The sequence below is a fragment of the Hemiscyllium ocellatum genome, chromosome 38 (genome assembly GCF_020745735.1).
Source record: "Hemiscyllium ocellatum isolate sHemOce1 chromosome 38, sHemOce1.pat.X.cur, whole genome shotgun sequence".
NCBI lineage: Eukaryota > Metazoa > Chordata > Chondrichthyes > Orectolobiformes > Hemiscylliidae > Hemiscyllium > Hemiscyllium ocellatum.
In genome coordinates, this window is record NC_083438.1 from 12,891,953 (window position 1) to 13,140,211 (window position 248,259).

General features: G+C 45.9%; 1 protein-coding gene across 1 annotated transcript; it reads left to right on the top strand.

Annotated features, from left to right (window-relative positions):
- Window positions 1-44,218: 44,218 nt before the first annotated feature.
- LOC132833894 (alpha-2-macroglobulin-like) lies at window positions 44,219-203,774 on the top strand. Its single transcript, XM_060852554.1, has 34 exons — window positions 44,219-44,343; window positions 54,027-54,210; window positions 62,622-62,790; window positions 65,121-65,173; window positions 93,406-93,574; window positions 97,277-97,361; window positions 98,562-98,667; window positions 100,573-100,687; window positions 116,909-117,075; window positions 134,521-134,736; window positions 134,917-134,980; window positions 136,528-136,673; window positions 142,883-143,032; window positions 144,420-144,566; window positions 146,041-146,146; window positions 155,311-155,485; window positions 158,230-158,455; window positions 159,137-159,263; window positions 163,347-163,468; window positions 165,476-165,527; window positions 167,004-167,087; window positions 173,097-173,273; window positions 173,706-173,787; window positions 174,997-175,153; window positions 178,386-178,466; window positions 178,888-179,050; window positions 179,209-179,429; window positions 180,899-181,114; window positions 182,243-182,376; window positions 187,723-187,813; window positions 197,423-197,491; window positions 198,089-198,194; window positions 202,804-202,879; window positions 203,771-203,774. The coding sequence occupies exons 1-34, from the start codon at window positions 44,219-44,221 to the stop codon at window positions 203,772-203,774; spliced, it is 4,365 nt and encodes a 1,454-aa protein (XP_060708537.1).
- Window positions 203,775-248,259: the final 44,485 nt, after the last annotated feature.

Here is a 248,259-nt window from a genome sequence, read left to right on the forward strand (position 1 = left end):
TTATAAAGAAGTGGAAGGGTGGATTAATAAGTTTGCTGATGATTCAAAGGTTGGTGGTGTGGTGGATTGTATGGAGGGCTGTTGTAGGTTGCAACGGGACATTGACAGGATGTAGAACTGGTCTGGGAAGTGAGAGATGGAATTCAAACTGGAAACATAAGAAGAGTAAAAATGGCAGGAGATGTCAGACCCATGTTATGCTCCTCTTGCTCAGTGTGGGAGCTCAGGGACTTGGCTGATGTCACGTGCAGCAAGAGTGTCCAGCTGCAGCTCCTGTTAGACCGCATGATGGTTCCGGAGCTGTGGATGGACTCACGTTGAAGCATCCATGATGCTGAGGAGGTCATGGATATTGTTCAGTGAAATGGTCACACTGAAGATTAGGATTGCTGAGGGAGAAAGGGAATGGGTGACCAAAATGCAGAGACAGAGCAGGAAGGCAGTGCAGGTGTCCGCAGCAGTCATCTCCCTCCAAAACACGTATACCATTTTGGATATTGTTGGGGGAGCTGGCTCACCAGGGGAAGGCAGCAGTAGCCACGTTCATGGCACTGTGGCTGGTTCTGCTGTACAGAAGGGTGGGACAAAGAGTGGAAGGGCTATAGTCATCGGGGATTCAATTGTTATGGAAGTAGATATGTGGCTCCGTGGTCAAAAATGAGACTTCCAAGTGGTATGTTGCCTCCCAAGTGCACGGGTCAGGGATGTCTCAGATTGACTAAAGAGGAAGGTGAGCAGCCAGTTGTCATGATGCATATAGGCACCAATGATATAGGTTAAAAAAAAACCGGATGAGGTCTTCTGAACAGAATATATGGAGTTAGGAGCCAAGTTAAAAAGTAGTACCTCAGAGTTAGTAATCTGCCAGTTCCAGGTGCTAGTCAGAGTACAAATGAAAGAATAGGCAGGCTCAATGTGTGGCTTGAGAGATGGTGCAAGAGGGAGGGGTTCAGATTTTTGGGACATGGGGACTGGCTCTGGGGATGGTGGGACTATTACAAATTAGAAGATCAACACCTGAACCAGACTGGAACCATTATCCTCGGGGGTGCTGTTGTTAATGCTATTGGGGAGGTTTTATAGTAATGTGACAGGGGGTGGGAACCAAATGAGGAGGTTAGTGGACAGTAAGGAACTAGATCATGCCGTCAGCATGCCTATGGGGAAGAGTAGTCAGGGAGCAGTTGATGAATACAAAGCGACTGATGGTCTGAAGTGCATTTGTTTTAATGTGAGAAGTGTAGAAGTTAAGGCAGATGAACTCAGGGCTTGGAGTGGTACCTGGGGGCATGATGTTATTGCTATTACTGAGACTTGGTTGAGGAAAGGGCATGATTGGTAACTACATATATCCCAGGATATTGATGCTTCAAGCAGGATAGAGAGGGAGGCAAAAGGGCTGGAGGAGTTGCATTACTGGTCAGCAAGATATCACAGCTGTGCTGAAAGGGGGTACAATGGAGGACTCAAGCAATGAGCTGCAAATGTGTTGCTGGTCAAAGCACAGCAGGTTAGGCAGCATCTCAGGAATAGAGAATTCGACGTTTCGAGCATAAGCCCTTCATCAGGAATAGGAGAGAGAGAGCCAAGCAGGCTAAGATAAAAGGTAGGGAGGAGGGACTAGGGGGAGGGGCGATGGAGGTGGGATAGGTGGAAGGAGGTCAAGGTGAGGGTGATAGGCCGGAGTGGGGTGGGGGCGGAGAGGTCAGGAAGAGGATTGCAGGTTAGGAGGGCGGTGCTGAGTTGAGGGAACCGACTGAGACAAGGTGGGGGGAGGGGAAATGAGGAAGCTGGAGAAATCTGAATTCATACCTTGTGGTTGGAGGGTTCCCAGGCGGAAGATGAGGTGCTCCTCCTCCAGCCGTCGTGTAGTTGTGTTCTGCCGGTGGAGGAGTCCAAGGACCTGCATGTCCTCGGTGGAGTGGGAGGGGGAGTTAAAGTGTTGAGCCACGGGGTGGTTGGGTTGGTTGGTTCGGGCGGCCCGGAGGTGTTCTCTGAAGCGTTCCGCAAGTAAGCGGCCTGTCTCACCAATATAGAGGAGGCCACATCGGGTGCAGCGGATGCAATAGATGATGTGTGTGGAGGTACAGGTGAACTTGTGGCGGATATGGAAGGATCCCTTGGGGCCTTGGAGGGAAGTGAGTGTGGAGGTGTGGGCGCAAGTTTTACATTTCCTGCGGTTGCAGGGGAAGGTGCCGGGGGTGGAGGTTGGGTTGGTGGGGGGTGTGGATCTGACGAGGGAGTCACGAAGGGAGTGGTCCTTGCGGAACGCTGATAGGGGAGGGGAGGGAAATATATCCTTGGTGGTGGGGTCCGTTTGGAGGTGGCGGAAATGGCGGCGGATGATACGTTGTATGCGGAGGTTGGTGGGATGGTAGGTGAGAACCAGTGGGGTTCTGTCTTGGTGGCGGTTGGAGGAGCGGGGCTCAAGGGCGGAGGAGCGGGAAGTGGAGGAGATGCGGTGGAGGGCATCGTCGATCACGTCTGGGGGGAATCTGCGGTCCTTGAAGAAGGAGGCCATCTGGGCTGTGCGGTGTTGGAATTGGTCCTCCTGGGAGCAGATGCGGCGGAGACGAAGGAATTGGGAATATGGGATGGCGTTTTTACAGGGGGCAGGGTGGGAGGAGGTGTAGTCCAGGTAGCTGTGGGAGTCAGTCGGTTTATAATAGATGTCTGTGTTGAGTCGGTCGCCCAAGATAGAAATGGAAAGGTCTAGGAAGGGGAGGGAGGAGTCTGAGACAGTCCAGGTGAATTTCAGGTCGGGATGGAAGGTGTTAGTAAAGTTGATGAACTGTTCAACCTCCTCGTGGGAGCACGAGGCAGCGCCGATACAGTCATCGATGTAGCGGAGGAAAAGGTGGGGGGTGGTGCCAGTGTAGTTGTGGAAGATGGACTGTTCCACATATCCTACGAAGAGGCAGGCATAGCTGGGGCCCATGCGGGTGCCCATGGCAACTCCTTTAGTTTGGAGGAAGTGGGAGGATTGAAAAGAGAAGTTATTCAGGGTGAGGACCAGTTCAGTCAGTCAAAGGAGGGTGTCAGTGGAAGGGTACTGGTTGGTGCGGCGGGAAAGGAAGAAGCGGAGGGCTTTGAGTCCTTCGTGATGGGGGATGGAGGTGTACAGGGACTGGATGTCCATAGTGAAAATAAGGCGTTGGGGACCGGGGAAGCGAAAATCCTGGAGGAGGTGGAGGGCGTGGGTGGTGTCCCGAACGTAGGTGGGGAGTTCTCAAAGCCCTCCGCTTCTTCCTTTCCCGCCGCACTCAAAGCCCTCCGCTTCTTCCTTTCCCGCCGCACCAACCAGTACCCTTCCACTGACACCCTCCTTCGACTGACTGAACTGGTCCTCACCCTGAATAACTTCTCTTTTCAATCCTCCCACTTCCTCCAAACTAAAGGAGTTGCCATGGGCACCCGCATGGGCCCCAGCTATGCCTGCCTCTTCGTAGGATATGTGGAACAGTCCATCTTCCGCAACTACACTGGCACCACCCCCCACCTTTTCCTCCACTACATCGATGACTGTATCGGCGCTGCCTCGTGCTCCCACGAGGAGGTTGAACAGTTCATCAACTTTACTAACGCCTTCCATCCCGACCTGAAATTCACCTGGACTGTCTCAGACTCCTCCCTCCCCTTCCTAGACCTTTCCATTTCTATCTTGGGCGACCGACTCAACACAGACATCTATTATAAACCGACTGACTCCCACAGCTACCTGGACTACACCTCCTCCCACCCTGCCCCCTGTAAAAACGCCATCCCATATTCCCAATTCCTTCGTCTCCTCCGCATCTGCTCCCAGGAGGACCAATTCCAACACCGCACAGCCCAGATGGCCTCCTTCTTCAAGGACCGCAGATTCCCCCCAGACGTGATCGACGATGCCCTCCACTGCATCTCCTCCACTTCCCGCTCCTCCGCCCTTGAGCCCCGCTCCTCCAACCGCCACCAAGACAGAACCCCACTGGTTCTCACCTACCACCCCACCAACCTCCGCATACAACGTATCATCCGCCGCCATTTCCGCCACCTCCAAACGGACCCCACCACCAAGGATATATTTCCCTCCCCTCCCCTATCAGCGTTCCGCAAGGACCACTCCCTTCGTGACTCCCTCGTCAGATCCACACCCCCCACCAACCCAACCTCCACCCCCGGCACCTTCCCCTGCAACCGCAGGAAATGTAAGACTTGCGCCCACACCTCCACACTCACTTCCCTCCAAGGCCCCAAGGGATCCTTCCATATCCGCCACAAGTTCACCTGTACCTCCACACACATCATCTATTGCATCCGCTGCACCCGATGTGGCCTCCTCTATATTGGTGAGACAGGCCGCTTACTTGCGGAACGCTTCAGAGAACACCTCCGGGCCGCCCGAACCAACCAACCCAATCACCCCGTGGCTCAACACTTTAACTCCCCCTCCCACTCCACCGAGGACATGCAGGTCCTTGGACTCCTCCACCGGCAGAACACAACTACACGACGGCTGGAGGAGGAGCGCCTCATCTTCCGCCTGGGAACCCTCCAACCACAAGGTATGAATTCAGATTTCTCCAGCTTCCTCATTTCCCCTCCCCCCACCTTGTCTCAGTCGGTTCCCTCAACTCAGCACCGCCCTCCTAACCTGCAATCCTCTTCCTGACCTCTCCACCCCCACCCCACTCCGGCCTATCACCCTCACCTTGACCTCCTTCCACCTATCCCACCTCCATCGCCCCTCCCCCTAGTCCCTCCTCCCTACCTTTTATCTTAGCCTGCTTGGCTCTCTCTCTCTCCTATTCCTGATGAAGGGCTTATGCTCGAAACGTCGAATTCTCTATTCCTGAGATGCTGCCTAACCTGCTGTGCTTTGACCAGCAACACATTTGCAGCTGTGATCTCCAGCATCTGCAGACCTCATTTTTGACTCAAGCAGTGAGGCAACATGGCCAGAGCTCAGAAATAGGAAGGGTATGGTACCAGTGTTGGGGCTGTAGTACAGGCCTCCCAACAATGAGCGTGAGATAGAAGTACAAATATGTGAACAGATTATGGAAAGATATAGGAGCAACAGGATGGTAGTGATAGGAGATTTTAATTTTCCCAGCACTGAATGGGATTCACTTAATGTTACACATCCAGATGGAGCAGAATTTGTAAGGAGCATCCAGGAGGGTTTTCTAGAGGAATATGTAAATAGTCCAACTCGGGAAGGGTCCATAGTGGATCTGGTGTTGGCGAATGAGCCCAGTCAGGTGGTTGAAGTTTCAGTAGGGGCTGACTTTGGGAATATTGCTCACAATTCCACAAGTGTTAGAATACTCATGGACAAAGATGAGAGAGGTCTCAAAGAAAGAGTTATAATTGGGGGTAGGCCAAGTATACCAACATTTGGCAGGAGCTGGAGAATGTGAATTGAGAGCAGCTCTTTGAAGGTAAATACACATTTGATATGTTGGAGGTTTTTAAAGAGAGGTTGATTAGCATGCAGGACTGACTTACCTCTGTGAAAAAGAGGGATAGAAATGGCAAGATTAGGGAACCATGGGTGACAGGTGAAATTAAGGGACTAGCTAAGAGGAAATAGAAGCATACATAAGGCTGTTTGTTCATATTACATTATTGTTCATATGTTTGTAAAAAAGTTCACAATTTGAGAGTTTCTTCACTCTGTCTCCAATGTTATCTGTATTTCTGTTTGAATGGAGGAGGCTTCTGTGCCGTTTTTCATGCATGCCAGTAATCCATTTAACAACAAAGTCTCACTTCAGTCAGTTTGTATGAAATGCCTGCTGCTTTTGATTTTGTACTTCTGTGGAAATAAATTAAATTGCAACATTTGTTTCACTCTGAAACTTGCTCTGCTATCTGGTTCCTCCCAGTAACAAAAGAGAATTAATGCAATTATTCAATCACCAATTAAGTCATAGTGAGGTATTTACAGGAGTAATTAATTTGGAATTCAATTTTGTTCTTAGGGTACTTTAACTGGAATTACTTCAGCATCATACAACAGGTTCAGTATTTTCTCTTGCAGTGAACAAGGGGAATTTTTACTTTCTGACCAAGGTGAGAGTATGCATGTAAAACAGAGGAAGTTCACACGTACAATGACTAAAATATTTCACTCACACCCTGTCCTGTTTAATACTTTTAATGAAAGGCTAGCTCTCACAACCCTGGGATCTTTGTGGCATGTGACTTTTTTTGGCAACAAAACAAAAATTCAAACATACAAAATAGTTGTTAATTTTCGATATAAGTATCAAAAGGAAAGTGCAATGAACTAATCAACTGCATTTTGGGAGGCTGTTAAAAGTGAGATATCAAGAGTTCAAGGTCGATATGTTCCTGTGAGGGTGAAGGGCAGGTTTGGCAGAAATAGGGAACCCTGGATGACAAGAAATATTGAGGCTTTGACCAGAAAAAAGAAGGAAGCATGGACCAGGTACAGGCAGCTGGGATCAACGAAATCCCTGGAGGTATATAGGTAATACAGGAGTTTACTGAAGAAAGAAATCAGCAGGGTGAAAATGGGACATGCGATAATGTTGGCTGAGATGAGTTTTGCTGTGAATCCAAAGAAGTGCTTTAAGTATACTTAAAAGGAAAAAAGAGAATAGGGATTCTCAAGGACCCAAAGTGGACTTTTATGTGTAGAACTGCAAGAGATGAGCAAGATTCTCAATGAATATTTATCCTCTATGTTTACCATGGAGAAAGACATGAAGACTTGGGGAAGCTACTGGTGACATTTTGAGGACAGTCCATATCACAGCAGAGGTGGTGCTGGATGTATTACAATGTATGAAGGTGGATAAATCTGGCCCTTACCATGAACATTGCAAGAGGCGAGAGAAGGAATTGTGGGGGCTCTGGCTGATGTTTTTGCACCACTGTTAACCACAGGTGAGGTCCCGGAACTGGAGGATACAAAATGTTGTGTCCTTATACAAGAATGGCTGCAAAGAAAATCTGAGGAACTATAGACCAGTCAGCTTAACATCTATGGTGGTTAAGTTACATGAGAGGATTCTGAGGCTAAGAAATAAGAAGGGAATGGTGACATGCATTTGGAAAGAAATGGTTTGATGAGGAGTAGTCAGCATGGCTTTACAGGTGGAAGATCATGTCTCACAAATTTGTAAGAGTTATTTAATGAAATGACCAGGAAGGTTGATGAGAGCAGGATGATGGAAGTGGCTGTACAGATTTCATGAAGGCCTTTGCTGAGGTTCCACATGGTAGGCTGCTCTGGAAGGTTAGATTGCATAGAATCCAGGGCGAGCTGGATGTTAACTTTTAACAGCCTCCCACTAGCCGAAGATCCCTTTGCCGCAGACAAACCACTCCAATCAACCCCTGCAAGCTCCTGTCATTCCATCAAAATCCAACTTGCCACATTTTAGACCCTGAACCTGTGGACCAGTTTTGTCTCAATCCAGAACTATTTTAAAATTAATAGAACCATGGTCACTGATCCCAAAGTGCTCCCCCACTGTCACCTCCATCACCTATCCTGCCTTCTTTCCCAAGAGTTGGTCAAGTTTTGCCCCTTCCCGAGTAGGACCCTCTATATACTGCATGAGGAAACTTTCCTGAATGCACTTAAATATTCCCCCACCATCGAATCTCTTAAGGCTCTGTCAGACTCAGAAGGAAAATTGAAATCACCTACTATGACAACCTGCAAGTGTCTCCAGTCTCCCTGCATATTTGATCCTCTAATTCCTGTTGACTATTTGGGGACCGATTGTACAACCCCAAGTATATGACCATACCCTTATTATTTCTGAGCTCCACCCACAAAACCTCACTGGATGATCCTTGAATTATTTCATCTCTGATTACTGCAACTCCCCCCTCCCCTCTTTCCACCACCTGTGTCCTGTCTAAAGCACCTTTACCCTGGCACATGAAGCTGCCAGTCCTGTCCCTCCCTTAACCATGTTTCTGTATTGGCTATAATCACCCAGAACCACATACCTATACACACTCTGTGTTCAGCCTTACCTGTCAGCAGTATTGCATTAAAATAAATGCAATTTAATCCATCAAGCATTTCTTGCTTCCTGTCATCTTCCAGCCTGTCCTGTCTCTTCACCTTTATTAGTTTTGATTAATGTATCCCCTTCCAGCCTCTCATTTGCCTCCCCACTGTTGAGGATCCCACTTTCCTGTCAATTTAGTTTAAACTCTCCCTTGTAGCACTAACAAACCTGGCCACCAAGATATTAGCACGCCTCCAGGTCAGGTACAAATCTATCCCTCCTGAACAGGTCACCTCTACCCTGTAAAAGATCCCAATGCTGTAAAAATCTGGATCCCTGCCCCTGCACCAACCTCTTAGCCATGCATTCACGTGCGATATCATCAATTTTACCTTCTCTAGCACATGACATGGAAGTAATCCAGAGATTATCACCAATGAGCTCGTGGTTTGTAACTTTTTTCCTCACTTTCCCTTTTTTTTCCTAGTTCTCTCCATAGGACCTCATCCCCATTTCTATCCGTATTGTTTCTGCCAGTGTGCAAAATGACTTCTGGCTGCTCTCCATTCCGGCTTAAGAACATTCTGCACCCTCTCTGAAACATCCTGGACCCCGATGAAAGGCTCCTGTCTGAAACATAGATTCTTAAGCTCCTTGGATGCCACCTGACCTGCTGTGCTTTTCCAGCACCACATTATCAACTGTGATCTCCAGCATCTGCAGACCTGAGTTTCTCCACATCCTGGACCCTGGCATCTATGAGGCACCACACCATCCTGGATTCCCATTTGCAGCCATAATATCTCCTGTCTGTCCTCCTAACTATTGAGTCTATTATCATGAAGGTTCTGTTTACATTTACTCATCCCCATTGTGCCCCAGAGCCAGTCGTTGTGCCATCAACCTGGCCACTGCTGCTTTCCCCTGAGTGGTCATCCCTCCCAACAGTATCCAAAACAGTATACTTGGTTTCAAGGGGAGTCCTTTTCTCTCTGCCTACTCCCTTTGCTTTTCCTGGTGGTCACTGAGTTACACTCTGCCTGCACCTTATATGTGACCACCTCACTAAAACTTTTATCTATGAAGTGCTTAGCATCTTAGGGGATCCTGAGTGCATCCGACTCCAACTCCAGCTCCTGGGAGACCTTGTTAGGGAGCTGTCGGATGTGGGGGTTTTGCCAGAAATGTTGATTCTCCTGCTCCTCGAATACTGCCTGACCTGTTGTGCTTTTCCAGCACCACCCTCACGGATCTAATCTGCAGCCCTCACTTTTGCCACATATTTCTAATCCTTTCCTCTCCATGTATTTCTCCAAATTCCTTTTAAATGTTGTTAATGTACCAGCCTCAACTACTTCTGCTGATAGCTCATTCCAAGTGCTTGCCACTCTCTGTGTAAAACAATTGCCACTCAGGTTGCCTTTTATTCTTTCCCCACTAACGTTAAACTGATGCCCTCTAGTCCTTGATTCAACAACCTTGGGAAAAAGACAGAGTGCATTTACCCTATCCATGCCGCTCATGATTTTATACACCTTGATAAAGGTACCCTCTCAATCTCCTACAATCTAAAGAAAGAAGTCCTGGCTTGTCCAATCTCTTCCTGGAAGTCAGACTATTGAGTTCAGGCAACATCGTGGTAAATTTCTTCTGCACTCTTTCCTGTGTAAGATCATCCTTCCGATAACAACGTGTCCAAAACTGAACACAATACTCTTGTAACTTGAAAAATGCACTTATTTAATGTAGATTTACTGATGTTCCCAAGTATCTATTGCAGGATTCAGTCTCTACCTTTTCAAAAATGGTGTGAATGTCAACAGCTTACGAAAGAAGAAACTGGGGTAGTGTGCATTGTGAATTGAGGGAGGAAACTTCCCACATGGTGCTTGACTCTTGGTTTGAACATAACTGGCTGGAAATTGAGGTCAATGTGTTTCTGACTCAGTCAGCTCTGTCAATGTGGAAAGGATGTTCTCCACTCTGGCACTGATAACATACCTGCTGTTTATTCGAAGGGCTTGGCTATGTACATTTGGCTGTGCCTCCACGAAATATTACACTGGCGTGGTCCTTTACGTATTTGCCTCGAGGAAGACAGAAGAGATATCTCCTGTAAATCAACATAACCGAGTTGACAATGTTAATTGAATGTTACGTTGGTCAGTTCAATGATTATTTAGACGCTTCTTTTCATTTACAGCCAACAAATCGAACAGAAGCACAGATCTGATTCCATTCTTGCCTTGAGCTGCTCGTTGTCTGGTGACTGTTGTGTTTTATATAACACTACACCAACTGAGTGAGGTGTAAGACCACCCGAAGCAACAGGAATGCTTACCCAGTTCCACATCCAGCTCCGAATACACTAACTATTGAAAAGCAGAACAACGGACGCTATTTCAATGTTTTTACTCGAAACCATTAATCTCGTGACTCCAAAACATCTCATTTCCCGGACTGTCACATTTTCACAATTGGCTGCACAATGTCAGCAAATCGCATGAACAGAAGCTGAACAATGAATTGTCCTGAGTGTCTAAAGGACTGAAAACCACCAGAATGACCCACAGCAGCTTCTTCCCACTCTGCCTCCCTCAGCAGGCCCACATACAGCCTGAGAAAAGCCTCTCTCTACACCCCCCGGCCGCTCACTCCAAATCCCGGGAGCAGTTCCTGCTCCGCTTGGCCTGTTACAGACAGCCCCCCGATCCTCCCGGACCTTACCCCGAATCAGTCCTGGTCTCTGAGCCCCCTCCCCTCCCCTGTGTCCCAGGCTCACATCTCGATGTGCTGCTGCAAGGAAGGTGCTGCCCTCTCCATTGCAGCGTGTTCCTAACAAGACCCTCCACCCCCGGGGGAGATGCTGCTCACTGACAGCGCCGGGTAAGTTGCAAGGAGAGCCCCCACCCATGCGCTCCTCGAGGCATGAACACCCCTCGCTGGGGAAAGGCGCTGCTTCCCAATGTTCCCATTCCCGAGTGACGGGGAGGGCTGCTCCCTCGGGCTCGCTGAAAAGCTGACGGCCATTCAGTAACCTTCTGGCTGGTATAATTAATGCATTTCTGTATTCAATCCTCCAAACATCCATCCTATTAATATTAATTCCTTATCCAATCCGACCTGGCGGGAGAGAGAATAACTGGGCCATTTTTACGAAGGCAGAAAGTCACTGTAGGATTTTGATTTGGAGATGCCGGAGTTGGACTGGGTGGAACAAAGTTAGGGGTGTGTGACTTTTAACTATAGGAGGGAGTATTGTTCCGCAGTGGGAGCGTCCCTAACTCTAGGTCAGGAGTCCTGAGATAAAAGTGCCAATGGTACATGCTGCTGCTGGGAGGAGTGGATGTGTTGTGTATCAAGCAGGGACGCTTAAGCCTGGAAGTCGTAAAGTTTCTGGAGCTGCTCTCCTCCAGTAATGGTAGGTGGAGTAAGCGAACACACTCCTGATTGCGCCTTGTTAATGTTGGACGGGTTTTGAGGAGACAGGAGGGGAGTTAATTGCTGTAGTAATCCCAGCCTTTGACCTGCTTTCTCGGTCACTCAATGTACATGGTGAATCCAGTTCCATTTCTGGCTAATGGTTACTCCTAGAATGTTAATGGTTAGGAATTTGATTATGCTGAAGTCAATGTAAATATGACTTGTTATTTTGCAGCCTGAGCCTGGATATTCTCAACATCTTGTTGGATTTGGACATGATCAGCTTCAATATAGTGGTACACTGCAGACCATTTAATGACGCATTATGGTGCAGTGTTGTCACTCGAGTTCACATTGATACATTGATAATAGTTGGATGATCAGCTAGGATAGCAATGGATGGGATGATAGGTGGAAGATCCACAAGCGTGACTCCCCTGACCGACCTATCATCTCAGCCTGTTCCTCCCTCATCTAACTCATTTCCACCTACCCCGATACTGTCCTATTTCCCTGGTGTAGGAATTCTCCACATACGTTCGGGACACCACCTCCTCAAGATCTTTGTTTCCCCGAGCACCAATGTCCCATCTTCACCATGGACATTCAGTCCCTCTACACCTCCATTTGCCATGACCAGGGCCTCCAACTCCTCCGTTTCTTCCTCTCACAATGTTCCCACCAACAACCTTCCACTGACACTCTTATTTGTTTGGCTGAACGGGTCCTCACCCTCAACAATTTCTCCTTCCAATCCTCCACTTCCTCCAAATGAAAGAGATACCCATGGGCAACAACCTAGGCCCCAGCTATGTGTGCTTCTTTGTCGGCTACGTAGAACAGTCCATCTTTCGTAGTTACACTGGCACCATTCCCCATCTCTTCTTCTGTTACATTGATGACTGCATTGGTGCCACCTTGTGCTCCCACGAGGAGGTCGAACAGTTCATCAACTTTACCAACACATTCCACCCCGACCGTTAATTCACCTGGACCATCTCTGACACCTCCCTCCCCTTCCTAGACCTCTCCATCTCCATCCATGAGGACCAGCTTAACACTGACATGTTCACAAACCCACTGACTCTCACAGCTACCTGGATTACACCTCCTCCCAACCTACCTCCTGCAAAAATGCCATCCCGTATTCCTGATTCATCCACCTCAGCTGCATTTGCTCCCAGGAGGACCAGTTCCACAACAGAATACACCAGATGGCCTCCTTCTTTAGTGATCGTAATTTCCCCTGTCATGTGGTTGAAGATGACCTCCATCGTATCTCATCCACATATCACACCTCCGCCCTCAAGCCCAACCCCTCCAACCGCAACGAGGACAGACCCCCTGCACCTTCCTCCTCACCAACCTCTGCATAAATCGCATCTTCTGCTGACATTTCTGCCATCTACAAATGGACCCTCCCACCAAGGATATATCTCCCTCCCCACCCCATCCACTTTCCGCAAAGACCGTTCCCTCCGCAGCAACCTGGTCAGGTCCACGCTCCCCTAACAAGCCACCTTCCCCTCCTGGCACCTTACCCTGCCACCGCAGGAATTGCAAAACCTGCACCCACATTCCCCCACCCCTGCGCCCCCACATCCATCAAAGGTTCACGTGCATTTCCATACGTCATTTATTGAATCTCTTGCTCCCAATGTGCCCTCCTGTACTTTGGGGAGACTGGATGTCTTCTTGCAGAGTGCTTTAGAGAACATCTCAGGGACACCCGCATCAATCAACCTCACCACCCTGTGGCCGAACGTTCAGCTTCCTCTCCCACTCTGCTGAAGACATGCAAGTCCTGGGCCTCCTCCATCGCCACTCACTACCAGCCAACGCCTGGAGGAACAATACCTTATCTTCCGTCTCAAGGATCCTTCAAACCCCAGGGCATCAATGTGGATTTCACAAGTTTCCTCATTTCCCCTCCTCCAACCTTACTCCAATTCCAACCTTCCAGCATAGCACCGCCCTCATGACCTGTCCTACGTGTCAATCTTCCTTCCCACCACTCCGCTCCATCATCCTCTCCAACCTATCACCTTTATCCCCATTCCATTCTCCTATTACACTCTCAGCTACCTTCTCCCCAGCCCCACCCCCTTCCATTCATCTCTCCACCCCCGAGGCTCCCAGCACCATTTCTGATGAAGAGCTGCAGCCTTAAATGTCTATTTTCCTGCTCCTCGGATGCTGCCTGACCTGCTGTGCTTTTCCAGCAACACACTCTCAACTCTGATTTCCAGCATCTGCAGATCTCACTGTTTCCTGCAAAGGCTGAATGGACTACTGCAACTCCCATTTTTGGTGTTTCTGTGACAGTTATTTCTGGGAACAGATGTTTACAATATGACAATGCTATCACTTTAACAAGGTCATTCTGACTTTGTTTTTTTTTGAAGAGAGGTCATAAAGGCAGTTGTTACGAAGAGCCTAGTTTACCAATGAAAGGGGAGGGACCAGTTCTCTCACTTCAGGTTTTTCTCGTTTGTTTTAGCTGTGATAGTCAGATGAATCTGAGTGTTCAGGAGATGCAAGCTTCAGTAAAGAATTCCTCTGACTTTCTCACGGGAGGATGGTTAGCAAGGTTAGATCTCATGGAATACAGGGAGAACTAGCCATTTGGATATCGAACTGACTCAAAGGTAGAAGACTGAAAGTGGTGGTTGCTTTTCAGACTGGAGGCCTGTGACCAGTGGTGTGCCCGAAGGATTGGTGTTATGTCCACTAATTTTTGTCGTTTATCGAAATGACTTGGATGTAGGAGGTTAGTTAGTAAGTTTGCAGATGACACCAAAATTGGAGGTGTAGTGGGCAGTGAAGGAGGTTACCTCAGATTGTAACAGGATCTTGATCAGATGGGCCAATGGACTGAGGAGTGGCAGATGGAGTTTAATTAAGATAAATGTCAGGTGCTGCACTTTGGAAAAGCAAATCATAGCAGGACTTGCACACCTAAATGGTAAGGACCGAGGATGTGTTGCTGAACAGATTTGGAGATGCCGGTGTTGGACTGGGGTGTAAAAAGTTACAAATCACCCATCAGGTTATAGTCCAATCGGTATATTTGGAAGCACTAGCTTTCAGAGCATTGCTTCTTCATCAGGTGATTGTGGAGAATAAGATTGCAAGACACAGAATTTATAGCAAAAGTTTGCAGTGTGATGTAACTGAAATTATATATTGAAAAATACCTGGATTGTTTAGAACATAGAACATAGAACAGTACAGCACAGAACAGGCCCTTCAGCCCACGATGTTGCGCCGACCACTGATCCTCATATATGCACCCTCAAATTTCTGTGACCATATGCATGTCCAGTAGTCTCTTAAATGTCCCCAATGACCTTGCTTCCACAACTGCTGCAGGCAACGCATTCCATACTCTCACAACTCTGTGTCAAGAACCCGCCTCTGACATCCCCTCTATACTTTCCTCCAACCAGCTTAAAACTATGACCCCTCGTGTTAGTCATTTCTGCCCTGGGAAATAGTCTCTGGCTATCGACTCTGTCTATGCCTCTCATTATCTTGTATACCTCAATTAGGTCCCCTCTCCTCCTCCTTTTCTCCAATGAAAAAAGTCCGAGTTCAGTCAACCTCTCCTCATAAGATAAGCCCTCCAGTCCAGGCAGCATCCTGGTAAACCTCCTCTGAAACCTCTCCAAAGCATCCACATCTTTTCTATAATAGGGCGACCAGAACTGGGCGCAGTATTCCGAGTGCGGTCTAACCAAAGTTTTATAGAGCTGCAACAAGATCTCATGACTCCTAAACTCAATCCCCCTGTTAATGAAAGCCAAAACACCATATGCTTTCTTAACAACCCTGTCCACTTGGGTGGCCATTTTAAGGGATCTATGTACCTGCACCCCAAGATCCCTCTGTTCCTCCACACTGCTAAGAATCCTATCCTTCATCCTGTACTCAGCTTTCAAATTCGACCTTCCAAAATGCATCACCTTGCATCTATCCAGGTTGAATTCCATCTGCCACCTCTCAACCTCTGCATCCTGTCAATGTCCCACTGCAACCTACAACAGCCCTCTGTACTGTCAATGACACCACCAACCTTTGTGTCGTTTGCAAACTTGCTGACCCATCCTTCAATCCCCTCATCCAAATCATTAATAAAAATTACAAACAGTAGAGGCCCAAGGACAGAGCCCTGTGGAACACCACTCACCACAGACTTCTAGGCAGAATATTTTCCTTCTACTACCATTCGCTGTCTTCTGTTGGCCAGCCAATTCTGTATCCAGACAGCTAAGTTCCCCTGTATCCCATTACTCCTGACTTTCTGAATGAGCCTACCATGGAGAGCCTTATCAAATGCCTTGCTGAAGTCCATATACACCACATCCACAGCTCGACCCTCATCAACTTTGCTAGTCACATCCTCAAAGAACTCGATAAGGTTTGTGAGGCATGACCTGGCCCTCCCAAAGCCGTGTTGACTGCATTTAATCAAGCCATGCTCTTCCAGATGGTCATAAATCCTATCTCTGAGAATCCTTTTTAACACCTTGCAGACGATAGACGTGAGACTTACTGGTCCATAATTGCTGGGGATTTCCCTATTTCCTTTCTTGAAGAGAGGAATTACATTTGCCTCTCTCCAGTCCTTAGGTATGACTCCAGCGGAGAGCGAGGATGCAAAGATCTTCGCAAGTGGCGAAGCAATTGCACTTCTCGTTTCCCAAAGTCTCCAATCTTTTAGAATGACCATGTTGGTTTCAGTTCATTCATACGTAAATCATTTTTTTAAAAAAAAAGTTACATTCTCTAGTGTACTTTAACAATTGGTGTCATGTCGGCCAGATAAGGTATCAAAGGCGTTAACTCCCTGTGAGGCTGTCTGTACCTGTCAGTTTCTGCTATGTGAATACGAGATTGCAAGTTTCAATCTGTGCATATCAGTTTCTGTGATGTCCATACGTGAGTTTACTGATCAATATTTATCTGTCAGGTTCTGACATTTTAGAACAGAGGGGATAGAGGATAGGCCAGCTGCATGCTCTTCTTGCAGGTTGTGGGAGGTAAGGTTTACCACTACAGTCCCTACTGTATTTAATTGGAGGGGTCGGGGTGGGGGGGAGGGTGGAATTACAGTGCTGTTAAGTAGGAACAGGTGCATCTAAATTAGGAACCAATGTTCTCCGGGAAATGTATGACAGTAATGTGGAGGGTGTTTCGTGAGCACTTGCTGATAGTAGGACAAACCTATCCAGCACTGAGGCAAGGAAAGGATGGAAGGCTGAAGGAACCTTGGATGACAAGGGATGTAGAACTTCTAGTCAAGAGGAAGAAGGAAGCTCTATTAAGGCTGAGGAAGCAAGGATCAGATAGGGCTCTAGAGGGGTACAAGGACCTATATAGGAACTGAAGAATAGACTCAGGAGAGCTAGAAGGGGACATGTAAAAAGCTTTAGCAGGTAGGATAAGTGGAAAATGCCTAAGGATTTCCCTAATGTGAGGAGCAAGAGGGTGGACAGAGTAAGTGTAGAGCTGATCAGGGATAGTGGAGGAAAATTGTGCCTGGGGTTGGAGTAGGTATGAGAGGTCCTTAATGAACACTGCGCTTCAGTATTGACTCGTGAGAGGGACCCTATCTTTTGTGAGGACAGTGTGAAACAGGCTAATAAGCTCCAACAGGTTGATGTTAAGAAGAAGGATGTGCTGAAAAATTTGAAAAACCTAAGAATAGATAATTCCACTGGACCAGATGGGACATACACAAGGTTACTACAGGAACTGAGGGAAGAGATTGCTGCGCCTTTGGTGATGAACTTTGCATCCTTACTGTCCACTGGACTACTGCCTGATGTTTGGAGGGTGACAAGGGTTATCCCCCTGTTCAAGAAAGGGAATAGGGATAATCCAGGGAATTACAGACCAGTCAATCTTATATCGGTGGTGGGCAAATTAGCGGAGAGGATTCTGAGAGACAGTATTTATCATTACATTGAAACCATACTTTGATTAGAGATAGTCAGCATGGCTTTGTGAGGGGCAGGGCATTCCTCACAAACCTTAATGAATTATTTGAGGATGTGATAAAACACATTGATGAAAACAGAGCAGCGGATGTGGTGTACAGTACATGGATTTTAGCAAGGCATTTGATAAGGATCCCCATGGGAGGCTCTTTCAGAAAGTAAGGAGACATATGATACAGGGAAGTTTGGCTGTCTAGATATAGGTTTATCTGGCCCACAGAAGACAGAGGGTGGTCTTACACAGACAGTATTCCGCCTGGAGCTCGGTGACCAGTGGTGTTCCACAGGGATCTGTTCTGGGATCTCTGCACTTCATGATTTTTATAAAAGACATGGACAAGGAAGTGGAAGGGTAGGTTAGTAAATTTCTAGATGACACAAAGGTTGGTGGTGTGGTAGATTGTATGGAGGGCTGTTGTAGGTTGCAACGGGACATTGACAGGATGTAGAACTGGTCTGGGAAATGAGAGATGGAATTCAACCTGGAAACATAAGAAGAGTAAAAATGGCAGGAGATGTCAGACCCATGTTATGCTCCTCTTGCTCAGTGTGGGAACTCAGTGACTTGGCTGATGTCACGTGCAGCAAGAGTGTCCAGCTGCAGCTCCTGTTAGACCGCATGATGGTTCCGGAGCTGTGGATGGACTCACGTTGAAGCATCCATGATGCTGAGGAGGTCATGGATATTGTTCAGTGAAATGGTCACACTGAAGATTAGGATTGCTGAGGGAGAAAGGGAATGGGTGACCAAAATGCAGAGACAGAGCAGGAAGGCAGTGCAGGTGTCCGCAGCAATCATCTCCCTCCAAAACACGTATACCATTTTGGATATTGTTGGGGGAGCTGGCTCACCAAGGGAAGGCAGAGACTTCCGAATGGTGTGTTGCCTCCCAAGTGCACGGGACAGGGATGATTCAGATCGACTGCAGAACATTCTGAAGGGGAGGGTGAACCAGTTGTCGTAGTGCATATAGGCATCAATGATATCGATTAAAAATGGGATGAGGTCTTGCAAGCAGAATTTAGGGAGTTAGGTGCGAAGTTAAAAAGTGGTACCTCAGTGTTAGTAATCTCAGAATAGCTGCCAGTGCCAGGTGCTAGTCAGAGTACAAATGAAAGAATAGGCAGGAAATATGTGTGACTTGCAAAATGGTACAGGAGGGAAGGGTACAAATTTTGGGACTTTGGTTCTAGTCCAGCCCAAGTGTGGACTGTCCAATTTGTAATAGTCCCACCATGCCCAGAACCAGTCCCAATCTTCTTGGGGGTGCTTTTGCTGACGCTGTTGGAGAGGTTTAAACTAATGTGGCAGGGGGATGGAAACCAAACGTGGAGGTTAGTGGACAGTCAGGAGGTAGTAACTAAAGCCTGTAAGGAACTAGATCATGCCGTCAGCATGCCTCTGGGGAAGAGTAGGCGGGGAGCAGATGATGAATGCAAAGGGACTGGTGGTCTGAAGTGCATTTGTTTTAATGTGAAAAGTGTGGTAGGTAAGACAGATGAACTCAGGGTTTGGAGTGGAACCTGGGAGCATGATGTTATTGTTATTACTGAGACTTGGTTGAAGGAAGGGCATGATTGGCAATCTAATATCCCAGGATATCGAAGCTTTAGGCAGACAGAGTGGGAGCAAAAAGGGCTGGAGGAGTTGCAATACTGGTCAGGGAGGTTATCACAGCTGTGCTGAAGGAGGGCATGATGGAGGACTCAAGCAGTGAGGCAACAAAGGCAGAGCTCAGAAATAGGAAGGGTGTGGTACCAATGTTGGGGCTGTACTACAGGCCTCCCAACAACGAGTGTGAGATAGAAGTACAGACATGTGAACAGTTTATGGAAAGATGTAGGAACAACAGGGTGGCAGTGATGGGAGATTTTAATTTTCCCAACAGTGACTGGGATTCACTTCGTGTTAGAGGTCTAGATGGAGCAGAATTTGTAAGGAGCATCCAGGAGGGCTTTCTAGAGCAATATGTAAATAGTCCAACTCGGGAAGGGTCCATAGTTGACCTGGTGTTGGGGACTGAGCCCAGTCAGGTGGTTGAAGTTTCTGTAGGGGCTGACTTTGGGAATATTGATCACAATTCCACAATTGTCAGAACACTCATGGACAAAGATAAGAGAGGTCCAAAAGGAAGAGTTCTAAATTGGGGGTAGGCCAAATATACCAACATTTGGCAGGAGCTGGGGAATGTGGATTGGGAGCAGTTACTTGAAGGTAAATAACATTTGATATGTTGGAGGCTTTTAAAGAGAGGTTGATTAGAATGCAGGACAGTCATGCCCCTGTGAAAATGAGGGATAGAAATGGCATGATTAGGGAACCATGGATGACAGGTGAAATTATGAAACCAAAGTTTGTGCGAAGATTTGTAGCTCGGGTGCTCGTTGTTGTGGTTCTGTTCGCCAAGCTGGAAGTTTTTGTTGCAAATGTTTCGTCCCCTGGCTAGGCGACATCATCAGTGCTTTGGAGCCTCCTGCGAAGCGCTTCTTTGATGTTTCTTCCGGTATTTATAGTGGTCTGTCCTTGCCGCTTCCAGTTGTCAGTTTCAGCTGTCCGCTGTAGTGGTTGGTGTATTGGGTCCAGGTCGATGTGTTTGTTGATGGAGTTTGTGGATGAATTCCTAGAGGCATGGCATTCATCCACAAACTCCATCAACAAACACATCGACCTGGACCCAATATACCAACCACTACAGCAGACAGCTGAAACTGACACCCGGAAGCGGCAAGGACAGACCACTATAAATACCGGAAGAAACATCAAAGAAGCGCTTCGCAGGAGGCTCCAGAGCACTGATGATGTCTCCTAGCCAGGGGACGAAACATTTGCAACAAAAACTTCCAGCTCGGCAAACAGAACCACTACAATAGGTCTAGGTGATTGACAACAGACAAAAGTTTGGAAGAATATCAAGAAAGTAAGACCAATCTGAAATGGGGAATTAAGAGGGCTAAAAGGGGTCATGAAATATCTTTAGCAAACAGGGTTAAGGAAAGTCCCAAACCTTTCATTCATATATAGGAAGCAAGAGGGTAACTAGAGAAAGGGTTGGCCCACTCAAGGACAGTGGAGTCAGAGAAAATGGTAAGATTCTTAATGAGTACTTTGCATTGGTATTCACTGAGCAGAGGGATATGATGAATTTTCGGGATAGATGTTTGTTTACTCAAGGTCAAGTCAGCATAAGGAGGGAGGAAGTGTTGGGTATTCTAAAACGCATTAAGGTGGACAAATCCCGAGGTCTCAATGGGATCTATCTCAGGGTACTGGGGGAAGCAAGAGGGGAAATAGCTGGGGCCTTAACAGATATCCTTCCATCATCATTGAACATGGGTGAGGTCCCAGAGGACTAGAGAATTGATAATGTTGGCCCCTAGTTTAGGAAGGGTAGCAGGGATAATCCAGGTATAGACCAATGAGCCTGATGTCAGTGGTAGGGAAGCTACTGGAGAAGATATTGAGGGATCGAACCTATTCTCATTTGGAAGAAAATGAGTTCATCAGTGACAGGCAACATGGGAAGATCATGTGTTACCAACTTAATAGAATTATTTGAGGAAGTGACAAAGGTCATTGACAAGGAAAGGGCTGTAGGTGTCATATACATGGACTTCAGTAAGGCATTTGATAAATTTCCCCATGGTAGCCTGATGGAGAAAGTGAAGTCGCATGGAGTCCAGAGTGTACTAGCTAGATGAATAGAGAACAGGCTGGGCAACAGGAGACCGTATCGTAGTGGAACAGTTCCTCAAAATTGAGAACTGTGACCATGCTGGGACGCTGTTCTTTGTGATGTACATGAATGATTTGGAGGAATGTACATGTGGTCTGCTTAGCAAGTTTGCAGATGACAGTAAGATTGTTGGAGTTGCAGATAATGAAGGGGATTGATTAGATTCCCTACAGTGTGGAAATAGGCCCTTCGGCCCACACTGACTCTCCGAATAGCAACCCACCCAGACCCATTCCCTCTGACTAATGCACCGAACACTATGGACAATTTAGCATGGCCAATTCACATGACCTGCACATCTTTGGACTGTGGGAGGAAACACATGCAGACACAAGGAGAACATGCAAACTCCACACAGTCACCCGAGGTTGGAATTGAACCTGGGACCTTGGTGCTGTGAGGCAGCAGTGCTAACCACTGAGACACCATGCCACCCTCTCAGAGAACATAGCAGAATATAGGTAGATTGGAGAGTTGCGCAGAGAAATGGCAGATGGAGTTCTATCCAGTCAAATGAAAGGTGATGCATTTTCACAGATCCAATTCAAGAGTGGTCGAGAGGGTAAATGGAAAAGCCCTGGGGAGAATTGATGTACAGAGAGATCTGGGTGTTAAGGCCCATTGGTCCCTGAAGGTGGCAATGCAGGTCATTAGCATGGTCCAGAATGCATTCAGTATGCTTACCTTCATCGGAGGGGGTACTGAGTACCAGAATTGGCAGGTCATGTTACAAATGTATAACACTTAGGTTCGGCCACATTTGGAATACTCCATACATTTCTGGTCTCCACATTACCAAAAGGATGTGGATGCTTTGGAGAGGGTGCAGAGGAGGTTCACCAGGATGTTGCCTGTCATGGACGGTGCTAGCTATGAGGAGAGGTTGAGTAGATTAAGATTATTTTCATTCGAAAGTCGGAGGTTGGGAGGCGGGGGGGGGGAACCTGATAGAGGTCTGCAAAATCATGACAGGAATAGTTAGGATGGAGAGCAGGAAGCTTTTTTTTTCCTCCTAGAGTGGGAGACTCAATTGCTTGGGGTCACGAGTTCAAGGTCAGAAGGGTAGGGTTTAAGGGACATTAGATTAGACTTACAGTGTGGAAACAGGCCCTTCGGCCCAACAAGTCCACACCGACCCGCCGAAGCGCAACCCACCCATACCCCTACATTTACCCCTACCTAACACTACGGGCAATTTAGCATGGCCAATTCACCTGACCCGCACATCTTTGTGACTGTGGGAGGAAACCGGAGCACCCGGAGGAAACCCACGCAGACACGGGGAGAACGTGCAAACTCCACACAGTCAGTCGCCTGAGTCGGGAATTGAACCCGGGTCTCAGGCGCTGTGAGGCAGCAGTGCTAACCACTGTGCCACCGTGCCGCCCATATGCATGGAAAGTTATTTATGCAGAGGGTGGTGGGTGCCTGGAATGCATTGTCAGTGGAAGTGGTAGAGGCAGGCATGATATTAAATAATACTGTGAGTCTAGACAGAATCATGAATTGGCAGGGAGCAAAGGGATGTAGATCCTTAGAAAATAGGTGACAGGTTTAGATAGAGGACTTGGATCAGTGCAGGCTTGGAGGGCCAAAGGGCCTGTTCCTGTACTGTAATTTTCTTTGTTCTTTTATTAATTTTAGAAGGTGGAATTTGAATGCAAATTATACGGTTAAAGGCAGAATTCTTGGCAGTATGGAGGAAGAGAGGAATCTTGAGCCCTACATCCATAGATCCCTTAAAGTTGCCACCCAACTTGATAGGGTTGTTAAGGAGGTAAATGGTGTCTTGGCTTTCATTGTAGGAGGATTGAGTTTAAGCTCCATGAAGTTATGCTGCAGCTATATAGAGCTCTGGTTAGAACACACTTGAAATATTGTGTCCAGTTCAGGAAGAACTGAACACAATAGGAACTGAACATTATAGAAAGAATATAGAAGCTTTAGAGAAGGTGCAGGGGGAGGTGGTTTCTATAGTATCACTGAGACAATGATTTATGTGAAACATGGACATTGTTGGTGCTTATTTGTAAAAGAAAGTTTTTTATTCTGCATCAGTCTCTCCAATTCTAGAAGACAGTTTATCCCGATACACTGCACAACAGATCGTAGTGTCCTTTATCACCAGAATCAGAATTGGGACAGCACAGAAGCAAGCAATTCAGGTCATTGTCTGCGCACTGGGACATTCTCTTCTGCATCCATTCTGCACAGCAGTTTCCATCAGTTGTTGGGAATGTCAACTTCATCCACTCACTGTCAGTGGCGATATGTTAATGCCAATTTGATGTTAGTTCTGCAGCCATCTGTCTTTGAATAACTAGAGTATTACTTTTGATATACACGCAACAGTCTCAGGTTGAGACTATTGATCTCATGCTCCTTCGATGTTCAATTATGTTTGTGCATCTGACCGGAGCGTAAACTCCACAGATATACACTGAACCTGTGTAATTGATAGAATAGTTTTGCTCTAACATGTCTCTTTTCCATGAGGATAAGTCTGCCACATATTTTAATTAATTATTTCTGGTTTCCAAAATGATCCTGCTGGGATACAACACCTAAAATATATCTTTGTGTCTTTAAGCTTTCCCTTTCACTGCTGGGTTTGGTGCCATTCAGAATCACATGATTTTCTCTCTCTCTCTCTCTCTGCTCCGACGTAAGCTGTAGGAATTGCACCTCCTCTGTAAAGGTTTCATATACAGATAATACATTATTTCTCCTCAAGTTCTTGCCACGAGTCTTGGATTTATTTTGTTGCCCCCAAGTATCTACTTTCCCATCTCAATGTGCTGCATCTCTTGGTGGTCAGATGCTTTCCAGGTAGCCTTTTCAACAAATTCCACATATTCCTGCCTCACTGCTGCTGTGTCTTACCCAACCTGCACCTGTCCTGCTTTGCTGTCTCTCTGTGTCAGTTGAAGCACTCCTCGATTGATCTTAGGAAAGCAACTGTCTAACCGTAGACTGACATTTGTCCAAGTTCATGGATTGCATTGCATAATTTTTTTCCCCAATTCAAGTCTAGATTCAAATGAGTGGTAAGCTATGTCCCTCTGTTAGCAATCATTTTAATGTGATAGTGTATTTGCAAATTTCTGTACAGGTACAAGTAACATGCTTGAAGCCTAATTACTCTGTTTGGTTATTTCCCTGGCTGTTGTGATCTTTTCTTGGGGAAAATGTAGTCTCTCCAAATGTGTTTCTCGATACTTGGTGACCATGGCAGTGGCAGACCTTCTGGTTATTATCCTGGATGTGATATTCCACAGACTTTTCACAAAGAACTTTGTCACCTGCGGTGTTCCATTTGTGTGTGTAATATTCATGCCGTCCTGAGTTATGCAGCCACTGATTGTTCTGTCTGGTTCACTGTGGCTTTTACTTTTGATCGATTTGTAGCAATTTGCTGTCAGAAGTTGAAAAGTAGATATTGCACTGAGAGAACTGCAGCTGTGGTGCTGGGAACAGTGACTGCTCTCAGTTGTAGAAAATTTCTTGAGCCTTAGTTCATTTTGTCACATACCAGGCACAAATCAGTCATCACATTTCTGGATAATAATTCAGTTCCTTCATCATCTTAGAACATAGAACATAGAAGGATACAGCGCAGTACAGGCCCTTCGGCCCTCGATGTTGCGACGACCGAATCCTACCTAACCTATACTAGCCCAATAACTTCCAAATGCCTATCCAATGCCCGCTTAAATGACCATAAAGAAGGAGAGTTCACCACTGATACGGGCAGGGCATTCCATGAACTCACAACCCGCTGTGTGAAGAATCTACCCCTAACATCTGTCCTATACCTACCACCCCTTAATTTAAAGCTATGTCCCCTAGTAACACCTGACTCCATTAGCGGTAAAAGGATCTTAGTATCTACCCTATCTAAACCCCTAATCATCTTATACACTTCTATCAGATCTCCCCTAAACCTTCTCTTCTCCAATGAGAACAGCCCCAAGTGCCTCAGCCTTTCCTCATAAGATTTTCCTACATTCCAGGCAACATCCTGGTAAACCTCCTCTGCACTCGTTCTAAAGCTTCCACATCCTTCCTATAGTATGGCGACCAAAACTGCACACAATAATGGGGACCCCTGGGGCCCCATTCATTCTGATTCTGCTGCTATATTATCAGGAGCAGCAGAGCACGGAGACGACTCTGGGTTCAGGACAGTGGTGAATGTCCCAAAGATCCAGAGTTGGCCAGTCGAAGGAAATATATTATTTTAATATTGGCACTCTCTGCAAATTTCATCCTTTTATGGTCAATATTTATGATATATTCCATGTGGTTCAGAATGTTGAACTTTGGAGAAGTAATTATTTATCTACCCGACTTTTTTCAGGTACTGGTTTCCATGCTGCAGGTCCTGAGTTGCTGTACAAACACTTCAATTTATGCAGTGACCCAGACAAAGTTCAGAGAGCAGTTGAAAATGTTTATTTGTTCATTTAGCTCAGTTCTTCAGATCAGTAAATAATAATATCTTCAGCCATAGGGAAACTGGCAATGTTGTGTTTAATTTCACATCTGCTAGCCAATGGACCCGTCGTTATGTCCTAAGTGATGTTGTGCGTTCTGCTGCCCTCATTATAATTCACTGTTGAAAGAGCAGAATAAGCACCACTAACCTTGTAAGTACGGTAAATGAAATTCACTGCAGAGAGATGTAAAATGGTTTGTTTTATTTTTAAAAAAGGAGCTTACACTATCTGCATGGATGTCAGCTGAAAGATGCTAGTCCACCGATTTCTCAGCAATCGATCCAAACAAGCAGACAAAACACGTCCAGAACCCCATGCCACTCTCCCCTACATCAAACACATCTCGGAAATGACTGCCAGACTACTCAGACCCCTTGGCATCATGGTAGCCCACAAACCCACCAACACACTGAAACAGCAGCTAATGAACTTGAAGAATCAAAACTAATGTCATTTACAAAATACCACGCAAGAACTGCTACATTGGACAAAAAGGCAGAAAACTAGCCACCAGGATATATGAACATCAACTAGCCACTAGTATCTTTACATACAGATGAGGAAGACTGGGACAACACATCCATCCCAGGACGAGCCAAACAGAGACACGTGAAGCATGGCATTCCAACCAGAACACTATTAACAAAAACATTGACTTGGATCCTGTTTACCACCACTTGAGAAAAAGAACAGGAAGTGGCATCACCACAGGGAATGATATCACCAACCCAAGGAAACCTAAACACATAAATAAACAGCAGGCCATCCCACCAGAGCTTCATCTGGAGGCTCACTGAGGATGTTACCCAGTATGCTGACAAAATGTATGAAGCTGAACCTTTCAGCTCCGTGAATAGACCTACATCCAGCTGAAAAGACTGTAGGGCAATCCATATCTATCAAGAATTTCCCTGAATATTCATAGAAGAAAATGCCATTATTTGGACAGGTTAAAATGGGAACTCATTCTCAAACTCCCTTTAAATCAAATTGAACAGCTGTCTACAAGTTTCTTTCTTTTCTCAACCAACTTTTGCTCTGGTGATGTAATTTTGTTCTAGAAAAATAAACCTTTCTGCTCCCTGCATTTTATTTATTTTGAATAATAATCTTTTAATGCTTAATAAGTGACATTGAGCTCTCAGAATTCACGTCGAAGAAACTTGTGCAGACATTATTGACTTGGTCTGTCTGTGCTTCTTTCTGCCATTCTGGGGATGGTAAGTGTGGGGCTACAGCAGCAGTGCTCAGCAGGTCCTTTCAGCACACCTCAGCCTGGCTTTCTCCAGCTTTCCCTTCTGTTTCTCACTGTGTGTTCCCTATTCCCTAAAGCCCCAAATGGCTCTCTCTTGTGATTGTGTAAACTTCAGAATTTTAATAATTGTTCATGGATTGAAAGAATCAGCAGTAACTCTTTCTTGGTTACACTGATACCTGATATAAAAAGGGACAAAGAGAAACAGTTATCAAGGAACTAAAAGCAACATATTCGTTCACCATCCTGGGAAGAAGTTGAAACAATATGAACCAGCCGTTTCCTGGGAGAGAAGAGGTAACACTGTTTAAAAACATGTTGTCTCATGACTGATATCCATACTAGTTTGTTACCAATAAACCGTACCTCCAATTTTGAACAGTCAGCTTTTATGTCATACCTTGTCAAATGATTTCCTGAAATCTAAGTACAATACATCAACCGGCTCCACTTTATCGACAGCACATGTCACTCCATGGATTTCCACTAAATTTATTAAACAAGATGAAGTAGCAGGTCTCCTTAGTTGAAAGTTCAGTCTTTAAAATAAAAATAAAAAGAGACTTATAAGGGATTTGAGGAAAACTTTTTCCACCCAAGGGTGTTGGGTACCCGGAATGCACTGCCTGGGACGGTAGTTAAAGCAGACATCCAGAGCACCCTGGTAAGGCATGTGATTGATTATGAGGGGGAAACTGAAAGGTGTGGTCACGGGAGGGCTCTGACTTGATTGGCTAATAAGGGGTCTGCTAAATTTGAATCTGTATTAAGCTGAATCTTGTTAACGTATTGGTTACAACTTCTTGGTTACAATTTGCATAAGTAAGATTCAAAAGCAGTTAAAAATTAAAAAAAAAACACAAAGACACAGGAGCAGAAATTATGCCATTCAGTCCATTGAGTCCGCTCTGCCATTTAATCATGGCTGATAAGTTTCTCACCCCTATTCTCCTACTTTCTATCCTTAACCCTTGATAGTCAAGAACCCATCTCACTCGGTCTTAAATATACTCAATGAACTGGTCTCCATGGCCTTCTGTGGCAATGTATTCACCATTCTCTGGCTGAAGAAGTTTCTCCTTATCTCTGTTCTAAAAAGTCTTTCCTTTACTCTAAGGCTGTTCCCTCAGGTCCTAGTCCTCCAGCTACTGGAAACATCTTTTTAACATCGCCTTTGTCTAGGCCATTCAGTTCTCTGTATGTTTCAATTAGATTCCCCCCCCACCCCCACCCCCACCCCACCCCACCCCTCCCCTCCAAATCTCATCCTCCATCGAGTATGGACCTAGAGTCCTCAAAGGCTCATCATATGCCTTTGATAAGGTTCCACATGGTAGGCTGTTGGAGAAAATGCAGAGGCATGGGACTGAGGGTGATTTAGCAGTTTGGTTTAGAAACTGGCTTTCTGAAAGAAGGCAGCGAGTGGTGGTTGACGGAAAATATTCAGCCTGGAGTCCGGTTACTAGTGGGGTGCCACAAGGATCTGTTTTGGGACCACTGCTATTTGTCATTTTTATAAATACCTTAGACGCAGACATAGATGGATGGATTAGTAAATTTTTAGACGACACTAAAGTCGGTGGAGTAGTGGACAGTGTGGGAGAATATTACAGGTTGCAAGGGGACTTGGATAAACTGCAGAATTGGGCTGAGAGGTGGCAAATGAAGTTCAATGAAGCTAAATGTGAGGTGATGCACTTTGGGTCGATGGAAAGATTCTTGGTGGTGTGGATGTGCAGAGGGATCTTGGAGTCCATGTAAATAGATCCCTAAAAATTGTCACCCAGGTGGATAGTGCTGTTAAGAAGGCATACAATGTGTTAAGTTTCATTCGTAGAGGGATTGAATTCCAGAGCTGCAATATCATACTGCAACTATACAAAATGTTGGTGCGGCCACACTTGGAATATTGTGTACAGTTCTAGTCCCCCTATTTTGGGAAGGATATGGAAGCATTGGAAAAGGTGCAGAGGAGATTTACCAGGATGTTGCCTGGTCTGAGGGAAGGTCTTATGAGGAAAGGCTGAGAGACTTGGGTCTGTTCTCATTGGAAAGAAGAAGGCTAAGAGGGGATTTGATAGAGACATACAAGATGATCAGGGGATTAGGTAGGGTAGACAGTGAAAGTCTTTTTGCTAGGATGATTACTTTAGTGTGTATGAGGGGCCATAACTAAAAATTGAGGGGTGATAGATTTAAGACAGATGTCAGAGGCAGGTTCTTTACACAGAGCATGGTAAGGGTGTGGAATACCTTACCTGCTAATGTAGTCAACTCAGCCACATTAGGGAGATTTAAACAATTCTTAGATAAGCACATGAATGATTTTGGGATAGTGTAGGGGGACAAGCTGAGAATAGTTCAGAGGTTGGTGCAACATTGAGGGCCGAAGGGCCTGCTTAGTTTAGATTAGTTACAGTGTGGAAACAGGCTCTTCGGCCCAACAAGTCCACATCGACACTCTGAAGAGCAACCCATCCAGACCCATTCCCCTACATTTACCCCTTCACCTAACACTACTGGCAATTTAGCATGGCCAATTCACCTGACCTGCATATCTTTTTGGATTGTGGGAGGAAACCGGAGCATCAAGAGGAAACCCACGCAGACACTGGAGGAATGTGCAAACCCCAGGGAATTGAACCCGGTTCTCTGGCGCTGTGAGGCAGCAATGCTAACCACTGTGCCACCATACAGCCTGATCCGCGCTGTATTGTTCTATGTTCTATATGTTAAGCTTTTCATTCTTCGGACCATTGTCGTGAACCTCCTCAGAATTCACTTCACTACAGGGCCAGTACATCCTTCCAACCACAAGGGATCATTGTTGATTTCACTCATTTCCTGATCTCCCCACCCCCACCTTATCCCAGATCCAACCTTCCAACTCGGCATCTCCCTCTTGAGCTGTCCTAAGTGTCCACCTTCCTTCCCACCTATCCGCTCCATCTACCTATTGCCTTCTCAGCTACCTTCCCCTGCCCCACCCCCACCCTCCTATTTATCTCTCAGCCCCCTTACACCACCACCACCCCCCCCCACCACGCCCCCCCCCCCCCCCCCCCCCCCCCCCCCCCACACACACACACACACACACACACACACACACACACATTCCTGATGAAGGGCTTATGCTGAAACAACCCTGCATAAGCCTTCCCCACTAACATCTGGGAGAGCTGTCTCGCAGACTAGTCAAGCAACAGCCTGACATCATCATACTCACAGAATCATATCTTACAGATAATGTCCAAGACCCCACCATCACCAACCCTGGACAGGACAGACCCAGCAGAGGTGGTGGCACAGTGGGATACAGTTGGGAGGGAGTTGGGAGTTGCCCTGGAAACCTTAACATTGACTCTGAAGCCCATGACGTTTCATGGCTTCAGGTTAAACATGAGCAAGGAAACCTCCTGCTGATTACCACATGGCGTCCTCCCTTAGCTGATGAATCGGTACTCCTCCACGTTGATCAATACTTGGAGGAAGCACTGAGGAAGACCAGGGCACAAAATGTACTTTGAGTGTTGGATTACAATGTCCACCTCAAGAGCACCTCAGCAGCAGAACTACTCATCAAAGTGGTTATGTCCTAAAGGACATAGCTGCTCGACTATGTCTGTGGCAGGTGGTGAGAGAACCAACAAGAGGGAAAAAGCATACATGGTCTCACTATTACCAAACTGTCAGCTACAGAATAATCTCCATGTAGTGAGGCATTATCACTGTGCTAAATGGGACAGACTTCTAACAGATCTAGCAACTCAAGACTGCGCATCCATAAGACACTGTGGGCCATCAACAGCAGCAGGCCTGTACTCCAGCACAATCTGTAACCTCATGGCCTGGCATATCCCCCACTCAACCATGACCATCAAGCCAGGGGATGAATCCTGGTTCAATGGAGAGTGCAGGAGGGAATGCCAGGTGCAGCACCAGGCAAACCTCATGATGAAGTGTTACCCTGGTGAAGCCATCAGGCAGGATGCCAAGCCACAAGTGGTAGACAGACCTAGGGAATGCCACAACCAATGGATCAGATCAAAGCTCTGCAGTTCTGCCACATCTAGTTGTGAATCGTAATGGATGCTTAAACAATTCACTGGAGGAGGGGGCTCCACAAATATCCCCATCCTCAATGACGGTAGAGTCCAACACATTAGCGCAAAGGATAAGGCTGAAGCATTCACAGCAATCTTCAGGCAGAATTGCCAAGTGCATGATCCATCTCAACCTCCGTCAATGGTCCCCAGTATCACAGATACCAGAATTTAGCAAGTTTCATTTCCTCCATGTGATGTTAAGAAATGATTGGAGGCATAGGATACTAGAAAGGCTACAGAACCTAACAATATTCCTGCAATAGTACTGTTGGATGCTCTCTTTTTCTTAGAATACCCAGTCATCACAAGGTATATATTTGAGAATTTTTTATTAAGAAGCAGTGCCAGTTACTTTCTGGCTGCGGAGAATAAATGTGTAAGTGCGTCGATTCTCAGTTCGGCTTACATTTTTAAACATTAAGACACTGATAGCTTTATATTTCCTTTTCAAGCCTTAGCAACACAATAAGTTGAGCATATGGTGCTGAAAAAGCACAGCAGATCAGGCAGCATCGGAGGAGCAGCAGAATCAACGTTTCGAGTATAAGCCCTTCATCAGGAATCAATCAGGATTATGCCTGAAATGTCGATTCTCCTCCTCAGATGCTGTCTGACCTGTGCTTTTCCAGCACCACACTCTCGACTCTGATCTCCGGGATCTGCAGTCCCCACTTTCTCTTAGCCACTCAATAAGCCATTCCATCAGCAAGTTAGTTGACTTAAACCCTTGCAGTTATGTTCAGTTTGTGGTAACCTGTGTACATGTTTAGATAAGTTGTTCAACACTCTGTTTGTTATGTAACTCCAATGGCAGCAGAAATAAATTTAACTCAATCAGATAAGCTGTTTTCTTATATTTTTAATTGTTGTATGACATTGGCTCAATCACACTGTTTTCTTATATCCACGCAATAGTGAAAACCTGTGCTCCAGAACTTGCCTCTCCCCTAGCCAACCTGTTCCAGTAGAGTTATAACACTAGCAGCGACCTGACAATGTAGAAAATTGCCCAGGTATGTCCTCTCCATAAAAAAGCAGGACAAATCCAACCCAGCCAATTACCACCTCATCTGTCTACTGTCAATCATCAGTAAAGTGATGGACGGTGTCATCACCTGTTCTGCAGTGATGCCCAGTTTGGGTTCTGCCAGGGCCACTCAGCTCCTAACCTGGCATCAAGGAACCCTAGCAAAACTGGAATCAATGGATATTGGGGCAAACTCTGGTAGTTGGAATCATACCCGACAAATAGGAAGATGGTCATGGTTGTTGGAGATCAGTCATCTCAGCTCCAGGACATCTCTGCAGGAGTTCCTCAGGATAGTGTCCTAGGCCCAATCATCTTCAGCTGTTTCATCCTTTCTTCCATCATAAGGTAAGAATAGGAATGTTTGCACAATGTTCAGCACCATTTGCCACTCCTCAGAAACTGAAGCAGTCTGTGTGCAAATACAACATGATCTGGATAATAGCCAGGCTTGGCCTGATGAGTGGCAAGTAACTCTTGTGCCACACAAATGCCAGGCTATGACCGTCACCACTGTCCCTTGACACTCAGTGGTGTTATCATCACTTTATCCCCCACTATCAACATCCTTGGAATTATTATTGATCTGAAACTCAACTAGACTCACCTGCACTGGCTACAAGAGCAGGTCAGAGGCCAAGGATACTGCGACGAGTAACTCACCATCTGACTCCCGAGAGCCCGTTCATCACCTACAAGGCCCAAGTCAGGAGTGTGACGGAATTGCCTGGATGAGTACAGCCCCAACAGCACTCAAGAAGCTTAACACCATCCAGGACAAAGCAGCCCACTTGATTGGCACTGCATCCACAAGCATCCACTCTTTCCACCACTGACGCTCAGTAGCAGCAGTGTATATTATCAACAAGATGCACTGCAGAAGTTCACCCAAAGCCCTCAGCACTTTCCAAACTCACGATTGCCTCCATCTAGAAGGGCAGCAAATACATGGAAACACCACCATCTTCAAGTTCCCCTTCTAGCCACTCACCATCCTGACTTGGTAATATATTGGTGTTCCTTCACTATTGCTTTGTTCAAAACCCTTGAAATCTCTCCATAATGGCATTGTGGGTAAACTCACAGCAGGTAGACTGCAGTGACTCAAAAAGGTAGCTCAATATCACCTTCTAAAGAGCAACTGGGGACATGCAATAAATACTAGCCCAGCCATAACTCACAAAATGAATACAATATAAACAAATTGTGACATTATACTGAGCTAGCATGGAAGAGGATTGTGTTTTCATGTACCTTCAGAGAATATACTCGAGTCAGCTTCAGCATTCAATAAACGCACAGCTTATCTGATCCTTATCTTAACCTTAACTCGACATTCCTGCATATCACCCAATCACTTTCATCCCCTTGGTCATCGAGAATCTAACTATCTCTGCCTTAGCAATATTTTATCCACTGCCTGTTGTGGAAGGGAGTTCCAAAGTCTCTCAACTCTCTGTGAGAGAAAAAATTTCTGCATCTCTGTTTGAAATGGACACCATCTTATTTTTAATGTCTGACCCCTGGATGGAGATTCTCGCACAAGAGGAAGCATCCTTTCAACGTCCGCCCAGTCAAGCCACTTTAGCGCCTTGTATATATCAACTAAGTTACCTCTGACTATTGTAAACCCAGAGGATACAGCTCTAACCTTTTTTCATAAAGCAAACTGCTTATTCCAGGTATTAGTCTAACAAACCTTCTCTGAACTGCTTCCAATGCATTAACATTCTCCTGCAAGTACAGTACTGCACATAGCACTCCAGATGTGGTATCCCCAATGTCCAGTATAACAGAAGGATGAACTGCCTACTCTTGTATTCAATTGCCTTCACAATAACCCATCACATTCTATTAGCTTTCCTGAATACTTCCTGTGCCCTTAGACTGACCTTCTGTGATTCAAAGAAGAACAAAGAACATTAAACCACAGGAGCAGGCCCTTTGGTCTTGCAAGGTTACACTGACACATTTTGCCCTTCCATACTGAAACTGTCTTCACTAATAGGATCTGTAGCCCTCTATTCCTTTCCTATTCATATGTTCATCAGGGTTTTTCTTGAATGCTGCTATTGCGTCTGCTTCTACCTCCTCCTCAGGCAGCACATCATGCACTAACCTGGCCTTGCACTCTGAAACCTCCGCCCCCTTGCACTTTAAACTTGTGATTCCTGGTCATTGACCCCTCCACTCCGGGAAAAAGCCACATACTTCCCACTCTTTCCATATCATTCACACTATTGTAAACCTCTATCAGGTCACCCTCAACTTCCTGCATTCCAGTGAGAACAAACCCAGTCTATCCAACCTTTCTTCATTGCTAAAATCCTCCATACCTGGCAACATCCTTGGAAACCTTTTCTGTTGCCTTTCCAAAGCATCCATGTCTTTCTGGGAGCATGGTGATCAGAACTGCAGCAATACTCCAAGTGTAGTCCAACTAGTGTTCTATAAAGCTGCAGTATAACTTGTCTATCCTTATACTCAATGCCCCTTCTAATGAAGATAAGCATGCCATAAGCCTTTTTTAACTCTCTTATCTACCTGTGCTGCCACCTTCAGTGATCTGTGGACCTGCACACCCAGATCCTTCTGCATATCGATACTCCTAAGGGGTCTGTTATTCACGGTATAATTTCCACCTGTACTTGACTTTCCAAAATGCCTTACCTCACACTGGTCCAGATTAAATTTCATCTGCCATTTTTCTGCCCATGCCTCCACTGGATCTATATCCTGTTGTATCCTCACTATCAGCAACTCCATCAATCTTTGTATCGTCCACAAACTTGCTAATTAGGCCAGCTATGTTTTCCTCCAAATCATTTATGTAGACCAAGAACAGCAAGCAGTCCCAGCACTGATCCCTGTGGAACATCATGAGTCACAACCCTCCATTCTGAAAGCATCCTCCATTGCTACCCTCTGGCTCCTATGACTGTATCCATCTTACCAGCTCACCCTGATTCCATATGAATTCATCTTTTGTACCAGTCTGCCATGAGGGACCTTGTCAAAGGCTTTACTGAAGTCCGTGTAAACAACATCAACTGCTTTTCCCTCATTAATCATCTTCATCACCTCCTCAAAAAGCTTGATCAAGTTAGTGAGGTACGACTTCCCCCACACAAAACCATGATCTCTATCGTTAATAAGTCCATTGGCTTCTGAATATGTATAGATCTTGTCCCTGAAAATCTTTTCCATTAATTTCTCTACCACTGGTGTGAGGCTCACAGGCCTGTAATTTGCTGGGTCATCCCTGCTCCCCTTCTTAAACAAGATGTCTTTCAATGCCCCAACAATTTGTTCTCTTGCTTTCCTCAACATTCTGGGATAGATCCTGCCAGGACCCAGGGACTTATCTGCATTAATATTTTTTAAGATGCACAACACCTCTTCCTTTTTAACAGCAACTTGGCTGAGAAATTTGACACTTCCTTCGCTGAGGTCATCCTCCACCAATTCCTTTTCTTTGGTGAATACCAACACAAAGTATTTATTTAGGACCTCACCAAACTGTTCTGGCTCGACACATAGATTCCCTCCTTTGTCCTTCTGTGGGCTAACCCTTTCCCTGGCTACCCTCTTCCTTTTTAAATATGTATAAAAAGCCTTGGTATTCTCCTTAATTCTGTTTGCTAACAGCTTTTTATGACCCCTTTTCACCCTTCTAATTCCTTGTTTAAGTTCTTCCCTACTTTCCTTATATACTTCAAGGGCTTTGTCAGTTCCCATGCTTCTTGACTGTACGTATGCTTCCTTTTTCTTCTTGACCAAGGTTATAACATCCCTGGTCATTGCACATTCAATAATGTGCCACACCTATCCTTCATTCTCGCAAGAACATACTGCTCCTGAACTCTTATCAACTGCCATTTGATATACTCCCACAAGCCCAATGTGGATTTACCCTCAAACAGCTGCCTCCAATTAAAGTTCTCCAGTTCCTGCCTAGTATTGTTGTAGTTTGCCTTCCCACAATTTAATGCATTCACCTGAAAACTGCTGTTTATCCCCATTTATGAGTGCCTTAGATCTCATAGAATGATGGTCACTGCTCCTCACCTGGCCAGGCTCATTTTCCAAAATCAGGTCCAGTTTGTGGCTGGAAAGGCTGCCCAAAATGATAAAATTTACAATGGATTTGATGAAAAATGGACAAGGACAAAGGCATGCTGGGAAATGAAAACCAGCTTTGACCTAAATGACTGGGTTAATCAATATGCTGCAGAATCCAGACAGGCTGAACAAATGTGGTAGCTAGAGACACCTTACAATACTGTACACACCTAAATTTAGGTTCGAATGGAGTAAACGGAATGTCATCCTCCAGATGATCGGAAACATCGAAGTGTGTACCAGACACAAGGATGTCTTACACCCTTATTTGGAAGAGTCTACATTTCATAGAATTCCTGCAGTGTGGATGCCGGCCATTTGGCCCAATAAGTCCACACCGACCCTCCAAAGAGTAATCCACCCCCACCCAAACCTGTACCCCATTACTCTACATTTCTCCTGAAGTCAATGAGAGAAGAAGTCCAGATGACTTCACCAGGTGGAGCATAGCCAAGCCCTCGTGTTGGTGATATATGACCATCCAGAACAACGTTAAAACACAAGATAACATTTAGAGTGTAAATTATTAGTTTATCATGTACAAAGTTTGTGAGAAGATTTGTAGCTCGGGTGCTCGTTGTTGTGGTTCTGTTCGCTGAGCTGGGAGTTTTTCTTGCAAACGTTTCATCCCCTTTCTAGGTGACATCTTCAGTGCTTGGGAGCCTCCTGTGAAGCGCTTCTGTGCTGATTCCTCCGGCATTTATACTGGTTTGAATCTGCCGCTTCCGGTTGTCAGTTGCTGTCCGCTGCAGTGGCCGGTATATAGGGTCTAGGTCGATGTGTCTGTTGATCGAATTCTTGGATGAGTGCCATGCTTCTAGGAATTCCCTGGCTGTTCTCTATTTGGCCTGTCCTATAATAGTGGTGTTGTCCCAATCAAATTCATGTTGTTTGTCATCTGAGTGTATGGCTACTAGGACATACATAACCGACAACAGAACGCTGAACCTATTAACAAAGATGGCATACTTAAACTACTAGACCTGTGCCTCACAACACATTTCACATTCAACAACCAGATATATGAACAAATTAACGGAACACCCATGGGCTCACCGATCTCCGGACTCATAGCAGAAGCAGTAATGCAAAGGTTAGAAAAAACAGTTTTAACGCAACTACAACCCAAACTATGGGTCAGATACGTGGACGACACCTTTGTAATCATTAAAAACACAGAAATAGAGAACACACACCGGATCATCAACGCCACACTCACAGGAATCCGATTTAGGAGAGAGGAAGAAAAGGACAACCAGCTCCCATTCCTGGACGTGATGGTACAAAGAACACCGAACGGAGAATTCACCATGAAGGTATACAGAAAAGCCACACACACAGACCAAGTCCTGAACTATGAAAGCAACCACCCCAACACACACAAACGAAGTTGCATCAGGACATTATTCAAAAGGGCCACAACACATTGCAGCACACCTGAACTACAAAAAGAGGAAGAAGAACACCTATACAAGGTATTCACCAAAAACGGATACCCGCGCAATTTCATCAACAGATGCCTCAGGGAAAGACAACGAAATGAGGACATGCCACAACCCAAAGGACTGGCCACACTCCCATACATCAGGAGCATTTCTGAACTGACAGCCAGACTGCTGCGACCACTAGGACTCATAACAGCACACAAACCAACAGCCACTCTCAGACAACAACTCACCAGGACAAAGGACCCAGTACCCAGCATGAGCAAAACCAACGTAGCGTACAAAATCCCATGCAAGGACTGCACAAAACACTACATAGGACAAACAGGAAGACAGCTAACGACCCGCATCCATGAACACCAACTGGCCACGAAACGACACGACCAGCTATCCCTAGTAGCCATACACTCAGATGACAAACAACATGAATTCGATTGGGACAGCACCACTATTATAGGGCAGGCCAAACAGAGAACAGCCAGGGAATTCCTAGAAGCATGGCACTCATCCAAGAATTCGATCAACAGACACATCGATCTAGACCCTATATACCGGCCACTGCAGCGGACAGCTACTGACAACCGGAAGCAGCAGACTCAAACCAGTATAAATGCTGGAGGAATCAGCACAGAAGCACTTCACAGGAGGCTCCCAAGCACTGAGGATGTCACCTAGACAGGGGACGAAACGTTTGCAAGAAAAACTCCCAGCTCAGCGAACAGAACCACAACAGTTTATCATGTACTTTGTCATGATAGTGTTAATTGTGTTAAATTAATAAATATTATTGTTTTATTATTATTGAGCCGACTCACGTTCTTTTGCTAGATATGAGAACTAAAGCAAACTGTGTGGTAGGCACAGCAAGTATAACCCCTCCCCTAGTTGGACTGTTTACATACTATGTCAAGAAACCCTCCTGAATGGTCCTTACAAATGCTGTCCCATCCAAGCCCCTAGCACATAGTGAGTTTCAGTCAATGTAGGAGAAGTTAAAATCACTCACCACAACAACTCTGATGTTTTTATAACTTTCCAAAATCTGTCTACATATTCTCTCTTCTCTCTCCAGCTGGCTGTTGGGAGGCCTGTAGCACACTCCCAGCATTGTGATTTCACCTCTCCTACACCTGAGTTTGAACCACATTACCTTGCTGCAAAAGTCCTCTGATGTATTGTTCCTCAGTTTAGCTGTAAGATTCTCCTTTACCAGTAATAAATCTACCACACCCCTTTCTACATCTCCTTCTATTATACCCAGAACATCTGAATCCTGGGACATTCAGCTGCCAGTCCTGTCCCTCTTTCAACCAAGTCCCATGCACTAGGACACGCTGAACCCTCTGCATCTCAAAGGTTTGCAACCCCATCTATCACAGATGTAAATAATGCGTCTATTCTATAGTGGAGTCAAAGAATGTGGAGCTGGAGAAGCACAGCAGGTCAGGCAGCATCTGGGGTACAGGAGAGTCAATGTTTCAAGCATAAGCCCTTCATCATGAATATGTTCTCAGTTCCCACTTTCTCCTATTCTAATTTGGAGATAGGCAGAATCCTTCCCACATCAGGAACAGCAAGAGTGCAGTGCAAACAGTTAACTCCCGGAGAATGCAGTACACCAGGGCAGAGAACTCTACAATTTAGTTATCAGCAAACTAAACAGACCAAATCATACACTAGGATCAAACGGAAGGATTCTGGTTGGATAACATACAAAATAATAGATATTCAGAATGGGTTAAGAGGTTTGAAGGCTTGTTGAGGTCTGGGCATCTGTGGCTTGGCTAGCATTTCTTTCCCTTCCCTCTTTGCTCCCTGAGAAGGGAATGGTGAGCTGCCTTCTTTGACTGCTGCAGTCTGAGTTGTATGCTGACCTGCAATGCCCTTGGGAAGAGAGTTTGCAGATTTTGACTCAAAGTAACGGTGATGTATTTCCAATCAGATGATAAGTGACTTGAGGGAGAATTTTAGATGTGATGTTCCCATGTGTCTGCTGTCCTTGTCCTTTTAAATAAAAGTAATGATGAGTTGGAAGGTGCCGTATAAGGGAGCCTTTGTGAGGTTCTGCAGTGAATCTTGTAGATAGTTCACACTGCTCAGCTGCTACTGAGGTGGAGTGAATGGATGACGGAGGGAATGGATGCTTGTGCCAATCAAGCGGGCTACTTTACCCTGGATAGTGTTAAACTTCTTGAATGTCATTAGAGCTGCAGTCATCCAGGCAAGTGGGGAATATTCCATCACACTCTGTCCTTTGCCTTGCAAATCATGGACAGGCTTTAGTCACATTTTGCAGTATTCACAGCCTGCCCATTTTAGCCACTGTTTTTACATGGCTGGTTCAATTCAGTTTCTGGTCAATAGTTACCCTCAGGATATTGATAGGGGGGATTCAGTGATGGTAACACCATTGAATGATAGATTGTCTTTTACTTGAGACAATCATTGTCTTGCAATTGTGTTCATAATGTTACTTGCCATTTTTCATCTCACGCCAGGTCTTGTTGCATTTGGGCATGGACTGCTTCAGTGTTTGTGGAGTTGCGGAACATTGTGCAGTCATCAGTGAACATTGCCACTTCAGATCTTAAGATGGAAGGAAGGTCAGTGATGAAATAGTGAAGGTGGTTAGTCCTAGGTCACTGTTTTCAGTTATTAATATAGGTGTCAGAGTATGGCAACGTAAATACATTTCATAGTGCTTTTTGTAAAAATACTAGTGACAATAAATTACAGTTCTAAATGAATATTCCTCAACTGTTTCTTGATATCCTATGGAATGAACTGAACTGGCTGAAGATGGGTATTTGTGATACTAGTGACTGCTGGGGACCACTGGAGGATCATCCATTCTGCCCTTTTGACTGAAGATTGCTGTGAATACTTCAGCCTTATCCTTTGCACTGATGTGCTGGGCTTCTCCATCACTGAGGATGGGGAGCCTCCTCTTACAATGAGTTGCTTAGTCATTCACCACCATTCACAACTGTGTCTAGCAAGACTGCAGAATTTAGGTCTGATCTGTTGGTTGTGGCATCTCTTAGCTCTGCCTATCACTTGCTGCTTACGCTGTTTGACAAATAGTTCCATTTAGTGGCTTCACCAGGTTTCACCTCATGTTTAGATATATCTTTGCAACTCCTGGCATGCCCTCCTGCACCCTCCATTGAACCAGGCCTGATCCCCTGGCTTGATGGTAATGCTTGATGAGGGGATATGTCAGGCCATGAGGTTGTTTTGGAGTACCATTCTACTGTAGATGTTGTAATGGTCCACAGTGCCTCATGGAAGTCCAGTCTTATGTTGCAAGATCTATTTGAAGTCTGTCCCATTTAGTCAGTGATAGGGCCACATAACATGATGGAGGTTTTTCTTAAATTTGAAGGTAGATCTTGGTCTTCACAATGACTGTGTGGTGGTCACGTTTACAGATACCTATTGTGAACAAATGCATCTGCAGCCAGCAGATTAGTGAGGATGAGTATGTTTTTCCCACTTGCTGGTTCCCCCCCAATCACTTGCTGCAGACCGATGTCCTTTAGGACCCCATCAACATTTACTACAACTTCTTATCATACACAAACACAGGTACATTGGCAAGTGGGCTAGTATAAAAGTGGGACCAGTTACACAATAAAGCTCTCTTACTGCTGTCCCCATCAAACATTCCCAGAACAGATATGGCACAGGATTAGTTACAGAGTAAAGCATCCTCTAAACTTTTGAAATGAAAGGAAAGTTCCCTGTTCATGATTCCAATTAATCAGTCCTGGGTCAGTTACAGGACAGACCATGTAGAAAGCAATGCTTACACTGCAATCTAATTGTTATTCTCTCTGCCTCTCTATCTCTGTCTCACACTGATTCTCTGCTTGCTATTTGATGAAGTTAGCTGAGGTTGCACTCTGTAAATACACTGCACTTATTTCTGTTTACAGAATGCCTCAGAGCTGATGTTGAAACACCAGTCAGTGACCTTCTTGAGTTGATATAGCTGTTGTAAGCAGGTCAGAATCTCATTTTTCTGGTGATTGCGAGACAGAGAGCAGAAAGATGCTCCCTCGATCAATTTTCCTCTGTCTACTGCTCAGAGAAGTGCAAGCTGGACTGTGAGTATTGGATGAGAGACCAAACTTAAAACAAGGGAAAGAAAGAGAAATATTTAGGGCAGTGTGGAGAGGCTGAAAAGATGGTGAAACTGAACTGGAGTGAGGGAGAGTGGTAGTGAGGGGAAGGTGAAGAGAGAGAGAGGTTAGTCTGTGGTAGGATTGATGAGAGAGTGCCGCACAGTGGCAGTGTCAGTACTGAGGGAGTGCCGCACTGTCGGAGGGTCAGTACCAAGGGAGTGCTGCACTGTCAGAGGATCAGTACCAAGGGGTGGATATTTTGAGTAGAGCTGTCTGTTCTCCACTGAATCTGGACCCTATGCCATTGAAGTGATGCACTGCCGAAATTCACAAAGACTTCTTTACATAGCACCTCTCAGTGCCATGACTACTTCCATCCAGGAAGAGAAATGTAGCTGATATATGGGAACAAGTTCCCCTCCTAACCACTTACCATTCTGACTTGCAAATGTATTGCTGTTCCTTCAGTGTCACGGGGCCAAAAGCATTGAACTCATTGAAAATGTGGGGGAGAGGCGTATCAGATATTTTAGGATATAAATGGGAGCTGTGAGTAACAAGGAATTGGAATAGCCTGGTTGGTATTTTAAAATCTACAGTAAGTGAAGAGAATATAATTAATTTGGACAAGATATTAAAGCATGTGAGGAATGAGGAGGAGGTTGGGACTTGATGGGTGAGATATTAATGGGTGCAAGGAATAAAGTAGATATTAGAGGGTAGTGGGAGGGATTAGATGATATTTAAATGTACGGAGAGTATGGGGGGGGGGAAGGGTGTTGGACTGGGTAGGATATTAAAGTATACAGGGAGTGAGGGAGAGAATGGGATTAGAACGGTAGGATATTATATACTCTGGAGAGAGCAGAGTGGGAATAGATTTTGTAAGGCTCATGGTGGGCTGGGTAAAACCCTGAGTGTCTCTCAGTTCTCAGTTTCACAATGCTGGTTCCTTTGTTGTTTGAAATGACCTTTTCCCTTGTCCACTCTCAAAAACACAGGCCTCCACCTTGAAGGGAGGGGGAGAGTATTTACTCTGAAAGGACTCTGACTCTCATATTGACAGGAGGATACACAAGGGCAGAATCATCAGATTTCACAAGCCTCTCCTGACTGACAGCCACAAATCCCTCGATCAATAGGTAGCTATGAATAAGGATAAGTCAGGACCTTGTGGGAAGATACTAAATTTGGGGAGGACAAATTATGTCAGTATTGGACAGGAGCTGGGAAGAGTTAATTAGGAGTAGCTGTTATTGAGCAAGCTGTTATTGTTGTCTAAATGCCTATTGATCAGAGTTGAGGAGCAGTAATCTTCAGCAAGGAGGAAGGAGAAGGATGGCAAGCCGTGGGACACTTGGCTGACGAGGGTCAGATTTAGTCGATGTGAATTTAGTTATAAAGAAAAAGGAAGCACACATAAGATTTAGAAAGCTACTATCAAACAGGGACCATGAGGGATGTCAAGAAAGTAGGAAAGAACTCAAGCAGGAAATTAGGAAAGCTAGGAGGAGCCATGAAATGTCCTTAGCGAGTAGGGTTAAAGAGAATCCTAAATCATTTTCTAGAAGCGTTAAAATCAAGAGGATAACAAGGAATACGATGTGTAGGATAGGCAAAGTTACAGTGATCAATATGCAGGTGGACTGGGCAAATCAGGTAAGTAGTGGATTGCAAGAGAAGGAATTACTGGAATGTCTGAGAGATTGCTTTTTGAAGCAGCTTGTGGTGGAGCCCAGTAGGGAACAGGCAATATTGGATTGAGTGTTGTGCAATGGAGCAGACTTGATAAAGGAGGTTACAGTGAAGGAATCCTTACGAGAGAATGATTATACTATGATTGAATTTAGTCTGCAATTTGAGAGGGAGAAGATAGAATCAGAGGTAACGATATTACAGCTGAATAAAGGCAACTACCGAGGCATAAGGTAGGAGCAGGGCAGGATTGACTGGGAGGGGAGCCCAGCAAGAAAGACTTGGAACAGCAAAGGCAGGAGATTCTGGGGTAAATTAGGAGACATAGCAGGGATTCATCCTGAGGAAAAAGAAGCATGGTACAGGGAGGATGAGGACCATGGCTGACTAGGGAAGTTGGGGATAGCATGAAATCAAAAGAGAAAGCATAGAAAATAGCGAAGGCAGTGGGAACCAGAGGATTGGGAAGCTTACAAAAATCAACAGAGGGCAACAAAAACAAAAAGAAATAAGGAAGGAAGAGATTAAATATGAGGGTACGCTAGCCAGTAATATAAAGGAAGACTGTAAGAGTCTTTAGCTATATGAAGGGCAAAAGAGAGGCAAAAGTGGACATTGAGCCTTTGGAAAATGACGCTGCAGAGTTAGCAGTGGGGAACAAGAAAATGGCTGAGGAATTGAATAATTATTCCATGCTAGTCTCCACATGAGTAATAATACAAAAATTCAAGGTGGTGGGGGTTGGGGGTGGAGAGGGGAAGTTGGCGGGGGGGGGATCGTGGTCGGGATCGGGGAGAACTGACTATGGTGGCCATCACCAAGGATAAGATGCCAGAAAAACTGAATGATCCGAAGGTGGATAAACCACATGGACCAGATGTTCTGCACAATGGGGTTCTAAGGGAAACAGTTGAAGTGATAGTGGAGGCGTTAGTGGTAATCTTTCAGGAATTGTTAAGATCAGGGAGGGTCCCACTTGACTGGAAAGTTGCTAAAGTAACATTCCTGTTTAAGAAGGGAGTAAGGCAAAAGACGGAAAATTACAGATTGATTAGCCTAACCTCAGCCTTGGATAAGATCCTGGAATCCACTATGAAGGATGAGATCTCTGAATATTTGGATGTGTATGGCAAAATAAGGCAAAGTCAGCATGGTTTCATCAAGAGTAGGTCATGCCTGACAAATCTGCTAGAATTCTTTGAGGAATAACGAGCAAGTTAGACCAAGGAGAGCCATTGGTTATTATCTACCTGGACTTCAAAAGGCCTTTGACAAGGTGCCGCACAGAAGGCATGGATTATTTTCTAAATGGGGAGAAAATTCAGAAGTCTTAAGTGCGAAGAGACTTGACTATTCTAGTCCAGGATTCTCTCAAGGTAAACTTGCAAGTCGAATCAATAGATAGGAAAGCAAATACAGTGATGGCATTTATTTTGAGAGGATTTGAATATAAAAGCAGGGATGTACTTCTGAGGCTGTAACATGCTCTGGTCTGACCACATTTGGAGTATTGTGTGCAGTTTTGGCCTCAGAAAAGATGTACTGGCCTTGGATCATGTTGAGAGGAGGTTCACGAGAATGGTCCCAGGACTCTAGGTCTATACTTGATGGGGTTGAGAAGGATAAGGGGGGAATCTAATTAAAACATACAGAATACTGAATGGCCTGGACAGAGTAGATGTTGGGAAGATATTTCCTTTGGTAGGAAAGACTAGGACCTGACGATATAGCCTTAGAGTTTTAGAACACAGATATAGAGAAACTTCTTCAATGAGAGAGTGGTGAATCTATGGAATTTATTGTCACAGAAGGCTGTAGACACCGGGTCATTGTGTATATGAACCAGAAGGGCACCAATAGCCTGGGGGGTAGGTTTGCTAGCACTCTTCGGGGGGGTTTAAATTAATTTGGCAGGGGGATGGGATCCGGACTTGTAGTCCAGCAAGTAAGCTAGCTGTGTTTCAGGATGTCCAAGAATGTAGGGAGGCTGTGGAGAAGGTAGCACTGACAGGGAATACTTGCGGACACAGAGATGGGCTCAAGTGCGTATACTTCAACGCAAGAAGTATCAGAAATAAGGTGGGTGAACTTAAGGCGTGGATCGGTACCTGGGACTACGATGTTGTGGCCATCACGGAAACGTGGATAGATGAGGGACAGGAATGGTTGTTGGAGGTTCCTGGTTACAGATGTTTCAGTAAGATTAGGGAGGGTGGTAAAAAAGGAGGGGGGGTGGCATTGCTAATTAGAAATGGTATAACGGCTGCAGAAAGGAATTTTGAGGGGGATCTGCCTTTGGAGGTAGTATGGGCTGAAGTCAGAAATAGGAAAGGAGCAGTCATCTTGTTGGGTGTTTACTAAAGGCCCCCCAATAGCAGCAGAGATGCGGAGGAACAGATTGGGAAACAGGTTTTGGAAAGGTGCAGAAGCCACAGGGTTGTAGTCATGGGCGACTTCAACTTCCCAAATATTGATTGGAAGCTCTTTAGATCAAGTAGATTGGATGGGGCGGTGTTTGTGCAGTGTGTCCAGGAAGCTTTTCTAACTCAGTATGTAGATTGTCCAACCAGAGGGGAGGCCATATTGGATTTGGTACTCGGTAATGAGCCGGGACAAGTGATGGGATTGTTAGTGGGTGAACATTTTGGTGATGGTGACCACAATTCTGTGACTTTCACCTTGGTTATGGAGAGAGATAGGTGCGCACAACAGGGTAGATTTTACAATTGGGGGAAGGGAAATTACGATGCTGTAAGACAGGATTTGAGGAGCGTAAGATGGAAGCATAGGCTGTCAGGGAAGGATGTGGTGGAAATGTGGAACTTTTTCAAGGAGCAGATACGACGCGTCCTTGATATGTATGTACCTATCAGGCAGGAAAGAAATGGTCATGTGAGGGAGCCTTGGTTGACTAGGGAGGTTGAATGTCTAGTAAAGAGGAAGAAGGAGGCTTATATAAGGTTGAGGAAACAGGGTTCAGACAGAGCAGTGGAGGGATACAGGATGGCCAGAAGGGACCTGAAAAAAAGGGATTAGGAGAGCTAAGAGAGGGCATGAAAAATCCTTGGTGGATAGGATCAAGGATAACCCCAAGGCATTTTATGGGTATGTGAGAAACATGAGAATGACGAGAACGAGGGTAGGTCCGATCAAGGACAGTAGTGGGAGATTATGTATTGAGTCGGAAGAGATAGGAGAGGTCTTGAACAAATACTTTTCTTCAGTATTTACGAACGAGAGGGACCGTATTGTTGAAGAGGAGAGTGTGAAACGGACTGGTAAGCTAGAAGAGATACTTGTTAGGAAGGAAGATGTGTTGGACATTTTGAACAACTTGAGGATAGACAAGTCCCCCGGGCCTGTCGGGATATATCCTAGGATTATGTGGGAAGCAAGAGAGGAAATTGCAGTACCGTTGGCAATGATCTTTTCGTCTTCACTGTCAACGGGGGTGGTACCAGGGGACTGGAGAGTAGCGAATGTTGTGCTCCTGTTCAAAAAAGGGAATAGGGATAACCCCAGGAATTACAGGCCAGTTAGTCTTACTTCTGTGGTAGGCAAAGTAATGGAAAGGGTACTGAGGGATAGGATTTATGAGTATCTGGAAAGACACTGCTTGATTAGGGACAGCCAGCACGGATTTGTGAAGGGTAGGTCTTGCCTTACAAGTCTTATTGAATTCTTTGAGGAGGTAACCAAGCATGTGGATGAGGGTAGAGCAGTGGATGTAGTGTACATGGATTTCAGTAAGGCATTTGATAAGGTTCCCCATGGTAGGCTTATGCGGAAAGTCAGGAGCAATGGGATAGAGGGGAACTTGGCCAATTGGATTGAAAACTGGCTAACCGGTCGAAGTCAGAGAGTGGTGGTAGATGGTAAATATTCAGCCTGGAGCCCAGTTACAAGTGGAGTTCCGCAGGGATCAGTTCTGGGTCCTCTGCTGTTTGGAATTTTTATTAATGACTTGGATGAGGGAGTCGAAGGGTGGGTCAGTAAATTTGCAGATGATACGAAGATTGGTGGAGTTGTGGACAGTGAGGAGGGCTGTTGACAGCTGCAAAGGGACTTAGATATGATGCAGAGCTGGGCTGAGGAGTGGCAGATGGAGTTCAACCCTGCCAAGTGTGAGGTTGTCCATTTTGGAAGAACAAATAAGAATGCGGAATACAGGGTTAACGGTAAAGTTCTTAGTCAGGTGGAGGAACAGAGGGATCTTGGGGTCTATGTACATAGATCTTTGAAAGTTGCCACTCAGGTGGATAGAGCTTGTAAGAAGGCCTATGGTGTATTAGCGTTCATTAGCAGAGGGATTGAATTCAAGAGTCGTGAGGTGATGTTGCAGCTGTACAGGACTTTGGTTAGGCCACATTTGGAGTACTGTGTGCAGTTCTGGTCGCCTCACTTTAGGAAAGATGTGGAAGCTTTGGAGAGGGTGCAGAGAAGATTTACCAGGATGTTGCCTGGAATGGAGAATAGGTCGTACGAGGACAGGTTGAGAGTTCTCGGCCTTTTCTCGTTGGAACGGCGAAGGATGAGGGGTGACTTGATAGAGGTTTATAAGATGATCAGTGGAATAGATAGAGTAGACAGTCAGAAACTTTTTCCCCGGGTACAACAGAGTATTACAAGGGGATATAAACTTAAGGTGAAGGGTGGAAGGTATAGGGGAGATGTCAGGGGTGGGTTCTTTACCCAGAGAGTGGTGCCCGTGGGAGTGGTAGAGTCAGAATCGTTGACGACCTTTACGCGGCAATTGGATAGGTACATGGATGGGTGCTTAATCTAGGATAGATGTTCGGCACAACATCGTGGGCCGAAGGGCCTGTTCTGTGCTGTATTGTTCTATGTTCTATGTTCTATATTTAATAGACAGGTTCTCGAGTATTAAGGGGATCAAAGGTTAAGGGGAGAAAAAGGGAAAATGTGGTTGAGAAACACGTCAGTCGTGATTGAATGGTGGGGGAGACTCAATGGGCTGAATGGCTTAATTTCTACACCTATCTCCAATGGTTTTATGGAGCACTCCAGGATAAAGGAGGAAACTTGTGTTTGGAGGCAGAGGGTATGGGTGAGATCCTAAATGTGTTGGTATTCACTGAGGTGAAGGATATGGAGACTAGTGTGGGGCATGCTAATCTGTTAGGGCATTTTGAAATCAAGAAAGAAGCAGTATAAGGTCAGTTGAACTGTAAGGTGGATAAGTCCCCAGGGCCTGATGGTATTTTCCCTAGGTTTTTAAGTGAGGCAAGAGAGGAGATTGCTGGGGCCTTGACTGAGATATTTGTATCCTTGCTAGCGACTGGCAAGGTCCCTGAGGTCTGACGAGTAGCTAATGCTGCTCCTCTGTTCAAGAAGGGAAACTAGGACAATTCAGGAAATTACAGACTGGTGAGTCTCACATCAGTGATTTGGAATCTATTGGATAGACTTCATAGGGATAGGATTTAAGTACATTTGAAACACACGCCAAATTAAGGACTGTCAGCATGGCTTTCAGCAGGGTCTTGCTAACTTTATTGAGTTCTTTCAGGACATGGCAAGGCTGACTGATGAGGGTAGAGCAAATGATGTTGTTTACATGGATTTTAGTATGGCTTTTGTCAAGGTCCTTTGATGTCCATTGAGAAGATTAAGAGGCATGGGATCCATGGTGAGTTGGCCATTTGGATTCAGAATTAGCTTGCCTGTCGAAGTCAGAAGATGGTAGTGGAAGACTGGAGTTCTGTGTTCCACAGCAATCCATTGTGGAACCTCAGCAGTTTCTGCTTTTTATAAATGACTTGGATGTAAACATAAATGGTGAGTTAGTAAGTTTGGAGATTGCACAAAGATTGAGGGCATTGTGGATAGTGTAGAAGATTATCAAAGGAGACAAGTATAGATCAGTTGCAGATACCAAAGTCTGGTAGATGCCGGGACAGTGAGTAAATTTAAGGAGGAGTTAGACAGATTTTTAATTGGTAAATCTGAAGGGTTTTTGGGAAAGGTTGAAGAGTATTGGGAAAGGGCAGGAAAATAAGGCGAGGAACGTATGAACCATAATTGAATGACAGAGCAAATGCAATGAGCCAAATGGTCTAGTTCTGCTCCTTTTTCATATGAATTTATGGATTTATATGGGTGGAGGAATGACAGATGGAGTTTCATCTGAGCAGGTGAGTTACATGGTGGCTTACTGGTTACCCAGGTTCAATCTAGCCTCGGGTGGCTGTCTCTATGCCTGCGTGGGTTTCCTCTGAGTGGCCCAGTTTACTCCCACAGCCCAAGATGTATAGGTTAGGTGAATTGACCGTGCTAAATTGCTCATTGTGTCCAGGGATGTGTAGGTTGAGTGCATTGGTCATGGGAGGTGGAGGACTATTGGGCAAGGGGATGAATCTGGGTGGGATGTTCTTTGGAGGGTTGGTGTGGACTTGGTGGGCCTGGTTGCCTTTTTCCACGTTGTATGGATTCTATGGAAGTGTGAGGTATTGCACTTTGGGGTAGCAAATGTTAATGAAAGTATACAGGACAATAAGTAGCATTGATGTATAGAGGGTTCTTGGGATCCTTGTCCATAGCTCCTTTAAAGTGGCCACACAAGTAGATTGAGTGGTAAAGAAGGTGGATGCCTTTAATGATCAGGCACTAAGTATAAGAGTCAGGAAGTGATGTTGCAGCTTCATAAAACTTTGATTAGGCTGAACTTGAGTATTGTGCTCAGTTCTATTCACCACACTGAAGGGATGCATGGAGGCTTTGCAGTGGATGCAGAAAGGTTTACCAAAATGTTGCCTGGATTAGACAGTATGAGCTATGAGGAGAGGCTGGGCACCCAGGATTTTCTTTAGAACAGCAGAAACCAAGGGGAGACTTGCTAGAAGTTCATAAAAATTATGAGAGGCACAGATAGGGTTGACAGTCAGAATCTTTTTCCCAGAGTTGAAATGTCTAATAGTTGAGGGCATGCATTTAAAGTGAGAGGGGGAAATGTCAAAAAAGACGTGAGGGGGAAGCTTTTTACACAGAGGTGCCTGGAAGGCAGAGATGCCTGGATAGTGGTGGAAGCAGGGACGATGGGGACATTTGAGGGGCTGTTAGGTAATGATATGAATAAGCAAGGAATGGGAAGATATGGTCCAGGGCTGGCAGAAGGGATTAGTTTAACTTGGCGTCATGTTTGGCATAACACCATGGGCCAAAGAGCCTGTTCCTGTGCTGTTTTCTTCTATATATTCTGTGTCCAATATGATCACTGTGAGATAATTATCTCAACTGCCTCTGTAAATGGCATCAATCATTGTGAGGCAGGACAAACAAAGCATGGGAACACGTGACGATCAGTCAGACGGTGGAAAGCACTGAGGATCAGAGAGACCAACCTTATGCACCAACCTTAAGGTCTCAAGACAGGAGGATAAAGTAGTGAAGAAGGCATGACAGAGAATCATAGAATCCATGCAGTGTGGAAGCAGGCCATTATGATTATGAGTATGATTTAGTTGCCATTATGGAGACATGGTTGCAGAATGGTCATTACTGGGAGTTAAATATCCAGGGGTATCAGATGATTCAGAAAGCTAGAAAGGAGGGTAAGGGTGGTATAGCTCTGATATTTAAGGATGACATCAGGGAGATGATTTAAGTTTCATGGGGAATTTCTACCCATTTAGGTAGAAATTAGAAATTCTAAGAATAGGCGTAATCGAGAGGCCACCAAATAATAACATCACGTTGGAGAAGGCAATAAGCAAAGAAATAACTAATGCCTGTAAAAATGTTACAGCAATTATCTTGGGGATTTTAATCTGCATGTTAATTAGTTGAAACAGGTCAGTCAGGGTAGCTTTGAGGACAAGTTCGTTGAACGTATTCGCAATAGTTTTCTTGAACAGCATGTAATGGAACTGACAAGGGAGCAGGCAATCCTAGATCTGGTCCCGTGTAATGCAAAAGCAATCATTAATGATCTCATAGTTAGAGATCTTCTTGGAAGGAGTGCTCACAGTCTGATTGAAATTAGAATACAGATGGAAAGTGCCAAGATAAAATCCAATACCAGGATCTTGTGCTTAAACAAAGGAGCCTACAATAGGACAACTGGTGGGACAGTTGACTAACAGTGGAGGACTTTCAAGGCAATGTTTCAAAGAGTTCAGGGATGTGCAGGCTAGATGGGTTAGCCATGAGAAATGTAGGGGCGTGGATCTGGGTGGGATGCTGTTTGGAGGGTCAGTGTGGACTTGTTGGGCTAAATGGCCAGTTTCCACACTATTGGGATTCTATGAAAAGGAAGGACTGTAGGAAAAGGGTGAATCTTGGTGTTTAAGGAAATAAGGGAGGCTACCAAATTAAAAGAGAAAGTATACAAAGTGGCAAAGACCAGTGGAAAACTAGAGATTGGGAAAACTTTGAAAGTCAACAGAAAGCCACAAAAAAGCTATAAAGAAAAGTAAGATTGATGGTAACAATAAACCATCTCAGAATATAAAGACAGATAGCTAAAGTTTCTCTGAACATATAAAACAAAAAAGAGTGGCTAAGGTAAACATGTCCTAATCAGGGTGAGATGAAGGATTTAGCAATGGGATATGAGGAAATGACCGAGGCATTGAACAGGTACTTAGTATTGGTCTTCATAGTGGAGGACACAAATAATATACCAGTAATTGACAAAGAGGCAAAGGTAGGTGAGGGCCTGGAAACAATCATTATCACGAAAGAGGTAATGTTGGGCAAGCTAATGGAGCTAAAGGTCAGTAAGTCGACAAGGCCCCAATGGAATGCATCTCAGGGTACCAAAAGAAATGGCAGGAGAAATAGCAAATGCGCTTGTGGTAATTTTCCAAAATTCACTGGACTCTGGGGAAGTTGCAACAAATTGGAAAACAGCAAATGTGATACCACTATTCAAAACAGAAAGTAGTTAAAAGATGGGGAACTATAAACTGGTCAGCTTAATTTCGGTAGTTGGGAAATGCTTGAATCTATTCTCAAGGAAAAAATTGCAAGACATCGAGATAGAAATTCTCCCATTGGGCAGATTCATGAAAGGCAGGTCTTGCTTAACTAATTTACCGGAATTCTATGAAGACATTGCAAGCGCGGTGGACAACGTGGTGTATCTAGATGTTCAAAAGTCATTCAACAGGGTGCCACACAAAAGCTTGCTGGTTAAGATAACAATGGGTAATGTATGAGCATGGATAGAGGATGGTTTAACTACCAGGAATCAAAGAGTGGGGATAAACAAATGCTTTTCTGGTTGGTGATCAGTGACTAGTGGTGTGCCTTAGGAATCAGTGTTGGGACCGCAATGAGTCACCATTTGTGCTGGCACTAGAGGGGGTGCAGAGGAGGTTCACTAGGCTTATTCTAGATTTGAGGGTTTGGTTTATGAGGAGAGCCTGAGTAGACTGGAATTATATTAATTGGAATTCAAAGAATGAGGGGTGATCATATAGAAACATACACAATTATGAAGGGAATGGACAAGAAACACGGAGATGTTTCCTCTGGCAGGAAAACTAGAACAAGAGGGCATAGCCTCTAAATTAGAAGGAGCAGATTTGGACTGAATTGAGAAGGAAGATCTTCACCCAGCAGGTTGTGAATCTGTGGATTCCAAGCCCAATGAAATAATTGAGGCTTGCTCATTGAATGTTTTAAACACAAATATAGATAATTTTTTGAACAGTATAGGAATTAAGGATTATGGAGAGAGAGTGGGTAGGTGGAGCTGAGACCACAGAAAGATCATCCATGATCTTACTGAATGGTAGAGTGAGCTCAAAGGGCCAGATGGCCTACTCCTGCTCTTCGCTCTTAGGTTCTGTACATTCATTTGGCCCGAGTCGATCAACCCTCTGAAGACAGTCCCACCCAGACTCACCTGCACGCCCCATGGCTAGTTGAGAAATTGGATTAAGAGCAGAGAGGTGATGCTGTAACAGTAAAAGCATTGGCTAGGTCACAGCTAGAGTATTGGCTGCAGTTCTGGAAACCACATTACAGGAGGGATGTGATAGCATTGGAGAGGGTTCAGAGGAGAGATATCAGGATGGTGCCTGAACTGGAGAGTTTCAGTGATGGAGAAAGATTGGACAGACTGGGGTTGTTTTATTTAGAGCAGTAGGGCTTGCGGGGCTGCAGTGGGAAATAATTGGGATGTATAACACGATGTGGAGCATTGACAGGAAGCAACATTTCCCCTTGGTGGCACATGGAGTTAAGGTAAGGTGCAGGAGGTTTAGAGGAGGTATGAAGAAACAATGTTTCACCCAGAGGGTGGTGAGAATCTGGAGTGCACTGCCTGTCAAGGTAGGAGAGGCAGAGTCCCTTCTAACAGTTAAGATTTATTTTATGTGCCCTCATGATGCCAACTGGGCCAAATGAACCAGGTGCTGGAAAATATGATAAGAATCATTGCATATTTGTTTTTAACTATTGGAAGGGTGAAGGGCGGCTTTCAATGCTGTACATCTCGAAGGGTGTACAACAACAGATGTTGCAGGGACAGCATATGATGCTGAAACTGCAGGGACTGAGTCACACTGACTGAGGCAGTCAACAAGGCGAGGTTGCATATCTTTATTCTTCTCCTCTGTTTAAACCAAGCCTCCCTTCTTCACAGGCATTATGTGGTTCTGATCCCAGCGGAAATTCGTACCAATACTCTTGAGAAGGTTTGCGTCCTACTGTCACCTGGAAATGACATCGTCCCCCAAAAACTAACAATTCAGAATGAGCAGACAAACAACATACTCCTGCAGGAGGAGCTACTGGGGAGTGCAGGACATAACTGCTTCCAGTTCACTGTAAGTCTGGGGCCACATGGTGGTTTGTGTATTTGATTCCCATTCCTGCTTCTGCAGATTCAGGGGGCTGTTGGGACAGGAGCAATGACCAGAAACTGAACTGGATTTGTCACATAAACACAGTGGTTATAAAAACAGGTCATAGACTAGGAATCCTGCAGCAAATAACTTACCTCCCAACTCCCCAAACCCTGTCCACGATCGAGAAGGCACAAGCCAGGAGTGTGATGCAATACTTGCTGGATGGTTGCAGCTCCAACAACACTCGGGATGCTTGACACCATCCTAGGAAAGGCAGCCTGCTGGGCGGTACGGTATCCGCAAGCATACTCCCCCTCAAACTGAGTTCAACAGCAGCAATATCTACCATCTGATAGATGCACCACAGAAATTCACAAAGTCTCCTGAGAGAGCACCTTACACACCTACAACCACTACCATCAGATCTGACACTGATCCCCGTCTCACACTGACACATGGCAGCAGACTGACACTGATCGCCGTCTCACACAGACACAGGACAGCAGCCTGTCACTGATCCCAGTCTCATACTGACACAGGACAGCAGCCTGTCACTGAACCCAGTCTCAAACTGACACAGAACAGCAGCCTGTCACTGAACCCAGTCTCAAACTGACACAGGACAACAGCCTGTCACTGATCCCAGTCTCAAACTGACACAGGACAGCAGTCTGACACTAATCCCAGTCTCAAACTGACACAGGACAGCAGTCTGACACTAATCCCAGTCTCAAACTGACACAGAACAGCAGCCTGTCACTGGTCCCAGTCCGTAGGTAAAAACAATGACTGCAGATGCTGGAAACCCGATTCTGGATTAGTGGTGCTGGAAGAGCACAGCAGTTCAGGCAGCATCCTAGGAGCAGTAAAATTGACGTTTTGGGCAAAAGCCCTTCATCAGGAATAAAGGCAGAGAGCCTGAAGCGTGGAGAGATAAGCTAGAGGGGGGTGGGGGTGGGGAGAAAGTAGCATAGAGTACAATAAGTGAGTGGGGGAGGGGATGAAGGTGATAGGGCGGGGGCAGGGGGAGGGTGGAGTGGATAGGTGAAGAAGAAGATAGACAGGTAGGACAAGTCTGGACAAGTCATGGGGACAGTTGGAAGTTTGGAACTGGGGTGAGGTGGGGAAGTGGAAATGAGGAAACTGTTGAAGTCCACATTGATGCCCTGGGGTTGAAGTGTTCCGAGGCAGAAGATGAGGCGTTCTTCCTCCAGGCATCTCGTGGTGAGGGGGCGGCGGTGGAGGAGGCCCAGGACCTCCATGTCCTCGGCAGAGTGGGAGGGGGAGTTGAAATGTTGGGCCGCGGGGCGGTGTGGTTGATTGGTGTAGGTGTCACGGAGATGTTCCCTAAAGCGCTCTGCTAGGAGGCGTCCAGTCTCCCCAATGTAGAGGAGACCGCATCGGGAGCAACGGATACAATAAATGATATTAGTGGATGTGCAGGTAAAACTTTGATGGATGTGGAAGGCTCCTTTAGGGCCTTGGATGGAGGTGAGGGAGGAGGTCTGGGCGCAGGTTTTGCAGTTCCTGCGGTGGCAGGTGAAGGTGCCAGGATGGGAGGGTGGGTTGTAGGGGGGCGTGGACCTGACCAGGTAGTCACGGAGGGAATGGTCTTTGCAGAATGCGGAAAGGGATGGGGAGGGAAATATATCCCTGGTGGTGGGGTCTTTTTGGAGGTGACTGAAATGTCGGCGGATGATTTGGTTTATGCAAAGGTTGGTAGGGTGGGAGGTGAGCACCTGGGGTGTTCTGTCCTTGTTACGGTTGAAGGGGTGGGGTCTGAGAGCGGAGGTGCGGGATGTGGACGAGATGCGTTGGAGGGCATCTTTAACCACGTGGGAAGTGAAATTGCGGTCTCTAAAGAAGGAGGCCATCTGGTGTGTTCTGTGGTGGAACTGGTCCTCCTGGGAGCAGATATGGCAGAGAGGGAGGAATTGAGAATATGGGATGGCATTTATGCAAGAGGTAGGGTGGGAAGAGGTGTAATCCAGGTAGCTGTGGGAGTCGGTGGGTTTGTAAAAAATGTCAGTGTCAAGTCGGTTGTCATTAATGGAGATGGAGAGGTCCAGGAAGGGGAGGAAGGTATCTGAGATAGTCCAGGTAAATTTAAGGTCAGGGTGGAATGTGTTGGTGAAGTTGATGAATTGCTCAACCTCCTCGCGGGAGCACGAGGTGGCGCCAATGCAGTCATCAATGTAGCGGAGGAAGAGATGGGGAGTGGTGCCGGTGAGTCAATAAAGAGACAGGCATAGCTGGGGCCCATACGTGTGACCATGGCTACCCCTTTGGTCTGGAGGAAGTGGGAGGATTCGAAGGAGAAATTGTTAAGGGTGAGGACCAGTTCGGCCAAACGAATGAGAGTGTCAGTGGAAGGGTACTGTTGGGGACGACGGGAGAGGAAAAAACGGAGGACTTGGAGGCCCTGGTCATGGCGGATGGAGGTGTAGAGGGATTGGATATCCGTGGTGAAGATGCGGTGTTGGGGGCCAGGGAAACAGAAGTCTTGGAGGAGGTGGAGGGTGTGGGTGGTGTCTTGAACGTACGTGGGGAGTTCCTGGACTAGGAGGGATAGGACAGTGTCGAGGTAGGTAGAGATGAGTTCAGTGGGGCAGGAGCATGCTGAGACAATGGGTCAGCCAGGGTGGTCAGGCTTGTGATCTTGGGAAGGAGGTAGAACCGGGCAGTGCGGGGTTCCCGGACAATGAAGTTGGAAGCTGTGGGTGGGAGATCTCCTGAGGTGATGAGGTTCTGTATGGTCTGGGAGATGATGGTTTGGTGATGGGGGGTGGGATCATGGTCGAGGGGGCGGTAGGAAGAGGTGTCCTTGAGTTGGCGTTTGGCTTCAGCGGTGTAGATGTCAGTGCCCCAGAGTACCACTGTGCCCCCTTTATCTGCTGGCTTGATGGTGAGGTCGGGATTGGAGCAGGGGGATTGGAGGGCTGCGCGTTGTGAGGGTGAGAGGTTGGAGTGGGGGATGGGGGGGTAGACAGGTTGAGGCGATTAATGTCCCGGCGGCAGTTGGAAATGAATAGGTCAAGGGCAGGTAATAGGCCAGCACGGGGTGTCCAGGTGGATGCAGTGTGTTGGAGGTGGGCGAAGGGTCCTCGGAAGGTGGGCGGGAATCCTGATTGTGAAAGGCGGAGGCGACGGAAGAAGTGTTCGACGTCACGGCGTGTGTTAAATTCATTGATGCGTGGACGGAGGGGGATGAAGGTGAGTCCTTTGCTGAGGACTGATCATGCGCCCTCAGTCAGGGGAAGGTCTGGAGGGATGGTGAAAACTCGGCAGAGCTGGGAGCTGGGATCTGTTGTGGGTGTGGAGCTGGGAGTGGGGGCAGAACCAGTAACTGGAGTGGGTGTGATGGTGGGGGGCATGGGGGTGGAGTCATGAGCAGGGGTGGTGTTCCCCTCAGGGTTCTGGGGGCCAGGAATGGTGACAGTGGGGTCTGTGGGGGGCGTGTCAGCAGAATGCAGGTGAGTAGCGTTGGTGGGGGCAGAAGTGGTGGTAGACACAGCAGTCGGGATGTTGGAAGTCACTGAGCGTGTGACATCAGCGATGATGTGATGGGCAGAAGTGATGTCACGTGTGATGCATGAGGAATTGTGAGGGGCGGAAGTGGTTGTGGTCGTGGCCATGATAGGGGCAGAAGTGACATCATCAATCAGCTTGGGGGTGGCAGCTGCACCAGCCGCATGGCTAATGGCGTCGGAGCAGACGCAGAGGCCGGGGGAATCTTCTGGAATGTTTGAGGAGCGCTGGTTTTGGAGGTGGGTAGATAAAAGTTTGTTGTACTTACAGTTTTTGATGTTTGAGATGGAGTTGAAATACTGTTTGTTGAGAGTATGAATTCTCCTGAGGATGTAGTACAGAATGGGTCCTTTGCAATTCTAAGAAGGTGTGGCCCTCACCACCAGACGCCTGGAGGAAGAACGCCTCATCTTCTACCTCGGAACACTTCAACCCCAGGGCATCAATGTGGATTTCAACAGTTTCCTCATTTCCCCTTCCCCCACCTGACCCCAGTTCCAAACTTCCAGCTCAGCACTGTCCCCCTGACTTGTCCTGACTTGTCCTACCTGTCTATCTTCTTTTCCACCTATCCACTCCACTCTCCCCCTGTCCCCGACCTATCACCTTCATCCCCTCCACCACTCACTTATTGTACTCTATGCTACTTTCTCCCCACCATCACTCTCCTCCAGCTTATCTCTCCATGCTTCAGGCTCTCTGCCTTTATTGCCTATATTGCTGAAAAGTTAATTTTCCTGCTCCTCGGATGCTGTCTGAACTGCTGTGCTCTTCCAGCACCACTAATCCCAGTCTCCACACTGACACAGGACAGCAGCCTGACACTGATCCCAGTCTCACAGGATCCACAGAGGATCAGGGCAGCAGCCTGTCACGGATCTCAGTCTTCACACTGTCCCAGGACACTAGTCTTCACATTGACAGGACAGCAGTGTGGCACAGTGGTTAGCACTGCTGCCTCACAGCGCCAGAGACCCGGATTCAGTTCCCACCTCAGGAGACTGTGTGGAGTTTGCACATTCTCCCTGTGTCTGCGTGTGTTTCCTCCGGGTGTTCTGGTTTCCTCCCACAGTCCAAAAATGTGCAGGTTAGGTGAATTGGCCATGCTAAATTGCCCGTAGTGTTAGGTGCAGGGGTAAATGTAGGGGAATGGGTCTGGGTGAGTTACGCTTCGGCGGGTCAGTGTGGGCTTGTTGGGCTGAAGGGCCTGTTTCCACACTATAAGTAATCTAATCTAAGGACAGCAGCCTGTCATTGATCCAAGTCTTTACACTGACACAGGACAGCAGCCTGTTATTGATCCCAGTATCACACTGACACAGGGCAGCAGCCTGACACTTTTCCTATTCTTCACACTGACATAGGACAGCAACCTAACTCTGATCCGACTCTTCGCACTGACATAGGACACCAGCCTCTAATCCTGATGAAGGGCTTTTGCCTGAAACATCGATTTTCCTGCTCCTTAGATGCTGCCTGACCTGCTTTTCCAGCACCACTCTGATTTAAACTCTGGTTTCCAGCATCAGCAGTCCTCACATTTGCCCTGACACTGATCCCAGTCTTTACACTGACACAGCGTCACAGCCTGACACTGATCCCAGTCGTCACACTGACACAGGACAGCAGCCTGACACTGATCCCAGTCGTCACACTGACACAGGAGAGCAGTCTGTCACTGATCCCACTCTCCACACTGACACAGGGTCACAGCCTGACGTTGATCCCAGTTTCACACAGACACAAGATTGCAACCTGATACTGGTCCCATATTCACACAGACACAGGACAGCAACCTGTTATTGATCCCAGTATCACACTGACACAGCAGCAGGCTGTCACTGACCCGAGTCTTAACACTGACACAGGACAGCAACCTGACACAGATCCCAGTCTTCAGACTAACACAGGACAGCAACATGTCACTCTTCGTCGTCTCACACGGACATACGACAGCAGCCTGTCATTCTTTGTCGTTTCACACTGACACAGGACAGCAGCCTGACACTGATCCCAGTCGTCACACTGACAATAGACAGCAACCTGTTATTGATCCCAGTATCGCACTAGTACAGGACAGTAGCCTGTCACTCATCCCAGTTTCACGCTGACACAGAATCGCAGCCTGACACAGATCCCAGTCTTCACACTGACACAGGACAGTAGCCTGACACTGATACCAGGTTAGCACAGACAAATGATCGTTGCCTGATACTGATTCCAGTATTCACACTGACACAGGAGACCAGCCTGTCACTGACCCCAGTTTCACACGGACACCGGACAGCAGCCTGTCACTGATCCCAGTGTTCCTTCTGACACAGGACAGCAGCCTGTCACTGATCCCAGTGTTCCTTCTGACACAGGAGAGCAGCCTGTCACTGACCCCTATTTCACATAGACACAGGACCGCAGCCTGACACTGATCCCTGTTTAACACTGACACAGGAGAGCAGCCTATCACTGAACCCAGTTTCATATGGACACAGGACAGAGGATGTCATTGATTCCAGTCTTCACACTGACACAGGACAGCAGCCTGACACTGATCGGCGTTCACACTGACATAGGACAGCAGCCTGACAGTGATCCCAGGTTAGCACAGACACATGAGCGTTGCCTGATATGATTCCAGGATTCACACTGACACAAGAGAGCAGCCTGTCACTGACCCCAGTTTCACACGGACACCGGACTGCAGCCTGACACAGATACCAGTCTTCACACTGACACAGGACGGCAGCCTGACACTGATCCCAGTCTTCACACTGACACAGGACGGCAGCCTGACACTGATCCCAGTCTTCACATTGACACAGGACAGCAGCCTGTCACTGATCGCCGTCTCACACTGACGCAGGACAGCGGCCTGACACTGATCCCTGTTTCACACAAACACAGGACAGTACCCTGACACTGATCCCTGTTTCACACAGACACAGGAGAGCAGCCTGTCACTGATCCCAGGTTAACACAGATACATAATTTCTGCCTGATACTGATTCCAGTATTCACACTGACACAGGACAGCAGCTTGTCACTGTCCCCAGTTTCACACTGACACAGGTCAGCAGCCTGACAAAGATTCCAGTCCTCTCACTGATACAGGAGAGCAGCCTGTCAGGGATCCTAGTTTCACAAGGACAGAGGATGTCATTGTTTCCAGTCTTCACACTGACAGAGGACAGCAGCCTGTCACTGATCGGCGTCTCACACTGACACAGGACGGCAGCCTGATACTGATTCCAGTATTCACACTGACACAGGACAGCAGCCTGTCACTGACCCCAGTTTCACACGGACACCGGACCGTAGCCTGACACAGATACCAGTCGTCACACTGACACAGGACAGCAACCTGTTATTGATCCCAGTATCACACTAGTACAGGACAGTAGCCTGTCACTCATCCCAATTTCACACTGACACAGAATCGCAGCCTGACACAGATCCCAGTCTTCACACTGACACAGGACAGCAGCCTGACACTGATACCAGGTTAGCACAGACACATGATCGTTGCCTGATACTGATTCCAGTATTCACACTGACACAGGACAGCAGCCTAACTCTGATCCCAGAATCACACTGACACAGGAGAGCAGTCTGTCACTGATCCCAGTGTTCCTTCTGACACAGGAGAGCAGCCTGTCACTGACCCCTATTTCACACAGACACAGGACCGCAGCCTGACACTGATCCCTGTTTAACACTGATACAGGAGAGCAGCCTATCACTGAACCCAGTTTCACATGGACACAGGACAGAGGATGTCATTGATTCCAGTCTTCACACTGACACAGGACAGCAGCCTGACACTGATTGGTGTCTCACACTGACACAGGACAGCTGCCTGACACTGATCGGTGTCTCACACTGACACAGGACAGCTGCCTGACACTGATCGGTGTCTCACACTGACACAGGACAGCAGCCTGACACTGATCCCAGTTTCACATGGACACAGGACAGAGGATGTCGTTGATTCCAGTCTTCACACTGACACAGGACAGCTGCCTGACACTGATCGGTGTCTCACACTGACACAGGACAGCAGCCTGACACTGATCGCCGTCTCACACTGACACAGGACAGCAGCCTGACACTGATCCCAGTCTCACACTAACACAGGATAGTAGCTGGACAGTGACTGATGTTTTTATGAATCTGAAGACAGTTGAGCCATTTCGTGAAGGTCTTGGGAAGTGGGTCTTCAGTTGATAACCATGTAAGATATTCTGCACCCTGGGATGGTGATATTCATCTCACTTGGCCGTGGTATGTCTTGATGTGACTGATCCACTGCCTAGGAGCACAGACACACTGATTCTGTGGCGATGGAGCGGAATGGTTGGATAATTGGACCTTGTAAATGGAGAAAAGTGATTTGTCGCAGCACCAGAGCTGGGAGTGTCTGGTCCCACGTGGTTAGTTCTCAGAATTTGAACCCAAGCTGGTCATGTGTGACAAGAGCTAACATTTCCTCACACAAAGGATATGTGGACTTCCTGAAGTCTCTGCTTTTACACACTTGCCTGCCTGCGTGTACACACACACACACACACACACACACACACACACACACACACACACACACACACACACACACACACACTGGAATATAGGTCACAGCTAGATCAGTCTTAATCTCGTGAAATGATGGAGAATGTAAGGTGGCAGAATGGCCTTTCCTGCTTTGCATTCCTCGTGGTCACATGAATGGCTCTTCCTTTCCCTGCACAATGAACTTGAGGGGCTGTATGTCCTTCTCCTGATACTGTCCAGCAGTCTCGAGGAGGGGCTGAGCCTCCTGTTCCTGAGCTCCGATATTGGTCTGACATGTGGCGCATTTGTTTGAGCAGGTTGCAGACTCCGAATTTGCTTTCGACTGCCCATCACTGATCAAGGTTACAGTCCATCGATCAGGGCCAAATCTGACCTCAGAGGACAGCAAGAATGTTGTTTTGGCAAGATATGAGCCACGGACATTTGTACAGACAGACAAGCCTGTTTACAAAGCTGGGCAAACAGGTGAGTGTTGAATTTGTGTGACAGAAAAGTTCAGGAGAAGGGGAGGGTCTTGTTTCTGGAAAGAAACCAGTTTACAATCTCAACGGCAAGTTGTCACCAGGAGAGGTTCCACACCATAGCCACTTCATCCAAGCAAAGAGGATCTCATTGTCTCAGCACTGGACATCACTATCACTGAATCCCCCACAATTGTGCCCCTCAAATGCCAGCCAGTGAGCACCTCCAACAAGAGAGAATGTAAGCATCACCCATTAACATTCAGTGGTTTCACTGATTACCCCAATATCCTGTGGGGTTACATGCATCAGAAAACTGAACCAGGGTAGTTATATAAATACAGTAGTTATAAGAACAGGTCAGAGGCTGGGAATTCTGCAATGAGTAACTCACCTAACTCCCCAAAACTTGTTTACCTTCGATGAGGCACAAGTCTGGAGTGTGATGGAATACTCCCCACTTGCCTGGATGGGTGCAGCTCCAACAACCCTCAAGAAGCTTGACACCATCCAGGAGAAAGGGACCCACTTGATTGGCCTCAAATCCACAAACATTCACTCCCTCCACTACAGATGCTCAGTAGCAGCAGTGTGTACTACCTACAAGATGCACTGCAGAAATTCAAGAAAGATCCTAATGTAGCATTATCTAAACCCCTGACCACTTCCATTGAATGACAAGGGCAGCAGGTACATGGGGACACCATCCCCTGCATGGTCCATTCTGAGCCACTCACCATCCTGACTTGGGAATATATCACTGTTCCATCAGCGTCGCCGGGTCAAAATCCTGGAATTTCCTCCAAACTGCATTGTGGATCAGCCTACAGCATGTGGGCTCCAGCAGTTCAAAATGACAGCTCACAGTTGTCTTCTCAACGGCAACAAGGGGCCATTAAAATGCTGACCCAGGACTTTACTGATTCATTTTGAAACCAATTTGAAATAGAAGCACTACGAATTTCATCAGTTTTGAAGTGAACTCAGCTCGTGTGACCTAGCCCAAATACTTGCACTTGTGTAAATGCTTTGCGAGAGAGCAAGGCTAGGTAGGAATAATGACAGATGCACACCGTCAAGGCCAGGTTCATTTGCAAAACCCTCCCTGGAGAAATTGTTAACCCTTGTGTGTGCATGGGAAGGGGCTGGGGTGACTCATGGGACACACTGACCTGGCAGGTTAAATTGGTCAATTTCAAATTTGAGTGAGGAGATTTCAGATTTTTAAAAGGTATTAATCCAGGTAGACAGGGCGGTGAAGAAGGCATTTGCCATGCTTTGTCAGTCAGATCATTGAGTACAGAACTTGGGATGTCATGTTGTGGTTATACAATACATTGGTAAGGCCACATTTGGAGTACTGCATGCAATTCTGGTCACCCTGCTATAGGAAGGATGCTATTAAACGAGAAAGGGTGCAGAAAAGATTTATAAGGATGTTACTGAGATTAAAATGTTTGACTTATAAGGAGAGGCTGGAATGGCTGGGATGTTTTTCCCTCAAGCTTTGAAAGCTGAAGGGTGACCTCAAAGAGGTTTATAAAATCATGAGGGGCATAGTCAAGGTGAACAGCATGGGTTTAAAGTAAGAGGGGAAAGATTTAAAAGGGGCCTGAGGGATGACTTTTCCACACAGAGGGTGGTACATGTATGGAATGAGCTGCCAAAGGAAGTGATAGAGGTGAGTACAATTACAACAATTACACGATAGGTACATGGATAGGAAAGGTGCAGTGGGATATGGACCATGTGCAGGAAAGTGGGATTAGTTCAATTTAGGAAACCTGGTCAGCAAGGACAGGGGCTGAAGGGCTTTTTCTTGTTCAGTGTGACTCCATGACTCTGTGGGGAACCAGGGTGAAAGGAGGATGTAATTTACAAATAAGATCTAAATTAATAGAAGAATTGCTCAACAGTCCGTCTGGTCTCCTCTTGTTCCTAGGTAGCAGTCTCAAGCAGGGCAGAATGGTCTCTTTTCCTGTGCATCAGGTTTGAAAGTTGCTGAATGGCCCCTTTTTCCTGTCTAACAGCCTCAAGTGGGCTGAATGGCCACATTTTGTTCTTATATAACAGAATCAAAAAAGGGGCTGAATGGCCTCTACCTAAATCTGTGCAGTGTGGGGCTGAATGACATCTTCATGTTCGTATAGATCAGACTCGAGGGGCTGAATAGCTTTGTCTTGTTCCTGCCTTACAATTGTCTGCATTATTAAGGGACTGGGCTTGAGTACAGATCCCAGTGGATTGAAGTTCATTATGAAATTACTGGGTGTTGGGAACATCACATTGCTGGTCTTAGTGTTTGGGATCTTACTGTGCCTTTCTGTCTTTCAGTGAAGTTCAGAATTGTGACACTAAATGAGAATTTCATGGCTGTTCAGGAAAAGGTGAGATTTCTCAGTGTATCCACCAACTGCTCAATCTGACAGTCTTCTCACCTCACCCATCCCCTCATCCACTGTCCCAGTACCTCTGTCCCTCTCTCTCACTCTTACACATCATCTCTGTCTCAGTTTATGTCTGTATGTTACCCCATGTGTGCCTCTATCTCTGTGTGTGTCTGTCTGTCCCTGTCTATGTCTATATCTCTCAGTTTCTTTCTCTGTACACTCTTTCTTCCTCTCTCTGTAGCTGTGTCTTTATCTCTCTGTTTCTCACTCCCTCTGACGGTCTCTCTCACTCTGTCTTGGTCTTTTGCAATCTCTCTCTCTCTCTGTCTTTTTACATCTCTCCCTCTGTCTCTTTATCTTACTGAATTTGTTGTTCTCTCTGTATCTCTCTCTTTCATTCTGTCTATCTCTCCCTCTCTCCATCTCCGTCTCTTTCTTTCTCTCTCATCATTTATGGGCGACACGGTGGCACAGTGGTTAGCACTGCTCCCTCACAGTGCCAGAGACCTGGGTTCAATTCCTGTCTCAGGCTACTCTCTGTGTGGAGTTTGCACATTCTCCCCGTGTCTGTGTGGGCTTCCTCCAGGTGCTCTGGTTTCCTCCCACAATCCAAAAATGTGCAGGTTAGGTGAATTGGCCATGCTAAATTGCCCATAGTGTTAGGTGAAGGGGTAAATGTAGGGGAATAGGTCTGTGTGGGTTGCGCGTCGATGGGTTGGTGTGGACTTGTTGGGCCGAAGGGCCTGTTTTCACACTGTAAGTAATCTAATCATGTCTCACTTTTCTTTCTCACTGTCTCCATCCCTCTCATTGTTTCTCTATTTCATTCACTCACTCTCTGTCTCTTTTTCACTCTTAACCCCCCCCCCCGTCTATCTCTCTGTCTTTATCTCACTCCTTCTGTCTCTGTCTGCCTCTCTCACTTTCTTTCTTTGTCTCTGTTGTTCCATACCTATCTATATCTTTGTCCCCCTCTCTGCCTCTCCATCCCTCCCTCTCTCTTTCTCTCTCTGCCTGTCTGTCTCTCTCTGTTAGTCTGTAACTGTTTTGGTCTATCTCACTCCTGACTCTCTGTCTTTCTTGCACTCTCTGACTCTTTTGTTATCTCTGTTTCTTTATTTTCCCTCTATCTCTACCTCTGTTTGTCTGTCTCTCTCTACCACACTCTCTTTGTCCATCAGTCTCTCTTTCTCTGCCTGTCTCTCTGTCTGCTTCTGGCTCAGTCTGTCTCTCTCAGCTCAGTCTCCCTCCCCAGCTCACCCCCGTCACTCAGTCTCTCTCCCCACCTCGCTCAGTCTCTCTCTGTCTCTCTCTGTCTGTCTCCCTCTCTCCTTCTCTCTTTCCCTGCTGCTTTAATTGTCTGGAACACATTCCTCTTCCTCTGTCCCTCTCTTCTGTATCCTTCCCCATCTGCACCCCTTCTCACCTCCCCAGCCAGTACCCCTCTGCTCAGTACCCTGTTCTCCTGTCCTCTGAATGTTTTTGTTATTTTCTCTGGAGGTCTCTTCCTCAGTCACTCAGTCTCTATTTTTCTCTCTTTTGCAGTATTCTCTGATAACCGTCTGGGTGAGTACAGCTTACAGATTCCAACATTAATGCAAATGTTGAAGTCAGACCAAACACACCACAGCTGCCAATCCACCAGAATGAACTGCCTCCTTTTCAGACATAATGTAATATTGTGATTGTTCATCACTAAAAGTCCTTTTACACCAAGTTCATTAATTTCTCCTTTCTCATTACAAAATACTAAATCTAAAATGAGCACAACTTTGAGTTGGCTCATCAACTCGCTGCTGGAGAGAAAGTTTTGGAACCCTTGTCCTCCATAGCTTCAGTGCTGAGTTCAGTCACCCAGCAGAAATATGGACAGGGCGATCCTGTATCCGTGGAATCGTTTTCCGTGATTTCAGTTACCCACACTTTACCGTGGCTGGAATAGGGAAAAGGGAACCTACTAGAATCAGGGGGCTGCCAGGCAGGGAAACTTTCCATCGAAATGATTCGGTTTGCTCCTATCCATGGTAGGTTTAGCAATGTATCCCCTGTAGATACGGAGTGGAGGGGTGTGGGGGGGAACTGCTGTACTATTGTCACAGATTGTAAATGCTCAAGCTATGTATTTCTCATATCTCCTGATTAATGCCATGCCCTACACTGCCGTACTTCATTGGTGGCCTAGAAATTGCTGCAATCAACGGCTGCTATTCCCTTCCTATTCCTTAGTCCAACCCACGCAGATTTCACACGATCTTCTTCCAACCCGAGATCTCCCTTTAATAATGTACTGATCCCATCCGTAATTATCAGCACAACTTTTCCTTCTTGTTTAGTCGTCCTAAATGTTGAATATTCAATTCCTAATTCCAGTTATTTTGCAACCAAGTTTCTATAATGGCAATTCAATCAGACCCACTTATTTTTGTTTGTCTTTAGATTATCAGCTTTGATGTGAATGCAGGTAGAGTGCCTGAAACTTTGTCCTTCCGATATCATTCCACTTTTGAAATACACTTCACGCCAGGCCGTGGTTCTCATGGTTTCTAGTCTTCCAGGATCTTTTCAACTTCCCTTTACTAACATTACATCCTTTCAGATTGGATTCCCCTACATAGTCCAAAACCTTCTGATGAGCTAGTTTAAACCTCAGCCCAACATCACGAGTAAAGCTCCCTGTGAGCATATCAGTGCCAGTGTGTTAAGGTGTAACCCATTCAGTTGTACAGGTCTGACCTGCCCTAGAACTGCTCCCAATGTCTCAGGAATTGGATTTCCTCCCTCCAGTAATGTGTCCAATTAGTCTGTCCTCCTGTTCTGATGTTCAGTTCGCACGTGGCATTGGGAGTAATCCTGAGATTACAGCTGTTGAGGTCCTGCATTACAAATTTCTGCTGAACTCCCTGTAATCTGCTTCAGGACCTTGTCCCTCTTCCTACCTTTGTCCTTAGTATCATTGTGGACCATGACTGACCTCCCTGTCACTGAGGATGGCCTACAATTGCTGCCTGCTGTCATTGAGTTTGGCAACAGGGAGGCAACACACCATCCTTGAATCACCGTTATTGTCCCTGTAAATCCTGATGATCGTCTAACTGTGGAATCCCCTGTAACTAGTGCTCTTCCATACTTCATCCCTGTCTCCTGAGTTGAGCTGAGTTGCCGTGTGGCTTGGTTCTGGCTGGCCTCATAAAGACCTGTCTCTGAAGCAGATTACCAATTGGCAAGCACAATGGACTCAGGAGACTCCTGCACTACCCTCCTGGTTTTTTTAGACTGCCATGACTTAGGTATGTCCGTGACATCATGCATACTGCAGGATGTCCAGTAACTGTCAACACTGTTTGCTCCCCCTCGATTTAAAATAAAGTTACTGTGAAAGTGTTAGAAGCTAATTCTCAGAAAATAGAGAGCAGAAAAATGCCCAAAGGCTTAAATGCAAATTGAATCCCAAATCTGCCCTTTAAAGATGAGAAGTATTGACCAAATCTACTCACTAATCAGCAGGTTTTCATACACGCCTGATGTAATAGCAAGTGCAGGTAGCCTCTCAATCTACATCTCAGTTCCTGTCCCTGTCATTTCCTGCTTTGGAGATTTTACTTCTCATAGTACACCTGAATTAAAATACCTCCTAAACCCCCTCCCTCAAATTTGCACTTTGAAGCATAGAATTTTATAGTACAGAGGGAGGTCATTTGACCTACTATGTCGATATGGCTTCTAAAAGAGCTATAAAGCTAGTCTAATTTTCCACAGCCCTCTGAATTCATCACCTTCACATACATTTTCAGCTTTCTTTTGAAACCCGGTATGGAATCCACCTCCACCACTCTCCCAGACCCCACATTTCAAATCCCAACATCAATCTGAATGCACACAAAGAACAAATAATAAAGAAAATGTACAGCCCAGGAACAGGCCCTTCGGCCCTCCAAGCCTGAGCTGATCCAAATGTACTGTCTAAACCTGTTGGTCAATTCCTGAGCATCTGTATCCCTCTGCTCCCCACCTACTCATGCATCTGTCCAGACGCACCTTAAATGAATCTACTGTGCCTGCCTCTACCACCTTTGCTGGCAACGCGTTTCAAATGCCCACCACCCTCTGTGTGAAGTAGTTGTCACTTGTATCCCCCTTAAACTTTCCACCTCTCACCTTGAAAGCATGACCTCTCGTTACTGAATCCTTCACCCTGGGAAAAAGCTCGTCTCTATCCCCCCTGTTTATACCCTTCATGATTTTGTAAACCTCAATCAGATCCCCCCCCCAATCTCCTTTTTTCTATGAAAATAAACCTAACTTGCTCAACCTTTCTTCATAGCTAGCACCTTCCATACCAGGCAACATCCTCATAAACCTTCTCTGCACCCTCTCCAAAGTGTCCACAGCCTTTTGGTAATGTGGTGACCAGAACTGTACACAGTATTGTAAGTGCGGCTGAACCAAGGTCTCGTACAGTGTTGCCAGCTCTTATACACAATACCCCGTCCAATGAAGGCAAGCATACTATATGCTATCTTGACCACTCTATCCACCTGTGCAGCAACTTTCAGGGTACAATGGACCTGCACTCCCAGACCTCTCTGCCCATCAACCTTTCCCAAGGCTCTTCTGTTCATTGTATAATTCGCTCTAGAATTAGTCTTGCCTAAATGTATCACCCCACATTTGTCTGGATTGAAATCCATCTGCCACTTTTCTGCCCAACTCTCCAGTCTATCTATATCCTCCTGTATTCTCTGACAGTCCCTTATGCTTTCTGCTACTCCACCAATCTTCGTGTCATCTGTAGACTTGCTGATCATACCAACAGTGCCCTCTTCCAGATCATTAATGTATATTAAGACATTTCTCCGAATCTCACTCCCCCCTCCGTCGCTGATTATTGGAAACAGAATATCCTTCTTTCTCTTGCCAAAATTGTTGACCATTTTGAACACCTTAGAAAGTTCGCCTCCTAATCCTCTCTTCCTCTAGGACTCCTGACACACCCACACAGACCACTGACACTCTAGCACTGACCACTGACAACCCACACTTACCATTGACACTGCCGCACTGACCAATGACACTCGCACACTGGCCACTGACTCTCCTGCACTGTCCCTGACACTCCCATGCTAACCACTGACACTCCTGCACTCACCGCTGACACTCCCGCACTGACCACTGACACACCCACTCTGACCACTGACACTACCGCACTGACTAATGACACTCCCGCACTGACTAATGACATTCCCACACTGACCACTGACTCTCCTGCACTGTCCCCTGACGCTCCCACGCTAACCACTGACACTCCCTCACTGACCACTGACTCTCCGCACAGACCACTGACACTTCGCAGTGACCACCGTCACTCTGCAGTGACCACTGACATTCCCATACTGACCACTGACACTCCCACACTGACCACTGACATCCGCACTGACCACTGACAGTCCGCACTGACCACTGAAACTCCCGCACTGACCACTGACACTCCAGCACTGATCACTGACAATCCCGCACTGACCAGTGTCACTCCGCACTGACCACTGACAGTCTCACGCTGACCAGTGATAATCTCGCACCGACCACTGAAACACCCGTACCGACCCCTGACACTCCGCACTGACCACTGACACTCCGCCCCGATCACTGACACTCCGCACCGATCACTGACACTCCGCACCGATCACTGACACTCCGCACTGACCACTGACACTCCAGCACTGACCACTGACAATCTCGCACTGACCACTGTTACTCCATACTGACCACTGTCACTCCGCAGAGACCAGTGACTCACTGCACTGACCATTGACATTCCCACACTGACCACTGGCATCCCACACTGACCACTGACACTCCGCACTGACCACTGCCACTTCCACACTGACTCCTGACACTCCCACACTGACCACTGACACTCCCAAACTGACCAATGACACTCCCACACAGGCCACTGACCCTCTTGCACTGTCCCCTGGCACTCCCATGCTAACCACTGACACTCCTGCACTCACCGCTGACTCCCGCACTGACCACTGACACACCCACACTAACCACTGACACACTCACACTGACCACTGACACTACCGCACTGAGCAATGACACTCTCACACTAACCACTGACTCTCTGCACTAACCAATGACATTCCCATACTGACCACTGACAGTCCCACACTGACCACTGACACTCCCACACTGTCCCCTGACACTCCCACACTGACCACTGACACTCCCACACTGACCACTGACACTCCCACACTGACCACTGACACTCCCACACTTACCACTGAAACTCCGCTCTGACCACTGTCACTCCGCACTGAGCACTGTCACTCTGCTGTGACCGGTGACTCACTGCACTAACCAATGACATTCCCATACTGACCAATGACACTCCCGCACGGACCACTGACACTCCCACATTTACAACTGACACTCCCGCACTAACCACTGACACTCCCGCACTGACCATTGAAGCACCCACATTTACCACTGTCAGTCTCACGCTGACCACTAATAATCTCGCACCGACCACTGAAACTCCTGCACTGACCAGTGTCACTCTGCACTGACCACTGACTCTCCGCACTGACCACTGACAATCCTGCACTGACCACTGACAGTCTCACGCTGACCAGTGATAATCTCGCACTGATCACTGAAACCCCCGTACCGACCCATGTCACTCTGCACTGACCACTGACACTCCAGCACTGACCACTGTTACTCCATACTGACCACTGTCACTCCGCAGTGACCACTGACTCACTGCACTAACCAATGACATTCTCATACTGACCACTGACATCCCACACCGACCACTGACACTCCCGCACGAACCACTGACACTCCCATACTGACCACTGCCACTCCCATACTGACTCCTGACAGTCCGCGATGACCAATGACACTCACACACTGACTTCTGACACACCCACACTAACCACTGACACTCCCACACTGACTCCTGACACTCCCACACTGACCACTGACACTCCAGCACTGACCACTGACATCCCACACTGACCACTGACACTCCGCACTGACCACTGCCACTTCCACACTGACCACTGACACTCCAGCACTGACCACTGACAATCCCACACTGACCACTGACACTCCCACACTAACCAGTGACACTCCGCACTGATCACTGACCCTACCACACTGACTGACGACACTCCTGCACTGTCCCCTGGCACTCCCACTAACCACTGACGCTCCGTAGTGACCATTGACACTCCCTCACTGACCACTGACACGCCCACAATGACCCCTGACACTCCTGCGCTGTCCCGTAACTCTCAGTACTGACTCCTGACAGTCCGCACTGACCACTGAAACTCCCGTACCGACCACTGAAACTCCCGCACTGACCACTGACAGTCTGCACTGATCACTGAAACTCCCGCACTGACCACTGACACTCCTGCACTGATCACTGACACTCCTGCACTGACCACTGACACTCCTGCACTGATCACTGACACTCCAGCACTGACCACTGACACTCCAGCACTGACCAGTGTCACTCCGCACTGACCACTGACAGTCTCATGCTGACCAGTGATAATCTCGCACCGACCACTGAAACCCCTTACCGACCACTAACACTCCAGCACTGACCACTGACACTCCAGCACTGACCACTGTCACTCCGCAGTGACCACTGACTCACTGCACTAACCAATGACACTCCAGCACTGACCACTGACATCCCACACTGACCACTGTCACTCCCACACTAACCAGTGACACTCCGCACTGATCACTGACCCTACCACACTGACTGTCGACACTCCTGCACTGTCCCCTGGCACTCCCACTAACCACTGACGCTCCGTAGTGACCATTGACACTCCCTCACTGACCACTGACACGCCCACAATGACCCCTGACACTCCTGCACTGTCCCGTAACTCTCCCTACTGACTCCTGACAGTCCGCACTGACCACTGAAACTCCCGCACTGACCACTGAAACTCCCGTACCGACCACTGAAACTCCCGCACTGACCACTGACAGTCTGCACTGATCACTGACACTCCTGCACTGACCACTGACACTCCACACTGATCACTGACACTCCACACTGATCACTGACACTCCAGCACTGACCACTGACACTCCAGCACTGACCACTGACAATCCCGCACTGACCACTGACAATCCCGCACTGACCACTGACAGTCTCATGCTGACCAGTGATAATCTCGCACCGACCACTGACACTCCGCACCGACCACTGACACTCCTGCACTGACCACTGACACTCCCACACTAACTCATGACACACCCGCAGTGACTCCTGACACACCCGCACTGACCCATGTCACTCTGCACTGATCACTGACACTCCAGCACTGACCACTGTTACTCCATACTGACCACTGTCACTCCGCAGTGACCACTGACTCACTGCACTAACCAATGACATTCTCATACTGACCACTGACGTCCCACACCGTCCACTGACACTCCCGCACGAACCACTGACACTCCCATACTGACCACTGACAGTCCGCACTGACCACTGCCACTCCCATACTGACTCCTGACAGTCCGCGATGACCAATGACACTCCCACACTGACTACTGACACACCCACACTAACCACTGACACTCCCACACTGACTCCTGACACTCCCACACTGACCACTGACACTCCAGCACTGACCACTGACATCCCACACTGACCACTGACACTCCGCACTGACCACTGCCACTTCCACACCGACCACTGACACTCCCGCACTGACCACTGACACTCCCACACTAACCAGTGACACTCCGCACTGACCATTGACCCTCCCACACTGACTGACGACACTCCTGCACTGTTCCCTGGCACTCCCACTAACCACTGACACTCCGCAGTGACCATTGACACTCCCTCACTGACCCCTGACACCCCCACAATGACCCCTGACACGCCCACAGTGACCCCTGACACTCCTGCACTGTCCCGTAACTCTCCGTACTGACTCCTGACAGTCCGCGATGACCAATGACACTCCCACACTGACCACTGACACACCCACACTAACCACTGACACACCCACACTAACCACTGACACACCCACACTGACTCCTGACACACCCACACTGACTCCTGACACACCCACACTGACTCCTGACACTCCAGCACTGACTACTGACAATCCCACAATTACCACTGATACTGCAAAACTGACCAATGACACTCCCACACAGGCCACTGACCTTCTTGCTCTGTCCTCTGACACTCCCATGCTAACCAATGACACTCTCGCACTGACCACTGACAAACCCACACGAACCAATGACACTCCCACACTGACCACTGACAAACCCACACGAACCAATGACACTCCCACACTGACTCCTGACACTCCCACACTGACCACTGACATTCCAGCACTGACCACTGACAATCCCACACTGACCACTGACCTTCTTGCACTGTCCCCTGACACTCCGATGCTAACCACTGACATTCCTGCACTCACCACTGACACCCCCGCACTGACCACTGACAAACCCACACTAACCATTGACAGACTCACACTGACCACTGACACTACCGCACTGAGCAATGACACTCCCACACTGACTACTGACTCTCCTGCACTGACCCCTGACACTCCTACACTGTCGCCTGATACTCTCACACTAACCATTTACCATTTGGATTTGGTACTTGGTAATGAGCCGGGACAAGTGATGGGCTTGTTAGTGGGTGAACATTTTGGTGATGGTGACCACAATTCTGTGACTTTCACCTTGGTTATGAAGAGAGATAGATGCGCACAACAGGGTAGATTTTACAATTGGGGGAAGGGAAATTACGATGCTGTAAGACAGGATTTGAGGAGCATAAGTTGGGAGCATAGGCTGTCAGGGAAGGATGTGGTGGAAATGTGGAACTTTTTCAAGGAACAGATACGACGTGTCCTTGATATGTATGTACCTGTCAGGCAAGAAAGAGATGGTTGTATGAGGGAGCCTTGGTTGACGAGGGAGGTTGAATGTCTAGTAAAGAGGAAGAAGGAGGCTTATATAAGGTTGAGGAAACAGTGTTCAGACAGAGCGTTGGAGGGATACAGGATGGCCAGAAGGGACCTGAAGAAAGGGATTAGGAGAGCTAAGAGAGGGCATGAAAAATCCTTGGCGGATAGGATCAAGGATAACCCCAAGGCATTTTATGGGTATGTGAGAAACATGAGAATGACGAGAACGAGGGTAGGTCCGATCAAGGACAGTAGTGGGAGATTATGTATTGAGTCGGAAGAGATAGGAGAGGTCTTGAATGAGTACTTTTCTTCAGTATTTACGAACGAGAGGGACCGTATTGTTGAAGAGGAGAGTGTGAAACGGACTGGTAAGCTAGAAGAGATACTTGTTAGGAAGGAAGATGTGTTGGACATTTTGAACAACTTGAGGATAGACAAGTCCCCTGGGCCTGACGGGATATATCCTAGGATTATGTGGGAAGCAAGAGAGGAAATTGCAGTACCGTTGGCAATGATCTTTTCGTCTTCACTGTCAACGGGGGTGGTACCAGGGGACTGGAGAGTAGCGAATGTTGTGCCCCTGTTCAAAAAAGGGAATAGGGATAACCCCGGGAATTACAGGCCAGTTAGTCTTACTTCGGTGATAGGCAAAGTAATGGAAAGGGTACTGAGGGATAGGATTTATGAGTATCTGGAAAGACACTGCTTGATTAGGGACAGCCAGCACGGATTTGTGAAGGGTAGGTCTTGCCTTACAAGTCTTATTGAATTCTTTGAGGAGGTGACCAAGCATGTGGATGAGGGTAGAGCAGTGGATGTAGTGTACATGGATTTTAGTAAGGCATTTGATAAGGTTCCCCATGGTAGGCTTATGCGGAAAGTCAGGAGGCATGTGATAGAGGGAAACTTGGCCAATTGGATTGAAAACTGGCTAACCGGTCGAAGTCAGAGAGTGGTGGTAGATGGTAAATATTCAGCCTGGAGTCCAGTTACAAGTGGAGTTCCGCACGGATCAGTTCTGGGTCCTCTACTGTTTGTAATTTTTATTAATGACTTGGATGAGGGAGTCGAAGGGTGGGTCAGTAAATTTGCAGATGATACGAAGATTGGTGGAGTTGTGGACAGTGAGGAGGGCTGTTGTCGGCTGCAAAGGGACTTAGATATGATGCAGAGCTGAGCTGAGGAGTGGCAGATGGAGTTCAACCCTGCCAAGTGTGAGGTTGTCCATTTTGGAAGAACAAATAAGAATGCGGAATACAGGGTTAATGGTAGGGTTGTTAGTCAGGTGGAGGAACAGAGGGATCTTGGGGTCTATGTACATAGATCTTTGAAAGTTGCCACTCAGGTGGATAGAGCTTGTAAGAAGGCCTATGGTGTATTAGCGTTCATTAGCAGAGGGATTGAATTCAAGAGTCGTGAAGTGATGTTGCAGCTGTACAGGACCTTGGTAAGGCCACATTTGGAGTACTGTGTGCAGTTCTGGTCGCCTCACTTTAGGAAAGATGTGGAAGCTTTGGAGAGGGTGCAGAGAAGATTTACCAGGATGTTGCCTGGAATGGAGAATAGGTCGTACGAGGATAGGTTGAGAGTTCTCGGCCTTTTCTCGTTGGAACAGCGAAGGATGAGGGGTGACTTGATAGAGGTTTATAAGATGATCAGAGGAATAGATAGAGTAGACAGTCAGAAACTTTTTCCCCGGGTACAACAGAGTGTTACAAGGGGACATAAATTTAAGGTGAAGGGTGGAAGGTATAGGGGAGATGTCAGGGGTGGGTTCTTTACCCAGAGAGTGGTGGGGGCATGGAATGCGCTGCCCGTGGCAGTGGTAGAGTCAGAATCATTGACGACCTTTAAGCGGCAATTGGATAGGTACATGGATGGGTGCTTAATCTAGGATAGATGTTCGGCACAACATCGTGGGCCGAAGGGCCTGTTCTGTGCTGTATTGTTCTATGTTCTATGTTCTATGTTCTAACCACTGACAATCCTGCACTGACCACTGTCACTCCCACACTTACTACTGAAACCCCCACACTGACCACTGGCCACTGACAATACATACTGACCAATGACATTCCCACACAGGCCACTGACTCTCTTGCACTGTTCCCTGACACTCCCACACTTACCACTGAAACCCCCGCACTGACCACTGACACTTCCGCATTGACCACTGATATTCCGCACCGACCACTGACACTCCTGCACGTACCACTGACACTCCAGCACTGACCACTGACAATCCCGCACTGACCACTGTTACTCCATACTGACCACTGTTACTCCGCAGTGACCACTGACTCAATGCACTAACCAATGACATTCTCATACTGACCACTGACACTCCTGCACGAACCACTGCCACTTCCACACTGACCACTGACACTCCACACTGACCACTGTCACTCTGCTGTGACCGCTGACTCACTGCATGAACAAATGACATTCCCATACTGACCACTGACACTTCCGCCCTGACCACTGATAATCCTGCACTGACCACTGACAATCCTGCACGGAACACTCACACTACCAGACTGACTCCTGACACTCCCACAATGACTCCTGACTCTCCAGCACTGACCACTGTCACTCCATACTGACCAGTGTCACTCCGCACTGACCACTGACAATCCCACACTGACTACTGTCACTCCGCGATGACCACTGACTCATTGCACTAAACAATGACATTCTCATACTGACCACTGACATCCCACATTGACCACTGACACTCCGCACTGACCACTGACACTCCGCTGTGACCGCTGACACACTGCACGAACAAATGACATTCTCATACTGACCACTGACACTTCCGCCCTGACCACTGACACTCCTGCACTGACCCCTGACACTTCCACACTGACCACTGACACTCCCGCACTGACCACTGACACTCCCGCACTGACCACTGACACTCCCACACTAACCACTGACACTCCCACACGGACCACTGACACTCCCACACGGACCACTGACACTCCCACACGGACCACTGACAGTCTCACGCTGACCAGTGATAATCTCACACCGACCACTGACACTCCGCACTGACCACTGACACTCCGCACCGACCACTGACACTCCTGCACTGACCACTGACACTCCCACTCTGACCACTGACACACCAGCACTGATCACTGACACTCCCGCACTGACCACTGACACTCCCGCACCGATCACTGATATTCCTCACCGACCACTGACACTCCTGCACTGACCACTGACAGTCCCACACTAACTCATGACACACCCGCACTGACTCCTGACACTCCAGCACTGACCCGTGTCACTCTGCACTGATCACTGACACTCCAGCACTGACCACTGACAATCCCGCACTGACCACTGTTACTCCATACTGACCACAGTCACTCCGCAGTGACCACTGACTCACTGCACTCAATGACATTCTTGTACTGACCACTGACATGCAACATTGACCACTGACACTCCCCCACTGACACTCCCACACTGACCACTGACACTCCAGCACTGACCGCAGCCACTTCCACACCGACCACTGACACTCCGCACCGACCACTGACACTCCACACTGACCACTGACACCCTAGCACTGATCACTGACAATCCCGCACTGACCAGTGTCACTCCGCACTGAGTACTGACAGTCTCACGCTGACCAGTGATAATCTCGCACCGACCACTGAAACCCTCGTACCGACCACTGACACACCGCACTGACCACTGACACTTCCGCACTGACCACTAACACTCCAGCACTGACCACTGACACTCCAGCACTGACCACTGTCACTCCGCAGTGACCACTGACTCACTGCACTAACCAATGACATTCTCATACTGACCACTGACATCCCACATTGACCACTGACACTCCTGCACGAACCACTGCCACTTCCACACTGACCACTGACACTCGCACACTGACCACTGACTCTTCTGCACTGTCGCCTGATACTCCCACGCTAACCACTGACACTCCTGCACTGACCACTGACACTCCCGCACCAACCACTGACTCTCCGCACTGACCACTGACACTCCACACTGACCACTGACACTCCACACTGACCACTGACACTCCCTCACTGACCACTGACACCCCACACTGACCACTGACACTCCGCCCTGACCACTGACACTCCAGCACTGATCACTGACACTCTGCACTGACCACTGACACTCCAGCACTGATCACTGACAATCCCGCACTGACCAGTGTCACTCCGAACTGACCACTGACAGTCTCACGCTGACCAGTGATAATCTCGCACCGACCACTGAAACCCCCGTACCGACCCCTGACACTCCGCACTGACCAGTGTCACTCCAGACTGACCAGTGTCACTCTGCACTGATCACTGACAATCCCGCACTGACCACTGTTACTCCATACTGACCACTGTCACTCCGCAGTGACCACTGACTCACTGCACGAACCAATGACATTCTCATACTGACCACTGACATCTCACATTGACCACTGACACTCCCACACTGACACTGACACTCCTGCACTGACCACTGACCCTCCCGCACTGACCACTGACACACCCGCTCCGACCACTGACAATCCACATTGTCCCATGACATTCCCACGTTGACCACTGACACTCCCATACTGACCACTGACATTCCCACACTGACCACTGACCCTCCCACACTGACCACTGACACACCTGCTCTGACCATTGACACTCCCACACTGTCCCCTGACACTCCCACACTGACCACTGACACTCCCGCACTGTCCACTGACACTGCTGCACAGTCCCCTGACCCTCCTGCACTGAGACACTGCTGCACTGACCACTGACACTCCACATTGTCCTCTGACACTCCCACACTGACCACTAACACTGCTGCACTGACCAATGACCATCCAACACTGACCACTGACACTCCCGCGCTGTCCACTGACACTCCCGCACTGACCACAGACACCCACACACTGACTACTGACATTCCCACACTGTCCCCTGACACTCCTACACTGACCACTGACACTCCCGCACTGTCCACTGACACTCCCGCACTGTCCACTGACACCCACACACTGACTACTGACATTCCCACACTGTCCCCTGACACTCCTACACTGACCACTGACACTCCCGCACTGTCCACTGACACTCCCGCACTGTCCACTGACACTCCTGCACTGACCACTTACACTCCCGCACTGTTCACTGACACTCCCGCACTGTTCACTGACACTCCCGCACTGTCCACTGACACTCCCACACGGTCGGTTGACATTCCCACACTGACCACTGACACACCCACACTGTCCCGACATTCCTACACTGTCCCCTGACACTACCACACTGACCACTGACACTCCCACAACTGACCAATGACAAAGCCGCACTGTCCACTGACACTCCCGCACTGACCACTGACACTCCCACACTGCCCATTGACACTCCCACACTGACCACTGATACTCTTGCACTGACCACTAACACTCCTGCACTGAACAATGACCATCCAACACTGACCACTGACACTCCACACTGACTCCTGACACTCCTGCACTGGCCGCAGACAGTCCGACACTGACCACTGACACTCCCACAGTGACCACTGACATACCCACACTGTCCCCTGACATTCCCACACTGACAACTGACACTCCCATACTGACGACTGAAACCTCTGCACTGGCCACTGACACTCCCACAACTGACCACTGACACACCTGCACTGTCCCCTGACACTCCTGCACTTACCACTGAAACCCCCGTACTGACCACTGACACTCCCACACTGCCCACTGACAGTCTCACGCTGACCACTGATACTCTCGCACTGACCACTGAAACTCCGCACTGACCACTGTCACTCAACAGTGACAACTGACACTCTGCACTAACTAATGACATTCCCACACTGGCCACTGACACTCCCACACTGACCACTGACAGTCCCATATTTACCACTGACACTCGCGCACTAACCACTGACACTCACACACTGACCACTGACACTCCCACACTTACCACTGACAGTCTCACGCTGACCACTGATACTGTCACTCCACGCTGACCACTGACACACCGCACCAACCGCTGAAACTCCCGCACCGACCACTGAAACTCCGCACTGACCACTGACACTCCGCACTGACCACTGACTCATCCGCACTGACCACTGACACTCCAGCACTGATCACTGACAATCCCGCACTGACCAGTGTCACTCCGAACTGACCACTGACAGTCTCATGCTGACCAGTGATAATCTCGCACCGACCACTGAAACCCCCGTACCGACCCCTGACACTCCGCACTGACCAGTGTCACTCCAGACTCACCAGTGTCACTCTGCACTGACCACTGACAATCCCGCACTGACCACTGTTACTCCATACTGACCACTGTCACTCCGCAGTGACCACTGACTCACTGCACGAACCAATGACATTCTCATACTGACCACTGACACTCCCACACTGACACTGACACTCCTGCACTGACCACTGACCCTCCCGCACTGACCACTGACACACCCGCTCTGACCACTGACACTCTACATTGTCCCGTGACACTCCCACGCTGACCACTGACACTCCCATACTGACCACTGACATTCCCACACTGACCACTGACCCTCCCACACTGACCACTGACACTCCCGCACCGACCACTGACTCTCCGCACTGACCACTGACACTCCACACTGACCACTGACACTCCCTCACTGACCACTGACACCCCACACTGACCACTGACACTCCGCCCTGACCACTGACACTCCAGCACTGATCACTGACACTCTGCACTGACCACTGACACTCCAGCACTGATCACTGACAATCCCGCACTGACCAGTGTCACTCCGAACTGACCACTGACAGTCTCACGCTGACCAGTGATAATCTCGCACCGACCACTGAAACCCCCGTACCGACCCCTGACACTCCGCACTGACCAGTGTCACTCCAGACTGACCAGTGTCACTCTGCACTGATCACTGACAATCCCGCACTGACCACTGTTACTCCATACTGACCACTGTCACTCCGCAGTGACCACTGACTCACTGCACGAACCAATGACATTCTCATACTGACCACTGACATCTCACATTGACCACTGACACTCCCACACTGACACTGACACTCCTGCACTGACCACTGACCCTCCCGCACTGACCACTGACACACCCGCTCCGACCACTGACAATCCACATTGTCCCATGACATTCCCACGTTGACCACTGACACTCCCATACTGACCACTGACATTCCCACACTGACCACTGACCCTCCCACACTGACCACTGACACACCTGCTCTGACCATTGACACTCCACACTGTCCCCTGACACTCCCACACTGACCACTGACACTCCCGCACTGTCCACTGACACTGCTGCACAGTCCCCTGACCCTCCTGCACTGAGACACTGCTGCACTGACCACTGACACTCCACATTGTCCTCTGACACTCCCACACTGACCACTAACACTCCTGCACTGACCAATGACCATCCAACACTGACCACTGACACTCCCGCGCTGTCCACTGACACTCCCGCACTGACCACAGACACCCACACACTGACTACTGACATTCCCACACTGTCCCCTGACACTCCTACACTGACCACTGACACTCCCGCACTGTCCACTGACACTCCCGCACTGACCACTGACACTCCCACACTGCCCATTGACACTCCCACACTGACCACTGATACTCTTGCACTGACCACTAACACTCCTGCACTGAACAATGACCATCCAACACTGACCACTGACACTCCGCACTGACTCCTGACACTCCTGCACTGGCCGCAGACAGTCCGACACTGACCACTGACACTCCCACAGTGACCACTGACATACCCACACTGTCCCCTGACATTCCCACACTGACAACTGACACTCCCATACTGACGACTGAAACCTCTGCACTGGCCACTGACACTCCCACAACTGACCACTGACACACCTGCACTGTCCCCTGACACTCCTGCACTTACCACTGAAACCCCCGTACTGACCACTGACACTCCCACACTGCCCACTGACAGTCTCACGCTGACCACTGATACTCTCGCACTGACCACTGAAACTCCGCACTGACCACTGTCACTCAACAGTGACAACTGACACTCTGCACTAACTAATGACATTCCCACACTGGCCACTGACACTCCCACACTGACCACTGACAGTCCCACACTTACCACTGACAGTCTCACGCTGACCACTGATACTGTCACTCCACGCTGACCACTGACACACCGCACCAACCGCTGAAACTCCCGCACCGACCACTGAAACTCCGCACTGACCACTGACACTCCGCACTGACCACTGACTCATCCGCACTGACCACTGACACTCCAGCACTGATCACTGACAATCCCGCACTGACCAGTGTCACTCCGAACTGACCACTGACAGTCTCATGCTGACCAGTGATAATCTCGCACCGACCACTGAAACCCCCGTACCGACCCCTGACACTCCGCACTGACCAGTGTCACTCCAGACTCACCAGTGTCACTCTGCACTGACCACTGACAATCCCGCACTGACCACTGTTACTCCATACTGACCACTGTCACTCCGCAGTGACCACTGACTCACTGCACGAACCAATGACATTCTCATACTGACCACTGACACTCCCACACTGACACTGACACTCCTGCACTGACCACTGACCCTCCCGCACTGACCACTGACACACCCGCTCTGACCACTGACACTCTACATTGTCCCGTGACACTCCCACGCTGACCACTGACACTCCCATACTGACCACTGACATTCCCACACTGACCACTGACCCTCCCACACTGACCACTGACACACCTGCTCTGACCATTGACATCCACACTGTCCCCTGCCACTCCCACACTGACCACTAACACTCCTGCACTGACCAATGACCATCCCACACTGACCACTGACACTCCCACACTGACCACTGACACTGCTGCACAGTCTCCTGACACTCCTGCACTGAGACACTCCTGCACTGACCACTGACACTCCACACTGTCCTCTGACACTCCCACACTGACCACTAACACTCCTGCACTGACCAATGACCATCCAACACTGACCACTGACACTCCCGCACTGTCCACTGACACTCCCGCACTGACCACAGACACCCCCACACTGACTACTGACATTCCCACACTGTCCCCTGACACTCCCGCACTGTCCGCTGAGACTCCCGCACTGTCCGCTGACACTCCTGCACTGTCTGCTGACACTCCTGCACTGTCTGCTGACACTCCTGCACTGTCTGCTGACACTCCCACATTTACCACTGACACTCCCACACTGTCCCCTGACATTCCCACACTGTCCCCTGACACTCCCACACTGACCACTGACACTCCCACAACTGACCAATGACAAAGCCGCACTGTCCACTGACACTCCCACACTGACCACTGACACTCCCACACTGCCCACTGACAGTCTCACGCTGACCACTGATACTCTCGCACTGACCACTGAAACTCCGCACTGACCACTGTCACTCAACAGTGACAACTGACACTCTGCACTAACTAATGACATTCCCACACTGGCCACTGACACTCCCACACTGACCACTGACAGTCTCATATTTACCACTGACACTCGCGCACTAACCACTGACACTCACACACTGATCACTGACACTCCCACACTTACCACTGACAGTCTCACGCTGACCACTGATACTGTCACTCCACACTGACCACTGACACACCGCACCAACCGCTGAAACTCCCGCACCGACCACTGAAACTCCGCACTGACCACTGACACTCCGCACTGACCACTGACTCATCCGCACTGACCACTGACACTCCAGCACTGATCACTGACAATCCCGCACGGACCAGTGTCACTCCGAACTGACCACTGACAGTCTCACGCTGACCAGTGATAATCTCGCACCGACCACTGAAACCCCCGTACCGACCCCTGACACTCCGCACTGACCAGTGTCACTCTGCACTGACCACTGACAATCCCGCACTGACCACTGTTACTCCATACTGACCACTGTCACTCCGCAGTGACCACTGACTCACTGCACGAACCAATGACATTCTCATACTGACCACTGATATCTCACATTGACCACTGACACTCCCACACTGACACTGACACTCCTGCACTGACCACTGACCCTCCCGCACTGACCACTGACACACCTGCTCCGACCACTGACACTCTACATTGTCCCGTAACACTCCCACGCTGACCACTGACACTCCCATACTGACCACTGACATTCCCACACTGACCACTGACCCTCCCACACTGACCACTGACACACCTGCTCTGACCATTGACATCCACACTGTCCCCTGCCACTCCCACACTGACCACTAACACTCCTGCACTGACCAATGACCATCCCACACTGACCACTGACATTCCCACACTGACCACTGACACTGCTGCACAGTCTCCTGACACTCCTGCACTGAGACACTCCTGCACTGACCACTGACACTCCACACTGTCCTCTGACACTCCCACACTGACCACTAACACTCCTGCACTGACCAATGACCATCCAACACTGACCACTGCCACTCCCGCACTGTCCACTGACACTCCCGCACTGACCACAGACACCCCCACACTGACCACAGACACCCCCACACTGACCACAGACACTCCCACACTGACCACTGACACTCCCGCACTGTCCGCTGACACTCCCGCACTGTCTGCTGACACTCCCACATTTACCACTGACACTCCCACACTGTCCCCTGACATTCCCACACTGTCCCCTGACACTCCCACACTGACCACTGACACTCCCACAACTGACCAATGACAAAGCCGCACTGTCCACTGACACTCCCACACTGACCACTGACCCTCCCACACTGACCACTGACAGTCTCACGCTGACCACTGATACTCTTGCACTGACCACTAACACTCCTGCACTGACCAATGACCATCCAACACTGACCACTGACACTTCCTCACTATCCCCTGACACTCCCACACTGACCACTAACACTCCTGCACTGACTAATGACCATTCCACACTGACCACTGACACTCTCACAATGACCACTTACACTCTGTACTGATCACTGACACTCCCACACTGCCCACTGACACACGCACACTGTCCATTGACATTCCCACACTGACCACTGACACACGCACACTGTCCTCTGACATTCCCACACTGACCACTAACACTCCCACACTGTCCACTGACCATCCTACACTGACCACTGACACTCCCGCACTGTCCACTGACACTCCCGCACTGACCATTGACACACCCACACTGACCACTGACACTGCTGCACTTACCACTGACAATATCATGCTGACCACTGAAACTCCGCACTGACCACTGACACTCCGCGATGACCAATGACACTCCCACATTGACCACTGACACTCCCAAACTGACCACTGATACTCCCGCACTTACCACTGACAATCTCACATTGGCCACTGACACTCCCAAACTGACCACTGACACTATGCACTAACCAATGTCTATCCCCCATTGAACACTGATACTCTCACACTGACCACTGACACCCCACACTGACCACTAACACTTCCGCACTTACCACTGTCACTCCGCAGTGACCACTGACACTCTGCATTAATCAATGACATTCCCACACTGACCACTGACACTCCCGCACTGACCACTGACACTATGCACTAACCAATGTCTATCCCCATTGAACACTGATACTCCCACACTGACCACCGTCACACCGCACTGACCACTGACACTCCGCACTGACCACTGACACTCCCACACTGACTACTGACACTCCCACACTGACTACTGACACTCCCACACTGACCACTGTCCCTCTGCACTGACCACTGACACTCCCACACTGTCCACTGTCATACCGCACTGACCAATGTCACTCTGCACTGACCACTGACACTCCCACACTGACCACTGACACACCCGCACTGACCACTGACACACCCGCACTGACCACTGAAACCCCCGCACTGATTCCTGACACTCCCACAACTGACCACTGACTCACCCGCACTGTCCCCTGACCACATTTGCTATTCTGCAGTCTTCAGGCACTATCCCCGTAGACAATGATGATTTAAAGATCAATGCCAAAGGTTCAGCATTCTCCTCCCTGGCTTCCCAGAAGATTATAGAATAAATCCCATCTGGCCCAGGGGACTTATGTATTTTCACACTCTGCAGGATTTCTAATACCTCTTCCTTGTGAACCTCAATCCCACCAAGTCTCGTAGCCTGTATCTCTGTATTCTCCTTGACAACATTGTCATTTTCTAGAGTGAATACTGTCACAAAATATTCATTTAGTGCTTCCCCTGTCTCCTCTGATTCCACACACAACTTCCCACTACTGTCCTTGATTGACCCTAATCTTACTCTCGTCATTCTTTTATTCCTTAAATACCTATAGAAAGCCTTAGAGTTTACCCTGTTCCTATCCGCCAACAACTTCGCATGTCTCCTCCTGGCTCTTCTGAGCTCTCTCTTTAGGTTTTTCCTGGCTACTTTGTAACCCTCAAGCACCCTAACTGAGCCTTCACATCTCATCCTAACATAAGCCTTCTTCTTCCTCTTGACCAGAGATTCCACTTCCTTCGTAAACCACGGCTCCCATACTCTACAGCTTCCCCCCTGCCTGACAGGCACATATTTATCTAGGACACACAGGAGCTGTTCCTTGAATAAGCTCCACGTTTCTAATGTGCCCATCCCCTGCAGTTTTCTTCCCCATCCTATGCTTCCTAAATCTTGCCAATCACATCATAATTGCCTTCCCCCAGCTGTAACTCTTGCCCAGTGGTATACACCTATTCCTTTCTATCACTAAAGTAAACATAACAGAATTGTGATCGCTATCACCAAAGTGCTCACCTACTTCCAAGTCTAACACCTGGCTGGGCTCATTACCCAGTACCAAATCTAATGTATCCTCACCCCTTGTTGGCCTGTCTACATACTGTGTCAGGAAGCCTGACAAAAACTGACCCATCTATAGTACTCATATATAGTGTTCCCAGTCAATCTTTGGAAAGTTGAAGTCTCCCATGACAACTACCCTGTCTCTCTCACTCCTATCGAGAATCACCTTTGCTATCCTTTCCTCTACATCTTTGGAACTATTCGGGGCCTGTAGAAAACTCCCAACAGGGTGACCTCTCCTTTCAAGTTTCTAACCTTAGTCCATACTACCTCATTGACGAGTCCCCAAACATCCTTTCTACAACTGTACTACTGTCCTTGACCAACAATGTCACACCTCCCCTTCTTTTACCATCTTCTCTGTTCTTACTGAAACATCTAAATCCTGGAACCTGCAACAACCATTCCTGTCCCTGCTCTATCTATGTCTCCAAAATGGCCACAACATCGAAGTCCCAGGTACCAACCCATGCTGCAAGTTCACTCACCTTATTCCGATGCTCCTGGTGTTAAAGTACACACACTTCAAACCAACTTCTTGCTTACCGGTGCCATCTTGTGTCCCTGAAACTTGATTTCGGACCTCTCTACTCTCAACCTTTTCTATACTCAAACTACAATCTCAGTTCCCATCCCCCTGCTGGATTAGTTTAAACCCACCCCAATAGCCTTAGCGAATTCCACCCCCACCCCCTACCCCACCTCAGGGTGTTGGTACCCCTCTGGTTCAGATAAAGACCATCCTGCTTGTAGAGATCCCACCTACCCCAGAAAGAGCCCCAATTATCCAAGAATCCAAAACTCTCCCTCCTGCACCATCCCCGTAGCTACGTGTTCAACTCCTCTCTCTCCCTAGTCTTCACCTCACTAGCACACGGCACGGGCAACAAACCAGAGACAACAACTCTGTTTGTCCTAGCTCTGAGCTTCCACCCTAGTTCCCTGAATTTCTGCCTTAAATCCCCATCTCTCTTCCTATGTCGTTGTTGCCTATGTGAACCATGACTTGGGACTGCTCCCCCTCGCCCTTAAGGATCCCAAAAACATCATGAACCCTGGCACCTGGGAGGCAACACACCAACCGTGAGTCTCTCTCGTCCCCACAAAACCTCCTATCTGTCCCCCTAACTATGGAGTCCGCAATGACTACTGCTCTGCTCTTCTTCCCCCTTCCCTTCTGAGCAGCAGGGACTGACTCTGTACCAGAGCCCTGTGCCCCACTGCTTTCCCCGGTAAGTCGCCCCCCCCAAATAGTATCCAAAACGGTATACTTATTGTTGAGGGGAATCTCCACAGGGGATCCCTGCACTGCCTGCCGGTTCCCTTTCCATCCCCTGTCTGTAACCCATCTGCCTTTTTCTTGTACCTGAGGAATGACGACCTCCCTGTAACTCCTCTCAATAACCCCCTCTGCCTCCCAAATGATCCAAAGTTCATCCAGCTCTAGCTCTAGTTCCCTAACGCGGTTTTCGAGGAGCTGGAGATGGGTGCACTTCCCGCAGGTGTAGTCAGCAGGGACCGTAGTGGTGACCCTTACCTCCCACATTCTGCAGGAGGAACATTCACCTGCCCTCACCTCCATTCCCACTATTCTAAATTCCCAAAGAGACTGTTGAAAAATAAGGAATAAAAAATAAACTCGTTACCTTACCAATCTGGTGCACAGAACCTTTTTTTGTTTGGTTAGAGGAGGAGGATGGGTAGGAGACACTACCCGAGTAGTGTTTCGGGTAACGCAACCACACAATTATATGGCTTCCCAGAAGTCCTTCGCTCCTCCCTCACACCTCTCTAAGCAAATGGAGGCCCCGACGCCTGAAGTAAGGTTTTTAAACAGTTAGACTCACCTTCCCAGAAGTCCTTTGCTCCTCCCCTGACACTCCCACACTGTCCCCTGACACTCCCGCACTGTCCCCTTACACACGCGCACTGGCCACTGACACTCCTCCACTGACCCCTAACACTCCTGCACTGACCCCAACACTCCCACACTGACCCCTAACACTCCCGCACTGTCCCCTCACACAAACACACACACTGTCCTCTGACACTCCCGCACTGTCCCCTGACATACGCGCTGTCCACTGACACTCCCCCACTGACCCCTAACACTCCCGCACTGACCCCTAACACTCCCGCACTGTCCCCTTACACACACACACTGTCCTCTGACACTCCCGCACTGTCCCCTGACACACGCGCACTGTCCACTGACACTCCCCCACTGACCCCTAACACTCCCGCACTGTCCACTGACACTCCCCCACTGACCCCTAACACTCCCGCACTGTCCACCGACACACTCGCACTGTCCCCTGACACACGTGCACTGTCCCCTGACACATGCGCTCTGACCCCTGACACTCCCCCACTGACCCCTAATTAGTTACTAGTACTCCAAAATACTGATATTCCTGCATTGACTAAAGATTTTCTAATACGATCTGTTAATATACCTGCACTTGCTATTGCTCTTACCAAATGAGCTGCTCACATTTCTACACTATCTCCTAACTCTCATATACCATCTACAAATTCTCCAACTCTAATTACTGACAGTTCTTATTAACTTTTGATAGTCTGACAATAACCACCGAATATCCTGCATTAATGGCTGCTACTCCTACATTAATCATATTGCTCTAGTCACTGATCCTTCTGCATTAGTTACCAATACATCTGTCCAATACTAGCTACTAATACTCTTAACTAATTACTGATTCACCAACTTGAACTATTGATTCTCCTTCAGTGGCTACTAATACTCCTACATTAACTATTAATACATCTACACTTGCGTCAGAGACTATCACACACTAGCTGCTAATAATCTTGCACTAACTACTGATAGTCCTACACTGACTACTGATTCTCCAAAATTGACGACTGACTCTCCCACACTAACTACTGAGTCTCCAACACTAACTACTGAGTCTCCAACACTAACTACTGAGTCTCCAACACTAACTACAAGCGCTCCTACACTAATGACCAATACTGCTACATTAACTCATGATCTCGATTTGAACTGTGCTTGTAATAGCTTTATACTCTGGAAACTTGAAATACAAACAGAAAGTGTTGGAGAAACATAGCAACACTGCAGCAGCATGGGAGAGAGAAACAGAGTTAATGTTTGAAGTCCAGTTTGACCCTTCCGCAGAGATGAGGTGAGGTACTGGAGGAGGTTACAAAGATAGGGAGGGTGAAGGGGCTGGAGGGGGTTACAGAGATAGGGAGGGGTTTTAGGGGCTGGAGGAGTTTACAGAAAGAGGAAGGGGTGTAGATGCTGGAGGAGGTTACAGAGAATAGGAGGGTGTAGATGCTGGAGGAGGTTACAGAGATAGGGAGGGGGTGCAGGGGCTGGAGATGGTTATAGAGATAGGGAGGGGTGTTGGGGCTGGAGGAGGTTACAGACATAGGGAGGGGGTGTAGAGGCTGAAGGAGGTTGCAGAGATAGGGAGAGGATTAGGGGCTGGAGGAGGTTATAGACACAGGGAAGGGTGTAAGGGCTGGAGGAGGTAACAGAGTTGGGAGGGGTGTAGGGGTTGAAGGAGGGTGCAGATGTTTGGAGGGATGTAGGGACTGGAGGACTGTACAGAGATTGGGGGGGGGGGGGTGTTGTAGGGGCCAGAGGAAGAAACAGATGCTGGGAGAGGTGGAGGGACTGGAGGACCATACAGAGATCGGGAGGGGTGTATAGGGACTGGCTGGCCATTTTATCTGAGATGAGGTGGAATGATTTCATTTGGGGGGTAATGATTTCATCCAGAGGGAATGAAACTGTGGGACTTTCTACCTCAGAAGGTTGTCAAAACTCAATAATTTGTCCGTTTGTTTCTGAAGACGAATGGCTCTAGGGTTCATGGAGATGGTCGGGGGGGAATAGGTTTGAGATGAATGTTTCACTGTGACCTATTTTAATGATGGAACTGGCTGAATAGGCCGAATGGCCTATCCGTAATCCTATGCTGCAACTAGTTACATCCTTATGTTAAACGGGATCACGCTTTTGTCAAACCATGTTGACTTTACCTAATTTGTTGGATAAACTCCAGCACAGAGTTTGAAAAGAAGTAGGTACAAGGACAGTAGATGTGCTGGCTAGGATTTCTCTGATTTGGGCATGATCTCTAAGATTGGAAGTTGGCAAATGTTCAATGTTTGGTCTCGGAAGGCAGGAGAGAGGGAAACCTGAGGATAACTGACCTGTTAACCTGATATATCAATAATTGGTAAATTGCTGGAATTTAATACTTAAGATGTTTTAACAGTGCATTCCGAAGAGCTTTTTTATGACTAGTGTAAACCTCTATGGGTTTACTAAAGAGAAATCATAAAACCATAAGACATAGGAGCAGGGATTAGACCATCGAGTCTGTTCCACCACTCAATCATGGCTGATAGGTTTCTCAACCTCATTCTCCCACTTTCTCCCTGTAACCCTTGATCCCCTTGATACTCAAGCACCTCTCTACCTCAGTCTTTAATACACTCAATGACCTGGCCTCCACAGCCTTCTGTGGCAATGAACTCCACAGATTCACCACTCTCTGGCTGAAGAAGTTTTTCCTTATCTCCATTCCAAAACGTCTTCCCGTTACTCTAAGGCTATGCCCTCGGGCCATAGTCTCTCCTACAGATGAAAACAGCTCCCCAGTATCTACTCTGTCCAAGCCATTCAATATAATGTATGTTCCATCCTTCTAAACTCCATTGAGTATAGATCCAGAGTCCTCATATATTCCTCATATGTTAAGCTTTTCATTCCTGAGACCATTCTTGTGAACCTCCTCTGGACCTGTTCCGGGCCAGTACATCCTTCCTGAGATATCAGGCCCAAAACTGCACACAATACTCCAAATGTGTCTGACCAGAGCATTTTACAGCCTCAGATATATTCAAACCCTCTCAAACTAAATGCCATCATTGTACTTGCCTTCCTAACTACTGACTCAACCTGCAAGTTTACCCTGAGAGAATCCTGGACACTTTGTGCTTCAGATTTCTGAATTTTCTTCCCATTTAGAAAATGGTCTTTGCCTCTATTCTTCCTCCCAAGGTCTACGACCTCACATTTTCCCACATTGTACACCATCTGCCACTTCTTTGCCAAACCTGTCCAAATCCTCTGCAGCCTCCCCGCCCCCTCAATGCCACCTACCCCTCTGTTATTAAACTCATTTACATTTATTGAGTTATGTGGGTGAAGAGATGTTGTAACCAATGGACAATGCTTTGTCCCTGGTAGGTGATTTGAGTCTTCAACATTGAACGTGTTTTTGTTCCGGTCTCTTTCCATGGTCTCTGATAGGACCCGAAGAGAAACAGGATTGGACAATGGCGAGACGTGGAGCCCCAGCAGGGGATTGTGGATTTGACCTTTGACCTGATGCGTGAACCACTCCTGGGGACATATGAGATCGAAGGAATGCAGAACCAGAGGAGACAATTCCATCATAATTTCAGTGTGGAGGAATACGGTACAGCATAGATCGAATGTTGGTCTCCAACAACACAGCCTCTACTTCCTTTTCTATTCATCAATAGTGTGCTGCTGAGGGAAAGAAATTGAATCAGATTTGACTCTGAGCTCCCTGAGGAAAGGGCAAAAACAGAGTCAAAGGTGTGACATTTCAGGCCAACCTATCGACTATAAGATGAAAGGCTATTTAGCGCATCATGCCTGTTCTGCCGTGATTTGGAGATGCCGGGGTTGGACTGGGGTGTACAAAGTTAAAAATCACACAACACCAGGTTATAGTCCAACAGGTTTATTTGGAAGCACCAGCTTTTGCAGCACTGCTCCTTCATCAGGTGGTTGTGGAGGATAAGATCATAAGACACAGAATTTATAGCAAAAGTTTACAGTGTGATGGAACTGAAATTATACAATGCAAAAGTCCTGGATTGTTTGTTAAGTCTCTCATCTTTTAGAATGGATGTGTTGGTTTCAGTTCTTTCGTAAGTAAACCCCAGAACTTTCTTAAAGTTACATTCTCAAGTGAACTTTAACAATAGGTGCCATGTTGGCGCAGATAATGCATGGAAGGTGTGAGAAGTCCTGTGTGAGGCTGTCTGTGCCCTAATGTTCAGACTGATTCTAATCCAAAAACAGATTTACAGAATCTTATATGGATTCATGCAGTTTTTGAGCATGTGTATCTGAGTGGTGACAGGGTTGTATGGTGTTGTCCTGAAAGCTGGGCAGTTTTCTGTGAACAATAATCTGTTTGAGGTTTGGTGGTTGTTTGAAGACGCTGTAAGAGGTGTCACAGTGTCGACATACCACCATTACACATGGCGACACCTCCCACCATGTACGTGGAAGGCATGCATGTGACTTGGCCAACGTTGTCTATCTCATATGCTAGGCAAGGATGCCCTGAGGCATGGTACATTGGCGAGACTAAGCAGAGGCCATAGCAACAGATGAATGGATACTGCACAACAATCAGGCAAAAAGATTCTAGATTAGAGTGGTGCTGCAAAAGCACAGCAGGTCAGGCAGCATCCAAGGAGCAGGAAAATCGACGTTTAGGGCAAAAGCCCTTCATCAGGAATAGAGGCAGGAAGCCTCCAGGGTGGAGAGATGAATGGGGGGTGGTGGGAGGGGGGGGGGGGGGTGTTCTGGGGAGAAGGTAGCAAAGAATACAACAGGTGAATGAGGGTGGGGATGGAGGTGATAGGTCAGAGGGGAGGGTGGGGGAAGGTAGCAAGGAGTACAATAGGTGAATGGGGGTGGGGATGGAGGTGATAGGTCAGAGGGGAGGGTGAAACAGCTAGGTGGGAAGGGAGATTTGCAGGTAGGACAGATCACGAGGACAGTGCTGAGCTGGAAGGTAGGAACTTGGGTAAGGTGAGGGAGGGGAAATGAGGAAACTGGTGATGTCCACATTGATGCCCTGGGGTTGAAGTGTTCCGAGGTGGAAGATGAGGCATTCTTCCTCCAGGCGTCGGGTAGTGAGGGAATGGCAGTGGAGGAGGTCTAGGACTTGCATGTCCTTGGCAGAGTGGGAGGGGGAGTTGAAATGTTGGGCCACGGGGGTGGTGGGATTGATTGGTGCACCAATCAAAAGAGGAGTGTTCCCTCCCGTCAGAGACCCATCAGTGGTCCGGGACATTCACCCTTGGGCCCTTGCTCAGTTCAGTACCCATGGGTATAGCCTCCACCGGGACCTTGGGTTCATGTCACACAGCAGGTGACCGCACTGCATTACACACTCTTTCTCTTACACACACACACACACTCCTAGAGACCCATATACTCATGCAGACCTCTCTCATACACTCACACATACACTCCCATACTCACACGTGCATCCTCTCACAGACGTATAGCCCTTTACACTCACACTCACACACGTATACACACACGTTCTCTCTCTCTCTCTCTCTCTCACAGACACTCTTTCCCCCCTCCCCAACCCCTGCGCACACCCATGTACACACAATGACATGTAAGTTTGTGGGTTGAATTAGTACTTGCAGAATTACATTTTATTTTGCTTAAAAACTACATGAATCCATATAAGATTCTGTAAATCCATTTTCTTGGATTAGAATCAGTCTGAACATTGGGGCACAGACAGCCTCACACAGGACACCTCATACCTTTAATGCATTATCTGGGCCAACATGGCATCTGTTGTTGAAGTTCACTTGAGAATGTAACTTTAAGAAATTTCTGTGATTTACATATGACAGAACTGAAACCAACATGTCCATTCTAAAAGATGAATTGAATTGAAGAGACATAACAAACAATCCAGGTCTTTTTCAATGTATAATTTCAGTTATATCACAGTGTAAACGTTTGCTGTGAATTCTCCGTCTTACGATCTGATACTCCACAACCACCCCATGAAGAAGCAGCGCTCCGAAAGCTAGTGCTTCCAGATAAACCTGTTAGACTATAACCTGGTGTTGTGTGATTTTTAACTTTGTTCTGTCATTCAATGAGATAAAAGCTGATCTGATCATCCTCAACTCCACAATCTTGCCCTATCCTAATTCCTTTGATTCCCTTATTGACTTAAAAATCTGTCTAATTTAACCTTCAATACATATAATGACCCAGCCTCTCCAACCCTCAGCAGTGAAGAATTCTATAGATTTACAATCCTCAGAGAAAATAATCTTCTTGTCCCTGTTTTCAAATGGTGACCCCCTTGCTCTAAGACAATGCCCTCCCACAAGGGGAAATAACTTCTCTGCATCCACCTTGTCAAGTCCCTGAAGAATCTTAGCAAGTCTGGGTTCTCCCTACAGATGCTGCCAGACCTGCTGAGTTTCTCCAGCAATTTCTGATATTCATTGAAATTTCCAGCATCTCCAAATCTTCAGTTTTGTTATCCCCCAAAAACTTGTATATTTTAATAAGGTTGTCTTTCATTCTTCTATATTCCAATAAGTATAGGCCCATATATTCAACCTCTCCTCATAAGATAGTCTTCCATATCTGGGATCAGCCTTCTCTGGACTGCCTCCTACTACTCTGGTGTATCTTCCCTTAAGGAAACCATTCTCAATATCCTAGCTATGGTCTGAAAAGTTCTTTCTGAGGTTCTGGAAGGCTCTGAGACTCCATTCTCTCTGAAATAAAGTTCACATTCCATTTGCCTTCCCAATTACCCACTAAACTCTGTTTTTATTGGTAAAGAGATATAAGACAGAGAAAAAGCAGAGAGCTTAGGAAGCCCAGAGACTGACAAAGTAAACAGAAACAAGGAGAGTTATGGCAGTTGGAGAAGGTTAGAAAGATAAGGAATGGTATAGGGACCGAAGGAAGCTACAGAGATCAGGAAGGGTGTAGGGAACTGGAGAATGGAAGTCAGATAAGGAGGTGTGTAGGGGCTGGAGGAAGTCCCAGTGATAGAGTGAGTGTAGGAGCTGGAGGAGGTGTTTGAGATAGTGAGGGGTCTAGGGGTTGGTGGAGGTTCAGAGATAGGGAGATGTTCAGGCTGAGGAAACAGGTAGCTGTTGTTAGGACTGGAAGTCATAAAGAAGATACGGGAGGGAGGGTTTGGGTGAAAAAGGAGTTGAGACAATAGATTAAATGTTTGAAGTCTATTGTAGTTGGACTAGGAGCCAATCTCAGAGTTCTCTGCCAGAAATAGGAATGAATAAATTTTCAACTGTGGTGACTGAGCAAGTCTGAATTTCTAACCTTTCCATTCATTCAGTTTTACCCACGGCTGAGTTGAAGGTGAAAATGCCAATAAAAATCACAATTTTTGACCCAACAATCCACATTGAAGTGTGCGGAAGGTAAAATCTCTCTCTTCAACTCTCTACCTTAACCGGTCTTGATCCCGTTCTGGGAATATTCGATGGGGACAGGTTAGAGGGGCTTTACTGTGCATCTGTTTCCGTGCTGTACCTGTCCTGGGAGTGTTTGATTGGGATGGTGTAGTGAGAGCTTTACTGTGCATCTATTTCCATACTGTAACCTGTCCTGGGAGTATTCGATGGGGAGAGGGTAGAGGGGGCTTTACTGTGCATTTATTTCCATGCTGTATCTGTCCTGGGAGTGTTCGATGAGGACAAGGGAGAGGGGGCTTTACTGTGCTCTATTTCCGTGCTATACCTATCCTGGGAGTGTTCGATTGGGACAGGGTAGAGGGGGCTTTACTGTGCATCTATTTTCGTGCTGTACCTGTCCTGGGAGTGTTCGAAGGGGACAGGGTAGAGGGCACTTTGTCTCCATCTAATCCCATGTTGACCATAGAATCAACACAGTGTGGAAACATTTGACCTAACAGGTCCACACCGACCCTCAGAGAGTAACTCACCCAGACCCCGACATTTCCCCTGACTAATGCACCCCACCTACCCATGGCTATTTACCCTAACCTGCACATATTTGGACTGTGGGAGGAAACTCACGCAGACACATGTGAAAACCCCACCCAGACGCTCACCCGAGGTTGGAATTGAACCAGGGTCCCTGGTGCCCTGAGCCACTGTGCTGCCCCTATTGTCCCTGACCTGGGGATTAGATTAGACTTACAGTGTGGAAACAGGCCCTTCGGCCCAACAAGTCCACACCGACCCGCCGAAGCGCAACCCACCCATACCCCTACATTTACCCCTTACCTAACACTACGGGCAATTTAGCTTGGCCAATTCACCTGACCCGCACATCTTTGGACTGTGGGAGGAAACCGGAGCACCCGGAGGAAACCCACGCAGACACGGGGAGAACGTGCAAACTCCACACAGTCAGTCGCCTGAGTCGGGAATTGAACCCGGGTCTACAGGCGCTGTGAGGCAGCAGTGCTAACCACTGTGCCACCGTGCCACCCACCTGGGGACAATGTTCAAGGACATTTACTTTCAGTTTAAAAATGCACAGAGAACTTTATTCTGTATCTCACGTTGTTCTGTAGCTGGCTTGGGAATGTTTGACAGGAATGGTGTCGTGGGAGATTTACTGTGTGTGTAAGATTTGGACTCCATATTTTGCAGATACACATACGGGAAACCTGTGAGGGGCCAGGTGAATGGAACTGTTTGTTTGGGTCATATGACTCATGATCCTGACCCTATTCTTTGTCAGATCATTGTAGGTGAGGTAGGTCCTGCTTACATTGAAGCCTCTTCCATATGAAATAAACTTAGATCAATCACCACTGCACCATCGGAGGGTCATTACTGAGGGAGTGCTGCAATTTCGGAGGGTCAGTGCTGAGGGAGCGCTGCACGGTCAGATGTTCAGTACTGAGAGAGTGCTGCACTATTGGAGAGTCAGTACTGGGGGAGTCATAGAGTCATAGAGATGTACAGCATGGAAACAGACACTTCGGTCCAACCCGTCCATGCCGACCAGATGTCCCAACCCAATCTAGTCCCACCTGTCAGCGCCCGGCCCATATCCCTCCAAACCCTTCCTATTCATATACCCATCCAAATGCTTCTTAAATGTTGCAACTGTACCAGCCTCCACCACATCCTCTGGCAGCTCATTCCATACACGTACGCGTGAAAAAGTTGCCCCTTAGGTCTCTTTTATATCTTTTACATCTTTCCCCTCTCACCCTAAACCTATGCCCTCTAGCTCTGGACTCTCCGACACAGAGAAAAGACTTTGTCTATTTATCCTATCCATGCCCCTCATAATTTTGTAAACCTCTATAAGGTCACCCCTCAGCCTCCACCGCTCCAGGAAAAACAACCCCAGCCTGTTCAGCCTCTCCCTGTAGCTCAGATCCTCCAACCCTGGCAACATCCTTGCAAACCTTTTCTGAACCCTTTCAAGTTTCACAACATCTTTTCGATAGGAAGGAGACCAGAATTTAACGCAATATTCCAACAGTGGCCTAACCAATGTCCTGTACAGCCACAACATGACCTCGCAACTCCTGTACTCAATATTCTGACCAATAAAGAAAAGCATACCAAACGTCTTCTTCATTATCCTATCTACCTGTGACTCCACTTTCAAGGAGCTATGAACCTGCACTCCAAGGTCTCTTTGTTCAGCAGCATTCCCTCAGACCTTACCATTAAGTATATAAGTCCTGCTAAGATTTGCTTTCCCAAAATGCAGCACCTCGCATTTATTTGAATTAAAATCCATCTAACACTTCTCAGTCCATTGGTCCATCTGACCCAGATCCTGTTGTAATCTGAGGTAACCCTCTTCGCTGTCCACTATACCTCCAATTTTGGTGTCATCTGCAAACTTACTAACTGTACCTCTTATGCTCGCATCCAAATCATTTATGAAAGTAGTGCTGCACTGTCAAAGGGTCAGTGCTGAGGGAGTGCCACACTATTGGAGAGTCAGTACTGAGGGAGTGCCACACTGTCGGATGGTCAGTATTGAGGGAGTGCCACACTATCAGAGGATTAATACTGAGAGAAGGGTCAGTACTGAGGGAGTGTCGCACTGTCAGAGGATCAGTACTGTGGGAATGCTGCACTATTGGGTGGTTAGTAGAGAGGGAGTGCTTCACTGTCAGTGGGACAGTACTGAGGGAGTGCCGCACTGTCAGTGGGACAGTACTGAGGGAGTGCCGCACTGTCAGAGGGTCAGTACTGAGGGAGTGCTGCACTGTCAGAGGGTCAGTACTGAGGGAGTGCTGCACTGTCAGAGGGTCAGTACTGAGGGAGTGCTGCACTGTCAGAGAGTCAGTACTGAGGGAGTGCCGCACTGTCAGAGAGTCAGTACTGAGGGAGTGCTGCACTGTCAGAGAGTCAGTACTGAGGGAGTGCCGCACTGTCAGAGAGTCAGTACTGAGGGAGTGCCGCACTGTCAGAGAGTCAGTACTGAGGGAGTGCTGCACTGTCAGAGAGTCAGTACTGAGGGAGTGCTGCACTGTCAGAGAGTCAGTACTGAGGGAGTGCTGCACTGTCAGAGAGTCAGTACTGAGGGAGTGCTGCACTGTCAGAGAGTCAGTACTGAGGGAGTGCTGCACTGTTTCTTTCCTCTTTTTGGTTGTTCTCTGATTACCCGCCATGAAATGATTTTTTTCAGATGGATTTGAACGGCTGTCTGTCTACAGATGTCTCCACTGATGTGTTTCCCTTCAGAGAAAGACCAAACCAAAGACTCATTGATGCACAGTTTGTCCTGACAGAGGAGGGGACAGGTAAGTCTAGCGACAGATGCAACTACATGCTCACTCTCTCTCTCTCACGTTTAAACATTCTGTCCCGTGTTGTCAACTTGGCAGTTTTCCATTCCCCACTCTGTCCGTGTCACTCTTGAACTCTGTCTTTGTTAATCTCCCACTAAGTTTCTCCCACACTGTCTCTGTCGCATTCAATCTCTCCCTGTCCCACTCTTCCTCTTCCACCTTATCAAGATTAGAATCATGCTGGAAAAGCCCAGCAGGTCAGGCAGCATCCGAGGAGCAGGAAAATCGACATTTCGGGCAAAATACCCCTCATCCCTGATGAAGTGCTTTTGCCTGAAGCGTCGATTTTCCTGCTCCTCAGATGCTGCCTGATCTGCTGAGCTTTTCCAGTCCCACTCTGATCTTGACTTTAATCTCCAGCATCTACAATACCCACTTCTGCCTCTCCCACTTTGTCCCTGTCCTAGTCTCTCACCTTCACTTTGTCGCTACCAATCTCACCCTCCCATCACTGTGCATTTTCCTCACCCTATCAACTTCCCACTCTCTGTGTCCTTCACTGTGCCTCTCCCCCTTCATTCTGTCTCTCGTCGTTCTGCCTCTCTCCCTCACTCTATTCTTCCCTCATATTGTCTCTCCTGCATACTGTCACTCTGCAGGACGTAGAGTTACAGAAGCCTCAGCCTCTGTCCTTGTTGAGCAAGTTCAAGAGATTTACTCCCTGTGTGGATGGGAATGAGGACTACAGGGAGAATGAGCCATCTGACTGCAGTGCTGGTAGCCATTCAAGTAGGGGGAGAGAAGAGAAAGGATTTTGTAATTGGGGATAGTATAGTCAGAGACGGAGACACAGGATGGAGAGTCCTGAAGATTGTGTTGCCTGTGTGATGCTCGGACGCAGAACATCTCATCTAGGCTGCGGAGAACCTTGGAGTGGGAGGAGAAAGAACCAGTGGTCATGGTCCACAGAGATACCAATGAGATAGATAAAACGAGGGCAGAGGTTCTCCTAAGGGAGTATGAACAACAAGAAACTAAACTAAAAATCAGAACCAACAAGGTAATAATCTCTGGATTACTACATGAGCAGATTGGCACAGGTCAATAATATTAAACAGGGAAATGTGGATCAAAGATAGGTGTGGGAGAAATGGGCTTGAACTAATGGGACATTGGCACCTGTACTCAGGAAGAAGGGTCCTGTTCCAATGGGAAGTTCTTCATCTGAATCAGTGTCCTAGTGACTCACATAACTTGGACTGGAGAAAGGGCTTTAAACTAAAAGGGGGTGGGGAATAAGGTTCAATTTTAGGGCAATTTAGAAAACCTGAATTTGGAACGGGTTAGCGATCAAACTTCAGGTACACTGGACAAACGAATGCCAAGATGGATGGTTAATACAGGACCGAAGGTGTTATATCTGCATGCATGCAGTATAAGGGATAATGTCAATGAGCTTGTGGCACAGATCGAAATCGGCAGGTATGACGTGGTGGGCATCATGGAGACATGGCTGCAAGGGGATCAGGACGAGCTGAATATTCAAGGACATACCTCCTATCGAAAAGATAGGCAGGTGGGTGCAGGAAAGGGGGTTGCCTTATTATTAGGAAATGAAATTAAATCAACATTATGAAGCTAAGTAGGGTCAGATGATGTAGAAACTGTGTGCATAGAATTGAGGAACCGCAAAGTTCAAAAAAACCACAGTTGGAGTTAGGTCAAGGTCTCCAAACAGTAGTCAGGAGCTTGGGCTCAAGATTCACTAGGAGATAGAAAAGTTGTGTAGAAGAGGCACAGTTACAGTGATCATGGGGGATTTCAAAATGCAGGTGGACCTGGGAAAATCAGGTTCATAGTGAATTGAAGAAAAGGAATTTCTGGAATGTCTGAGAGATGGCTTTTTGGAGCAGTTTGTGATGAGGCCCATTACGGTACAAGCAATATTGGATTTAGGGTTGTGCAAAGAGTCAGATTTGATAAGGGAGTCTAAGGAAACAGTGATCATAACATGTTTAAATTTACTCTGCAATTTGAGAGGGAGAGGAAAGAATCAGCGATAACAATAGTTACAGCTGAATAAAGGCATGAGGGAGGAGCTGGGTAGAATTGACTGGGAGGGGAGCTGAGCAGGAAAGACAGTGGAACAGCAATGGCAGAAGTTTCTGAGAGTAATTCAGGAGACACAGCAGAGATTCATCCCAAGGAAAAATAATCATGGGACAGGGAGGATGAGGCAACCATGGCTGGAAACCAGGGATAACATAAAAGTGAAAGAGAAAACATATAATGTTTCCAAAGGCAGTGGAAACCAGAGGAATAGAAAACTTACAAAGACTGACACAGAGCAATTAAAAAAAAAGAAATAAGAAGGGAGAAAACTAAATATGAGGGTAAACTGGTCAGTAATATAAAGTTTCTTTTGAGATATAAGGGGCAAAAAAGAATCAAACGTGGACATCAGGCCACTGGAAAATGATGATGCTGGAGAGTTAGTAATAGGGAACAAGGAAATGACTGAGGAACTGAATAATTATTTCGTGTCAGTCTTCACAATGGAAGACATGAGTAATATCCCAAAACTTCAAGAGAATGAGTGAACGGAGCTGACTATGGTGACCATCAACAGGGAGAAGGTGCTAGAAAAACTAAATGGCTCAAAGGTGGATAAATCATCTGGACCAGATGGACTATATCCCAGAGTTTGAAAGGAGATAGCTGAAGAGATAGTGGAGGTATTAGTGGTGATTCTTCAGGACTCAGGAGAATCAGGGAGGGTCCCAACTGACTGGAAAATTGTTAGTGTGACAGCCCTGTTTAAAAAGTGGGTAAGGGAAAATACTGAAAATTACAGACTGGTTAGCCTAATATCAGTTGTAGGTAAGATCCTGGAATCCATTGTGAGGGATGAGAGTTCAGAGTACTTGGAAGTGTATGGTAAAATAGGGCAAAGTGAGCATAGTTTCATCAAGGGGAGATCATACCTGACAAATCTATTAGAATTCTTTGAGGAAATAATAAGCAGGTTCGACCAAGGAGAGCCAATGGATGTTATGTCCCTGGACTTCAAGAAGGCCCAAGGTGCTGCACTGGAGTCTGCTGAGTAAGGTAAGGGCCCATGGTGTTCGAGGGATGGTGCTAGCATGGATAGAAGCTTGGCTATCTGGCAGAAAGGAGAGAGTGAGGATAAAAGGGTCCTTCTCAGGATGGCAGCTGGTGACTAGTGGTGTTCTGTAAGGCTCAGTGTTGGGACCACAACTTTTTACTTTATACATGAACAATCTAGATGATGGAACTCAGGGCATCTGGCTAATTTTGCAGACAATGCAATGATATGTAGAGGGACAGGTAACATTGAGGAGGTGGGGAGGCTGCAGAAAGATTTAGAAAGGTTAGGAGAGTGGGCAAGAAATGGCAAATGGAGTACAATATTGGAAGTTGTGACATCATACATTTTGGTAGGAAGAACAGAGGCGTGGATTATTTTCTAAATGGAGTGACTTGGGAGTTCTAGTCCAGAATTCTCTCAAGGTAAACTTGCAGGTTAAGTCAGTAGTTAGGAAGACAAATACAATGATAGCATTTATTTAGAGAGGACTTGAATATAAAAGCAATGATGTACTTCTGAGGCCCTATAATGCTCTGGTCAGACCACATTTGGAGTATTGTGTGCAGTTTTGGGCTCCATATCTCATGGAGGATGTACTGGCCCAGCGTTCAGAGGAGGTTCATGAAAATGGTCCCAGGAATGAAAAGCTGAGCATATAAGGAACATTTGAGGATGCTAGGTGTTACTCGATCGAGTTTAGAAGGATGGGGGGGGGGATCTAATTGGTACTTGCAAATCTATAGAATTCATTGCCATAGATGGTTGTGGAATCCAGATCATTTAGTATACTTAAGACTGAATTAGATAGGTTCTTGATTATCAAGGAGAAAGAGGGAGAATGGGGTTGAGAAACTTATCAGCCATAATTGAGTGGTAGAGCAGACTTGATGGGCTGAATGGCCTAATTTCTGCTCTATGTCTATGGTCAAGGGCTGTCACTCTCACCTTACCTCTGGAATTCAGCTCTTTTAACCATGTTTGAACCAAGACTGTACTGAGATCAGGAGCTAAGTGGCCCTGGCAGATGTCACTGAACATGCCATTGCTGAGCAGGTGCCGCTTTATAACACAGTAGATGACCCCTTCCATCACTTTACTGATGATCGACAAGAGATTGATGGGGCAGGAATTGCTTGGGTTGGATTTGTCCTGCTTTTTACGTACAGGACGTACTTGGGCAATTTCCCACGTACTCAGACAGATGCCTGTATTCTAACTGCACTAGAAGAGCTTCACTAGGGGAGTGGCAAGTTCTGAAGCAGAACAGGTGGCACGGTGGCACAGTGGGTTAGCACTGCTGCCTCACAGCACCAGAGACCCAGGTACAATTCCCGCCTCAGGCGACTGTGTGGAGTTTACTCATTCTCCCTGTGTCTGTGTGGGTTTCTTCCAGGTGCTCTGGTTTCCTCCCACAGTCCAAAAATGTGCAGGTAAGGTGAATTGGTCATGCTTAAATACCTGTAGTGTTAGGTGAAGGGGTAAATGTAGGGGAATGGGTCTGGGTGGATTGCGCTTCGTGGGCTGGTGTGGACTTACATAGAACATAGAACATAGAAGGATACAGCGCAGTACAGGCCCTTCGGCCCTCGATGTTGCGCCGACCGAGTCCTACCTAACCTATACTAGCCCAATAACTTCCAAATGCCTATCCAATGCCCGCTTAAATGAACATAAAGAAGGAGAGTTCACCACTGATACGGGCAGGGCATTCCATGAACTCACAACCCGCTGTGTGAAGAATCTACCCCTAACATCTGTCCTATGCCTACCACCCCTTAATTTAAAGCTATGTCCCCTAGTAACACCTGACTCCATTAGCGGTAAAAGGTTCTTAGTATCTACCCTATCTAAACCCCTAATCATCTTATACACTTCTATCAGATCTCCCCTAAACCTTCTCTTCTCCAATGAGAACAGCCCCAAGTGCCTCAGCCTTTCCTCATACGATCTTCCTACCATTCCAGGCAACATCCTGGTAAACCTCCTCTGCACTCGTTCTAAAGCTTCCACATCCTTCCTATAGTATGGCGACCAAAACTGCACACAATACTCCAGATGAGGCCTCACCAGAGTCTTATACTTGTCGGACTTGTTGGGCCGAAGGGCCTGCTTCCACATTGTAAGTAACCTAATCTAAAAAAAATACATTGCTGGAATTTTGTCAGGGCCTGCGTCCTTTGTAGTCAGCCAATGCCTCCAACAGTTTTTTTGATTTCACATGGAATGAATTGAATTAGCTGAAGACTGGTATCTGGGATGCTGGGGAAAGGGATGAATCATCCAATTGGAAATTCTGGCTGAAGATTGCTGCAAATGTTTTGGTCTTTTTTTTTGCATTGATGTGCTGGGCTCCTCCATCATTGAGGATGGGGATATTTGTGGAGCCTCCTCCTCCAGTGAGTTATTTAATTGTCCACCACCATTCTTGACTCGATATAGCAGGACTGCAGACTTTAGATCTGATCCTTTGGTTGTGGCTGAAAAATATGTTGCTGGAAAAGCGCAGCAGGTCAGGCAGCATGAAAGGAGCAGGAGAATCGACGTTTCGGGCATAAGAAAAAGGGCTTATGCTTGAAACATCGATTCTCCTGCTCCTTTGATGCTGCCTGACCTGCTGCGCTTTTCCAGCAACATATTTTTCAGCTCTGATCTCCAGCATCTGCAGTCCTCACTTTCTCCTTTGATTGTAGGACCGCTTAGCTCTGTCTATTACTTATTGCTTATGCTGTTTGGCACGCATGTAGTCCTGTTTGGTAGCTTCACCAAATTGACACCTCATTTTCAGGTCTGCCTGGTGCAGCTCCTGGCATGTCCTCCTGCGCTCTCCATTAACCCCCTAACTTGATGTGGGGAATATGACAGATATTAAATTACAGATTGAGCTGGAGTACAATTCTGCTGCTGTTGATGGCACACAGCATCTTCTGGATGCTCAGTTTTGAGTTGGTCGAGCTGCTTGCTGTCTGTTTCATTTAGAGTGGTGATAGTGTTACACAGCCCAGTGAAGGGTATTCTCAGTGTGAAGACAGGCATTTGTCTCCACAAGGACTGTGCGGTGGTCACTGTTACCGATACAGTCATGGACAGATGTATCTGCAGCAAGGCAGATTGGTAAAGGTGAGGAGAAGTCTGTTTTTCCCTCTTAATTCCCTCACCAGTTGCCGCAGTTATGTCCTTTACCACCCGACCAGGTCACTCAGTGGCAGTGCTGCTGAGCCATTCTCGGTGGTGGACACTTTGTGCCCTGACTATTCATACTGGTTCCTCGAGGTGTTGTTCAGAGTGGAGCACTCTATGATCTGTCTGTCCTTGTTTGCTATATTCTGCCTGTACTGCTTACAAAACAGAGCTTTTCACTGTACTTAAGTACATGTGACTACAATAAATTAAATCAAATCAAATACAATCTAGAAGTACTGATTCATCAGCTGAGGGTAATCAATCCAAGAATTCCTTACCCTGAAGCCATGAGACATCATGAGGTTGTGCCTGCCTCACAGTGTTTTTTAATTCTTATACCTCGCAATGAAACTGAGTCAACTCTTAATAATAGTAATAAACAATAATACTTATCTATTCAACACAATTAATATTGTAATAATACAATATTCAACAGCCTAATTTATAGTATAAATCTTGTGCTTTAACTTAACTCTGTATGTGAGCTTTGAGAAGATTTGAAAAGAGGCAGGAATGCAGAGACTCGAACAAACAGCTCTGCCAACCGTCCAACCCAAACTTTGGGTCTGATACGTGGATGACACCTTTGTCATCACCAAACAAAACAAATTAGAGGAAACCTTCAAGACCATCAATAATACCCTTACTGGCATAAAATCATTAAAGAAGAGGAAAACAACAACAAACTGCCCTTCTCAGATGGTACAGTAGAGTGAACAGCCAATGGGGAACTTCAAACCAGCATCTACAAGAAAACAGCACATACGGACCAAATATTGAACTACAGAAGCAATCATCCTGACACCCACAAACAAAGCTGCATTAGAACATTATTTCAACAAACCATCACACACTGCAGCACAGAGGTACTCTTCAGAGCAGAGGAAAATCACCAATATAATGTATTAAAAAAAAGGGTACCCAACGAACACAGTCTGCCGATTTCTCAGCAACAACCCCCAACAAGCAGACAAAACACATACAGAAACCCTAACCACTCTCCTCTACATCAAAGACTTCTTGGAAATGACTTCCAGACTACTCAGACCTCTAGGCATCATGGTAGCCCATAAACCCACCAACACACTAAAACAGCAGCTAATGAACTTGAAAGACCCTATAGAGACAACAAGCAAAACTAATGCTATTTACAAAATACCTTGCAACAATTGTAAAACAAGCAGAAAACTAGCTACCAGGATACATGAACATCAACTAGCCACAAAAAGACATGACCCACTCTCACATATCCTTACATGCAGATGAGGAAGGACATCTGACTAGGGCAACACATCCACCCTAAGACAGGCCAAACAGACTCACACACAAGAACTCCTTGAAGCATGGCATTCCAACTGGAACTCTATCAACAAGCACGTCGACTTGGATCCCATTCACCACCCCAGAGAAAAAGAACAGGAAATGACAACAACAGAAAATGGCATCACCACAGGAAATGACATCACCAACCCAAAGAAACACGTAAATAGACAACACCAGTGCTTCAACCGGAAGCTCACTGAGAAAGATACCAGAAATCTCCCAAAACGAGAGATCAAAGTGGCTAGCGAGAATGGGAAAGTGAAGGAAATTGTACTGGGGTGACAGGTGGCTCAGTGGTTAGCACTACTGCTTCACAGCGCCAGAGATCCAGGTTCAATTCCAGCCCAGGCTACTCTCTACGTGGAGTTTGCACATCCTCCACATGTCTGCATAGGTTTCCTCCCACAATCCAAAGATGTGCAGATTAGGTGAATTGGCCATGTTAATTTTCCCATAGTGTTGGGTGCAGTAGTCAGAGGGAAATGGGTCTGGGTGGGTTACTCTTCAGAGGGTCGGCGTGGACTTGTTGGGCTGAAGGGCCTGTTTCCACAATGTAGGTAATCTAATCTAATCTAATTTGATGGAGCTGAAAGTTCATAAATCCCCAGGACCCGAACGTCTAATCTCAGAGTGTTGAAGAAGCTGGCTATAGAGATAGGTGATGCAATAGCGATTATCATAATTCTGTAGATTCTGGAATAATTCCTGTGGATTGTAAGGTAGTGAAAACAATTCCATTATTTAAAATCGGAGTGATCAGGAAAACAGGAAACTTATAGACCGTGTTAGTCTTACATCAGTAGTGGGGAACATCTATTATATAGGGTGTGATAAAAAGCCATCGGGATTGTAATAGTGTGATTGGATATAACAAGGATTTGTTAATGAGGAATCATGTTACTGTAAAAAATGATAAAGGAGAGTTGATGGATGCAATATGGATGTAGATTTTCCAAAGGTAGGAGGCTCTTTAAAAGCTAATAAAGCACATTGGGAGAGGACGTAATGTGCAAAGGTGGTGTAATGTTTGGCTATTAAACAGAAAACAGCTAGTGGGAATAGATGGGTTATTCTTGCATTGGAAGACTGTAACGAGTGGGGTATCGCAAGGATGATTACTTGGTGCCTCAGTTGTTCACAAGTTATATCAATGATTTGGAGGCAGATACTAAATGTAATATTTCCAAATTTGACACAAAACTAATTGGGAATGTGTGTTGTACAATATAAAACAGCGTCAGAAAATTTAGACATCTCGTTCCAGCATTTTTACTGCAAAGACATTCCATCACTAACGTGATCTGCTCATTCACATTGAGACCCCTGCATGGCATGACAAGCTGTATGTCTTCAACCCAGTCTTCAGTCACTCCATCATTGAATAGAACAAAGTACAGCACAAGAACAGGCCCTTCAGCCCTTCAAACCTGTGCTGACACATGACACCATACTAATGCAAACCTTTTGCCTCTGTGCAGTCCATATCCTTCTATTCCCTGTCTATTCATGTACCTGTCATCAAGCCGACATAACATTGCTATTATATCAGCTTCCACCAACTCTTCTGGCAGCACCATACAGGCACTCAACACCCCATCTTGTCTCTCTCATCTCCTTTAAACTGACCCCTTTCACCTTAAAGCTCTTGACCCTAGTAATTCTAGGAGAAAGTGAGGACTGCAGATGCTGGAGATCAGAGCTGAAAATGTGTTGCTGGAAATGCGCAGAAGGTCAGGCAGCTTCCAAGGTGCAGGAGAATCGATGTTTCAGGCATGAGCCCTTCTTCAGGAACCTGAAGAAGGGCTCATGCCCGAAACGTCAATTCTCCTGCTCCTTGGATGCTGCCTGACCTGCTGTGCTTTTCCAGCACCACACTTATCGACTCTGATCTCCAACATCTGCAGTCCTCACTATCACCTCAGCTTCCATTGTCCTCGTAGCTAATACCCTCCAAAACAGGCAGTATCCTGGTATGCCTGTTCCTGTATCCTCTTCAAAGCCTCCCGTGGAGTGGCAACTAAAACTGGACAAAAGATTCCAAATGTGACCGAATTAAAATTCTATCCAGTTGCAATTTAACTGAACAATTTTTATACTCTATGCCCCAACAGATGAAGACAAGCATGTGATATGCCTTCTGGATCCCCTTATCAATTTGCATTACCACTTTCAGGGAGCTGTGGACCTGTATACTTAGATCTCTCTGAATGTTTCTGGTCTTTCTCTGAATCTGTTGGCTTCTTACTCAGTAGCAAGTGGGGCAATCTGGATTATTGTTCCTTTCATATGGAACATTAAGGGAATGCATGTACAAAACCTCTGCCTGAGTTCAGCTGAATGGTCCGATTGCCTTTTCACAACAGTTAGGCCTGTCATGATTCTGGAGCAATTTCAGCCTCTCTCTTCAACAATGCCATTTCAACTCCACCATCCTTTCAGCGTCATCTGCCATGACATGCTGTCTACGTTTTGAAATCCTGCTGATTATGCCAGAAATGTAACATGGGATTTGAATACATGATTATGATGAAAGGTTTCAGCTTATGATGAACATGAAAGGAATTTACAGAAATGTATTTGCAGTATTGACATGGAATGAAGTCTGTGATTCCTAATGAGTTGAGGAACTCTTTGCTTCTCTTTCTCATCAGGCATTATCCCCTTCATAAAGACACACTGTTTCCTGAAAGGGTGGATTTGACTGCGGTAGTTGTCCTCCTGCAATATCGCCACTTGCTGGTGGATGGACCAGAACCATTGCTTGAGCTTCCCTGCTGGGTACCCTCCCTTACCATCGCCCATGCCAGCAGAGCTTCCATTGCCCTTGGTCAGTGTTACTCCAGGGCTCAGGCTGGGCATGAAGCATTTTACCTGCACATGAAGATATAATGAGCTGAAAAAAACCAAAGAAGTCTGAATGGTATCTTGGAGAGAGTGCAGAATATTCTCAAAGGGGAGAAGGACCAGCAAGAGGTCTTTGTACATGTTGGAACTAATGACATAGGAAGGGAAAAGGATGAGATTCTGAAGGGAGAATATAGAAAGTTAGACAGGAATTTAAAAAGGAGGTCCTCAAGAGTAGTAATATCTGGATTACTCCCGGTGATACAAGCTGGTGATGGTAGGAATAGGAGGAGAGAGCAGATGAATGCATGGCTGAGGAGCTGGTACAGAGGAGAAGGGTTCACATTTTTGGATCATTGGAATCCCTTATGGGGTAGAAGTGACAAGAAGGATGGATTGCACCTAAGTTGGAAGAGGACGAAGGGAGATTTGCTAGAGCTGCTCGGGAGGATTTAAACCAGTAAGGTGGTGGGGTGAACCCAAGGATGGTGTGAGGTTAGAAACTGGTATGGTTGCGAAAATAAGCAAGTCATTTGGAGCAAGCAGGAACAAAGCAGAGAACAAGGTGGGATTGATAAATTAAACTGAATTTATTTCAATGCAAGAGGACTAACAGGGAAGACAGATGAACAGAGCATGGTCAGGAACATGGGATTGGGATATAGCAATTACAGAAACATAGCTCAGGGATGGGCAGGACTGACAGCTTAATATTCCAGGATATAACTGCTACAGGAAGGATAGAAAGGGAGGCAAGAGAGGAGGGGAGGAGTAGTGTGTTTGAAAAAGGATAACATTACAGCTATACTGAGGGAGGATATTCCTGGAAATACATCCAGGGTGGAACTGAGAAAATAAGAAAGGGATGACCACTTAATTGGGATTGTATTATAGACCCCCTAACAGTCAGTGGGAAATTGAGAAGGAATTTTGTAAGAAGATCTCAGTTATCTGTGAGAATATGGTTATGGTAGAGGATTTCAACTTTCCAAACATAGACTGGGACTGCCATAGTGTTAAGGGTTTAGATGGAGAAGAATTTATTAAGTGTGTACAAGAAAATTTTCTGATTCAGTGTGTGGATGTACCGACTAGAGAAGGTGCAAAACATAATCTACTCTTGAGAAATAAGGCGAGGCAGGTGACTGAGGTGTCAGTGGGGGAGCATATTGGGGCCAGCGACCATAATTCTATTAGTTTTAAAGTAGTGATGGAAAAGGATAGACCAGATCCCTTCAGGCACTGTGCCTGTATGCCTGATGAAGGGCTTTTGCCTGAAACGTCAATTTTACTACTCCTCGGATGCTGCCTGAACTGCTGTGCTTTTTCAGCACCACTCTAATCTAAACTCTGGTTTCCAGCATCTGCAATCATTGTTTTTACCCAGATCTTAGAGTCATAGAGTCATAGAGATGTACAGCATGAAAACAGACCCTTCGGTCCAACCGTCCATGCCGACCAGATATCCCAACCCAATCTAGTCCCACCTGCCAATACCCGGCCCACATCCCTCCAAACCCTTCCTATTCATATACCCATCCAAATGCCTCTTAAATGTTGCAATTGTACCAGCCCCCACCATATACTCTGGCAGCTCATTCTATATACGTACCACCCACTGCGTAAAAAAGTTGCCCCTTAGGTCTCTTTTATATCTTCCCCCTCTCACCCTAAACCTATGCCCTCTAGTTCTGGACTCTCAGACCCAGGGAAAAGACTTTGTCTATTTATCCTATCCATGCCCCTCATAATTTTGTAAACCTCTATAAGGTCACCCCTCAGCCTCCACCGCTCCAGGGAAAACACCCCCAACTTATACATCCTCTCCCTGTAACTCAGATCCTCCAACCCTGGCAACATCCCTGTAAATCTTTTCTGAACCCTTTCAAGTTTCACAACATCTTCCCGATAAGAAGGAGACCAGAATTTAACGCAATATTCCAACAGTGGCCTAACCAATGTCTTGTGCAGCTGCAACATGACCTCCCAACTCCTGTACTCAATACTCTGACCAATAAAGGAAAGCATACCAAACACTTTCTTCACTATCCTATCTATCTGCGACTCCACTTTCAAGGAGCTGTGAACCTGCACTCCAAGATCTCTCTGTTCAGCAACACTCCCTAGGACCTTACCATTAAGTGTATAAGTCCTGCTAAGATTTGCTTTCCCAAAATACAACGCCTCACATTTATCTGAATTAAACTCCATCTGCCACGTCTCAGCCCATTGGCCCATCTGGTCAAGATCCTGTTGTAATCTGAGGTCACCCTCTTCGCTGTTCACTACACCTCCAACTTTGGTGTCATCTGCACATCCCTAGGATAATAACATCACAGTTATTTAAATGACAAAATCCAAGATGAGGACGGGAAAACTTTCTGGCTGTAAGAGCTGCTCCTTTTTTTGAGGTATTTTAGGTGTTGGAGGTGATTTCCTCGAATTCCAGGAGCAGCAATTCCTGTTTTATATGTTTTGGAACTTTGGGAAAAAAAAGTCAAAACAACAGCAGTTTAAAAGGGAGAAGGGCAGACAAAGGAAGCACATGGTGAGGACAGTGCAGGAGAGAGAGAGAGAGTGGGAGACAGAGACAGAGATCTAAAAGTTGAAATTCTAAATTGGAGGAAGACTAGTTTTGACGGTATTAACCAAGAACTTCAAAACGTTGATTTGGGGCAGATGTTCGCAGGTAAAAGGATGACTGAAAAATAGACAGCCTTCAGAAATGAGATGACAAGAGTTCAGAGACAGTATATTCCTGTTCAGGTGAAAGGAACGGCTGGTATGTGTAAGGAAGGCTGGATGACTGGAGACATTGAGGTTTTAGTCAAGAAAAGAAAAGCACAGTCAGGTACAGACAGGATAGATCGAGTGAATCCTTAGAAGAGTACAAATCTTCTTAGAAGAGGAAAATCAGGAGGATGAAAAGGGCGAATAGACTAAAGAAGAATCCAAAGGTTTTTGCAAATACATTAAGAACAAAAGGGTAACTAGAGAGAGAATAGGGCCCCACAAAGATCAGCAAGGCAGCCTTTGTGTGGAACTGCAGACGATGGAGGAGATATTAAGTGAATAGTTGCATCAGTGGACAAGGACATGGAAGATATAGAGTGTGAGGAAGTAGATGGTGACACCTTGCAAAATGTCCATATTACAGAGGAGGAAGTGCTGGACATCTTAAAATGCATAAAGGTGGATAAATTGATGAATTGATTGCCTCTTGCTGAGATGTTTGTATCATCGATAGTCAGATGGTGTAAGAGTTGTGAGGTCATGTGGTGGGTGTACAGGACATTGGTTTGACATTTGGAATATTGCGTGTAATTCTGGTCTTCCTATCGGAAAGATGTAATGAAACTTGAAAGAGTTCAGAAAAGATTTACAAGGATGTTGCCAGAGTTGAACGATTTGAACTATTGGGAGAGGCTGAATAGGCTGGGGCTGTTTTTCCTGGAGGGTCGGAGGCTGAGGGGTGACCTTATACAGGTTTATAAAATCATGAGGGGCATGGATAGGATAAACAGACAAGGCTTTTTCCTTGGAGGGGGTGGCGTGTGGTGGGGGAGGTTGGGGGGGGAATGGGAGGGGTGTGTTGGTGTCCATAACTAGAGCATAGGTTTAGGGTGAAAGTCGAAATATTTAAAAGGGTCCTAAGGGGCAATTCGTTCACACAGAGAGTGGTGTGTTTATGGAATGAGCTGCCAGAGGAAGTGATGAAGCCTGGTACAATTACAGCATTTAAAAGGCATCTGGATGGGTATGTGAATAGGAAGGGTTTGGAGGGATATGGGCCAGGTGCTGGCAAATGGGACTAGAGTAGGTTGAGATATCTGGTTGGCACAGATGAGGTGGACCAAAGGGTCTGTTTTCATGCTGTACATCTCTGACTCAATGGTATTCATTTCTATTTATTGGACCAGGTCCAAGTTTAGTCTCAAAGAATCAAAGACTGTGCCAATAATATTACAATCTCTGTCTGTCTCTGTCTGCACATCTGTTTCTGCCTATCAACGTATCTCTCTTAATTTCTTGTTCTCTCCTTCTCTGTTTCTTACTCTCTCTCTCTCTTTGTCTGTGTCTCTGTGTCTGCCTTGATCTGTCCATCTCTCACTGTTTGTCGTCTTCCACACATGACCATCCTGTCTTTCCTTCTCTGTTTCTCCGTGTCTTCCTTGCGAGTAACTATAGGCCGGTGAGTCTCACTTCTGTTGTTGGCAAAGTCTTAGAGAGAATTGTAAGGGATAAGATTTATGAACATCTGGATAGGAATAATGTGATCAATGATAGTCAGCATGGTTTTGTGAAGGGCAGGTCGTGCCTCACAAACCTTATTGAGTTCTTTGAGAAGGTGACTAAGGAGGTGGATGAGGGTAAAGCAGTAGATGTGGTGTATATGGATTTTAGCAAGGCGTTCGATAAGGTTCCCCATGGTAGGCTACTGCAAAAACTACGGAGGTATGGCACTGAGGGTGCATTAGAGGTTTGGATTAGGAATTAGCTGGCTGGAAGGAGACAGAGGGTAGTAGTTGATGGACTAGGTTCATCTTGGAGTGCAGTTACTAGCGGTGTACCACAGGGATCTGTTTTGGGACCGTTACTGTTTGTCATCTTTATAAATGATCTAGAGGAGGGGCTTGAAAGCTGGGTGAGCAAGTTTGCGGATGATACAAAGGTCGGTGGAGTTGTGGACAGTGAAGAAGGATGTGGCAGGTTACAGCGGGATATAGATAGGTTGCAGAGCTGGGCAGAAAGGTGGCAAATGGAATTCAATGTAGCTAAGTGTGAAGTCATTCACTTTGGTAGGAGTAACAAGAAGATGGATTACTGGGCTAATGGTAGGCTACTTGGTAGTGTGGATGAGCAGAGGGATCTTGGTGTCCATGTACACAGATCTCTGAAAGTTGCCACCCAGGTAAATAGTGCTGTGAAGAAGGCATATGGTGTACTGGACTTTATTGGTAGAGGAATTGAGTTCCGGAGTCCTGAGGTCATGTTGCAGTTGTATAAGACTCTGGTGCGACCTCATCTGGAGTATTGTGTGCAGTTTTGGTCGCCATACTATAGGAAGGATGTGGAGGCATTGGAACGAGTGCAGAGGAGGTTTACCAGGATGTTGCCTGGCATGGTAGGAAGATCGTATGAGGAAAGGCTGAGGCACTTGGGCCTGTTCTCATTGGAGAAAAGAAGGTTTAGGGGAGATTTGATAGAGGTGTATAAGATGATTAGGGGTTTAGATAGGGTAGACACTGAGAACCTTTTACCGCTAATGGAGTCAGCTGTTACTAGGGGGCACAGCTTTAAATTAAGGGGTGGTAGGTATAGGACAGATGTTAGGGGTAGATTCTTTACGCAGCGGGTTGTGAGTTCATGGAATGCCCTGTCAGTAGCAGTGGTGAACTCTCCCTCTTTATGGTCATTTAAGCGGGCATTGGATAGGCATATGGAAGTTATTGGGCTAGTGTAGGTTAGGTAGGATTTGGTCGGCGCAACATCGAGGGCCGAAGGGCCTGTACTGCGCTGTATTTTTCTATGTTCTATGTTCTATGTTCTATGTTCTTGATCTCACTCTCTATGGCACAATATCTTTGTCATCGTCCCTCCCTTTATTGGAATTTGGTTTACTCTCTGACTAACTGAGAATCTCTCACTGTGTCTGTAGCTCTCTGTCTGAGACAAACTCTATAGCTGAGCACGTTGTTCCTCACATTGCTTCATTTTAAATTTTTCAATCTCCAAATTTTATAACCTCCACTGAAAAACATTGCATCTAATCCTAGGTATCCCAATTCGGTCAAGCGCAACATGTGAAGTCGAAAGTGAAATTATGAAGATCACATTTGAGAAGGTGGAAGATTATTATAAACCAGGAATTCCATACACTGTGCAGGTAAGGCTAATATACAGAGGATTAATTCTCCTACAAACATTGTGTAATGAATATCGAGTTAAACTCCCTGACACACACACTCTATAATACATACTGGGTTAAATTTCCTAACACATGCACACTGTGTAATACACACTGGGTTAAATTCCCCAACACACACATATTGTGTAATACACAGAATGTGGAACATAGAAAAGTACAGTGCCAAGGATGATTCCTAGTAGAGTACAGAGTCATAGAGATGTACAGCATGGAAACAGACCGTTCGCTCCAACTCGTCCGTGCAGACCAGATATCCCAACCCAATCTAGTCCCACCTGCTAGCACCAGCCCATATCTCTCCAAACCCTTCCTATTCATACCCATCCAAATGCCTCTGAAATGTTGCAATTGTACCAGCCTCCACCACTTCCTTTGGCAGCTCATTCCATACCCGTACCACCCTCTTTGTGAAAAAGTTGTCCCGAAGGTCTCTTTTATATCTTTCCCCTCTCACCCTTAACCTATGCCCTCCAGTTCTGGACTCCCTGACCCTTGGGAAAAGGTCTTGCCTATTTATCCTATCCATGCCCCTCATAATTTTGTAAACCTCTGTAAGGTCACCCCTCAGCCTCCGACACTCCAGGGAAAACACCCCCAGCCTGTTCAGCCTCTCCCTATAGCTCAAATCCTCCATCCTTGGCAACATCCTTGGAAATCTCTTCTGAATTCTTTCAAGTTTCATGACATCTTTCCATTAGGAAGGAGACCAACCTAACCTACACATCCCTCAATTCACTGCTAGCCATGTACATGACCAGCCATCGCTTAAATGTCCTTGATGATTTTGTTTCCACCACCACCGTTGGCAATGCATTCCATGCATTCACAACTCTCTGCGTAAAGAACTTTTCCCTGACATCCCCTCTACACTTTTCTCCTAATAACTTAAAACTATGACTCCTCATGCTAGTCAATCCTGCCCTGGGGAAGGTCCTCTGACTATGGACTCTATCCATGCCTCTCATTACCTTGTATACCTCGATCAGGTCACTTCTCTTCCTCCTTCTCTCCAGAGACAAAAGTCCGTGCTTAGTCAACCTCTCTTCATAAGACAAGCCCTCCAGTCCAGGCAACATTCTGTTCAACCTCTCCAGGTTTGCATCCTCTCCAAAGCCTCCATATCTTCCTATAATACCAGGATGTTGCCTAGTGTGGAGGGAAGGTCTTATGAGGAAAGGCTGAGAGACATAAACCTGTTCTCATTGGCAAGAAGAAGGCTAAGAGGGGATTTGGTAGAGACATACACGATGATCAGAGGATTAGACAGGGTAGACAGTGAAAGTCTTTTTCCTAAGATGATGATGTCGGCGTGTACGAGGGGGCATAACTACAAATTGAAGGGTGATAGATTTAAGACAGATGTCAGAGGCAGGTTCTTTACACAGAGAGTGGTAAGGGCGTGGAATGCCCTACCTGCTAACGTAGTCAACTCAGCCACGTTGGAGAGATTTAAACAATCCTCAGATATGGATGATTTTGGGATCGTGGAGGGGGACAAGCTGAGAATAGTTCACAGATCGGTGCAACATCTAGGGCCGAAGGACCTGTTCTGCACTGTATTGTTCTATGTTCTATGTTCTATAATGGGGCGACCAGAACTGGACACAATATTCCAAGTGTGGTCTGACCAGAGACATGTAGGGTTGTAGCAAAACCTCCCAACTCTTAAACTCCATTCCCCTATGGTGAATGTGAGGCAGTTGTGATCACTGTCACCAAAGTACTCGCCCACAGTGAGATCTGACACCTGTCCTGGCTCATTGCCAGCACCAAATCCAAAATGGCCTCTCCCCTCGTCGGCCTGTCGACATACTGAGTAAGGAAACTCTCCTGAATGCACCTGACAAAAATGGCTCCATCCACTTAGGAGGTTCCAGTCAATATTGTGAAAGATGAAATCACCCATAACAACAACCTGCTACGTCTGCATTTTTCCAAAAGCTGCCAGCCTATTAGATTAGATTACATACAGTGTGGAAACAGGCCCTTCGGCCTAACAAGTCCACACCGACCCACCGAAGCGCAACCCACCCATATCCCTACATTTACCCCTACCTAACACTACGGGCAATTTAGCATGGCCAATTCACCTGACCCGCACATCTTTGGACTGTGGGAGGAAACCGGAGCACCCGGAGGAAACCCACGCAGACATGGGGAGAACGTGCAAACTCCACACAGTCAGTCGCCTGAGGTGGGAATTGAACCCAGGTCTCAGGCGCTGTGAGGCAGCAGTGCTAACCACTGTGCCACCGTGCCGCCCATTATAAATTCTTCAATCTCTCTACTGCTATTAGGGGGTCTGTAGAAAACCCCCAATGAGTTGGCTGCTCCTTTGCTGTTCCTCACTTCCACCCTTACTGACTCAGTAGACAAACCTTCCTCAACAACCTTCATTTCTGTAGCTGTGATGCGCTCTCTGATTAGCAATACTACACTCCCTCCTCTTTTTACCCCCTCCCTGTTCTTTTTTAAGTGTTCTAAACCTTGGAACATCCAGCAACCGTTCCTGCCCCTGTGAAACCCACGTCTCCATTATGGCCGCAACATCAAAGTCCCAAGTTCTGATTCATACTCCAAGTTCGTCACTCTTATTTCTGGGACCCCTTGCGTTTAAGCAGACGCACACTTAACCGATCCCTTCGTTTCATCACGTGAGAAACCTTCCCGATAGATTCACTAGATCCTGACACTGTCCCATCTACAACTGCCCACCTCTCAGATATGTAGCTCTGATTCCCACCCCCCTGCCACATTAGTTTAAGCCCTCCTGATCCACACAAACAAATCTCCCACCCAGGACATTTGTGCCCCTCCAGTTCAGGAGCAACCCCATCCTTCATGTACAGGTCCCACCTTCCCCAGAAGGTCTCCCAATGGTCTAGGTATCTGAAGCCCTCTCTCCTGCACGAGCCTTGCAGCACATGTCCTTGCTGACTGTTCCTCACCTCACTACCTCGTGGCACTAATAGCAAATCTGAGATCACTACTCGTCCTGCTCTTCAGCTTCCAACCTAACTCCTTGTAGTCCCTTTTCAGATCCTCAATCCCTTTCCTGGCTATATCATTAGTGCCAATATGTGTCACAATTCCTGGCTACTCACCCTCCCCATTTGGAGTCACGTAAACCCGATCAGCAACATCCCGGACCCTGGCACCGGGGAGGCAACATACTGGGTAAAATTCCCCAGCTCACACATACTGTGTAATATAGACAGGGTTAGTCTTCCCTCCCAACCCCCGCCCACGCACTGTGTAATATAGACAGCGTTACACTCTCCCCCACACATACTGTGTAATATACACAGGGTTAGTCTTCCCTCCCAACCCCCGCCCACGCACTGTGTAATATAGACAGGGTTACACTCTCCCCCACACATACTGTGTAATATAGACAGGGTTAGTCTTCCCTCCCAACCCCCGCCCACGCACTGTGTAATATAGACAGGGTTACACTCTCCCCCACACATACTGTGTAATATAGACAGGGTTACACTCTCCCCCACACATACTGTGTAATATAGACAGGGTTACGCTCTCCCACATACATACTGTGTAATATATACAGGGTTACACTCTCCCCCACACATACTGTGTAATATAGACAGGGTTACGCTCTCCCACATACATACTGTGTAATATAGACAGGGTTACGCTCTCCCACATACATACTGTGTAATATATACAGGGTTACACTCTCCCCCACACATACTGTGTAATATAGACAGGGTTACGCTCTCCCACATATATACTGTGTAATATAGACAGGGTTACACTCTCCCCCACACATACTGTGTAATATAGACAGGGTTACGCTCTCCCACATACATACTGTGTAATATAGACAGGGTTACGCTCTCCCACATACATACTGTGTAATATATACAGGGTTACACTCTCCCCCACACATACTGTGTAATATAGACAGGGTTACGCTCTCCCACATATATACTGTGTAATATATACAGGGTTACACTCTCCCCCACACATACTGTGTAATATAGACAGGGTTACGCTCTCCCACATACATACTGTGTAATATATACAGGGTTACACTCTCCCCCACACATACTGTGTAATAGAGACAGGGTTACGCTCTCCCACATACATACTGTGTAATATAGACAGGGTTACGCTCTCCCACATACATACCGTGTAATATATACAGGGTTACACTCTCCCCCACACATACTGTGTAATATAGACAGGGTTACGCTCTCCCACATACATACTGTGTAATATAGACAGGGTTACGCTCTCCCACATACATACCGTGTAATATATACAGGGTTACACTCTCCCCCACACATACTGTGTAATATAGACAGGGTTACGCTCTCCCACATACATACTGTGTAATATATACAGGGTTACACTCTCCCCCACACATACTGTGTAATATAGACAGGGTTACGCTCTCCCACATACATACTGTGTAATATAGACAGGGTTACGCTCTCCCACATACATACCGTGTAATATATACAGGGTTACGCTCTCCCACATACATACCGTGTAATATATACAGGGTTACACTCTCCCCCACACATACTGTGTAATATAGACAGGGTTACGCTCTCCCACATACATACTGTGTAATATAGACAGGGTTACGCTCTCCCACATACATACCGTGTAATATATACAGGGTTACACTCTCCCCCACACATACTGTGTAATATATGCAGGAGCACTGTACAGACCAGGTTCTGTACGGGCCAGGTTCAGTACAACCCTTGCTCTGTTACATTATATTGAACAATCACTGTCTTTACTCAGATAAAATTGCAGTATACTACGGGGCGACCTGTAACCAATGCGACCATCAGCGTGTTAAGTTCCTGGAAACCTGGAGCAGTGTTGGTGACTACAGATGAGAAGGGGATGGGTTCACTAGTCCTGGAAATCCCAATCCAGTCCAATGAATTGCTCTCCATAACAGTAAGTGTGGGGAAATGTGGAGCGGGAACAGAGGTATCAGGGACAGAGTGAGGAAATATGAAACATTTCAAACAAAATGTTGGATAATGAATTGTTTTATAATGCATATCAGACACTGTGTGGGTAATGAATGGTTTTATAGAGGATATCAGATACCGTGTGGGTACTGAATGGTTTTATGGGGGATATCAGGCACCGTGTGATTAATAAAAGATTTTACAGGTGAAATCAGATACCGTGTGGATAATGATTGGTTTTATAGGAGATATCAGACACTGTGTGTGTAATGCATGGTTTTATGGGGGATATCAGACACCATGTGGGTAATGAATGGTTTTATAGGGAATAGCAGGCACCGTGTGGGTAATGAATGCTTTTATAGGGGATATCAGAAAGCGTGTGGGTAATGAATGGTTTCATCGGCGATTTCAGACACCATGTGGGTAATGGATGGTTTGAGAGTGGAACTCAGGCACTGTGTGGGTAATAAGTGGTTTTATAGGGGATATCGGACTACATGTGGATAATGAATGGTTTTATAGGGGATATCGGACAGCGTGTAGGTTATGAATGGTTTTATAGGCAATATCAGACACCGTGTGGGTAATGAATGGTTTTATAGGGGATATCGGACACCGTGTGGGTAATGAATGGTTTTATAGGGGATATCAGGCACCGTGTGGGTAATGAATGGTTTTATAGGGGATATCAGGCACCGTGTGGGTAATGAATGGTTTGATGGGGAATATCAGATCCTGTGTGGATAATGAATGGTTTTATGGGTGATATCAGACACCGTGTGGGTAATGAATGGTTTTATAGGGGATATCGGACACCGTGTGGGTAATGAATGGTTTTACAGGGGATATCAGACACCCTGTAAAAAGTGAGGTCTGCAGATGCTGGAGATCAGAGCTGAAAATGTGTTGCTGGTTAGAGCGCAGCAGGTCAGGCAGCATCCAAGGAACAGGAAATTCGACGTTTCGGGCAAAAGGGGATATCAAGAACCGTGTGGGTAATGAGAGTTTTTGTGAGCGATATCAGACACCGTGTGGGTAATGAATGGTTTTATCGGGTATATCGGACACCGTGTGGGTAATGAATGGTTTTATAGGGGATATCAGACACCGTGTGGGTAATGAATGGTTTAATAGGGGATATCAGACACCGTGTGGGTAATGAATGGTTTAATAGGGAATATCGGACACCGTGTGGGTAATGAATGGTTTTATGGGGGATATCAGACACCGTGTGGATAATGAATGGTTTTATAGGGAATGTCAGACACCGTGTGGGTAATGAATGGTTTTATCGGGTATATCGGACACCGTGTGGGTAATGAATGGTTTTATAGGGGATATCAGACACCGTGTGGGTAATGAATGGTTTTATCGGGTATATCGGACACCGTGTGGGTAATGAATGGTTTTATAGGGGATATCAGACACCGTGTGGGTAATGAATGGTTTTATAGGGAATATCGGACACCGTGTGGGTAATGAATGGTTTAATAGGGAATATCGGACACCGTGTGGGTAATGAATGGTTTTATGGGGGATATCAGACACCGTGTGGATAATGAATGGTTTTATAGGGAATGTCAGACACCGTGTGGGTAATGAATGGTTTTATGAGGGATATCGGGCACCATGTGGGTAATGAGTCTTTTTGTGGGCAATATCAGACACCGTGTGGTTTATTATTGGTTTTATAGGGGATATCAGAAAGCGTGTGGGTAATGAATGGTTTTATAGGGTATAGCTAGCTCCATATCAGTAATGAATGGTTTCATAGGGGATATCAGATACTGTGTCAGTAATGAATGGTTTTATAAGGGATATCAGGTACTTTGTGTGTAATGAATGGTTTTTTAGGGGATATCACACACGGTGTGGGTAGTGAAATGTGTTATGGGGGAATATCTGGCTCCGTTTGGGTAATGAATGGCTTTATAGGTGATATAAAGTGTGGGCAATGGATGTGTTTATGGGGGATACCAGGTACCCTATGGGTAAAGAATGGTTTTATAGTGGATATCAGACACAGGCAATGAAAATTATTATGGAGGATATCCGGCTCCGTATGGGTAATGAATGGCTTTATAGGGGATATCGGGCAGCGTGTGGGTAATGAATGCTTTTTTAGGGGATATCAGACACCGTGTGGGTAATGAATTGTTCTGTATGGGATATCAGGCACCGTGTCGGTAATGAATGGATTTACAGGGGATATAAGGCACCATGTGGGTAATGAATGGTTTTATGGGGCATATCAGACACCATGTGCGTAATGAATGGTTTTATCATGGATATCAGGCACCGTGTGGGTAATGAATGGTTGTACAGAGGTTATTAGGCACCGTGTGGGTCATGAATGGTTTTTATAGGTGATATCAGACACTGTGTGTGAAATAAATGGTTTTATAGGGGATATCAGGCACCGTGTGTGTAATAACTGTTTTTGTGGGTGATATCAAGTACTGTGTGGGTAATGAGTGGTTTTATGGTGTAAAATAGGTACCCTGTTTTATAGGTAATATCAGGCATCGGGTGGGTAATGCATGGTTTTATAGGGGATATGAGGCACCGTGTGGGTAATGAATGGTTTTATAGGGATATCGGACAGCGTGTAGGCTATGAATGGTTTTATAGGGGATATCAGACACCGTGTGGGTAATGGGTGGTTTTATAGGTGATATTAGGCACCGTGTGGGTAATGAATGGTTTTATAGGGGATATCAGACACCGTGTGGGTAATGAATGGTTTTATAGGGGATATCAGACACCGTGTGGGTAATGAATGGTTTTACAGGGGATATCAGACACCGTGTGGGTAATGAATGGTTTGATAGGGGATATCAGACACTGTGTGGGTAATGAATGGTTTTATAGGGATATCAGACACCGTGTCGGTAATGAATGGTTTTCTAGGGGATACCAGGCACCGTGTGGGTAATGAATGGTTTTATAGGGATATCAGACACCGTGTGGGTAATGAATGGTTTTATAGGGAATATCAGGCACCGTGTGGGTAATGAATGGTTTTATAGGGATATCAGACACCGTGTGGGTAATGAGTGGTTTTATAGGGGATACCAGGCACCGTGTGGGTAATGAATGGTTTTATAGGGATATCAGACACCGTGTGGGTAATGAGTGGTTTTATAGGGGATACCAGGCACACTGTGGGTAATGAGTGGTTTTATAGGGGATATCAGACACCGTGTGGGTAATGAATGGTTTTATAGGGGATATCAGACACCGTGTTTGTAATGAATGGTTTTATAGGGGCTATCAGGCACCGTGTGGGTAATGAATGGTTTGATGGGGGATATCAGGCACCGTGTGGGTAATGATTGGTTTTATAGGGGATACCAGGCACACTGTGGGTAATGAATGGTTTTATAGGGGATATCAGACACCGTGTGGGTAATGAATGGTTTTATAGGGAATATCAGGCACCGTGTGCGTAATGAATGGTTTTATCGGGATATCAGGCACCGTGTGGGTAATGAATGGTTTTATCGGGATATCGGACAGCATGTAGGTTATGAATGGTTTTCTAGGGGATATCAGACACCGTGTGGGTAATGAGTGGTTTTATGGGGTAAAATAGGTACCCTGTTTTATAGGTAATATCAGGCATCGGGTGGGTAATGCATGGTTTTATAGGGGATATGAGGCACCGTGTGGGTAATGAATGGTTTTATAGGGATATCGGACAGCGTGTAGGCTATGAATGGTTTTATAGGGGATATCAGACACCGTGTGGGTAATGGGTGGTTTTATAGGGGATATTAGGCACCGTGTGGGTAATGAATGGTTTTATAGGGGATATCAGACACCGTGTGGGTAATGAATGGTTTTATAGGGGATATCAGACACCGTGTGGGTAATGAATGGTTTGATAGGGATATCAGACACCGTGTCGGTAATGAATGGTTTTCTAGGGGATACCAGGCACCGTGTGGGTAATGAATGGTTTTATAGGGATATCAGACACCGTGTGGGTAATGAATGGTTTTATAGAGGATATCAGATACCGTGTGGGTACTGAATGGTTTTATGGGGGATATCAGGCACCGTGTGATTAATAAAAGATTTTACAGGTGAAATCAGATACCGTGTGGATAATGATTGGTTTTATAGGAGATATCAGACACTGTGTGTGTAATGCATGGTTTTATGGGGGATATCAGACACCATGTGGGTAATGAATGGTTTTATAGGGAATAGCAGGCACCGTGTGGGTAATGAATGCTTTTATAGGGGATATCAGAAAGCGTGTGGGTAATGAATGGTTTCATCGGCGATTTCAGACACCATGTGGGTAATGGATGGTTTGAGAGTGGAACTCAGGCACTGTGTGGGTAATAAGTGGTTTTATAGGGGATATCGGACTACATGTGGATAATGAATGGTTTTATAGGGGATATCGGACAGCGTGTAGGTTATGAATGGTTTTATAGGCAATATCAGACACCGTGTGGGTAATGAATGGTTTTGTAGGGGATATCAGGCACCGTGTGGGTAATGAATGGTTTTATAGGGGATATCAGGCACCGTGTGGGTAATGAATGGTTTGATGGGGAATATCAGATCCTGTGTGGATAATGAATGGTTTTATGGGTGATATCAGACACCGTGTGGGTAATGAATGGTTTTATAGGGGATATCAGACACCGTGTGGGTAATGAATGGTTTTATAGGGAATATCAGGCACCGTGTGGGTAATTAATGGTTTTTTAGGGATATCAGACACCGTGTGGGTAATGAGTGGTTTTATAGGGGATACCAGGCACCGTGTGGGTAATGAATGGTTTTATAGGGATATCAGACACCGTGTGGGTAATGAATGGTTTTATAGGGAATATCAGGCACCGTGTGGGTAATGATTGGTTTTATAGGGGATACCAGGCACACTGTGGGTAATGAGTGGTTTTATAGGGGATTTCAGACACCGTGTGGGTAATGAATGGTTTTATAGGGGATATCAGACACCGTGTTTGTAATGAATGGTTTTATAGGGGCTATCAGGCACCGTGTGGGTAATGAATGGTTTGATGGGGCATATCAGGCACCGTGTGGGTAATGATTGGTTTTATAGGGGATACCAGGCACACTGTGGGTAATGAATGGTTTTATAGGGGATATCAGACACCGTGTGGGTAATGAATGGTTTTATAGGGAATATCAGGCACCGTGTGGGTAATGAATGGTTTTATCGGGATATCAGGCACCGTGTGGGTAATGAATGGTTTTATAGGGATATCGGACAGCATGTAGGTTATGAATGGTTTTCTAGGGGATATCAGACACCGTGTGGGTAATGAATGGTTTTATAGGGGATATCAGGCACCGTGTGGGTAATGAATGGTTTTATAGGGGATATCAGGCACCGTGTGGGTAATGAATGGTTTTGTAGGGGATGTTAGGCACCCTTTTTTGTTGAATGCGTTTCTGGAGGGTGTCAAGAACTGTGTGGGAAACTGATGGCTTTATAATGGTACCAGGGACTCTGTTGGGATTGAATGGATTTCCAGAAGTTTTCAGCCATCAAGTGGAGAATAAGGGATTTTGTATAGGGCATGAGCGATTGTCAGAATTAGAGGACTTTGGGTTGAGAGGGGAATGAGGTGATCAGTAGTTCTCTTGGTGCTGAACATTAAAATTCCTCACCAGCGTACATTCTGCTTCCTTGCAACCCTTAGTACTTCCCTGATTCAGCAGCCGAGGGAGGGTAGTAACCAGCGGGAGCTTTCCTTGACCATGTTTAACCTGAAGCCATAAGATTTCATAAGTTCCCAAATCAATGTTAAGCTCCCTCCTATCTGTGTCCCACTGTGCTGTCCCCCTCTGCTGCCTCTGTCCTGCTGGATGATGAGAACGGTGTCTGGGGCATTGTGAGGTATGCTTCCAGGAGGATGAGTACATCAGGCTGTTGTTTGACCAGTCTGTGAGACAGCTCTCCCAGTTTTGGCACTGGCCCCCACATGTTAACCAGCATGGTTCTGCAGCATTGACAGTGCTGTCCCTGTCAGTGCCAAGGTCAATGTCAGGCTCTTCATCCGATTTTCAAAATTTCACACTGATTAATACAACTGAGAGCCTTGTTAGGCCATTTCAGAGGAGAGTTGAGATTCGTTCACATTGTTAGCGATCTGGAGTTACATGTAGGCCAGACCAGGTGAGGAAGGCAGATTTCCTTCCTGAAGGATATTAGTGACCCAGAATTTCTTTTTCTGGCAATCACCAATGGTTTCATCAGTATGTTCTTAATTCTAGATTTATTTTTATTGAATTCAAAGTCTACCATTTACCATGATGGCCCAGAATATTGGCTAAGTTTCTGCTTTAATGTTTCTGAAGTCACATGGTGTGCAGGGTGTTCTGGCTTGGTGGATAAAGAACTGGTTGAGCAACAGGAGACAGAGAGTAGCAGTTGAAGGGAGTTTCTCGAAATGGAGAAAGGTGACCAGTGGTGTTCCACAGGGGTCAGTGTTGGGGCCACTGTTGTTTGTAATATACATAAATAATCTAGAAGAGGGCACTGTTGGTATCAGCAAATTTGCAGATGACACGAAGATTGGTGGAGTAGCAGAAAGTTTAAGGGACTGACAGAGAATACCAGAGGATATAGATAGACTGGAGAGTTGGGTGAGGTAAAACGAGGTTGGATGGAAAAGTGGCAGATGGATTTCAATCCAGACAAATGTGAGGTGATGCGTTTAGGAAAGACTAATTCTAGAGCGAATTATACAATGAATGGAAGAGCCTTGGGAAAGGTTGCTGGGCAGAGAGATCTGGGAGTGCAGGTCCATTGTAGCCTGAAGGTTGCTGCACAGGTGGATAGAGTGGTCAAGAAGGCATATAGTATGCTCACCTTCATTGAACAGGGTATTGAGTATAAGAGCTGGCAAGTCATGTTAAAATTGTACAAGACATTGGTTCGGCCACATTTAGAATACTGTGTACAGTTCTGGTCGCCACATTACCAAAAGGATGTGGACGCTTTGGAGAGGGTGCAGAGAAGGTTTATGAGGATGTTGGCTGGTATGGAAGGTGTAAGCTATGAAGAGAGGTTGAGAAAGTTAGGTTTGTTTTCATTAGAAAAGAGGGGACTGAGAGGGGATCTGATTGAGGTTTACAAAATCTGGGTATAGAATGGGGTGGTTTAAAGGGGGTATCAGGGACTGGGTATAGAATGGGGTGGTTTAAAGGGGGTATCAGGGAATTGGTATAGAATGAGGCAGTTTAAAGGAGGTAGCTGAAAAATAAGTTGCTGGAAAAGCGCAGCAGGTCAGGCAGCATCCAAGGAGCAGGGCCTCTTTCCTGAAGAAGGGCTTATGCCCGAAAAGTCGATTGTCCTGCTCCTTGGATGCTGCCTGACCTGCTGCGCTTTTCCAGTAACACATTTTTGAGATCTGATCTCCAACATCTGCTGTCCTCACTTTCTCCTAGTTTAGGCGGCACGGTGGCACAGTGGTTAGCACTGCTGCCTCACAGCGCCAGGGACCTGGGTTCAATTCCCACCTCAGGCGACTGACTGTGTGGAGTTTGTACGTTCTCCCCGTGTCTGCGTGGGTTTCCTCCGGGTGCTCCGGTTTCCTCCCACAGTCCAGAAATGTGCGGGTCAGGTGAATTGGCCATGCTAAATTGCCCATAGTGTTAGGTAAGGGGTATAGGTAGGGGTATGGGTGGGTTGCGCTTCGGCGGGTCGCTGTGGACTTGTTGGGCCGAAGGGCCTGTTTCCACACTGTAAGTAATCTAAAGGGGTTATCAGGGATTGAGTATAGAAATGGGGTGGTTTAAAGGGGCTATCAGGGACTGGATATAGAAATGGGGTGGTTTAAAGGGGCTATCAGGGACTGGATATAGAAATGGGGTGGTTTAAAGGGGATATCAGGGACTAGGTATAGAGTGGGGTGGTTTTAAAGGGGTATCATGGATTGGGGAGAGAATGGGGAGTTGTTTAAAGGGGGTATCAAGGACTGGGAATAGAATGAGGTGGTTTAAAGGGGGTATCAGTGACTGGGTATAGAATGGGGGCAGTTTAAAGAGATATCAGGGATCTGGTACAGAATGGGGGGTTGAAAGGGGGTGTCAGGGACTGGGTATAGAATAGGGTTGTTTAACAGGGGTATCAGGGTCTTGGTATAGAATGTGGCGGTTTAAAAGGGGTATCAGGGAGTAGGTATAGAATGGTGGGGTTTAAAGGGGGAGTCAGGGACTGGGTATAGAATTGGGGGTTTAAAGGAGTTATCAGAGACTGGGTATAGAATCTGGTGGTTTAAAGGGGTATTAGGAACCGGGTATAGAATGGACTCCTCCACCGGCAGAACATAACAACACGACGGCTGGAGGAAGAGCGCCTCATCTTCCGCCTGGGAACCCTCCAACCACAAGGAATGAACTCAGATTTCTCCAGTTTCCTCATTTCCCCTCCCCCCACCTTGTCTCAGTCGGTTCCCTCAACTCAGCACCTCCTAACCTGCAATCTTCTTCCTGACCTCTCCACCCCACTCCGGCCTATCACCCTCACCTTGACCCCCTTCCACCTATCACATCTCCATCGCCCCTCCCCCAAGTCCCTCCTCCCTACCTTTTATCTTAGCCTGCCTGGCACCCTCTCCTCATTCCTGATGAAGGGCTCTGGCCCGAAACGTCGAATTTCCTGTTCCTTGGATGCTGCCTGACCTGCTGTGCTTTAACCAGCAACACATTTTCAGCGGCATCAGGGACTTCGTATAGAATGGAGGGATTTAAAGGGGGTATCAGGGACTAGGTATAGAATGGGGGGGTTTAAAGGGGGTATCAGGGACTGGGTATAGAATGGAGGGATTTAAAGGGGGTATCAGGGACTTCGTATAGAATGGAGGGATTTAAAGGGGGTATCAGGGACTGGGTATAGAATGGGGGGGTTTAAATGGGGTATCAGGGACTGGGTATAGAATGGGGGGGTTTAAAGGGGGTATCAGGGACTGGGTATAGAATGGGGGGGTTTAAAGGGGGTATCAGGGGCTGGGTATAGAATGGAGGGATTTAAAGGGGGTATCAGGGACTGGGTATAGAATGGGGGGGTTTAAAGGGGGTATCAGGGACTGGGTATAGAATGGGGGGGGTTTAAAGTGGTTATCAGGGACTGGGTATAGAATGGGGGGGTTTAAAGGGAATATCAGGGACTGGGTATAGAATGGGGGGGTTTAAAGTGGTTATCAGGGACTGGGTATAGAATGGGGGGGTTTAAAGGGGGTATCAGGGACTGGGTATAGAATGGGGGGGTTTAAAGTGGTTATCAGGGACTGGGTATAGAATGGAGGGGTTTAAAGGGGGTATCAGGGACTGGGTATAGAATGGCTGAAAATGTGTTGCTGGAAAGGTGCAGCAGGTCAGGCAGCATCCAAAGAACAGGAAATTCGATGTTTTGGGCATAAGCCCTTCATCAGGAATGGCCATCCTGATGAAGGGCTTATGCCTGAAACGTCGAATTTCCTGTTCCTTGGATGCTGCCTGACCTGCTGCGCTTTTCCAGCAACACATTTTCAGCTCTGATCTCTAGCATCTTCAGACCTCACTTTCTCCTGGGTATAGAATAGGGTGGTTTAAAGGGGGTATCAGGGACTGGGTATAAAAGTGGGGGTTTAAAAGAGGTGTCAGGGACTGGGTATAGAATGGGGTGGTTTAAAGGGGGTGTCATGGGACTTAGTATAGAATGGAGGGATTTAAACGGGGTATCAGGGACTGGGTGTAGAATGGGAGGTTTTAAAGGGGGTATCAATGACTGGGTACAGAATGGGGTGGTTTAAAAGGTGTATTAGAGACTGGGTATAGAAATGGGTGGTTTAAAAGGGGTATCAGGGTCTTGATATTGACTGAGGTGGTTTAAAGGGGATATCAGGGACTGGGTATAGAATGGGCTGGTTTAAAGGGGGTGTCATGGACTGCAATAGAATGGAGGGGTTTAAATGGGGTATCAGGGTCTGGGTATAGAATGGGGTGGTTTAAAGGGGGTGTCAGGGACTGAGTATAGAATGGGGGGTTTTATGTGGTATCTGGGACAGAGTATAGAATAGGGGCAATTTAAAGGGGGTATCAGGGACTGGGTGTAGAATGGGGTGGTTTAAAGGGGTTATCAGGGACTGGGTATAGAATGGAGGTGTTTAGAGGGGGTATCAGGGACTGGGTATAGAATGAGGGTGGTTTAAAGGGGTTATCTGGGATTGGGTATAGAATGGAGTGGTTTCAAAGGGGTATCAGGGACTGGGTATAGAATGGGGACGTAAAGGGGATATCAGGGACTGGGTATAGAATAGGGGGTTTAAAGGGGTTATCCTGGACTGGGTATAGAATGGGATGGTTTAAAAGGGGTATGAGGCACTTTGTATGGAATGAGTTGTTTTCGAGGGAGTATCAGGGACTGGGTGTAACTGAGGCTTGTATTACTGAGAGATTAGAAGGATGTGAAATATTCTCATAAATACTGAGAAATTCTAACGGATTTAGACATGATTAACACAGGCAGGGTGTTCCTGATGACCGGGATCCCAGAAATATTTCCCAGGGTATGGCCATTTGGAACTGAGATGAGGAGAAATGTCTTCACCCAGAAACGGGTGACCCTGTAGAATTCTCTGTCACAGAAAGCAGTCAGGCCCAAAAGATTGAAGGGGCGATATGGTGGCTCAGTTGTTAGCACTGCTGCCTCACTGCACCTGGGTGCCAGTTTCGATCCCAGCCGTGGGCGACTGTGCGGAATTTGCGCATTTTCCCTCTGCGTGGGTTTCCTCTGGGTGCTGTGGTTTCCTCCCACAGCCCAAAGATGTGCAGGTCAGGTGAATTGGCCATGTTAAATTACCCACAGTGTTTAGGAACGTTAGGTGCATTAGTTTGGGGTAAATGTAGAGTAGTAGGGGGATGACTCTGGGTGAGTTACCCTTCGGAGGGTCAGTGTAGACATGTTGGGCTGAAAGGCCAGTTTCTACACTGTAGGGATTCTAAGTTATCTAATCTACAGAGTTCATTGCCTCAGAAGGCTGTGGAGGCCTGGTCATTGAGTACATTTAAGACTGACATAGATAGGTTCTTGAGTATAAAGGGGATCAAGAATTACAGAGATAAAGTGGGAGATTAGAGTTGAGAAACTGATCAGCCATGATTGAATAGCGGGAGCAGGCTCAATGGGCTCAATGGCCTAATTTCTACACCTATGTCTTATGGTCTGATGGAGAGGGATTTGATGGAGGTTATCAGAGACAGAGAGGGAAATGAGAGGGATTTGAAGGTGAGGAATGGAGTGATGGTGATTCTAGTGACTGCAATGGGATAATAGCCTCTCTCATTACAGATGCTCATTGCCTGTCACTTGTGTGGAGTGACGCTGTTGCCCCTTTAACAAAGTAATTCTGTTCTTTTTTCGAGAGAAAGGCAAAGGACTGAAGTGTCTGAACAGGCTACTTTAGAAATGGCTAACAGATACTGCCTAAGTCAACAATCAGAAAAGTTTTTCAAGTTTTTTTTTAGTACAATAAAAGGGGAGTGGCCGGTGTTTCCAGTTTGGGGTTAGTTTTCGCTGGGGACCCAAAGAAAGAGCTCCACTCTGATCCTCTCTCTCTCTGATATCGCTCTCCTGGAAGAACCTGTGTTTGAATTTACCTTGATGCCAAGGGGCTGTTTATGGGGTATTGCAGGAAGTTGGAACAGCTCTTTGTTAAGGTGTGTTCTTGTGTTGGTTGGATTTTCAAATAGTTATGTTATTCTAAATTGGGTTTTCTTTTGTTCATGTGTAAATAAATTCTGTTTTGTTTAAAACCGAGTGGTTGGAGCAACAGCATCACTCCTTTAATACCCACCTTTCATCTGCTTAAAGCAACTAGAAAAGGTAGGCTCTGAGCTACCTTCGTAAAATGTTTTGAGGGGGTCTGGCCTGGTCTATAACAGATTAGGCGCTCTTTGCAGGATTGTTCTCTAGTTCGGATTTGGGATTCGGGTTGTCAGACTCAAAGGTAACGACGGTTAGTGTTAATGTCTTTTGTTCTGGGTGTTGATTTCAGTTGATTGAAACAGTGTTTGGAACAGTAATGGCTCTTTCAGTCACTAAAAGCTTTCTTGGGGTGGAAGAAGTGTCTTTTGGGGTATGCAAGGAAAAGCTGCTGGAATTGGCAGACGAGCTGGAGTTGGAGATACTTTGTCCGTAAGAAAAGGAGAGACAATTATAGCAATAGCTCTGCATTTAAATTTGCTGAAAATGCCATCGGAATCTTTGGCGATGACGAAAATTCAATTGAGAAAGAAACAACTTGAGTTAGAGGCAAAGGAAAAAGGAAGAGAAAAATAAATGAAACTGTTTGAATTCTGATCAAAAAAAGGCCCAAGCAGAAAAAAAGGATAGAATAGGCTTGTCAAAGGAACAGTATCATCCCTGTAGCTTGAATTCTCCAAGAGAGTATGGAGGTGAATTTCAGGACAATAATACTTGTCCTGTGCTATCCTGACCCCGATTCTCTGTTGCTCCCCTCTTTAGGCTATTTATCAGGGTGACCATCATCACGATGCACATCCCTACAATGTCTCAGCTCATCATGTTGTCCACCCTTTCTACTCCAAGTCGAAAAGTTACCTCACCATCCAGAAATGTCGGCAGAAACTGGCCTGTGATTCTGAGCTGCATGTGGGAGTCCACTACATTATCCGGGGTATGGCTGCTGAAGCGGACAGTGACCTGGCTGTGTTCTACCTGGTGAGGAGATGTCTAAGTGCCTTAATACTGCTCTCATTCCCTGTACACACTCTCCCCAATTATCCCCATGCGCCAATATCCTGTACTGTGCACCTGTAACCGCCCTCCCCACCACGATACCCGAATCCCTCCATATGGATTATTAACTCTCTCTGTTTCTGTCTCGCTGTCTTTCTCCAGGTCATGGCGAGGGGAGTGATTGTGAACATGAACTCGAAAACCATCTCCATCAAAGGTTCTGAAGGTTTGAGCCATAACTCACTCGGTGTGTGAGAGACAGAGAAAGAATGAGAGAGATAGATTCAGAGAGACTAATCACTGCCCTTTGTCTTCCCATGGCACTGTTGTCTCTGAACATTCCCCCACCTCCCCCGCCTCCCCAGCTATCCTGAGGCTTACAATCAACCAGTAAAGTCAGCTGGACTTGCCATTTAAATCCAGTTGTTGCAACAGAAAGTTAGAGGTCAGGAATCCTGCAGCAAGAAACTCACCTCCTGGCTCTCCAAAGCCTGTCCACCATCTACAAGGCACAAGTCAGGAGTGTGATGGAATATTTTCCAATTGCCTGGAAGGATGTAGCTTAGATTTGTTAGACATGACCCTCTTTTGCAAAGTGCCTTGTGAAGACCCTGAGTTTTCTTAAAATCATTGAATCCTCAGATCTTGAGAAGAATTCTCATGTTCTGCAACAGCCAATTGAATTTTCAGTGTTGCCCTTTATGTTTGATTTCAAATTAAGATTGACTGCCACGCTGGCATCCTTTATCCATTTCTGCTTGTAATTTTCATTTCCTCTTTTGTATCACTTTTACTTACAAAATTATTGTTAAAGTTCCTGATGAAGGGCTTTTGCCTGAAATGCCGGTTTTCCTGCTCCTTGGATGCTGCCTGACCTGCTGTGCTTTTCCAGCACCACTCTAGTCTTGACTATTGTTAAAGTTACTCATAAACTAGCCATTAATTTTGTGTCAGTGTAAAGCTTTCCTTGTTTTTTTTTGCTCAGTGTTGTTCTTGGGAAATATGTCTGAAGCTTCTATTTAACTTCTAAAGGCTATATTATCCCACTGTATAAAATAGGGAATATGATGATTACATAATTGTCGCATTCGCTCTGTCATTCTCACTCTCTTCCTTTGTCCCTCACTGTATTTCTCTCCCTACCTCTGTCTGTCTGTCTGTCTATGTCTCTGACTCTCTCATTAACCCTCTCTCTGTCTTTCTTCCATTCACTATTTCAGTCTTCCTCCACCTCCATCCCTCTACATCACTCTTAACTTCTGTCTCATCTCTCTCCCCATGTCTCTCTCTTTTTCTCTTTCTTTCTTTCCCTTACTCTGTTTCTCACTTTCCATATTATATCTCATTATCTGTGTCTCTCCCTCTTAATCTTTCTCTCTCTATCATTCTCTTTTTCCATCCATTCCTGCTTCTCTCTTTGTCTTTCTGTCTTCCTTCTCTGTATCTCTCCTATCTTCCTGACTGTCTCACTGCCTCTCTCTTTCTGTCTCCCTCTCACTGTCTCTTTGTTCCCTCACTCTGTCTGCCTCTTGCTCTCATGGCCTGTCTTACTCACTTCCTCCCTCCCTTTCCTCTGTTTGTCTGTCTGTCTATCTCCCATTGTCTCACTGTCTCTGCTTGTTTCTATTGGCCTGTCTCACTCCACCTATCTATCTGACTACCTCTCTCTGTCTCCATTTCTGCCTCGTTCTCTCTCCCTCTCCATGTCAGTTTCTCTACCTCCCTCTCTCTCTGTCACCCTCTGCCTCATTCTCTCTCTGTTTCTGCCCCTAGATTCAGAAGGACACTTCCAGCTCTCCCTCCCTGTCAGTGCTGATCTCTCTCCGATTGCTCGTCTCTTGGTCTTTGCCATTCTTCCTGGTGGAGAAATAATTGGGGACAGTGCAAAATTCCAGGTCTCCGAATGTTTCCAGAACAAGGTAAGAAGTCCAGGTCTGAAAATGTGTTGCTGGAAAAGCGCAGCAGGTCAGGCAGCATCCAAGGAGCAGGAGAATCGACGTTTTGGGCCTGAGCCCTTCTTCAGGAATGGCTCATGCCTGAAACGTTGATTCTCCTGCTCCTTGGATGCTCCCTGACCTACTGTGCTTTTCCAGCAACACATTTTCAACTCTGATCTCCAGCAACTGCAGTCCTCACTTTCTCCAAGAAGTCCAGGTCTCGATATCTCCCTGCCACATTCCCTCTCACTCTCTATCTACTTTGCTATGTTCTTGTTTCCTAACTCTCTCTCTGTAACTGCTCTGTCACACTCCTGTCTGTCACATTCTCTCTCTCCTTGTCTGTCTCCATAAATGCTCTACCACCATCCCTCTCTCTCTCACCCTCCCTCTGTAATTGATCTGTCACATGCCCTGTCTTCCACTGTCCTTCCACAACTGCTGTGTCTCACTCCCTCTTTCCCACTCTCCCTCCAGAATTGTTCTGCCACGTTCGCGCTCTCCCTCCATAACTATCTGCCACACTCCCTCTCTCACTCCATAACTGTCCTGCCACACTCCCTCTCTCCCCCATATCTAGTCTTCCACATTCCCTCTGTCCCAACTCTGTGACATTCCCCCTTTCCCACTCTGTCCATAATTGCTCTATCATACTCCCTCTCTTGCCCTCTCCTTTCATTTACATTCTCTCCTGTACTCCTATTTGTCTCCATTTCATTCTTTCTCTCTCTCTCTTTCTCTCACTTGCTATTCTTCTGTTTTCCTTCCTCTTTCTTTCCTTTTCTTCATCTCTCCCTACCTGTGCATTGGAGATTGGAGAAATACAAACACTGTTCCCTTGTTTAGAAAAGTCTGGAAGGGTCATCCCAGCAGTGACAAAGCAGCTGCTTTCACTTCAATGGTGGGGTTCCTTCTGGAAACAATGATCCGAGATATAATTAGAAGTCACATGGACAAATGTGGATTGAACAATCATCGAGTCACACAGCACAACAGCAGGCAACTCCAACGTGTCCATGCCAACCAACAAACATCAAACTCCACGAATCCCATTTACCTAGACTTGGTCCATAACTACTGTGGCCTGGCATTTTAAGTGCTCATCCAAATGCTTATCTCTCAGGCAGCATGGGCCATGTCTCTGCCACCTACTGAGTAATAGTTGGTTTTCTCGAATCTCCTCGAAACCACTTTACTCCTTGCCTTCAGCTTACACCCTCTGGTCTTAGACTTGTTTGCTATTGGGTAAAGATTCTCACAATTCACTTTGTGTATGCCTCTCATAATTCTGTCCAGCTCAGTCAGATTCCCCACCTCAGCCTGCTGTGCTCCAGGAAAAACAAATCCAGCCAATCCACTCCTCATAAATGAGATTAACCATTCTAGGCATCATCCTAGTGAATCTCCTCTGCACACTTTCCTGAGCAATCATACGTTTCTGATCATGGAGCACCCAGAATTGCACACTGTATTCCATCTGTGGCCTCCTCCATTTTCTGCTCTTCCCGCCTTCGAACCCACTCCCCCAACCACAACAAGGATAGAGTCCCCTCGTCCTCACATTTCACCCCACTAATCTCCAAATCCAGTGTATCATCGTCTACCATTTTTGCCACCTAGTCAGACCCCACCACCAAAAATATATTTCCCTTCCCAACCTTAGCTACATTCCTTTGAGAACGTTCCCTCTGTGACTCCCTTGTTAGGTCCAAAATCCCCACCAAACCTCTCCCAATACTCGGCACCATCTCCTGCCACTGTAACAAGTGCAAAGCCTGTGCCCACATCTCTGCGCTCACCCCATCCTAGGCCCCAAAGGATTATTCCAAATCCGGCAAAGATTTACTTGCGTATGCTCGAACCTCATTTATTGCATATGTTACTCTCGGTGTGGTCTCCTCTACTTCGGAGAGACTTAGTGCATTTGCAGAATGGTGAACATCTCTGGTCCATACAAAACCGACCAATAGCTATCAATTTCAACTCCCCCTCCCACCTTCCCCATGACACGTCCATTCTGGGCCTACTCCACCACATAAACAAGGTCACCCACAAACTGGAGGAGGCAGAGTTCATCTCCCGCCTCAGGAGCTTACAATCACAGGGCCTTAACATTAATCCACCAGTCTCCAAATCTCTCAACTTCCCCCCCCCACCCCCCATCCCAGAAACAATTCCACTGACTCAGCTCTACCCCCTTGAGCTGACCTACCTGTCTATCTTCCTTCTCAACTGTCTGCTCCACCCTCTCTCGATCATTATCACCTTGTGCCTTTGTACACCTATCGTCATCTCACCTACCTTTCCACTAGTGTCATCCCCTATTCATTTCTCAGCCCACTTTCCCCTTCTCAATCCTGAAGAAGAGCTATGTCCAAAACATCAACTCACTTGCTCCTCAGATGCTGTCTGATCTGCTGCGCATTTTCCAACGCCACACTTTGTCGACTCTGACTCTGTACCATCTGCAGGTCTCACTATCACTATCTGTGGTCTAGCCATTGTTTTATAAAGTTAAAAATCACACAGCACCAGGTCATATCTAACAGGTTTAATTGGAAGCACACTAGCTTTCGGAGCGTCGCTCCTTCATCAGGTGGCAGTGGAGCGCTCAATCCTAACACAGAATTTAGAGCAAAAATTTGTAACTGAAATTATACATTAAAAAATTGATTGTCTGTTAAGCCTTTCATCTGTTAAAATACCAAGATAGTTTCACTTCTTTCATGTGTAAATCATAAATTGTTTTATAAAGTTTTAACATGATTTCCTTGCTCCTACAATCTATGACCTGCCAATGATGGCAAGCATTCAGTATTCCATCTTCCCCACCCTGACTGTCTGTGCTGACATCTTCAGGGATTGATGGACTTGTACTCCAAGGTCCTGTTGTTCTTCAGTATTCCTGACGGACCTGCCATTTACTGTGTCTGTCCTTCCCTCACTGAGTTCTCAAAATGCATCACTTCACACTTATCAGATTACGCATCCTCTGCCATTGCTTTGCCCTGTTTACCAGCTGATCAATATCAGACTGTAGTCTGAGCTCATCCTCCTTACGATCAATAACAACACCAATTTTTATGTCATCTTACTAATTATACATTCTACATTCACATCCAAGTTACTAATGCGTATAATAGACAGTACCAATCTTTGTGATATACTGCTGGTCACAGACTTCTAATCACAAGACCAATCCTCCACCATCACCTTTGCCTCCACTCTGTAAGTCACTTTTATCTTGGATCCCACGGTCTCTTACCTTTTGCACCAGCCTTACGTGTAGAACCTTGTCAAAAGCCTTATTGAAGGCCGTGTAAACCATATCAACTGCACAAGTCAATGTAAACCACATCAATATATTTTGTCACCTTTTCAAAGATGCAATCAGTCAGGTAGGATCTCCCACTAATAAGCCTGTATTGAATATACCTAATCAATCCCTGCCTTTTCAAACATTGACTAATCCTGTCTTTCAGAATATTTTTCCAAAAGTTTCCCTACCATTGACATCAGACTAATTGGTCTGTAAATACTTGGCCTAGCCTCATGTCCTTCTTGAACAAAAGAACCACAGTTATTTGTACTTCACCTGCCGCCTGTAAAGTATTAGATATCTCCTCCAGGGTTCCATACATTTCCTCTCTGCTGCCTCTACCAGCCTGGGATACATCACATCAGTACCCAAAGATTCATATAGTCATCGAGCTTTACAGTATGCAAACAGACTGTTTGGTCCAACTCGTCCATTCCAACCAGATATCCTCAATTAATCTAGTCCCATTTGCCAGTATTTGATCTTTAAACCCTTCCAATTCCAGATACCTTTGTAATTATACTAACCTCCACCACTTCCCTCTGGTAGCTCATTCAGTGCATACACCTCCCTCTGTGTTAAAAAAAGTTGTCCCTTAGGTCCCTTTGAAATCTTTGTCCTCTCACCTTAAACCAATGCCCTCTAGTTTTGGACTCTGTTACCCTGGGGAAAAGATCTTGGCGATTTCATGCTATCCACACTCCTCGCGATTTTATAACCAACCAATCCCAACTTTTTGTGACCATCCATTTCTATTGTACCTCCCACTTTCCCCAAAACATGTCCATTCTGGGCCTCCTCCGCCACCTAAACAATGCTGCCTCATCTTCTGCCTTGGGAGCTTCCAACCACACGGCCTCAACACTGAATTCACCAGTTTCCAAATGCCCCCTCCCCCATCCCATCCCAGATCTAACCTTCCAAGTCAGATCTGCCCTCTTGAGCTGACCTACCTGTCTACCTTCCTTCTCACCTATCTGCTCCACCCTCCCACCCACTTATCACTATCACCTCCTATCTTCACCCACCTATCGCCATCCCACCTACCTTTCCTCAGCCCCCTCCCTGCTCTCCCTAATTAATTCTCAGCTCCTTACCCCCTCCCCAGTCCAAATTTGGACTCTCTTGCTCCTGAGATGCTGTCTGAATTGTTGTGATTTTTCCAGCTCCATGTTTTATTGACTCCAATCCTCTTATCATTAGCAAATTCCTAGAAAGCCTTGGGGTTCTCCTTGTGATCCTATCTGCCAAAGATTTAGAAGAGTTAGCATGATTTATTCAGGGAAAACTGCGGTTAAGTTTCTGTAGTTTTTTTTGTTGAAGATATAATAGAGAGTTGATTTAAGTAACACAGTTTAATATGATACATATGAATTTCGAGAAAGCTGTTGATGCAGTGACACATGACAGATTTGTAGGGAAGTCTAGATTAGAGTGGTGCTGGGAAAGCACAGCAGGTCAGGCAGCATCCGAGGAGCAGGAAAATCAATGTTTCGGGCAAAAGCCTTTCATCAGAAAGTTCATCAGGACTTCCTGATGAAAGGCTTTTGCCCGAAACGTTGATTTTCCTGCTCCTCAGATGCTGCCTGACCTGCTGTGCTTTTCCAGCACCACTCTAATCTAGATTCTGGTTGCCCGCATTTGCAGTCTGCACTTATGCCTGCCAGATTTGAAGGGAATGTTATCGGTCATGGTATTATAAGAACACCATCAATGTGGATATAAAATTGATTGGGTTGGGCAGAAAGCTGGCAGATGAAGTTCAAAGCAGAGAAGTGTCAAGTGATACACTTTGGTTAGAAGAACATTGCAAGACAATCTAAAATAAGGGGTACAATTCTAAAAATTGAGGGGACAGGAAGGCCCTGGGACATGTGTGCATGATAGATGTTGAGATCAGGAAATAAAGCATACTATATTCCCAGTTTTATTTTCAGAGATATTGATGTTGCATAAGACACTTGTAAGCCCTCAGCTGGAGGATTGCATACAATTAGTGGTACCACAATTATAGGAAAGACATGAATGTACTGGAGAGAATGCAGAAGTGATTTACAAGAATGGTTCCAAGAATGAGAAACATCAGATAGATTGAAGGAGTTGACACTGTTCACCTTGGAGAGAAGAAGGATGAGTCGAGATTTGATTGAGACATAGACTGAGGACACAAAGAGAAATTCACAATTGTAAAATGATTATGAGAAAGAAGGAAGAGTGATGTGAGAAAAAAGATTTTTTTATGTGGCATCGAGTTTGGATCTAGAATATACTGCCTGGAAATGTGATGAAGGCAGATTCAATGAGACATTCAAGAGGGCATTGGATGATTGTTGAAAGAGAAGCAATGTGTAAGGGTGTGCATTAAGTCATAGTGCTTGTTGGAGAGCCAGCCAAGTGACCTCCTGCATCTCTGTAGCACTTGCTGTATTTGTGTGATTTTTGATATCTTTCTGCCTCTCCCCCCGTCTCTGTGTCTCTCCCCCTGTCTCTGTGTCTCTCCCTCTGTCTCTGTGTCTCTCCCCCTGTCTCTGTGTCTCTCCCTCTGTCTCTGTGTCTCTCCCCCCGTCTCTGTGTCTCTCCCTCTGTCTCTGTGTCTCTCCCTCTGTCTCTGTGTCTCTCCCCCCCATCTCTGTGTCTCTCCCCCCGTCTCTGTGTCTCTCCCTCTGTCTCTGTGTCTCTCCCCCTGTCTCTGTGTCTCTCCCCCCGTCTCTGTGTCTCTCCCTCTGTCTCTGTGTCTCTCCCCCTGTCTCTGTGTCTCTCCCCCCGTCTCTGTGTCTCTCCCCCTGTCTCTGTGTCTCTCCCCCTGTCTCTGTGTCTCTCCCTCTGTCTCTGTCTCCTGGTGCTGACCAACATTTTCTCTTCCATCGTTTAGGTGAGCCTCCATTTTTCTGTAGGTGAAGACCTTCCCAAAAGTCACATCAGCCTCAATCTTCACGCTGAGCCGAACTCTCTCTGTGGGCTCCGAGTGGTCGATCGTAGTGTGCTGCTGCTGAAACCGGAGACAGAGCTTACTCAAGGCAGTGTAAGATACCTCTTTGGGCTGGGGCAAAAAATGCCTTGGTGCCGTGAATATAACCCCCAATCTAACCCAAATACATTTCCAACAATCCGTATATTTATAATTCACACAAAGCAATAAACCTCTCAACCACAACCACTTTGCAAGAAACTACATCCACCCCCACCCCGTCTTGTGGACCTTTGCACAAAAAGAAGACGAGACTTCTCTCTGCATTGAGCTTGCTTTGGCATTCAATAAAATCAAACCTCCATTCCACATTCCTACATAATGCTGAGAATCTTTCATCCCCTTGATCATCAAAAATCTATCTTACTTCTACCTTGAAAATACTTAAAGATTTGATGTCCACTGTCTTTTGAGGAAGCTTTATAACCGAAGATTTATAACCCTCGGAGAGAGAATGTTTCCTTATCTCTGTTTTAAATGGGTGGCCCCTTATTCGAAACTCTGAGCCCTAGATCTCGGTTCTCCCACAAAGAAACATCCTTTACACATCCAACCAGTCAAGTCCCCTCAGAATCTTACATGCTTCAGTTCAGTCACCCTTCACACTTCTAAACTTGAGAGGATACAGGCCCAGCCTGTCTAACCTTTCCTCATGAGGAGATTCACACATTCTTGTATTAATCTAATGGGCGGCACGGTGGTACAGTGGTTAGCACAGCTGCCTCACAGCACCAGAGACCCGGGTTCAATTCCTGACTCAGGCAACTGTCTGCGTGGAGTTTACACATTCTCCTGGTGTCTGCGTGGGTTTCCTCCGGGTGTTCCGGTTACCTCCCACAGTCCAAAGATGTGTAGGTTAGGTGAATTGACCATGCATTAACTGCCCATAGTGTTAGGTGAAGGGGTAAACGTAGGGGAATGGGTCTGGATGGGTTGCTCTTCGGAGGGTCAGTGTGGACTTGTTGGGCCGAAGGGCCTGTTCCTTTAATCTAAACCTTCTTTGATCTGCATTCATCACATTAGCATCCTTATGCAACTACAGTGACCAATCCTGTGCACAGTACCTCAGATGTGGTCTTACCAATGTCACATACAGCGAGAGAGAGAGGGGAGGAATGAATTCAGCGATCTGATCCTGGTTCCTGTCCGGTGATCTCTGGATAAGACCATAACAGACATTGCTGGAGAAACTCAGTAGCATTGGCAGCATCTGGGTAAGCCAGTGACTGCTTCCGTCTGACATTGTGTTCCTGCTGCTGCTGAGGTTCTGGATAATATGAGCTTATTTGAGGTGACTTGCTGTCATGTGAAGACTTCCCTGGTGGAATTGCTGTCAAATGCCCTGCAGCAAGATTGACAGCTCCTCTGACGTGTTTTGTAATGGAAATGGGATCTTCAGATCTTCCTGCTGCTGATGTGCTCTTGTACACTTATTCACCAGATCTACTCCTTGCTGCCAGTGCAGGATCTGCAGAATTATTCAAACGATCTCAAGAGTCATGAGGAACATTACTGCAAGCTCCAAGATCCCTTTTCAAAGCCTGAGCCCAGTGGGCTAGCAATGGGAGACCTCGGACAACTTCTCAAGGTCATTTCATCAACCAGTAACCTCTTGCAAAATCCCACCACAAATGAAGACCCTTGGCTGGGGAGTGGGTAGCCTGGAGAGGAGAAGGAAGGGAGGGGGGAGACAGTGCAGGAAACAAAGAGAGACAGACAGAGAGTCGGACTGAAATAGAGACAGTAACAGACAAAGAGAGACAGTGGAAGAGAGAGAGAGAGAGCAAGAGACAGATGGGGAAAGACACAGTTTGAGACAGAGAGACAGATAGAGTCACAGATGGACAGAAGGGAGAGTGAGAGAGAGAGAGAAGACAGAGAGACAGAGTGAATGAGAGACAGGGAGAGGCAGAAACACAGACACAGAGAGACAAATAGGGAGAGTGAGAGACAGACAGCAGGAATGAGAAAGACAGAGGCAAACATGGATAGCGCTAGTGGGAGAGATGACAGAGGGAGAGAAGCAGGCCCAGAGAGAATATGAGGGAGACAGACAGAGGCAGACAGAGACGGAGACAGACTGAAACACAGACGTGGAGAGTGGGAGAGATAGGGAGAGGGACAGAGAGAGAGGAAGACAGAGACAGAGAATTGAATGAGGCAAAAGCAAGATGGGGAGAAAAAGCAATTGTGGCTAAGACAGAAAGAGCGCTGAGACACAAAATGTGAAAGATACAGAAAGAGTTGTGTAACACAAAGACATGGAGACAAAGTGAGAACTGGATGGAGAAACAGCCAGAAGGGTGAGAAGGAGCTGGAGGAGGGAGAGGGAGACTGAGAAATGAAGATCTGAAATGAGCAAAGTAGAGGGTGGCGAGAGAGATGAAAAGGGGTGGGAAGTGATTGAGGGACAGGCAGATGGATGAATTGAAGGTGGATGGGATGGAAACCTGGAGGGCAGATGAAGAGCAAGAAGACTGGATGCAGGGGGATGTAGTCAAATGATGGAGTTGATGAAGAAATGGAGTAATCCACTGCATTTCTCTGCCTCTCTCCACTACTTTTCACTCTCTTTACATGACATTCCCTCTCTTCCCCAAATCTAACTTCACCCCTCCCCCTCTATCTCACTCTCTCTTTCCTTCTTTCACTTTATCCTGTCTCTCTATTCCTCTGCTCTCCCTGTTCACACTCTCTGACCAATCTCCCTCATTTATCTCTCTTCCACTTTCCCTCTTACTCTTCCTTTTGTCAGACCACTTTCTCTCTTGTCACTTACTCCTGCTACACCCCTCTCTCAATTCACCCCTCACCCCTTTCTTCCTTGCTATCTCTTGTCCTGTATCCTCCTCCTGTCATGTCCACCCTCCCTACTCCTCTGCACTCTGTCCAATCTATTTCCATCTTTCCTCCCTTTGTCTCTCTTCCTGTTTTACTCCCTTTCTTCCCCACCACCAACCTCAACCATCAACCTCCCCTTCTCTCTCTCGCTCTCTCTTTCTCATCCTCTGACATGCTCCGTCTGCTGTAATGTCAACAATTTTCTCTGATTGACTGAACAGGCCATGGGACTGCAAATTCTGACAGACGCTAAATTTCACAAACCCACCAACTGTTTCATCGATGAGGTTTATGATGACTCCATAATGTATATGTTTTTTGATGCAGGTATGTTCACTGTACGCTTCAAACATTACTGTGGAGCTGTGAGAAATTCTCTGTAGCTCTGTGGCTAAAAAGATACAGTGAGAGAGAGGGTTTGTGGGACATTGGGACCAGTTCTGGGGGAGGTGGGACCTGTACAAACTGGACATGGGAGAGTGGTTGGGGAGGGTTTAAACTCATATGGCAGAGGATGGAAATGAGAGGTGTGCGCAGTAGATGCAGAAATTGATGCAGAGGTGACCCAGGCAAACATTACTAAGCCAGGGAAACACTGCTGTAAACAGCGGGAGAAGTGGTCTGAAATGCATGTGTTTCAACTTGAAAAGTACAATAGACAAGGGAGATGAACCTAGAGCAATGGTTAGTACTTGGAACTATGGCATTATAGTGATTACAGAGACTTGGCTGAAAGACTGGCAGCTGAATAGATATTTCAGGTGTGATAGAAAGGGAGATAAGAAGGGGGCTGTGGTGTATTTACATTACTGGTAAAGGAGGCCTTTAGTAGAGTGACATGTGCTTCTTGTCAAATGTGGGAGTTTAAAGAGAGTTTAAGGGTTACTGCGGATTATATCTGCAATAAATGCTGTTGATTGCGAATCTTATCAGATCGAATGGATCGGTTCGAGAGACAGTTAGAAGCAATGAGGAAATTGCAACAGCATCAGTATGTGATGGATGACAGTTATAGGAAGGGGGAAAGTCTCAGATACAGTCACATAGATGGGTTAACTCCAGGAAGGGTAAGAGAGGTAGGCAGCTAGTGCAGGAGTCTTCTGTGGTTATCTCCTTTTCAAACAAGTATGCTGTTTTGGAAAATGTAGGGGGTGATGGATTCACAGGGGAACGTAGCACAAACAGCCAAGTTTCTGGTAATGAGAATGGCTCGAATGCAACAAAGGATACATTGGGTTCTAAGAGATCAATTGTGTTAGGGGATTCTATAGTCCGACATACAGACAGACGTTTCTGTGGCCAGCAGCGAAAAAAGCAGAATGGGTGTTGCCTCCCTGGTGCCAGAGTCAAGGATGTCTCAGAGACAGTGCAGAATGTTCTCAAGGGGGAGAGGGACCAACAGGAGATCATTGTTCACATTGGAACCAATGACATAGGAAGGGAAAAGGTTGAGATTCTGAAGGAAGATTACGGAGACTTAGGCAGGAATTTAAAAAGGACATCCTCGAGAGTAGTAATATCTGAATTACTCCCGGTGCTATGAGCTAGTGAGGGCAGGAATAGGAGGATAGAGCAGATAAATGCATGGCTGAGGAGCTGGTGTATGGGAGAAGGATTCACATTTTTGGATCATTGGAATCTGTTTTGGGGTAGAAGTGACCTGTACAAGAAGGACAGATTGCACCTAACTTGGAAGGGGGCAGGGAGATTTGCTAGAGCTGCTCGGGAGGATTTAAACTAGTGAGATGGGGGTGGGGGGGGGGGGGTGGTGGTGGGACACAGAGAGATAGTGAGGAAAGAGATCAATCTGAGACTGGTACTGTTGAGAATAGTAGCGAGTCAGGCAGGGACAAGGTAGGACTAATACATTAAACTGCATTTATTTCAATGCAAGGGGCCTAACAGGGAAGGCAGATTAACTTAGGGCACAGTTAGGAACATGGGACTGGGATATCATAGTAATTACAGAGACATGGCTCAGGGGTAGGCAGGACTGGCAGCTTAATGTTCCAGGATGCAAATGCTACAGGAAGGATAGAAATGGAGGCAAGAGAGGAGGGAGAGTGACATTTTTGATAAGGGATAGCATTACAGCTGTGCTGATGGAGGATATTCCTGGAAATGCATCCAGGGAAGTTATTTGGGTGGAACTGAGAAATAAGAATGGGATGATTACCTTATTGTGATTGTATTACAGACCGCCTAATAGTCAAAGGGAAATTGAGAAATAAATTTGGAAGGAGATCTCAGCTATCTGTAAGAATAATAGGGTGGTTATGGTAGAGGATTTTAACTTTTCAAACATAAACTGGGACTGCCATAGTGTTAAGAGTTTAGATGGAGAGGAATTTGTTAAGTGGGTACAAGAAAATTTTCTGATTCACAATATGGATGTACTTATTAGAGAAGGTGCAAAACTTGACCTACTCTTGGGAAATAAGGCAGGGCAGGTGACTGAGGTGTCAGTGGGGGAGCACTTTGGGGCCAGTGAGCATAATTCTATTTGTTTTAAAATAATGATGGAAAAGGATAGCCCAGATCTAAAAGGTGACATTCTAAATTGGAGAAAGACCAATTTTAATAATATTAGGCAATAACTTTCAAAAACTGATTGGAAGCAGATGTTCTCAAATAAAGGGACGGCTGGAAAATGGGAAGCCTTCAGAAATGAGATAATGAGAGTCCAGAGAAAGTATATTTCTGTCAGGGTGAAAGGAAAGGCTGGTAGGTGCAGGGAATGCATGAATGACTAAAAAGATTGAGGGTTTGGTCAAGAAAAAGAAGGAAGCATATGTAAGGATAGATCGAGTGAATCCTTAGAAGAGAAGAAGGCAGTAGGGGTATATTTAAGAGGGAAATCAGGAGAGCAAAAAGGGGACATGAGATAGCTTTGGCAAATCGAATTAAGGAGAATCCAAAGGGTTTTTACAAATACATTAAGGACATAAGGGTAACTAGAGAGAAAATAGGGCCTCTCAAAGGTAGCAAGGTGGCCTTTGTGTGGAGCCGCAGAAAATGGGGGAGACACTAAATGAGTATTTTGCATCAGTATTTACTGTGGAAAAGGATATGGAAGCTATAGAATGCAGGGAAATATATGGTGACACCTTGCAAAATGTCCCTATTAGAGAGGAGAAAGTGCTGTTGGTCTTAAAATGCATAAAAGTGTATAAATCCCCAGGACCTGATTGGTGTATCCTAGAACTCTGTGGGAAACTAGAGAAGTGATTGCTGAGCCTCTTGCTGAGATATTTGTATCATCGATAGTCACAGGTGAGGTGCCAGAAGATTGGATGTTGGCTGACATGGTGCCACTGTTTAAGAAGGGCGGTCAAGACAAGCCAGGGAACTATAGACCGGTGAGCCTAATGTCGGTCGTAGGCAAGTTGTTGGAGGGAATCCTGAGGGACAGGATGTACATGTATTTGGAAAGGCAAGGACTGATTAGGGATAGTTAACATGGCTTTGTGCATGGGAAATCATGTCGCACAAACTTGATTGAGTTTTTTTGAAGAAATAACAAAGAGGATTGATGAGGGCAGTGCAGTAGATTTGATCTATATGGACTTCAGTAAGGTGATCGCCAACGTTCCCAATGGGAGACTGGTTAGCAAAGTTCAATCTCACAGAATACAGGGAGAACCAGCCTTGAGATACAGAACTGGCTCAAAGGCGGAAGACAGAGGGTGGTGGTGGAGGGGTGTTTTTCTTGTGCCACAAGAATCAGTGCTAGTTCCTCTACTTTTTGTCATTTACATAAATGATTTGGATGCGAGCATAAGAGGTACAGTTAGTAAATTTGACACCAAAATTGAGGTGTAGTGGACAGCGAAGAGGGTTACCTCAGATTACAACAGGATCTGGACCAGATGGGCCAATGGGCTGAGAAGTGGCAGATGGAGTTTAATTCAGATAAATGGGAGGTGCTGCATTTTGTGAAAGCAAATCTTAGTAGGACTTATACACTTAATGGTAAGGTCCAAGGGAGTGTTGCTGAACAAAGAGACCTTGGAGTGCAGGTTCACAGCTCCTTGAAGGTGGAGTCACAGTTAGATAGGATAGTGAAGAAGGCGTTTGGTATGCTTTCCTTTATTGGTCAGAGTATTGAGTACAGGAGTTGGGAGGTCATGTTGCAGCGGTACAGGACATTGGTTAGACCACTGTTGGAATATTGCATGCAATTCTGGTCTCCTTCCTATCGGTAGGATATTGTGAAACTTGAAAGAGTTCAGAAAGAATTTACAAGAATGTGGTCAGGGTTGGAGATTGGAGCTACAGGGAGAGGCTGAATAGGCTGGGGCTACTTTCCCTGCAGTGTTGGAGGCTGAGGGGTGACCTTATAGAAGTTTACAAAATTATGAGGGGCATGGATAGGGTAAATAGGCAAAGTCTTTTCTCTGGGATTGAGGAGTCCAGAACTAGAGGGCATAGGTTTAGGATGAGAAGGGAAAGACTATAAGAGACCTAAGGGCAACATTTTCATGTAGAGGGTGATATGTGTATGGAATGAGCTGCAAGAGGAAGTGTTGGAGACTGGTACAATTGCAACATTTAAGAGGCATTTGGATGGGTATCTGAATAGGAAGGGTTTGGAGGGATATGGGCCAGGTACTGACAGATGGGATGGACTGGTTGGACCGAAGGGTCTGATTCCATGCTGTACATCTCTATGACTCAATGAGTATCTCCTAGCTGTACTGAGGGAGGATACATTAGAGGGCTTGTGCAGCGAGGCATTTTGGGTGGAACTCAGGAACAGGAGGTGTGAAACCATAATGCTGTAGGTATACTATAGGTCTTCCAACTGCCAGGGAGAGATCAAGGAGAGAATATATAGACAGATTTTGGAAAGATGTATAAACAGCAGGGTTGTTGTGATGGGTGCTTTTAACTAATCCTATATTAACTGGGACTCACTACATGCTGAGGTCTTGGATGGGGTAGAACCATTCAAGAGGGTTTCTTGACATAGTATGTAAACAGTCCAACCAGGGAAGGTGTGATTATTCGACCTGGTTTTGGGAAATGAGCTCGGCCAGGTGAGTGAAATTTCAGTGGAGGTCATTTTGGGAAGAGTGACTATAATATTGTGAGTTTTAAGATACTTATTGATTGGGATAACAGCAGTTCTTAGGTGAAGGTGTTAAATTAGGGGAAGGTGAACTACAACAGTATTGGGCAGGAAGTGAAGAATGTTGATTGGAGGTGGCTGTTTTAGGGTAAATCTACATCAGATATGTGGGAATATTTCAAACAGCAGTTGACTAGAGTGGCATTAGAATGAAGGATAGGTATGGCAAATTATATGAACCTTGGATCACCTTGGTCAAAAAGGAAAAGAAGAAGCATATGTAAGGTCTGGAAGGATGGGAGCTGATGAAGCCTTTGGAGTAATATAAGGAGAGTAGGAAAGGACCTAAACAAGGAATTAGAAGGGCTAAAAGGTCCTAAACGAACACTTTGTGTCAGTATTCAACAAAGAGAAGAAATTGATGGAGGATGATCTCAGGGAAGAGAATGTGAAAACCTCAGCCAAGTTGCTGTTAAAAAGGAAGAGATGTTGCACATTTTAAAAGATATTAGTGCAGGTAAGTCCCTGGGTCCTGGTGGGATCTATCCCAGAATGTTGAGGAAAGCAAGAGAACAAATTGCTGGAGCATTGAAAGACATTTTGTTTAAGAAGGGGAGCAGGGATGACCCAGCAAATTACAGGCCTGTGAGCCTCACACCAGTGGTAGAGAAATTATTGGAAAAGATTTTCAGGGACAAGATCTATATGCATTTCGAAGCCAATAGACCTATTAATGATAGAGATCATGGTTTTGTGTGGGGGAGATCGTGTCTCACTAATTTTTTTGAGGAAGTAATGAAGATGATTAATGAGGGAAAAGCAGTTGATGTTGTCTACACGGACTTCAGGAAAGCCTTTGACAAGGTTCCTCATGGCAGACTGGTACAAAAGATGAATTCATATGGTATCAGGGGTGAGCTGGTAAGATGGGTACAGTTATAGAAGCCAGAGGGCAGCAATGGAGGGATGCTTTTAAGAATGGAGGGTTGCGACAAGTGGTGTTCCACAGGGATTAGTGCTGGGATTTCTTGCTGTTCGTGGTCCATATAAATGATTCAGAGGAAAAAATAGCTGGTCTAATTAGTATGTTTCTGGATGATACAAAGATTGATGGAGTTGCTGATAGTGAGGATACAACAGGATATAGATCCAGTGGAGGCATGGGCAGAAAAATGGCCGATGAAATTTAATCTGCACCAGTGTGAGGTAATACATTTTAGAAGGTCAAGTACAGGTGGAAATTATACCGTGAATAACAGACCCCTTAGGAGTATCGATATGCAGAGGGATCTGGGTGTGCAGGTCCACAGATCACTGAAGGTGACAGCAGAGGTAGACAAGAGAGTTGGATAGAGCTCTCAAGCATAATGGAATCAAGGGTTATGGAAATAAGGCAGGAACAGGATACCGATTGAGGATGATCAGCCATGATCATAATGAATGGTGGTGCAGGCTCAAAGGGCAGAATGGCCTACTCCTGCACCTATTGTCTCTTGTCTAAAAAAAAGCTTATGGCATGCTTATCTTCATTGGAAGGGGCATTGAGTATAAGGACAGACAAGTTATACTGCAGCTTTATAGAACATTAGTTCGGCCACACTTGGTGTATTGCTGCAGTTCTGGTCACCATGCTCCCAGAAAGACATGGATTCTTTGGAAAGGCAACAGAAAAGATTTCCTAGGATGTTGCCAGGTATGGAGGATTTTAGCAATGAAGAGAGGTTGGATAGACTGGGTTTGTTCTCACTGGAATGCAGGAAGTTGAGGGGTGACCTGATAGAGGTTTACAATAGTGTGAATGATATGGAAAGAGTGGGAAGTATGTGTTTTTTTTTCCCAGAGTGGAGGGTCAATTACCAAGGGACACAGGTTCAAAATGTGAGGGGTGAAGTTTAAGGTGAAGTTTAAAAGGAATGTGCAAGGCAGGTTTTTCACATTGAGGTTGGTGAGTGCCTGGAAGACACTGTCAGAGAAGGTGGTGGAAACTGGCACAATAGCAGCATTCAAGAAGCATCCGGACGAATACAGACTAGGAAGGGGATAGAGAGAAACAGATCCTGTAAGTGAAGACAGTTTTAATATGGATGAGCAAAATATGTCAACGCAGGCTTGGAAGGCTGTTATTGTTATTTGCTCTAGATTTCAGTAGAACAGTTGGAGGAAGTCAAATAGATGTTAAAACATTTCATTATCCCCATCCCCGGCTAATAAAACTCCAGGATCTTCATTTCCTCCTTCTCCCATCACAGGATATGCATCCCCTCATTTCATTCCCAAAAATATGTGACCTATCACATTTTCTACTTACTCATTAAGCTATGCTGGGTCCACTGCTTTTCATCGTTTATATCAATGATTTGGATGTGATTATGAGAGGCACACTTAATAAGTTTGCAGATTACACCAAAATTGAAGTTGTAGTGGACAGTGAAGAAGGTTACCTCAGATTGCAACAAGATCTTGATCAGGTGGGCCATTGGGCTGAGGAGTGGCAGATGGAGTTTAATTTCGTTAAATGTGAGGAATGCATTTTGGTAAAGCAAATCAGGCAGGACTTATACACTCGATAGTAAGGTCCTCGGGAGTGTTGATAAACAAAGAGACCTTGGAGTGCAGATTCATATTTCCTTGAACATAGAGTCTCAGGTAGATAGGATAGTGAGGAAGGCGTCTAGAATGCTTTTCTTTATTGGTTAGAACATTGAGTATTGGAGTTGAGAGGTCATGTTGCTGCTGTACAGGACATTGGTTAGGGCACTCTAAGAATATTGTGTGCAATTCTGGTCTCTTTCCTATCGGAAAGATATTGCGAAACTTGAAAGCGTTCAGAAAAGAGTTACAAAGATGTTGCCAGGGTTGGAGATTTGAGCTATAGGCAGAGGATGATTAGGGTGTGGCTGTTTTTCCCTGAAGTGCTGGGAGCTGAGGGGTAATCTTATAGAAGTTTCAAAGCATGAGGGGCATGGATTGGGTAAATAGGCAAGGCCTTTTCCCTGAGGTCGGTGGGTTCCAGAGCTAGAGACATAGGTTTAGAGTGTGAGAGAAAAGATATAACTTTTTAATAGTGATGAGTGTATGGAATGAGCTGCCAGTGGAAGTGGTGGAGGCTGGTACAATTACAACATTTAAAAGACATCGGATGGGTATATGAATAGGAAGGGTTTAGAGGGAGATGGTTGAGCATATGGTGCTGGAAAAGCACAGCAGGGCAGACAGCAAATTGACATTTCGGGCAAAAGCCCTTCATCAGGAATGAGGCTGTGAGTTGAGGGGGTGGTGAAGTAAATGAGGTGATGGTGGGGCTGAGGTTAAGGTGGGTAGAGAGTGCAGTAGGTATTTGGAGGTGAGGGTAATAGTGATAGGTCGGAGTGGGTAGGTAGGAAGGAAGATGGATAGGCTGTGAGGGCAGTGCTGAGCTGGAAATTTGGAACTCTGATGAGGTGGGGGCAGGGGAAATGAGGAAACTAGTGAAATCCACATTGACAGCATCACATCCCAAATAAGAGAATCGAACCACTCCCCCTTGTCATTTAATGACATCATTAACACTCTCACCATTGTGGGTTTCCCATTGATCAGAAATTGCACTGGGCTCACCATAGAAATACAGTGGCTGCAAGAGCAAGTCAGAGGCTTGGAATACAGCAGTGAGTACAGTCAGGAGTGCAACGGAATTCTTCCCACTTGCCTGGCTGTGTACAGTCCCAACAACACTCAAGGAGCTCAACACCATCCAGTGCAAAGCAGCCACTTGATTGGCACTAAATCCACAAATATCCACTCCTTCCACCACCGATGCTCAGGAGCAGCAGTGTGTACTGTTTTACAAGATGCTTAATGGAAGTTCACCAAAGATACTTAAACACCACTTTCCAAACCCATGCGCATTTCCAGCTTGAAGAAAAGGGCAGCAGATACATAGGAACAAGTTCCCCTCAAAGCTGCTTGCTGATTTGGAAATATATCACCATTCCTTCAGTGTCACTGGGTCAAAATCCTAGAGTTGCCTCTCTGCAGGCATTGTCTACCCACAGTTCATGGACGGCAGCTTCAAGAAGGCAGGTCACCACCACCTTCTCAAGGGCCAACCAAGGACATGTAATGAGTGCTCGTCCAGCTGGTGACTCATTCATTCCCTGAATGCATTACAGAGAATAAAAACAAGAGACCCCCTCTGACTCACACCAACGGTGGATCCCATCACATTCCCCAAACTATGAACCTCAACTCCACATCTTTCTCTGAATAAATTTTAGAAACACTCTTGGTCACCCCCAAAATATGGGACTCATCACCTCCTCAGTGTGTAACTATGACCTTTTGAACATAGAACATGGAACATAGAATAGTCTAGCACAGTACAGGCCCATCAGCCCTCGATGTTTTGCTAAACAATTGCTGTCCGTTCCTATACTTTCAGTAGAAATGGACGACATGGAAGTGGATGAAATGCCAGTATTAGCAGAAGAAATGTTAGATGTGTCTGATGAACTCAACATCAACATTGAAGCTAACAAAATTCAACCACCCAGACGCATCATCGAAATCCGAAAATACTTTCCGGAGACATGGATTTGGGATCTTGTCCCTGTCAGGTAAGCGAGGAATTAATCTGGGAGAGTCCCAGAGTTCTGGCTGGGGTGGTGCACACAGGCTGGGTTTAGAGAATTGTGCAGGAAATTAGATCTGGAGGAGGTTCCCAATTGGGAAATGTGCAGGGGCAAGAAGAATGTACAGAGATAGTGATGGCTGAAGGAGGCTATGGAAATGGGGAGGGGTCTAGGGGACAGAGGAGGTTACAGAGATAGAGAGAGTTAATAGGGATTGGGGAAGGATTACAGAGATAGGCATGGTGCAGGGACTGGAACAGGATACAGAGATAGTGAGTGATGGAGAGGCTAGAGGACATTACAGAAGGGCAATGATGAAGTTATGCATTTAGGGCAGAATTTAAAGATTGGAAGAGGATACACAGATAAAGAAGTGTGCAGGTACTGGTGGAGGTTATCTAGAGGGAAGTTCGCAGGGACTAGAGGAGGCTACAGGGATAGGAAGGTTTGGAGCAGTTGAGGGAGGTGAAAGAAATGTGGTGTTATCGGGACTGGAGGGAATCACAGAAACGATGAGGAGTGTTGGGACTGGAAGAGATAGTTATAAAGAAAGGGTGTATTGCAGGCACTGGAGGATTTTACAGAGGAAGGGAGGTGTGTCGTTCCTGGAGGAGATAGTAGTGATAGGCAAGGTTGTAAGGATTGGAGAAATAACAGAGATTTGAAGATGTCTAAAGATTGGCGAAGATTACAGAGATAGGGTGTTCCAGGGGCTGGAGGTGGTTTCAGGGATAAGGAGCGTTTTTTAGATTACTTACAGTGTGGAAACAGGCCCTTCGGCCCAACAAGTTCACACCGACCCGCCGAAGAGCAACCCACCCAGACTACATTCCCCACCTCCAGCCCCTGGAACACCCTATCTCTATCTCCTCCAGTTACTACACACTTCACCTAACACTACGGGCAATTTAGCATGGCCAATTCACCTAGCCACATTTTTTGGACTGTGGGAGGAAACTGGAGCACCCAGAGGAAACCCACACAGACACGGGGAGAATGTGCAAACTCCACACAGACAGTTGCCTAAGGCGGGAATTGAACCCAGGTCTCTGGCACAGTGAGGCAGCAGTGCTAACCACTGTGTCACCGTGCTGCCCGACTGTGCCACCATACTGGTTGTAGGGGGTTGGGACAGTTACAGAGAAGGGAAGATGGATAGGGGATAGAAAAAATTATAGAGTTGGAGAATGTTGCAGTGACAGGAGGATGTTACAAAGACATTGTGGGGTGTAGGAGATGGAGTAGGTTACAGAGAATGGAAGATGGATAGGGATAGAGGAGACTACAGTGTTTGGAAATGTGGCAGGGGCTGGAGAATTTTATAGGGATATGGTGGGTGACAGGAGGAACTTATAGAAATTGGGGAAATATTGGATAAGTAGGGAAGGGTGTCGATGCTGGATGAGGTGACAGTGATAGGGAGAGTTCTTTGTCCAAGATGAAGTTGCAGAGATAGGGAAGCTGATAGGATCGAGATTGCATTGTAGATTTGTGGTAAGGTGTAGATGCTGGAGGAGGTGTCAGGTAGGAAGTTATGTAAGAGCTAGGAGAAGGTAGCACAAGAATAGATTGTAAAGAAATGGAGGAGGGTAGGGGCAGGAGGACGTGACCGATATATGGCTGTAGTGGGTAAAGGATATTCAGCTTTAGGGCAATATGACATAACAGAGGCAGGTTCTAGAGGAGGTTACTGAGATCGGTTGCAGTGTCAGACATTTAGGAGGTTACAGACTAGGAAGAGTTGTTGGTGGTGGACAGGTTACTGAGATCAGTCGCAGTGTCTGGATATGGGCAATTACTGAGTAGAAAGGGTTGTTGGGGAAGTAGTTGCTCAGTAATGAAGGATGACTGCACAGATGGAGGGTCAGTACTGAGGAGTACTACACTGTCAGATAGTCAGTACTGAGGAGTACTACACTGTCAGATAGTCAGTACTGAGGGAGCACCAGGCCATTGGTTTATCAGCACTAAGGGAGTACTGCGCCATTTGAGGGTCAGTACTGAGGGAGTGCCACACTGTCAGAGGGTCAGTACTGAGCGAGTGCCACACTGTCAGAGGGTCAGTACTGAGGGAGTGCCACACTGTCAGAAAGTCAGAGCTGAGAGAGTGCAACACTGTCAGAGGGTCAGTACTGAGCGAATGCCACACTATCAGAAGGTCAGAGCTGAGAGAGTGCAACACTGTCAGAGGGTCAGTACTGAGGGAGTGCCACACTGTCAGAAAGTCAGAGCTGAGAGAGTGCAACACTGTCAGAGGGTCAGTACTGAGGGAGTGCCACACTGTCAGAGGGTCAGTACTGAGCGAGTGCCACACTATCAGAAGGTCAGAGCTGAGAGAGTGCAACACTGTCAGAGGGTCAGTACTGAGGGAGTGCCACACTGTCAGAGGGTCAGTACTGAGGGAGTGCAGCACTGTCAGAGGGTCAGTGCTAAGTAAGTGTCACACTGTTAGAGGGTCAGTGCTGAGGGAGTGCCGTACTGTCAGAGGGTCAGTACCGAGGGAGTGCTGTAGCACTGTCAGAGGGTCAGTGCTGAGGAAGTGCCACACTGTCAGAGGGTCAGTACCGAGGGAGTGCTGCACTGTCAGAGGGTCCATGTTGAGGGAGTACCGCACTGTCAAAGGTCAGTACTAAAAGAGTGCCGCACTATTGAAGGATCTCACTGCAGGTGGTTTTTATTTCAGTGCATACTGTCTTTTCCAATTCCATGACTACCTTCTTTCACCTCAGATCCTCTGGGATTGTCTCTGTCCCCATCACAGTTCCAGACTCTATCACGGAATGGAAGGGCAGCATGTTCTGTACTAGCCATGTGGGAATTGGAATCTCCAACACTGCCACTTTCAAGGCATTTCAACCATTCTTCGTCGAACTGGCTCTGCCCTTTGCTGTTGTCAGAACCGAGGGCTTCACTCTCAACGCCAAAGTCTTCAACTACCTGAGCCAATGTCTTGTGGTGAGTGAACTCGCCTGCTTTTTATTCCACACTGGAATGAGGTACCAACCTCTTCCCTGCCATTTTTGGCCAGCACTACACCAGTTATGGCATCATGTTAGCTGGATACAGACCGGGGACGAATTGTCTGTTACTCCTGCTCATCATGTTGGATGCCAAACTCAGGGCGGAGTACTTGTTTATTCCTTCACAAGATCTATGTGTGTGGCTCTGGCTGGGCCAGCATTTCTTAACCATTGCTGAGGTCCTTTCTTCAACTACTGGAGTCCATGTGGGTCAACCAATAGCACAATGTTCTTTGCAAGAGAATTCAAGGGTTTCAACACTGAAGGAACAGTGATATATTTCCAGCTTGGGATGGTGAGTGGCTCAAAAGGGAACTTCTGGTAAGTACTCTGCCCATGCAGCTGCTGCCCTTGTGCGTCCATATGGTATTGGTCGTGGGTCTGGAAGTTACCTCAGTGAATATTAGCAATGCAGCTTGGAGACGGTATACACAGGTTATTGCTGAGCAGTTGCTACTTGATAGTTCTGCATTCCTGTACTTTACTGATGATTGGGGCGGTAATTGGCCGGGTTGGATCCTGTCCTGCTTTTTGTGGAGATGACCCAAAGACTAGCTGTGAACTTCTGGACTGAGTCCTGCGTTGTGGCACATTTACCCATTTCCTCTTTCCTCAGGTGAAAGTGACCCTGCTCACTGCCCAGGGATTTACTGTAACAGCAGAAAGTAACACCGAACATATGACTTGCATCTGCTCCCAGGACAGTCAAACTTTCAGCTGGCATCTCCTCGCCACGGGACTGGGTCAGTACTTTACTGAACATCAGACTCCAATCTGGGTCAAGGAGCCTTTGTTCCCGATCCCTGGGTTCGGGAGAGAGGGGGAGAACTATTTCAGGTAACTGTTCCCAATCCCTGGGTCAGTCAAGGAAGGGGAGACACATTCTATGTACATGCTCCCAATTCCTGGTTTTGGAAGGGAAGGGGAGAATCATTCCAGGTACCTATTCCAATTCTTGGTTTCAGGAGAGAGGGGAAGAATTATTCCGGGTATCTGCTCCCGATCCCTATGTTAGGGGGGGGAGGGGGAGAATCATTCCAGGTATCTGTTCTCAATCCCTGAGTTAGGGAAGAAAGGGTAAAATCTACCTTTTGACTGTATTCTAAATGCAGCCAAACCAAAGTCTTGTACAATGTTAACATGACCTGCCAGTTCTTATACCCCTTATGATGAAGGCCAGCATATCATATGTCTTCTTGACCACTCTATCCACCTGTGTCGCCACCTTCAGGTTACAATGGACCTGAACTCCCAGATCTCTCTGCCCAACAACTTTTCCCAAGGCTCTTCCATTTACTGTATAATTCACTCTAGAATATGACTTCCCAAAATGCATCACCTCACATTTGTCTGGATTGAACTCCATCTGCCACTTTTCTGCCCAACTCTCCAGTCTATCTATATTCTCCTGTATGCTTTGACAGTCCCTTATGCTTTCTTGCTACTCCACCAATCTTGGTGTTATCTGCAAATGTATTGATCAGACCAACAATGCCCTCTTCCAGATCATTTATGTATGTTGTGGTTCTGTTCGCCGAGCTGGGAGTTTTTGTTGCAAACATTTCGTCCCCTGTCTAGGTGACATCTTCAGTGCTTGGGAGCCTCCTGTGAAGCGCTTCTGTGCTGATTCCTCCAGCATTTATACTGGTTTGAATCTGCCGCTTCCGGTTGTCAGTAGCTGTCCGCTGCAGTGGCCGGTATATAGGGTCTAGGTCGATGTGTCTGTTGATAGAATTTGTGGATGAGTGCCATGCCTCTAGGAATTCCCTTGCTGTTCTCTGTTTTGCCTGCCCTATAATAGTGGTGTTGTCCCAATCGAATTCATGTTGTTTGTCATCTGAGTGTATGGCTACTAGGGATAGCTGGTCGTGTCATTTCGTGGCTAGTTGGTGTTCATGGATGCGGGTTGTTAGCTGTCTTCCTGTTTGTCCTATGTAGTGTTTTGTGCAGTCCTTGCATGGGATTTTGTACACTACATTGGTTTTGCTCATGCAGAGTATCGGGTCCTTTGTCCTGGTGAGTTATCGTCTGAGAGTGGCTGTTGGTTTGTGTGCTGTTATGAGTCCTAGTGGTCCCAGCAGTCTGACTGTCAGTTCAGAAATGCTCCTGATGTATGGTAGTGTGGCCAGTCCTTTGGGTTGTGGCATGTCCTCATTTCATTGTCTTTCCCTGAGGCATCTGTTGATGAAATTGTGCGGGTATCCGTTTTTGTTGAATACCTTGTATAGGTGTTCTTCTTCCTCTTTTTGTAGTTCTGGTGTGCTGCAGTGTGTTGTGGCCCTTTTGAATAATGTCCTGATGCAACTTCATTTGTGTGTGTTGGGGTTGTTGCTTTCATAGTTCAGGACTTGGTCTGTGTGTGTGGCTTTTCTGTATACCTTCGTGGTGAACTCTCCGTTCGGGGAAAGGGGACGAAACGTTTGCAACAAAAACTCCCAGCTCGGCGAACAGAACCACAACAACGAGCACCCGAGCTACAAATCTTCTCACAAACTTTCACCATTTATGTATATCACAACAACAGTGGCCCCAACACTGACCCCTGTGGAACACCACTGGTCACCTTTCTCCATTTCGAGAAACTCCCTTCAACTACAACTCTCTGTCTCCTGTTGCTCAACTAGTTCTTTATCCACCTCGCTGGAACATCCTGCACACCATGGGATTTCACTTTCTCCATTAGTTTACCATGGGGAAGCTTATCAAACGCCTTACTAATGTCCATGTATATGACATCAACAGCCCTTCCTTCATCTATCAATTTGGTCACTTCCTCAATTAACTCTATTAAGTTGGTTATGCATGATCTCCCCCGCACAAAACCATGTTACCTACCAATGATAAGCCCATTCTTTTCCAAATATAACTAGATTTTATCCCTCAGTACTTTCTCCAGCAACTTTCCCACCACTGACATCAGGCTCACTGTTCTGTAGTTACCTGGAATATCCCTACTACCCTTCTTGTACAGGGGTACAATATGAGCAACCCTCCAGTCCTCCTGAACCTCACCTGTGTTTAAGGATGCCACAAAGATACTGTCAAGGCCCCAGCTCTCTTGCCTCCCTCAGCAACCTGGGATAGATCTCATCCAGTTCTGGGTATTTGTTCACCTTAATATCCTTTAGCCTATCCAACACATCTTCCCTACTTATGTCAACACGATCCTGAGAAATCAAACTTCTCTCTCTAATCTCAACATTCACCATGTCCATTTTCTCAGGTTCTCCACACAACCTTCCTTCCTTATCCTTTAGTGGGCCAACCCTTTCTCTCATTATTCTCTTGCTTCTTATGTAAGTATAAAAAGCTTTGGGATTCTCCTTAATTCTGCTTGCTAAAGCTATTTCATGGCCCCTTTTAGCCCGCTTGATTCCTTATTTAAGAATGGTCCTACTCTCCTGATATTCCTCCAGGACCCGTTCTGTTCTTAGCTGCCTGGACCTTATGTATGTTTCCCTTTTCCTCTTGGCTAGTCACACAATTTCTCCTGTCATGCATGGTTCACAAATCTTACCTTTCCTATGCCATGTTTTCAAAGGGACATGCCTATCCTGCACTATCTTCAACCTATCTTTGACAGCCTCCCATATTATCAAATATGGACATCCCTTCAAATAACTGTGTCCAATCCACTTTTCCCAGCTCCTGCCTAATTTAGACATGATTGGCCTTGGCCTAGTTTAGTACTCTTCCCTTAGGACCATCACTTTCATCTTTGTCTACGAGTATTTTAAAACTTGCAGAATTGTGGTCACCATTCCCAAAGAAATCCCCCACTGCAACTTCTCCCACCTTCCCTGGCTCATTCCCCAACACCAGGTCCAATATGGTCCCTTCCCTCATCGGACTATTCACATACTGCTCTAGAAAACTTTCCTGGATGCTCCTTACAAATTCTGCCCCATCCAGACCCCTGACACTAATTGTATCCCAATCAATGTTGGGAAAATTACATCTCCCATCACCACTACCCTTATTGTCTCTACATCTTTCTGTAATATTTGTTCTTCTACCTCACGCTCACTGTTGGGAGCCCCACCAATGTAACTGCACCCTTATTTCTCAGCTCTACCCATAAAGACTCACTGCTCAAGCCCTCCATTGTATCCTCCTTCAGCACAGCTGTGATATCATCCCTGACCAGCAATGCCTGACCTCCCCCACACCCCCTGTTTACTTGCCTCCCTGTTCTGTCTGAAGCATCTATATCCTGGAACATTTAGTTACTGATCATGCCTTTCCTTCAATCAAGTCTCTGTGCTCGCAATAACATCATACTCCCAGGTACCAATCCAAGCCCTAAGTTCATCTGCCTTACCTACTATACCCCTTGCATTAAAGTATATGCACTTCAATCCACCAATTCTTTTGCGTTCATCTGCTCTCTGCCTACTCGTCCCTTTGGTAATGCTAACTTTGTGATCGTTATAGTTCTCCAGTTTCCACCTCACTATCTACTAATCTTCTCTTCTGGTTCCCAGCCCTCTGCCACAGTAGTTTAAAACCTCCTTAACAGCAATAGCAAAAAGGGAGGGAAAGGGAGAATCAACACTGTTCCATTCATAATCCCTGTGGAATGATCCCAGATTAAGGACCGAGAAGATGAATCAGTCTGTGCTCCGCTTCCTGATCACTGTCCAGTGATCCCTGGTTTAGGGAAGATGCGGGAGCATCATCCCATGTTCCTGCTCCACATCCTTGTCCAGTCTGTGGGATGTAGAATGAATGAATCAGCCCTGATTCATGCTCACATTTCTCCTCTCTCTCTGTCTCTCTCTCTCTCTCTGTCTCTCTCTGTTTCTCTCTCTCTCTCAATGATCCAGGCCAACAGAATTTGACAGTGCAAGCTGAATCGATTGCCTCTGAGACTCTGTGTGGGAATGAGATGGCGATTGTCCCTGCTAAAGGAGCTCTGGATGTCATTCGGAAATCCCTCCTCATCAAGGTCAGAACTGTGCAATGATTGAGAAGGAATTGGCTTGAAGCGGAATGGGTGCAGGGTCAAGGGAGGGTCTAATTGGGCAGGAGAATGGAGAGGTGGACCGACAGGAGAGTGAACATTCAGGGTCTAGGAACTTTATTGAGGAATATATGATGTGTCTGGCACAGGGTGTCCCACTGACTGAAAGGTCAGTCCTGCTTCAACTTTCAAAGTATTAATTCAATTGGTAAAATAGCTAAATTATTTTCCTTAATTACCATTATCAGAACAAAGGTGACTTTCAATGGATTTCTGATTCAGAGGTATCTCATTTATCATATTAGCAAACAATTCCTTAAGTTACGGAACGGGTGAGCAACTAAGGTATATTCCAAAGACAGAGAAAAAGGTAAGGTAAGTGAGGGGGAGAGGCAGAGAGAGAGAGAGAGAGAGAGAGAGAGAGACAGACAGACAAAGAGTGAGAAAACTAAATTTAAAAATGCAGAAGGCCTGTTCTCTGTGGGCCATTGGACTGAACACAAAAGGTAAATGTGATCTTTAAATTTCTGGAATTTTCTGTTGATGAAATCAAAATGCTCACTGATGTGGAGTGAGAAAATATCTTCAGATATCTTCAGGCTCACTTCAGTTCACACAGAAGCACAATTAGGCTTTGGCCTTCGAGTGGACATGCTTTGACTTTTCAGGGCTTATGAGGTAGTCAGAGATGGCTTATATCTGGAACTTTCGCTGGCTCACAGAAATATTTCTGTGTGAGAGAGAGAGTGCAGCATGTCCTGTTCTAAGATTTCTCCTTAATCTTTTTTTTTAAGGGGTAAGACATCATATTGCTGCAGGAGGTTGTCTCTCCTTTATTGACAGACTCAGGTGTCCAGCACAAATATGATTCAAATCAAGACGAGTCTTGCTAGGTTACCTTCAGCAGACAGAATTACAGGAGGAGGTGGGGAGGGGCGGGGGGGTCGCCTCAGGTATGGACAGCAAAGTCAGGTGCCGTATCTTAAAAAGCTTTGCTCGCCTATTTTCCAAATTCACTCAACTTTTCATTAGTTCATGGGTGAGTCAGTACTCTCGTTATTGTTGAACTATGCACATTCCTTCACAATCCTGGTAAATTCCTTTTAGTCCAGAATTTCTGAACATTTCCATATTTCTATTCTCAATATCCACATATGATCCTTCCACATCAATCTGTTTCCGAACATCATAGATGAGTAAGAGTGGAAATGCATCAACTGGTTCTGGTTAACTGTGTCCATTGCTGAATGCCTTGAGAGGACTGACTGCCAATACGTCTGTCAGATCTCTCTTTGAGTCAGCTCGTTAATCAAAATGGAGCAGTACAATTTAAAGATCATTTACTGATTCATGGTTATTTGGTATTGATCTGGAGTCTGATCATTGAAATAAACAGATTAAACCTGCCAAGTAACTATGGATGATAGTGGTTATGTGAAATTGATCTGCTCTTTTACTTTATTGCTTTTCATGATGATTAGAACATAATCTCTCTCTCCCTCTCTTTTCTGTCTCTCAATCTCCTCTCTCTTTCTCTTTCCTAAATCTCTGTCATCTATCCCTTCATCTCTGTCTCCTTCTTTCTCCTACTCACTCTTGGAATCTATCCCTTTCTCCCTGATATTTTGCCCTTCTCAGGCTCTCTCACTCTCTTCCCCCTGCCATGCATCCCTATCTGTCTCTCTATCTATATTTTGCTACCCGCTCTCTTTTACAGATCTTCTTTCATCTGTTACTCCTTGTTGTCTCTCTCCCTCTCTTCCTCCCTGTCTCTCCCTCTCGCTGTCTTGTGCTATCTCTGTCCATTGCACTCTCTGTTTCATCCTCTCTACCACTCCCTCTCTGCATCTTGCTTTCTGTCGATCTGACTCTCTGTCACACTCTTCTCCTATCTCTGTGTCTGTTATCCATCTCACTTCCTTCCTGTCTCCCGAATTCTCGATCTTTTTGTCACATATTCCCTTTCACTGACACTCACTCTCTGTCTTGCAGCCCGAGGGCATCGAGACTGAACTGACCCACAACTCTTTGGTGTGTCCAGCAGGTAGAAGACTCCAGTTCACCTAGTGGGCAATGGGACCATCTGAACATCCAGTCAAGTCAAGTTCCCTCAGCATTTTGATGGAGAGAGGGAGATAGTGAGGGAGGGTCCCTCAGCTCTGGCTCTGTGTGAGGGAGACGGCAAGGGAGTGTCCCTCAGCTCTGGCTCTGTGTGAGGGAGACGGCAAGGGAGTGTCCCTCAGCTCTGGCTCTGTGTGAGGGAGACAGCAAGGGAGTGTCCCTCAGCTCTGGCTCTGTGCGAGGGAGACAGCAAGGGAGTGTCCCTCAGCTCTGGCTCTGTGTGAGAGAGTCAGTGACGGAATGCCCCTTAGCTCTGGCTCTGTGTGAGGGAGACAGCAAGGGAGGGTCCCTCAGCTCTTGCTCTGTATGAAGGAGATAGTAAGGGAGGGTCTCTCTGCTCTGGCTCTGTGTGAGGGAGACTTAGATTTAGATTACTTACAGTGTGGAAACAGGCCCTTCGGCCCAACAAGTCCACACCGACCCGCTGAAGCGCAACCCACCCATACCCCTTACCTAACACTACGGGCAATTTAGCATGGTCAATTCACCTGACCCGCACATCTTTGGACTGTGGGAGGAAACCGGAGCACCCGGAGGAAACCCACGCAGACACAGGGAGAACGTGCAAACTCCACACAGTCAGTCGCCTGAGGCGGGAATTGAACCCAGGTCCCTGGTGCTGTGAGGCAGCAGTGCTAACCACTGTGCCACCGTGCCGCCCCTGTGCCACCGTGCCGCCCCAAAGATCTTCCCCGAGACAGCGAGGAAGTGTCCCTCTGCTCTGGCTCCGTGTAAGGGAGACAGTGAGGGAGGGTCCGTTAGCTCTGGCTCTATGTGAGGGAGACAGTGAGGGAGGGTCCCTCAGCTCTGACTCTGTATGAGGGAGAAAGTGAGGGAGAGTCTCTCTGCTCTGGCTCTATGTGAGGGAGACAGTGAGGGAGGGTCCCTCAGCTCTGGCTCTGTATGAGGGAGAAAGTGAGGGAAGGTCTCTCTGCTCTGGCTCTGTGTGAGAGAGACAGTAAGGGAGAGTCTGTTCGCTCTGGCTGTGTGGGGAGTGTGAGAATGTGTGGGAGTGTGTGTCCCTCAGCTCTGTTTCGATACAGCCCTGGGTGGGAGAGAGGGTGGGTGGCAAAGACAGGCATAAAGAGAGATATATGAGAGAAACAGAGAGATAGATAGACAGACAAAGTGAGAGAGTGATGTAATGATAGTGATTGGATGTGGAAGATTTGTTGATGATGGTTGCGGCATTGGGTGATTTAATGGGTTCACTGTCACTCTCTCTGAGGACACATCACTCTGGGAATGAGGTTGGAGTTGATGATGGGGATTGAGATAATAGTGGGAATACCTGGAAAGGGTTCAGCTGAGAGGTGGGGTCAGTGTGCTGTCCTTATGTGGGTTGTCAAAGACTAACTGGAGGTTCTCACATTTGATCTCATGTTTTGCTTCGATCCAGGCAAGTCAATCACTGAGGAGTTCCAGCTCGAACTTCCTAAAGACGTCATTGAAGGATCAAGCAGGGCCTATGTGACTGTGCTGGGTAAGAATCTCATAGCAATCCGACGGAGGCTTGGACATAACTCCGGAAAGGGAAGGCGTCAGTCATATTCCATACTGAAGAATGATAACAACCAGTGTAGCACTGACCTCCACAAGGATGAGAGAGAAACATCTTTACATCACTATCTCATCCTCTCCCTCCCTCTCTCTCTCTCTTTGTGTTGAAACTGAAATTGGGGGCAGGTTGTTTTTGGGATTGGGGTATAGTTTGGGTTTTGTGGTTGAGGTACGGTTTGGGTTTTGGAATTGAGGCATGGTTTGGGTTTTGGAATTGAGGTACGGTTTGGGATTTGGGATTGAGGTATGGTTTGCATTTTGGGATTGAGATATGGTTTGGGTTTGTGGATTGAGGTATAGTTTGGGTTTTGGGATTGAGGCATTGTTTGCGTTTTGGGATTGAGGTACGGTTTGGGTTTTGGGATGGAGGTATAGTTTGGGTTTGGGGATTGAGGCATGGTTTGCATTTTGGGATTGAGGTACGGTTTGGGTTTAGGGATTGAGGCATGGTTTGGGTTTTGGGATTGAGGTACGGTTTGGGTTTAGGGATTGAGGCATGTTTTGCATTTTGGGATTGTGATGTGGTTTGTATTTTTGGATTGAAGTATGTTTATCTTTGGTATTACAATCGGGGCTGAGGTTAGGAATCTGAAAACTTCTGACATTCAATCACAATAAGAATGTTCTAATATCTAACCTGTCCAACCTACTCCACCATTTAATATATTAATGGCTGATATCATGAAAATCTGAAAGCTACTTACCTCTCTCAGTGTTTTAGACCTCATATCTACCTCAAATTTAAAATCTATTTAAAGAACCTATTTCTGCCAGCTTCTGAGAAGTCATGATCCAAACCCTTACAACTCCCCCAAGAGAAAACAATACCCTCATCTTGATTATAAATAGATGACATCTTCGTTCAAGATTCTCCCAGAGGAAACTACCTCTCCAGAACCATCCTGTCAAGACTCCTCAGGATATCCATGGATACAAACCTGGTCTCTCTAACCTTTCCTCACAAGACAGGTTTTCCTTTCCAGCTGTTAGTCTGATAAAGCTTCATTGATCTGCCTCAGATGCGTTTCTATCTTCCCTCAGATATAAAGATCAATACCTAACACATTGTCCCGAACCATAACATTTATATTCAATTTCCCTCACAAGAAGTGATAACATTTCATTAGTTTTCCCAAATATTTCCCAAGTACCTGCATGTTAACCTTCTGCAATTATCCTTAGCCTTTTTGAAGGGAAGATTTCTTCTGTACCCTGACCATTGTTTCAGATGTTTGAATGTTTGAATCGCCATTATCATACATTGTTGCTTATCGGTATTGATCAAAAAAAAACTTCTCATTGATAAAGCTGGTTTTTATCCTATAAATCTTCTTATCTATCATTGTCTTCACATTTATTATGTTACTATCATTGTTATCTATATCATCTCCCAACCTTCACTACTTTAAGAATCATAGCGTCATACAGCGCAGACACAGACCCGTAGATCTAGCCCAGCCGTGCTGACAAAGTTTCCCAGTTTGGACCAGTCCCACTTGCCTGCGTTTGGCCTATATCCCTCAAAACCTTTCCTGTTCTTGGACCTGCCCAAATGTCTTTTAACTGTAACTGTACCTGTGCTTTCATTCCACCCACAAGGCACCCTGTTGATGATATAGTTGCTTCTCTGGTCACTTTGATATGAAAGCATATGGTGTTTTGGTTTTCATTAACAGTGGGGTTGTGTTTAAGAGCTGCGAGGTTTTGCTGCAACTCTACAAGTCCCTGGTAAGACCATACTTGGAATATTGTATCCAGTTCTGGCCACCCTATCATAGGAAAGATACGGAGGCTTTGGAGACGGTGCAAAGAAGGTTTACCAGGATGCTGCCTGGACTGGAGGGGCTTGCCTTATGAAGAGAGGTTAACTAAGCTCAGACTTTCTCTTTGGAGAGAAAGAGGAAGAGAGGTGACCTGTTCGAGGTTTACAAGGTAATGAGAAGCATGGACAGAGTCAATAGCCAGAGACCTTTCCCCAGGGCAGGATTGACTGGCACAGGGATCATAGTTTTAAGATATTAGGAGGAAGGTATAGAGGGAATGTCAGAGGAAGGTTCTTTATGTAGAGAGTTGTGAATGCATGGAATGCATTGCCAGCGGTGATGGTGGGAGCAGAGTCATTGGGGACATTTAAGCGACTGCTGAACATGCACAAGGATAGCAGTGAATTGAGGGGTGCATAGGTTAGGTTGTTTTATTTTACATTAGGATTCATCCTCGGCAGAACATCGTGGGCTGTAGGACCTATTCTTTGTTGTACTTTTCTATGTTCTAAGTTCTATGTACTTTTAAATCCTTTTGCTCTCACCTTAAAAATATGACTCCTTGTTTTGAACTCTCCCACCCAAGGGAAAACACCTTTGCTATTCATCTTTTATCAATTTTATGAACCTCTGTCAGTTTACCCTTAATCTCCTACACTCCAATGAAAAAGTCTCCGCCTACCAGCTCTTCTTATAATTCAAACTCTTCAGTCCTGCCAACATCCTGGTAACTCTTTTCCGAACCTTCTACAATTTAATAATATCCTTCCAAGAGCAAGATGATCAGAACTATACACAGTACGCCAAAAGTGGCCTCACCAACATCCTGTAAAACGTCAACATGGCATCCTAACTCCGGTATTCAATAGCCTGAGCAATGAAGGCAAGTGTGCGAAACACCTCCTTAAAACTAGCCTTTCCACATGTTACACAACCTCCAGAGAACTATGTACCTGAACCACTGGATCTCTTTGTTTAGCCACATTAACTGTGTAGGTCCTGCTTTCACTTTTTCACTAAAGTGCAAAACCATGCATTTATCCAAATTAAACTCCATCTCCCACTCCTCGGCTCATCAGCCAAACTGATCAAGATCCTTTTGTAACCTTAGATAACCTCATTCCCGCACTTAATAATCATTCTGCGAAATTCTCAGCTAAATCATTGATGTAAGTGACATGCAACAGCATACCCAGTAGCGATCCCTATGGAACACCTCCCGTCTGAAAAGCAACCCACCATCACCCATCCTCTGTCTCCTTCTGTCAAGCCAATTTTGGGTCCAATTTGCAAGTTCTCATTGAATGCGATGTTGAATTGAATGATTTATTGATACTTGCATTTCACAGTGAATGATCGAGCAAACTATGGTGAAAAGCTCCAACGGTGGCCTCCACCGCTCCTCCATCACCTCACCGCTATCTGCGCTGGACCCAGAAATGTAGGAGTCACCAGACGTTAGGTGCCAGTCCTTCAGTGCTGGGCCCCACCTCACTAAGGTGGCCGCTGATGCTGGATCTTGTGCTGAAGCCTTACTCGCCCCGCAACCAGTGATCCCCAGCTTGGCCACCACCACCATCTCGGTAATAACCAGGAATCCCCGGCTTGGCCACCACCACCATCTCGGTAATAACCAGGAATCCCCGGCTTGGCTACCACCACCATCTTGGTAATAACCAGGAATCCCCAGCTTGGCCACCACCACCATCTTGGTAATAACCAGGAATCCCCGGCTTGGCTACACCACCGTCTAGGTGATAACCAGAAATCTCCATCTTCACTGCCATCACAATCTTGGTAAAAACCCGGAACGTTCAGCTTCACTGCCACTGCCATCGCAAAAATAACCAGGAATCCCTGGCTACACTGGCACCACCATCTTGGTGATAACCAGGAATCCCTGGTTATGCTGGTACCACCATCTTGGTGATAACCAGGAATCCCTGGCTACGCTGCCACCACTGTCTCGGTGATAACCAAGAGGCCCTGCTCTGGCCCTGCCACAACCACACCTAGGGGTCCCTGGCTTGCTGCCATCTCGATGACAGCAGGAGTCCCCACTTCAGGCATATCATGCTGCTGCCAATGCCACGAATCTCCTGCTGGGCCGACTGTAACCAGGACACCCTGGCTCCACTGCCAGGCCGTGCTGCAATGTCCCACCAAGTGTGCTGCTTTGACTTCTCTCCTCTGAGAAGTAGACTTGCCGGTGCCGCCATCTTGAAAGGTTCACTGCTGCTACCTCCAGTGGCCAGGAGGGGACATGCCACTGCTGTCTCGTCCAGCGGCCAGGGGAGACACGACCACCACTGCCACCTCCAATGGCCGGGGAGACACGCCCACCACTGCCACCTCCAATGCCAGAGGGAGACATGCCCACTGCTGCCACCTCCAATGGCCAGGGGGAGACACGCCCATCGCCTGTGACCGGGGAAGATGCACACACCGCTGCCACCTCCAATGGCCAGGGGAGACATGCCCACTGCTGCCACCTCCAATGGCCAGGGGGAGACACGCCCATCGCCTGTGACCGGGGAAGATGCACACACCGCTGCCACCTCCAATGGCCAGGGGAGACACGCCCACCGCTGCCACCTCCAATGGCCGGGGAGACACGCCCACTGCTGCCACCCCCAATGGCCAGGGGGAGACATGCCCACCGCTGCCACCTCCAATGGCCGGGGGGAGACACGCTGCAACTGCCACCTTCAATTGGCAGGAGGCTGCGGTCAGGCCGCACACGGCCTGCTCTTGCTGCGGTGTTGAGGCCACTGATTAACCACCTAAAAAGCTTTAAGGAAAAGAAACAGATGTGAAAATGAAAAAAATAAAGAAAAGAAACAGAAATAAATGAAAAGAAAAGTGTAATGATGGGAACTAGGTGGACCTTATTGACTGTGAGGTCGTGTTGACCGACCGAATCAGGAAGCCCTGCCAAGCAACATTAACCGGGGATTTAAGCTTTCCTTGCTGTTTGCAGTTTGTGACTCTGGTTTGTTGATAGTAGCATTACGGTCAATACATGCACTGGCGAAACTGTAAGATATGTTGAGAAGCTTACTGCAAGAGTTGTGAAGAGAAATTGTGAATAAATTCTTAATACTTTGAGTCCTAAAAAAATGAGCAGGGGATTTGTAATCTCTTCAGTTCCGGGGATTGTCTCCGAGTTGCCTGTCCCTGAAAGAACAATTGCTGAGTCTGAGGCTCAAGAGCCTCCATGCAGCTATGCTAGTCCAGCACCATCTTCAATACTCTCCAAATGCTCTCTGTCAAAAACCCCTCTAACACTGATGTCAGACTCACTGGCCGATAGATTCCAGGCTTCTCCTTCCAGCCTTTCTTCAATAAAGATACAACATTAGCCACCCTCTAGTTGGCACCTTACCCATGATCGTAGATAAAACAAATGTCACTGATGGGGACCTAGCAATCTCTTCCCTAACTTTAGATTCCCTACAGTGTGGAAACAGGCCCTTCGGCCCAACAAGTCACTCTGACCCTCCGAAGAGTAACCCATCCAGACTCATTTCCCTCTGACTAAAGCACCTTACATTATGGGCAATTTAGCATGGCCAATTCACCCCACCTGCACATCTTTGGATTGTGGGAGGAAACCGGAGCACACACGGGGAGAACATGTAAACTCCACACGGACAGTTGCCCGAGGCTGTAATCAAACCTGGAACCCTGGTGCTGTGAGGCAGCAGTGCTAACCACTGTGCCACCCCTTAACTGCCCACAATGTCCTGTGATACACTTGATCAGGTCCCGGAGATTTATCCACTGTTATGTTTTTAAGACTTCCAGCACCTCCACTTCTGTAATGTGGACTCTTTTCAAGGCCTCAATATGTACTTCCCCTAGTTCCCTAGCTTCTATATCTTTCTCCATCGTAAAAATGGTTAAGCTTTCTGATTTGATCTTCATCACGATCAATCTTCCTTTTTAGCCCTTTGCATTTGGGGTGAGTGCTGTTTGCATTACCGGAACTGCATTGTCTTGTCCCCTTCAGCTACCTCTTCTGTCCAATTGATATCCTGGTCATTAAAATCCATAAGATTCCTTTCTTAATATTCTACTGTATTGTACTCAGTATTTGGGTGAAGTTTTCAGTCTGGTTAGAGCTTTTTGAACTCTGTGGCCTGTGTTTTCTCTCTTTCTCTCTCCAGGGGACATACTGAGTTCTGCAATGGAGAATCTGGATGGGTTATTGAGACTACCCACAGGGTGTGGCGAACAGAACATGGTGAAATTTGCCCCAAATATCTATGTGCTGAGATACCTGAATAAAACAGATCAGCTCACTCGGGATATCCAGGACAAAGCAATTGGCTACCTCCGGACAGGTAGATCTCTGCCAGAATGTGTTGCATTGTGTGACTGTGTCTGTGTATGTTGCGTACCCGTCTGTCTGTGTGTCTGTTACTCTGGGTGTGATTGAACATGTTATACTATTTGCATGTAGAAGGGTGTTAGTCTGTATGTATGTATGAGTTTTCTATTCTGATTGCATGTATGTGTATGTTACTCTGGGCCTGTGTGTTACATTTGGCTGTGAGTGTGAGTATTTCTCTCAGTGTAAGTTAATGTGTATGGTTGTGTGTGAGTGAATGTGTTACTCTGCTTCTGTGTAACGCTGTTTGAAAGTGCATTACTCTCGGTCTGAGTGAGTGTATTAATTCATGTGTATGCACATGAGTGACACTTTTTTGATTTATTTTGCACTATAATTCTCTGTGACTTATTTCACCTCAATTAACTTGCTCACTACTCCACAGGATACCAGAACCAGCTGACATACAAACATCGTGATGGTTCCTTCAGTGCGTTTGGAGACACAGATCATGAGGGAAATACCTGGTACAGCTGAAGGGGAAATGATCACTTCCCAATTCCTGTCTGTCTGGCACAACTAACACACATGCAGAATATACATGTACTGAGCAAACAGTGATCACAACGCGTACAGAAAAAGGCTAAAAGCCAAGTATTTACCACATTCAGTGAGAGATAATGATCATAATACACATGGAATGGGCTGAAATAATCTGGCTCACACAGGTTCATTGGGGAAGTAGTGATCATCATAAACATGGAAAGCACTGAAAGCTGCTCTCACACACAGTGGATTCAGTAGGAAATAGTAATCAGAACAAACTCAATTACAAAGTTACAAGATACAAATCTACCAGAAAATAGAGTGTGTTCATAATACTCATAACATACTTACAACAAACTTCACACAGACACACACACGCACACACACTCTCTCTTTCTCATACTCACACACAGACATAGGCACACACTGGGAGTGGAAAATAAAACATTCAGGGTTATAGATTTTGCTTGTTGAGTTTGCAGTTATTACCTCTCCCTATTGATCTTGTAAAAATAATGGTGCATTATCGAACTGCTGCAGTACATTTAGTGTAGTGGATACAGCATTTTGTGTGTGTGCATCCATAAGTATACCTAGAAAGCTGAAAGGTTTCCAATTCATTGGAAAATAGAGCCCTTTATTCATGGAGAAAGCCACACCTTATCATCATTCGCTTGGAAGTAGTGATTGCAGTATGCCTTGAGAAAGCTGAAAATGACACAAACAAAAAGAGACTCATTGGGAAATGGTAATCAAAGTATGCGCAGAGCCAGAGGAGACTCGCATACACTTTGATTCATGGGGAAATAGTCACTGTAAAGCACACAGAGGGCTACTGTCTCTCTTTCCCTGTCTCTCATATACATAGACATATACAGACAAATCTCACTAAAGTATAGTGATGATAGTGCATAGACAGTCATGTGAAAGCAGCACACAAAGAACTTTAAAAACCTAACTTACACTAATGTTATTATAAAGAGATAGAATGAGTGACAGAAAGGGGGGGGGGGTGCGATCAGAAGGACAGTGATTAACACCAGGTAAGAGAAAGTGTCAGGAACCAAGAGACAGAGCTGGATACAGAGAGCAGAAATTGCAGAGAATGTTTGAAAGACTGAGGAAGAACACCCAAGGAATTGTCAATATTCAGCTTCTTCCATAATCACCATTCTTGCTCTTTCTTTCAGGTTGACAGCCTTTGTGATGAAATCATTTGCAAGTGCTCGTCAATACATCTTCATTGATAATGACATCCTTGGAGACACTGTCAGATTCTTCCAGAGGCATCAACTGGAGTCGGGTTGTTTCCGTAACCTTGGATATTTGTTCAACAATGCCCTCAAGGTACCAAGGGGAAAAGACAGTACCGAGGGTCAGGGATCCAAAGAATTGGTATTTAAGGTCAATAAGGCGCCAGGACTGGCTGAGATGCATTGAAAGATTTTGAAAGAACCAAGGATGGAAATTATGGAGGCCCTGGCCATAAACTTTCAACCTGCCCTAGACTCAGGTGAAATGCTAGAAGACTAGAACATTGCAAATATTACAATCTGGTTCAAGAAAGGTTGTAAGGATAATCCCTACAATTACAGAGCAGTTAGTTTAAATTCAGCGCAAGAAAACTTCCAGAAGCAATTATTTGAAATCAAATTAGTGGTATTACGGAATCAGGTAGGTACTAAATAAATGAGATCAGCAAGGTGAAATCCTTTTTAACTGACTTGTTGGAGTGTCTATGAAGAGCTGAAAAAAGGCTCAATGATTATAATGCGGTTGATGTGATCCACATGGATTTCTCGAAGGAGGGTGATCCCATGCCTGTGAGGAAAGTTCTAGATCATGACATGAAAGGGTCAGTAACAATATGGATAGAAACTTGTCTGTGCTTGGAAACAAAGAGTAAAGGTAAATTGATATTTTTTTGGTTGTAGGATAAGTTTTACCGTGGAGTTCTCCAAAGATCAGTATTGGTTCCTGATATATAGGAATGATCTAGACCTTGGTGTGTGTAGACGACAACTTCAAAGTTTACAGATGACAAGAAACTTGGAAAAATTGTACCAAACAGAGAGCCAAATTGCTGGAGAAACTGAACAGGTCTGGCAGCATCCATGGAGATATATGGAGTTAACATTTCTAGCCCGGTGTGACACTTCCTCAGCCTGAACAAAGCTAACTCCTCTTAAAAAAGTTACACCTGTTTTTCTCTCTCTACAGTTGCTGGCAGATCTGTTGAGTTTCTCCAGACACTTCTGTTTTTATTTGTTTCAGGCAGATCACTAGCATCTGCTGCTCTTTGTTGTTTGACAGTGGAAGAATTGTAAACTGTGAGGGTGTCTATGTGGAACTCCAAAGAATATTAGCAAGTTGGTGGAGTCGTTGGAGAGGTGACTGATGAGGTCCAATACAAAGAAGTGTGAGGTGAAGCACTGTGAACTGAAGAAAGACAGTATAAAATAGGGAGTACAAATCGAAAGGTGTTGCAGAAGCAGGGGGACCTGGGTGTATATGTGCAGGAAAAGCACACACTGTCCTCGGATTTGTGAATCGGGCACAGAGTACAAGAACATTATGTTAGGCCTTAGCTGCAGTATTGTGTACAATTGTGGGTGCCACACTAAAGCAAAGATGTGAACACATTGGCGTGAATGCGGAAGTAATTTACAAGAATAGTACCAGGAATGAGACATTTCTGTGATGAGCAGAGATTGAAGGAGTTAGGACTCTTCTCTCCTTGGAGGGAAGGATGAGAAGTGATTTGGTTTAAGGTTTTTAAAATCATATGTGGGATGAAGAGAATGGATAGAGTGAAGCTGTTCCAAATCGAGAAAGGAACAAGAATGAGGGGCATTGAGGTAAAATGGCAGGCAAATAAGGCAAGGGTGAAAGTGAGAAGGCACAGGAGTAGAGGAAGACCATTCGGCCCATCAAATTGGCTTCACTAAATGAAATGAGGAAAACATCTTTCACTTATTTCGAAGACAGGTTATGGAATTCATTGACTGGCAATATGGTGAAGACAGGTCAAATTCAGGCACCCAAAGATCATTGGATGATGATTTTGATGGGAATAAGATGCAAAGTTCTGTGGTAAAGACAGGAGATTGGCATGAGGCAATAATTTTCACTTAACGAGAAGGTACCAGCAAGTTTGGTCAAAAAGCCTTGTTTTGCAACCGAATAATTATGTGTTCTCATCAGCCGCTCTATCCAAGGGTCATTGCCTGTGGGAGGGAATGTTGCACTGTCCAAGGGTCAGTGCACTGAGAGGGAATGCTGCACTGTCCGAGGGTCAGTGCACTGAGAGGGAATGCTGCACTGTCTGAGGGTCAGTGCCTGTGGGAGAGAATGCTGCACTGTCTGAGGGTCAGTGCTGTGGGAGGGAATGCTGCACTGTCTGAGGGTCAGTGCCTGTAAGAGGGAATGCTGCACTATCAGAGGGTCAGTGCCTGTAGGAGGGAATGCTGCACTGTCTGAGGGTCAGTACTGAGGGAAAGCTGCACTGTCAGAGAGTCAGTGCTGTAGGAGGGAATGCTGCACTCTCCGAGGGTCAGTGCTGTGGGGGGGAATGCTGCACTGTCAGAGGGTCAGTGCTGAGGGAAAGCTGCACTGTCCGAGGGTCGGTTCTGATTGAGTGAGTGCCATATCACCAGAGGTTCAGTACTGAGGGAGACCTGCATTGTCAGTGGGTCAGAACTGAGGGAGTGCTGCATTTTCAGGAGGTTAGTCCTGAGGGGGTGCTGCATTGTCAGAGGGTCAGTGCTGAGGGAGTGTTGCACTGTTCGAATGTCAGTACTGAGGGAGTTCTGTACTGTCAGAGGGTCAGTACTGAGGGAATGCTGCTTTTTCAGAGGGTCAGTACTGAGAGAGTGCTGCACTGTCGGATGGTCAGTAGTGAGGGAGTGCTGCATTTTTAGAGGGTCAGTACTCAGGGAGTGCTGCACGATTTGAGGGTCAGCGCTGTGGGAGGGAGTGTAGCATTTTCAAAGGGTCAGTGCTGGAGGAGGAAAGCTGGACTGTCTGACAGTCAGTGTTGAGGGAGTGCCACACCGTCAGTGGGTCAGTAGGGAAGGTGTGTTGTTCTTTCAGAGGGTCAGTGCTGAGGGAGTGCTGCACTTTCAAGTGGTCAGTATTGAAGGAGTGCTGCATTTTCAGAGGGTCACTACTGAGGGAGTGCTGCACTGTCAGAGTGTCAGTGCTGCGGGGGTGCTGCATTTTCAGAGGGTCAGTACTGAGGGAATGTTGCTTTTCAGAGGGTCAGTGCTGAGGGAGTGCTGCATTTTCAGAGGATCTGTGCTGAGGGAGTGCTGCATTTTCAAAGAGTCGGTACTGAGGGAATGCTGCATTTTCAGAGGGTCAATACTTGGAGTGCTGCACTGTCAGAGGGTCAGTGCTGAGGGAGTGCTGCTGTGTCAGAGGGTCAGTACTGAGGGAGTGCTGCACGGTCAAAGGGTCAATACTGAGGGAGTGCTGCACTGTCAGAGGGTCAGTGCTGAGGGAGTGCCACACAGTGAGAGTGTGTTCAATCTGAAGAGTTCTGTTCTGTCTCTCTCATTCTCTCTCACTGTCTCCGTAGGGTGGAGTCAATGATCAGATTTCTCTGTCAGCTTATGTGACATCAGCTTTACTGGAATCAACACTTTCAAGTTCTGAGATGGTGAGAACTTCAACTTGAACATTGGGAATCTGGGATTGGTGGGAATGAGGCATCTGGGCCAGAGGAACATGTTGGAACAGGGATTGGTGGGAAATGGGCGCCTGGGCCAGAGGAACATGTCGGATTGGGGTTTGGTGGGAATGAGGCAACTGGACCTGACAAACCTGTTGGATTGGGAACAGGTGGGAATGGGGCATCTGGGCATGAGAAACATGTGAGATTGGAGATTGTTGGGAGTTAGGATTGCGGGACTCAGAAACATGTGGGATCGGGATTGAAGATGTAAGATGTCTGTGGTTGGGGGTTTGTGAGGTGTCTGCAGGTAGGGGTTTGGCATCCTGAGGGTGAGGGTATGTTGGGTGGGGAGAGTTGTGAGTGGGGACTGTGTTTCCCTTAGTCACTTTCTCCATCGTCTTTCTAGAGTCGGATTACAGACAGAGGTCTGAGCTGCCTGCGGACTGCATTACACACAGTGACCAGCACCTACACTCTCGCATTGCTCGCCTATGCCTTTACTCTGGGCCAGGACCAGGTTGCTAGGAAAATAATTCTCCAGCGGCTGGAAAAGTTGGCCATCAAAACAGGTCTAGCTAAGTTCACCCACAATCCCTGTGTTTGCCTCCTGCTGTGTCTCACCACCTCCCACCCCCCCCCCCCCTTTCCCTCTCATTGGGGTGTGCTGGAACTTTGGTCTATCGGCTGTCCAATAACTAATGGTGAACCTCCTGTCTCTGGATTACAGACAGATTGACTCATTGGCAGCAGGAGGAGACCCTGGAGAGTGAGGAAGAGCACAGTTACTGGTGGAGAGCACCCTCTGCAGAAGTTGAAATGACAGCCTATGTGCTTCTAGCCCTTCTCTCTCAGCCACAAGTCCCAGACTCCGAGTTGGACGATGCCACATCCATTGTTCGCTGGCTGGTCAAGCAGCGGAATCCTTACGGAGGCTTCGCATCAACCCAGGTAATACTCCGTCCTCTGTACCATTTTAGCTACGGGATGTGATCACTCTGCAGAGGCACAGATCATTTCAGGGTTGAGTAAAGAAGGTTGATATTGGGGAGTGATTGGGGAGAGATGCCGGTGTTGGACTGGAGTGTACACAGTTAAAAATCACACAGCACCAGGTTATAGTCCAACAGGTTTAATTGGAAGCACACTAGCTTTCGGAGCGACGCTCCTTCATCAGGTGATTGTCTCCTCAATCAGGATATTGGGGAACTGATAGATGTAGTAGATTTCCAGAAGGCATTTCAGTAATAGGGGAAATGTGATTTAATAGGCAAGTGAATGGCTCATGGAGTTACGGGTGGCTTATTCACATGGCTAAGGGAATGCTTGTTGGGCAGAAAATAAGCCGAAAAATGAACATTTGGCAGGTATCGAATGAAGTGGTGTTGAACAAGGGACCCTACTGGGGGATTAGATATGAACGACTTGAATATCGAGATGGGGACTCACGTGTCGAGTTTTCCTGATATTTTCCCGCTCAGCACAAAGGTAAGGGAGACCTGAGAAGCTTACAGAGAGTCTTGGCTGTGCTTGGACAAGGATCACAGGCAGTCAGCATGTCGCTACACCAAGGAAGCAGGCAGGCGGACCACTCGATGCTCCCAGTTGTAAGGGAGTACAGCAATAAAGTCCCATTCTGATCATACAACGGGCTGGAGAGGCCACAGCTGAAATACTACAAACAGTTTTAACCTCTGCATTCCGGCATTGCAGGCAGTTCGTCAGATTTGGCCCTGGGATGGAGGAGCTTGTCTTGTGATAGGCTGCTGAGCGAATTGGGACAATATTGCCTAGAGTTGAGAAGAATGAGAGGTGATTTTATTGAGACTGACAATGTTCTATAGGGTTAAAAATCACACAACACCAGGTTATAGTCCAACAGGTTTATTTGGAAGCACACTAGCTTTCGGTGCGCCACTCCTTCATCAGGTGGTAGTCAATGTTCTATAGGGGTTAGGTGACAGTGGAGTCACTGAGAGATTGTCCTCACCGCGAACCCACCCCGGGTCGGGGAACCTATAACAGAGTTATGTGGAGATATAGCCTCAGAGGAAGGGGCCAACCTCTGAATGAGATGAGAGGACGTTTCTTCCCTCAAAGGGGTGTGCATCTTTGTATTTCTCCTCCCCAGGGGGTGAAGCTGGCCTGTTGTGGAATATAGTTCAGACTGGGCTCTGGTACAGTCTAGTCTGTTGGGTAATGGAGGGATTTGGGAGTGGGGGATAGGGGAGTGAAGTTGAAGCCAATGATCGTACTGAACGGTGGAACAAATCCTCTACTCCAGCCTTTAAAAGCTCTTGTGTACAGGCCGGGACTTGTGCCCAGCCTGGGTCTTTCCTAGTGTATGTGTGCCACTGTGTATTCCTGATCGCTGGTGAAGTGAACTGTCAAAACGACTGGCCCTTTCTTTCTGCCCCCAGGATACAGTGGTTGCTCTCCAGGCCCTGGCACTCTACGCTGAGTGGACCCATGTGGATGGCCATCAGAGCTCAGTAACTGTAACCTCAGAGACAACATTCCACAAGGACTTTCACATTGACGCTTCCAACCAGCTACTGCTCCAGAGGCAGGCCTTGGAAGAGATTCCCGGAAAATACAGGGTGCTGATCACAGGGAACAGATGCGTTCTTCTCCAGGTCAGTCACTACCTCGTCAATCATCCTGAGGGAGGGACACGGCGAGGAGGCAGGAGTGAAGGGCATGGATAGTGGGGAATGAGAGGCATGGGGAGGGGGGGAGTGAGGGGCATGGGGAGGCAGGGGTGAATGGCATGGGGGCAGTGTGGGGCATGGAGAGGTTCAAGTGAGGGACATGGGGAGGTGGGAGTGAGGGACATGGGGAGGTGGGAGTGAGGGTCATGGGGAGGTGGGAGTGAGGGACATGGGGAGGTGGGAGTGAGGGTCATGATGAGGTTGTAGTGAAGGATATTTGGAGGTGGGAGTGAGGGACATGGGGAGGTGGGAGTGTGGGTCATGGGGAGGAGCATGGGGCATGGAGAGGTTCAAGTGAGGGACATGGGGAGGTGGGAGTGAGGGACACGGGGAGGGGGGTGTGAGGGGCATGGGGGGAGGGGGGAGGGCCATGGGGAGATGGGAGTGATGGGCATAGGGAGGTGGGAGTGAAGAACATGGGGAGGTGGGAGTGAAGGACATGGGGAGGCAGGAGTGAGGGGCATGGGGAGTGGGGAGTGAGGGGCATGGGGAGTGGGGAGTGAGGGACATGGGGAGGTGGGAGTGAAGGACATGGGGAGGTGGGAGTGAAGGACATGGGGAGAGGAGAGTGAGGGACATGGGGAGGTAGGAGTGTGGGTCATGGGGAGGAGTGTGTGAGAGGCATGGGGAGGCAAGAGTGAGGGACATGGGAAGGTGGGACTGAAGGACATGTGGAGAGGAGAGTGAGGGGCAAAGGTATGGGGGAGTTAGTGACATGGGGAGGTGGGAGTGAGGGATATGGGGAGGTGGGAGTGAGGGATATGGGGAGGTGGGAGTGAGGGATATGGGGAAGTATGAGTGAGTGGCATGGGGAGGGGCAAGTGAGGGGCATGGGGAGATGTGAATGAGGTAAATGGAGAGGTAGGAATGAGGAGCATGGGGACGAGCGAGTGAGGGTCATGGGGAGGGGAGTGTGAGAGACACTGGTAAGGGGGAGTGAGGTTTGGGAGGGGGGCGTGAGGGATGTAGGAAGTTGAAAATGCTGCTGTGGGGAGTTCTCAGTGAGACTTGATGCTATTTTCGACATGAAGTAACTGATGGTTCTATCTGCAGACTGTTCTCCGTTACAACGTACCCGTCAAACCTAAAGATTCTGTCTTCAAGCTATCGGTAGCAATGTTGGAACAAAATGTATTGCACACTACCCCCCAGGGGGAGCCAATTTACAGGATCTTTCTCAATATCACGTGAGTCATGAGAGGAGCTTTTTATTATTCATGAGGGGACGTGGATTCATCACCAGCTCCTCGTGAATCTTTAACAGATTGGGTTAGGGTTAGGAGAATCCTTGTGCTGTAGGGAGACCCATAATGCTGTTCGGCAGGGAACTCCTGGAGGAATTCCAGGATCTTAACCCAACAACCTGGAAGGTACAGTGATACATGATCGTCAACCATACAACCAATAAATATGTACCCTCACTCCCACACCAAATAAATACTAACCATCACACTCAGAGTCACGATGATGAAGGCTTAGAGGGTAACTCATAGGCGGTGGTGCTTCTATGTATGTATCTGCTGTCCATCCAGATGGAAGTGGTCATTAGTTTGGAAGGTGCTATCCGAGGAAATATTTGTGAATTCCTGCAATGCATTTTATAAATGATTCACTGGAAGGAAAACGTGATGTGAAACACAAGGTCAGTATTAATTGGACATTGGAGTATAGTTCAGTGTTGACCCGTTGGGAGAGTAATGGTCAGTACTCACTGGATGTGAGAGCAATGATTAACTGGAAATCAGAGCAAGTGTCACTATTTGTTGAAACAGCGCTCAGTAATTACTGAGTGTGGGAGTGAGACACTGTGTTTACTGGGCATGGATGTGATGGTTTGTCGCTAACAGTGATCATTTATTGAGACTGATGTTCATTAGTTATCAGTCCATTAGTACCGGTATATTGACTGGGTATCAGTGTCTGAATTTACTCCTGATTTGGAGATGCCGGTGTTGGACTGGGGCGTTCAAAGTTAAAAATCACACAACACCAGGTTATAGTCCAACAGGTTTAGATTAGATTAGATTACTTACAGTGTGGAAACAGGCCCTTCGGCCCAACAAGTCCACACCGACCCGCTGAAGCGAAACCCACCCATTTTCCTACATTTACCCCTTACCTAACACTAGGAGCAATTTAGCATGGCCAATTCACCCTGACCCGCACATTTTTGGACTGTGGGAGGAAACTGGACCACCCGGAGGAAACCCACGCAGACACGGGGAGAACGTGCAAACTCCACACAGTCAGTCGCCTGAGTCAGGAATTGAACCCAGGTCTCTGGCGCTGTGAAGTGGAAGCACACTAGCTTTTGGAGTGACGGTCCTTCATCAGGTGATCTATCTGTGTCACCTGATGAAGGAGCGTCGCTCCGAAAGCAAGTGTGCTTCCAATTAAACCTGTTGGACAATAACCTGGTTTGGATGATTTTTAGCTTTGAATTTATTCCATGTGTGAGTGTTGGTGTGACAGTCAATACATATTGCCTGGATGTGGAGTGAAGGTCAGAATTTACGATGTTTTAGTGTGAGGGGCAGTATTAATTGGGAGTGGGATTGAGTGCCAAATTTACTGAACTTTGAGGGGGATGGTCATAATTTCTTCAATATGAGAATAACAGTCAATATTTACTGGCTGTCAGCAGTATTTATTGGGTTTGATGGTGATCAATATTTCAGTGTGTCAGCATTTATCAATTGAGGGTGTGATGGCCAGGAATTAATAGGTGCAAGAGTGAGAGTCAGTAATTACTTGCTATGAGATTGCTGTGCAATATTTTTTAGGCATGAGAGAGGCAATCGATATTATCTGGGACTGAGATTGAAAGTCTGGGAGAGATGATCAGTATTGACTGCACATGGGATGGATGATAAGTATGATCTGGGCAGAGGAGTGACTTAATATCTCCTAGGTGTGGAAGCAAGAATCAGTTTTAACTGGGTGTGGGTAGGAAGGTCATTATTTAATAGGGAGCTTATCATAGTGAAAGCGACAGTCAGGATTTACTGGGTGTGAGAGTGAGGATCTGTAGATAATAGCTGTGAGAGTGAGTGTCAGTATTTACTGAGTGCGGGAATGAGGATCTGTAGTTTAAGGCTGTGAGAGGGATGGTCAGTATTTACTGGCTGTGTGAGTGGGGATCTCTAGTTAAGGGTGTGAGAGTGAGTGTCAGTATTTACTGGGTGTGGGAGTGGGGATCTTTAGTTAAGTGTGTGAGAGTGTGTGTCAGTATTTACTGGGTGTGGGAGTGGGGATCTTTAGTTAAGGGTGTGAGAGTGAGTGTCAGTATTGCTGTGTTGGGAGTGAGGATCTGTAGTTAGTGACTGTGAGAGGGATAATCAGTACTTACTAAGTGTGGTATGAGGGTCAGTATTTACTGGGTGTGGGTGTGAGGACCTGTAGTTAATGTTGTGAGAGGGATGGTCAGTATTTACTGGGTGTGGGAGTGAGGGTCTGTAGTTAATGGCCGAGAGGGGGATGGTCAGTATTTACTGTGTATGGGAGTGAGAGGGATGGTTAGTATTTACTGGGTTTGGGAGGGTGATCTGTAGTTAATGACTGTGAGAGGGATGGTCAGTGTTTACTATGTGTGGGAGAGAGGATCTGTAGTTAATGACTGTGAGAGGAATGGTCAGTATTTACTGGGTGTGGGAGTGAGGATCTGTAGTTAATGCTGTGAGAGGGATGGGTCAGTATTTAACTGTGTGTGGGAGTGGGGATCTGTAGTTAATGACTGTGAGAGGGATGGTCAGTATTTAACTGTGTGTGGGAGTGGGGATCTGTAGTTAATGACTGTGAGAGGGATGGTCAGTATTTAACTGTGTGTGGGAGTGGGGATCTGTAGTTAATGCTGTGAGAGGGATGGGTCAGTATTTACTGGGTGTGGGAGTGGAGATCTCTAGTTAATGGATGTGAGAGTGTATCAGTGTTTACTGGGTGTGGGAGAGAGAATTTGTAGTTAATGGCAGTGAGGGATGGTCAGGATTTACTGGGTGTGGGAGTGAGGACCTATAGTTAATGGCTGTGAGTGGGATGGTCAGTATGTACTAAGTGTGGTTATGAGGGTCAGTATTTATTGGGTGTGGGAGTGAGGTTCTGCAGTTAATGGCTGTGAGAGGGATGGTCAGTATTTACTGTGTGGGTGTGAGGACCTATTGTTAATGGCTGTGAGATTGAGTGTCACTACTTACTGGGCATGCAAGTGTGGACCTGCAGTTAATGGCTGTGAGAGTGTGTCAGTGTTTACTGCGAGTGGGAGAGAGGAACTGTCGTTAATGGGTGTGCAAGGGATGGTCAGCATGTACTGTGTGTGGGAGTGAGGATCTGCATTTAATGGCTGTCAGAGTGAGTATCAGTAATTACTGGGTGTGGGAGTGAGGATCAGTAGTTAATGGCTGAGAGGGGGATGGTCAGTATTTACTGGGTGTGGGAGTGAGGATCTGTTGTTAATGACTGTGAAAGTCGGTGTCAGTATTTACTGGGTGTGGGAGTGAGGATCTATAGTTAAAGGCTGTGAGAACACCGCTAGTCACAGTTCTCCATTTTGAGAAGCTTCCTTCCACTATTCCTTGTCTCCTGTTGTCCATCTCGCTAGCACACCCTGGAAACCATGTAACTTCACCTTCTTCATCAGCCTACCATGAGGAATCTTATCAATCGCTTTATTTGTGTCCATGTATGACATCTACAGCCCTTCCCTCATCAATGAACTTTGTCACCTCTTCAAAGAATTTTATTAAGTTTGTAAGACATTCTCACTTGCACAAACCCGTGTTGCCTATCAGTGATAAGCCCATTTTCTTCTAGATCCTACCCCTCAGCATCTTCCCTATTGCTGATGTCCGGCTCACCAGTCTATAATTACCTGGAGTATCCCCGCTACCCTTCTTAAACAAGGGGACGACATTAACAATTCCCCTGTCCTCTCAGGCCTTCCTGTTTTCAAGGATGTGGCAAAGTTATCTGGCAAAGCCCCAGATATTTCTTTTCTCGCTTCCCTCGGTAACCTGGGATAGATCCCATCCAGAACTGGGGATTTGTCCAACTTGATATTTTTAGAATACCCAACACTTCCTCCCTCCTTCTGCCATCTTAACCTCGAGTTATCAAATATCTATTCCAAACCTCATCTGCCATGTCCCTCTCCTCAGTGAATAACGATGCTAAGTACTCATTAAGAATCTCACCCATTTCTCTGACTCTATGCGTAATCTTTCCTACTTTGTCCTTGATTGGGCAAACGCTTTCCCTCATTGCCCCCTTACTCCTTAAATATGAATAAGACCCACCTATCTACTCCCCTTACAATTGAATCTTCTATGACTATAGCCCTTCAACTCTTTGTCCCACCGTTCTGTACAGCAGAGCCAGCCACAGTGTCATGAACATGGCTACTTCTCCCTTCCCCTGGTGAGCCATCTCCCCCAGCAGTATCCAAAATAGTATGCCAGTTTTGGAGGGAGATGACTGTGGTTTCCCTTAACCCTGCTAAGGATATCTCACCATCCTTTTAGCCCTCTGAATTCCTCACTTCAGATTGTTCCTGCATTCCCGATTTTCTTCTAAAGCTTCATCTGTTTTCAGTTGCCTAGACCTTATGTATGCTTCCTATTTCCTCTTAGCTAGTCTCACAATTTCACCTGTCATCCATGGTTCCCTACTCTTACCACTTCTATCCCTTATTTTCACAGGAACATCTCTCTCCTAAACTCTAATCAACCTCTCTTTAAAAGCCTCCCACATATCGAATGTGGATTTAGCTTCAAACAACTGTTCCCAATCCACATTTCCCAGCTCTTGCCGAATTTTGGTGTATTTTGGCAATCTCCAATTTAGCACTCTTACTTTAGGACCACTCTTGTCTTTTTCCATGAATATTCTAAATTGTGAGCAATATTCCCAAAGTCAGCCCCTACTGAAACTTCAACCACCTGACCGGGCTTATTCCCCAACACCAGATCCACTGTGGACTCTTCCGAGTTGGAATATTTATATATTGCTCTAGAAAACCGTCCTGGATGCTCCTTACAAATTCTGCTCCATCTAGCCCTCTAATACTAAGTGAATCCCAGTCAATGTTGGGAAAATTAAAATCTCCTATCACTGCCATGCTGTTGCTCCTACATCTTTCTATAATCTGTATACACATTTGTACTTCTGTCTCACGCTCATTGTTGGGAGAAACGTTTTTTTACCAAACAAACAAAATAATAGAAAATCCTTATCTTATCCACACACCAGAGTCCTTTTCTTAGTTCGAGGATGAGGTTGAGTTGGAGACCTGCCCTCCCGGGTCAATATTTACTGACTAAGACAGTGACTGTCTATTTTTACTGGGTGTGGGAGTGATAGGCATTATTTACTGGGTGGGGGAATGAGTGTCTGAATTGATTAGGTATTGGCATGAGTGTCAATATTTACTGTTTGTGAGAGGGATGGTCTGTATTTAAGAGAAAGAGAGGGTCAGTATTTACTGTGTGTGGGTATTGTCTTCACTTCCTGACTTAATCTCACTTTCTTTCATATTAATTTAGCTACACTGGTGGTCGTCCTTCTTCGAACATGGTGATTGTTGATGTGGGACTGCTATCTGGATTTTCTGCTGATAAAGAGTCTTATAGAAATGTGAGTTTGTTCTCTGCTTAATTTCCTGGACTTTGCTAAAAGTTCCACTCTATATTCAGCCCCACATGGCTCATCTCTCTGTCCCTCCTGTGTCACTCTGTATCCAGTTGTGGGATCAGACTGTCCACCAACACAATGCCACACACACTTGCTCGCACTACTCTTTCCAGTTCACTTCCTCACAGCTGACTCAATCCTGGTGTTCCAGTGTCTCCTTCTCTTTCCCATATTTTCAACAATAGAACGTCTTCCAAAGTATCGTCCTTTTCCCTACGCTGTAGATTTACACTGCTGTGGTTGGCTGGGACCGCAGAGAAAATGTTGGGGTGAGCAGAACACTAACCATTTCGAAGAGATCAACAACAGACATCATTACTGGAAACAATGTCAAAGATATCATCACTGTCTAGAATGTATCTCCCGTGAGCAAAGGAATGGCAGGGCTGTGAATGCTGAGGAGGAGAACCGTGAAATTTGGAGCATATCATAGAGTGGTCAGTTGGGCAGATAGAATTCAGTCTGGAAAACTGCCAGACGAATACTCTTTTTCCCTTTTCATGGAAGGTGGACACCACTGACTCTGCCAGCTGTTTTTTTTGTCAGTCCCGAATTATCAGTGTATTTACAAGGCAGCCACATTCCTGAGGGTCTGTGGACACACACACAAACAGGCACTTTAGCTCAACTCATCCATGTCGAGCAGGTTTCCGAAACTGAACTAGTCCCATTTGTCTGCGTTTGGCCCATGTCCTTCTCATTCTTTTCTATCCATGTACCTGTCCAAACTTCTTTTAAATGTTGGAATGATATTCATTCCTACCATATCCTCTACCACCAGCTCGTTCAATTTATGCATCACCCTCCGTAAAAACAAATTGCCACATATGTTTCTTTTAAATCTTTCCTCATTCACCTTGAAACAATGCCATCTAATTTTGGATTCCTCTATCCCGGGGAAAAGATCTTGGTTATTCACCTCATCCATGCCTCTCATAGAACACAGAATATTACAGCGCAGTACAGGCCCTTTGGCCTTCGATGTTGCGCCGACCAGTCATACCAATCTGAAGCCCTACACTATTCCATGTACGTCCATATGCTTGTCCAATGACTACTTAAATACACTTAAAGTTGGCGAACCTACTACCGCTGCAGGCAAAGCATTCCATACCCTTACTACTCTCTGAGTAAGGAGAAAGTGAGGACAGCAGATGCTGGAGATCAGAGCTGAAAATGTATTGCTGGAAAAGCGCAACAGGTCAGGCAACATCCAAGGAACAGGAGATTCGACGTTTCGGGCATAAGCCCTTCTTCAGGAATCCTGAAGAAGGGCTTATGCCCGAAACATCGAATCTCCTGTTCCTTGGATGCTGCCTGACCTGCTGCATTTTTCAGCAACACATTTTCAGCTACTCTCTGAGTAAAGAACCTACCTCCTGACATCTGTCGTATATCTATCACCCCTCAATTTAAAGCTGTGCCCCCTCGTGCTCGCCATCACCATACTTGGAAAAAGGCTCTCCCTGTCCACCTGATCGAACCCTCTGATTATCTTGTATGCCTCTATTAAATCACCTCTCAACCTTCTTCTCTCTAATGAAAACAGCCTTGAGTCGCTCAGCCTTTCGTTGTAAGACCCCCCCAACATACCAGGCAACATCCTAGTAAATCTCCTCTGCATCCTTTCCAAAGCTTCCACATCCTTCTTATAATGTGATGACCAGAACTGTATACAATACTCCAAGTGCAGCCGCACCAGAGTTTTGTACAGCTGCAGCATAACCTCATGGTTCCGGAACTTGATCCCTCTATTAATAAAAGCTAAAACACTGTCTGCCTTCTTAACAACCCTGTCAACCTGGGTGGCAACTTTTAAGGACCTGTGTACCTGGACACCGAGATCTCTCTGCTCATCTACACTACCGAGAATCTTACCATTAGCCCAGTACTTTGCATTCCGGTTACTCCGACCAAAGTGAATTATCTCACACTTGTCCACATTAAACTTCATTTGCCACCTCTCAGCCCAGCTCTGCAGCTTATCTATGTCTCTCTGTAATCTACAATATCTTTCATCACTATCCACAACTCCACCGATCTTAGGGTCATCTGCAAATTTACTAACCCACCCTTCTACACCCTCATCCAGGTCATTTATGAAAATGACAAACAGCTGTGGACCCAACACCGACCCTTGCGGTACACCATTAGTAACTGGACTCCAGGATGAACATTTTTCTATCAACCACCACCCTCTGTCTTCTTTCAGCAAGCCAATTACTGATCCAAACTGTTATGCCTCCCACAATCCCATTCCTCTGCATTTTGTACAATAGCCTACTGTGGGGAACCTTATCGAACGCCTTGCTGAAATCCATACACACCACATCAACCGGTTTACTCTCATCGACCTGTTTGTTCATGGTTTTTAAGACTTCTTTATTGTCATCTGTCAGCCTCCTATGCTCAAGAGAAAAGTGTCCCAGCTTATCCAGCCCCTTTTTACAACTCTAACCCTCCAGTCTTGGTAAAATCCTTGTCAATCTGTTTTTTTTTGCAGTCCTTAGCAGTCAGGGACTGTCTGCAATAATTATCCACGTGGTTTTCAAGGGGTGAGGGTGTAAGTAGATCCCGAGAGATGGCGGGATCCTTGATGGGAGGACATTAGTCCCATATCCTGCGGAGAGGGGGGTTGGATCTCGGACGAAGGGGACACAGTTTCAGGTTTATAGCTCTCCCATTCGTTGGGAAGGATTAGTTTTTAGCAGGGTGCTTAATCTGGGCCTCACAGACATAAACCTGACTGGATAAGGATGGCCAATTTCATTCTTAAAAAAAAATTTCATTCATTCATGGCCCTTACAAAAAAAATTCAGAAATGGTTAACTGTCCGCCCATAGGCGGTCTTTTCATTACACTCTCATTTCAGCTTCAGAAATTAGCCATAGGTGCTGGGTTACTGGTCAAGTTACATTCCTGGTGGCAGCCGAGAAGGTACAGAAGAGATGGCTGAAATTCACATGGCTGCTAGTTAAGGTGGTTAAGAAGTTACGTGGGAATCTTGCCTTTTTTTAGCCAAGCCACAGAATATAAGAACAAGAATTGTTGGAACGGTATAAATCAAAGGCTAGGCCACAGCTAGATTATTGTTCTGGAATCCGCAGTACAGGAAGGATAGAAAGATGGTGTGAATGAGATTCATCAGGAAGCTGCCTGGGATAGAGTGTCTGAGCTTTGAGGAAAAATTGGACAGGCTGGGTTTATTCCCCTTGGAGTAGTGAAGGCCGAGAAGGGAGCTGATAGAGTTGTATAAGCTTGAGGGGCATAGATACAGTGAATAATTTCTAATGGAAAGTGGGATAGTGTGAATGGTATAAATTGGTTATCAAAACTTGATGGGCCAAAGGGCCCTTTCTCTGTTGCGTAACTCAGTAACACACTTTTTCTATCGCTCTCTCTCTCGCTCTCTCTCTCTCCCTCTCTGTCTCAATGATTCAATAAGAAGGCATATGTTCCATTAGTACAGGAATTATAACCAGCAGCATAGATTTAAGTGAAAAGGTAAAATGTTAAAGAGGGGCATTGAGGCAAATTATTTTTTTTCAATGAGTGTGTGATGGGAACTTGGAACACACTGCCTGAAAGAGTAGAGAGGCAGGAGGCTGGAAGGACACAGCAAGCCAGGCAGTATCAGGAAATGGAGAACTGATTCGGGATAGTGCGCTTGGCTTTGTGCGTGGGAAATCATGTCTCTCAAACTTGATTGAGGTTTTTGAAGAAGTAACAAAGAGGATTGATGAGGACAGAGCAGTAGATCTATGTGGACTTCAGTAAGGTGTTCACCAAGGTTCCCCATAGAAGACTGCTTAACAAGGTTAGATCTCATGGATTACAGGGAGAACTAGCCATTTGGATACAGAACTGGCTCAAAGGTAGAAGACAGAGGGTGGTGGCAGAGGGTTGTTTTTCAGACTGGAGGCCTGTGACCAGTGAAGTGTCACAAGGATCAGTGCTGAGTCCACTACTTTTCGTCATTTACACAAACAATTTGGATGTGAACATATGAGGTATGGTTAGTAAATTTGCAGATTACATTAAAATTGGAGCTGTCATGGATAGCAAAGAAGGTTACCTCAGAACACAATGGGATCCCGATCAGATTGACTGATCATCTGCCACTCGTCAGCTGATGTGTGGCAGATGGAGTTTAATTTAGATAAATACGAGGTGCTGCATTTTTGGGAAAGTAAATCAGAGCAGGACTTGTGGACCTAATGGTAAGGCCCTGGGGAGTGTCGCTGAATAAAGAGACCTTGGAGTGCAGGGTCATAGCTCCTTGAACATGTCGATAGGATGTGAAGTTGTGAAACTCGGTTAAAAATCACACAACACCGGGTTAAAGTCCAACAGGTTCATTTGGAAGTATTACCTTTCGAAGCGCTGCTTCTTCATCAGGTGGTTGTGGAGCAGGAACTTAAGACAGAATTAATTACAAAACATGTCAGTGATACAATGATACATTGAACAAACCTAGATCGTTAGGTCTTTCATCTTTTAGAATCGATTTTCTGGTTTCGGGTCATTAATATGCAAATCCCAGAACTTCTTTTAAGTCACATTCTCAAGATAACTTAATGTTTTAGAACAAAGGGTGACATTTCAACTTAGACAATGCCTTAAAAGTGTGATCTTAGAGTCTGTCTATATCCCAATCTTAAGTCAGACTGGTTCTATTTCCAAAGTAGGAATTTATAAAATATTACAAATATTATTGACTGCATGCAGATTCTTCATTTTTTGAGCAAAATAGAATGTATGTACAAATATAATTCTGAAAATATAAATTCACCCCATTAACCTATGTGTGTGTAGGAGAGTGACAGAGTGAGTGTGTGTATGTGAGTGTGTGTGTGAGTGCACGTGAGAGAGTGTGGTTGCGTATATGCAAGCTTGGTGAAGTGTGTGTGTGTGATGGAGTATAACCCTGTGAGAGGGTGTGAGCGTGGGGGGAGGGGTGCAGGCTGTATGTGTGTATATGTGGGAGGATCTGAGAGTGTGTGAATATGTAAGAGTGATGATGGACCGGTGGGGAAGAGGGGGGGAGTTGTTGATGCAGGGAGAGTGGACCGCTGCACTTTCGGAGAGGGTGAGATTGAAGTGGGGGAGGGGAGTGAGATAGCCGATGTCACATCAGCAGCCTGCAAAGAGGTCAAGGCTGATAGGATGTGACAATCCCAGCCAACCCCTCTATCTGCAGCTCCCCCTACACCCATCCCCAGTCCTGAAGAAGAGTTACCCCCAAAATGTCAACTTCTCCACCTCCTGATGCAGCCTGGCTTGTTATGTTCTTCCAGCCTTCTGCCTGCCTACTTTGGATTCCAGCATCTGTATTTTTTTGGCTTTTTGAAAGAGTGGATGAGTCAGACACTTGTGTAATATTGAAACTGTATTCATTCGCTTGTGTTGATACAATCTGAAGGGCTATGAATCAAGAGCTAGAAAATGGGACTTGTGTCATCAGACATTTATTGGCCAGCAAGGACAGGATTAGCTAAATAGCCTCCTTCTGTGCTATGGATCAATGAGAATAATGTTGTTGGAATGGATTGCAGGATTGAAAAGTAGGAAAAGCGGGACTGTTGAAATGAAAGTGTGGGATTAGGGGCAAAATAAAAGACATATTTCATGGACTTGACAGTTGGATTCATCCAGTCAGCAATGAAATGTAGTGAAGAGAAAGATAGATTGTGGATGGGACAATAGAAAGGGACTGAATTAGGGGCACTGGCTAAACTCCTAACTAACAATGGAGTCATTTTGCCAATGATGAACATGTGTGAAAATATGAACATTAGTGTCATGTTTTGACGGTTAGAGGAGAAATCCTGAAATTTCTTTGGTATTGAATGAGTTTCACTCTTGCTGCTGTGCATCTCAATGAGCTGCATTCAGGGAGAAAGGTTGAAGTCTGAAACAATTCAACCTGCTGGATGGCCATCAGCAATCCAGGGATCAGGCATGTAACCAAAGAGAAGAGCAGTCATAGTGGAAAGGCCCAGGTAGGGTTGTCATTAATGATCGAAAAACTTGTATCATACACATTGGAAATCTGATTGTTATGGGTGCCTTCCTCAAAGCTAATTAGCACCACTTATATACTTACAGAACATGAGCAAGTCATAGAGAGAGTTAAGGCATGTGACCATTCACAGACGTCAATAGTGGGGTAGCATGATTACCCAGATTTTGACAGAGGAAAGACTGTCTGACTATGGACAAAGTTTACAAACTTAGTAAACGGTGCCAAAGTTATTTTCCCCAGAGGCAGCAGCTGAATGTTGGCAGCAGTGGTACCAGAAAGGTCCAGTGCAAAGAAGACTATCACCACTGTAGGGAGAGCCAGTGGTGAAAGTAAAGGTTCGTTACATTTGCAAGGTGACAGCCAGGAAAGTCAGATTTATAGATTGACAAAATGCGGTAAAGAAGTAGAGGAGAAAGTGAGGACTGCAGATGCTGGAGGTCAAAGTCGAGAGTGTGGTCCTGATTGAAGGGCTTATGCCCGAAAGGTCGATTCTCCTGCTCCTCAGATGCTGCCTGACCTGCTGTGCTTTTCCAGCACCACAGTCTCGACTAAAGAAGTTGATGGCCAGTAAACACAATAAGAGTTCTGAAAGAGAACCTGGAAATGAACAGGGCCTTAGGAGTATATCACAATGTTACAGAAGAACATTTGCTTGCGATCTGTGGAACACACACCACATGGAAGCCCTTATGCTTGAGAGGTTTTAGTGGCTACAAACACTTTAAAAGATACGTTGATAAAAGAAACCTAACAGAAGGAGTTGGTGAGTTGGGTGTGTAAGCTGAGGTACCAGAAAGGGTATAGCCATACTTATCACATAAATGGATAAATAGAGAAAGTGTGCCTCCCAATGAGACATATAAGGCTAAAACTTGACATTAGGAGGCTTTGAGTTTCAAAGTTGGTGACCAAGGTATAAGAAATGTGATCTTGGTGATCTTCTTAGTGGTTATCCTCAAACACTTAGGAATGTAAGTCAATTCATGTAACCTCCAAAATACACACTCGTGTTTCCATCCTTCAATGACTCCAAGGATAGAAAGCTAGTGCCTTTTTATGATGTTTGTAAATCTTCCAGGTGACTAGTCCAAAAAGGCAGCATTTTATCATCTTTATTAGGGCAAGAGTCTCGTCTATTGGCTTGAGAAGGCAAAAGAAAGTTCTTTAAAAGTATCTCAGTAGCTGAAACACTGAGGCTAGTGAAGCAATATATGTGGGGGTGCACATAGGCCAATCTGAAAAGAAAACTTTCTCTACAGACTGTTATGTGGATAGCTGGCTTCCTTTGGACAATGTCACTCAGCAAAAGGGTTTTGCTGAGGATTGAGCTTGTCCGTTTGAAGGAAAAGTTGTAAAGTAGCACGAATTCAAAATTCAAGTGTGTCGACGCAGTCATCCGTTGTCAGGCTACTGTTCACAAATGCTTGCTCAAAAAAAGGTGAGATCATTGAAGAGAGACAACTGCTGGGATGAAGAGCAAAAACATGAGAAAGAAAAGTTTTGTTCTGGCCATTTTGGCACTAAACATAATATTGTTGAAAAAAAACAAAACGATAAAGTAAAGCAGACGAAATAGTTTATAGTTTTGTTTATTTTCAACAAACAAAATATAAACAAAATAAATAGTTTTGTTTATTTTCCATCAGTCTATTTTCAATGATTGTTTGCATGTGTTGAAAAGTTCCATTTAAGTAAAAGTGAGGAATCTGTCAGTGCTGTTAGAGTAAGCTACTGACTGGGGTTAGCTGTTTAATTCAGTGACTGTGTAAACAGAAAGAGGGGACAGCAGTGTGTTTGGATTAAAGTCCTACCTGCCCCATCAATGTATCATGACATTTCTGAACATTTTAATTTAGAAATAAGTAGATAAAGGGGAATTGATGGTACTGGGGTGAAGATGAGCTGTGTGACTGAGTAGTCCTAAACTGTCCACAAGTAAAATATGTTTTGAGCTCTATTTTGCCAATATGCTTTGATCCAAACTGAAACCTACGAGCTTCCACAATCATTATGATGTCACTGCCGAATACACCTTTTAACAATTCTGCAGGTACTGTTCCCTCTTTAACTCCCTGCATCACTCTGTCCCTTCCCAAGTGAATGCAGGAAGTACAGTGCTTGGCCTTTCATTTACTGTCTCTTCCCCCTCCAGATTCCCAGCCATTCTTTCTGATTTTACTTGTACTTGTTTCAATCTTATCGACAGCTGCTTTCCTTACACCGGGGTAAACTCATAGTTCAACACCTCAGCACTGTCCACAAACATAACCTTTAACTTCCAGTTGCCTGTCAGTGTAATTTCTGGCTTTGCTCTCAAACTGAACTCCTGACCTTGCTCTGCCATATAAATCCAGGGAAGTCCATGCAAGCTCCTGGAATGACAGCTCATCTCCCAACTCAGTACTTTTCAACTTCTCAGACTAAATTAGATCAAGAATTTAAGATCCATAACCTGTGCTCCATTTTTATTCTATTTCTCTGTGGATTTTGTTTTTTGCTCTATCGTTCTCTCTCTTTCTCTTGTTCCTTTTCAGATGTTCAGGAGTTTGACATTCCCATGTCTTATGGCCATTATTTTTCTGTGTTTGATCTTTCATGGTACAATGAATTGTTCTAGTTTGTCGCAGCAAGTTTAAACATAGGGAAATGATGTTGAATCTGTGCAAGATACTTGTTCGACCTCAGCTGGAGTGGTGTGTACAGTTGTAGGCACATATTATAGGGGCAATGTGAATACATTGGAGAAAGTGCAGAAGCGATTTACAGAACGCTTCCAGAAATAAGAACTTTCAGTTTTGAGGAAATATTAGAGAAGTTGTGACAGTTCTCCCAAGACAGAAGTTAGAAAGGAGAATGGACAGAGATTTTCAAAATCTTGAGTGGAATGGAGAAGAAGCTGTTCCCACTTGTGAAAGGAATAAAAACAAGATTTACTGTGATGTGCAAATGAAGCAAGGATGATGTAAGCAAATAGGTCTTTTCACTGGGGTGGGGGAATTCAGAATTTGGGGGCATAGATTTAGGATGAGGAGGGAAAGATTTAAAAGGGACTGAAGGGGCAAATGTTTCACGCAGAGGGTGGTGTGTGTGTGTGGAATGAGCTGCCAGAGGAAAGGGTGGAGGCTGGTACAATTACAACATCTAAAAGGCATCTGGATGGGTTTGTGAACAGGAATGGATATGGGCCAAGTGCTGGCAAATGGGACTAGATTAATTTAGGCTATCTGGCTGGCACATACGATTTGGACCAAAGGATCTGTTTCCGTGTTGTACATCTCTTTGACTCTATAAGGATTCTATTTCAACAACTATATCCCATTCAAAGACAGTGATATCATCCTTGACCAAGACTGCCACACATAATTCCTTTCTACCCACCGGGCTATTACTGCAAGTTTTATAATGCGGGCTATTATGTACCCAGTTCTGTTTCTATCAATATGAGCATTGGTTAATGGTTAGTAGTTAATGGTTCATTAATATTCATTGTTGTAATGAATAATGTTTTTCAATTACTGTCATTTCAGAGTGTGGACAGTTTCAAAATAAAAAAAGTTGAACAGCAAGATGGGCACCTGTTTCTGTACCTTGATCCGGTGAGCACTGGGTGATGCTGAGCGAGGGGGAGAGAGAGAGAGGGAGTGAGAGAGGTGGGTAGGGGAAGGAGCGCAGGAGTGGAAGAGGTAGAGGGACAGCTGGAGGAAAGGAAGACTGTGTAGGAGGGATGGAAAGGGACATATCAATGACTGAGCGAGGCAGAGAGACAAGTCACAGAAATGTATAGAGCTGGTGCCGAGAGCGAGGTGGGGGATTGAGAGAGAAAGGGAGGGTTGGAGAAATAGAGAGGGGGAAGGGAGAGAAGCAGGATTAGACAGCAGAGGAATAAAAGGAAGAGGATTGTAGAGTGGGGTAAGGGAGAGTGGAGCAAGGAAAGAGAAGCAAAAGTAGGTAAGATGAGAGAAAGCAAGAGAGAGGGAGAGGTGCCGGAAGGGAAGAGAAGCAACATTAGATAATAAAAGAGAGAGAATGAGAATAAGAGAGAGAGATAGGGATGGGGAGGGTGGAGGCAGTTGTGTGAAAAACAGAGACAGTGAAACAGAGATGAAAGTCTAAGATCTGGAAGCTGGCATTTCTTCTGCAGTGACAATACTGTTTTAGTGGTGAGTGGCCTGACTTCATCTCTCTCTCTCCAGATGGAAGTGAACAATCTGCTACAATTATCCATTGACACCATCCATCAGTTCAATGTAGAAAATCTGCAGCCTGCCATTGTGAAAGTTTATGATTACTACCACACTGGTAAGCTCCATTCATACAGCATTCCTCAATCTTCTGTTATGTTTCTACACCAGCCTCCATCTTCTCAGGTGGAGAGTTCCAAACTCATACAACTCTCTGAGAGAAACAAATTTTCCTCAATTCTGTTCTGAATGAGTGACACCCTCATCTTTAAGCAGTGCCCTCTAGTTCTAAATTCACCCCCATCAGGATATATCCTTTCCACACTCACCTCACCTTTTCAAGACCATTCAGGCTCTTAGACAATCCAATCCTGTCAGTCCTGACACATCTAACCTCCAGTGAAAACAAACTCAGTCTCTCCAACCATGCCTCAGGAAGTAGGGAAGTGGAGGATCAAAAGACATTGGTGAGACCATGCCCGAGTACTGCGTACAGATTGGTCCCTTATTTGAGGTGAGATGTAATTGCAGTTCATAGGAGATTCATTAGATCAGTTTCAGAATTGAAGAGTTTGTCTTCTAAAGAGTGTGAGCAGTTTAGGCTTTTACTCTCTGTAGAATGATGGGAGGGGATCTCATGAAAGCATATAAAATGACAAAGTCAACATAGTGTTTATGTCCCCTTGTGGGTCAATCTAAAATAAGAAATCATCAATATCGGAGGAGTGGCAGCTTTAAAATGAGGATGAGGAAGAATTACTTCTCTCTCAGAATCTGTGGAATTCACTCCCCAAGAGTGCAGTGGATGCAGGATATTGACCAACTCTAAGGAGGAGATAGCTTTTTAATGAGTGACAGTTTGAAGGGAATGTACAGGAAAGTGAGTTGAGATGAACCATGGTAGGATGTAATGATGAGCAGCCTTGAGGGTCTGAACGGTCTACTCCTGCCCCTGGTTACTCAGTTCCCAAAGACAACCCACATAATTCTAGCTATCAATCCAGTACATCTCTTCTGAGCCACCTCTTTGGAATCTACATCCTCTCTTTAACAAAGAATACAAAGCTGTGCACAGTATTTGTGATGTTGAATGGAATTTCTTCCCAAATATGCATTCCAGCCACCCCCCAGCCAATGATACCCACATAGCCTGAGTCAATGAACAACCAAACAAATTGTGCATGTTTTAAATGAATGACCATGTCTGGAAGTCAAATCCTTATTGAGGGCAAGGGACATTCTGGTCAGTTAGGGTGTATCGCCAGTCATTCAGGAGTTTGACCAATTTTCCTCCAAGGAGCTTGACATGGTCAGTCAGGTGCTTGGTTCTATTAGAGTCCAAGGATCTGTACTGGGCCACTGGACACCAGCATGTCAAGTGCAACCACTCTAGGGAATTACATGTAGGTCAATTGGTGCGGGGTGTTGTGGTGACTTCAGTTTCAAGGATGGGCCACCTTTCACTGAACTGAGTAAAGGAAGGGATTGCATGTGATAAACATGGATGGAACAACAGTTAATGCTGTTGGAGGAGCAGGGAAGACAGTGAGGTACTCTAAAGGAGTAGGAAGTATATAGAGATCAGGAATAGGGGGTTTGTTGAAATTCTTTATTTCACTGTAGATAGTGGATTGGTTCTTTCGAATTTTCTTAACAGAAGAAAGCTAATTTCAACTATTCTGAAATATCTGACACAGCTTCTCTATTCTCTTGCACTAGAAACTATGGTTTCCTACTACACTTCAGCTAGCTCTGCATTCATGTCACATGGTTGTCTTTATTTATGCACTCGTCTTAGAGACCCAGTCTTCTCCCTGTCAAACTTATAACATTGAACCCTATGATACTCATTGCTACTTTGAGGTGCTTCACTCTGGAATCATGAATTAATCCTGTAAATTACACAATACCAAGCCTCTAGTCAGTTTCACAATATGCAGTTTTAAGAAACAGTCTTGAAAGTGTTCCTCGAAGTTCTCACTGAGCTGACTGCTATCAATATGATTTCTCCAGCTCATTTTTACGTTGTGGTAAATGTTGGGGAACTGTTGACCACTTCCATTAGTGACTTCCTTCCTCTACCATTCCTTGTCTCCACCCAAATCAATTCTCCATCCTGATCTCCCGAGCCAGGACCATCTCTATCCATCTGTCAATGCCATCCTTGATTAATAGTACTACCTGCCACTCCCACAATTTTCCGATTTTCTCTTCTACTCAAATGCTATATTCCCCTCAATATTAAGGACCCAATCATTGTCATCACGAAACCATGCCTTTACAATAGTAATAGATCATATTTATTCACTTAATTGCAGGCTATCAGTTTAATTTCTTTATGATGATTTCTATATACATTCAGTTACAGAGGTTTTAGCTTTGCTATCATTACAATATCTGATCTAGGCCTTCCTGCCAATTTCTGACCTTTAATTTCTGTTAGTACTTTGCTCTCTTGTCATGATCATACCTCTTGATTTGCTACATCTATCAAGCTTGATTCCTCATCCTGCTTGGTGTCAGGGATTTGATCAGCTGCTCAGGCCTGAAGAAGTACTTGGACTAGGAAGGGGAAGATCCTATTGTAGCGGTCCAGATATTGGCAAAAGTGAGGACTGCAGATGCTGGAAACCAGAGTTTACATCAGAGTGCTGCTGGAATAGAGCTATTCCTGATGAAGAGCTTTTGCCTGAAACATCAATTTTCCTGCTCCTCAGATGCTGCCTGACCTGCTGTGCTTTTCCAGTACCACTCATTATTTACTTCCTCAATTATGTAGTTTGCAAGAATATTGGTCCCATCATGATTCAGGTATAGATCATCCCAGTGGTTTAAATCCCACATTCTCTGGTATTGATATCATTGGCCCATGAATGGCAACTCATTTCTCCCAAGCCAGTTGTTGAAAACAAATTTCACTTCCATACCCTTTGTCATTTGCATGTGTTCAGATAATCCAGAGATCACTAACCTTGTGGTTCTGTTTAATTTGATGCCCAGCTCCTCACATTGCCAGGGCTGAATCTCTTCCTTAGTCCTCTTCATGTTGTCACTACATGGACCATTACAGTGGGATCTTCCCCTCCCTACTCCACGTTCTTCTTCTGCCTTGAGCAGATGATTAAATTCCTGGCACCAAGCAGACAGCCCAAATTTATATTCATCGCCACAGAAAGCAGTCTTTTGGCCAGCCCTCACTGAAGTAACATGCTAGAAGTCAGGCCCAGCTTTACTGGAGTCATCATTTAAAGTTAAAGATTTTAAAACACACAGCATTCCCCAATCTACCCAACTTTTATACTGAAGTTGACAGAAAACTTCATGGGCGGCACGGTGGCACAGTGGTTAGCACTGCTGCCTCACAGCGCCTGTAGACCCGGGTTCAATTCCCGACTCAGGCGACTGACTGTGTGGAGTTTGCACGTTCTCCCTGTGTCTGCGTGGGTTTCCTCCGGGTGCTCCGGTTTCCTCCCACAGTCACAAAGATGTGCGGGTCAGGTGAATTGGCCATGCTAAATTGCCCATAGTGTTAGGTAAGGGGTAAATGTAGGGGTATGGGTGGGTTGCGCTTCGGCGGGTCGGTGTGGACTTGTTGGGCCGAAGGGCCTGTTTCCACACTGTAAGTCTAATCTAAAAAAAAACACAAACCAAGTTTGCATATTTACAAGAATGACTTGTTTTTTAAAAAAAAGGTGATTAGATCCTGAATGCAATCAAGCAGTTATCATCTGATAGCATTTAACATGACTAATTAATACACAGATCCTTTTGCATAGATAGGTATAAAGACAGACAGGGAAATGTCGTCAGTTATTGGCAGAGGAAGACTGGAAATACAATCGATTATGAGATGGTCATTATGATTCTTGTAATGGTTAAAGCTCATTTTCTCAGTCATCCCTCTCCAGAATCTTTCACTGGCTTGCACAAGGCATAGTGTGACTGGTTCCCCAATAAAAAGTCTCTGATTTATCTGTCATAATTCACAGCTTACAGTGACTGCTGCAGGAAAGAGAACCAGTTAACTTTCAGATTTAAAGAGAGTTCTGACTGCAGGGAGTAGAGCGGTAGATCTTGAACTGGGGAGATCAAATCTATTCTCTGGATATTGTTCCCAGCCCCAAATTGTTTAGTGCCTGAGAACCAGTCATATAGTTGTTGGCAGGCGATGTGTACCTGCCAATTAGAATTGATCACTCGTTTGTAGACTAATCATTTTTTTGTTGTCAACAAGTGCTTCACCTTGAATGCTGCTTGGCTCCATTTTGTCTGAAGATGCTTCATTGCTTGTTGAAGCGGTTGTTTAAACAATTCTCACCAGAAGCATCAGGTTTGCTGACCATCCGAAACACTCTCCGGCCCCTCAGCTGCTGCCTGACCTGCTGTGCTTTTCCAGCATTTTATGACTTTGATATCCAGCATGTGCAGTTCTCACTTCCTCTCCGTTTCTATCCTGGTGTTTATTCGTGGATTTTTATTTCTTCCTTTCCATCCATGGTTTGATTTCTGTAATTTTATTTTTGCCAAGTCGAATCCTTGCGTTCATTCTCACTTTTTTATTTCTCCTGTTTCTAACCTGGTGTTGATTCCTGAGAACCTGGTCTTCATCACCAGTTTCTATTCTTTTCATTTTGTTCCAAGTGTGTTTGTCCACTGGGGACGCCAGTCTGTTTATCCTTGTCTATCCCTCCACGTACCAATCCTTCTCTTCCTTTTATTTCTGTCAGATGACTCGGTTGTCGCTGAATATGAAGCACCAAAACGATTGGAAATAGAAGTGAATCAACTGACTGCAAACTCACGGTCAGTATCAAGCAGTTCAGATTCTGGAAAATCCACTCTTGTTCCCTCTCTCACTTTATCTCTCTCTGTCTATCCCAAATCCTTTCTCAATGACTGCCTCAGTCTGTTTCTCTCCCACTCCCCTAACTTTCCCCTCCTTCACTTTCTCCCTGTCATTTTCTCCCTCTCCTTGTCTTTCTGCCATTCTGCTCTCATCCCTTCCCTTGGTCCTTCTTTTGCACCCTCTTTCACGTGATTTCTCTCTCTCCCTCTGTTTCTTGCCACCAGTCTCCCTGTCTTTGACAGTATTGCAACACACTCTGATTTAACTGCCTGGAAAAGTGAATTTCCCACTGGGATACTCCCCTTTGCCTGAAACCTTCTGAAATGTTCTATTTAATTGGTGCCCTTGATGGTTGCAATGAAATTAAATGATATACTTACTCAGATATACTAACTCATCTAACTCCTGAGTAGCCATTAAACAGACTTATCTTACCCACCACCAATGACACTGCCCCATCCTGGGATCCTCTAAAATCACAGTCCCGACATCAGACCAGGACCCTTCAAAGCATACACTGAAACACACAGACACACACACACACACACTCAAGACACACAGGCACACACAAATACTGACACAGACACAAACATAGATACACACAAACACATACAGGTGCGCAACACACACACACACACACACACACACACACACACACACACACATCCCACCTGGTACAGACTTGATACCCCCCTCCTATGCACTTGGCACCCTTCCATGCACTTGGCACCCTATCCCAAGGCCCCCTACCCTGAACTCCCTTTCCAGAATCATCATCTGTGATGTGCTGTCCATTTTTCAACTTGGCTGTCCACATTTCTTGATGTTTAAATTTCTGAATTTGACAGCTGACTATTATGAAAAGGGGGAAGAGTTTGCCTTCCCTTGACTGTTCTATTTTACAAGGGGACTGCCATAGTGTTAAAGGTTTAGATGGAGAGGGATTTCTTAAGTGCGTACAAGACAATTTTCTGATTCAGTATGTGGATGTAACTACTAGAGAAGGTACAAAACTTGACCTACTTTTGGGAAATAAAGCAAGGCACATGACTGAGGTGTCAGTGGGGGAGCACTTTGGGGCCAGCGACCATAATTCTATTCGTTTTAAAATCGTGATGGAAAAGGATAGACCAGACCTAAAAATTGAAGTTCTAAATTGGAGAAAGGCCAATTTTAATGGTATTAGGCAAGAACTTTTAGAAGCTGATTGGAGGCAGATGTTCACAGGTAAAGGGATGGCTGGAAAATGGGAAGCCTTCAGAAATGAGATGAATCCAGAGAAAGTATATTCCTGTCAGGGTGAAAGGGAAGGTTGTTAGGTATAGAGAATGCTGGATGACTAAAGAAATTGAGGGTTTGGTTAAGAAAAAGAAGGAAGCATATGTCAGGTACAGACAGGATAGATTGAGTGAATCCTTAGAAGAGTATAAAGGATGTAGGAGTACACTTAAGAGGGAAATCAGGAGGGCAAAACGGGGACATGAGATAGATTTGGCAAATAGAATAAAGGAGAATCCAAAGGGTTTTTACAAATATATTAAGGACAAAAGGGAGAGAAAAGGGCCCCTCAAAGATCAGCAAGGCGGCCTTCGTGTGGAGCCACAGAAAATGGGAGAGATACTAAATGAATATTTTGCATCCCAGTATTTACTGTGGAAAAGGATATGGAAGATACAGACTGTAGGGAAATAGATGGTGACATCTTGCAAAATGTACAGATTACAGAGGGGGAAGTGCTGGATGTTTGAAATGGTTAAAGGTGGATAAATCCCCAAGACCTGATCAGGTGTACCCGAGAACTCTGTGGGAAGCTAGGGAAGTGATTGTTGGGCTCTTGCTGAGATATTTGTATCATCGAAAGTCACAGGTGAGGTGCCGGAAGACTGGAGGTTGGCAAATGTGGTGCCACTGTTTAAGAAGGGCGGTAAAGACAAGCCAGGGAACTATAGACCGGTGAGCCTGACCTCAGTGGTGGGCAAGTTGTTGGAGGGAATCCTGAGGGACAGGATGTACATGTATTTGGAAAGGCAAGGATTGATTTGGGATAGTCAACATGGCTTTGTGTGTGGGAAATCATGTCTCACAAACTTGATTGAGTTTTTTGAAGAAGTAACAAAGAGGATTGATGAGGGCAGAGCAGTAAGTGTGATCTATATGGACTTCAGTAAGGCATTCAACAAGGTTCCCGATTGGGAGACTGATTAACAAGGTTAGATATCATGGAATACAGGGAGAACTAGCCATTTGGATGCAGAACTGGCTCAAAGGTAGAAGACAGAGGGTGATGGAGGGTTGTTTTTCAGACTGAAGGCCTGTGACCAGTGGATCGGTGCTGGGTCCTCTACTTTTTGTCATTTACAAAAATGATTTGGATGCAAGCATAAGAGGTACAGTTAGTAAGTTTGCAGATGACACCAAAATTGGAGGTGTTGTGGACAGCAAAGAGGGTTAACCTCAGATTACAACAGGATCTGAACCGGATGGGCCAATGGGCTGAGAAGTGGCAGACAGAGTTTAATTCAGATAAATGTGAGGTGCTGCATTTTGGGAAAGCAAATCTTAGCAGGACTTATACATTTAATGGTAAGGTCAAGGAAGTGTTGCTGAACAAAGAGACCTTGGAGTACAGGTTCGTAGCTCCTTGAAAGTGGAGTCACAGGTAGATAGGATAGTGAAGAAGGTGTTTGGTATGATTTCCTTTATTGGTCAGAGTACTGAGTACAGGAGTTGGGAGGTCATGTTGTGGCTGTACAGGACATTGGTTAGGCCACTGTTTGAATATTGCATGCAATTCTGGTCTCCTTCCTATTGGAAAGATATTGTGAAACTTGAAAGCATTCAGAAAAGATTGACAAGGATGTTGCCAAGGTTGGAGGATTTGAGCTATAAGGGAGAGGCTGAACAGGCTGGGGCTGTTTTCCCTGGATCGTTGGAGGCTGAGGTTTAAAAAATTATGAGGGGCATAGATAGATAAATAGGCAATGTCTTTTCCCTGGGATCAGGGAGTCCCGAACTAGAGGGCATAGGTTTAGGGTGAGAGGGGAAAGATAGAAAAGAGACCTAAGGGGCAACTTTTTCACACAGAAGGTGGTACATGAATGGAATGAACTGCCAGAGGATTGGTGGAGGCTGGTACAATTGCAACATTTCAGAGGCATCTGGATGGGTATATGAATAGGAAGGGTTTGGAGGGATATGGGCCGGGTGTTGGCAGGTGGGACTAGATTGGGTTGGAATATCTGGTCGGCATGGACGGGTTGGACCGAAGGGTCTGTTTCCATGCCGTACATCTCTATGACTCTAACTATCAAAATTGATGTTTGGCTCTCCATTTATGAAGGACACTTTATCAGAAACTTGCCTTGGAACCAGGGACTTCGCTTGTTGTTAGTTGTTGTTTATGGGCGACATGGTGGCTCAGTGGTTAGCTGCCTCACCGTGCCAGAGTCCTGGTTCAATTCCAGCCTCGGAAGACTGTCTGTGTGGAGTTTACACATTCTGTCCATGTCTGCGTGGATTTCTTACGGATGATCCGTTTTCCTCTCACAATCAGGTTAGGTTAGGTGAATTGGCCATGTTAAATTGCCCATAGTGTTCAGGGGTTTGTGGGTTAGGTGCATTAGTACGGGTAAGTGTAGAGTAATATGCTACAGGAAAGGGTGGGTTACTCTTCAGAGGGTCGGTGTGGACTTGTTGGGCCGAAGGGCCTGTTTAAAATAGACAGTCCCGATCTGAGTGTGATTATCACTTCCCACAACATCTGACCCAATGTCTCCTACATATACTCCATCCCACAGTCAGCACATTGTTGTGTGTAACTAAGCTGCAGAGATCAGATCTCTGTTTTATTCTCTGGTGCTTTTTCCACAGGCACACATCCCAGTGAGACTCTGGTCACTATGGATATGGAGGGCAACAGGCAAAATCTGGCAACTTGTTCCACCATGAATCTCACTGGGTGATATCCAGTTTGACAGTAAAAATCTTGTTCAAAGAGGATCGTGTTTGCTGCCTCAGTTTCTCTCAGCCTGACTGCCTGTGCTACACGCATGCTCATGCATTCTGAGCCAGATGTTCACACACATTGTCCTGTGTACCTCCTCACATATTCACTGTTCTACATATTCCTATTCTAAGTCTTACAATTTAAACTCAAATGACAAATTAATGTTGGAAATTGAGACTTTCACCAATAAGGCAACAGGAGATGATGCAGTAACTCAGGAATGCCATCCTGTCATACTCCCATTTCTATGGTTCCCCTTACCCACAAGAGCTATATCTACTGCCTCCATGAAACCACAAATGTTTTATTTCAGTTACTTTCTGTGGTTGTGAATGTGACAGATACACCACTCTCTGGGTGAAGTAATTTCTCTATATCTCAGTCCTAAAGGGTTTGTTCCCCAATCCTAAACTATGATCCCTGATACAGGATGCCCCCATTACTGGAAACATCCTTCCTGCATTAAACTGCTGGAATTTTACAGACTTCTATGAGATGACACTCCAGAGAATAAAATCCAGACGAACACTACCTGTCCTCATACCCCAGTCCTGCCAGCTCAGGAATCCATTTGGAAAAGCTTCATTGTACTCCACATCCTTCCCCAGATAAGGAGACCAAACAGCACTCCATATTCTCCAAATGGCTTTGCCAATGCTCTGTATAATCGCAGCAAGGCATCCTTGTTCCTGTATTCGAATCATCTCACTCTAGAGTTTTTGAAATAGCTGGGTTCCATGACTTAATCTCCAACCCATTAGGAACTGCTCCAGAGACTAAAGAAGCTTCGAAGATGATCAATACTGCAACCATTATTTCTCAAGCCACTTCCTTAGGTACTGTGATAATCCCCAGATTATCAGGTCCTGGGGATTTATCAGCCTTCAATTCCACCAATTTCTCCAAACCAGTTCTCTAATGATGATAGAAACTTTCCAGTTAGATTGTATTGCAAGTAGAAAGGTTGGATCATATTGGTCAACCTAATGACAGGGGCTGACATCAAGGCTGACTATGATGCCTCACTCTATTCTTCCTATTGCCAGCTTTCCTCCCTTCACTAATCACCGTATTTGCTTCAGAGTTTCTGCAAATTATTTTTTATTCACGAGATGAGGGCAGCTTCCTTCCCTAAAAGACATTAGTGATTCAAATGTGATTTTCCCAAGAATTGACAATGGATACATGGTTGTTATTAGATTCTTAATTTGAAATCTTTATTGTAATCAAATTCCATCATCTGCAATGGCAGGATTTGAACCCAGATCACCAGGAAATTTCCTGGGTCTCTGGATTAACAGCCCAGCAATAATATCATTAGACAATTGCCTCCCACGAGCTATATGGTTTCTCCAGGAATAAAATTCTCCCAATAGCGTCCTCACTTCCCTGGCCAGTGATTGTTTGTGGCATGTTTTTGATGGCCTGGGGAGTTTCCTCCCTTATTAATTCAATGTCCCACATATTCAAGTTGTGGTAGTCTCATTGTGCCAATTGTTTTCTGATTTACTTTAATGCCTGCCTCCGCAGGGGCCTGCAAAGTACATATTACAATGCTTATGAATGTACTAGGCCTCTTGTGGGATCCCTGTTGGATTCTGCTCTGCCTGTCTTGTTTTCTTCAAATATGGAAGTGAATTTGTCCATTCATCATTGTGGCCAGAGTCACAAAGATCCCCAGCACAGAAAAGGCTCCCTCAGTATGTCAAATCTTCACAATCGAAAACAAATTCAGAATCCGTGAAACCATTGTCAGTTGTTGGGAAAACCGGTCATCCTTATCTGGTCATCCTTACCCTCATCTGGTCTGGACTAAATGTGACCTTTGAGCCACAGCAATGTTGTTGACTAGATGGAGGATGGGGGATGGGAAAAAAAACTTGTAGCTGGACGAGCTGCTCCTTTAAGATATGTTCAGTTTGGAGCTGATTTCCTCAACTTCCAGGAGCAGTAATTACAATTTTATAAGCTGCTACATTGGTTTGGAACTTTGGGAAACAAAGGTCAAAATAATGGACATTAAAAAGGAAGGAAGGGAGGCAAAGGCAGCGATTATATGGTGGCAAATGAATCTATGACAAAAGAAAGCTCCCTGCTGTCTGACCCAGCAGTGAACCTTCACAGATACTGCCTCTGCTGTTTAATTTCAAGTGCCTCTGGGCATTCACATTCCTCCAAGGAAAGCAAACCAACAGTGAAATTCACAGCTGGCCTTGGAGAAACCAGTGTGAAGAGATCATAGAAGGAGAACAACTAAGTGGCTAGATCTACAATAGTGAGTAAAGTGGAATGTTTTTGATTATATGTTTTCATGGCAATCTGTCTCTTGATTAAACTTGAAAAATATGAACCATAGATATGAAGTTAGGCTGGAGCAGTGGTTTTAAAGCAGCAAGACTGTGTTACTTTCTGGTCTGTCGATTGTTAAGGTGTAACCTTTAGTAGGATGATGTGCTCTTCCTGTCGGATGTGAGGGATTAGGGATAGTTTCCATGTTACTGATGATTTGGTTGCAAATCGTATCGGATCACATGGGTTGGCTGGAGCCATGATTACAGCCAATGAGGAATTTACAGGAGCTGGGGGGTGTGATGGCTGGCAGTTTCAGGAAGGGAGATAAACAACAGATATAGTCAGGGAGATGGGTAACTTCCATGGAAGATGGGAGAAGGAGTGGGTAGTGCAGGAGTCTCCTATGGTTATCCCTATTTCAAACAAATATACGGTTATGGAAACTGTAGCGGGTGATGGATTCTCAGGGAGTGTAGCACTGACCGCCAGTTAGGTACCGAGACTGGCTCTCATATAACGAGGGGTTTGCCAGTGTCTAAGCATCAATTGTGAAAGGACACTCTCTTGCCAGAAGCACATATAGATATTTCTGTGGATGATAATGAGACATTAGAATGCTGTGTTGCTTCCCTGGTGCCAGGATAAAGGAAAACCTGGAAAGAGTGCAGAATAATTGGAGTCACAGAGATGCATTGCACAGAAATAGACCCTTCGGTCCAACCTGTCCACACCAACCAGGTATCCCAACCTAATCTTGTCCTATTTGCCAGCACCCGGCCTATATACCTCTGAACCCTTCCTATTCATATATACACCCAATTGTACCAGTCTCCACCACTTCCTCTGGCAGCTCATTCCATACACAGACCAAACTCTGTGTGAAAAAAGTTTCCCCTTCGGTCCCTTTATATCTTTCCCCTCTCACCCTAAACCTCTAGCTCTGGACTCTCCCACCCCAGAGAAAAGATTTTGTCTGTTTATCCTATCTATGCCCGTCATGATTTTATAAATCTTGAGATGCCTCAGCCTCCAACACTCCAGGGAATACAACCCCAGCCTATTCAGCCTCTCCCTGTAGCTCAAATCTTCCAATCCTGGCAACATCCTTGTAAATCTTTTCTGAACCCTTTTAAGTTTCACAACATCTTTCTGATAGGAAGGAGACCAGAATTGCACGCAATATTCCAACTGTGGCCTAACCAATGTCCTGTACAGCTGCAACATGACCTCCCAACTCCAATACTCAATGCTCTGACCAATAAAGGAAAGCATTCCAAACACCATCTTCATTATCCTATCTACCTGCGACTCCACTTTCAAGAAGCTCCCTAGGACCTTACCATTAAGTTTATAAGTTCTGCTCTAATTTGATTTTCCAAAATGCATCGCCTCGCATTTATCTGAATTAAACTCCACCTGCCTCTCCTCAGCCCATGTGGTCAAGATCCTGTTGTAATCTAAGGTAACCCTCTTCGCTGCCCACTACACCTCTAAGTTTGGTGTCATCTGCAAACTTATTAACTATGCCTCCAACGTTCACATCCAAATCATTTATATAAATGACAAAAAGTCATGGACCCAGCACCGATCCTTGTGGCACTCCACTTGTTACAGGCCTCCAGTCTGAAAAACAACTCTCCACCTCTGTCTTCTACTTTTGAGCCAGTTATGTATCCAAATGGCTAGTTCTCCCTGTATTCCATGAGATCTAACCTTGCTAACCAGTCTCCCATGGGACCTTGTCAAATACCTTACTGAAATCCATATATATTACATCTACTGCTCAGCCTTCATCAATCCTCTTCGTTACTTCTTGAAAAACTCAATCAAGTTTGTGAGACATGATTTCCCATGCACAAAGCCATGGTGACTCTCCCAAATCAGTCCTTGCCTTTCCAAATACATGTACATCCTGTCCCTCAGGATTCCCTCCAACAAGTTGCCCATCACCGATGTCAGGCTCACTGGTTTACAGATCCCTGGCTTGTCCTTACCACCTTTCTTAAACAGTGGCATCACGTTAGTCAACCTGCAGTCTTCCAGCACCTCACCAGTGATATTGATGATCCAAATATCTCAGCAACAGGCTTAGCAATCATTTCCCTCACTTCCCACCATTAGAATGCATTTGACCAGGCCCTGGGCATTTATCCACGTTTATGCATTTCAAGACATCCAGCACCTTCTCCTCTGTAATTTGGACAGTTTTCAAGATGTCACCATCTATTTCCCTACATTCTATATTGTCCATATCGATTTCCAGAGTAAACTCATTTAATATCTCTTCCATCTCCTGTGACTCTCCACAGAGGCCACCTTGCTATCTTTGAGGAGCCCCATTTTCTCCCTAGTTACTCTTTTGGCCTTGATGTATTTGTAAAAACCCTTTGGATTGTCCTTAACCCTATATGTTAAAGCTATCTCAGGTCCCCTTTTTGCCCTCCTGATTTCCCTCTTAAGTATACTCCTACTGCCTTTATACTCTTCTAAGGATTCACTCGATCTATCCTGTCTATACGTGACATATGCTCCCTCCTTTTTCTTAACCAAACCCTCAATTTCTCTAGTTATCCAGCATTCCCTACACCTACCAGCCTTTCCTTTCACCCTTTCAGGGATGTACTGTCTCTGGATTCTCGTTATCTCATTTCTGAAGGCTACCCATTTTCCAGTCACCCCTTTACCTGCAAACATTTGCCCACAATCAGCTTTTGAAAGCCTAATGCGATCAAAGTCAGCCTTCGTCCAATTTAGAACTTCAACTTTTAGATCTGATCTATCCTTTTTCATCACTATTTTAAATCTAATAGAATTATGATCGCTGGCCCCAAAGTGCTCCCCCACTAACACCTCAGTCACCTGCCCTGCCTTATTTCCCAAGAGTGGGTCAAGTTTTACAACTTCTGTAGTAGGTACATCCACATACTGAATCAGAAAATTTTCTTGTACACTTAACAAATTCCTCTCCATCTAAACCCTTAACACTATGGCAGTCCCAGTCTATGTTTGGAAAGTTAAAATCCTGTACCATAACCACCCTATTATTCTTACAGATAGCTGAGATCTCCTTCCAATTTTGTTTCTCAATTTCCCACTGACTGTTAGGGAGTCTATAATGCAATCCTAATATAATCCACTCAAATAATTTTCCTGAATGTATTTTCAGGAATATCTGCCCTATGTACAGCTGTAACACTATTCCTTCTCAAAAACACCACTTGCCTCCCTCTCTCTCCTTCTTGTGGCATTTGTATCCTGGAACATTAAGCTGCCAGTTGTGCCCACTCCTGAGCCATGTTTCTGTATGTTCCTAACCATGCCCTGAGCTCATCTGCCTGTTAGGCCTCTTACATTGAAATAAATGCAGTTTAATTTATCAGTCCTACCTTGTTCTCTGCCCTGACTGTTTGACTCACTTGTTTTCTCAACTTTACCAGTCTCAGATTGACCTCTTTCCTCACTATCTCCCTGGGATCCCCCCCACCCCCACCACCACGTTACTAGTTTAAATCCTCCTGAGCAACTCTCACAAATCTCCCTGCCAGTATATTAGTCCCCTTCAGGTGCAATCTGTCCTTCTTGTCACTTTTAGCCCAGAAGATATTCTAATGATCCAAAAATGTGAACCCTCCTCCCTTGCACCAGTTCCTCGACCATGCACCAGCTTTTCATCTGCTCTATCCTCCTATTCCTAACCTCACTAGTTCATAGCACCTGGAGTAATCCAGATATTATTACCCTTGAGGGCCTTTTTAAATTCCTGCCTAACTTTCTATATTCTCCCTTCAGAATCTCATCCTTTTCTTTTCCTATGTCATTGGTTCCGATGTGTATCATGACGTCTGCTTGTCCCTCTCCCCCTTGAGACATTCTGCACTGTCTCTGAGACATCCTTGATCCTGGCAACACACCATTCTGCTTTTTCACTGCTTTTTTTTAGATTAGATTACTTACAGTGTGGAAACAGGCCCTTCGGCCCAACAAGTCCACGCCGACCCGCCGAAGCGCAACCCACCCATACATTTACCACTTTACCTAACACTGTGGGCAATTTAGCGTAGCCAATTCACCTGACCTGCACATCTTTGGACTGTGGGAGGAAACCGGAGCACCCGGAGGAAACCCACGCAGACACGGGGAGAATGTGCAAACTCCACACAGTCAGTCGCCTGAGTCGGGAATTGAACCCGGGTCTCTGGCGCTGTGAGGCAGCAGTGCTAACCACTATGCCACTGTGCCGCCCACAAAACAGCTGTCTGTGCCTCTGACTAAAGAGTCTCCCAACACAATTGATCACTTGGAACCTGACATACCCATTTTACATTTGAGCCTGCCTTGATTCCAGAAACTTGGCTGTTCATGCTAAATTCCCCTGAGAGTCCATCATCCCCTACATTTTCCAAAACAGCATACCTAATTGAAATGGGGATAGCCACAAAGACTCCTATATTACCTGCCTACATCTCCTACTTTTCCTGGAGTTTAACCATCTATGTGACTGTATCTGTGGCTTGTCTCACTTCCTATAACTGCCAGCCATCACACCTCCCTACTCTTGTAAATTCCTCATTGCCTCTAACTGTAGCTCCAATCGATCCATTCAAACTGATAGGATTTGCAACCAAAGACATTTATTGCAGATATAACCCTCAGTAACGTGTTGTGGTACTGTTCACCGAGCTGGGAATTTGTGTTGCAGATGTTTCGTCCCCTGTCTAGGTGACATCCTCAGTGCTTGGGAGCCTCCTATAACATGTAAACTCTCTCTACAATCCCACATCCGAGAAGAAATGCCTATCACTAAACACCATTTTTACTCTTTCAGAATCTACAAACCTAGAAAATAGCACCGTCTTTTTGCTCTAAAAACACTGCTCCAAAACATGTAATATTTATGACTTTTTTTTCAAACTTGAGGGGTCAGAGAAAAGCAGAGAGACCCAGAGATAGACAGCAGAAAAATCTGTGACTTTACTCTTTGCTATATCCGCCAGCTTCATATTTCTCTAGTTGGTGTATATTTTATATATGTCGAATATTAGTTATTATGCAGGTGATTTTTACCTCATTGAACAAGCCGCTTATATCCTGTGGCACTTTAATTGCTGCTCAAATGCACTTATTATTTGGTGACACAGAAAGGATTCAGAGACCATTAACGTATGCCATGACAGATCCAGTCGTAAATATAATTCAATTAATAAATAAAGGAGGAGAAAGTGAAAACTGTGGATGCTGACAATCAGAGTCAAAGAGTGTGGTGCTGGAAAAGCACAGCTGGTCAGGCAGCATCCGAGGAGCAGGAGAACCAACATGTTGGACATAAAGTAAATAAATCCAAACATCGGAGAGCAAAGATGAGATGCAGCAGATAATGGGGTCCACATGAGGAATGGACAGAAGGGAGAAGATGTTATAAAATGACAACACTCTATGGATAAGGAATGACTCCATCTCAGGAGCAAAATGGAAGAGACTGCAGGAGCAAAGTCGTGTAAAATGCTGCTCGCAATCTGCAACAGTAGAAAGGTGAACAACAAAAGCATAGCCAAAAGAGGAATTAGATATTCCCTCTGCACCACCACCCCCCCACCCCCAACAAAAGAAAGATCATCGAAAGTAACCTGTTCTCAGTGGGTGAACCAGATACAAAAACAGAAATGCCTGAAGGAAATTATCACTGTTCACTGAAGGCCAGAGGGGGAAAGGCTGAAGTCTCTGACATATGCAGCAAAACAAAGGAGAAAAGAGAAGTTTCTGTTATAAAGAGTAACAAACATGGTGCATAAACTACAAATTTTGTGTCTTTTTATAACAAATGTATTTTCCACAATAATTTACTTTGCCCGCTTCCCTGCCCTGCCTCGAGGCCCTACATCACTCCCTTTATTGTTTTCATTCTACAATTTTTTGTCACAAGACAGTTGTTGTGGAAATGTCAAACGAGAGTGCGAATGTCAGAGAGATGTGGGAATCAAAGTCCAACAGGAGGGTTCTGTGGCGTTTGGGATCTGAAGCTTTGGAATGGGATCGGATGTAGCGGATGAGCTGACATCCTCAGTGCATGTTTTGTGGCTGTCACTGACTCCATCCAGCTCAGAGGGAACTGACTCTGATCAACTCTATTTGCAGTGTGGCTTCAAGATGAAGGCTGCAATAAATTCAAAAACATGTTTGCACTATCATGAAGGGTTATTACTTCCATCTTCAAAACATCTCCAAAATCCCTGCCTCAGCTCATAATTGGTGAAGCAGTCATTCATCCCATTATCATCCCTGGATCCTGCACCATATTAGCTGGACACCAGATTATAATCTCTACAGATTGACTTTGTCCTTCCTTCCTTCTAGTTTGCACATCTCAACAAATCCCATAATTCCCTGACCATCAGGTGACCACAGGAACCAACACAGGCAGACTACCATCCAAATTCTCGGCGTATTCAAAATGCTCCATTGATCAGCTTTCTTGGACTGATGTAAATCTTGTCTTGTAAATTTTCTCTGAAAGTGTTCAATATTCTGCTACGCTGTAAACATTACCAGCTGATACAATAGTTAAAAAGAAGTAATAGAATGCACCTCATTAAATTAAATTAAATGGCAGATAGAAATGTCAGAAGTAACAGTGAGTCTCGAAATTGAGAGCAACTTAAGACACAGTAAAGGACAAACAAGAAGCTAATCAGGGGAAGCAAAGAATATGAATGCAGCCTTCCCTTGAAACTCAGATCCCTCTGACATTCGGACTCTCGTTTGACACCTCCACAACAGTACTTACAAACCCATTTGTGAGCATGATCATTCCAGTCCAGCCATGATGTATCATCTGACCATCCTGCTGAGGTCAAATCTGCTCGAGAACTGGTACCAATGTCTCCAAAACAGTAGAACATAAAACAGTAGGCTCTTTAGCACTCCATGTTGTGCTGACCTTTTATCCCACTCTAAGATCAAACTAACCTACATACTCTACATTCTTCCATGTGCCTATCCAAGAGTCGCTTAGGGACATTTATCTGACTCTACTACCACTGCAGGCAGTTCATTCCATGTACCCACCACTTTCTGTGTAAAGAGCCAAACTCTCACATCTCCCCAAAACCTTAAAATGATGCCTCACTCGTGATAGCTATTTCTACCCTGGAAAGAGTCATTGTCTATTCATTCTATCTCTGCCTCTCATCATCTTGTACACCTCTATCAAGTCACCTTTCATCCTTCTTCACTCCAATGAGAAAAGCCCTAACATCTCTCAACCTCTCTTCAAAAGACATGCGCTTCAGTCCAGGCAGCATCCTGATAAATCTCCTCTGCAACCTCTCCAAATCTTCCACATCCTTCTGATAATGAGGGGATCAGAACTGAACATAATATTTCAAGTGAACTCTAACCAGGCCTGTAGAGTTCTGCAGCATAAATTTGCAGCTCTTAAACTCAATCCCTCCACTAATGAATGCCAACACACCATAAGTCTTCTCAACAGCCCTATCAACTTGAGTGGCAACTTTGAGGGCAACTATGGATGTGGACCCCAACATCCCGCTGTTTCTAAATACTGCCAAGAATCCTGTTTTTAATCTGGTAATCTGCATTCAACTTCGACCTTCCAAAATGAATCACTTCACACGTTTCAAGATTGAACTCCATCTGCCACTTATCAGGCCAGTTCTGCATCCTGTCAATGTCCTGTTGCACCCTTTAACAGCCCTCCACACTAATCACCACTCCACCAACCTTCATGTCATCAGCAAACATACTAACCCACCCTTCCACTTCCTCATCTAAGTCTTTTATAAAAATCACAAAAAGCAGAGGCCCCAGACCATACAACTGGTCACCAAGCTCTGGACTGAATACTTTCTGGCAACTATCATCTTCTGTCTTCTATGGACCAGCCAATTCTGTATCCATACAGCTACATTTCACTGTACCCCATGCTTCCTTACTTTCTGAATAAGCCCAGTATGGGGAACCTTATCAAAGGCCTTGCTAAAATCCATGTCCACCACATCCACTGCTCAACCTTCACAGAATAGTTGTCACATCCTCAAATAAATCAGTGAGGCTTGTGAGGCATGACCTGCTTCTCACAAAGTCACATTGACTATCTCAAATCAAGCTTTGCTTTTCCACTGTCCTCTCCAATAATTTGCCCACCACCAACATAAGACTGACTGGTCTGTAATTCCTAGGGTTATCCCTATTCCCTTCTTTGAACAAGGGAATAACATTTGCCACTCTCCAATCATCTGGTACTACTTCAGTGGACAATGCAAACGCAAAGATCATCACCAAAGGCAGCAATCTCTTCCCTTGCTTCCTGCAGTAACCTGGATATTCCATCTGTCTCAGGGGACTTATATACCCTCATGATTTTCAAACTTTTCAGCATATCTTCCTTCTTAACATCAAAGGCTCAGTTGGTACAGCATGGTGGCTCAGTCATTAGCACTGCTGTCTCACTGTGCCCGGGACCCGAGTTCAATTCCAGCCTCGGGTGACTATCTATGCAGAGTTTGCACATTCTCCCCATTAGTTTGGGGTAAAATGTAAAGAAATAGAGTAGGAGCAATGGGTCTGGGTGGGTTACTTTTCAGAGGGTTGATATGGTCTCTTTCCACATTGTAGGGATTCTATGATTCTTCTATGAATCAATGTGTTGAGTGTATCAATCTGTTTCATGCTGTCTTCACAAACAACAAGGTCCCTCTCATTTGTAAATAATGAAGCTCAGTACTCATTAAGGACCTCCCCCACCTCCTCCAGCTCCAGGCATAAGTTCCCTCCACTCTCCCTGATTGTCCCTACCCTCACTCTAGCCATCCTCTTGTTCCTCAAATAAGTGGAGAACACTGTGGGGTTTTCCTTAATCCTACCCACCAAGGATTTTCCATGTCCCCTTCTAGCTCTCCTGAGTCCATTCTTCAGTTCCTTCCTGGCCACCTTGTACCCCACCAGTGCCCTGTCTGATCCTTGCTTCCTCAGCATTAAATAAGGTTCCTTCTTCCTCTTGGCGAGAAGTTCTACGCCATCCAAGATTCCTTCACCCTACCATCCGTTCCTTGCCTCCGTGGGTCAAACCTGTCCAGCATTATCAGCAACTCTCTAAAACAACCTCCACATTTCTGTTGTGCATTTCCTTGAGAATATCTGCTCTCAATTTATACTCCACAGTTCCTGCCTAATAGCATTGTAATTCTCCCTTGAACAATTAAATAATTTTCCATACCGAATGCTCCTATACCTCTCCATAACTGAGAGTAAAGGTCAGGGCATTGTGATCATTATCACCGAAATGCTGTCTCATTGAAATGCTGTCCCTCCAAGAGATCCGATATCTAACCTGGGTCATTGCCAAGGACCAAATCCAATATGGCTTCCCTTCTAGTCAACTTAGGAATCCTTCCTGGACACACCTGGCAAAATCTGTTCCATACAAACTATTTACATGAAGAATGTTCCAATCAATATTACGGAAGTTAAAGTCAGCCATGACAACAATCCTGTTACTTCTGCACCTTTCCAAAATCTGTTTCCCTCTCTGCTCCTCCCTGTTGTTGTTGCCATTGGGGGTCTGCAGGAAACTCCCAATAAACTGACATCTCCTTTCCTGTTTCTGACATCCTCCCCACACCACCCCCCCTCCCCCACCTTCGCTGTTGATAAGTCCTCCTCAATGACCTCTCTTTCTGCAGCTGTTATATTATCCCTGATTAGCAATGCCACTCTCTTTTACCTCCCTCCTTATTCCTTTTGAAACATCTAAACCCTGGAACAGGCAATAATCATTCCTTCCCATGATATCCAAGTCACAACATTGTAGCTCCAAGTACTGATCCATCCTCTAAGTTCATCGTCTTTATTCGTGACACTTTTTGCATTAAAATAGACACACTTTAATGCATCTCACTGACTGCAACTTTGCCCTCTCAACTGTCTATCCTTCCTCACAGACTCTCTGTACGCTGTATCTGCTTAATGACCAGTTACCCAATCCTCTGATCCATAGCTCCAGTTCCCAGCCCCCTGCCAAATTAGGTTAAACCCTTGCAAAGAGCTCTAACAAACCTCCCGTCCAGGATATTGGTACCCCTCCAGTTCAGGAGCAACCCATCTGTTGTGTCCAGTTCTCACCTTCCCCAGAAGATGCCCACAAATCTGAAGCCCGCAGCCACTTGTTCAGCTGCAGTTGCTCTCTGTGCCTGGCCTCACTGGCCCCTGGCGTAACTGAGATATTTCAGCTGTGCACATGGCCTCCTCCTTCCTCCAATCACATCACAAACACTCCACCAATTATTCTTGTTCCTTTAAAGAAAATCAGTCAAATTAATCAGGACAACCCATGCTGATTGTCCGAGATTATCCAATCCCCCCTCCAAAGGAGCTTTCTGGTTTTTTTTCCGAGCATTTTCCTAACATCAGTAAAAGCAGCACGTCTCCACTCATTCTTTCTACCTCACATCAGACCACACAACGGGAAGAACTATTGTCTGTTGTCTCTATCCCCGTCATCTGGGAACTTTACTGTCCCACAGGTTAGTGACCACTACTGGCCACAAGTGGGAACTGTAACCAACAGGCAGAAATTCTGAGAGACTAACAAGGTTCAGGGAGCAGCTCAACTGAAGAAACAGATTTTCTCTGCACACTCCATGCTCATATTGATGCACATTTTACATTGAAAAATAAAATCGTTTGATATATTAAATGAAAGTTTTAATGCCTATTTAATGCGTAATTTGACCATTAACTATTTGAGAACATGCCCTGTGTTTTGTGCAGTATTTACAAAGAGAAACTTCCAATGGGCACCGTTGAAAGGGATAACATTAAAAGTAAATTACAAGTAGAAATGTATAACTCAGGAATTTGGGGTGTTTTGAAGCTCAGATTAGTAGACAGTTTCTTTTTCCTTGTGGGACTTGGGCATGGCTGGCTGGTGATGATCCATCCGTAAGGGGGAGGGGGAAGGTTGGGGATGATGGAAGTTGGGAGGGGAGGAGGAAAGCCAGGGGCTTTATCGGGGGAAAGGCAGGGAGCAGTTATGGGGTGCTGGGGGAGCAAAAGAAGAAATGCAGGAACACAGAGAAGAAAGGGAGAGACAGAGCAAAGTGAAAAATCACAAGAGAGGGACAGAAAGAAAGGAATAGAGAAAAAAACGAAATGAGGCTGGCAGTGAGAGAGAGCGTGTGTGTGCAAGACAGACAGCCAGGAAGGTAAATGGAGAGAAACAGAGACAGAAAGATAGAGGGAAATACAGACAGGCATATAGAGGGAGAGAAGGAAGAAACCGAGTTAGCCTGCGTGACAGTGTGTGAGTGGTCAGTGTGATGGAATGGAGAGGAGCACAGAGGTCAGCAGAGACAGAGGGATAGAGGGAGACAGAAAACGATAGATGGGGACTGAGAGATATAAATGACAGGACTGACTGAGCTCCTTGAAAGATGATGCAATATCCAGACACAAATGCAACACATTTGTCAACAACATTTCAGCCTTTTCAATGTAAGCATAATGGATAAATTCTGAGACCTTTACTGATTGTTAAAAATTCAACAATGACATGAAAGCTGAGATCTCTCTGACCATAGACCTGTTTTAACATTCTTAACATTCAGTTTATATTGACACCCCTCAGACTTCATTCTGAAATGAATCGCTACACCTTGCTCAGCATTTCAGTGAGCTGACATGTGACTGTACAATTCACTAGCCTGCTGAGATCCCCCTGAATCTGCTCACATACCATCAACCTGGATATCCTTGTAAACCGGTCCATGAAAGAATGTATCACTCCCTGGTATGGCAACTGTACCATTGAAGATCGGAGACGGTTACAGAGAGTGGTGAACTCGGCCCGGACAATCACAAAGGACAATCTCTCATCTACAGAATCCATCTACCAGGTCTGCTGTTGGTTAAAGGCTGTCAGCATTCTCAAAGATCAATCCCAACCTGGCAATGTTTTTCTACAACCTCTACCATGTACCAGCCGGTTTCACAACAGTTTCTACCCTACTGTTGTTAGAATACTGAATGGACTCATAAACTCTTAACATTCGCCTGTACCTGTGTTTTGTTTTTGCTGCTGTTTACCTATTATTTACTTATCTAAGCTACTTAACTCTGTGATCTGTCTGTATTGCTCCAAGATAAAGCTTTTCACTGTGCCTCGGTACTCGTGACAATATATTCAATTCAATTCAATTCATTTCAAAAAGTAATTATTACATTGGCCTTCATCACAAAAGGATTCAAGTTCAGTAGTAGGAATGTCTTACTGCAGTGATACACGGTCTTGCTGAGACCAGGAATGGAGCAGTGTATGCAGTTTTGGCCCCCCTAATTCAGAAAATATACCTTTTTCAAGAGACGATACAAGAGACGTTCATTCGGCTGAAACCAGGGAGAGCTACAATGTCCCATGAGGACAGGTTGGTTCGCCTGGTGCCTGTATTCACTGGAGTTCAGAGGAACGAGTGGGTGATCTGATTGAAATCTGATCGAGCGGGATAGACCATATGCAAGGAAGAAGTTTCCCCTGGGTGAGGAGTTTAAAACCAAAGGTTGTATCTGAAAATATGGGTGAGGTCTTTTCAAGCTGAGACAAAGAAAGCTCTGTGGAATTCTCTGGCACAGGAGGCTGTGGAGTTCAAGTCATTGAACATATCCCGTAAAGTGATTGTCCATACTTTTAGATATTGAAGACATCATGGATTATGGAGACGAAGGGAATATGGCATTGAGTGTGTGGATAAATGGGTGTGCAGGCTGGATGGGCTGAATGGCCTATTCCAAACTGCTTTCTGTGCTTGTTGTTAACTTGCTTTCTTTGAGGTATAAATAGATCAGTCTCTCACATTTTAAGTGATGTTCTGCCTTTGTTTCACAGCTGCACCGTCAAAGGAACTTCTATTTTCCGGTTCACCACTCTGTTCCATCCTCTTGGTCACACAAGTAAGCTGCCCATCTTCCTTTCTCCATTGTGTTTTTTTCCCAAATACTTTGCCTTTCTTATCTGGATCCATGGATAATTCACACTCGATACTGGCTTTGTTTCTATTGGAGTCCCAGGTACTTTGTTATCCCAAAATTGAATGTCACTTTCACTCTGACTTCAACCATTGATCAATTTCCAATCGATGCTAATATTTTACCCAGAATCCTTTGTCTACCCTCTCACCTGCCATGCTCTCTACATACCTTACTGAAACATATCATACTTTGAAGCAGTTTATTGCTCTATCCTAAACCTTACTCCATCCTTGTGAAATTCCCCAATCTGTAGATTTCTGAGGTTTATTATTCCTTATGGAAATAGTATGCTACTTTTCATTTACAGACTGTTATAGTTTTAAAATCAATGCTTTGCCAATATACAGTTGATAGTTTGCATCTCAGACCTACGTTGTTTGCAGCTTTTAAGTTTATGTTCATGAATTCAGAATAAAAATATGATTTGTAAATTTAATGGCTTTTTCAATATTATATTCAATCTCCCACGACACCTATTTTGCAACAACATTATTAATTAGACCTTTCAAACTACATAATGCTAGACTTAGAGTTATAGAGATGTACAGAAAACCACGCAGACACGGATAGAACATGTAAACTCCACACAGACAGTCTTCCGAGGCTGGAATCGAACCCGGGTCCCTGGCACTGTGAGGCAGCTAACCACTGAGCCACCGTGTCACCCATAAACAACAGCTAACAACAAGCAAAATCCCTGGTTCTAAGGCAAGTTTCTGATAAGGTGTCCTTCATAATGCAGAGCCAAACATCAATTTTGATAGTTAGAGTCATAGAGATGTACAGCGCGGAAACAGACTCTTCGGTCCAACCTGTCCATGCCGACCAGATATCCCAACCCAATCTAGTCCTATTTATATACCCATTCAAATGCCTCTTAAATGTTGCAATTGTACCAGCCTCCACCACTTCCTCTGGCAGCTCATTCTAAATGCGTATCACCCTCTGCGTGAAAAAGTTGCCCCTTAGGTCTCTTTTATATCTTTCCCCTCTCACCCTAAACCTATGCCCTCTAGTTCTGGACTCCCTGACCCCAGGGAAAAAACTTTGCCTATTTACCCTATCCATGCCCTTCATAATTTTGTAAACTTCTATAAGGACCCCCTCAGCCTCCAACGTTCCAGGGAAAACAACCCCAGCCTGTTCAGCCTCTCACTATAGCTCAAACCGTCCAACCCTGGCAACATCCCTGTAAATCTTTTCTGAACCCTTTCAAGTTTCACAATATCTTTCCGATAGGAAAGAGACCAGAATTGCATGCAATATTCCAACAGTGGCCGAGCCAATGTCCTGTATAGCCACAACATGACCTCCCAACTCCTGTACTGAATACTCTGACCAATAAAGGAAAGCATACCAAACGCCTTCCTCACTATCCTATCTACCTGCGACTCCACTTTCAAGGAGCTGTGAACCTGCACTCCAAGCTCTCTTTGTTCAGCAACACTCCCTAGGGCCTTACCGTTAAGTGTATAAGTCCTGCTTAGATTTGCTTTCCCAAAATGCAGCACCTCTCATTTATCTGAATTAAACTCCATCTGCCACTTCTCAGCCCATTGGCCCATCTGGTCCAGATCCTGTTGTAATCTTGAGGTGACCCTCTTCGCTGTCCACTATACCTCCAATTTTGGTATCATCTGCAAACCTGCCTCTTATGCTCACATCCAAATCGTTTTTGTAAATGACAAAAAGTAGAGGGCCCACCACCAATCCTTGTGGCATTCCACTGGTCACAGGCCTCCAGTCTGAAAAACAACCCGCCACCACTACCCTCTGTCTTCTACCTTTGAGCCACTTCTGTATTCCAATGGCTAGTTAAAATAGACAATCTCATATTGCATGGTCAGCATAATAATTGAAAATATTGACCAGTTATATTTGAAGACTGCATGAATGAGATACGTGTCCTCTGGGACAGACCTTTCTGTTGAAGTTTCATGACAGACATTTCACCAATTCTCAATTACGCAACTGCCATTCTAGACACAATGAGGTGGAGAAGGGTTGATTGTTTGTTTAGTGCCTGTGACTAATGCAAAGGTGACACCACAAGACCCAAGCCAATCCTTTCACTTCAGCTTGAATTGTCCTATAAAAAGGGAAGGAACATTTATCATTGTAGATCAGTTTCATAACTGACTAACAAACAACACAGGGAAGTATCAAAGATTCTTTGAAAGAATGAAAAGACCATTGATCCTACAGGTAAAGGACATTTACTTTTGCCTGCTAGTCATGGTTGGTACTCCTGGTAACTAAGTATACTGTAGAATAGCTGCTGATTATCTTACTGTTCTTGATTATTTAACTTAATCTGTGAATCTATCCCTCGCAGTGTAACTTATCGAGCAGGGTATCGATTAACTGCACTGTCAGCAGTTAATTCATGAGATCTTGTAGCTGATGAGAGCTCTGTTGATCACAGGATGAAAATATTCAGTGTTCAACTTTGCAGAATTAGTCATAATCTGAGGTGACAAGGCTGATTCCTCATAGGACCAATGGTTAATAAATAACCCTTTTAAAATTTTGTTTGTTGTCAAGAATCCATTTGTCTGCCTAACGTTTCTCTCCCATGCTCTGTCTGGGTTTCATCTCCACCTTTCTGCTCAGTCCTTTCCACCACAACCTTCACCCTGTATCATCAGCAAGTTGCAAATTGCCAAGCTGCTGCCAGTTCTAATGAAAAGCCAGCAGAATGAAACAGTAACTCATCTTTATCTCCACAGATGATACTGGACTTGCTGAGTTTCTCCAGTAATTTTTATTTTTGTTCCTATAGTTCATTTATTAATTTTGTTAATTGGCACATGAGATGTAGAAATCACTGCACTGACCATGAGTATCCTTGAGAAAGTGGTGGTGAAGTTTCTGTTACCAATCTGGTTGATTAAGCCTCGACAACTTGATTTTTTTCCCCTGACTGAAGATATGCACAATCCGCCACAGATTTGGAAAGATTGTTATTTTTGCTCAACAAAAAAATGACAAAAGAACTTGGATGCTGGAAATCAACCAAAGTCAGAGATTGCTGGAAAAACTCAGCAGGTCTGGTAGGATCTGTGGATATAAATTAGAGTTAACGTTTCAGATCAAGTGACTGTTCAGTTGTTTTTTGCTGTTGAAACCCATCATTGGAAAGAAACTTTATCATTCCTGCTAGAAATTGGCCACTGTTGGAATGAAAAGGAACGATCTCTCGTCTTAATATCGTATTTGAATTTACAAATTCTTTGTGTTGTTTGAGAGTTATATTAAATGCTTTTGATCCAGTGATCCTCATCTCCAAATAAACTGAAGGAACTAAATATAAAATGCAGTGTTGCCTTATGCTTACAGAATGGAACCACAGTTGGCTCAGTGCTCCATCATATGTATGCTGCATGGTTGGTCATGTTGGCTGTGAACACGGGAATGGATTTTCTGCTCAGATGTATGTAAGGAAATTCATTTCTTGAATTGATATTGTAAAATCAATACATTATATTAAACATTTGGGGGAAAAAAGTTTTCAACCCATTCCAAGATAACTGCACTTTGGGCTCCCTTATTTTGTTAATTTGCTCCTTTCTCCAACATTCTGCATTCAAAATTGCCTCATTCCTCGAATCCTACAAGATTTTTTTTAATTCTAGCTAAGCGTCTAGCTACCCAGCCTTCTCTTCTGCTCCTCATGTGAGCTGATATGATCAAATGTCTCCTTCTTTCAGAGGGCTTTCTTCCTGCATCATCACCTCTCTCTGGTCAAATCTGGCTGTCTCTGTTGGATAATTTATTCTTGTGTGATGCACAATGATGCCATCACACCAACTGTGGTAGTTGATGGAGGATTGCTTCCACCAATAGTGTGAAGCAGTGTACAGCCAATTGTCCCTCTCTCCTGGAGAGAGATATTAGTGCTACTTTGGAAATTCTACCCCTTACCTCATTGCAACCACTTTCCAAACAGAAAAGCCTTTGGAGTCACTGTCATTGCAAACTACTTTTGTAAGTTCGATTCCATTTTCTCTGGAAATATCATGAAATGAGCAGTTGCTTCTGTTATCTGTGTCCATCTTTCTGGGAACTCCATGTTTGAACATTGACAATAATGTACCTGCTGCTGCCAAATGACTAAAATTGTCCGATGAAAAGCATAGGTTAATTTCTCACTGGCTGTAAAACATTAAACTGTGTGTCAGTCCGTCTTGACTCTGGTTACGCATTCCTGAGCATTTGAGATTGTACTGCAGCTGATTTGCTGGTTCCATTATCATGTACCTGGTAATTCCCATCACATCAATTCCAATTGACCCACTCTCTGCTCATCCACCTCTGGTGCTAATCTAACCCCTTACCTTCTTCATATTTCCCATCTAGTTGATGTTCTTGTTTGCCAATAGATCACAATGCAACAAACATTTACACATAAATTCTGATTGCACTGAGCTTGGTCTTAAAATACCCATTGTTTGCTTGGACAGCTGTCAAAATGAGCAGTCTGTTCAATCTGAACCAACTGCTCGATTACTGGAATATTCTTCCATGAACAATTAAACATACAGAGGCAGTTTTCTGTGGATACAGATATACACTCAATTTCCCAATAATTGTCCCCTGCTCTCTGTCAGCCAATTGCCTGTGTTTACAGGCTGCTTGCAAACTCAGTTTAAAATTTCAATCAAAGATGAGCTTCTGATCACATACTCAGACCATCAACAGGACCTCAAATGTTAATCAATGTGATTTGTACACTCACCACTGTACTGTATTCACCCATTGTAAATGCAAAATTCCCTGTTATACAATAAACCAGAATGATCTTTTGGTTTTCTAATTCTTTCATTTTGGCCAACCATGATTTGATTTGCTCCACCTTTGCTGTTCAGACCCTAATGCCTGTGATTGCCAACAGAAAACTCAGTTCTTCTCTTCCACAGCCAGCCACACCCCTCATCCCAGCTTCAAGATATTTCATAAAATGCATGGTTTGAATGTGTTATTAGGTGGTGCCCAGACTCCTCCTACCTTGTAATACATTGCAAAATGCCTTTTGTTCTTGAAGAGACTAACGGTCAGATTGAATTGTAAGCTTTAGTCATTGTAAATGTTCTTGGTCATCCAACTTTCGGAGTCACATTGTGGTTAACTCAATGAAACCCCATTTGCTTGAAAATGTGACTGCAATGGACAAGCAGATGGAAGGTCAATTATTTAAGTTTTACTTTACCACTCTGAAATCAAATGATACCCACTGAATTAAATATGACTGCAGAGCATTTTGCCAGAACTGATTGGAGACATCGAGATGTACAGCACAGAAGTAGACCCTTCAGTTCAACCTGTCCACGCTAAACCAGATATCCTAAATTAATCTGGTCCCATTAACCAGTATTTCGCCTCTATCTCTCTAACCCTTCCTGTTTGTATACCATCCAGGTGCCTTTTAACTGTTGTAATTGTCCCAGCCACTACCACTTCCTCTGGCAGCTCATTCCTTGCACTCACCACCCTCTGCGTGAAAAAGGTTGCTTCTTAGGTCCCTTTTAAATTGTTCCCCTCTCACCTCAAACCTATGCTCTCTAGTTTTTGGACTCCCCTACTGGGGGAAAAGACCTTGACTATTTACCCTTTCCATGCCCTGTGTCCCTAACAATTTTATGAACTTCAATGAGGTCAACCCTTAGGTTGCTATGCTCCAGGGAACATGGCCACAGTCTATTCAGAGTCTCCTTATAGCTCAAACCCTCCAACCGAGGCAATGTCTTTGTCAAACTTTTCTAAGACCTTCCAAGTTTCACAACATCTTTCCTAGAGCATGGAGACCAGAATTGAATGCAATATTCCAAAAGTGGCCTCACCAAATCAATAAAGTGGAGGTTGACCACCCACCCCACCCACCCAAACCCCACCCCGTGTCTGAGAACTCAACTGAATCACTCAAAGAGGAGTACTTCACCCCTAATCTGTTAATAAGAGTGTGAGAAGGTCTTTTTTTCAGTGACTTATCATGGTTAAGTAGAACTTTGCAAATCACAAGTAATAATTTATTTATCTAACCAAATTAATTGAACCACTAAGTGACTGAAGAGTTCCCCTTTAACTATTAACTATTCTAGCTTAATGCAACATTCTAAAAGTATGCTGTTCCAATAAATAAAAGTCCCACTTATATAACAAAACAATAGAATTTAGTCTCTTGAAATTGCAGCCAGGTTACATGTCTTCTGGAATGTTGTGCTCTCTGCACTGTCAGGAATGTTTTCTTTGTCGATTCCTTTCTCAGGACTTTAATGGTGTGTCACGGTGCTGTGGTAAATAGATGGGGCTTCCTGTCAGAACTGAGAGCTGTCATCTCTTAGTAGATGGCAGTTGGCTCCCTCCCAATTTTCAAAATGTCCTCATCTTTTATACTCTTGATGACTTATCCATGTCTTTACAATTGGATTGGTCTGAAATAGAGAAAACCATCCCATTTAAATTTGATAGGTTGTTGGTAGCTCAGGATCTGAGTTAAATTGCTTGGCTAAACTTGAAACGTTGTCCTGATAAAAACTGCTGCTTTGCCTGCTAGTACTATAGCCTTTTGGTTCAAATGTTTCAATTCAACTGCTCTGCACACTTGCAAACCTACAGATGTCCTTTTTGAATATCTAAGCAAACAAAACACCATCTTTTAAAGGGACCATGCAGGGCTTTCCCATTTTACAATTTTACACACACCAACTTTGCAACATAATTTTCTGTGCAACCACAACATGATCTCCCAATACCTATACTCAATATATTGACTAGTAAAGCCAACTGTATTAAATGCTTTCTTCACTACCCAGTCTACCTACATTTCAAGGAACTACAAACTTGTGCTCCAAGGTCTATATTAATTTTGAAAGAAATACAATTAATACAATTGCCTACATTCAAAAGGTAAAAGCTTCAGTGATGTGATCTATATGGGCTTCAGTAAGGTGTTCGACAAGGTTCTCCATGGGAGACTGATTAGCAAGGTTCGATCTCACGGAATACAGGGAGAACTATCCGTTTGGATACAGAACTGGCTCAAAGGTGGTGGTGGAGGGTTGATTTTCAGACTAGAGGCGTGCCACAAAGATCAGTGCTGGATCCTCTACTTTTTGTCATTTACATAAATGATTTGGATGCGAGCATAAGAGGTACAGTTAGTAAGTTAGCAGATGACACCAAAATTGGAGGTGTAATGGACAGCAAAGAGGGTTACCTCAGATTACAACAGGATCTGGACCAGATGGGCCAATGGGCTGAGAAGTGGCAGATGGAGTTTAATTCAGATAAATGTGAGGTGCTGCATTTTGGGAAAATAAATCTTAGCAGGACTTAAACACTTAATGGTAAGGCCCTAGGGAGCACTACTGAACAAAGAGACCTTGAAGTCCAGGTTCATAGCTCCTTGAAAGTGGAGTCGCAGGTAGATATCACCATCTGCTCGGCTGCTGATCGATATTGACTTGGCTGTTGCTGCAGCACAACTGCGGTGAGTGGCGCTAACAACCTGAGTGGATATTGGAGAGAAGAGGTTGTTTATTGTTACTTGGCATTTGGTGAAGAAGGTGTTTGGTATGCTTTCCTTTATTGGTTAGAGTATTGAGTACAGGAGTTGGGAGATCATGTTGCAGCTGTACAGGACATTGGTTAGGCCACTGTTAGAATATTGTGTGCAATTCTGGTCTCCTTCCTATCGGAAAGATGTTGCAAAACTTGAAATGGTTCAGAAAAGATTTACAAGGATATTGCCAGGGTTGGAGGATTTGAGCTATAGTGAGAGGCTGAACAGGCTGGGGCTGTTTTCCCTGGAGCGTCAGAGACTGAGGGGTGACCTTGTAGAGGTTTATAAAATTATGAGGGGCATGGATAGGGTAAATAGGCATAGTCTTTTCCCTGGGATCGGGGAGTCCAGAACTAGAGGGTATAGGTTCAGGGTGAGAGGGGAAAGATATAAAAGAGACCTAAGGGGCAACCTTTTCATGCAGAGGGTAGTGTATGTATGGAATGAGCTGCCAGAGGAAGTGGTGGACGCTGGTACAGTTGTAACATTTAAGAGGCATTTGGATGGGTATATGAATAATAATGGTTTGAAGGATATGGGCCGGGTGCTGGCGGGTGGGACTAGATTGTGTTGGGATATCTAGTCAGCATGGACGGGTTGGACCGAAGGGTCTGTTTCCATGCTGTACATCTCTATGACTCTATGACTTCTCATTAGGAGACAATCTCATTATCAAGAGATTGCCCCATTAAATCTTACAGGATTTATCTGGTCTTCCTTTCCTTGCCTTCTCTCTCTCTCTCTCTCTACAGTAAACCTATTGACAATTATGACCTTATGCAGAAGGAATTGCGGCCTCTCCAAATCGATTTCTATCCATATGGTAGCCATGGCTACAGGAAATCTACTGGTCACTCTCTTCCATAGAGTTGCAGATCAGATTTTGAGTGAACGTTTTCCTCTCCTACCCTGTCATTTGTAAGCTTTTGCTGTACTTGAGTCCTGCTGCTGTCTCCATATCAGTTTGGTTTACAGTCTCCTTTGCAGCTGACAAATTTGTAGCTATTTGTTGTCAGAAACTGAAAACAAAATATTGCACGGGTAAGACAGCATTAATAATTGTATTCATTGTTCCTGTGTAATGTGTTTGGAGACCATCTCTTTGTGGTTTACATATGAACATAAAAGAATAATTAACAATATTCCTTGGAGTTTCCGCCCCGGTGTGGCTTTTTCACGTCGGCTGCAGGTCGAGCTTACTCTAAGTTACAAAATGTTTTTATTTCATTGATTCCTTTTGCTTTGATATCACTTTTTAATTGTCTGACAATCCGGTATATTATTGTAACCAATAAGACCCGCAGGAGACTCCACGCTGCTAAAGTTGGGAATAAGGTTAGGATATGGAGATGGGAAGCCGAAGGAAATCTATTGTTTTACTCTTTGCTGTGTCGGGAAATTTCATATTATTGAGTCTAACATATGGACTAGTACACTGCTGAAGCAGACCCGACTTGACCATACAGCGCCTGCATAAATTGCCATTGAAATCGGGTATATGCTGACGCAATTGAAGTCTTATATAAACACATGCATTTATACAGTGCCGCAAGCTAAATTCCGAGAAGAGCTAGTTAACATGGTTAAGTTTCCTTGGACATATTTTTTGACTTTGATTAAAATTTTAAAATGAGATCAAAACCTCCAGTCCAACATAGAGCACGTCTTCAGCTCCTGATTCCGAATCGAATCGCGACCCTTCCAGTTAGAAGACAAGAATTTGTCAATTCGAAATTGGTCAGACATCAGAAAACATTTCCTGTGTTTTAACTTTTTAAACCCCATCAAGTGTGTTTGGGTTCCATCCCACAGCATCTACTTTGATTCACCCATAAATCTCCACTTCATTTATTTTTCATAATTTCTGTATACACCATTCCATCCTTGCTGGTTTTCCTCAAGGTTAATAAATTTCTCCACCATGAATTCTAAGCAATCATGTTTGTTATTTCATGTCATGTCTATATTTTTCTGTCTCTATAAGTAAATATGTGTCTTTGTATATCTGTGTGTGCACACTACCAAGTGTTCTGTTTGTAGCTGCTTCAACATCTATGTGCAGTTCAGCGTGTGGATGCATATATCCATATATTTGTACCAATGTGTTAGTCTTTTAGTGTTAGTGTGAATTTGTGTTTGTGTATATCTCCTCGTCCACATCAGAAGAGTGGTCTAGAAGGCATACGGCATGCTTTCCTTCATTGGATGGGGTATTGAGTACAAGAGTTGGCAGGTCATGGTACAGTTGTATAGTACATTGGTTCAGTGCATTTGGAATACTGCGTACAGTTCTGGTCGCCACAGTACCAAAAGGATGCTTTGGAGAGGGTGCAGAGGAGCTTCACCAGGATGTTGCCTGGTGTGGAGGCGGCTAGCTATGAGGAGAGGTTGAGTGGATTATGATTATTTTCATTGGAAAGATGGAGGGTGGGGGGGGACCTGATTGAGGTCTGCAAAATTATGAGAGGTAGAGACAGGGTGGATAGCAAGAAGCTTTTTTTCCCCAGAGTGGGGAACTCAATTACCAGGGGTCATGAGTTCAAAGTGAAAGGGGAAACGTTTTGGGGAGATATACATGCAGAAAGTGAAAGGTGCCTGGTAGAGGAGGGAATGATTTGAGCATCATTTGAGATGTGTCCAGACAGATATGGGCAGGGAGCAAAGGGACATAGATCTTTAGAAAATATGTGCACAGGCTTGGACGGCCAAACAGCCTCATCTTATGCTGCAACATTCTTTGTTCTTTCTTCCACCCAAGGCCCCAAAGGATCCTTCCACATCTGGCAGAGATTTTCCTGCACATCCAAACACCTAATGTGTCCGCTGCTCTTGATGTGGTTCTCTCTACATGGCAACTTGTAGAATGTTTCAGAGAACATCTCTGGAACACACATACCAAACAACCTCACCGTCCAGTGGCTAACCACTTTAACACTCCCCCCCGACCCCCGCCCCCCCCCCCACCCCCTCCCGGCCACTCCACCCAAGGACATGCAAGTCTTGGGCCTCTTCCACCACCAAATCTAAGCCAGGGTAAAAAACTCTCATCTTCCATCTTGGGACCCTCCAACCACATCACATCAACGTCAATTTCACCAGTTTCCTCATCTCCTCTCCCCCCATCTAATCCTAGATCTAGCCCTCCAACTTGGCACCACATTCTTGAACTGCCCTACCTATCCATCTTCTTTCACACTTATCCACTCCACCCTCCTCTCTGACCTACCACCATCACCCCTCCATCTCCATGTACCTATAACTTTCCCAGTTACCATCTCTCAGCCCCACTCCCACCTTTCTATTTACTTCCCCTTCCCCTTTCCCCCCATTCCCCTCCCCAGCATTCCTGATGAAGGGCTTATGCCCAAAACATTGATTCTCCTGCTCCTTGGATGCTGCCTGACCTGCTGTACTTTTCCAGTGCCACAACTTTCAACTGTTAATCCAGAGGACCAGATAATGTTCTGGGAACCAGGGTTCAAATCCAACGGTGAAAGTTGAATTCAGTAAAAATCCAGAATTAAGACTCTAATGATGGCCATGAATCCCTTGTCGATTGTTGGAAAACCCCATCTAGTTCACTAACTAGAGAAGGAAACGGCCATCCTGACCTGATCTGGCCTTCTTGTGACTCCAGACCCACAGCAATGTGGTTGACTCTTAACTGCTCTCTGGGCAAATAGGGATGGGCAATAAATGCTGACATAGCCAATGATGCCTGGTGTTGGCATCCGTTAGTCTCATGAGACCGTGAATCTGCACCAGGTAAGTTTGTTGGTGGAGCAGTATCTATTGTAGCTGTAGAGGCCCACGTGGGAGTAGCCAGTGATGCCTATATCCTGCGAAGGAATTATATAAAAAAAGAACTGGAGTTACATATTGAAACATCAACAGACATAATTACATAGCAGCAACTGATACAGCCTGATCAGTACACTCCCACACATAACCGAAGCTGGAACAGACAGATTGATAACTACACTCTCAAATTCATATTTCAGAAACTGACAGGTACAGAGTGATTACTATATTTACATAGCAGAGACTGACATATTGACAACTTCATGCAGGAATTGATACAACATAAGCTGACATAGAGGTTGATAACTAAATGCACAGGCTGATACATAGACATTCACATAAATACATTGATAATGGGGTGGGGAGTTCAGAAGTAGGTGGGGGGGTCGGGCTGAGAGGGAAAAAACTTACAATGGACATAAGGGGCAACTCTTTCATGCAGAGGGTTGTGCGTGCATACAATGAGCTGCCAGAGGGAAGTGGGTGAGGCTGGTACGATTACAGCATTTAAAATGCCCATCTGAATGGGTATATGATTAGGAAGGGTCCAGAGGGATATGAGCCAAATGCCGGCAAATGGGACTCGATTAGGTTAAGATATCTGGTTGGAATGGATGAGTTTGACTGAAGGGCCTGTTTCCATGTCTCTATGACTCTGTGACGATAACTGCACACAAACAGTGATATCACAGAAAATGATATTAATAGATTGATAAATAAACTCACATTTTCACAGAACAGAGCTGACAGATACATATTGATACCTAAATTGAAATTTTCACATAGCAGAAACAGACAGGTACAGATTGATAACGACATTCACATATTCGCATAGCAGAAACTCTCAGACACGAATAGTCGCAAAATCAAAACTGGCTGGTAGAGATTGGTAGCCACACTCACTCATTAAAATGCAAAACTGACTTCACTCAAGAATTGACATAGTAGAAACAAAGATAAAAAGTGTGAAGAAAAGGTCCATCTCTACAGTTACACATTGACATTGCAGTACCTGATCGAATGAAAAAGGTCGGTAACTACACACAAGTATCTGCATAGCAGAAACTGACAGAAACATAACACTCCCAGTTTCACATAACAAACTGATGTGAACAGTGTGATTGTGAATACCCACATATTCAGATCAGACCCTGACAGGACTGGCCTGTTAGCAACATGCAACATGTTCGGGCTCCTCGACCTATCCACTCTGGGTGGCAGCTTCTTCTTCTTCCTGTTGGCAGCAAAGAAAGTGACATTATGGAGGAGGGGTTCTCTTGGTAAGGCAGTGATCTGAGGGTAAAAAGTGAGGTCTGCAGATGCTGGAGATCAGAGCTGAAAATGTCCTCGGTGGAGTGGGAGGGAGAGTTAAAGTGTTGAGCCACGGGGTGGCTGAGTTGGTTGGTCCAGGCGTCCAACATGCAGGTCCTTGGACTCCTCAATCGCCAGAACATAACAACACAATGGTTGGAGGAAGAGCGCCTCATCTTCCGCCTGGGAACCCTCCAACCACAAGGGATGAACTCAGATTTCTCCAGTTTCCTCATTTCCCCTCCCCCCCACCTTGTCTCAGTTGATTCCCTCGAACTCAGCACCGCCCTCCTAACCTGCAATCTCCTTCCTGACCTCTCCGCCCCCACCCCACTCCGGCCTATCACCCTCACCTTGACCTCCTTCCACCTATCACATCTCCATCGCCCCTCCCCCAAGTCCCTCCTCCCTACCTTTTATCTTAGCCTGCTGGACATACTTTCCTCATTCCTGATGAAGGGCTTATACCCAAAACGTCGAATTTCCTGTTCCTTGGATGCTGCCTGACCTGCTGTGCTTTAACCAGTAACACATTTTCAGCTAAGGCAGTGATCTGGCCTGGTCTGACAGTGGAGCTAGGGACGCCTGGTTGGGGTAGGCTCACAGCAGGGACTCTTGTTTGTCAGTGTAGCAACAGTTATTGGTTGTGGTAGGCCCAGAGCCGGATTCTCCTGCTTATGGTAGGCCCAGAGCTCAGGTTTGCCTGGTTCTGGTGGGCCCAGAATCTGGGTCGCCTTGTGAGGTAGGTCCCGAGCCCAGCTCTCCTGTTTATGTTAAGCCCAGAACTGGCTTCTCCTGGTTGTGGCCTACTCAGAATCCGGGCCCACATGGTTGAGGCAGGCCCAGAGCCTGGGTTCTTCTGATTGTGGTAGGCCTGGAGCTGGGTTCTTCTGATAGTGGTAGTCCTGGGGCCTGTGGTAGGCTTGGAGCCCATGCCTCCTGATTGTGATAGGCCTGAAACATGGGTCTCCTGGGTTGTACACGTGGAACCAGGGTCTCCTGGTTTTATAAGGCCCAGAGCCCAGGTCCCCTGGTTTTAGTAGGTCTGGAGCTGAATTTCTCTGGTTGTGGTGGGCACGGAGCCTGGGTCTCCTGTTTGTGATAGATCAGGCGCCTGGGTCTCCTGGTTGTGGTAGGTCCAGAGCCTGGGTCTAATCCAGGTCACGTTCTTGTGGTAGGCCGGGAACCCCGATCTTCAGGTTGTGGTGGGCCGGGAGCTGCATTCTCCTAGTTGCGGTAGGTCCGGAGTTTGATTTTCCTGGTTCTTTTAGGCCCGAAGCCTGTGTTCTCCAGGTTGTGGTAGGCCCAGAGCCTGTCCTTCAGTTCCTGATGGCAGTTAGAGAAGTCACAAAGTTACATATTTGGGCAGTTGCTTTACTGAAACTCTACTCAGGTCGTGTCTCCCACCCATTCTCCTCCTTCTTTTGTTTCATTTTTTTCAGCAGTCCATTTGGGAATTTAGAATAGTGGGAATGGAGATTAGGGCAGTTGAATGTTCTTCCTGCAGTATGTGGGAGGTAACGGTCATCCTTAGTGTTCCTGCTGACTTCATCTGCGGGAAGTGCACCCAACTCCAGCTCCTCAAGAACTCTGTTAGAGAACTGGAGCTGGAACTTGATGAACCTTGAATCATTCGGAGGCAGAGGGGGTTATTGAGAGAAGTTACAGGAAGGTAGTTACTCCACAGCCATGTGAAGAAGGTGGATGGGTTACCGTCAGGGATAGGAAAGGGATAGGATAGGCATTTCAGGGATCTCCTGTGATGGTTCCCCTCAGCAACAAGTGGAATCTTGGATACTGTTGAGGGGGACAACTTACCAGGGATAAGCCATGGGGCACAGGTCTCTGGCGCAGAGTCTGACCCTGTTGCTCAGAGGGGAAGGGAGGAGAGGAGCAGACCTTTAGTCATTGTGGACTCTATAGTTAGGGGAACAGGTAGGATGTTTTGTGGGAACGAGAGAGACTCACAGTTGGTGTGTTGCCTCCCAGGTGTCAGGGTTTGTGATGTCTCTGATTGTGTTTTTGGGATTCTTGAGGGGGAGGGGGAGCAGTCCCAAGTTGTGGTCCGCATAGGCACCAACGACATAGGAAGGAAGAAAGGTGGGATCGAAGGCAGAAATTCAGGGAACTCGGGTGGAAGCTTAGCCCAAGAACAAACAGAGTTGTTATCTCTGGTTTGTTGCCCGTGCCATGTGCTAGTGAAGCAAGGAACAGGGAGAGAGTGGAGCTGTACACATGGCTGCAGGAATGGTACAGGAGGGATGGTTTTGGATTCTTGGATAATAGGAGCACCTTTTGGGAAACGTGGGACCTCTAAAAACAGGATAGTCTTCACCTGAACCAGAGGGTACCAATATCCTGGGGTGGAGGGGGGGGAGAATTTTATTAATGCTCTTTGAGGGAGGAGTAGTGGTTTAAACTCACGCAGCCAAGGGATGGGAATATGAATTGTAATTCCAATGTACAGGAGGTTGAGGGTAATGAGGTCAGGGATAGGTTTACCAGGTTGCAAGAGGACCCCGGCAATCAGGAAGTTGGTTTGAAATGTGTGTACTTCAATGCCAGGTGCATCTGGAATAAGGTGGGTGAACTTGCAGCATGGATTGGTACCTGGGATTTCGATGTTGTGGCCATTTCAGAGACATGGCAATTGGAGGGACAGGAATACTTGCTGCTGGTTCCAGGATTTAGATGTTTCAGTAAGAACAGAGAAGATGTTAAAATAGATAGGGGTGTGGCATTGTTAGTCAAGGGCAATTTAACAGCAGCTAAGAGAATGTTTGAGGTTATCTACTGAGGCAGCTTGGGCTGAGGTTAGAAATAAGAAAGGAGAGGTCACCCTGTGGGAATTTTCTATAGACCTCTGAATAGTTCCAGAGATGTAGAGGAAAGGATAGCGAAGATGATTCTGGATAGGAGCGAGAGTAACAGAGTAGCTGTCAAGAGAGGGAGCCATGGTTTACTAAAACGTTTAAAGCTTTTGTCAAGAGGAAGAAGGCATATGTGAGGATGAGGCATGAAGGATCAGTTAGGAGGCTTGAGAGTTATAAGTTAGCCAGAAAAGATCTAAAGAAAGGGCTAAGAAGAGCCAGGATAGGACATGAGAAGTTGCTGGTGGATGGGATCTAGGAAAACTCTGAGGCCATCTCTAGGTGTATCAGGAATAAAAGACTGACTGGAGTAAGATTAGGGCCAATCAATGATAGCAGTGAAAGCTGTGTGTGGAACCTGAGGGCATGGGAAAGCACTTTTCATCAGGATTCACGTAGGAAAACATTTGTGAGAATATAGAGATGCAGGTTGCTAGATTAGATGGGATTGTGCTTGACAAAGAGGAGGTTTTAGCAATTTTGGAAGACCTGAAAATAGATAAGACTTCTGAGCTGGATGAAATTTATCCTCGGATTCTCAGGGAAGCCAGGGAGGAGATTGCTGAGCCTTTGGCTTTGATCATTTATGTCATCATTGTCAACAGGAGTCATGCCAGAAGATTGGAGGATAGTAAATATTATCCCCTTGTTTAAGAAGGGGAGTAGAGACAACCCTGGTAACTATAGGCCAGTTAGCCTGACTTCGGCTGTGGGTAAGGTGTTGGAAAAGGTTAAAAGAGATAGGATTTATGATAATCTGGAAAGGAATAATTTGTTTGGGATAGTCAGCACAGTTTTGTGAAGGGTAGGTTGTGCCTCACTAACCTTATTGAGTTCTTTGAGAAGGTGACAAAACAGGTGGATGAAGGTAAAGTGGTAGATGTGGTGTATGTGGATTCAGTAAGGCATCTGATAAGGTTCCACACGGTAGGCTATTGCATAAGATACTGAGTTTTGGGATTGAAGGTACGTTAGTGGTTTGGATCAGAAATTGGCTCGCTGAAAGAAGACAGAGGGTGGTGGTTGATTGGAAATGTTCATCCTGGAGCTCAGTTACCAGTGGTATGCTGCAAAGATCTGTTTTGGAAACACTGCTGTTTGTAATTTTTATAAATGATCTGGATGTGGGCATAGAAGGCTGGATTAGTAAATTTGCAGATGACACTAAGGTAGGCAGAGTTGTGGATAGTGCCGAAGGATGTTATGGATTACAGAGGGACATAGATAAGATGCAGAGCTGGGCTGAGAAGTGGCAAATGGAGTTTAATGTGGAGAAGTGTGAGGTAGTTCACTTTGGAAGAAGTAACAGGAATGCAGTGTACTGGACTAATGGTAAAATTCGTGGTAGAGTAGATGAACAAAGAGATTTCGTATCCAGGTGCACAAATCCCTGAAGGTTGCCACCCGGGTTGATAGGGTTGTTAAGAACGTGTATGGTGTGTTGGTGTTTATTAGTAGGGGGATTGAGTTTTGGAGCCACGAGGTCATGCTTCAGCTGTACAAGACACTGGTGCGGCCATACTTGGAGTATTGTGTACAGTCTGGTCACTGCATGAATGGAAGGATGTGGAAGCTTTGGAAAGGGTTCAGAGGAGAGTTACTAGAATGTTACCTGGTATGGAGGGGAGGTTTTATGAGGAAAAGCTGATGGAACTGAGGCTGTTTTCAATTGGAGAGAAGAAGGTTAAGAGGTGACATAATCGAGCCTTATAAGATAATCAGAGGATTAGATAGGGGGGGCAGGGAGAGCCTTTGTCCTCCGATGGTGAAAGCTGACTCGGGGGCCTTAGCTTTAAACTGAGGGGTGATAGATCTAAGACAGATATCAGGGATAGTATCTTTACTCAGAGAGTAGGGATGTGGAATGGCTTGGTCTTTAGTAGTAGACTTGTCAATGTTAAGGGCGTTTAAATGGGCATTGGACATAAATATGGATGATAATGGAACTGTGTAGGTTAGGTGGGCATCAGATTACTTTCACAGGTCAGTGCAACATTAAGGGCTGAAGGGCCTGTACTGTGCTATAATGTTCTATGTTCTATGTTCTCTGTCTCCTGATTGTGGTAAGCCCAGAGCCCGGGTCTCCTGGTTGTGGTAGGCCTGGTCCTAGATTCTTCTGGCCATGGTAGGCTGGGAGCCCAAGTCTTCTGGTTATGATAGGTCAAGAGTCCGGATTCTCTTGGTTGCAGTAAGTCCAGAGCCGATTCTCCTCGTTCCGGTATGCCTGGAGCCTGGGCCTCCTGGTTCCAGCATGCCCAGAGCCTGGGTCTCCTGGTTCCGGTATGCCCAGAGCCTGGGCCTCCTGGTTGTGGTAGGCCTGTCACTGGATTGTTTTGGTTGTGGTATGCTGAGAACCCAGGTCTCCTGGTTATGGTAGGCCAGGAGATTCTGCTGATTGCCACAGGTCTAGAGCCTGGGCTCCTGATTGTGGTCGGTTCAGAGCCCATGCCTTCTGGTTGTTGTAAGCCTGGACCCGGTTGCCCAAGGTGTGGGCGGCCTGGCGCTGGAACCGGGTTCTCCTGGTTGTTGATCAAGCAGTGACGGGTGGAAGCAGGGGACTCCTTGTTGTGGGGTGAATGTGGGTCCAGCAGGAACCTGGTCCATCGACAGGGTGTCCCCAGCAAGAACGAGCTGGCACCTGGAGAGTTGCAACTCCTACGTTGATGGTCCAGTACAGGCAGTGCAGGCGTCGATGCTCAGCCAGCTCAGGGCTCATGGTAGAGGCTGTGCAATAAAAGTGGACTTTCTTTCAGTGTTACCTTTTTATCCTCAAAGTATTCAAATGGTGCCATTTGTAGCAGTTGAGGTCTTTCACCGTATTTGACTGTGTTGTTCATTGTAGCACAGTGGTTAGCACTGCTGCCTCACAGCGCCAGGGACCTGGGTTCAATTCCCGCCTCAGGCGACTGACTGTGTGGAGTTTGCACATTCTCCCCGTATCTGCGTGGGTTTGCTCTGGTTTCCTCCCACAGTCCAAAGATGTGCGGGTCAGGTGAATTGGCCATGCTAAATTGCCCGTAGTATTAGGTAAGGGGTATATGTAGGGGTATGGGTGGGTTGCGCTTCGGCGGGTTGGTGTGGATTTGTTGGGCCGAAGGGCCTGTTTCCACACTGTAAGTAATCTAATCTAATCTAAAGTATGGGTGACAATAAATCACCATTCTTCATTCAGTCTTTGCCTCCCCAGCACAGCTTACATTCCTTCCTAGTTTCACAAGAATCATACAACATGGGAATAGGCCTTTTGGTCCAACTCGCCCATGCTGACCAGGTTTCCGAAACTGAACTAGTCCCATTTGCCTGCATTTGGCCCATATCCCTCTAAACCTTTCCAACCCATGCAGCTGTCTAAAAGATTTTTAAATATTGAAATTGTTACCAGTTTCACCACTTTCTCTGGCACTTCCTTCTACGCACATGTCACCCTCTGCATGAAAACATTGCCCCCCAGTTCACTTTTAAATCTTTCCCCTTTCATCTTAAGCTGATACTCTTTGGTTTCAGGCACCCCTACCCTCAGGAACAGGTCTGTGCTATTCACCTTATCCATGCCCCTCGTGATTTTATCATCCACTATAAGGCCACCCCTCAGCCTCCTACACTTCAGGGAAAAAAAGGTCCCTGTTTGTTTGGAATGCAGTGGCCATGAATGGTATTATCGCTATTACTCTGGCAACCCAGCTAACGTTCTGAGGACCCAGGTTTGAATCCCAGCACAACAGATGATGGATTTTGAAATCTGGGATTAAGGATGTAATGATGACCATGAAACCATTGTCAATTGTCAGAAAAACCCACCTGGATCTCTCGTATCCTTCAGGGAAAGAAATCTGCCATCCTGAGCTGGTCTGACCTACATGTGACTCTAGCCCCACAGCAATGTGGTTGACTCTCAGTTGCCATCTGAAGTGGCCGAGCGAGGTATTCAGCATAACCAATCACTACAAAGTCCCAAAGAAATGAATCACCTGGCATCGATCTTGGCACAGGAAGAAAACACCAGAGGAAACAGCAGAAACAGCCCTGCAAAAGCCTTCCCCACTAACATCTGGGAGAGCTGTCTCGCAGACTAGTCAAGCAACAGCCTGACATCATCATACTCACAGAATCATATCTTACAGATAATGTCCAAGACCCCACCATCACCAACCCTGGACAGGACAGACTCAGCAGAAGTGGTGGCACAGTGGGATACAGTTGGGAGGGAGTTGGGAGTTGCCCTAGAAACCTTAACATTGACTCTGAAGCCCATGACGTTTCATGGCTTCAGGTTAAACATGAGCAAGGAAACCTCCTGCTGATTACCACATGGCGTCCTCCCTTAGCTGATGAATCGGTACTCCTCCACGTTGAACAATACTTGGAGGAAGCACTGAGGAAGACCAGGGCACAAAATGTACTTTGAGTGTTGGATTACAATGTCCACCTCAAGAGCACCTCAGCAGCAGAACTACTCATCAAAGTGGTTATGTCCTAAAGGACATAGCTGCTTGACTATGTCTGTGGCAGGTGGTGAGAGAACCAACAAGAGGGAAAAAGCATACGTGGTCTCACTATTACCAAACTGTCAGCTACAGATGACAGCATTAGTAAGAGTGACCACCGCACAGTCCTTGTGGGGTCACTGTCTTGCCTTCACAGTGAGAATAATCTCCATGTAGTGAGGCATTATCACTGTGCTAAATGGGACAGACTTCTAACAGATCTAGCAACTCAAGACTGTGCATCCATGAGGCACTGTGGGCCATCAACAGCAGCAGGCCTGTACTCCAGCACAATCTGTAACCTCATGGTCTGGCATATCCCCCACTCAACCATTACCATCAAGCCAGGGAATGAATCCTGATTCAATGGAGAGTGCAGGAGGGAATGCCAGGTGCAGCACCAGGCAAACCTCATGATGAAGTGTTACCCTGGTGAAGCCATCAGGCAGGATGCCTTGATGCCAAGCCACAAGTGGTAGACAGACCTAGGGAATCCTACAACCAATGGATCAGATCAAAGCTCTGCAGTTCTGTCACATCTAGCCATGAATAGTGGTGGATGATTAAACAATTCACTGAAGGAGGAGGCTCCACAAATATCCCCATCCTCAATGATGCAAATGTGTGGACCTTTCATCCTACCCTAAGATCCAACTGACCTACACACCCTACATTTAGCTATCGTCCATGTGCCTATCCTAGAGTTACTTGAATGTCTGACTCTACTCCCACTGCTGGCAGTGCATTCCACACACCCACTACTCTCTGTGTAAAGAACCTATCTCTGACATCTCCTCTAAACCTTCTTCCAATCACCTTAAAATTATACAGCCTTCTAATAGCCATTTCTGCCCTGGGAAAAGTATCTCTGACTATTCATTCTATCTAGGCCTCCCATCATCTTGTACACCTCTATCATGTCACTCTCATCTTTCTTCACTCCAGTGAGAAAAGCCCCTGCTCCCTCACCTTTTTTTCATAAGAGATGCCCTCCAGTCCAGGCAGCATCCTGAAAAGTCTCCTCTGCACCCTCTGTAAAGCTTCTGCATCCTTCCTATGATGAGGTGACCAGAACTGAGCACAATATTCCAAGTGTGGTCTAACCAGGGGTCTATAGAGCTGCACGTCAGGCAGCATCTGAGGAGCAGGATAATCAACATTTCGGGCAGGAGCCTTTCATCAGGTCCCTGCCTAAGACACTGATTCTCCTGCTCCTCAGTTACTGTCTGACCTGCTGTGCTTTTCCAGCACCACTCTAATCTCGACTCTCATCTCTGGCATCTGTAGTCCTCACTTTCACCTTTATAGAACTGCAGCATAACATTGTGTCTCTTAAACTCAACCCCCCTGCGAAAGAAAACCATATGCTTTCTTAACAACCTTACCCACTTGAGGGATCTATGGCATCAAGGAGCCCTGGCAAAACTGGAATCAATGGGTTTCAGGGGGCAAACACTCCAATGGTTGGAGTCATACTTGACATAAAGAAAATGATCATGGTTGTTGGAGGTCAGACATCTCAGCTCTAGGACATCTCTCTAGGTGTTCCTTAGGGTAGTATCCTAGGTCCAAACATAAATCATAGAACATAGAAAAGTACAGCACAGAACAGGCCCTTTAGCCCACAATGTTGTGCGAGGATTAATCCTAACCTAAAACAATATAACCTACCCTACGCACCCCTTTATTCACTGCTATCCATGTACATGTGCAGCAGTCGCTTAAATGTCCCCAATGACTCTGCTCCCACCATCACCGCTGGCAATGCATTCCATGCATTCACAACTCTCTACGTAAAGAACCTACCTCTGACGATCTCTCTATACCTTCCTCCTAATATCTTAAAACTATGACCCCTTGTGCCAGTCAATCCTGCCCTGGGGAAAGGTCTCTGACTATTGACTCTAATGCCTCTCATTACCTTGTACACCTCGACCAGGTCACCTCTCTTCCTCCTTCTCTCCAGAGGGAAAGGTCTGAGCTTAGTTTGACAAGCCCCTCCAGTCCAGGCAGCATCCTGGTAAACCTTCTTTGCACCCTCTCCAAAGCCTCTGTATCTTTCCTATGATAGGGTGGCCAGAACTGGACACAATATTCCAAGTGTGGTCTCACCAGGGACTTGTAGAGCTGTAGCAAAACCTCACAGCTCTTAAACTTGATCCCCTGTTAATGAAAGCCAAACACCATATGCTTTCTCAACAACCTTTTCTACATGGGTGGCAACTTTGAGGGATCTCTTTACATGCACACCAAGATCCCTCTGTTCCTCTACACTGCCAAGAATCCTGTCCTTAATCTTATATTCAGCATTCAAGTTCGACTCCAGGTTGAACTCCATTTGCCATTTCCCAGCCCAGCGCTGCATTCTGCCTATGTCGTGCTGCAGCCTGCAATAGCCCTCAATACTCTCAATAGCACCTCCAACCTTTGTGTCATCAAAACATTTACTAACCCACCTCTTAACCTCCTCATCCAAGTCATTTATAAAAACTTCAAAGAGCAGAGGCCCAAGAACAGAGCCCTGCGGGACCCCACTCAACACTGACCTCCAGGCAGAATACTTTCCATCTGCAACCACTCTCTTCCTTCAGTCAGCCAGCCAATTCTGAGGGAGGAAGAGAGCTTCTTCAAGGAAGGCATCCTTGCAAGAGGATTCGCAGTAGGTTAAAATCTTCGAGGAGAAAGTGAGGTCTGCAGATGATGGAGATCAGAGCTGAAAATGTGTTGCTGGAAAAGCGCAGCAGGTCAGGCAGCATCCAAGGAACAGGAAATTCGACGTTGAAGGGCTTATGCCCAAAATGTTGAATTTCCTGTTCCTTGGATGCTGCCTGACCTGCTGCACTTTTCCAGCAACACACTTTCAGCCAATTCTAAGTCCAGACAGCCAAATCTCCCTGTATCCCATACTTCCTGATTTTATGAATGAGCCTACTGTGGGGAACCTGATCAAATGCCTTGCTGAAGTCCTTATACACTACATCCACTGTCGACATTCATCAACCCGTCTCATCACCTCCTCAAAGAACCAAAGAACTCAATAAGATTAGTGAGGCATGACCTGCCCCTCCCAAAGCCACACTGACTGCCTTTAATCACGCTATGCTTTACCAAATTGTCATAAATCCTATCCCTCGGAATTCTTTCCAAACGCTTGTTGACCACAGATATAAGACTGACTAGTCTGTAATTGCCAGGGATTTCCCTATAATCCTTCTTGAAAAGAGGAACAACATTCGCCTCCTTCCAATCCTCTGGAACGACTCCCATGGAGAGTGAGGAAGCAAAGATCTTTGCCATCTTTAACTGCTTCATTAACGATCTTCCTTTCATCATAAGGTCAGAAGTGGGGATGTTTGCTTCGATGATTGCACCATTTGTGATTCCTCAGACACTGAAGCAGTCTGCGTTAAAGTACAACAAGATCTGGACAATTTCCAGGCTTGGGCCGACAAGTGGCAAATAACCTTCAGGCCACACGAATGGCAGACAATGATCATCCCCGATAAGAGACAATCTAACCACCACATTCAATGACGTTATCATCACTGAGTACCTGGAATAGTGCGGCAAGTAACTCACCTTGTGACTCCTGAAAGCCTGTCCACCATGGAATATTCATCACTTGCCTGGATGAGTACAGCCCCAACACGATCCAGGACAAAGCAGCCCATTTGATTGGCGCTGCATCCACAAGCATGAACTCTCTCCACCACTGACACTCAGTAGCAGCAGCGTGTACTATCTACAAGATGCATTGCAGAAATTCACCAAAGATCCTCAGACAACCACCTCCCACCTCGGAGGACAAGGGCAGCAGATAACTGGGAACACTGTCACCTTAAGTTCGCCTCCAAGCCCCTCACCATCCTGATTTGGAAATATATTGCCGTTTCTTCACTGTGGCTGGGTCAGAATCCTGAAATTCTCTCCCTAATGGCATTGTGGGTCAATCCCCAACAGGTAGTCTGCGGCAGTTCAAGAAGGCAGCTCACCAACACCTTTTCAAGGGCAACTGGGAATTGGCAATAAATGCTGACCCCCACATCCCACTAAAAAATGAAGACATAAAAATGTAACCTCTCCTTATAACTCAAACCCTCCATTCCTTGCAACATCCTTTTTTAATCTTTGTGGCACCCTTTCCAGTTTAACCACATCCTTCCTGTAGAAGGGTGAGCAGAACACAGCACTGCAAATGTGGCCTCACCCATGTGTTGTTCCCTTTCCTGGCTTACTCTTACTATGTTGTTTGACACCAGTTCCCAGTTATTGATTGCAGTAGGGCTTTGCATGTCCTCTGCACAACTGTAAAATGACACAAGGTTATAAGGTAATGAATGTTGCAGTTAGGTTGGCTCAATTCTGCGTAGAATTGTGACAATGTGTAGAAATGATATAAGCTCATAGACAAGCAACCACAGCCACATAGTAAAGGGTGACAATGTTGATTCTTTTTACTGGAAAGAAAAATCATTCAGTGACTATCAATGGGAATACCATCACCTTGCTCAGTGTCTCATCGATGGCTCAGTGAAAAATAGAGGCTCGGAGTAGGAGGAAGCCAGTCAGCCCCTTGAGACCATTCAGCCCCTTGAGGCCTGTTCTCCCATTACATTTGACCATGGCTGATCAGCCTCACCTCCACCTTCCTGCCCTCGCTCCCTTTAAACCATCACTGATTCAAAACCTGTCTGTCCCTTCCTTCAATTTATTCAGTGTCCAGGCACCCTCCTCACACTCTGGGGGAGTGAATTTCCACAGAGTCACACCCTCCCTCTTTCAGAGAAGTCATTCCTTCTCATCTCTGTTTGCAATCTCCCCCAGACCTTTACCCTGAAATGACTTCACGTTGTTGTTGCAAACAAGGAAACAGCTTCTCTCCATCGACACTGTCGACCCACCCCCTGCATGTTTTATATCCCTCAATTAGTTATCCTCTCAGTCTTCTAAACTCTAGAGGGGATTGGCCTGAACTGCGCAGTCTCTCCTCATGACAGACCCCTCATCTCCCGAATCAGTTCAGTGAACATACCCGAAACTGGCTCTAATTAGTTTACAACTCAAGTTGTTACAATCTATGAGAATAATGAGGAGGAAGTGCCCTTGTACATCCCCGTTTTCAGCAGAATGAACCAAGAGGAAGTGGTGAGTGTGTAAAATGATGAGAAGAGATTAAGCGAGTGGGCAAAAGAAAATGTACGGAATACAGCAAAGAAAAAGAACTGGACTAAAGGATGCAGAATTTCTGCTGCAGTCACACAAAATCCTGGTTAGATTGCTCTTGGAGGGGTTTGGGGTACTACACCTCAGGAAGGATAGGTAGTACAATGTAGGAATGCTACCTGGACTTCAGGGGTTAAGTAATGAGAAGAGATTATCATTGAATTCCCACAGTGTGGAGATAGGCCATTTGGCCCAACAAGTCCACACTGACCCTCTGCGTAGTATCCCACCCAGACCCTTTCCCAAATTCTCCCCTGACTCATGCACCGAGCGTACACATCCTTGAATACTACGGGCAACTTAGCATGGCCAATTCACTGACCTGCACACCTTTGGATTGTGAGAGGAAACCGGAGCACCCAGAGGAAACCCACGCAGACATGGGGAGAATGTGTAAACTCCACACGAAAAGTCACCCAAGGCTGGAATTGAACCTGGGTCCCATGAGGCAGCAGTGTTAACCACTGAGCCACCATTCCAATTATGTAAATGAGCCCTGTTTTCTCTCCAATTTAGAAGGCCAATGGGAGATCTGATTGAAATCCTCAAGATATTGACAGACAAAAACAGGATAAAGATAAACTATTTCCAGTGGGTGGGGATTCTAGAACCAGGGCATAGTTTTAGATTGTTCAGGAGAGATTTTCCGAAACACGTGTGCATGCATACAATCTTGCACACCAACAGTGCGTATACACCCAGACATGCACACAGTCACAAAGACACATGCACATATACTGACATGTACACA

Coding starts and splice junctions, on each gene's coding strand:
- LOC132833894 (XM_060852554.1), top strand. CDS start 44,219: ATGGTGGCCATCACCAAGGATAAGATGCCAGAAAAACTGAATGATCCG. Junction 97,362..98,561: donor CACATTGAAGTGTGCGGAAG/GTAAAATCTCTC, acceptor CATATTTTGCAG/ATACACATACGGGAAACCTG. Junction 143,033..144,419: donor CAGAGCTTACTCAAGGCAGT/GTAAGATACCTC, acceptor CTTATTCACCAG/ATCTACTCCTTGCTGCCAGT.